The sequence below is a fragment of the Spea bombifrons genome, chromosome 2, assembly GCF_027358695.1.
Source record: "Spea bombifrons isolate aSpeBom1 chromosome 2, aSpeBom1.2.pri, whole genome shotgun sequence".
In the NCBI taxonomy this organism is placed as follows: Eukaryota; Metazoa; Chordata; class Amphibia; order Anura; family Pelobatidae; genus Spea; species Spea bombifrons.
Window position 1 is genome coordinate 32,581,431 of NC_071088.1, and position 246,070 is coordinate 32,827,500.

At 38.3% G+C, this 246,070-nt stretch overlaps 2 protein-coding genes across 4 annotated transcripts in view; one reads left to right on the plus strand and one right to left on the minus strand.

Moving 5' to 3' along the window:
* Positions 1–12,840, minus strand: part of ANOS1 (anosmin 1) — a 72,717-nt gene extending 59,877 nt beyond the window's left edge. The window contains exon 1 of the mRNA XM_053457402.1: positions 12,560–12,840. Coding sequence (XP_053313377.1) covers positions 12,560–12,781 — 222 coding nt within the window. The 5' untranslated portion in view covers positions 12,782–12,840. The remainder of the gene's footprint in view (positions 1–12,559) is intronic.
* A 109,727-nt stretch (positions 12,841–122,567) lies between these two features.
* Positions 122,568–243,017, plus strand: TBL1X (transducin beta like 1 X-linked). Of its 3 annotated transcripts, XM_053457405.1 has the most exons (17): positions 122,568–122,916; positions 124,035–124,258; positions 167,010–167,092; positions 215,315–215,421; positions 226,967–227,112; positions 229,598–229,847; positions 232,803–232,935; positions 233,704–233,845; positions 234,736–234,799; positions 235,050–235,147; positions 235,913–235,973; positions 236,208–236,329; positions 238,586–238,660; positions 240,097–240,224; positions 240,632–240,797; positions 241,168–241,269; positions 241,982–243,017. In XM_053457405.1, the coding sequence occupies exons 4-17, from the start codon at positions 215,364–215,366 to the stop codon at positions 242,006–242,008; spliced, it is 1,572 nt and encodes a 523-aa protein (XP_053313380.1). In that variant the 5' UTR covers positions 122,568–122,916; positions 124,035–124,258; positions 167,010–167,092; positions 215,315–215,363; the 3' UTR covers positions 242,009–243,017. The 3 variants fall into 3 exon arrangements, with proteins under 3 accessions (XP_053313380.1, XP_053313379.1, XP_053313381.1); XM_053457404.1 differs by lacking the exon at positions 122,568–122,916 and having other exon boundaries at positions 123,709–124,258; XM_053457406.1 differs by lacking the exons at positions 122,568–122,916; positions 215,315–215,421 and having other exon boundaries at positions 123,711–124,258.
* Positions 243,018–246,070: the final 3,053 nt, after the last annotated feature.

A 246,070-nucleotide genomic window follows, 5' to 3' on the forward strand; every position in this document is an offset into this window, starting at 1 on the left:
CACAGTAACTTAATTTGTTGAAAGGGACTACCAGCGAAGATCTTGTAGCTCAGAGCCACCGGCCTGGTGATGGAACACTTTTCGAGACCCCCCGCTGCTTGTTTTTCTCAACTCACAGAGGTCATCATACATTTCCTAATGAGAAGGGTCTTGGCAGACGGGGAACTCTAAGATCGGTGACTCCAGGATCACATATCTTTCCTTGCCATCTAAATATGGAGCCCACAGCCTGTGGTGTAAAAGTACCCATTTATGCTTTGTAATTTTTTGTTAGTGTTGCCTTTTCCCTCTGGATTTTTCAACTTGTTTAAAAAGCAAGACTAGAACAGGTGGCATAATGTCACAACAAACAGGGCACTGTTTGTACACAATGATGCGTATACTAAAGCCTTGATTAAGCATTACTTGTATGTGGCGGGCAGATCAATCGCTTGATGTATTCTCATGAGATTGCTCTGAAACACATTTCCTGATATTTAACCGAACTTTGCCACCTAATCCCAGGCACTTCTTCCTGTCGAAGCTAAATTCTTTATTTTTTTCATCACCTCACATCAATAAATGTTATGAAGACCATCTTTACAGAGAATTATAAGGCAGGACCCAAGTGCACATGCCTTCTTCAGGGGCTAAATGAGGGTTACACATGTATCAGCAATCACTGTGTTCTTCTCACCCAGATGTACCCAACTCAAAGGGTATATTAAGTATACTATGATGAAAATACAGGATTGAGAATCGGTGGGTAGTAGAAGATGGGACTTGGGAAGAGTTAACAGTAAATATGGCCCATTACAACAGGGCAGATGGGAGGGGGGCCCAATCCAACTGGTTTGTCCTCCAGAATATTGTGGTCAGTCTTTGTATGTTATCATAGTTCCTACTGCAAAATCCGAGAGATGGGGGCTCAAGGAGATAATATACCGGGGGGGTTATGGATGTTGAAATATTTCTTCTACACTCAGTTTCCCCAACTTTCATGCTGATGGCTTTTTTTCTTATATGGCAATAAAAATTACATTATTAAAAAAACAGTAATAAATTATCCATTTGTTCTTCTCAGAGCCAGCTCTGAATGTTTAGGGGCCCTTACCCCTAAAGGATTTTTGATAACAGGTACATTCCAATATGGGATTCATATAGCTACTAAACCATGTAGAATACAGTATAATACAGAAATCAGGTGTTTCAAAAAGGTCTCCATTCTCCCGGCTCCTCATCTGGTTTTGTCAACTTACTTCTTGATCAAGTTATGCATAAAACACCAGCATGCACACAAACGCGCTAGCAGTGTCGACCCATCTATGAAAAACTATTTCACATATTGCATATTCCCCTGATCAGTAGAAGGTTCCCTATGATCCTAGCGGAGAGCCTTGAGTGAAGCTTCATTGAGGTATTTGTACAGTAGCCTAGCACAGACCTCCAATGTGCACATTAAGGAGATAAGAATAAACCAGTGATTGCTCTAAGCAGCTGTCCACAAGAGGAACGACTAAGACCGAGTTGAGAGTCTAGAAAATGGTAATGCTCCTGTTATGGTTTAGTGTGGTTGGTAAAGAGTGCTGCAGTATGTGCTATAGTAGCAGTGTGAGTGGTAAGGGCAAAAAGGACAGCCAAGTAGGACCCAAAGCAGCTTGCGCATGGAACCACCAGCCTCTGTCCATGAGAACACTACTGAGGGCACATACAGGCTGACTCTGGGTTGATCACAAATCGGGTAGCTGTAGCATTCAACCTATAGTTGCCATGTGTACCATACCCATAAACTTATTGTGCTGTAGAAAGAGGAGGCAAGTAAAGTTTTATAGGGATAGGACTATGAGCCTGGGTGATTAAAACTGAGGGAGATAAGGGTGCTCGGGGATCTTATACAACAGCTCATGGGGGGGAAATAAGGTTTAGGAATACGACTTGAAAAGCTAGCAGGGCACCTAAAAGCATACATTTACTCAAAGGCCCGTAATGTTAGATTTTTCCTTCATTTAATCAATATAAAACTAGTTGTGTTAATTACATTCTGAGTTTTTTGTTTTTAAAAAAATTATGTTCTTATTTTATTTTTTACCAACCCAATGCTTTTTTTAGTTATTCATTGCTATTTAATATTCCTTGACTGTCATTCCACCCTTTCAGCACCAGAAAGATGAGCCACGCTATTATCGAATTACAAACAGGACAAGAATTCTGTATAACGTTGCTTGAGTAAAAGTGATTGAACCTATTTTAATTTGTTTAATTGAGCTGACTGTGCTCATAATGGGATACCCCAAAATCCTGACCTTAAATCCAGCATCCCAGACTTAACCCACTACTGACACTAGAATAGGTCTTATGTGTGAGTGTAACACTCTTAGCAGGCAAACTCGGCTCAGGAAGCTCTGCCGACTCCATTGAAAACATATTTCACCAAACATCGTTCCTTCCCTACCCATGTTATATGGTAAAGTAATAATGAACTGTGGTGACTCCACCTAGAAGAAGCTACTGGAAATTTGAGAAGTTAGCCAGCTGTCTAGCTCACCATTCCAAGTAGCTCTATCTGCTAATCTCTAAGGTCACTCTTTCACACCAATTACTATGGCAGTGCAGTGTGACCTGGACCATTTGAAACCCACACGTTTCAATCATTAAACTGTCACTAAAGCAGGAAGAACATTTTGTCTGACATTATATATCTATCAATCTTATATTATATATGAACACTAAATGCTAGGTTATGCGTGCATAGTAGGAGAAGAGGGTCCTGCTCTTGCCACTTTACCATCTTGGGGGGGATTATAGGAGGAAAGGCACTCCTTGGGTCAAGAAAACTAGGGTGATGTGGAGAACCCAGCGGTCTGGGCATCTTGAAGGTGGGGAGGGCAGATGGTCTCTTTAGAATGCACCCCAAGGGTATTAGGAACCCAATCTTTTTATCTTACATGAAAGTGATCTGTTTGTTGCATCAGAGTAGAAATTGACTTCAGAAACAGAATTCCCTCAAACAAAAATGTATCTCCGGGAAATTCACTGCAATTAAAACATTAGGCAGTTTTGGGGGGATTTTTTCCTCTGAAGCCAGCATTCACCCTACTGTAATAGAGCCAGAATCAGGTACTGTAAGTAACATACATCGAAGAAAAATATACAGAGTTTATAGAAATATCACAGTATATCTGATGTTGCATTTAACAAGGAACACAAAGCAACCCATGGACAGTATTAAAGGTACAGGTAGCCCCTTTATATAGAGGGATCACTGATGCACTGAAGCAGCTCAGGTCAATGACACTTAAAAGGACAACTACGTATTACAATGAAAAGCTAAAAGTTAAAAGAACAGTCATGTAATTTTTTAACAGAACCGTTCCATTATGCTTAATTTGTCAGTTCCCAAAGCCTACACCTGCTTTGCACTCTACAGAGACTATTGGCCATCATCCTAGAGTACCAGCCAACAGCAAACTAAACAAGAGGCATTTATCATGCAAAACACAGCTCGTTTAGCTAAATGACATCAATAGAAGAAAATCTGTATTTAAATTTAAAAAAGGCCCCAAACCAGCCTTAGTTTCACAATATCTAACACTATGCAAAATGTTAAGGAACTATCCAAGAAAGGATCTTGCTCTTGCAGCCCCTAAGGATAGCGGTAACCTCTGGTGCTTGTGATATATAATTTTATATTATTATCATTTTGAACACAGTATAGCACACGTAAAAGCTAGTATATACAATATTGCAAATATGCCACAGTTCAGTTAAACCTGCAATCTACAGAGAGTTATTTAGATTTTGCTTTGAAGTTAATGTTTTCAACTGAGGATTAGTTCAGAGGCGTGCTGACTCTGCTCTGCATTATTTAAGATAGCGCATGTATTTCTACATGAAAAGAAATGTTTGCTGCCAATAGTATGCACTAAAATCACTGGGGACTTTGTAAACTGTGATGAATTCTGTGTTTACAACAAGCAGGCACATTAAACCTTACCGTATAAAATCATCTGACTAGCTGGAAATGGTGCAGGGTCTGTTTTAACTTCAAGTATAACATAGAAGTAGACGATCCAGCTAGGACAAATCCTCACCCCAGGCTTAGTGTATCAAGCCTGGCAGGAGCCGAGCCAGACTCCCTTGCACAATAGGGAAATGTAGAGAAGTCAATGCTGAACAAGAAGAGGAGTTTGTGCCAGCTTGGCTTTTTTATCTTTCACAAGCTGGGCAAAGCCAGTCATTGGGCTCAATCCCAGCTTGAGATAAGGTTGGCTATCACAGTTATAGTATAATATCCAGATACATAGAATGATAGAAGAACACTGTTATAGTAATATTATTGGGATACCTGGGAACTCTCCGGGTTTGACCCATGAAGCGTTGCTTGTCAAGATCTCTGGATCATTCTCCCCTTTCTCCAAGGCAGTAATATTTAACCAATGCGGACTCCCTGCCCAACTGTCCTCCTACCCCCAACCCCCTATAATATCATACTAATATCAAGGATACATGGACGCCTCCAATGTATTTACTTTTCTGATTAAATTAATACATACTAGAAGACTGAAAGTACATACATACCCATTAAACACAAAATGGGAAGAGGAGGACATTACACTTTTGTAGAAGAAATCATAAACGGATACTTTTCTGCAAATGTTTTCCCTTTAGGCCATGTACATTTACATAAGAGATTTTTTTTTTTTTTTTCATTTTTTCATTTCCATCTACAAAAATAGCTAACTCAGGGGCATAAAACATACGCATTGTAACATAAAGAAAAAAATATATATATGGCAAAATTAATTTGTACACAGGGTAAATAATTCATTACTTTACAGACAAGAATGATGACCTTATGTGGAACTCAAAACTCAATTCCAGTACAATAAAAACATCTGGATTATGAAATGACGCCCCTTGGCTGTACTTTGCAATAATGAGATTTTATTTTGTTCAGTGTTGACACCGTGTGTATATAGAACCACCCCGACGTAGGGACAGAACATGAAAAATGACTTACACAATATATAATTCCCAAAATGTGCAATATTGATTTGAACCTTGTCCAATGTATTAGTTCTCGTTAAGGGCGAATACCTAATTTACTATACAACGTGCGGGAAAGTGTGTTTGCACGCAAGTTATTGCAAATATCTACTGTACCTCAGTCAACATATTAAACTAATGACAAGCAGATGATTTATAGCAATGTTTATTTGTTATAGTACTGGAGATGGCTTGTTCAGCTGTTACATGGCCGTATTGTACTGAATATGTTTGTTCATATAGGAGAATTCTCCGACATGGAGTTCCTTGGAAATCCTTAGTTTCTGACATAGACTGGCTGTGACATAATTGGGCAAGGTCGATATGACCCCGCTATCATTTATCATCTGTTAAGGAAAATAAATGTTTAAAGGAAATAATCAATTGAAAAGTCAATACATTTCTCATATCAAATGACTAAGGTCATCGGGTCATTAGCTGTGGCTGTCTGATTTTGAGATAATACATAATGTGTTGTATACTTTTCACTTATCTAGACTAATTATCGACAGAAAAATTCTTTACACATTCAACCCACTCTTCCATAAAAAAAAAAACCTTATAGCTAGAAACATGATAGATCTAAGGACAGGTTCCATGTTCTTCACCGATAGTGCTATATCCTTAGGTGCAGTTTAGGCCTATGGAAAAACCAATCGGGAGAACCTACTAGGATGCAACCTACATGGGTACTGTGTCCATCCATGTCAATTACAGGGGATTTTTACAAAGAGATTTGGGAGAGGAGATAACAAAATCTCATGGGACAACCCAGCGCAAGTGATCACAGATGGCTACCTTATTAAAGTGACCCATGGACTATTGTATGTGAAACTGACAAGTAAAATGTCCTCTCAATTGAACGAAATGTGTCTATTTGTCAGAACTGTGCGGCTTCAACTGCTTTTTCTACATAATATAAGAATATTTTCCTATTTAGAGCTTATGTTTCTACAAGACTATGCCAACTAGGACCAATGTTGGAGGCCTAGCTAACGTTTTACAATAGCCGGTCCCACCCATGGTCCACCAACTTTCTCTAAAATGCTGCTTTACCAAAATCCCAACCAGCCATAATTATTAAACTCTATGTGTGTTTTTGGAAGATATATTTTTTTTTTATCCATAAAACCAGTTTATAAATCTGTCCTTTGTAATCAAAGAACATCTACAGTATTTGTGCCAAAGGGGTATTAATGGCAATAAGATATCAGATATCATATAACCAATGAACATATATATATTAAAGAATGTTAAAGACAACAACAATTCATGCAAAAAAATCTACATTTTCATTAGTTTTCTCTGTTCTTACTCCCAGGCATAATGAGAAACGTTTGCACATATGTTGTATGTATAAATAATACCTTGTGATCAGTGGAACTTTATATAATTTGGCATATGTACTATATGATTAATTATTATTAATATTATTAATATTCATAAGTAGATTGTTTTTTCTTTATAAGACTACGCTGGAGTCTCAGAAACCAAGATTTGTTTTCTAAAAAGCAAATAGGGAACAGCAAGTTAAACAATTATGCATTAAAGTGATTGAAAGATACACTGTTTAATACATCAGGAACAGTCAAAGGAACAAGCAGCAAGATTAAAGCTTCTATTCTGGTGACAGAATAGCTATTGATACAGAGCATCCTCCACTACATTAAATGAAAGTGTTGAAAAAGAAAAGCTTTTATTAAATACGTTCCCTAAACCCGAGTGAAAAATGGGCTATTGATTTTACTTGTTTGGAATAGCTCTCCAAATACTCTTTTAAGTTAAATCAGTAGGTATTTTGGCAAATAAGCGAAGTCAATTTCAATTCCACTCGTGGTGCGTGTGTTTGTGTACAATCCATTCAGTGTAAAGCCCTTACTGTTTGCCTTAGCTGTACAGCATGCCACAACAGGCAAGCAGCTGACTAGATCAAAGAGACGGTGCCTGCCTCGTTCTTCCTCTATACACGCGGAATACTCATCGACAAGCTCACTTACTTAATGATTTCACCGGGGCTGTAATGCTAGAACTCAAATGCTACGTATATATGTGTCCAAATGGGCATCTGCCCTTACAAGGTCCAGCTTGTGTCCATGTGCTCTTGGGTAACTGAACTTTCCAAGCTCAAAGCCCAACCAAATATTAAAAGTATGAGACGTATCCTATACCAGATGGCTTTGCAACAACTGCAGCCGGTGCCTCATTGCACACAGAAATCCCCACGTATTATAGGGAAGCCCAGTCCCAATGTATGCATTGTATGTGTCTATGTACACGTCTATGTATACGGACCACCGAATTGATACACAAAAAGTCAATTATATGTAATAATATGCTGAATTTATAGATATATGGATTGGATAGACGAATGGTTGGATAGATAGATAGATAGATAGATAGATAGATAGATAGATAGATAGATAGATAGATAGGACACACACACGCGTTTACTGTGATATTGAATTACAAACGATATACTGCAATAACAGTCTACTATATCATCCAAACACAAAGCTGTCATGATCTCATTTGATGTCAGTGGAATGTAAACACAGTTATGGATATGTGTGTGACAGAGCATCTTTATCATTCATCTAGTTCACAGTAACAGATTGATATTTGAGAAGTACCGCGAGAGAAAAGCAAACCAGTACTGTTTAATCCAAGAGTCTGTCAGGGCATTAAAGGCGCTGGTCCATCTATTCCGCTGAATTGAAGCAAAGTGTAACAAAATGTAGAAACATCACGGCTAGCGTTGTGTCCCAACATTTCCCATAAATAATTTGCTTCATTGATCATTTTTGCCGGGAACATTTGTCATGTGACACAAATGCAGGCGCTAATACGCTGTTGCCATAGAAACTGAAAATTGGTCCTAATAGTTTTGGTGGTGTTTTATGTTTTTATGTTTTCCTTCCTTTAGAGGACGGGCAAAAATGCCAGCTTTGCTAGATTTCATTTGCTTAACGTACTTGAGAGTTCAATCATTGTTTTGTCTAAGTGGAAAAAGGTCAAACGAAGCAAAACATAAGGTTAATTGGATATACGAGACAGAAGAGAATGCACAGCTTTCCAAATTTTAGACAATAAAACTGTTATATACATATATATTTTTTAAGTAAATATATTTTTATATATTATGGGTCTCCTTTATTTATTACTATACCTATTATTCCCTAGGCTTAGTCCTTAGCTGTAGTTCTTTCTGTATCTGAACTCTCTATGGACTCCTGATCATTCTCTCTTGTTAAATTGGTGTATTTACTATACATCATACATAAATTAACTTTCAACATCCAGTCATTTACCGAAGCTAAGCTTCCGCTCTCTGTACCATTTTAGCGCATAGTTTGCCTAAAAAAATCTTCATTACCAACTCGTATTAATGTATTTAACCTTACAAAGGGAGTTGAGCTTCTTCCATTAGATAGATCCCACTGTGTCTTTCTACTTACGAGCTACAATTTATTTAAGACTATTAGGATTGCAAAAAAAAGGTCATTTGAGTTAGCGAGCTCTACATCCACGTATCAGTTATACTAAGTGGCCAAATGGTTACAAACAAATGGTCTTTTCCAAAAAAAAAAATGCGAGCCAGCACTTTACATGCTGGTGACTTGAAAGCTATGTCACAATAGTGAACATACACACAACAGCTGTACACTGTAAAACCCCAACACAGCTGTATTTTCAGTAAGCAGCATTATAAAAAGAAAAGGTTTCATATTCTGGTTGGGCGCTTAATGCATTAAGCACTTAAGGTCACATCAGGATTGTCACATCCTTGCCAATCCAACAACGTTTGTGCGTCACATTAACGAACAACACAGTTCCACAACTGGGAGTAAATCTGAGCTCTTCTTCTTCTTCTTCTTCTGCTCTATGGCAGGGGCAATTATCCACGTACTAAGTCGTCGGCTTAATAGCTTGAGCCAATTTAGTCAACCAATACTTGGTAGTTCTGACACTGACGCACAATCTTTTTTACCGCTCGACTATACCCAAAGGAGTCCCAGAATGATAGAAAGCAAATGTTTCCATCAAGGCTGCACATATACCTAATTGTACTGCTAAGCTATAATTAAAATCAAGTTTCTTTTGCAACATAATTATTTTGCTTATGAAGTTAATTAGCTGAATATGAATATATTAGTGGGGGGGGGTCTCTAGAATAGGAATCTCTAACCCAAACTCGTGATTACTAATTCATGTATCTTCACATCAAGCTAATGCCCTATACTGAAGTATCATACTATGCAATTATGCCAAGTGGCTACTAGTCAACATTTATACACAGCACTTATACATTCAATGCTGTGGATAAAATGACCCTAAATAACTCAACAACAATACTCCAGACCCTAGACCAAATGTTTTTTTGTTTTTTTTTCCAATGCAATATATGCAAGAATTGCTATTCAATTACGTTGAATCCAGTCCATTATTTGTTCTCCAAAGTGCCAGAAAATGAATAGCCATCAGCTAAAGTAATAAAACCACTAGTCTTGACAGGAGAGAATGAAACTCAATGTTACACATTGTTATCTATCCAGTATTGGTTTAACATTGAATTACAAAAGCGCGGAAATGCCGATATTGGAAGACTGATAACAATTAGGGTTGGAGGACAAATAGAGCTTGGGTCTACATGGTCCTTCACTCTCACTTTAACATTAAAAATGAACTTGTAGTGTTTGAAGAATAGTCTTTAAAGCAGTATAGAAGTGCTTGCTGTGCCAAGTAAGCAAATAGAGGTTTAAATGATGAAGTAATTTAACAAGCAGAACTAGTTTTATTAGAATTCCAACCATGAAATGTAAAAAAATGGTTCATATGGGTACTAAATACTTGAGATCTAATTTCATTTTTTTATCATAATGGTTATTTTTTCCTGATATTATCAAAAGGCAACATAATTATCTTAATTCGGGGTTCTATGTGAAAATATGGTGACAGTTTTTCTATTTTTTTTTATTTTTTTTTTAAAAGCATGATTATGAATGATTGACAGGTCTCTGAAATTGTCCTTATACGTTTAAAAAAAGAAAACAATTCAGAAATCTCTGCTGACAAGCATGTGCCTGTTTCAGATTTGCAAATATACTATAAAAAAAAAAAAAAAGAATACCTCCTACACAGCTTCCAGCGCTAAGCAATCCCTTTCATGAATAGATAACTGTCTGGCAATGCAGTCTCATGGGTTAAAGTAAGCATTATTACCAATGTTTTGAAAGGGCTCTGTTCTTAAATGAAAAGCAGGCCTAGATCTTGTTTCAGATTACAAAGAAAATCATAGAAAATGTCATATTTCATAATACACGTCATTTTGTGAGCAGATAATTGAAGTTTGCCTCCTTTTAAGATATGTTTAAGACATGTGTGGTTCATATACTACCTGACAGCCAGCCAGAAAAACCAAAGCTATGTTATTGGCAAAGCGAATACACAGGTATAGAACGTATATAACGTGGCTAGAAGTGACAATTGAAGACAGTTTTAAGAAGTTTGTTACCCCAAGGGTCGTATGATAATTATATGGATTCCACAGGCTAATAGGTCGGCACATATATTGTGTAGAATAAAATACAGCCTTGAGATTAAAATCAGAGCTGGTTTACCAATTATACGCTTGCAGCTAGAGATGCCTTTAAACAAACCTATAATCATTAGGGCAATCTCCTCTTTTTTTATGGCTGCAGTATGCTCAGGCTGACCACAGAGGTGGCATTTGTCACTGTAAAAAGCCAACAGGTGTCATAAAACCGCCATGTAAATAATTCTATGAAAACAGTCTGCCAATAAAATAGCGTATTTCATACTGTTCTATTCGTAAACATATATTTAAATTAAAAACATTTTTTTCTAAATTTATTTTATTTTCTACAAATGTATTTTATTTTCTCCAGTCTGGTTTAAAAATAAATAAATAAATAAAAATGAATTAATTAAAATCAGGCTGTTTTTAGTGGGAAAAAATCCCTGAAAACTTTTACAAAGCTGTTCTACCTAACCTTCCTCGTAAATGGATTGTCAACTCACAAGAGTAGCGTCCTCTTCTCCTTTTGCAACAGCATGCTTTAAATTGTCATGTATTTTCACTGCCCCCCCCCATAGTAACAGCGCTATATAAATAAATGTAATGTAATGAGTGTTATGCGACTCTGTAAGAGTTAAACTTGTTACTTAATCAATGTTCTAATGAAAAAAAACCAAGACTCATAGTTTTTAACACAAAACAACGCAAAAGGTTTAACGCTAACGCATACGTAACGAGACAACACTATGACGTCACATTGTCAAACGACAAAGGAAAAGCATAATGCATTTTGAGACATTTATTAACAATTTGATTAGTAGTCAGCATTAAGATTCTTAAACATGACTGTTGCCATCTAGATCACTGGGGACAGGTTCAGTGGAGGGTAATGTATATTTCAGGATCTATACAGCTTATGCAGTGTTGAGTCTCATGCAGAACACCCAACAACCCTCAAACAACAGAAGGTTTAATACCAACGTAACTACTTTTAAGCAAGCAAATGATACATTTGTTTTGAATCATAATAATCAGGAACAATACCGTAATAATATTTGGAAAGCATATTCAGAAACAATAATATTTTAAGAACAAGATTCAGCAGCAAAACTACAAACTCAACATGTGTATTATCTTCATAAAAGTCTCTATTGAAAAGTAATTTGTATATATAATTAATTTTTTTTATTATTATTATTATTTTAGCCTTTTTTTTATAAAATAAAGTGGGTAGACAAGTGCCAAACCCTGAAGTTGGCATTATGACTTCTAATCATAAGGATGCAGTAGATGCAGATACTATTCCAAGGCACATGCCTTTGAAAGTTAACAGAAATCCATAGCACAGGTGGGTGTATTTTCAGCCTATTCAGTAGTATATGAATGCACTGGAGTGGAATTTGTCTCCATGATGCACATAATTTAAATTAAATGAACAAGGGGGGGGAATGATGAAGCAGTTAGGGGGAATCGAACCCACACGTTATGATTGTCTCTGGGACGCAAATAATTCAATTAACTCAATATGAGTGAGAAATGATGGCACAGTCAGGGGGTTGAGGGGATACCCGAACCCACCAGTTTTGCTTGTCTCTAGAACGCAAATCATTCATTAAAATGAATAGGAATGGGCAATGATGGCACAGTTAGGAGGTTGAGGGGGTACTCGAACCTACAAGTTATGCTTGTCCCTAGGACCCAGATAATGCAATAACATTAATGTGAGTGAGAAATGATGGCACAGGCAGGGGGTTGAGGGGGTACTCGAACCTACAAGTTATGCTCGTCTCTAGGACGCAGATAATTGAATAACATTAATGTGAGTGAGAAATGATGGCACAGGCAGGGGGTTGAGGGGGTACTCGGACCTACAAGTAATGCTTGTCTGTAGGACCCAGATAATGCAATAACATTCATGCGAGTGAGAAATGATGACACAGGCAGGGGGCTGAGGGGGTACTCGAACCCGCGGACGGGCTGTATCGGAGGCTAATGTACCTGGAAGTGCTTGAAGAAGGCTGAGATGCGAGTGATGTGCAGACTCAGGCACCTTGACGTGCATCTTGCTCTGTAAACACTGAGCATGGAGAGAGTCTCGTCCTGTTTGCGAGCAGAAGAGGCAGCGGCAGATGCAGCTGACTTGGTAACAGCAAAGCTGCCCCACAGCAACATAATCCACAAGAAAAGGGTCAAAGACCAGCCATGATCTTTCAGCCCCATCTTCTTCAGGTGTTCAGTCAGAGGATGAGATTGGTGCTGAAGCTCCCCCTGTGCCTGACTGGCTGTGTGGGAAGCGGGATACAGGCTACAGAGCTGCAGAAACTAAAAAAGAAAGTTCAATCATTCAACTCTATTGGGTTTTAGCTGCTCCACTTCCCCCTCCTCCCGGAGCTTCTCCCCCCTCCTCTCCGGGCAGCTGCACCTCCTGGGGGCGGGCTCAATCTGACAGGACTGCAGCCTTATTGGATAAGAGGGGCCGATGATTGACAGCAGCTTTGGTGTGCTGATGAGAGGATAATGCAATTGCAAGAGACAGGAAAGAAATGACATGGGGAATGAAGAGAGTGCAGTTACTTCTAAAGTTATTCGACAGAAGGAGTTAAATTGAATTGAATTGTGTGGCATATGCAACAAACATGAGAGGGAGAAAATGTGTGTTTTGTATGAAGGAAATGTGGTAGTACCTGAAGAAGTGCCCTAGATAGTTCCAAGAGCATGCAATCTATTATACTGCAGTTACCCCCAAAAAAGTATCCTCTTTACCAGATTTGATGTTTTTGGGTTTTTTTACGTCTAACACGGCGGAAAGGAAAGAATTAATCAAATTAATGCAGCAAGAGAAATAGGTTCTTATATAAAGCAGGGCAGGAAAAATTAAATATTGCATTGTGTGCCTTCCTTCTATCCCCATCTGTACACAAATCCAACAAAACCGTCACTATTTATGCCTTTTTGTTTTGATCGTTAAAGTTATTTTACCATATTAACCCATTAAGGACCAGAGCCATTATACGCTGCAGGACCAGAGCATTTTTTTGTGTTTTTCTTCAACTGTTATTTTCTCACCCACATTTTTCTATACCCACATTATATTTAATTTTGTGGCACAGAAAGGGCTCTGTAAGTCATATCTATATATACGAAGGATATGTAAGAAATGAAATTGAAATTATTAATTAAACACTATTTATTAACGGTTTTACTGCTGGTATAAATGAAAAAAAAAAATAATAATATGTATACATTAACGTGCCCTGATTTTAAAACCACCCTAAATTCCTATAATTTAATTTGTTTGTTTTTTTTGGTTTCTAATTTTTAGGTTATTATTTTAACCCCTTCCTAACTCTAAACCTAACCCTATCTAAAATATTAACCCCTTCAGGTAAGGTAAAGAAATAACGTAAAAAGAAAATATTTATTTATTTATTTTAAACCTTGGTCTTGAGACCTAGGGAATCACTTCAACTGTTTTCTGTCTCCTTGCAGGTCACATTCACAGTAAGAAGGAGAAAGTCAGAGAACAGAGACAAAAGCAATGCTTACAAGCACGGCCCTTGTCATTTAACTGTATTGCTGCATGTGATTGGCTGTAGCAGTAGACCGTAGACCGATCACTCCAGTCAGAGTGCAGCGGTGTCCCTGCGATCACCGACATGGGACTGATTTTAACACATGAAGTACCAAGTACGTCATTGATCCTCTAGTGACGTCTTTTCATGACATACCTTGTACATCATTGGTCATGAAGGGGTTAATCTGATTTAAAAGTAATATTTTGCAGAAATTCATCACAGGTAAGAAGCCTTTAGCTCTCAAAAAGCTTACGGTGTGCAATTGTAACACAACTAGATGGAAAAAGTTTGATCATTATCAATATATCAATATGAAAGGCACCGTTACACTTAGACAAAATATAAATTGCACAGGCAAACAAACCTTAGCAGATCTGTTTTTTAATTATAATTTTTTCTTAAGATTTAATCACAGGGAAAAAAGCACCTTTTTCAGTTTCTAGGGCAACAACCCCATGCTTGCTTTTGTGCCACATTATAAGTAATCCCTAAAAAAGAGGCAACATTTTACTGAAATAATTATTCCTAGGAAGTGTTTGGGCATTGAGCAGTACATGGAATAGCTTTTCTAATGCAAAAAAATGCACCTTTAATCATCAGCCTTTCATTCATGTGATATGATATGTTTAAAATACAGTGGTTACAAAGAGCTATTTTGCTGTCAGACAAACCCAAGGACCGGTTAAGGTCTGAGTCTTTACAGCAGCAAAAATGGGCAGACTAGATGGGCCAAATGGTTCTTTATCTGCCGTCAAATTCCGTGTTTTCATGTTTCTATATATGTGTTAAATGCTAGGTTAGATTTGAAGCTAAGGTGTACTACCAGTTCTAGTTTATGGATTTGGGGAAAAAATACGTTGCACTCATGGTTGTTCAAAGTGAATAATGTTATTAAGCCTGAGCTACAGCATTTATCATTTTCAGAAGACTTAAAATCTCTTGGTGCCCATAAATCAGATCTGGCAAATTAACATCATAACGCATGTTATAATACTTCACCAATTTCTTTCACAGGTCCATATTCTGGGGGTGGATAGCTGTAGACTATGTGGTAGACATTTAATTAAATATCCCATGGTGTATGGAATTCCATGCTTATTGCGTATTATAGCAGCTCTAACCGTTGTGGAGCAAAAAGAAACGGTTTTAAGACAGTCCTGGAGCGTAGAATTCGAAGTCATATCATCCAGTTTTAATGGGGAGGTTATTGTCTATTATTTATATAGCGCCATAAAGTCCGCAGCTATTCTTACAATACGTATATTCAAAGGGTATGAAAAGCTAGAACCGACAGACCAAGACAAACCGATACATTAGGTAAAGAGAGCCCTACTGGCAAGCTGACACTCTAGAGCTTCACTAAGACTCTCTCTTATTAGTGAACGATGCCTTAGTTACACATCAGTAACTTAGTATATCACCCTACTTTGCGTCAAAAACGTAGAACGCAAGCGTTAGCCGCATTACAGGTTTTGCTTGCTTGTTTGACTAGGCAACTAACAATATAGCTACATTTAGCAACATACCAATAACTGTGTCTTAATTAAGCCGTATCACGCATGAGATATGTGCTTCTATATGCATTGTTTGCATTCATCTCAGGGTTTCGAAGAGAACATTTAGAAGAGCAACAGAAATAAGTGAGCAGTGAAGACCGAATATAAAATGGACTAAACTCCTGTAAAATCAGCCACCTTTTTATTAGATATATCAGCACATCGCCTTATTCTAACACTGTGTAATAATGTTCTTTCCCGGATGGGTTATTGGCTGCAGTGTACATTAAAAAATCAGGCTGTACAGGTATTGCTGCCTTCTACACTGGATTTCACACCACAATGGCACTTAAATGGTTAAGGATAAATTTTTGGGGGGTGTTTGATGTTTGCAGACATTGTTTTTTGTTTTTTTTTACATGGAAAAAAGCATTGCCAATAATTTGTGCCAGTTCGTAAAAAAAAAATTCTGCATTTATGCAGAAAAATATTTTAAAATGCCCTGCTCATGTTTTCTATGCATCCTTGAAGGACAATTCTTAAATATTGAGCTTGTCCCTGTTATTACAGAGTTTAAACCATATTATTTATGACTGCACTATTCTATAGTAAGAGTATCCATATTATTTATGTGAGTGCCACTGTTGGCATGTCCTAAATTTGTACCTCTTTTGGTTTTTGCTTTTCGCCCAAGTGTTTAGCTTGGGTTTTATGTGCTACATATAAAGAGTGATATGTTTTGTATTCTCCTATTTTCCCTAACCCCAATTCCAAATAACTTCTTTATTTATCTAGAACAAAAAGGTGTATACCAGAACAACAAAAAAAAAAGGATATTCCAATATTGGTCTTAGAGAAGATAGTCTTAGAAGTTTAGCGTTCATAGACTCAGTAACTTTTAAGGCCTCAAAGTTTCTTCTTGATATGTAAACCCAAAGACCAATACTCATCATACATCAGTGGAAGACTTAGGTATACTCTTGCTTGCAGGTATATATTCTATATCCTCACTCTACCCCCACTATAGGAACATTTACAGCCGTGCTGAATTTGAGGAACAATTTGCCCCACGATTTCTCCTTTAACTACCTATGCTTATAAACAACATATACTGGATGGCTATATTAAAATCACTTCTGCTCTGCATGAGGTCACTCTCACACACAGCTGCGGAGATTGGAATAACTATTCCATTACATTTATTTTTTTTTATAGCGCCAGCAGATTCCGTAGCACTGTTACAGTAGGAGACAGCTACAATATTAAACAGACAATTTTAAGTCACATTAACACGTGTTTAAACATACTGGTACGGAAGGAGAAGACGGCCCCGCTCTTGCGAGTTTACAATCTATGATCATTTCTACCACTGTCCACATAGTACATGACGTTTATATATATAATTAAACAGAGTAGAGCTATAACATATAGGCATACCTAGGAACTCTAGGGGTCGACCCAGGGAACTCCGGGACTCCAGTTCTCTGGGTCAACACCCGAATCCTCCAGGTTGTGGGAGCGGGGTCTTGACACGTCCCACTCCCTTCCTATTTCCCCTTTAAATGGGGGTGTTTCCTGCGATGTCAGCGGGAACACCCACTGACATCAGCAGGAACACCACCGTTGTTAGCAGAACTGCCCATTGAGGTCAGTGGGCAGTCCTGGCTGCGTCCCCCAAGGGTAGGCTCTGGGTAGCCGGAGCTCACAAGTTCCCAGGTATGCGTATAGAACAGCAGCAAAGCATTGAAAAATAGAAACAAAGAATTTGCTCTCCTCATAAGGCATGGGACATTAAACAGTGGGTGTCACAAAATAAAATAGAGGATACAAAATACACTATTGACAATATATTTGGAAATAGACAATGCCAACTGTAAGGAATTGCTTACCTTTCAATAGACCTGCATCTTTCTCTGTACTTAATCTGATTTTCTATATCTTTTTCTTCAACTTTTTTTAATACATGTGCATAATAGGCCCTGGGAATTACTGTATAGCGCTATAAGATATATAGATATATATATATATATATATATATATATATATATATATATATATATATATATATATATATATATATATATATATATATATATATATATAACACCTAAGTTTTTTATGTGCTTATGGAAGAATTGAACAATGCATTATTCTAATTAAACTGGCAGAGAGTTAAAAATAGGTTGGTGCACCACGAACTAGTCAAACATTGTTAGATGATGTTCATTATTATTGGTAAAAGAAATGATTTGCAGCACATACACCTTAGATAACTAAAACTTAAAAAATTTACATTTTGGGGGCCATGGCTTAAAAAATCTTATCCTAAATAAATATGAATCTGAAAACAAACAAAAAAAAGAATTTACCCAGATTTATACAAGAGTATGCGGGTGTGTAGAAATATATGAAATGTGTTTTAATTATTAAACAAGTTAATTAAATTCTAACATTATTTATAGAGACAAAACAAGTTAGGAATTGCAATCCATTTTTAGGTCTTAGCTGTAAGGTATAAAAGCAAACTTTAATTATGAGATGTGCTGATGTTCAGTGGGAGGCAGTGCCACCTGCTGGCCAAAAGTAAAATTACAGCCGTATATATTTTTTGGCAATCACAGATATTTTAATCTTACATTAAGAGCTCAGGGTAGGTGGTGCTGTACCTAATTCTGTAGCCATTTAAAGTCGACATTGTTGATTCACAATTAACTAATGTAGTCTGCACATTATCTAAAAAAAAGTGCCGTCAACATTTGTTGTTTTATTGTATGTCACGCTATTTACGTTAACCTATAATTACATGATAATTACATACATAAGTGCACTTAACTGGTATTATTAAATCCCTATACAGATGACAATAAAAGTGAACTAATCCATGGTATAGTGTTTTAAGCCTAAAATCATGAAATTTTGGCTAAGAAGACATCTTTGATCTAGTTAGTGACAGTGTGGCAAATGGCATCACTCAAGTAGGCTCTGTAAGCCAAACCTGCTTACACCTAGAGCCGGCCTCTAGTACGCGACAAAGTACGCTGTTTGTGTGTTAGATTTTATAGGCCATAAAGGCCCAGTATATGTAAATATGCTGTTCCACTGTTTATTTTCTTACTAACTAAAAAGTGTAATTCATGTTTCACCTAAGTGTGTCCCAACTGCTTCACTGTTATTGTGGTCAAATCACTTAAAATTGTATCATTTGTACTTTATTATGACGGTCATAGGTAATCTTGGGTAAAGATTTTATCTTTTATACTGGTGCGCCATTGGAATATGTAATTACTCACAGTATTAGGTAGCTGAGTATGCGATAAAGCATGACAGAAAGAGAAAACGGTGTATAAAACCATATAATAAAACTAGAGTTTGACTATGGAGAGTGATTATCAGCATCACAATGAGGCTCCTTAAAATAACACTGCTCATTCCACCATCATCTTTCTCTACTCATGATAAATACATTCATATTGTCTTCCGCAGCTCGTTTTTTCTATACTTTTCCTTTTTCTATTTTTTGCTTTCTAAATTTTCCGTTTTTATTTTCTACATTTTTGTATAGGACTTTGACTGGTGTCAATATTATCAACGGGCCATAGTGCTTTGTACGTACATGTTAATGCTAAATGATTGTGATGGCCATTACAGGGGATCAGGAAGAATCTCGCGGCTTAGTAACGTAAAACAATTTGCAGACAAAGCATTTGTAGTTCTTTGATGACAAAATCAGCTAAAACGGCAACATTTTGGTGAGCTTGGGAAAGGGTGTAGTTACCTAAAGGTTCTGCTCCACCTAGAAAACTTAATAATAAATGAATGTTCCAGCAACTGGATAAGCTCTGCTGCATTCTATGTGAGCATAAAACGTAACGTGTGGCCGCACATATCCGGCCCACGGATGCACTTACAATATTGCTTGCCTTAAAGTGCCAGGGATGCCTCGTTATCCCCCACCCTGCAGAGAACAACTCTATTTTAGATACGTTATGCAAAATGATTAAGAGGGAGTCATCTTAAAAAAGTATAAGACTATACATAAGCTACAGAATGCAAAATTGATACATTATCGACTAATGGTGACCCGAAGCAGCTGCTTCATGTTCTTATATGGTACTCCCACCCCTTCACATACTTGCTTCATTATACTTTGTTCACGATACAAGGGCTGAAGTCAGCATCCTATAATACTTGTTGTTGCAAATGAAAGATACTAAATTCTGACCACTTAGTCACGGGTTCTAAAAGGTAGCCTATGAGCTTTGTAAGTAATTCCTTCAGGCTTATGAGCTACCTCTCTTATAGGCTTCCGTGAGTACAACGTGGAGAAAATATGGAGCGGACATTTTAAATTATTAGGAGCATTTGAAGTAGTTTTTTTAAAAACGTGCAAAAAAAGTAGACATTACGGAGAAAGTGGGAGCAATGAGAATCTAGAAGCAGATATGGTCTTACTACAAGAGCTTCTAGTAGGTAATTGAACCACTCTTCCTTTACTCCTTTTGGCTCAAAGGTAAAGGACTCCTAAATATAATAACAAAACTATTTGTGGGTTTCCTACATTTGTATAAATCCAAACCCTGTATGAAATATACAAAAGTATTTTCCTGTCTTTAAATAATTTGGTGGCACTTTACTATTTGTATTTAAAAGAGGAAGAGGAGATCGGTAGTATTAAAAGGTGACATTTGTCCATTGACTTTATTTTAGAACTGAGGTTACTAAAAAGTAACGCTCCTAAAATTAGCATTTTGCAAGGTTGGTTCAGCCGTTCCTGTAGAGTGGGTATAATGTAAATAGCTCTTTTTTTTAACTAGACCACTGCTTTTAACATATTATTTCTACAGTTCACGGATCAAACTGCATTTTGATGCCTTGGGATCATATAAATGGCTTCTACTTTTTGTATTGTTTTTGTACTTTTGGAAACTGCTGAATTTTCATATCCGAAAGGACAATCTTAAAACAAATCTAGCATTAAAATGTAATAAAAATGTATTTAGCATCAAATACCATTAACTGTATGTAGTTTTATACTTTAGCATGTCAATTTCTGACTCTGGTCACAATAGTATCACTAGGTATATAGGATGCCAGAGACAAAATCATCAATCAGCATTACAAAGAGCAGTATGTGGTGTAAATTTTAAATATATACCGTATATACCACAGAAACGCCAATCAGTGATAGTGTATAAAAATATGTACAATATCTACAGTATACTGAACAAGAGATAAGGAAAGTTTTCCATGGAAACCCCAAAAATGGTCTTAATGAGTTTTCCAATAATGATCAGCAGATAACCGTAAAATACAAAAAAAGACACAACTTAATATAGCGCAACGTGAATCACTTTTTCTTTTATGTGGCACCAGAATGCACTATGGGAAAAAGGCAAGCCGGCAGAGGCAGTGTGATACTTTGGGCAATGTTCTGCTTGGAAACCTTAGGTCCTGCCATTCGTGTGGATGTTACTTTGACAAGTACCACCTACCGAAGCATTGATGCAGACCATGAACACCCTTTCATGGACATGGTATTCCCTGATGGCATTGGCCTGTTTCAGCAGGATAATGTACCCTGCCACAAATCAAAAATGGTTCAGAAATGGTTTGAGGAACACAACAACTAGTTCAAGGTGTTGACTTGGCCTCCAAATTCCCCAGACCTCTGATATAACTATAACTATATCAGCAGAGCAACAGCAATGGAAGACTTGACAAAATCAATAAAACCTCAAGTGTACTTGTGTAGATTCCACAGAAATGAGCTTCTGCTACAAGAAGAACTTGGTTAGTCTAGTCTCATTGCCCACTGATTTATGCATTAAGCAGGGCTGCCCTATCCTTGCAGAAGAATCTTACTGGGCTTGGTGATTTAGTGAGTTGCAACCTTGGCTTTACTGCAAACTCCTTTGCCAATGCTGGTTTTACTAAATCACAAGAATAGACAGTGGTGAAGGCAAATGGTGCAGGTTGGCTTCCGCTTCTGTAGAGATCGAAGCGTAACAACCTGGTTGTTGTAGGCTTACAATTCTTATGCAGAAGGCAGGTGTTGGTGTGTCAAACTAACTTTCATGAGACTCCATCATATACATATATTACTTATATGGCAACAATTAATTTAAATACACATCATGGACAAAAATATCATCTCTGAGGTTTGTGTACTCGCATGACACACTTATATAGTCCTGCCATAAACCCTGTTTTAAAATATTAACCCCTTAAGGACAATGGGCGGCCCCAAAACCCATTGAAAACAATGCATTTTGTGATTAAGGGGTTAAAAGCTCATTGTACTGGTAAAAAGGAAACATTACTCAGATACTGTCAACTTATTGAAGTTTCCATAGCAACATCAACTACCCATTAATTGTCATTTTCAAGTCTTAGCCAAACCCAAATACCATGAAGATGTACAGGATATTAGAGTAAGATAAATGAAATTGTATAATTTTGCTTTACTCCAATAGTCTTTCATTTTGAACTAAATCATGCGGCATTGATTGATTTCTTGAAAACATAAAAGCAGATTTAAGTCACTCAAATAGGATTCCAATGCAGTCAGTACAGAAATGTAATATTGATCAGTATCAACTCATTCATTGTATGCTACAAAATCAAACAATAAAGTAAAGATCTTAAAACCGAGAATAGGAAAAGAAAAACACCCCCAAGAAACGTAATTTTCAGTGCAGAAATAATTGAAATAAATCTGCATGACAGATGTAACATCAATTGTTCAGCCCACTGGAACCAAAGGGTTAATCAGGAAAATACACTATAGCCTAGAATATGTCACAAAGTGTTCTGGAATGTAAATGTAAACCATAAATCTACTATAATTTACAGAAATCTATGTGGTTAGCCAAAATGCAAAACTTTTACAAAAAAACAGTGTTTCCCATATAAATAGCCTAATTAAATGTTATAAGTAAATGGGTGTCACAAATTTGTGTTCAGTTTTTGCAGCTGAGACTGTGAAGTCAGCACTCTATGTGTTTATACAGAATAATCGAGAAATTATACACTAGGCAAAAGTAATAGTATGTTGGCACTTACAGATACCACTTTGAGAAGGCCTCTGAGAAGGTGTAATTTAATCAGACAAAGACAGGTCAAGTAAAGACAGCTATGAAATGTTAGTATGAGTTAAATATGTAATAACATATATCTACCATCAATTTAACACATATGGAAAACATTGCGGGCAAATTCCTCTGATAAATTGTATATATTCTTAAATATATATATATATGTATCTTGTGAATAGTAGTAGGGTTTCTGGAGCCAAGATCTGCAGAATGGCAAGAGTTAATGTTTCATTGTTGCCTTCTCTTTAATCTCCTCAATCGCCTCAAAATCTGCTCTGCTTATGTATAAACGTTTTGTTGAATGCCAAAATCATTCCCAGAAACAATTCTTTAATCATGTAAAACTTTGCCCCATTCTTTTCAAAGAAGGTTTTGTCATGTGAGACAAAAGTGGTTGCTATAAAAATGGAAATACATGGTTTTCCTGTGTTCGTAAGTGATTAAACATTGAAAGAAAGGATCCAAATTACATATCTGCTAAGGTGTATTTGCTTAACACGCTAGAGAGTTCTGTTCATGTCTTGTCTAACTAGAAAAGCATCTTTAAAAAGGCCAGCTTTCTTTAAGGTGTAGAGGAATTTTGGGATTTTCATGTGACTTAAAATAAACTCTGCTCTCAGATATACTCAAAACCTGTATATGATGCTTTCCTGAGGGAAAGAACTAGGTTATTCACTGCATGCAGTGATTCCATGTCAACAAATGATGATGGTCAGCCTCATAATTTGTCCCCATTTCAATTCTGGACCACCCTTGTGGCAGGATCAGACTGATATTTTGATGTTAGCATTTTATACTGTGTAATGCCACAAGAAAGCTAAAACTTGAGCGGAGATGCACCATAGGACAGGCTATAAAGCGGATGTCCGTTCTCTTTGAGTTAATCCCAGACATTTTTTGTATGGGATTTTGCTCCTGGACCTCCTTGCTCGCTTGTGTCTTGTTGTATACCACCCAACTCTGTTGATGAGGCCTATACAGGGCTGGCCCGACAATGGAGCCGAGTGGGGCAACTGCTCCAGGCAGCCCTTTTTTTTTTTTTTAAAAGCAGAGGAGAGAGAGGGGCGCCGAGTGGTTTTCGCTTACCAAGTTGTCAGTACCCGCTCGGCTCCCCTCTCTCTCTCCTCTGCGAGCCCTCTAGCTCTGTCTCGGTGCACCGAGACCGAGCAGGGAGACTCGCCGCAGGACTGCTGAAAGGTAAGTACAAGGGGGGGGGTAGATAATAGGGAGGGAGGGAGAAGAAGGGTAGATAATGAGGGGCGGCATTTTAAACTTCGCCCCAGGCGGCATTTCGCCTTGGGCCGGCCCTGGGCCTATAAAGGCAAAATACACGTGTCTGTAGTTGTTGGTTCTCTTGTCCAGAGAAAAAATTGTCTTGCATTTTGGTTCTGGACTGCCCTTGTGACAAAATTTGATTTTTCCTCTGTAATGCCACAAGAAAGTTAAGCTTGAGAAGTAGAAATACACCATAGGACAGGCTATAACGCAGCTGCCCATCCTCAGCAAGTCCATCTGAAACATGGCATTTTTTTCAAAGTTAATGCGTGGAAAATGGGTCTCTCCATATTTTGAATGTGACATTTATTTTCGTGCACAAAATACAAATAATTACAATAAAATAAGTTTCAGTTTATTATGCTTATCCAGAATGACACTTTGGGGAATGCAAAAAATCATTAGTAAACTGATAAATTGAAAAGTATGTAACATGTCATACCATGCCTTACCCAGTGACCCTTTTAATGTACATTGTATGCAAAACTAATCTGTTTAACGTCCGCATCTCTGACAATTATGGCTGAGGCCATCACAAAGTAACAGATGTACATGGGTAATGGTAACTAGCTCAATATGTGTGTACGGATATGCAAGTTGGAAATACAGTTAGAAGCTACTGATGATGATGTGGTGCTGACGTTAATGGCACCTGATGATGTAAAACAATGACCCAAGCAATGAGAAATATAGCATTTATCACAATAAAATAAAATACTTTAAAATACAACCCGCAGTGACTCCTGTCACTAGCTATAAATGTATTTTTACAGTCCCATAGAATCTAATCCTGGTATACGGAGATACTGAAGGGCACTAGTCTACTTCCGTCTTTAACTGCATTACATAAAGCATAAAAATTCAAAATGCTTTTGCTTTCTTTGTGCATCGTTTTTCATTACTGGCCAGCACCTAAAGGGTTTCATCATGAATTACGTATGATTTCAGAGTCGATATGAAGCTTAGAAAATAAAATGTTCCAAGGCAATATGCAGAACTTTTTGTACTTGACATAAATCTTTGTAAAAATAAAATTTCATTTTATAGATTTGGAAGCAAGTTATAAAGTTGAGATTTATGAAGGTTACAGCACCATAGAAGGGCAGACATAGACTCATGAATCATGAAAACTAGTTGGTCTATATGTTGTCACGGAAACAATACGCAACAGTGTTTGTTTCTAGCGATACCTACTGTAATAAATTAATTACTGGAATACGTATAATTTGTTTATTCGGTTTCATGTCATCAGTGATCAAACAGCAATCAATTCCAAGTAAGTAATGTTTTACTCACCCATTACAAAGTTATGCTTTAATAAACTATATATACTGTAAATATATTTGATTTATTTAATGTGGGATTTATTCACTAAACAATGAATTCTAGGTGACTTAAGATGAAATGAAAAGTATTTAATCTCACCAGTTTTACAATATAACCTGACAAGTTTCTTCTGGAAGTAGGTATGTATGTTCCTATTTAATGACAATAACATGTTTAAAATTAACAATTTTAATAGATACACAAAAAAATTGAAATTAGAATTTTTACACATAGACAAAATGGATGGATTATGTATGAATAATTTAAACAATCCCTACTATGCAAAAAGTTAGAGCTATATAGAAGATTTTGCTTGTGTTGAGGAAGTTAAAGGAGAAGTCCCATCATAAGATGACGAACACCTGGTTTTATCTAATCTTGTTCCAATAAACTTCCTTTATCTGAATGGTAAATTGTTGTTGGTTATATGATATGACTTTCCTGCCCAAACCACACCGAGCTGAATTTTTTAATGGAAATTCTGATGCGGTCCATTCCTTTATAGACTTTCATTAGTCAGGCTGGGTGATTAAGACTGACCCCTTCTATAATTTACCACAAGCAGTGTGATAAGGTCAGGGCAGTGGCGGAACTACTGGGGTCGCAGGGGTCGCAACTGCGACCGGGCCCTGGAGTTCTGCCAGTCAGGGGGGCCCAAGGGGTGCTGCGCGGTTGCTGAAAACGACCGCTCGGCAACTCTTGGGCCCCCCTGACTGACAGAAATCCAGGACTCCTCTGCTCCCCGCCGCTGCCGCCATCGCCGCCTGCCTCAGCACTGCCCAGAGTGCAGTGTTGGGAGCGTGAGGCGTTTGTCTTGGGTGCCGGCGCTTCACGCTGAGCGCCGGCATATGACGTCATATGGTGGCGCTCAGCAGTGAAGCGCCGGCACCCAAGACAAATGCCTCACGCTCCCAACACAGGAGTTGACGGTAAGTGACCTACAAAGGAAGGGTAGGGAGGGAGTGGGTAGATCGTGAGAAGGGGGGGTAGGGAGGGAGTGGGTAGATCGTGAGAAGGGGGGTAGGGAGGGAGTGAGTAGATCGTGAGAAGGGGGTAGGGGGGGAGTGGGTAGATCGTGAGAAGGGGGGTAGGGAGGGAGTGGGTAGATCGTGAGAAGGGGGTAGGGAGGGAGAGGGTAGATTGTGAGAAGGGGGGTAGGGAGGGAGAGGGTAGATTGTGAGAAGGGGGGTAGGGAGGCAGAGGGTAGATCGTGAGAGGGGGGTAGGGAGGGAAAGGGTAGATCGTGAGAAGGGGTAGGGAGGGAGAGGGTAGATTGTGAGAAGGGGGTAGGGAGGGAGAGGGTAGATTGTGAGAAGGGGGTAGGAAGGGAGAGGGTAGATCGTGAGAAGGGGGGTTAGGGAGGGAGAGGGGAGATTGTGAGAAGGGGGGTAGGGAGGGAGAGGGGAGATTGTGAGAAGGGGGTAGGGAGGGAGAGGGTAGATTGTGAGAAGGGGGGTTAGGGAGGGAGAGGGGAGATCGTGATAAGGGGGGAGGGAGGGAGATAGTGAGAAAGGGATAGATGGGGTGGGGGTGGGGGGCCCTTAACATATTCTCGCACCGGGGCCCTGAGGTTTCTAGTTACGCCCCTGGGTCAGGGTTTTTGTATAGAGCTAGGACAAATACAACACAAACAGCTGCTAGAAAACATTATATAATGCATTGCATACTATTTATTTATAAAGCGTCATCAGAGTCAGTGAAATTATTTAAATCCCACACAATAACAAACTGGTACAAAAGGAGAAGAGGGCCCTGCTCTGGCAAGCTTACAGGCTAGTCAGTAGTCGATGGGGAAGTGAAACAGTAGGAGAGGACTGCTTGGATGAGAATGAATTAATCGAGTTGAGCTGTAGAGATTGTTGGTCATTCAGATGTCTTGATTAGGATGCTGCCTGAGTGTTAGGAGGAAAGGTTGTAGCGTCACAAAAGAGGTGGATTTTCAGAGAGTCCTGAATACTAGTGGGTGGAGGTAATGACAGTAGAAGAGAGGTGCAAGTAATGAGAAGTACAATAGAGTGGTTAGTGGTGTATTTGAATAGGAGGGTAGAGATACAAGGGGGTGTGGAGTTGTTAAGGGCTCTGTAGGTCAGAAGTTTGAATTTGATTCTGAATGGTATGGGGAGCCGATGAAGTGATTGGCATTGGGGAGCAGCAGATGAGGAACGGTGACAGATAAATATTAATCTAGCTGTAGTGTTGATGATGGATTGAAGCGGTGAAAGGCGAAAGAGGGGTAGACCACTTAGTAGGGAGTATGCAATAATCCAGACTGGATATCATAAAGGAGTGGATTAATATTTTTGTTGTTTCTTGTGTGAGCAATAGGCGAATTTGGGAGATGTTTTTCAGGTGACGGCGGCAGGATTTTGGGAGGGATTGGATGTGAAGGATGAAAAACTGCTATGCAAAAACAATGTTTTTGAAAGCAAATTCTTAATTATATACTACTAAGAAAAAAAATGGTGAGAGTTGGGATTCTACGTATCAGTTGTTTTCCTTAGGTTATGAAGGGTGTAGAGGACAAAGGCATCCTTAATATTTTATTATGAGGTTATATGCAGTTTATATCTATATTATGTCATTTTTTTAACATAAACAGTACCTGAAATGGCATATTGGAAAAAGTTCGGAGGTAACTTTTGAAGGCTTCCATAGATCTCAGTGTAAAGCATTTATTTCAAGCGTAGTGACAGTACTGCTAAACAAATAGTCTTTGTTTTAAAATCAAAGATCGTGATTGTTTTTCCTCTTCCATAAACGTGCGGTGAAGTGGAATTTGGTGAAATAGGCTAGCAATTGAAATGATTTCACATCCATTCCTGCATGACAGCAGGAGGTTACTGACCTAGAACACACATATTATCAAATATAAATAGTATAGAATAGTAAAAAGAGAAGCACTACATGTAAAGAGAAGGCAGTGCTTCATGAAAATAATTGTATCATTGTTAGTGGACTTGTTCTGTGTTATCCTCTGTTTATGTCTCTGTACTGTCTAAGGGTAAACTTGCTGGGTCCTGCATTTCAGATATATCCGGAATAATGTCTCACAATGAATCACCCTGCTAGGGTAAATGATTTTGTGGGACAACAATTACACAAACACCTGACAAATCAAAGTTTCCACAAAATAGTATTACAAAGAGTTTAAATATGCATTGTCTTATAAAGATCAAAGCGCAGAGGTAATACTATATTTACTTAGAAATAGTCACAGGATATATATATTATGCTTCATTACGAAACATATATCCACAATTGAAAGCTATTCAAAAGCATGAAATGCCAAAAAACAAAATCAAATGAAAAGGGACAAGCCTTCTGCAGAATTTTTAACTGCATTGTACTCCAAACCTCAAAGGGAAAGTACATGCATTCATTGGCTTTGTTAACATTTTTTTGTACTGGGCTGTGATTTTATACAAGTGTATTCATATTTGAAGAATGAAAGGTGTTTTCATGTCTATGTTTCAAAACTCAAGTGATGCATTTTCTAAGGTTTATTCAATTTTCTTTCTTCTGTGTGCTTATATAAACATGATTCTAGTCAATAGCAAGTGAAACACTATGATGTTTTTTTTTACCCTGTTGGCTCAAATTGTCCACTGATTTCATTTCATCCTCAATCACCTAGTCACTGTTTTAACTATATACTAATATTCGACTGTAATTCGCTATGTAGACAAAAGTGTTGGGGCACCTGACCATCACACCAACAAGGACTTTCATGACATTGCAATCTAAACACACAGACATTATTATGTAATTAGTTGGTCCCCCTTTTGCAGCTATAACAGCTTTTGTAGTGTTTTGGAGTGTTGCTGTGGGAATTTTTCCCCATTCATCCAGGAGAGCATTTGTGAGGTCAGGCACCGATGTTGGATGTGAAGGCCTGGCTCGCAATCTCTGTTTGGGATCTGTTCCAGTCCATCCCAATGTCACCTTTCACCGGCGGGTCTGTCCTGGGGGCTCCGCTGCTGCCGTGCGTCTGCCGCGCGTCCCTCTTCCTCGGGTTGGGGCGTCCTCGGTGGTGCCTGCCGTCGGGACCTCCTGCGCTGCTCGCCGCCGGGGATCACCCTCTTCATCGTCCTCGTCCGTCGTGGCGTCGGTCTCTCCTGCCGGGGGTCTGCTCTCCTGTCCTCAGTGTGCTGGACATACCCGGCAACTGAGTACGTCACTCTACGGGGCAGGTCCTCACGCTTTATACCTGATTGGCTAATTATTTGCTTCAGCTGTTTGGCACCAAATTTAAACCCCCTGCTCACTCTAATCTGAGCTCTTGTGTGGTACATACGTTATCACTGTCTCAGTGTGTTATATTCTGATTTACTGGTTCCCTGACTAGTCTCTCTGATCGCCGCCTGGATTGACCTTGGATTGCTTTTTGGACTTTGCCTGTTTGCTGCTTGCATCGACCTCGGACTGTTGGAACTCTCCTGCTGTTGTTCATCCCATGACTACCCGTACTGATAGCTCTCCATTCTGCAAACAGGACCCGTCTCTCGTCGGATTGTTACATCCAAAGGTGTCCGCGCCTCTTGGGGGCCGAGGTGCGACCCCTTCTTCCTGCCTCCTTGTACTGGTTCAAAATTGTTTAGAAAGGGCCCTTCCGACCTGGATCACATTGATCCAGGCAAGAAGGGCCCTTTCTAAACTATTTTGAACTGGCACAGGGAGACAGGAATGTATCGGGGCTTTTGTGTTTGCATTTATATATATATATATATATATATATATGTACTTGTGTGTGTGTGTGTGTGAGCATTGTATGTGTAATTGTGTGCTTGAGCATGGATGTGTTATTGTGTGTGTGTGAGCATGGATGTGTAATTGTGTAAGTGAGGTGAGCTGGAGTGTGCACTAGTGAGTATGAGTAAGCTTGTGTAAGTGTGTTTACATATGTTGTATGTTGAAAGGGGGGCAGGGTGCACAGAGCAGTTGTGTGGGGGCAATGATGGCACAGACCAGCTGTTGAAGTTGGGGGCCCAGGGCAATTTTTTCGCACCAGGGCCCAATGGTTTCTTGTTACACTCTTACATGCATCTCAGCACTCGGTCGGTGACCCCGCTCTGTGACTTAACATGGTTAACGTGGTTGCTGCTGTTCCTAAACACTTCCAGTATTACAGTTGACCATTGCATACCTAGCAGGGATGAAACTTCACAAACTGACTTATTAAAAAGGAGGCATCCTATCACAATACCACCATAAATGTTTGTAAATGCAGACTGCATGGTTAGGTGCTTGATCTTCTATACATCTGTGGCAATGGGTCTGATTAAAACAGCTGAATTAAATAATTAAGAGATGTGTCCCAATAGTTTTGCCCATATAGTGTATATTGATATTAATTAACTATAATGTTTTTTATTTGTAAACTAGTTTCTGTAATGCTATAAAACAAAATTCAAATATGTTTTAATAAGGTATACATTTCCAAAAATAAATAGTCATGATGGCCCTGTTATGTAACATGTTACATAACCATGTCCAAGAACCTGCTGCACAAATAGACACAGTCCATTGTAGATATCTCATTGTCCCCTGGCTTTGCCATTCTCTATAAGTAGCCCAATCCCTGCCTTTTGCAGTTTGATAGCCTTCTAACAGGCTAATAAACTATAGTACTATACCGTAAAGGCATGGCCTGCCTATCATATAGGCAACAATGGCTGTCTAGGGCACTAAACTGATGGTAAGGCACCACCATTAGGTTCTCTCTTCTGTTGGCAGACAAATGAATAAAGGAGAAGGTTAGAAAACCTACTTCGTCTAGCGGTGTTGGGAACCCTAGGGCCTGCTCTGCAGACAAGTGTTTGCTGTTGATTACCTACTATATTTATCTGAGGATAAAAAAACTGTATACATTAATGTAAAGAATACTCAGGGAATATACCCCCATGTCTAAAAGTAACAACTTGATAAGTTGTAACAACAGAAATGAAAGTAAGTCAAATGCAGAGCCTCTTCTCAGGAGGGGCACTCACTCTAACACCCACCCAGACACTAACACGCACTAACACTCACAGACACTTACACTCACAGACACTTACACTCACAGACATTCACACTCATAGACATTCACACTCACAGACATTCACACTAACATATACAAACAAACATTAACACATATACCCAGACACACGCATTGGTTGAAGCCCAGCAGGTTAAAACATGTAGCGTGTCTAATTTGAGCTGCAACATTTTTTATATTTTGAACATTTTCTGCTTCTTTGTTTTATTGCTGGGATCTTTGTATGTTTGGGATTCTAAAATAAATTGTTGAATGTTATATTTGCTCATTTCTTCTTTTTATATCTTTATTATGACAAGCCTGTTTATCTCTCTATACATATATGTGAGTGCATGTTACGTTGTTACGTCACAAATATTTTTTTCTCTTTTGTTTTATATCCATATTAATTGGAATTTTGGAAGCCTGACTGCATCATCATAATATATTATTTATGGCTGTAAATTGTCTCAACCATTCTCTGGTGAATTGCAGAGGACATTTAGGCCACAAATCAACACTTTTTGTTATGTGTAAACACTTTTTCTGTGATAATGGACTCACTGTGATTTACTTTGTGTTTTGTGTACACTAACACACCTACCCAGACACCCACGCTAACACACAGACACTCACTCTAAAACTCTAGTCACATTAACAAACACCAATATACACACATATATAAACACTAACACACATACACCCAGACACGTGCACTAAAATACCTAGTCACTTGCATTTACATACCCAGACACTCACAATAACATACCTATGATAATGTACCCAGACACACAGGCACATACACTAACATACCCAGACACCCCACACAAACTAACATAATTAGATACACACACACATGCAAATGCCTGCCCAAACACACACACACCCCTGTACCCAAATGCACATTAATGCTTGCTCTTGTACACTTTCTCTTTCTCCTTTTTTTCCCTCCTTCCTCTTAATCACCCCCCTTTATGTTTTTCTCTTTCTAATTATCTCTCCTATTTCTCACTATGATCTTTTCTCCTTCTGTTTTTTTTTCTGTCTTAATTCCTGTGGTGGGAGGGTGAGGTCTATCTGTTTAACTGTTCCCTCCTGGTCCACGTAGCTTCAGTGATGAGCACCGAGATATCATATCATATGCCAGCGCTCAGGATAAAACATAGGCACACATCACCATGCAGCATTGAAGCAGAAGTCTGAAGGAATAGACGATGTCTGGCTGGTTAGAGATACCTCTATGATCTCCCCAACAAGCCCAGTTCCTCCAGTAATTAAGTGCATCTCTAGAGAGAGCCGGCAGGTTGACAGACACCTTGTTGACCGTCGTAGGTTGTGGTATGCTTCACTGAGGCTTTTTAGAAATGGTTGTGACTGAAACACCTAAAAGCAATAATTAGAAGGGATATTCACATACACTGTATGAGCAATGTTATGTGGATACCGTCCTAATTATTGCATTTAGGTGCTTCAGCCACTTCCATGCACACAGAGTGATGCTGTTGAATGTTGAAGCATGTAGCATGCAAAAACAAACTGTCCTCTCTAGCATCACCCACTACAGAGTTCAAAACTGGTTCTGGAAGCAACATAAGCACAAGCACTGTGTGTTGGAAGCTTTATAAAATTGGTTTCCAAGGCCGAGCAGCTGCACATACACACACTACCGTTCCTCCCTTTCTCCTACTTGTTACCGGAGTCCTGTCTTGGCTGCAGCTCTGTCTCTGCATCGATGTGTCTCAACTATAGCAGTTACGTAATGTGTGCTACGTGACTTCTCTGGGCCTCTCAGTTACCAGTAGCCTGGTTGCCAAGGTGAATGAACAGGAAGACAGGGTTCCCATGTTTAGCGCGGGCCTGGCACAGCAGTACCAGGTGTATCCCTCTGATGACTCCTCTGATATAGGTATGGAGATCCATCAACACAGGTTCTAGGATGACATTATAATGTCAAAACAACCTTCAACAGAGAGAAATGGAACGATTTTTCAGTGACCATGGAAATTAAAATAAGTCTCGGCCAGTGGTGGATCCAGAGCCCAATCTTGGGAGAAGCACTCACAATAACACACATTTAGACATTCAAACTAACATACCCAGACACTCATACACACCCAGACACTCATGCTAACACACAAACACATACACACCCAGACACTAACACGCAACCAGAAACTCACACTAACATACCAAGACAAATATGCTAACATACCCAGACACCGACTAACATACCCAGACACCCCTCCACACATTAACATAATAAGACACACATACAAGCAAATGGATGTTCCAACACACACCTGCTATTACACATATAAATGCACACACACATTCACAAATATCCTGGCTTACACTTTTCCTTGTGTTCCTTGTGACACACTTGCCCTAACATAAAACCAACACACACTCTGTTTTACCTTTCTGATTAACTCTTTTGTATCTTCTCACTACACTGTAGTAGATACCTGCAGCACTTTAAAAACCCCTCAGACAACATTGCTCCAGTGTTCTAGAGCTTAAGTTCCTCTATGTTCTAAGACTCCAGATTCCGGTACTTCTTTGCTCACTTTACTGCAGACCCTATATTGGATTATCCGTTACCTGACCTTTGGCTTCCCTGTTGGACTACCCCGCTTGTCTATTTCCTGCTTGGATTATATAGTTTGTTCCTGATTGCCTCCTGTCCTCATCTATTAGACTGTTCCTGACTTCGCTTTTGGATTATCCTTTGCACTTTTGTGCTCCCATAGCTACCAGGGTGTCCTACTTGTCTACCTCTGTGTACCACCTGGTACGGGTGCCTAGCAAGAGATAGCATTCTCTGCTCTTACACTCCAAACCCAATCCTGACGCCTTATGTCAAGTTCTTATGTTTTGTTGACCAGCATTCTATATGTAACATATCACCATTGTGTTTCAACTGAGGTATTAGGGAGCCCTGTGCTTGGACTATTAATGTATTTTGGCTCAGCTTAAGTTTCTGTATTGCACTAGTAGATTCTGCTTTAACCAGTTATTAAAGAAGGAGCTTTTAGGCCTGTTACAAGCAAGGACTCTGCACGAGAAGAACCCTGCATGCATACTTACATACAAAAAGATATATCATGCTCTTAAGAAGTGGTACTCTTGACAGATTCCTTGCCCAAAGGAACAATAGAGAAAGCAGTAACATACAAAGACAGATACAAATAAATGGCATAATGAACTCCCTTTCCATACTCCTTGTGCATTATGCTGTTATTCCATGTTAGAACCTTAAGCACAGTGAAAGACTCTTACAAGTACAAAGAAGGTTTTTTATTTCCAATTCAAAGCAAACACTATAGATAAATCATGCAAAATCATCATCGGTACAATGAATTTATATAGTGAAATGTATATTGTAAACACCACACAAATTTATCATATACACCACACAAATTTATCATAACATCAAAACCAGTGACATTCCTAGAGCATAATACATGTGTGATATCTCAAGAAAACACCTGGGGCTGGTAGTATGTCAGAGGATGGGTCAGGGGTGCAGGCTGGAAGGTAAGGCGGGTGAATAACAACCTCAGTTTATATTTCTGTGTAAAATACTTATGCTAAAGCTCTTTCTTAATAGACTCCTTGAGATCACTCTCTCAAAACCTGTGCAACAGGCACTGCCAGGGATATCTTCTCATCCACAATGCATTTTTAGAAGTGCCTATATCTATACATCAACCTAGCATGCATTAATGTCCTTGGAGACAGGCCTTCCTCAATGGCCATCTATTTAATGTTTTTATGTTGTTGGTCAGCCTACTTGATGCTGCATTAGTCCATACTGATGCTCCCCTGAAATGCTCTCCACAATGTTCTTGGCTCTAATGAGCTTGTGGATCACACATTGAGTCTGTGGCTCATGTTTAACGTCCTCTAGGTGGCGCTTCCTCACAAATTTGCCCAAGTCCAAGTAGAACCAAGGCATAGTTCAATAATAAGGAACTGCTCGACAAACAGCAGCCAGCAGGGGTCAGGCCTGATCCAGGTACTGCAAAATGGGAAGGATCTAGTTTCACAGCACCGGTAGCTTCCCTTCAGCAATCTCTATATCTTGCGGATTTATAAGGGTTACATAGAAGGATAAAACAAACTGTCATATGCAACCAAACTCAAGATCAGTAATGACTAGACTTGTGGATTCGAATTCGTCCATATTGCAAATTTACTGAATTTTGGTCAATTTGACGATTTGTACATAGCCCCGAAAATGAGGCCAGACCTTCCCACCTATGACAGTTCTTTTGTTTTTGTCTGAAATTCATGGGTCCACGTTCACTCACATACTCTCACTCACCCTCTCATTCTTGTTCAATCTCTCTGTCACGCTCTGTAAATGTTTCCCTACCTTCTCTGCCGACCACTTTCGCTTCTGCCCACAACTTCCTCTTCTGCATCTTTTTCTTCATATTTTAACTTCTCCCTTGTCATCTCTCTTCTATTCTTTCCCTGATCCTCCAATCCAGTGAAAGTGAAGGCAAAATAATGTTGCTTGCGGTAATGTCCTCTCCCGCAATTGTTAAGGAATGAAGTTTGTTGCCTGAAAACAAATGGGCCAAAAATGAACTGAACAACTTTAAGTGCAGCACTACATTATACTCCATGGATAGTATTACAGTGATTCAGAATTACAAATAGTAAAGAGCAACAAGAGACAGTTGGCAGTACAGAGATACAGGCTAGTTAACATTGCAAGCAAAATGGTGGAATTATAAAGCCAGATGTAAGGGTCGAAAACCCAGCATATCCAACAAACTGTACAATGGTGTACAAGATGTAATAACAAATAATAACCAGAAGATGGCATTAACAAAATATGAAAACCAAACTGTGGATCAGGATATAAGAATCAATGGGTGGCATTACAGATTACAAGAAGATATAAATCATAAATCCACAAACTATAAATCAGTGCAAGAGCACAAATTCTGTTAGATGTGGGTATAGAGATGCAGAACGCAGCACATTTTAAATCAGAAAAATACAACATAAATGACCAGAGCTTGCACTGTAGATAGGGATAATGGGATCAAGGTTGCAAGGCAGAAAACTATAAATCACTGCAATCAAAGTATACGTTCTCATGGTGTGCCAGCAATTGCTTAGTGATGAGAAGGGAGCAGGTTTTAGTTCAAGACTTCTACAGGCTCATTTACAGCCTGCAAATGGACTACTCTCTTATAGACAGTCTAAAGGAGGAGGACTACGTCCCTTTTGGCCCATACATGTTTTCCATCCCCTCATATACTTTACATCACGCCAAGACCACGTCTTTCCCTCATGCATGTCACATCATCACAATCTTTCTTGATGTCACCCTATATTTATATATTTTGCATTGAAATACTATTGCATGTTACTATAAAATCAACATTAACTACTTGTACATACACGGTATTTCTGACTTTGTCAGAACTGTCTGTACTGATGATGCTTCTGCCTCCGTGCTGTATTCTAGCACATTATATGTTTATTTTATAGATATTGTTGTCATGATTTTTTAACTTTTATTCATCATTTAAAGTGCAATAACACAGTAGCACATATTTTGTTCGGTGGTAAGGCAATCTAGACAAATAGTACGTTCATTCCCACGAATGTGGATTGTTATAATTCATCATGACAAGATAGTCTTAAAGTTAATATTATGCATGATTAAAATGTCCGCATGTAAATAAATAAAGTTATATCATAATCATAATATCATACATACTAACACAGCATTCCAATGGTTAAAAATTTTTAGGTGACCCAACATCATGGACAATTAATATTTTTCTTCATATACACATTATGCCTGCAATTACATGGCTATGTGTTGACGTTTAGGTTGTACGTTCCACCCTGGCATGCCTTGTGTATGATTTGGATGGATATGGATGGAAACTTTCTGACATGGTAGGTCTTAATAGGAGGTAAAAGTGAAAATTCACATTTTAGATAGGATAGGATGAATTGGGTATAATAATCATTGAATCAATGTGGGTTTTTTGTATTTTAATGATATGACCTAAATCCTCCCATATGTGAGAATTTACATAACAAAAAGAGGTGTAGCCATTTTGGTGTCTAATATCATAAAATATGAATTTATATACAAAGTAATAAAAAAGGTATCTTTCTTTCACATTTGTTTTTGATATGCAAATTAGATGACCGCTTTTTTCCAATCTTAAATATTTATGCTCCTAACAAAAAAACAAATCATTTTATTAATGGGACCATCCAGAGACTCCAAGTCTTTATTCAAGGAACCATTTTATGTTTGGGCGATTTTAACCCCTTAAGGACAATGGGCGGTCCCTAAGCCCATTGAAAACAATGCATTTTGAGCCCGTACATGTACAGGCTTTGTCATTAAGGGGTTAATTGTGTGTCAGATTGTGATATGGATAAATCCATCCCTGCGGACAAAAAGATACATGTATACCGAAGGGGCTTGGCTAGATCTTTTCAAGAGATGTTAGAAAAATATAGGTTATACAGAGGACTTTTAAACCAGTAGATAGGGAATTTACTTTTCACTCACATAGACAGGCATCTGGCGAGTGATACAGTTATTAACCCCTTAATGACAAAAAATGCATTGTTTTCAACGGGTTTAGGGACCGCCCATTGTTTTTAAGGGGTTAAAGACTGTAGAATGTTAAAATTGGTAATGTACCGTGGTCTGATCATGATCCATTATTCTTTGAAATAAAGAGGTCATACCGGGAAAACATAGATAACATTCTTGCAGTTGCTATCCAATACTGTGAAGAAAACATAATGGGAGATGCGAGTCTTCCTAATGTCTGGTGTGCATTGTAAGTGTTTGATCAGAGGTCATTTAATTAAACCTAAGAAAATAAGAACAGGAAGAAACTGTCCGAACTCTATATAGTATTAAACGACTTGAACAATAAATGGTGCAAGGTCTCTGATTGCATCAAGCATCAAGGAAATAGACAAAAATATATAAAAGAGATTGAAAAACAATTAGCTATTAAAGTTAATATAAACTAAAGTTAAACAAAAAATGGTACAACCTGGGTAATCGTTAAGAACAAATTCTTAAGCAGTCATAAAGCAAAACCTAAAATCAAGAATTTTTTGAATTATTTCTGATAAAAGTCCAGGATTGATTGCTGAAGCATTCAGAGAATATAACCTAAATCTTTACAACATTTCCCACCCGAGGATAGAAAGGTAATTACCCTGTCCTGGTATGTGTGTGTTTGGGTGTCGGTGTGGCAGAGCCTGTCCTGGTGCGTGTATTTGGTTATCTGTTGACTGGCACTTACTTACTGAAGGGATAAATTGAACTATTTCATTTTTATTTATCCAGAGATCAAATGCCCTTTTGAATTTGTAGTCACTTCGGAGGAAAAAACTTTCTAGGCCCAGAAATCAGTGAGAGGTAAAGTAAAGGTATTGTGTTATTTACTTTATTTCAATCTGCATTATATTACTAAAAAGGATTAGTGGCACTAAATTGTGGCTTCAGGCATCCCGTGTACTGATGTACTCCCAATCCCATCACATAAAATTCTATTTTATACTATCGGCCGAGCACTAATGTTCAGATTCTGTCTATTCTGTGTATTTTCTTTATTTCCATGAAAAGGCCCACCAAAATCCTCAGCAACAGGCCCATGATGCTCTTAATCCGGCCCTGCGTAGACATGACAATTACGGGGGTTAAACTGCCTTGTTGTATAAGAGAAAGTCTTCCCTCCTTGCAGGGCAGCATTTTGAGCTGCTCAGAGCCACTGATTGGGCTGGGGAGAGGGAAAAGTGCCACTAAGTACAATGTACGTAGCTGGTCATGGAGGTCCACTTTGGCAGCTGGCACTCTTAGGATTATTGGTTTGATGACACATTAGGCCAAGCAGTCTCTAATGTAGGATTAGGGAACCCTGTAGCCCACTCCATTATATATATATATTTTTTTTTTTTGAGGCTATTGACCCCTATAATATGCAGTTTGCACATCTAGCTAGAAAAATGGAAATAAGTAGTAACTGTTTTGTTAACTACAAAACTGTTAATTTAAAAGTTACTTTTGATGTCAAAATCTCAATAAAATTGATGTCTAAATATCGGTATTTATATCCATCATATAATAAAATTATGTGCTATATCATGCATTGAAAATCAGGAGAATGTTAACAAAAAAAAATATATTGCGTGGATTGTATATTCTAACACTAGATGGCACTATTTCTTCACTTAAAATAGGATTAAAATTTGTTTTATTATAAAACTAAAACATGTTATGTTTCCAAGAAAACATACTGTTATCAACTATTTTCTACTTCCTTTCACAACACAGAATTATAAATTCAGATTTTTTTCTGAATGCATATTTTGTTTTAAATGTTTGGTTTCTAAGGCTAATGACTGCTGGAAAAAATGCAAACAAATGCTAAGTAAATCAGCAATATTCAGTATAGTTCAATATAGTTCAATAGTTTGTGTATTCAGACTCTTAGCTATTATTTCTTTGCCAAAAAATCATATATCATATAGTACGTATACAGTCTAGAATTATTATTTTTTTTGTTAAAGATTGAGGAGCATACAAGACTGCAATGATGTCGACTACCCAAATGATAGAATTTGATGAGACAAGAGGCCTTTAGTAAACACTCACCTTAATTGGATTTTTGGCTAAGATCAAGTGAGTACCTGTGCAAGAGTGGAAACTTGGTAATTTGACCTTAAGGGTGGGCAAGTTTTATAAAGCCTAAAGTGCTTCTTGGGAGTTCCCTGGTTTGGTCCACCAGCACATGTGTAGTTGTGTGGGGGAACATAAGAGCATCAGATGACACCTTGTTGCAGATAAGGCACAACTTAAGCAGTCACCTTCTTTTATACGTTTTTGATAGAGTCTTTCATTTATTTCACTGAAAACACCACAATGGAGCTGGGTCCTTGAAGGCTTGGTTTTTGGTGGGGGGTGGGCTTTGTCTTTTTGCCGCCACTCCTCTTTAAATACTTTAGTGCCCTCCCATTCGTGCTTCTGGAGGGAAGTGATGGAAAAGGCTCCATATTCATGAGCACAGCCCAGAAGAGGCAAAATGGGTATTTATGGCGCTACCACTTTTTGGAGCACTTTTTAAACATTTTTGCTACATGATGAAGGGAAGCACAAGGTACATCTGGCTTAAACGAAAAAAATAAATTTGAAACATCAGTAACGCAAAACTGAATGCCCCCATTACGCCGGAAGAGCTGCACTCTGGCGGTAAATCCTTCAGATGGTTTAGAACAGAAACAGACTCCTCATCGGATTGTATTTAATGCTCTGGAAAAACATTAGCCTGGACCTCCTTGAACTGTATGAAGAAGTGGTGATGGAAGATAGACTTGTGAATTTGTCTGAATTTAAATTTTAACGATTGGAGGAACAGGGAAGAGGCTCTCCCCGTGTGGTGTGCCGTGGCCCTGCCCTTTTTTTATGAGTACTCCGAGAGGCTAGAATATTGCAGACGGAAAAGGAAACAAGGTTAAGGAAGTGGTCAGCAGCAAATGTAGGGAGATGTTGAAAGAGAGCATGAGAATGTAAAATGCATGAGACAGTGTGAGAGGGTGAGTGGCAATGAATTTCGTTTCCAAATAGAACAAGCCATTGAATTTCATCTGAACCAACAGGGCAGGAATTTGTTGTCCGCGAACAAATGGACCACAAATGAAATAAATTAGCCCGAATTGTCTTGGTCCATGTGCACACATCTTATGCAAGGCAAGATTCTTCCTCCACCCAGAGCATATGATTACAATCGTGTTCAAACAGAAAGGTGGTGTCCCATTTCCCTCCTTAACGTTGACTACAATGTCTTAGGTTAGGTACTACCTAGCTTGTTGTAGTTATTCATTGGACATATTGTTCTCCCTGACCAGATCTGTGACATTCCTGGACACAGAATTAATGATAGCCTCGCCTTTATCAGGGACATGATTTATTACCTCAATGATGCCAGCTGCTCTGGCCAGCATTGACCAGGGGGGATGCTCAAAGGTTTGGCTTTGGAGAGATGTTATGCTCTTATGTTCACCTGATATACCAAAATATTTACAGCCTGTTCTTCACAGACTTCTTCAGACTGAATACCGAGATAAGAAGAACACCAGGTAATTTCCCATTTAGGGGAAAGTTCTGGCTCTGCACAATGAGATTCTTACCGTGCTGTAGTTTAAAGATGTGAAGCCATCACTAGAACATTTTTCTACTTCATCTGTGGTTCCAAAATATACACAAAAAAACACACATGGTCCTATTTATGTTTGTGCATGTGTGCCTTTTACTTTTTCAGCTTTTTGATTTTAAATTCTTGCCCTCATAATGAATACTACACAGTTGTGAAGCGAGGTCCCTTGGCTTGTGGGTGGTGGAAGCTGGGTGCTGCTTTCAGGCATTGAGCTTAGATTATCTGGTCTTTTGTCAGTGGACAGAAATAAATGCTATAACCTCTGTTTGGGGCACTTCTTTTCGAAATTGTGTTTAGGGTACGACCTTCCCCTCATGTTTCTTTCCACCAGAAACACTGCCTCCTTAATCCGAATTAACCAAAAAAATAGTTATCTGTGAACAGTGACTTACAACAAAGCGATACAAATAAGATAAAGAAAAAATCTAGAGTAACTTTTAGCAGAATTAGTGCTTATTTTTTTTTTTTTTTTTTATTTTTTACATCTTTTACATCGTGACTACAAACTGTTAACGCAGCACACCAGTCCATTCCACCCCATTCTTATTCATTTCAGGCTTCACATTTGAATGCATCCAAATGAATTACAAGATTGAAAACGCCAATCAATATACCTAAAAAGATGGAAATGAGATTCATGACTCATAGCGAGACCAGCTGATGAAATTAGTTTGAAACTTTGGTTAATGATGTTTAAACAATGTTTGTTTAACCCTGAAAAAAACAATAAAAAAAAAAAGTCTACCCATACATTTCATGCACATTATGTCAATCCATACAGACATTTGACACAGTGATGTTTGATTTCTTACAGGTACATATTTCAAATCCTCATAAGATGCATATCCCTAATTTATGTGACATTTATCATAATTAAAGAACTATAATATCAATATTAGCAAGCAAACTACAAAACAACAGTGAGAATTGCGGATCGAGTGACCATGTTTTTGAAACTAAGAGTTATAAGTTTGAGTATAGCTAGGTGAGCCAGCTTTGGTTCTCGAAGAGAAGAGCCAGTGCACATTTCTCGATTTAGGATGGATGCTTGTAAGTAGTGGCATATTCTCTCGTAAGGTGTCAGAGGAAGCAGCAACCCCTCTTCCGCATTACTGGAATTTGCCTTATTCTTGGGCTGGTTGGGGATGTCAGAGATGTCCCTTGTAACTGGCCCATATACACTATTGAAAACTGTACCTAACCGACATGTCCTCGACAGTAGCCTTACTCTGTGCCACACATGGAATCATATACCAGTGCATAACATGGAAGATGGCGGCCATGGCAGGGGAAAGCTGGGTCAAGCCTATGTCAGTGCCCAGCCTGATACATCTCTACTTGCAAGGAATTACCTTATATAATAGCAAATCCAGCTTTGTTCATGCAAGGCTAACTATGCCAGGTCCTAACCCATCCCCAGACTTGGCCATGCACTAGCCAGTTAGCCTGCCTCTAACAAATCTTTAGGAAACAAGCAGCCATTGAGAACTATACATTGTACAGGGTCTTTTCGATTAAATCTTGCAACACTCCATTGATATCAAGGTGGACTCGTGCATTTTACTGTCACGGACTGGGTCTAAGCTGATGACTGAAAGGACCCAGCGCGCCCGATGTTTGTATACAGGAGTCACGATGCAGTAGTGGAGTTTGGGCAGGGCCTGGTTGCAGGGTGACCACACTCACCCAGGTGTTGAGCACCTAGGGTAGTGCAGCCAAACACCAGTGCCCTGATATGGCAGCGGATGAAGTCCAGAACAAAGTGAAATATATCCTGCAGGCACCCTGGAGCAGGCATGAAGCATATCACATGAATCACGTGCAGGATGCTGCAGGCTGGGAGAATGGAAGCTAGGCAAAGGGTAATATAGCAGACACATAACATGCAAGGGAAAGGGAGACCAGGCAAGAAACATGATATACAAGATATACACGATACAGGGCACAAGACAAGGAATAAACATAACCAGACAAGATATGAACAAGACAGGACATCCCTCTACCGGGGATACAGACAGGACAGGTAAGGACACCCCACAGGTTACATCACAGACTGACACACATGAATACAGAAACTAGCCTAGGACTACGTGATAACTATTGGAGATTCCGTCACATGATATGGCCATAGTATGCTTAGCCCACCACTACGCCAAAGTACTCCAATGACGGTGGGTCCTAACGCTAATCCCTGCTGACAGTGGTACACAACAAACCAAATATGGAAACCAAACATAGAAACCAAACACACAGCACTGAGACATACCTTAGACTGCAGACAAACAGAACACATAGGTGGGGCACACCTTAAAAAGGAAACAGAGCTGAAGCAAAGAGCTGGAGCAGAAGCAAGGAGTGGAAAATAGAACAAATCAAAAGGAAATCCAGGAATGGATCAAAGCAAAACAGGGAAACTAAAGCAGGACAGATATGCAACTCCGCAGCCTGGGCAGACCGTGACATTTACCAGCTTATGTAGAAATGTATTGAAAGATGTGGCATTTTGGCCCTTTTTTACTACCCTGCTGTGTTCAATTGCCGATTCATTGATTCCAATAAATCTGTTTAATATAATAACAACATGACCAAAACATTTGTATGCGTTTTTCAACTGCACACTGCACTATTAAAACAGAAAGCATCAACACTGTATTTAAGAATTCTTTATTTTTTTTAAGTAGAGTGTTTTCAAACACCTTCCAGAGACAAATGTCCTTCCAGTGTTACTTTGATGCCCTGAAAATCCGATTAGAATGCAGGTGGTATTGGGATGGATGAAGGAAACAAACATGCTTACAAATTCTAGGAAGATAACAGAAGGTTAAGAAGTAATTACATTTAGGTCAGGAGACAAAGTCTGCTGTCATCATGATGAATATGGTCAAATAAACAGGCAAACTGAACAAGGAAATATTTTGAAGCATCTCAGATTACACATACAGCATTATAAATGTAGCGTCATTGAGACGCCTAACTATGCAGATTCAAGTTGAACACATGCAACACAATATACTCCTCCTGCCGAAGTATTATCAATGCACATAAACACTGGTTTAGACAGTCAAACAACAAAAGGCCATCCATGAATGTCGAAAGGATAATTGTCTGCAAATTAACAGAGATTACTTGGCACACAAAGAGATGTGGTTACGTATGCGCCATGCTCCTGGTCAGGACATGAAATAACACTGGATGTCATGTGACGCTCGGTTTTCTTAGATAAATACCTAACAAACAATAACATAAACATATTATTTATTTTCTTTAATCCAAGTGGCTGCAGATAATACTATGTGTCCAAGTGACTGCCTGCCCCCTACAGACTCGTGGTGGCTTGATGCCACATAGAACACTTCAGACTTACCACACTGTTACTACTATTAGAACCATTCTGCCTTCATGTTCCTCAAACAGTAGCCTTACTGAACTGTGAAAGACGTAAATGGGAAAGGAGAAGCGCTGAAGTGATTAAAATTATCCTGGGAAGGGTGACGTGACTGTGGTTGGATAGGACATAAACCAACAGGATAAGCGGTGAAAAGTTGAAGGGGTTGGTGGATAGTCAAGGTGGGCTGGGCTCACTAAAAGGCAGGAAGAAATGCTATTTATAGAGGAGCCCAGTAGGAGAATTCCCTGTCAGACAGAAAAGTTGTCCCACACTCCCTCCCCTTTTTTATGTATTTAGAGTTTGGCTGGTGGTAATTAACCATGCCATATGGTTGGGGGGGGGTCCCTAAACAATCCACCAGTCAAAACCCTGCAAAGGTTTATTTTTTGAATAAAGGGACATACAATATCTCACAAAAGTGAGTACACCCCTCAGGATTTTTGTAAATATTTTAGTATATCTTTTCATGTGACAACACTGAAGGAATGACACTCTGCTACAATGCAAAGTAGTGAGTGTACAGCCTGTATAACAGTGTACATTTGCTGTTCCCTCAAAATAACTCAACATGCAGCCATTAATGTCTAAACCGTGGCAACAAAAGTGAGTACACCCCTAAATGGAAATGTCCAAATTGGGACCAATTAGCCATTTTCCCTCCCCAGTGTCATGTGACTCATTAATGTTACAAGGTCTTAGGTGTGAATGGGGAGCAGGTGTGTTAAATTTGGTGTTATCACTCTCACACTCTCTCATACTGGTCACTGGAAGTTCAACATGGCACCTCATGGCAAAGAACTCTCTAAGGATCTGAAAAAAGAATTTATGCTCTACATAAAGATAGCCTAGGCTATAAGAAGATTGCCAAGACCCTGAAACTGAGCTGCAGCTCGGTGGGCAAGACCATACAGCGGTTTCACAGGACAGGTTTCACTCAGAACAGGCCTCGCCATGGTCGACCAAAGAAGTTGAGTGCATGTTCTCAGCGTCATATCCAGAGGTTGTCTTTGGTAAATAAACGTATGAGTGCTGCCAGCATTGCTGCAGAGGTTGAAGGGGTAGGGGTTCAGCATGTCAGTGCTCAGACCATACGCTACACACTGCATCAAATTGGTCTGCATGGCTGTCATCCCAGAAAGAAGCCTCTTCTAAAGATGATGCACAAGAAAGCACGCAAACAGTTTGCTGAAGACAACCAGACTAAGGGCATATTTGGTTCAGATGGTGTTTAGTTTCAAGCGTGAAGCGTGTGTGGCGGCAACCAGGTGAGGAGTACAAAGACAAGTGTGTCTTGCATACAGTCAAACATGGGAGTGTCATGGTCTGGGCCTGCATGAGTGCTGCCGGCACTGGGGAGCTACAGTTCATTGAGGGAACCATGAATGCCAACATGTACTGTGACATACTGAAGCAGAGCATAATCTCCCACCCTTTGGAGACTGGGCCGCAGGGCAGTATTCCAACATGATAACGACCCCAAACACACCTCCAAGACGACCACTGCCTTGCTAAAGAAGCTTAGAGCAAAGGTGAAGGACTGTCCAAGCATGTCTCCAGACCTAAACCCAATTGAACATCTGTGGGGCATCATTAAACAGAAGGGGGGGAGCGCAAGGTCTCTAACATCCACCAGCTCTGTGATGTGGTCATGGAGGAGTGGAATATGACTCCAGTGGCAACCTGTGAAGTCCTGGTGAACTCCATACCCAAGAGGGTTAAGGCAGGGCTGGAAAATAATGGTGGCCACAAAAAAATGACACTTTGGGCCCAATTTGGACATTTCCACTTAGGGGTGTACTCACTTTTGTTGCCAAGGATTAGACATTAATGGCTGTGTGTTGAGTTATTTTGAGGGGACAGCAAATTTACACTGTTATACAAGCTGTACACTCACTACTTTACATTGTAGCAGAGTTTCATTTCTTCAGTGTTGTCATGAAAATATATTATAAAATATTTACAAAAATGTGAGGGGGTGTACTTACTTTTGTGAGATACTGTAAGTTTGCTAAATGAGAAGAGACTGCTGACTTTCCCATAGCATGGCATATTTTCAATGGGAAATTTTTATGATTTATATCTCATTAAATAATGCTTTGTCAGACCTTCACTGGGTTCATCAATGTCTATTACATAGTAAATCCAAGAATTGAAATAGTTAACTTACCTATAAACAAATACTTTTGTAACTATAGTTGTGCAACTTAACAATCGTCCAAGACGGAATCCACAGCCACAAATAACAAATCTAATATGTGTATTGGAACATAATCTATATTCTAGTGAAAGTTAACAATAGCGTTTTGTTGTATGAGGAAGTGAAGGCTGCATTGTTTTACAGAGATTTTGTATAGGAAATTGCATGAATAGATTTTTTTCTGGATTGCAGGAAGGTACTTTTGTATGTAGTGTGTTATGTCGTTGTCCTAGATGTTGATGCTCTGAAAAGGAAATGAGTATAAAGGTTCTTGGTAGAATACCACCCACCCTTGTACATGTATATTGAAGGAAATCTATTATGGTAAAAGCAAATGTGTCACGTTCCTGTGTTTTACTTGATAGATCTTTTTATAGTGGTGTTCTACTTCCAACTAAAGGTAACAATCAGATGTTTCTTTTGCAAGATGTAAATTAGCAGCAACTATATATATGTGCTATGAGAAGTGGAGGGAGATTGAAAGTCAATGGTTGCAGATGGGTGCTGTTTCTATATAGCATAAATGGTATTGTATGTCAAACAAGTTATTTAGATGATTATGGTCAAAGAATGAGCTATTAAGACCACATTATGATTCTCATGTGACTTCAACAGAAGGTGGAAAAGGTATGACATAAGCCATAAAGGACCTGGCTCTCCAAGATGTACAGTCTCTGAGCGTATTCTGTACTAGGAGGAGTGATTTGTGATCATTACAGCACAACAGAGAGACTGAATCAGGAATGCATCAAGTTTCCCAAAAGCAAAATAAATGGCGTGTTCTTCCGGGAGGAGAGTGGTGCTGCTGAAAGCACCTTGCGCCTTTTTCACTAAGAGATCTTCAGTAGGTGATGAGAGGGCACCTAATACAGATACCCACATTAGAGAACCTGCCTCATTGACTTGAAAAAAAAAGAGTTGTTTTTTTAAGAAGTAAATCTATTTGGACAAAAAGCTACAAACTCTATTGTTGGGATACTGGTATGATACATGGTGAATGCTTCACCTTGAAGATAAGAATTTTAGTTTTTACTCAGTCCCACATGATACCTATTCTCAAATCGACTACTTTATAATTAAGAAATCACTCATACCTAATCTGGAATCAAGCACTGTGGGGCCTTGCACGATATCTTTAGTATCATCAGAAAAGTGTCAAATAAAAGGTCAAAACCCATGAAGATTAAGTGAGAGTTTATTCAATGATTTAGCCATCAGAAAGAAAATAGATACATATATCATTCAGTATTTTAAAGGCAACTCATCTTCTGAGACGTCTATTCCCATAACTTCGCTGGCACACAAAGCTGTCATCCAGTGGTTGTTGATCAAGACTGTTTCCCAGAAAAAGAAAACAAGAGCCAAACAAATATTAGGACTCCGTATAACACTAGCAAAAGCACAGGATCAGCATCAACGATTCCCTAGCAATAATTGGAAAACCCAGATTTATTCCTTAAAAAAGACATCCATGCACTGCAATCTCAAGAGACTGAATTCAGGTGGAGATGTTTAATCTAAACACTATGCTCAGGGAAATAAAGCAGGCTTTCTACTAGCTAAAGAGCTGAGACACAAAAGGGCCAATTCTAAACTCGCACAAGAGAAAAGTGAATCAATCCACAACACAACATGCCAAAACTTCCGACCCATTTCACGTCTAAATACAGATGCCAAGCTATATGCCAAAATCTTAGCATATAGTCTATGTGGACTACAGCAGAAATCCATCCCATAATACAAGGAAGATATTGAACATGATACATAAAGTGAAAAATTCCAAATCAGCAGGTCTGTTCCTATCATTAGATGCAGATAAAGCATTTGACTGCTTACATTCAAGGTTTTTGCTTTAAAAATACCAGAAACCTTCATATCAGCAGTTCTAGCCCTATATACCGTATTTGCTCAATTATAAGACCCTGAATATAAGACGACCCTATAGGAAAAAAGTTTTACCGGTAAATGTTAATTCATGTAAACTATGTGAACAATTTTTTTTTTTAATAAAAGCTATGTTTGAGAAAAATATATATATTTTAATTTCCTTTTATTTCAACCTGCCCCCCAGTTATGCACATCTGCCCCCAAGCTTGCCACTCTGCCCCAGAAATGCCTTATACCCCCTATTTGCCACTGTGCCCCATGATATGCCTTTTAACCCTCTAAATGCCACTGTGCCCCATGATTTGCCTTTTAACCCTGCAGCCGGGAGGAGGTGCGGTTAGCAGCAGGGGTTGTCTGCGTCCATCGTGCAGACCTTCCCCGGCTGTCAGAGTCTCTGCACGATGGACGCAGACAACCCCCGCTGCTCCTCCTCCCGGCTGCAGCGGAACTTGTCTACGTGAAGCGCCGGTAAGTTGGAGGGGGGGCATAATAACACAGGAGGATCCAGGTCCCCTGCATCGCTGCGGGGGATCTGGATCTTAGTCTCATTTTATAAGACGACCCCGATTATAAGACGAGGGGTATTTTTCAGAGCATTTGTCTTATAATCGAGCAAATATGGTAATAACACATCTACCAAGGTTAACACTTCTGGCTTTCTCTCAAAACCATTTCCTATATGCAGTGGATGATGGCGATGTCTATACACCAGAATAAATTAATTGAAGGAATTATAATATTGCCTAAACTATTCTTCAAGATAGCTCTGTTTGCAGATTCCATTATTTTAACCATTACAAACCCATTGGTCTCACTTCCTAATATTTACATGATTCTTGAAAAATTTAACATAGTATCCCATCATAAAGTACCGGTAAATGTAAATAAATCACACGCTTTAGCCATTAATATTACATCTGAAAATCTAGACCTTTTAAAACAAAACTTCCAATAGGAATGGAGAAAATGTTTTTTTTTTCTTACATCAGAATAATTCTTCTTAAGGATCCATCACAAATACATTATCTAAACTTCAAGAAACTTTATTAAAGTTAAAATTATTTAAGCATGCTACAAAAAAGTTTCTCAAACTCCAATCAAACGGCAAATCTCCAATAATGAAAAGTTTAGAATCTGTATGTTGAAATGGTTTAAACTCACTTTGAATCACCCCAATTCCTCATTCTCTCCAGACATCCTAAATGGCTTTATGAGTTGTTTTTCTATGAGACTATCAGTATTATGCAAAGTTGGCAGACTGTAGGGAGAATACACTCTGGTTTACAGTTGGAGGATCTCGAGTCACAACCCTTAATGTCAAAGGTCCCAAAGAAGGTCAAACAAAATTTTTTCTCTTTTCCCTTCAGATATAACAAACAAAATGTATCATTCTCACGCATGCATTAAATACATACGACTGACTGAGCTTATGAACTGAACCCAGCATCCCAACAGTGTGGCCGAAAAACAAAGTGTGATTTTAGGAAGTGTTTTTGGCTTGGAGAATATGTTCAACAGTGCACGGAGGTAAAGCATGTTTACAAGATGCCTCATATTCCATATTTATGAAAAAGGTGATAATTATTTTTCAGCTTATTCCTCTAATGTTTCATGATTACACTATAAAATAGTATTTATATTTGCAATAATAAAAAATGTTGATTACTGAAATAAATTCAAGTTTGGCAATGCTACACGTTGGGAAATTTTAATATAGACGGCAGAAAGCCTATTCTTTTTACTTAGTACGGTAACAACAGTGTAGCATACAAATGTGGTATGTGAAGAAAGCCCTTCTTGTTCTGAGAAAAACAGTATATAACTTGTGTGGATTTACTAAATGAGAGATAAGAAAATTACAGCTAAACAAAAGCACCGCAATAGCGTTAAAACAGCTTTGGTCGAGAAGGGTACAAAAAGAAAAAACAGCCCAGTCCTTAAGGGGTTAATAGGATAATCATTTTCCTTCCCTTCTTGAGAGAGTGGAGTAGCAATATTAAATATATGAGAATAAATCAGAAAAATCTTCACAAGGAGTAGTGAGGTCCATGACCATCATATATTGAAAGGGGAACACTCTTCAATGCCACATCCCCAGCATATATTAGACACGTTTAAATTGAATGTATAGAGTCTGGAAGGAACTAGATACCACCCATAAAGAATCGTGTAAAATAGTTCATGTAAAAATAGCTCCTAGAAGTGGACCATGCTCTATGCAAACATTCGGATGGAAATGAAGTCCCTAGATCGTGCTCCCATTTAATAATTGTATTAGATTTCTTTACCGATCCAATATTTAATAATAAAGATCACAATTTAGAAATAAAATTGACTTTACTCTAGGTATCAATAAATCTGTCTAAAACAGATTGTTCTGTGACTGGATTAGCTGACAAAACATTTCTAATTCTTAAATAGCTAAAATATACTTAGTTAATAAAATTGAAGGGCATAATATCTGAGCTTAAATAAATGTCTGATAAAACCTTGATCCTGGAGGAAATCCAGTGAATAAGAAATTGTGGAGTTGACATAAGCTTTTTAAATATAGATATAGCTTTTAAAATATGATTAACTATGGGCCAAACTCACTGAGTTTTTTTTAATGATACCAGGATTGACACAGTAGGGAAATATTCAATTTACCTCAATTTCAACTCTCAAACTGATGTCAACCAAAGTTTCTATCGCTTTTATAATCCCAGGCCAGAATATGTGAGAATAAACAGATCTCATGAAGTCTAGAGATGTCTGGATAACTTAGTTCCTCATGTTTTAACCCCTGTATCAAAATTGTACTCAGGATCCTAGGTTTCTTTGACTACCAAATGTATGATGAAAGAAGTAGACCTGAAACAACGAATCGATAACATCGATAATAATCGATAACGGGAATCGTTGTCGACGATTTCCGTTATCGATTAATCGAGTGATCGATTCGTCGTTGGAGCGCTCGGCTCCTTTCACTTACCTCCGCCGGCGTTCCCCCGTTTCTGCTGCAGAGCTCTGTAGTGTCCGTCTGCTTGAAGTTACGTAATGACGGATGTGACGCGCGTGTACGATGAAGATTTGAATAAAGTTTTGCGGTTGCACGTTGTAAGTGGAAGGATTCGGTAGCGGAGGTACGTATGGAGAGAGAGAGAGAGAGAGAGAGAGAGAGAGAGAGAGAGAGAGAGAGAGAGAGAGAGAGAGAGAGAGAGAGAGAGAGAGAGAGAGAGAGAGAGAGAGAGAGAGAGAGAGAAAATATGATTGCCGGGTGGGAAACTGATGGGGCAGAGTGTGGGTGGGTGCAGGGCATTTTATTAAATATTTTTTTATCCGATTAATCGATTAATCGACAAAATAATCGGCCGATTAATCGATTATTAAAATAATCGTTAGTTGCAGCCCTAGAAAGAAGTAAGATGAGTTTCTTCAATATTTTTAAAGAAACACACATTAGAAAGCTCCTAACATGGTACATAGGCCTTTATAGCATTACTGTGTATTAATTAATTGCTAAGATTAGATTGAGTCTCCTATTATTGCTTCTAGATGCATGGTGGTGTGCACATCCACAATGGGTGGCTGGAGGGGCATGCGCCTGGCGCATATAAAAAAAAGGAGAAGGAATGGTTTTATCTCTCACCTCAACCCACACCAACCAGAACAGGCTTCACAGGTTTTGAGGGGACGAGTTTTCAGCCTGTTAGGTACCACATTTTTTCATGGCACTCTAACCTGTCACTGTTGGCTCTACCACCTTGTGTTAGGCCAGCCCTGAGCTGGAGTTGTTGGTGCAGAGCTTCCACATGCTCCTAGAAGCAAGGTGATGTGCGCACATCCGCCGTTAGTCTGCCGGAGGGGTGCGGTCCTGCACGCACTGAGGGCGCCCTGCTGGGGAAGCTACATATAAACAGGGGTAGAAGGGGAAGGAGTGGTAGTATCCGACCCCTTTAAGCCACACCAACCAAAAGAGCCTGCAGCGCTATATAAGTCCAGCTGACTTTCAAGTTAGTGCTTGATTGTTTTCCAAACTGTGGGGTACATTTCTGTTCTTACACCAGTTTTTTTTTGCAGTGCTACCTGTGCTTTATCTCTAATACCCACTTGTTTCCTGGTTATCAAGCTGAGTTTTTTCCCCTCCTCTCTCTGGGTGGCTCTGTGATATTGACCACTTCAAGACAGAATACTAAAAAACATAAGGCACATTTGGTTGTTGATAACTTTCCAGATACTGTAGAGGCTTTCAATGTGCTGTTCCACATAGAGATTTATTTCCCAACATTCTTAGATTCTAATATTGTTATGTATTACTATGATATACATATAAAATATTAAAAAATATTTTGGAGGGGCCTCTTAGTTATGTATGGATTTAGCAGTAGAGTGCTTGTTAATCGGGACGGTCCCTGGTAGCTGCCCCACTGCTTTTGGGGACAGTGGGGATCATGAGTCAGTTGGGAGAGCCTCTAATCTCCCCCAGTTCTTAACCAACTACAAATTAATATGTTGAAGAGGCTATGATGAATTACCTCCAGCATTTTTTGTGTATGGTGACGCGTAGCAGACCAATCAGGGTGCCCATGCTGACCCTTGTCCACTGCCAAAAACACTTCCAATGTGCACATGAGCATAAGAAGGTAGCCTGGTCTGATGAATCAAGTTACCTTTTACATCACATGGATGGCCAGGTGTGTGTGCGCCACTTACCAGGAGAACACATGGCACCAGGATGCAGGACTTCAAGGATCTGCTGCTAACGTCTTGCTGCAAGATACCACAGCAGACCTTCAGGTCTAGTGGAGTCCATGCCTCAACAGGTCGGGGTCATTTTGACGGCAAAAGGGGACCTACTTAATTGTGGTGGTTATAATGTTATGGCTGATCGGTGTAAATATATATATATATATATATATATATATATATATATACCGTATTGGCCCGAATATAGGCCGCACTTTTTTACCCCACTTTAAGTCTTTAAAGTGGGGGTGCGGCCTATATTCGGGGTCTAGCGCCCGACGCCCGGGACATGCAGTTCCGGGCGCCGGGCAGGCAGCAGGGTTAGGATACAGATCCCTCGCAGCGGTGCAGGGGACCTGAATCCTACTCTCTGATACGCTCAGACAGCCTCCCCTGCCGGCACTTTCCACGGGGGGAGTGCCGTCACGGGAGATTGTCTAAGCGCATCGTGCAGACGTGCCGGCAGCGGAGGTTGTTTACGCGCATCGCCGCAGCCGGTGAACGTCCGCACGATAACCACTTACTACCAGTGGTGACTTTAGAAACAATATATAGGGGGGCACACAAGATACCACAGTTAAACTGGGGGGCATTAATAATTTCCACCATTAAATCATACCACTGAAAAAACATATATAATGTGCTATGGAATGATACTTTTGTTATTGGACAATACAATACTTGATCATTCAACATGGGAAGCCTGAAGCCACAATTTAGTATGACTAATCCTTGAAATAAATATGATAGAGTAAACAACACAATACCTTAACTTTTCCACTACATGATTTCAGGGCCTAATATTAGATCCTGCTGCTGATATATTAGCCCCTGCTGCATATATATATTACCGTATTTGCTCGATTATAAGACAACCCTGATTATAAGACGACCCCCCAAAATCTGAATATTAACTTGAAAAAAAGAAAAAACCTGAATATAAGACGATCCTATACCAGTAAATGTTAATTCATGTAAACTATGTGAACAATTGTTTGTTAATAAAAGCTATGATTGAGAAAAATATTTTGTTTTTATTTCCTTTTTTTTCAACCTGCCCCCCAAGTTATGCACATCTGCCCCCAGGCTTGCCACTCTGCCCCAGAAATGCCTTATACCCCATATATGCCACTGTGCCCCATGATATGCCTTTTAACCCTCTAAATGCCACTGTGCCCCATGATACGCCTTTTAACCCTCTATATGCCACTGTGCCCCATGATATGCCTTTTGACCCTCTATGTGCCACTCTGCCTCAAGAATTGCCTTATACCCCTATATGCCACTCTGGCATTTAGGGGTTAAAAGGCATATTATGGGGCAGAGTGGCATATAGGGAGGTATAAGGCATTTCAGGAGGCAGAGTGGCGTATAGAGGGTTAAAAGGCATTTCTGGAGGCAGAGTGGCATTAAGGGGGTTAAAAGTAATTTCACAGAGCACTCTGCCTCCAGAAATGCCTTATACCCCCCATTTAACACTCCCTCCCCCTCCCTCCTCCAAACTTACCGGTGCTTCTGAGTCCCCGGTGCTTAGTCTGGGCAGCGTGTAGAGCTCTACGCGATTCGCATAGACAACTTCCGCTTGAGCGTTCGTCTTATAATCGAGCAAATACGGTAATATATTAATATTAGCCCCAGTTGCCGATATATATATTAATATTAGTCCCTGCTGCCAATATATATATATAAATATATATATATATAAATATTAGACCCTTCTGCCGATAGCAGGTATAGATCAACACATTAACACACAAACCCAGCTTTGCATGTATAGATCAATTGAAATTCACTTGTGATCTCAGCACTCAAGGTATATATCAAATAAACAGAATCAGACATACAAATCCTGTATTTGCAGGTATACAATAATAATATATGAAACGTAACATTGCAGGTATAGATCAAATAAATACATGGAAACAGCATTGCAGGTATTAATCAACTGAACAAGACATACAGACCCGGTATTTGCAGGTATACATAAATAATGTATGGAAACATAGCATAGCAGATATGGAGCTACAGAATAACACACAAACCCAGCTTTGCAGGCACAGATCAATTGGAATTCACATAGAAACTCAGCCCTGGCGTCCACACTGCCCACATAGAACCTGGCCAGCACCCAGATAACACACATAAGATTTGCCATCTTTGTCCCCAAATAGTCCAGCGCAAGTCAACTTTGTCCCCAAACAGCCTGGCCTGTGCCATCTTTGTCCCATATACACCCTGCCTGTGCCATCTTGGTCCCCACGGCTCAAACATCCTGCTAGTGCCATCTTTGCCCTTCCACAATTATACATCTATGATACACACACAAACACATTAACTCATGCTCTCCCTCATTCAGACAATTCATCCACACATTAACTCATGCTCTCCCTCATTCAGACAATTCATCCACGTATTAACTCATGCTCTCCCTCAATCAGACAATTCATCCACGTATTAACTCATGCTCTCCCTCATTCAGACAATTCATCCACATATTAACTCATGCTCTTCCTCATTCAGACAATTCATCCACATATTAACTCATGCTCTCCCTCATTCAGACAATTCAACCACATATTAACTCATGCTCTCCCTCATTCAGACAACCCATCCACATATTAACTCATGCTCTCCCTCATTCAGACAATTCATTCACATATTAACTCATGCTCTCCCTCCCCACGGAGGTAGAGGCCTCGTGGAGGAGACTGAGGGGGCCGAGCGGTTGCTAAAAAAAAAAAAAAAAGCTTTTGAGGCTGCACGGGACTTAAAGTCCCATTGCGGGGCTGTCCTGGGCAATCCGTTGGGTGGTTCCAAATTTGGCGGGGGGGGGCAAGAGGGGGGAAAGGATTAACCTGGGGGGGCAATTGCCCCCCCTTGCCCCCCTGTAGCGACGTTACTGCTTACTACAGTGATCCGATCAAGATGGCCTAAAATGATCCAATCTTAGCGATAAAAATACAGAGCTGTGTATGGTTTCATATTTGATGTTTTTTAGCAATCACTTTTATATGACCTTTGAAACGGGGAAAGAATGTTAACAAGTAAAGCTGTCTGAGTGTTGTTAGACATGATTTGAAGCTAAACTAATAGAACAGATTGTTTCATCTTGGATGTTAACCACACTGGTAGAAAATGCTATGTCTTATTTACGCCGAATGTAATTGACATTTCTGCAGACAGGGGCACAAAAACATTGAGTGCCTTTGATGTCATTTTCCTTCTCTTTGTATTTACACTGCATTATAATATATTTATATACAGACAGGAAGCAGTCAAACAAAGTAATAAATTAATTATATGCTAATACACAAAAACCATTAACGGATGAAAAGTTAAACATCTTTTATATAAAATATTTGGAATAATAAACCAATTTAATGCCAAGAAACATTAAAAAAGGTAGATCTTATTCTCCATCCAATGGCTAGATATCTAGACTGTGATATCTTTATTGGCTGTTGAACCCCAGACCTGGGCACATCAGCTGGTTCTCACTGCTTATAACCTACCATTAGGGTTCCCAAACTGATGCCCTTTCCAGTTGAAAAATGGCAGATTCTGAATTCTACTATACTGAATAAATCTTTTTTTTTGGCTACTATGTTGTTGCTATGGGTTACCATCACATCCCATGCTAATGTGAATCATAAACCTTGTGGAATCACAATAGACTTTTATTGTATAAAGTAAGAATTTGTGTTCCTAAAATATGTCCCTTAAGTACTATAATATTGCCATGACACTCCCATGGGGACCAGCGGGTCTTAGCTGGGGGTGTTGTGTGACAGGGTTTATGGGAGGGTTAAAAGAGGAAGGCATTTAGAACACAGAATATATTCTCTAGTAGTGAAACATGCAGATTCATATGGGGAAGTCTGCAGAAGGGAAATTAAATGAAGATTTAAAGGGACCATGATGGCTTAAGCATACCTCCCAACATTTCAAAATGTTTTTTTTTTTTTTTTTTAATCTCGTAGAACTCACAGAGACAAGTAATTGCATTTTACAATGTCGCGCTTGCATCGCCACTTAAAACACTCTTTGTTTTTGTTAGCAGTCAAGCATATTAAAAATAACCAACACATTGAATTGAGTTCCCATGAGTGTCAGCCAGACATACAACAGTAAAGCTGCAGATGCTAGCTGTGAACAAAAATTCCCATGATTCTCAGCCAGCCAGGTGTCCACCATAATGCTGGCTGAGGATCATTGGAAGAGTAGTCTACAGCAGCAGATATTTTTTTAAATGAAAAAAGGCTAATGTTAGCCTCCCTCCCAGGATCCTTACACACACATGCCCATAAACAACACACATATACATACACTGCCTTTACACACACATATACACTGCCCCTACACACACCTGCCTATAAACACATGTATACACATACACTGCCCTTACACACACACATGTACACTGCCCTTACACACACCTGCCCATAAACACACATATACACATACACTGCCTTTACACACACACACAAACGCTGCCCTTACACACACATATATACACTTACACTGCCCTTACACACACATATACACATGCCCTTACACACCAGCTAACAAATACCTATACTGCTCTTACACACACCGGCCCATACACACACACAAGCTTACAAACACATACATACGCATACAGGGCCGGCCTTAGGGGTGTGCGACCTGTGCGACCGCACAGGGCGCCATGGTTGCAGGGGCGCCTGACCGGGACTTAGATTAAAGCATCGTTTTTTTTTTTTGTTTTTTTTTTAAACTTTATTTAACATCATTGATGTTAAATAAAGTTTAAAAAAAAAAAACGATGCTTTAATCTAAGTCCCGGTCAGGGGCGCCGAGCGGTTGCTCGTGAAGTTCTCGGCAACAGCTCGGCGCCCCTTACTCTCCGTGACTCCGTCGCGGTGCCAGCATCTCATGTTGAGCACCGGACTATATCGGCGCTCAACATGAAATGCCGGCAGAGCGAGAAGACGGATGCCTCCCGCTCTTACCGCAGGACTCCGGCAACAAGGTAAGTGGGGGGGGTAGTTTGAAGGGGCAGGGGGGGGGGTAGTTTGAAGGGGCAGAGGGGGGGTAGTTTGAAGGGGCAGAGGGGAGGGGTAGTTTGAAGGGGTAGAGGGGAGGGGTAGTTTGAGGGGGGGGTAGTTTAAAGGGGCAGAGAGGGCGGGTAGTTTGAAGGGGCAGAGAGGGGGGGTAGTGAGGGGGGGCGCCAGAGGAGTAGTCCGCACAGGGCACCACAACGCCTAAGGCCGGCTCTGTACGCATACACTGCCCTTACACCAGTTCTCCCCATCTTTTACCTCTTCCACCATCCTTCGTCCTTCTTCCTTCTGCCTCCATCATGTATCCTGCAGTGGGAGCACGAGGCTGCAGCTGCAGATCGGACGGCTGTGAGCCCCCCCCACAGCTGCACCTGAGGTGAGTATCGCTTTTCGCCTCACCCTTCCTGTGCCCCTGCACAGCGGGACAGAGGAATGGATAGGCGGGACATCGGGACAGGACTTTAAACATTGGATCATATTAGACCTTACTAAGTCCCTCTTTCACTAATTGATTCAAAGATATGTAGTTGGACATTTGCAGGAAGTCTAGGATCTCTGGGCTTTATGATAAATATTTTCCCTGACTCTACTTTCTTTGTAAGGCTCATTTGTAAAAATATATATATATATATTTCCTCTATGGAATCTAGTTTTATATGCTGTGTTCTTTAATAGAAAATAAAACATTTGTCTAAAGCAGACAACTTGTATTGTAATCTATTGAGGAAAAATAGAACAATGATATTATTTCTGTGTGTAGGGAAATAAAAATGATTTGTTGAACTAATTAAATAGTGGATTTGTTGTGCTAGCTTCTGACACGTGTATAGATGCACCATAGGATGCGAGTCAAGCTTTGTTCTATTAACTTTGGTCATGAATCAATTTTACTGTACCACTGCACTATTAATACCCTCCAGTGCACCACAAAATCACACTATGAGCTTTGTTGACTTGTATGAAAATCATACAGCTGCATTCATTCTTAGACGATACATAAGCAGCTGAGCGTATGTCCTACAGAGCTAGCTACTTTTTCCATTCGCATTTTCTGTCCATAGTTCTCAAGTATCGGAAGATATTGCAGAAACAACCTTTCTAATTACAGCAAGCTGCAACAAGAGGAGCCATACTTTTTATTAGTTGTGTGATTTCTATTTAGTTATAGTGAGTAGCAAAGAAAGTCAAAGTCAACATTTATTCAGCAGAGCACTACTCAACCCCAGCTTTTGAAGGCTAGAAAGAGGTCACATTTTTTGGATACCCTAGTTTGAGCACAGGCATCTAAGACAAGTTCAGGGACTGATTAAGGTTTGAGGCATTACATCAGGAAAAATGGGCAGACTACAAGGGCCGAATGGTTGTTATCTGCTGTCAAATTCTATATTTCTGTGTTTTTATCTTACTTTAAGATTCATCAAACTATTTGTTTCATGGGGAGGATACATAGAATTCATGGCCTGTTTATGGCCATCTAGTAGCCAAACATTCAAAATTAATATATTTTACAGTATATAACAATTTTAAACTGTCTGAATTTAATTTAAGTCCCAAATTCCCTCTCTAACTTTTGATTTGTGTAAGCAGTTTTTTAGAAGGTCACAGCTAACTTGTCCACCGGGGAATCCGCTCCTAGCCGCCACCGCTAGCGGCAAACAAGCAAATAGTCAGTCCCTGGTCCACTCCTTCTGACTACTGCCAACGAGCATGTGATTCACAGGAGGGGGAGAGTAGGACCAGGAAGTTAACAGGTGGTGTTCTTATTGATTACTGTAGGGGGATCTGAGTCCCACCCTGGAGGCGTGGCTTTGTGTGGCTCCAGATTTAAAGGTCCAGAATTCCAGCTATCACTTACCCTAGTGTGTTCTTTGTGTTTATACGTATTTGCTGATCTCTCCTATTCTTTGAATTCCTATGTACCAACTCTGACTTGCTGTGACTTCCCTCTACGTGTTTGGACCTCGACTAGTACCTTCTACGTGTACACCTTCTACGTGTACCGAATTTGGCTTTCCTCCGATACCTCATTTAGTAGATCCAACGCTACTATGATTATCCATGCTTTTGCCACTTTTCTACTCAGAGACTGTTTATTATATTGCCTAAACCCTGCCTGCCTTCTACCTGGTGTCTCTCCTGCCCTGTTTGTCCCTTTGGGATCTCCCGATTCAGTAACTCTCAAGGTGAAGATTTGGCTGAGCAGGTTCTGAGATACAGGTGCGTGGCAGTTACAATATTTTGCGTTTTGCCAAAATGCCAGAGTATTGCGGTATGCAATGATTCAGACCAAACGTTTTTCTTTATAGTTTACAGAGTCTCGAACTGCCTTGTTGTTGTGAGCAGAACTGTAGCTACAGAGGTTATTTTATTGACACTTCCCTTACACACTGCTTTAACACATGCATGCCCAAAAACACACATATACACATACACTTCCTTTACACACACACCTGCCCAAAAACACACATATACACATATACTTTCCTTACACACTGCCTTTTAAAATACCTGCCCATAAACACACATAGACATACACAGTCCTTTCACGCAACTGTCCATACGCACTACCTTTACACACACATATACACATACACTCCCTTTACACACACCTGCCCACACACAGCCTTTACACACACCTGCCCATAAACACACATATGTACATACACTGCCCTTACACACGACTGCCCACACACACTGCCTTTACAAACACTTATATGTACTCAAACTGTTGTTTGACACAGACATAAAAATGTATGTGGAAATTCTAGCACGCAGACTTCCCTCCTTCCTCCCAAATTTGTTACATTTTGACCAGGTAGGGTTTGTCAGAGGATGTTAAGAAGTTTTAGCAACGTACAAAACCTATAAAAGTGGGCATACCTAATTAGTTGTAGGGGAAGAAAACATGTTTTTTTTAAATTCACCAGTGATTTTACTACTTTATACTAGACAATTAAGTACTAGATAATTTAACTTTATTGAAGGATACTTAATGAAAATAGAAAAATTAAGAGCTATCGCAAGATAAATAGCCACATGAAAATGGCTATTTTTAAAAAATGTGTGTTTAAAAAAGCTAGGATCTTCCTGATCAACATCCCTGCAGAACCCAGTATCCCTAGACCATCGGCCTTTCTGCTCATTCCGTCAGGTCGGCTTACCAGGCTTAAGAACCAACTTCTCGCTGAAAGGTGAGCATTAGCGAAGCCTGGTTACATAATGATCCACCTATATTAGCTAGATTCTACATAAGTTCACCAAACATCAGCATTGTTCCTCCAAAATGTGGATGATGCCGATTTCTCACTCCAGCTTGAAAATATTTATACCAGAATAATATATTCTATTGAGTTAATATCGATAGATGAAGATCCAGATTCACTTTCCAGGTATCTCTTATTTAAAGCAAAGCTACCCATGTTGTAGAAAGCAGGACTCAACATGGTTGTGGGGTCCTGCAACCTAAAATTATATAATTTTAGGAAACAGGAAGCAAATTACTTCAGTCCAACGCACACTGTTTCTCACTTTATATATACCTAAACATAAATCTTTATGGTTTAGCTTAATTCTAAAAAAAAAAGGGTTGCAAATTACCACTCCAATACAGAACTTCCAGTGGCCATAAACATTTTCATACTTCTACGCAACACAAAATAAATTTTCTAAATTAAGATTTCAGTGTATGTTCCTACAAAGCTATGGACTAATTTGCACATTGTCTGTAGCTATGCATGGGAAAGCATCTTACCAGAAAATTAAAATGCCTCATTCATTTGCATTAATAGGAATGTTCTGCTGATTCAGACAGCTGTAAGAGCAAGTTACAGCTTAGTGCTTATCGCCTGACTAGTTGATATAAATGGCTTCTTAAATGGAAATCACCACAGTTTATCGCATAATGATTCAGCTTACAGTATTTTTCATATGATGCTTAAATGCTGACATAAATAAATGAAATAAGCATTATAAGCTGCCGAGGAAAACCGATAATAGGTAATGATTTTCCCACTGCGAATCAAGTTTCCCCTGTGCTAATAGCACAAAGACCTATGTGTTCCATAAATCAATAAATCTTGTAGAGTGTAGCCACTGTAAGTTAAAATAAAAAAAGAGATATAATTTACCGGTATATATGATGGATATAAAATATGTGATGAATACTGTCTATCAATGATTATTTTTGGTTTTAGGTTGCCAAAGACTAGCTGTGACCAGCATGTTGCTATGATTAAGCCTAAAATGCAGCATTTTATAAACCATAATACGATTTATTAGTATGAGGAAAAGCTGTACATTTTACATTACAATTATGTTTCTGATTCTTGATCTTGGTACAGGTCCATGGAATGAGAAAAATATTTTTTTCTGCCTTTTTTTGTATATTTTATTGAGGTGTTTGCAATATTGTGTTTTAGAAGTTTGTGTGTTTGTGTGTTCATTATATTTGGGTGCCACTAGCCTAAGGGCTAGTAACAATTACGCATCTAACTTTTCTGAAGACATTTTTTACAAGTGTATTACACCTTCAACTACAGTGTAAAAGAGCAATTTTCCAAAGCCCAATCTCACACGCTCTTTTTCAAGAGTACTCCAAGAAGCAGGAATAAGATGGCTAGATGGCTAGATAGTCAGATGGCTAGATAGTCCCTGACCGGTGTCTATATTGGTGCTGACATCTGAAGAGGGAACTCCGCCATTTTGACGAACCCTGCTTCCCCCCATCGTAAATAAATAAATAATGCTTTGGATTATAATACACTGTGCGATACTGAGTTTGTCCGTTAAGATGGTCCCAGTGCTTTATTACATGAATTAATGAGATGGTCCTGCATAAAGCATACTTAAATTGGTTACATTTCCTGTGTTCTCTTGCTTTTCTAACTGTGCATTGTGTAGGATTATCTTGGTTCTTCCTGTAGGAAGAAATCCTTCATATTAGAATATTGAGAGCAGGGCCTTCTTTACCGAAGGTAACGGTTTGTCTAAGTGTATTAATTGCAGTTTTCTCATACCCTTTAAATATACTGTATGTAATGCAGGAAGCACTAAGTTAATTGTTGGAACGATATAAATAAAATATTATTACTTATTATAATAATAATTATAATAATAAGGCATAGTATATTTTTAGTAGTAGACATGAGCGCAATCTCTATTACTTGTTGTATAATATAGTTATTTGTGTCATTATCCAGTAGATTTCAAAGTAATAATACTTGACAGCCTAGAATAAGTTCAGTGACATTTAAGTGATTATCTAGCAGATATAAATATGCTGAGATTTGAGATATGTCTAAACAATGTTTCATATTTGACTAACCACTGGATTTCAATACCATTATATTAAGTTTTAGACCACAAAAGCTCACTCCAAACGCAAATTATTTTAGTTCAACATCCTTGTGAGTTCATATTAAATATAATCCAAAAGCCAAAAGAAATAACATGTGTGTGGTCCATATATATTTTTAGCTTATTCCTACTTCCTCGGCTAGAAAAACTATATTGCTTCAGTGGATCCATCCAGAAACACTTACTCCAGTTTGATTTAAATCCAAATATTTTCATGTTCCAAACAATGTATTACCCTCTTTAACTTAACTTACTACTTTTAGATTAGGTTGGTATAACTGGGTGAAAAGAAGCTAATCAATTCATGCAATACACCAATCAAACTTTACATTCCATTGGTTCCTATGGTGATAAGACCCCCAAGGTCACATGAATAACCATTTATGGGATGAGCCTCAAAATTGCCAAGGGAAAAAAAATCGATCATCACTGGTCATCTGATGGCTACCACTTGGCCTGAATTCACACATCATTCATACCATCTGAGTTACTCATGGGTTTAGCAATTAACCCATTAGTTACCTGTCTATGCTGGACAGGTGAAAGTGCCAAAACACCAAAAAGGATGAGTATAGCCCCAAAGTTTTTAATAATTTATATGAGATTTTCTTTTAATGACATCTGCAAGGTGAATGATCATATTACTACTAATGACGTTAAAAAATATTGACCTTGGACCTTACAAATTGCATCATGTTGTAACATATGTCTTTTATTGTGCCAACACTCAAGGCAACTTTGCTTCTCATGCCGTATAACTATTTAGATATGTTCAGTTGATGTAACAATGTACATTTGTTGTGTAACCGTGTGGCCAAGTTTTCTTACTAATAAAACAATTTTACATAAAATATATTTATACAAAATCTAACTTAACTGATATTATGCCATTATTTTCCTAAAGTGGCATAGTTTGTGTTTTTTTTACCATTTATGTGTGCATTTGAACAAATGATGTGTGCATTTCCCCAATATGACCATAACTAAATACTTTATTAATTAGCAAACAGAATAAAAAGAGAAGCTAGTGTCTTCACAGTGTTTTCCTACTTATGTTAACTTCCCAGGGTATGTAAAATACATAAAGGGCAATAAAACATAAATAAAATATTATCCTGGGTCTCAAAGCAAATTGTAATTAATTAAAAGTGAAATGATAAGTAATTTTTTAAGGGGCCCAAGTAGTAAAAACAAGATGCACTATTCAGGGTCATTCAAGTGGTTGCGTGTTGTAGATATATTAATTTTCACATAGTAAAAGTTAAGAACGATTCATAGACACAGTTTCCTGAGCTTATTAGTGTCAGGCATTTGTATGAGGTTATATTCATGCCTGCGGCTCAGTTAGTTCTCATTAACAGTTCTGCGAGTGCTTCAGTAAGTGTTAGTAGCAGCTCATTAAAACAAGTCTGGAAAACTGTACTGAATGTTACATAATAAAGATTTTCTTTTTCTATTCTTAGACCTAGATAGTTATATAGCAATACATTTTCACCCAAATAACAGTTAAACCCCAATATTAGGCTTCCCTTTTTTAATGTCATTAATATTTTCTAAATAATGTGCTTGCACCCTAAGATTTTTTCACCAGGTCCTATCCACCTCTCTTATCCTTGCAGTCTAAAACCTACGTACATAATCTTCCCTAATTCTTTTTTTAGGAAAAACATTAGTGATAGCGGTTTGGGTTTGATTTTTGTTTGGGTATTTTTAGATGAATATAAGGTTGCCATATATTCCGCCTAGGCCAACAAGTCCTAGGGCAGCAGTTATGGGGAAGGGGAGTTCTTCTCCCCAATTACTGAGGGCAGAATGCGCTATTAAGCAATCAGCACTTTTTTATTGAACTAACATTTCATTTTAAGGACAAACTTTTGAGAGTATCAACCTGCCTTTAAAAAATATTGCTTTTGACCAGGGCCGTAGGAAGGCAGAGGCGAGTGAGGCACTCGCCTCGGGTGCAGCTGCTAGGGGGCGCACAGTCGCTTGATCAGCAGCTGCAGCCTCCAGGACTGGTTGGGGAGATGACAGATCTCCCTAACCAGCCCAACATTTAGGAAACCATCTAAATGCATGGGCACTCTGGGCAGTTGCCCAGGGCCCCAGCATTCTAGGGGCCCTGTGGTGAATTACATTGCTGCCAGCAATGTGATTCACCACAAAGCACCTAAAATAGTAGCGTCTATATAGGGGAGGGGTGATCAGAGAGGCCACCTCCCCTGGGGCGGTCTTCAGGGGAGTGTAGAGGCAGCTGCACGATTGTGCTCTCCCCAACCAGCCCTGCTCATCGGGCGTCCCGTGGGCGTTGCGTTGGTCTGGGTGTTGGGTGTTCGATGAGCAGGAGTGGTTGGGGAAATCACAATCCCCCTCTAACCGGCCCAACATTAGGGAGTGGAAGGTCTGTCAATTCAGACCTTGGCTTACGTGCTCCCTAACCACTACACGCCGGCAAATGATGCATCAATAGCCAGCGCATAGTGATGAGGGAGCACTAAAGCAGAGGCCTGCAGTGACAGACCTCAGACTCTCCCATGACAGCATGGAAGAAAGAAGATGATGTATGATGCAGGATGATTGAAGATGATGGAAGATGAGAACGGTAAGAGATGGGGATAAAGGGTTGTAAGGACTGTGTATATAGATAGATAGATAGTATGTAGATAGTGAGAAGGGGAGAAGGGGTAGATAGTAAGAAAAGGGAGGAGAGGTAGCTAGAGAGAAAGGGGGTAGTAAGAGTACTGAAATAAATAAATAGTGAGAAAGTGAGAGAATGAACTAATGTGTAGATGAATAGTGTGAATGAATTATGTGAATGAAAGTGTGAATTAGTGAGTGACTAAAAAAAGTGTTTGTAAGTATCATAGATGTATAATAGATTTGTAGAAAAGGCAAAGATCACACAAGCAGGGTGTTTGAGTCTTGGGGACCAAGATGGCACAGGGCGGGCTGTTTGAGGACAAAGTTAACTCATGATGGGATGTTTGGGGACAACAATGGCAAACCCTATGTGTGTAATCTGGGTGCTGGTCAGGTTCTGTGTGGGCAGTATGGACGTCAGGGCTGGCTTTGGGGTGTGCAATCTGCGACCTATGGCTCTAATTTAGGGCGTTTTATCTATACATTTAATGCTGAGTTTTTATGTGAATTCCAGTCGATCTATATCTGCAAAGCTGGGTTTGTATGTTATTCTGTTGATCCATATCTGCAATGCTATGTTTCCATACATTATTTATGTATACCTGCAAATACAGGGTTTGCATGTCTTATTCAGTTGGTCAATACCTGCAAAGCTGTTTTCATGTGGTGTTTATTTGATCTATACCCTCAGTGCTGAGTATACATGTGATTTCCAGTTGATCTATACCTGCAATGCTGGGTTTGTGTGTTCTATTGATCAATACTTGCAGTGCTATGTTTCCATGCATTATTATTGTATACCTGCAAATATAGGATTTGTATGTCTGATTCTGTTTATTTGATCTATACCTTAAATGCAGAGTTCACATGAGAATTTCAATTGATCTATACATGCAAAGCTGGCTTTGTGTGTTCGTGTGTTGATCTGTTCTGGCTATGTTTGCATTATTAATGCATACCTGCAAATATGGGGTTTGAATGGGCAGGTGTGTGTAACGGCAGTGTGTAAGGGCAGTCAAGTGTAAGGGAAGCGTATGTGTATATGTGTGTTTATGGGTAGATGTGTGTAAGGGCAGTGTATGTGTATATGGGTGTTTATGGGCAGTCGTGTGTAAGGGAAGCGTATGTGTATATGTGTGTTTATGGGTAGATGTGTGTAAGGGCAGTGTATGTGTATATGGGTGTTTATGGGCAGTCAAGTGTAAGGGAAGCGTATGTGTATATGTGTGTTTATGGGTAGATGTGTGTAAGGGCAGTGTATGTGTATATGGGTGTTTATGGGCAGTCGTGTGTAAGGGCAGTATATGCGTATATGCGTGTTAATGGGCAGACGTGTGTATGAGAAATGTGTGTTCATGGACAGGTGTGTGTAAGGACAGTGTAAATAAAATAACCTCTGTAAAAAAAATAGCTGGGGGGCACAATTTTCCATTCTTGCCTCGGGCGCAAAACAAACTAGATACGGCTCTGCTTTTGACTTAATAAAATGATTGTGTGATTGGGCTTTCCTAATATAACGTGTTCCATTATACACACAATAGGTCAGCAAAAGGCAAGCAATACTGACTTCAGCAGACAGCCTGATCTTCTGTGAGCTTCTGCCGCTGCAACAAAGTCATGACATAAAGGTACGTCCTATATCCATCAGGCCAACAAACCAATTCTAATATTTGTAGTAAGTGTTTGGTACCCAAGAAACCTTACTACTAGATCTTATAAATGATGATCTACCAAAATAGAGAGATGTTCCCACATTTCAGAAATGATGAGTCTGCCTGGGGGTCACTCTGTAATTTATGTGTTAATCATTGGATTTTCAATGTAAAAATACTCAGTGGTAGAAGAATCAGAAATCCCCAATTCCAAACCATTATCAAAAAGGGACTTATGTAAGTATATTTTGAAAATGTTTAGTCATATTAGACTTCAATACAACATATGACTCTACATTCAATAGTTGTCTTATAGCCTTAGCTAGATATTAATTATTAATAATGGTTGATTCCTCTTAAGCTATTCTAAAGCCAATGACTCATCCATTGTTAACTTTGATAGTACTTGCACAGTAGCGGTTGATTGTTCGTTGCAAGCCAATTAAAATTAGATTAATTACAACTAATTGTTAATGTTCTTTGGACTCTGTTTTCTGCCTAATTGTCTTGATTTTTTTGTTGCATATTCCCTGTTGTTTGTGTCTCCTCCTATGGGCTCCAAAAGACATGTGAGATGTTGCTTTCTTTAGTTGTTCCTTTGTTACTCAGGTGGGAACCATTCGATAATGCAAGAGAAGTTGTTGTTGTCTGCACTCCTATCTTATTTTTTTGGCTTTTATTATATGCACGATGGTGATTCGTCTGATAACTATAAGTTGTCATGAGTTCACTATACAAACAAGCAATTTGCTTTTTTAATTGTCATGAAGTTTCTTATATTCCAGTAACTGACATTAACGTAGGCTCCCATCAGAAGTGGTAGATGCTAATACAGTGTCACGACCGAGGTACGGGTTCTGGAACCGCGCTGCAGAATCGGCGCCTCCTGGTGGAGAGAGGACGCACTGCCACCAGGGCACAGGAGATACAGGCCGTTCACCACCGAGAGTAATGAGTAGGTGAAACACAGGAACAGAAAATAAAAAAAATAATAACGGTATCCAAAGAAGTCAGGCAATAGAGTAGTCAGGGTCACACGCAAAGGTCAGGGCAGGCAGCAAAACAACGGAGGTCAGGTTCAAGCAGGAGTCAATACCAGAGAGATAAATCAGGATTCAGAACGCTAGTGTAGGCAAAAAGGCACTAACACAGGCAAGGATGTAGTGCCAAATGAGTGTTTAAATATCCCTCCAACAATACAGATCCTCCTACCCTCCTAATTAGGGGGAGGAGGAAAAATTATATATGTCACTTTAAGAGTGACATGAATATTCATGAATTAAGCATGCGCGAACGGCTCACACGATGCTCACACTAGGATAGGCATAAAGCTATTGTGAATCTAAGGCAAAACCAAGCACTGATTAAGGTGATGACTCTCTACATCAGGAAAATAGGCAGACTGGACGGACTAAGTGGTGCTTATCTGCTAGACTTCTGCATTCGGGTTCATACTGACTTTATATTTTTTTTAAATTAAATAAATTTGTGCATTTGTAAGAACCATCAATAACGAAGAAGGTCCCCGACCAATGAATGGCAAAACCTTTAAAATTAAAGTCAGTTTCCCTCATTTGTTTGCCTGCATGTCAGGACCAAGTGTCACGGTTCCGGCACCTGGCGTCGGCGAGCGGACTGCCACCCGCAGATGTCAGGTTCCCGACCTCCCGGTTCCCGGTACCGGCGAGCAGACTGCCGTCCGCGGGTTGCCGGAAACCCAAGACTCCGTCCCAGAGCTCCGGCGCCGGAAGGCAAGGACTCTGCCACCGGTGCGGGACTCAAGGGGTTAATTTATCTTAAAAGACCTTTTGTCACCACATGCCTATACAATCAAATTAACCCCTCTCATACTGAAATTGGCCATACCATCTCTACCAGGTAGCAAGTCCATGTATGCATTACACCAGTCGGTGTGACAATCATTGCCAACAATTTGTTCTCCACATGTTTGCATACAGAGTCGATTAACTATGGGGCAATTCCCCCAGGGTCCCACACACGATACTTACGTGTTGCAGTGTAATTTATTTCAGTGTGTGTGTGCAGGTGTGTATTTACATATATATAGGGATATCTATGTATGAATGCATATGGTTACATTATACTGTATATTATATATAATTTTTAGACAGCACAAACTGTGTAAAAATAGTGGCAACAAAACTCTCAAAATAGGGATGTATGCTGCAAATCTAAACACAGTGGTTCCTTTACCTCAGACACAGAAAATAAAAACAATTAGTGTTGCTCAAACTATACAGAATCAATGTGTTAATACAAAATAGCAATTAGTATTGTGTGTACTTGACTTAATCAGATAAAAACAATGCAAAAAAGCTCATAATTTTCTTCAGCAATTCCATTTTCCACATTTACTCACACTCTCATTCTCCTTCACTCTTGCGCTCTCTTAATATTTCCCAATCTTCTCTGCCGGCCTCTTCTGCTTCTGCCAACTGCTTCAACATCATCTCCTTTCTCTTCTCCATCTTGTTTCTTTGTCCACATCTCCAGGGACACAACTCAGTGGCTATTTCCGCCAAAATGGCGGTGCTCAGTTATGTCCTCCCCGATCCTCCAATCGGGGACAAGAAAGTCATAGCAAGAACTGCCATATTGCCCCGAGTCCACACAAGGGCAAAATGATGGTACTTGTGGTGATGTCCTCTCCTTTGATTGGAGGATGTGGGAAATGACATCACTGCAAGCGCTGCCATATTGACGGGTTATGCCTGCGAAGCTGTGGACAAAGAAAGAACATACCAGCTTAAGGATTGAAGATAGAACGGAGAAGAGAGAAACAAAGGAACAAGATGCGGAGGAACATGCGGAAGTGGTCGGCAGAAAAGGTAGGGAAACATTTAGAAAGCATAAGAGAGAGAGAGTGAGCGAGCGAGAATTAGAGTTTGAATGAGAGTGAATGTGGGCACTGGGCAACAAAATTAGTTTCCAAATTGAAAATCCGAAATTCATTGCCTGAAAATGAATGGGCCAAAAACAAACAGAAAAATGTGTCCAAATTGTTTTGGCCCACATCCACATGCCTATTGTAGATGTATATACCGTATTGGCTCGAATATAGGCCGCACTTTTTTCCCCCACTTTAAGTTTTTAAAGTGGGGGTGCGGCCTATATTCGGGGTCTAGCGCCCGACGCCCGGGACATGCAGTCCCGGGCGCCGGGCAGGCAGCGGGGTTAGGATACAGATCCCCCGCAGCGGTGCAGGGGACCTGCATCCTACTCCTCGATACGCTCAGACAGCCTCCCCTGCCAGCACTTCCCACGGGGGGGGGTGCCGGCACGGGAGGTTGTCTAAGCGTTTTACCTCTGCCCACCCCCGACTTACCGGAGCAGACTCCCGGGTGTCTTGCGGGGCCGGCGGGAGACATCTACGCAATACGCGTATGCAACTTCCGGTACCGGTACCGGAAGTTGCATACGCGTATTGCGTAGATGTCCCTCGCCGGCCCCGCAAGACACCCGGGAGTCTGCTCCGGTAAGTCGTGGAGGGGGGGGCAGAGGAGGACAGTGGCAGCATATCTCGGGGGGGGAGGAGGAGGACAGTGGTAGGATATCGGGGGGGAGGAGGACAGTGGTAGCATATCGGGGGGGGGGGGATAGTGGTAGCATATCGGGGGGGGAGGACAGTGGTAGCATATCGGGGGGGGAGGAGGACAGTGGTAGCATATCTCGGGGTGGGAGGAGGACAGTGGTAGCATATCTCGGGGAGGGAGGACAGTGGCAGCATATCTCGGGGTGGGAGGAGGACAGTGGTAGCATATCTCGGGGTTTAAAAAAGCACCAGACTTTTAGGGTGCGGCCTATATACGGGGGCGGCCTATATCCGAGCCAATACGGTATATATATGTGTGTGTGGCTGATGGGTGCCCATTTTAAGAGTCTTACCCCAGGGCCCCTACCTGATCTGTGAGCATGTAAACTTTCCCTCAATCAAACCACATAAATCAACTCAAAACTTTTTTTTTGATTCTATGGTAACAAACTATGAATTTCTACATTTGTATCATATGAAGTTCCTAAAATGCTTTTCCTATGGAGATGGTTTGGCAAGAAAGGGTATTGAGGGTCCAGGGAATTTTCTTTCTCTCTTCTGAGCAAAACGGGCATTTGTTTACAAGGTTTTTGTTCTCTGAGCTGGATCAGTGCAATTACAGATATCATGGAAAGGTTAAACTGAATGTATTTTCTCAGCCTTGGTGCCTGTGTAACATTTTTACTAAAATATTTGTACAAACTGTCTTGGACTGCAATTATTTCTTTACTCAATTAGATTAATTTTTAATTGTGTATGTTAAATAACGATCATATGTCCTATTAGTCACTTAAGCACCCAGAAAATCCTTTACTACACCGTACGTGATAAACCTTGCTTTCAAAAGATGGTGTCTGTCAGGTACACATTTTTAAATTGGAACACCTGAATACCACCCAACCAAAGACCTCAATGCAAATCATTCATAGAGTTCTTAGCTTACCATTATGGTTTCTCCAGCAACCCTAAGGCTTCTTTTTACTCTGACCTTATTTAGTTAGCAGCTCATAATTTAACCAGACTGATTAATTCATTTTTCCCAAGGGAATCCACAACACACTCTTTTCATATATATATATATATATATATAAACTAAGGCAGTGTCTATACTGCACTTCTTATGGTAACCTATTGGCTTAATATCCCCAAATAAAACTTGAAAAAAATATTTTTTTGTGGATGCTATATTATTCACACAGGAGCATTTTGTTATGGTGGCTAATTTTGTCCCTCCTAGAGGTTTTCTAAACCAAAACCAAGAAAAGATTAACAAACACCCTAATGTATTAAAACATAATAACAAACTGTATATATGCAGAACATATTACTGCCTTCATGCTCTGTCCTCCTTGGATAGACATTTGCTATGCCACTGTGATACCATTAGGCTCTAAAGGACAGCTGGTGTGGTCATCTGAGACGATAATGATACTAATGATTTGTAATACCAAAATAAGAATATTGTTAAAATCAGAAATATTTGGATTTAGCTTCTTCTTCATACAACTGGTTTTGATGAAAAGTATATATGCAGCTTTTAAATGACCATTTCATTACTGAAGGTAAAGTGTACATCAAACCCTGTATTACATTTGTGAACAATTAATGTAGGCCCCCTTAATCTAATATCTGGCTGTGCCACCCTTGGCTGCAACAACTGCAGAGAAATCTTTGAAAAAATTGATTAAACAAACAAAACATAATGATTATTGTTGGGTCTCGAAGGTGCTCAGATCTGATGGGGCTTGATTGGATTTATCTGGTCCAGGTACTGATGATGAAAATGAATCACATCTCATTTCAACACAGAACAAAGCTGCTCATTTAAAGTACTGTAGTTGACGTCAATGCAAAAACTGAACTGAATAGACGGAAAATGTTTTGTCATCCCTTTAGGTAAAATCCTCAACGTTTCCATATGTAACTCTTAGTTTGGTGTACAGAGACAGGATGTAATTAATACATCTCACTTCCAGTAACCATTTACTATATAAAACAGTCCCCTGGGTCTTTCCCATGACCATTTGTGGTCTGATGGATGATTCAGTATGGGGAGCAACTCCCAGTAAAATGTCCCACCGAAACACTGTAGTCTGAAGCAATGCATCATGTCTACTCACTGGGTAATAGCTTTAGATGAGGGTGGTCAACACTAGAAACACTCCATGGTTTTGGCATGGCGAGGGCTAAACCAGTCACTTCGAAACTGAATGCTTGATCAGAGAACTGACAGATATTTCTGCTACACGTTTTTTCCTCGCATAAGCCTGCCTTCAGGGAAGCTGGTAAACTGACGTTTTATAATGCGAGCCATGGGCTGGGGCCATATGGTTCTTTTTATTTTTCTTGTTTCACCTTGCCCTTTTTCCTTTGTGCATGTTCATCACTTTATATGTGTTTATTCTTGAGATGATTTTTGCATTGGAAATACTAGTGGAGGTCTCATTTTTAGTGGGGTTAGTAGGCTAGCCTTTTGGTCACAACCTCCTATTGAAGACTTCAATAGTTAATAATTAATTAAAATATATACTGCTCCTGGTCCTAATTCTTCCAGTCCCAGTAGTCTGAGAATAGTCCCCCAACTGGCCACTCTATTGGTCTTCTAAAGGATGATACATAGTCTTCTATGATTTCTGCCTTAAATGTAAAATTCCAGTAGGTCCTAAATAACACCATCCTTGCATTTTAGTCAACTATGATGACCTAATTCAGCTAACAAATTTTACTCCTACATTTCACAAAGGAGGGGTTTTACCAATCTACATTACCGTAATGAAATGGAACAGGCAGTCGTATGTTTTTCCTCACTGGATAAATAAGGCAGAAAAAAGGAGACCCACTGTGTCAGGCACCCACACAGGGACACAGTCTAATAGTGGAGTCCAGTTGCATGGAATGTACACACTTACAAAGCACAGCCTTGCAGGTCACAAATCACACACGCACAGTGTAACTAGGCACAAAGCCAGGTCCAGCCGCATGGAAGAGAAGGATAACTAGAGGCATAGTCAGATGGTTCAGATTCAGGGTCAACCAGCACAGATTCATAGTCAGGTACACAGGTAAGAAGCCAGATATCATATAACAGGCCACAACACAAGCTCAACAGGCAAAGCAAGGAATCTAGGCTAGAACCAGGTTTAAATAGTCTTCTACACTGGTACCAGGTGCAGGTGATAGGCACCAGGTGCTGGTGGAAGCAACCTCAGTACAGAGCAGAGCAGGTAGTTAACTGTAATAGTATGCTTCAGCAGCACAGCCAGAGAAGTACCAGACAGAATAGAGAACATAGGTTGTTGGGTCCTCGTTTGTCTGGTTGCAGCTTGCTGTCCAGGGGTTAATTGGAAGAAGGTTTAATTGCACCTCCCCAACACATTAATAAGGTTTTGGTAGCAGTATAAACTGCTTTGTGTGCCCACTATTTAGGAGTATGTAGAAGCATTATTAAACACTCATCTACAGACACCAGACAAGCCAGAAGGCTTGTTGTTCCCTCAGAGATCTCATGGTGCTGCCACAACCACAAGGGATTCTGGATAGGCGCATGCAAATAAGGTCAACAATTATCACCTTTTGCCTCTATATCCACTTTATACATGGATCCCTTGAAAGTAATTAACCGCTATAAAGGACAGCCTTTAGACAAAACTCAGGAAGAGGTGCAATAGCCAGTTCACCACTCATGGACAGCTGTTTTGTCCTTAATGGGACTCGTCAGCATGAGGTTGTGATACTGGCTTAATACTTGAGGCTTGGGGTAACCAAGAAAAACCATTACATAAGTTATGGTGGGTAAAGGTGATGGAAAACCCTTCCACTAAAATTGTGGAACTGGCTATTGCACCTCTTAATTACTCTGTACTCTGATATAACCCTTTGTGATATTTTTGAAGCAGTCAATTAGTGACACCTTGTAATTAAAATTAAAGGTCATTTCACTGTGGTTATATTCTTGGACCTATTTGTAGGCTTTGACACTGTTGGCTACCCCTTCCTTCTGCAGACCCTTCATTCTCAGCTTCTCTTCTAACTTGCCTCACCAAGTCTTTCTGAAATTCCATCATGGATGGCCCAATTCTTGAAGCTTGAGATCTCAAAGACTGAGTTTATGGTTATTCCACCATTCAACAACCTGACATGGATCACTTTTGACAATTCTACAATACACCCAACAGACAAAGTTCCCTGCCTTGGTGTCATATCTCACTCTACTCTTGCCTTCACCCATCATTTCTCTCACCAAAATTTCCCACCTTCACCTGAGAAATATCTCTCTATTTTTTCCTCACACAAGAAAGAGCCAAAAAATTAATACATTCCCATGTGGTATCCCGTCTGGATTATTCCAACTCCTTTCTATTTGGTCTCTCACTCACCTGTCTTTCCCCACTCCAATCCATCCAAATACTCCCATAACTGTTCTATTTGTTCCTCCTATGTCTTGCTCCTCTCCACTTGCGTATTAAGGATGCCATCCCTGGTGTATACCCTACCCAGTTCTGTCAAACTTTCTACTTCCTACTTTAATTTTAAATTCTCACAAAGAACCCGCCTATTCAGAGAAGCATAAAACCTTGCCTCCTAATACCCTCGATCAGTGTAGAGCCAATCTGACATGCCCGTGTATATGCTCACTCTTGCTACAATTGACTCAACCTGGCAGTTCTGTCTTACTTCCCCCTCAAACACTTCATAGATTATAAGCAAACAAGAGCAGGGCCTTCTCCTCCTTCTGCACCAGTATATTAAAACAAGTATTAATGTTGTTGTCATTTTTAGTTATCAGCTCCATAGAATTTGCTGGCACTAGATAAATAAATATAATGTAATTTGGTTGCCTACCAATTAATGGTAATATAACTTTACATGCAGAAATTAGAAAATATGAAGCATATACTATTGCATAAATGTCTGTTTTATTTCTGAGGACATAAATGTTACAGCTGTAAGCTATGTTCATTTTCTTTCTCTTTTTAACCTAGAATTTGACAACCTATCCTGATTATGTCTGTATTTCTCTGTTGTCCTGCAGTCTTTCAGCCATTAAAAGTAGGTCAACTATTATACTGGCTTCAGAAACCAGGAGATTTTTTTTATTATCATATGAACAAGCCTTCGTGTACAAATGCTTCCCTGTTCACTCTCTAGTGTGACCCAGTTTGACAGTGACACTGAACTACTTTCAGTGTTGGGTAGATGTATATGATATATTTTCTTTTAAATAAAAGACTACAAGTTTGATTGTTTCATTTTGTTTGTTTATTTGAATTGTTCACTCAAAAGACTATTATAACTTTTGATATTTCTGTTACTTGCCCTTACCTAGGGGCAGAGATAGGCAAAGTGTCTGTACAAGGCCATCAGTGTCTGTGGGAAGGTTTGTGAGGTGCAAAGAACCTTAATTAATTTGTCTATCACAGACCCCAGTAAATGTCTACCATGAGCAATGTTGGTGCACACCCCTGCCTAGGGACTTATTACCAACATTCATCTGATTTCATCTTATTGATTAGCTGTTAAACTACTGCCTTGCTTCCAAACTGAGCTGGCCTCTCATGGCTACTTCCACAAAACAAGAAAGAAAGTAAAAAAAAAAAAAATAACCCAGGTCCATGCAGGATGCAGAGACTGAAAAAAGTATATTATTATGCATTTACAGTATATACTCTTATGCAACAAGTGCCATCTAGTATTGCAATATTATAGTTTCAATGTTCTAACACTAGATGGTGCTGGTTACACATAAGTATATATAAATATAATACTCCATGTGTAACCAGCTGCCATTTTCTCAATCCATGTCTGGCATGCATTGGCTTTTTGGCATGCCAAGGTTCCACCCTTTTGTCAGAGCTCACTTTGAGAATTGTGCAGCACTAGGCGAACCTTGCTTGCGGCATCTACTTGCTTGCTAACACAGGAAAGAACCTAATGCGTGTGCCTACTACTAGCTTAGCACTCTTAGTAGCTGTCTAATTTGTCTATATGGTACAGCTGGCCCTCCATTGTACATGCACTAGGGTGACCACATCAGTCATGTTTTCTAGGACACATATTTTTTTTACATGGATGTATAACTGACTAATTGGTTCCCTTCCATAAGTCTATACATCCCATACAATTACCTGTGTTGGCCCTCAATATGTTAATATGTGTCCTAGAAAACATGGCCCATGTGGTCACCCTAACATGCACAGTTTTCAAGGTGACTGAAGATGAAACTCTGTTTTGCTGTTAGGATTTTCATATCCATTAACAAATTTTGACCAACATGACTACACGCTAAATATACTCTTCTCTTATTTATGTTTTATTACACTATTGTTAAGTGGAACCATTGCCACAAGTGCCACAACTGAGGTAACTCCAGCCAGGTCAGCTAGACTCAAGGTAGTCATGAGTATGTCTAAGCTCAGAAGACATACCACAATTCTTATTCACAAATCATAAAAAAATAACTCCACACTGTTAAAAAAAAAACCCAGATTTTTAAAAACAGTTGTTTGCCTTTAATTCAGACATATGACTATGCATCTATTAAATAGGAAGGGCCTCTAGATTTTTTTTTTGGTCTGCATAAGCTAAAAAGGAAACTGTAAATTTATACAGCACGTCTGGTAAAAATATTTGGCATTTGCATCTTAATGAGTCTGTGGAATGAAGCTGGTCTGAGCTGGTCTTTCCCTTCCCCTCCCAACAGAGGCTTCCAGTACAAGCATTCTCTGATAGCCGCCAATATCCCTCCCCCACCAGGCACATATTACCATCCAAATTCTGTGCTGTCTACTACAAAGGTCATGTGACCCTCATCAGTCTCCCAGGGTGGAGGAGGGGAAGCAGATTGAACCTGTTCTTTGTTAGGAGGTCAAAGCCAGCTCCCAGAGCAGGAAGAAAGAATTACCAACAACTATATAATAGATGTGCACGCTGATCAAATGAAAGCCTAGAAGCTAGGGAAACTGCCTGTTTACAGACAATTTCAGCAGTTCTCTTGAATACTCACCAGTTTAATGCTGAAAAATATGTAGCCTTTTCATTGTTAAAATGGTGGCAAAATACACACATTTATGATCGCATTAGCATTATATTTTTTTATGCGAAAAATTCACAGTCTCTTACATATCTGCATGTGTCTAATGGTTATAAGTAGAACTCTAGCGAACTGGGACCTCATCAGATTTGCCACAGACACTCCGAGTTTCTAGACATGTGTCTAAGGCTCTGGGTCATGATTATGAAATGCCCAAAATATTTAATGCAAGTGCAATTTTCAAGTAAAGACAAACACATCTCTCATACCATAAATATAGACTCATTGGCTACTTTATTAGGTATGCCTTGCTAGTGCCGGTTTGGGACCGCTTTTGCCTTCAGAACTTCCTTCATTCTTCGTGGCATACTTTCTACAAGGTGCTGGAAACATTCCTCAGAGATTTTGGTCCATATGGACATGATGGCATCATGCAGTTGCTGCAGATTTGTTGCCTGCACATCCATGATGCAAATCTCCCGTTCCACCACATCCCAAAGGTGCTTTATTGGATTGAGATCTTCATGCAAGATCTCACCTTGTGGAGTTTCAATGATCATGAGAACGGTGAGGAATTAGCCCAGAACTACACGGGAGGATCTTGTCAGTGATCTCAAGGCAGCTGTGACCATAGTCACCAATAAAACAATTGGTGACACACTATGCCGTGAAGGACTGAAATCATACAGCGCCCGCAAGGTCCCCCTGCTCAAGAAAGCACATTTACAGGCCGTCTGAAGTTTGCTAATGAACATCTGAATGATTCAGAGGAGAACTGGGTGAAAGTGTTGTGGTCAGATGAGACCAAAATCGAGCTAAGACCCCAAGAACACCATCCCCATCGTCAAACATGGATGTTGAAACATCATGCTTTGGGGGTGTTTTTCTGCCAAGGGGACAGGACAACTTCACCGCATTAAAAGGACAATGGGGCCATGTACCTTTAAATCTTGGGTGAGAACCTCTTTCCCTCATCCAGGGCATTGAAAATGGGTCGTGGGTGGGTATTCTAGCATGACAATGACCCAAAACACATGGCCAAGGCAACAAAAGAGTGGTTCAAGAAGAAGCACATTAGAAAATCTGTGGAGGGAGCTGAAGACATCAGTCTCAAAACCTTAATGACTTGGAGAGGATCTGCAAAGAGCAGTGGGACAAAATCCCTCCTGAGATGTGTGCAAACCTGGTGGCCAACTACAAGAAACGTCTGACCTCTGTGATTGCCAACAAGGGTTTTGCCACCAAGTACTAAGTCATGTTTTGCAAAGGGGTCAAATACTTATTTCACTGAGTAAAATACAAATTAATTTATAATTTATTTGCGTTATTCTGGATTTTTTGTTGTTATTCTGTCTCTCACTGTTCAAATAAACCTACCATTAAAATTATAGACTGATCATGTCAGTGGGCAAACGTACAAAATCAGCAGGAGATCAAATATTTTTTTCCTTCACTGTTTATATATGTATATATATATATATATATATATGTATATATACACACACCGATCAGCCATAACATTATGACCACCTACCTAATATTGTGTAGGTCCCCCTTTTGCCACCAAAACAGCCCTGACCCATTGAGGCATGGACTCCACTAGACCTCTGAAGGTATCTGGCACCAAGACGTCAGCAGCAGATGCTTACAGTGCTGTAAGTTGCAAGGTGGGGCCTCCATGGATCGGACTTGTTTATCCAGCACATACCACAGATACTCAATTGGATTGAGATCTGGGGAATTTAACAATGCTTGATCCGGATACAAGTACATTTTCTCCTGAAGAAGCCTATTCTTGTGGGCTAAACACGTAGAGAGGATATTGAATTGATTTGTTTGTATTGAACTTCTGAATTTATCTTGCCTGCATTTTAGCCGCACTTTTTTCACTGTGGCTTCCGTAAGTGTATACTTTAGCTGGGCTATGCCTGTGGTTCCTAGATAATACACAATTGATGGCTTTTTGTGTTTTTATTGAAGTATTTATTAAAGAAGAAGAATGAACTCTATCCAGGGCAGAGTTTCATCTTTTCTCATATTGGGCGCATTCCTACCCATCTGTTTTTGTCTTGGTGTCCCTGAGCCATCCTCTATCGGTTTTGTTGTCACTAGTTTTGGCATTTGGGAAAAGTGCATCAGTAAGAGGCTGCAGTTCACCAAGGAAGTATTTATATTTGTTACGTTTCATATTCGTGTTCACACTTTCTTTGCACACGTTTTCGGTTTATATGTCTGTATCTTACCCACTGTTTGGCCCAGTATCAACTTACCCTCTATGTAAAAAAGGACACTTCTTCTCCAGCCCTTCCTATGTTAAAGAACTACAGCTCTACCTAAGCCCCCATGCTAGAAGTCCCAGCCTTAAAATAATGCATCATTATTGAGGTCAAGTTTGTAGGTGGATTAAGCCAGTGTGAGACTATGGAGGTGACCGGGCCCCTACAGACCCTGGGTTCCTTACATTTGTATGGGTTATACCCTCATCACCCAAAATCAGCTCTAAAAAGATGCACGGAATAGAAAGTGATAAATTGTTAGTGACGACAGAAGTTCCTGAAATCATAACAAGCAATAGGTGTCTTAAGCTGTATTAAGTCCACTGCCAGTCCTTTCCTGAAGAGAGGTAAAACATGGACCAGAGAGGGAGTATAATAAAATAATGTTTTGTGTACCATCGCAGAAAGCACATACTATTGTAAAGTCTTGAGATTCTTTTTAATGGATGCACTTGGAATTAATGTAACCTTGAAAAATATATTTTTTCAATAAACAACATTCTTGAACCAGTTCAGTATTTCTAGGAAATAATGTTTGTGAGCCTAGCAGGAATTCTGTTAGTTCCCCAGGCAAGTTTGACCTTGTCAGCGCTTTGTATATCCTACCATATGTTAGATTTCCTCTCAGTTATTTTACGGAAATATTGAACTGCACTTTCCAGTATCAACGCTGGTACATTAGCACACTAGTATTTTGGCAGGATTTTCTAAATCCATAAATCCACAATACCTTGTGCACTGGTTTGTGATAATGCTCATTGTAGGGAGTCTGGCCGACAGCACCACACACTCTCCTGATCTGCCACTCCAGCACCTGATCGGGGCTGCACCGTGCGGCCCACTGCTAGATGTGCCCAGCTATACGCTACGTAGCCATAAATACGTAGCGTGCCTTAAAGTGCCAGGGCTGCCCTGTTATTGCCAGTCCCGCCCTGCTCTTTTATGAAAATTGTGATGAAATCATATTGAGAACCTTGTATGTATAACATTTTTTGGGGTCCTCTTCTCCTAATCTCATATTTAATACTGTCAGTTTTAATGTTTTAAGGTTATGTTTATATAGGTTCAGGGTCTATTAAAAGATCAGTTATACAGTAAAGCATTTTAACATCAAAATTCAAACAATTTATTTTGGGTTACCCCCTTATTATATTCTTTTATACATTGTTTTAATCTAAATTAATAGGCTCCAGATAAGGTAAGTGTGCGTGATGGGGTGAATGCGTGAAAGAGTCTGTGTATGTAATTATGTGTTTAGGGAAGGGAGCACGGGTCAGTAGGCTACTCAACCTTACTTTTCCTCCAAGCCAGCACGTGCCAGCCCTTCCCTGCACATGTAGAACCCTACATAGTAAGGCAGGTGGGAAAGTTAAACATATTTCCTTCAAAGTAGCTCCAGCATCTGAAGCAAATATCCAGAGAAGGGCCATATTATGTCAGAACATTGTAAACACACATGGTCTTTTTGGATTCATGTAATCAGATCGTATCGACCAAAAACATGACACAGTTTGTTGTTTTCTTTATTTTCTTGTTGATGAAAATTATGCGACACGATGGCCCTAGGATGTCTACCAGCCTACTACCTTAGATAGCTCTATATAGTAGGATCGGTCCTATACCTTTGGTGGGCCTTTCCAAGGAGTTCAATGTTTCTGGTTTTCTTCAAAATACAGGTCAGTGATTTCAGCATTTTCTGTGCAAGAAGCTTAAATTTGTCATTACAGTGAATTATCTCACAAATCACAATATGTTCACATTCCATATCCAGATACACTTTAGCGTTTAAATGTTTTCATTCCAAGTTGCAAATCTTCCTTTTATAATGCAATGATTCATTTGTTCCTCAAAGGCTTTCAAGTAATATCTTCATCACAACCCAAATTCTTGTGGGAAAGAAATAACCTCCACAGCACAACAGAAAATAGCAATAACCTCTTTACATTATATAAGAGGTCAATATAAACATTGAAATTCATGTTTAGTGTAAAGAACAATGGTTTATAAAATATTAAGATGTTCTATATTTCATTGCATAACTTGAAACAAGAGATAGAATGTAAGCATCTATTGTACTAAAAAAACGGATCCATTTCACAAAGGAAATAAAATAATAATATATATAAAAAATGTCCAGAGCAGCAATACATTAACCTCAAAAATGTATTTGCTATATAAATGGAATTTCTGCACAAACAACTGTTGGAGTGTCAATAGTACATATTTGTAAAGACCAACACATTTCAAGTACAATAATATTATAGGACATAATAGTGGACAGACACAAGTTGTGGAGGGCTTCACAATATGGCTTACAATCTACTGCAAATGTTTTCAACTTAAGGCTTGACAAGGCAAAATAAGTGGTTTGATTATGATTATTATGATTATGATTTTTCGATAATTTGTTTAAATCAGTTTTAGGTATTTTGCCTTTGGTGAGATGCTTTTGTCTTTAGCAGGAACATCTCAAAAAGGGGAATCTTGAGGTTTTCTACCTTATGAATCCTGTGGTATACTTGATACTGTAGTGAACATATCCTATAATGAACAAATAAAGGATACATTCATAACATATAGTTCAGTTAAATAACATTTCATTACACCTCAGGATCAATTTAGAGGTGGGTGAGTAGGTACTGATGCTTTACTTGCCCAGTTAAGTACGAACCATCCCAATCCTAGGGCTCTGTTTTTGAATATTGAACATGTCTTGCTGGACTTGCCCATCAGAAGCAGAGGGGTATATAGCATACAATCAGAGTGGATTACAAGGCAAATACAGTTCTACATAAACTAGATCATGAGTTGAAGAGAGCATAGCAACTACTCCCTATGGTGATGTAGAACCTGGTAATACCTAGAACCTTAGAAGAAGTCCACGTTGTGAAAAGTTTACCCTCTTAAGTCCTATTACTTAGGAGTTGATTAAATCTAGACCTGCCTTGGTTAAGAAAAATCATCTAAACAATGTTTTCATTGTGATTCAAGAGATCATAAAAGTGTTATATCTATCGAGCTACAGAATTTCAAGCCATATATCTGTAAGCACTCTAATCTTCATGACATCTGACAGCACAATATGATCTAGGTAGTTTGCATATGAGCTATCATACTTATCATATTCTATATTTGTCAGCGGACTCCTGTAAACACAGTATATAAATTATATAGAAACCCAATATTGAATATGATTGGGACAGAATGAGCTGTCATACAGGGCCCCAAGGTATTCAGGGATGGCTCCAGCCTGGCTGTCAAACAAAGATAGCACAGGTAGGAACTCCATTGTGTAACTAATCCCATCAATAGGATTGCTGCCAGGGGAATTAAAGGTTGGGTTGAATACATCTATCTGTTAATTTATGTTAATGAAGTTCTGTGGGATATATGAGTCTATGTTTTACAACAATAAACTGTTCACTCCTGCTGTATTCAATTCAAGGTAGTTGTGTCTACTTATTGGGTACATATAGCCGGGTTCCAAGGTGCGCATGCTAGCTGGTGCTGGAAGTGATTCCGGGGACAACAGGAGGATACATCTGGGTGATCTCTGGGAGTTACTACAGCTCTCTTGGTGAACCCGTTACAATGATTAATTTGGGTGAGGGTTTCTTGTTAAAAATAAAAAAATTGTAATGAGTTCTGAACAATGTTGCATACATTTTAGATCACAGGAAACGTCTAGCTTTTTGTTCTTATTTGTTTGTCTTTGATCGACTGTCCAAAACTTTATAGGTTATTGTTTCAAATAAATAAACTTAATGCTCGGATATTTTTATCTGGTCATCTTACTGGCGTTAGGATAGCAACTGAATTTTTGTATGTGCTCAATAAAAAAAAGTAGTTTTCATGCTTTTATCTGCTTCCAACTGAGTAATTAAAGGGAGAAAAAAATCTTAGCTAACCAAGCACACATTCACATAGCAGCAGGAGGCTACATAAAGTGTTTATTTCAATAAAAACAATTAAGCATATACATGTTGTTTGTTCAGCATTAATGATTCCCCATTGGCAAAGTAGAATACAGCAGTGCTGCTTGAATATCAAAAGAATGATTATTAAATAGAACCAATTGGCAGTCTAGTCATTTGGGTAATTGCCAATCAGAACAAACGTAAAAACAAACAGTGTAAGATATGACTTTTAAATTCTCTTTGTTCTGGCATAATGCATGCTTTAATGTTATTGGCCAAAAATGTGGGAGGAAAGAGTTTTTTTTTTCCCACAGAAAGAAACGTTATGTATAGAATTTCCCGTAGGGTTTAAAACATGTTGCATTAGAAACACAAGATTAACATAATTGAGGAATATATTGACAAACTGCTACAATATAGTAAAATTACTTTTACGTTTAATTGTTTTTTGCTCAGTATGGAATGTATTATACAGATAACACATATAGTTCTGCAGGTTATCATGCTGTACATAATGGGGCCGAATTAGCATACCTGACAACTCTCTGGGTTTGACCAGAAGTCGCCAGGTAAAACCCTTCTTCACCGGGTCTTGAGATCAGCTTCTTCTTTCTTCTGACATAGGAGTGGTGTTTGGTCAACATTAGTTCTTGTCCTCTTCCCTTCTCTCCCACTAAAGGCCCATCCCTATGCATGGGGCACAAACAGCTAGCCTTGCCCCCACAGATGGCCCGCTAATTCACCAGAGGAGAAAAAGCTCTAAGTAGCCTACCCTTGGAAGTTCTCATGCACCAAGCCTGTACATCGGCTGAGCTGACTCACCCTCCAAATCCTGCAGTAAACATTTGTGACCTTGTGACAGAATGAGTTTACTATCTTCCACCTTTTAGCCCAGCTTGGCTCAAGCTTCTCTGACCTCAATGAAATAGGCCAAGTCAGGCTTTAGGTTCAACCCCATGTTGAGTCATATAGCTCCACATACAACCAAAATTTCAGAGCAAAAAATACATACTAATGCAATAAATAATGTGCCTTACCCTTGTAATGGCCAGTGTCTTAGTTGCCTAATTTAGATAATAAGGTATATGGACCTTCAAGTTCTCAAGCCCCTGCTGGTCCACTGCTTGCTTTGAACTGGGTTATAGAATGGGAAATAGATCTTACCATAGATCCCCAGACCAAGAGGTTCCAATTGGTTCGTGCAAACGTGTCCCATGAAACGCTTCTTACTATACCAGCGCTCACTGGGCCCTATTTATTTAAGCAGGGAATAGGGATACAAACCTTCTAATTTAAAATGGAACATTTGAGGTAGCCAGTTGGCACATTTCATTGATTTAGTTAAATTTAGCATTTTTAACCAGAATTGCTCCAGTTTTACCTAAAATATTATGACCCGCGGTTTACAAAGATATAGTTTTAGATTTTAAATTAGATTAACTTGAAATTCTGCAAAATTTCAGAACATAAAACAATTTGAGGGTGATTAGAGTGATAATAGGAAACACTTGAAAATCAAGCAAATATGTTTTTCACATTCAGGTTATTAATAGTAAATGTTTGCATTTTGTAGAACATTCAGTACAAACCATTATTACACATGTGGCTTGTTTACCCACCGCTGATTTGTTGTACAAAAAAACACAAGGAAATAAACTGCTGGTTCATTTTGTTGAGATACAGCAAATATGTACAGCTAATAATAGGAAAGATAAACACCATTCCTCAAAATTATTATTAATTTAAAGTGGACCTTTCAGTTTCCTTAAACTCCAATAGACATTTCAGCATTGCACACAATTGTGTGGTGATGTATACAGGGGCACAGTCATGCTGGAACAGAAAAATGCCTTCCCTGAACTGGTGCCACAAAGTTGGAAGCATACAATTGTCTTGTAGCATTAACATTACCCTTCACTGGAATTAAGAAGTCTAGCCCAAACCCTGCAAAACAGTCCAGGGTACAGGCGATGTGCTTTGCACCAGACCAGCTGATGCCTGGCATTGTGCTTAGGGATCTTCAGCTTGGGTGCAGCAGCTCCTCCATGGAAACCCATTTCATAAAGCTCCCAACACACAGCGCCTATGCTGATGTTGCTTCCAGAGGCAGTTTGAAACTCTTTAGTGAGTGATGCTATAGACAACAGGTGATTTCTACAGTCCTGCTCTGTGAATATGTGGTCTACCGCCTCATGGTTGAGCTGTTGTTCCAACTTCACAATAATAGCACTTACAGTGACTAGGGCATATCTGACAGAGTAGAAATTCACCAATCAAGTCTCACACCAATCAGCCAAAACATTATGACCACTGACAGGTGAATATCACAGATAATCATGGCACCTGTCAGTGGGTGGGATATATTAGGCAGCAAGTGAACATTTCATCCTCAAAGTTGATGTTAGAAGCAGAAAAAAAACATAAGGATCTGAACAAATTTTGACAATATCTCCAAAACTGCAGCTCTTGTGGGGTGTTCCCAGTCTGCAGTGGTCAGTATCCATCGAAAGTGGTCTAAGGAAGAAAAAGTGGTAAACCCGCAACAGGGTCATGGGCAGCCAAGGCTCATTGATGCATGTGAGGGACGAAGGCTGGCCCCTGTGGTCAAATCCAACAAATGAGCTACTGTAGCTCAAATTGCTGAAAGTTCATGCTGGTTCTGAAGGAAAGATGTTAGAACATCAAAGTTTGTTGCATTTGTTGCTGCATAGCAGAACACCAGTCAGGGTGCTCATACTTACCCCGTCCACTGTCAAAAGTGCCTACAATGGGCAAGTGAGCATAAGAACTAAACAACAGAGCAATGGAAGAATGTGGCCTGGTCTGATGAATCAAGTTTTCTTTTACATCACGTGGATGGCGTGTGCGCCTCTTACCTGGAGAACACAAGGCACTAAGGTGCATCCATGGAGGCCCCACCTTGCAACTTAAAGCATCTGCTGCTAACATCTTCTGCCAGATACCACAGCACATCTTCAGAGGCAGGTGGTCATAATGTTATGACTGATCAGTGTGTATATATATATATATAAAATTCTGGGTCGGCCTAACCATGGTGACCCTAAACTTTTGAACGGTAGTGTGTTTGTGTATATATACCTTAGGGTTGGAGGATGAGAAAACAGAATAATTCATGGCAGGAAATTGACGGGACATGCTAGTTCTGCCACACTTAATCTCAGCTTCCCTGAGATGACATTTGAAACAAAATATTTAAAAAACAAAAATACTAATTGACAAACATAAGGCACAAAGTCATTTTCATAAATTTAATTATGTTAAACGGTATGACTGAATCTTTCTCTCTGGGTAGCTCCTCATATTTCTCTTACCCTGGGCAACCTCCTATTATTTGGTGAAGACACCCACAAGTATTCATGTCCTAATGAATCCTCGTACATGACTGCTAGTTTAACATATCTATCACTGGCAAAGTTAGCAGCTGTTTAAATGGTCCATCATTAATATATTAGCTATGCTAGTATGTTACTATGGCCTTGTAGGGTAAGAAACTGTATGGACATCCAACAAAGCGATGGTTGAGAATTCTAAGCATTGTAGCTAGTAGAATCTGGAATGATCAACCATGCACTATGCGCTTTCAAGATGTACACAATCACAATGTGTTAATTCATTAAAGTCAGCATATCTATTGCCTGTTTTTATCAGTCAAAACTAAAAACATGACAAAGAGCATCCTTCATTTAGGCTTCACTGGTTTCCAGTTCCAGGTGATCAAACTTCTAACCCCAGTAATGGTTTGGAATTGATGATATAGTGTGGGGATATTTTATTGCCTCTAAATCAGACATTTTCCAGTTATGTACAATAAATAAAACCATATAATTTTGTTTACAGATGAGTGAATAAATACACTTGAATGGCAAAGTAAATGCAGACAGAGCCAGTCACTCATAGAAAGCAGCGTGTCACATCAACTATACAAACTGCTTTCTCAAAATATCACGTGCAATTTAACAACACATTTTCATTCTTTCAAAACTAATTTTTAGAATTAAGAGGTACTTTTACACATTCACGTATCTGATATTTCCCCGATAATTGTCTGCCATCTACTGTAGGAATATATTGTTCCTTCCGAGGCAACCATATTTTATGCAGTTTGATATTTGAATTTCTGCGGCATGGCCCGGATTACTGGCACTAGCTGCCGCATCCTGCCAACCTCTGTTTCCTAGAGCTCAATTAATTTATGTATCCACCACTGCTATAAACTTTCATCAGGGCAAGGTCTACAACTGCTGTTTCACTGCCTATCATTACTTATTAACTAACTGATGACGTGCAGTTGTTATATAACAGGATTGTTTATCTGCCTGGTATCTACAGTTACACACGATCTGTTTGCATAACATGATTTTAGGGACACACTGCCATGGTATCATTAGTGCAACAGTAAGCAACTTTGTTGCTAATATCATTCTGAAGCTGAGAATCGTGTGGGTGAGAAAACTATAAAGGTGGCTCTGCGTAGGATTCATAGTTAAAGTCATATATGTCGTATAGTAACTCTTAACTGTACATTACCTTGGTAGGGGATTTTTCAAGCATATATAACAACATATATTGCTTTAGCATATAGGGACATGTGGCCCAGGGGAGCTACTGCAAATTAGAAATATATATTAAAGATAATATATATTATCTTTAAAGATAATATATATTATATTAAGATATATTAAAGATTACAGCCTTCAGGTGAAGTACCCTTTCCCCGCTGCAGTTTTTGAAATTGTTCTTCACTTGGGCTACACCACCTTTACTATTAAGAGAAGAAGGGTTCATATTTCTAATGCATGGTCCTCATAGGAAGTGAAGAAGAACTATCGAGGGCTGCAGCAGGGAAATTATACTTCTTTCAGACACAAAGCTTCACCTGGAAGTAAATGTGTTGTCTTTAATATACATTATATATATATTATAACTAATTTATGATAGATTTCTGTTAACATTTAGAAACTTTATATTCGTGTTACTTGTTTTTCTGAATAGATTGACGTACTTTGCAAGAGTTCTTGGCCAGCAGTTAATCACTCCTTAACACTTTCGCAGATCCTGAAAGATACATTGTACACATGCATTACAGAACACATAGTACAAGCTAATGTATTCAACTTTTTTTGATTAACACCACAAACTATACCCAGCCTTGTGGTTGGACAACTGACGTCCCAGGCACGTCATGACTTTAAACAGGTGTAGAAAGCGATCTACGATCGATTTCTTCACCCAAACAGTGTTTCTGTAATGTCTCGATGTGCAGGTATTCAGCAACACAGAGATCGGCATCAGCGACCATGTGTGGCCTCTCCCCGGGCATCAACGTCTGCCATACTGTATGGCCGCAGACGCCCGTTTTAGAAGAGCTTAGGAGGCGATCACCGATCATAAGATTGTGGCGTCCTTTAAAAAAAATAAACAAGTTTCCAAGAGGGTCTCTCCAGGTACTGCATTCAACCATACAAGTCAATGGAGCCCATACCATATATCCAACCCAGATCAAATTCCAAACATTCCTAATACATAATGAATAACTTTAACAATCATAAACCAACTCCAATAGACCTTCATGTGTATTGTATGCTTAGTGTAGAGATCTCTGCTATGAAGCTGCCCCATACTAATTACACCATTAATTTAAATAGCTGTACCCTTATTTATGTTCCACCCTATTTTACATTTGTAACTATCTTTTTTGGCACTTTTGGGCTGGGAGCAGTTAAATTACCAATCTCATGTGCTCCTAGAAAATCTATTACTGGTGTGGGACATCAAATTGAAGCCTTTAGAGAATTACACTGTATGCTAATGAGAAGTGCTCCAGCCACTTTAAATACTGTTATTATTCCCTTTTACAAATATAAAGAGAAATAACATCCCCTGAAATATACACCCACTGCCCAAAGAAACCTAACATATTAACATAAATTAGGTCAGTTTATTTGCTAAGGCAAATAAAATCATGGGGTGCATCAAAAGGGGCATAGATGCCCACGACAAGGAAATAATTCTACCACTGTACAAGTCACTAGTCAGACCACACATGGAATACTGTGTACAGTACTGGGCACCAGCGTACAAGAAAGATATAGTGGAGCTGGAGAGGGTTCAAAGACGGGCAACCAGAGTAATAAGGGGAATGGGAGGACTACAATACCCAGAAAGATTATCAGAATTAGGGTTATTTAGTTTGGAAAAAAGACGGCTTAGGGGGGACTTAATAACTATGTATAAATATATAAGGGGGCAGTACAGAGATCACTCCCAGGACCTATTTATACCCAGGACTGTATCTATAACAAGGGGACATCCTCTACGGCTGGAGGAAAGAAGGTTTCTTTACAGTAAGAGCGGTGAGACTATGGAACTCTCTGCCAGAGGAAGTGGTAATGGTAAACTCAATAAAAGAGTTTAAAAGGAGCCTGGACGTGTTTCTTGAAAGCAATAATATTACAAGTTATGGATATTAGATTAATAGGGACAGAACGTTGATCCAGGGATTTATTCTGATTGCCATATTTGGAGTCGGGAAGGAATTTTCCCCCTGGTATGGGGCAATTGGCATCTGCTTCATAAGGGTTTTTTTGCCTTCCTCTAGATTAACACAGTAGGGACACAATATGTATATAGGTTGAACTTGATGGACTTTGGTCTTTTTTCAACCTTATGAACTATGTTACGATGTTAATATGAAATTACAAGAATCACGTGTGGCAAACAAAATAAATTTAAACATAAATTTAACTTAAGCTTAAATACAGTTGTAAAGTGTACAGGACAGGATTTTGACGGCTGATTAAGATATTGTGTTTCTAATCCTGTGCTACAGAAATGAAATCATTTATGCTATAATGCATCTTTTCTTTTTATGCTTTGTAGTCCAGGCAACGTGAACAATGAATGGCTGGCATTAAAGCATATTCAGAGGCAGCACAAAAAATATGTTTTTCCCCTTTCAGAGGTGTCCTACTTCCTTGCATTGTGTGAACGATAGGTGCCTACAAAAGTAAGGCCACAGTGTAAACGGGTCCCGAATCTTCCTCTACTGGAACCACAATTCCTTTGTTCCCTACATAGCCAAAACTAGAGGAAGGGCTGAATCTTTTTTACCCCCCCCATCCAAGAAAGAGTTACCACGGAAGTCTTCAAGTGAAGGTGGTAGCCAAAAGGCCAACCTGCATTCCTGCCATAGAAATAAGGAAATAAGTCTTCAGAGGCCCTGTTCCACTGTGGCATTTCCAGTGATAAAATCTGTGTCAGTAATTCAATAAAAATACATGTGCAAAAAAATACCAAAAAGCGCTTTCGGTAGAAAAAAAGGCTCCAGCCTATGGCTTAAATCCAAAACCTCTCTGCCAACCTGTAAGTAGGATCATAACCATTTTATTCTCTACTGTTTTTTTTTTCCTCGTTGAAATACTTTCTCATAACAACATATGGCGAAGTACTAAATATGTCTTTTTTGGCTGTCACACAAGGGTGTGTTACTCTATAAATGGTATCATCTGGAAAGGTCGCATGGTTATGGTTATATTTGAATGCTAAACCATAAGAAGAATGATCTAATGCAGAGGGGTATTTAAAAACCAAAGATTGGACCAAGGATTGTTTACGAGTCATGTGGGTAGGCTGCTTGCTGAGGTATTATTGAAACAGACATTTTTATGCTAATTTATAAACATCCTTCAACAACTTCTTAATACAAATTCCACAGTCATAAAAAATTGCACATATTATGTTAATGTGTTTAAATAAGGTTAATGTTTAACAATGAGTTGAGGTTCTTGTAAAATCTGGGTGTGTACTCTAGAATTGATGGGTTGGTGAGCATTTTGAGGCACTCTATAAATCACTTTCATGTTTATTAGTTAGAATTGGGACTTCTCAACTTTAGGCTCAGTATTAAAGCTGGTGTTATAAGCTGTTTTGAGGAAGCCAAATGGTTACCAAATAAAATGTCCTTTTAGGTTCCCCCTCTTCTGCGCTACATACACAAACGTGAAAGAATTAGCAGCTTTTTTGTGGGATCACTTGACTATTGACACGGGATATAAAATAAGATAAATAAGAAAATGCATGGCCATGAATACTGAGAAAATCAATAACTATAAGTTATCCCTCTGCTTTGTTTGTATTAACTCATGCGAATATAGCTCTCTGCATATTCTAAATGATATACTGTGTCCAGCTGTCATGAAAGATAAGCTCTAGTATCATACCCCTCACTCTGCTTTTAAATAACAGTGAAAAACGAGGTAAAAAGCTCCTCATTCTATTGCTACCGCCTATGCAGGAATGTAGTCGCTTATTAACATGGCATGTTCTGCTTAAATATCCACCATTTTCCTTCACCTCCACAATTAAGTTGTATCTTTTGTCCTTCATCTCCAACCGCAACCTGTATGCATAGAGGAAATCATCTTTGAGATCTCAGAACACTGATGTCTCCATTTGCCCCATGAGCGTGGCGTCCACCAGCGGGAAGTTTAAAAACTGAGCACTAAGATTCATTCAGTGCTCAGTTATTGTGCCGTTTAGACCCCCTTGCCCTTGTTATCTATATTTTTGCAGACTCTCCATGTACCAAACCCTGGCTATTCCTAAGGCTTGCTGACTCTCCGTGTACCAAACCCCGGCTATTCCTAAGGCTTGCTGACTCTCCGTGTACCAAACCCTGGCTATTCCTAAGGCTTACTGACTCTCCGTGTACCAAACCCTGGCTATTCCTAAGGCTTACTGACTCTCCGTGTACGAAACCCTGGCTATTCCTAAGGCTTGCTGACTCTCCGTGTACGAAACCCTGGCTATTCCTAAGGCTTACTGACTCTCCGTGTACGAAACCCTGGCTATTCCTAAGGCTTACTGACTCTCCGTGTACGAAACCCTGGCTATTCCTAAGGCTTGCTGACTCCCCGTTTACGAAACGCTGGCTATTCCTAAGGCTTGCTGACTCCCCGTGTACCAGACCCCGGCTATTCCTAGGATTGCTGACTCCCTGTGTACCAGACCCCGGCTATTCCTAGGCTTGCTGACTCCCCGTGTACCAGACACTGGCTATCGTTTTGTCCTTGACTATTGCTTAACCCTTGATTCTGGTTCTAGTAGCGGTTGCATTGCCTGCATTCCGGACTCCTGCACCTGCAATATCAGGCACCATCCTCTGTCGCCTTACACCATTTGACTTCCTAATAGATCGTAAGCTCACAAGAGCAGGACCCTCTTCTACTTCCGTAATTGAATATCTTAATGTGGGTTTGTGTTATTGTTCTTTTTGAATTCTCCCAGAGTAATGGAGCTATATAAGCTCCTCATACTAAAAACAATAAAATGAGAGTAACAGATCAACATGACAAGATGATACAGATAATAGGTTAAACAATGGGTGGTGAAGAAATTCATGATGTCATCAGTCACACATAATGTATTTAGGGATGTCATAAGATGTCATTAGGCATGTGATGTCATCAAAAAAGATGCCATAAAACCTTTTGGAGAGGAGCAGTGGGTAATAATACATAGACCTTTATTATGCCAGTTTTCTTGTTTTTATTTCAGTTATTTCCTGTATTTTATAGTTTTTCTTAATATATATATATATATACACACATATTTATGAATTTAGAGATTATACAATAGATACAGATGTTCATTTCATATTTTCATAAGCAGATTTTTTTAATTTTAAGGCTGAATGTTGTTATATGACCAACTGTAATATTCAAGACCTTAAACACTGAAAAGAATTCGGATTACAAATTCCCAAATGTGTGACTCAAGAGAAGCAGTAAAACTGTAAAATATGTTGACTGGTTTCTGCCCAAACGTGCTGTTTCCTGTTAAGAATTATGTAATGCCTGGAATATGAAATGCATTCCCAGGCTTTTACCGCAACAACCTTCACAATAACCTGGTAGCCAATTTTACTAAATAGATTTTGGTTTTAGTATAAAGTTTTTGTAATGCTCTAGAGTTTCATGCCAATATAAAATTGTTGATCCTTGAGTCATTACAGCTCTATGGGGATTAGAGAAAATGTAGAAATGTTTACCGCAGGCAGGAGATTCCAAATTGGATAATTACAAAGTGTACACATTTTAAGAGCTCAAAACAGCTAGATGTTTCTTCATTTAATTATTAAAATTATTATTATTATTATTATTATTTAAACTGCCAACAACTTATGTTAAAAATATTTTTTCAAACTAGTGTGGAAACAGTCGAGCTGTCATGCGAGCCAAACCAAGACCTTGTAGGCAGACCGAGAACCCCATGTCATAAAGACCATCTTATGTAGGAGGGAATTTATATTGCCTGATACTCTTATGGCTCCGTTTAGATCTCTGCTACTTCCCTAATGATGAGCTTAGTGAAACATCTGGCTCAAGCTTGTATGGGTCCACCCAGTTGTGTGAATGACAATATGTCAAAAAGGTGACAAACCAACATAATCAAGAACGCCAGAGGGAACTAGGAGATCTATGGGCAGATGTGAGCTTTTGCCTTGGCATGGAGGAATCATTCAATATTATTTTCAGATTTGTTTATCTATTGTGAGTTAGGTGATCAGTAAGTATGCTAGACTTGTGCCCGAAACCCAAAATCATTTCTAATTCTTTCTTTTTTTGTAGAGAGACATACGATTCCACAAAAATAACAAATGTGGCTTGAATAGAAAACTATTGTTGCTTTACTCAGCTGCCCAAAAATCTAATAGAATTCACCTTTGACGCTAGAATTGGAATCTAGCACAAAGCTTTTTAACCTCTGTGGTTAAGTTAGGATTATATCATGTTTTAGGGTAGCTGAGTAAAATAACATTAGTTAAAAGGAATAATCAAATGCAATGTACACACATAATGTATTTCAATTCTACGTAACATAAATATAAGTAAAGGAACATGATGATACAAAGACATTATGGAGCCTTATTCTAGCTTGATATGCTCTGATACCATAATGACGGATTTGTGACATTTTTATTGTTCAACTAAATCTGATTTCTATGCAGGCAAAATTAAAATGTTGCATTGTCGAAATGAATACTCTGCAAATAATAATTGTATCAAAAATAAAAGAAACACAAAAGAGAATCATGGGATTTTGTCACTGGTAATAAGGCCGTCACATACTTAAGCCTTTTAATAGCATGTAACAAAAAGTGTGCATATGTTTTACACATATAATAAAATATTTTATAGGGATGGTATAAGATAGCATTTTGCTGTTGTTTCATCACAGTCTTGTCAGTCTATTTTGGTTATTCCCTTATAACCCAAATGTCGATAGGCTCAAACAGAAACCTTTCAAGGAATAAAGAAAATCTTCATTAAAGATGTTGTTCCGCATATTGTGTTGAATTCAACACTTTTGTAACTAAATACAGCATTAGAAGAAACATAATTTCTCGTACTGTTGAATGCCCAAACCTTTCCAAGAAATCATTTATATTTATTTATTTGTGTATTTTTTTTTAAAAAAAAGATAATGAAAAAATACTAGAGTTTCACTTAATATGTCTGAGCAAAACAACACCTTTGATGATTAGATGTATTCAATAAATGGGTAGGCAGCCTGAGAGTTTGCAGGAAAAATGAAATTTCATCTTTCTGACTTCACTTTACATTATAAAGGGCCAACCTCAGTGAGCTTCTGCTATAGAATAGTTGTACAGCCCTGTATAAAGCATATTATGCATAGTGAGCTTCAAACCACAGCTCTTATGCAAACTCATCAATTGTCCCAAATCCTAGTTTTTGTGATATACCAGCTTAACAACAGAGCATGTGATGTTTTTTAGAGAACCAATATTTATAAAACAATACAAAAACAACATAAATATTCAAGACCGCAGTAATCCTTTTAAAGGATATTTTTATCTCAAGACTTGAACACTGAGGTCTTGATCGTTAATTTGACTCTACTTCTTGTATTAGTACATATTGACACACACACACACATATTTTTTATAAGCCCTTATATTCTTTATAATAGCACCTTGCCTAAGATAGGTCTGGTAGAATAGAAACCAATCACATTTTGGTTTGGTTTTAGTGATTATAGCCTTACTAACCAAGGTTTATGCAGGCTATATAAATATAAACATCCTGGGAAATGTGACGGATCTGTAACAAGTAATACGTAGGTTGATTGCGAATGATTGTGTGTAGCTTTGCATGTGAATCCAGATCTTCACAGAGTGTTCTGCCAACTTTCATTCTGAACATCTCTTCATATTAATCATTTTCACCTGTGACATATCCTGCTTATCTGTATGCATCAGACAATCTCTCCGCCTTCATAAGCTTTTTTTTTTTTGTTACGCATCCCTTGAATTACTTGCTGTTTTAGTCTAGTCTACTTGAAACATATGTCTCAATTTCTCTTTCTCACAAATATGTTCCATATTTTGGTTTACATTTTACACATCACTTCACTTGTTCTCTATTAGTAGGATGGCAATATATGGCAGACATCTAACGGTATCTATAATACCAAAAAAAGATCCATAAGGGGCATTACTGGGTATTCTAACCATATCTTGCATGGTGAGATGATGGTAGACAGCAGATGAGGATATATGCTTCTTTATAGACTGCTTTCTATTGATTTATATAATGCCATCAAACATTTGAAAAGTCAGGCACTGATGTTGGTGGAGAAGGTCTGACTTGCAATCTCTGTTCCAGTTGAAAGGTGTTTCATAGGGTTGAGGCCAGGGCTTTGTGAGGGGCAGACAAGTTCTTCCACACCAAACTCATCCAACAATTTCTTTACGGATCTTGCTTTGTGCACTCAGTCATACTGGAATAGAAAAAGGCCTTCCCCAAACTGTTCCCACAAAGTTGCAAGCATAGCATTGTCCAAATGGTATGCTGAAGCATTAAGGTTTTCCTTCACTGGAGAGGGTAAGGAGGCCAAACCCTGATTTCAATAATTAAGAGGCCTGTCCCAATACTTTTGTTCATATAGTGATGCACAAAGCAAGGTCCATAAAGACATGTTTGGATGAGTTTGGTGTGGAAGAACTTGACTGCCCCACACAGAGCCCTGACCTCAACCCCATCGAACACCATTGGAATGAACTGGAACAGAGATTGCGAGCCAGGCCTTCTTGTCCAACATCAGTGCCCGCCTCACAAATGTTCTACTGGATGATTGGCCAAAAATACCCACAAAAAACGCTCCAAAATCTTATGGAAAGCCTTCTCAGAAGAGTGGAAGCTGCTATAGCTGCAAAGGTGGGGGACTTACTACATATAAATGTCTATGTATTTAGAATGTGATGTCCATAAAATATTTCACTGTATTAGGTACTAGTAATAACTGGTTTTCTGGGATAAGTCACCTATAAAGTTACAAATTTACAAACGTTCCACGGAGTTCTATAAGAATTTAAGAGGCTTACCTTAATGTAAAAACTGCCCCAAATGGATGCATGGATGATATTTTTTGTACACAATTTCTAGGGTACTTTTTCTTATACTATTCATGGTATTCCATATACTATTTTGACAGTTCTTGGAACTATTGCCAATTTTAAGTTTTAAACATAGTTTATAAGTCCATCAGTGAATGGATAGTTTTTGTTGCAAAAATCATTGTTTCTGTAGACTGATCAGTTATGTTAAGTTGTTGAATAGATGTAATTAATTTATAATAAAAAATGAAACATTTTGAGAATGCTAGGACCCACCGAATATTGGAGTACTGGCATAGTGGTGGGCTAAGCATTACTATGGCCAAACTACTCCAATATTCGGTGGGTCCTAACACTAAACCCTGCATACTGAATTACAAATAAACTGAAACTAAACATTGAATCTAAACACAAAACCAAGAAGGACATACCTTTAGACTGCTGACTGAGACAAACATAACAAACGTGTGGCTCACACCTTCTAGGAAACAGAGCTGAAGCAAAGAGCAGAACTGGAATCGAGGAATCAGAAGCACAGAACAGAGCATATGGAAATCCAGGAATGGATTTCAGCAAAGAGGGAACTGTAGCGAGACAGGGAAATCAGAGATATGCAGCTCCGCAGCCTGGATGGACCCTGACAATAGGCCTATTTCTTATAGTGCGAAGCAGCTAAAATAAAAAAATAATCCTACAATCACCTTAAAAGTAACACTGTATGAACAAAAGTATTGCGACACCTGAGAATTTTGCCAACAGGGACTTTGATGATATTACATTCTAAATTCATTATTTTGGAGGGTTTCTGTGGGAATTGTTGCCCATTCATCCAGTAGATGATTTGTGAGGTCAGGCACTGATGTTGGACAGGAAGGCCTGGCTCATAATTCTCATTCCAGTTCATCCCAAAGGTGTTCGATGGGGTTGAGACTAGGGCTCTGTGCGGGCAAGTCAAGTTCTTCCACACCAAACTCATGCAACCATGTCTTGGTGGACCCTGATTTGTGCACCTGGCCACGGTCATGCTAAAACAGAAAAGGGCTTTCCCAAACTGTTCCCACAAAGTTGGAAGCATAGTATTGTCCAAACATCTTGATATGTTGAAGGAGGCATACCAAGATAAATTGGCAAAAATTCCAGCTGAAACACTACAAAATGTTGTGGCAAGCCTTGCCAGAAGAGTGAACCGGTTATAGCTGCAAAGGACAGACTAACTACATATTAATGTCTATGTATTTAAAATGTGATGGCATAAAAGTCCTTGTTGGTGTAATGGTCAGGTGTCCCAATACTTTTATTCATATAGTGTATATTAATGGATGTCAACAATCAAATTAAAGTAAAAGATTTAATGGAATAATTTAGAGCCTTGTGAATTTAAAGTATGATAAATTTGTTCGTTGATTAAACATTACAAATTGTGAAATATAAATAAATGTTTATTTTAAGGGTCGTTTTACTGAACTCTGGTGTATTTAATACATATTTATACAACATTAATTTTACATAATTTTGGTAATTAATAGCATTTTTTTATGTAATCCTCATTTTCTTACTGTAGCTGTCCTATCAGTCACTAACTAGGTTAACTACTGAAATATTGATGGGTTCGGTAATATTTTTCATGACGAATTAAAGAAAGCAAATATCTAGGTCATCATCTTTAAAGGCTCCTATCAATGCAGAAATCAATGCTTGCAAAAATTTCTCCTTAGTGAAGAACTATTCATCATCTACAGATACAACCATTCATCATCTACAAATGCATATCAGTCATGTGCGCATAGACGCTCTAATGGGGCAGTACACAATGGGGAAATGTCTCTGTCACAGCTTTTATCATAATTGAATTAATTTATTAAAACTAGCTACAGCTTGTAGCTCACGTGTAATTGTTTTGGAGAAATTTCGTTTAGATTTACTTCATGGAACCTGAGGTCTGTGTCTTGATGTGCAAAGCCAGCATTAGCTCCTCATGCTCCATTCTTAAAATGGCTGTGCTGAACCTATCAACAACAATTAGCAAGTATGGCAAAAAAATAATGATAATTTTAGTAGAGAGGAATAATTGTTACAGTCCTGAAACAAGCAAATCAAGATGTTAACCATGGTATCCCTTGAGGCAGACTTTTAATTAGACTTTGAATTTGAATTCTTACAAATTGCAAATGTACCGAATTTTAGGAAATTCATACAAAGCCACAAAAATGAGGCCAGACCCCCAAGGAAGGGAACGAAAACAAAGCAAAAAGCTTTTCATCTGGAATTTATGGGCCATTGTACTCTCTCTCACAATCTCATTCTCCTTCACTCTCACGCTCTCTTAATGTTTCCCTACCTTCTCTGCTTCTCTCTTTTCAGGCAACACCGCTGTCTACCACGGCTTTCAGAGGGCGCTCAAGCGTTGCTACGGGATGCCCTTGCCCTAGGCACCAGGAGGGCCTATGCATGGAGATCCTGGGTGTCTTGGTGTCTGGAACGGCAGAATGATACATTCCGTGCCCCTATAGAGTCAGCTCTTAATTTCTTATCCCATCTCTTCGCTCAGGAGAAATCCTACCATACCCTGAACGTTTTCCACTCTGCTATCTCTCGGTAAGGGGTGCAGCGGCCACAGGCCCGGTGACGCTTGGCGCCTCTTTATCACAAGTTTTAAGGGCAGCAGACTAGTCACAGGTGTCTACCTTTCGCACATTTACTTTTGTCCGGTTGCGCACTCCTTGGTTGAGCGCTAAAAATGCAAATTATGAAGCCTCCTCTCTTGTGGTAAAATTTGAGATTATTTTAGCCTTGGTAAAGGTATACTCTAAATTTTAATAAAGATAGGAGGAGAATAATCTCCTTCCCTCCCTTTCCCAGGTGTCTGCCCTTTGGGTAAGTTCCTACTCTCTTTCTTGTGTTTGTTTTTTGGGCCTCCTTGACTCTGTATGATATCTTGTGCCTTCATTGTATTGTTTTTATTATGTTATCATGGCTCTATCAAGTTCCCAGTTACTGTTGTAGATCTCTCTTTTTTTCCCAGTTTAAATTCAGATATCTGGTTGGTGGCTAGTGTCGGAGACAACAAATCGGCAGTTCCCGTTTCTTCCCCAAGTTGATTCTAGTTCAGATTTTCAGTATCCATTTGACTGTGGTTAGCGCACCAAAGAAGAGGAAGAGGAGTGACGGTTGTGACATTATATACCTTATGTTGGCTATTATGTTCTATTTTGTTTCGGATTTTTTTTCTTTGCTGCTAATGGTGGTACAGTAAAGAAGGTTTATGCAAATTATTAGCCTCCTGTCTTTATTAAAATTTAGATTATACCTTCACCAAGGCTAACATAATCTCAAATTTTCCTGTGTATAACCTGGTTTTGTGTGACTATCCTTGATTCCTGGCTATATTACCCTGACACCGTTGACTTCCATATTGCTGATTCTGGCTGGTCTGATGACCCATTCTGCTTCCTGACCCGGCTTGTTTATTGGACTACGATTTTGCATTACATTTTTGCTACTTTATTGTTTATTCAATAAAGGATTTTTCTATATTTTATATATTTATATCTTTTGTGGCAGTCTGGTTCCTGGTCCCTTACAGTACAGAATTATAGGTTATGGTAAAAATTGAAAGATCTGTTTTAACAGGAGCGTTGACTGTTTCTTATTCCTTTTACTGAAATTACTGTCTTGCGAGAGAATGTTTTACAACCGGAACAAATTGAGCTTTCTTCTTAATGTTTGCTAAAATTAGTATAATCTACCCCGAAGTACAGAGATGGACTAGGGATTAAAATCAGGCCATCTGATAAAATCTTAAATGCAGCATCCTGCTGGTGTGGCAATAAAGGTACACAGGAGGTTCCATTGCAGTTGCCCAGTTTGCCCAATGGCCAGTCCAAGCTGGCCAAGGTGTAATTTATCAGTACAGGCAAAAATTTGACTTTTTCTGCTTTACTCAATATAAGTGGCAATTCATTAAATGAAAAAAAATATTATGAAATGGGTGCAATTTTTATCATTTTGCACATCTAATTCTAGGGAGGCATACATTGCATTTGATTTATGTGAATTATGTAGCAAATGTGTCAGTGAATTGCAATAAGTGATTATTCCATGTTAAGTTTTCAGATTCCAACTAAATATTTAATGGCCAAGATTTAGGTCATAATTATGTCATTTGCATAATTTAGGGGAGTAGGTGCAATTCAGAGTATGCCACAGTCTAGTTTAGTGCTATAATGGATGTATAAATCCTATTAGCCATGCCATGAGAAGGTGAAGCCTCACAGTTCTGGTAATATTGAAAAACGATCCACATCTTTCTAGGTCAGAATGGTCAGAAAGGAAAATCCACCTAAATATTCTTATTTTAAACAATGACAAATATAGGACACAATTATACCTTATGATACATTATATTAAGCTACTTTTTAGAGAAAGCTCATAATGTTTTTTTTACATTTATTTTCTTTATGTTACCCCTTTAAATCATATAATTTCTGCATTGCTTTCATCACAAATTTCACAATTTCAGGTGCAAATTTAAAAAAGAAACTATGTACAAATGATAAAACACTTAAAAACACAAAGAAATTGTTTTATTTAAAATAGTCATCAAAGGCATAATTTTTGATTTAGCTAACATTAACATAATACCAAAGAAACGTTCACTCAAATGCATAAACACATAATTGTGTATCTCACGCTTACATTCGGTTCCCTAACATAGAACAATAATAAATCAAGTCTAGCATAATGCATAACCATCATGAATACACATGTACTTCGAAATTACCATTAAATATTCTGCCAAGTTTATGAAACACAAAGCTTTATTGCAAATGCCAAAGAAGTAATATCTCTAGAAATAATACATATTTTCTATTTTGCATTTTCAATTAAAAAGGAAAATCATTTAAGCTGTAAATGGTTTAGTATGTACTCAAATATAATTAAATATTATTTGGAAAGAATGATAAAATATAAGCCTAATACTTTACAATGTGGTGTCTGTAGTTCTTATTGCAGAAATGCAAAAAATTGAAAATCAGAAAATCCCCTCAATAGACTGGGATAACATGAATAAAATATACTCAAAATGGTAAATATCTAAAAGTATTTAGTAATGGTACCAAGGAATCTGATCCTGAAGCAAATCTATCACAGTCATATATGAATTTACTAGAGCGATAATAAATGCGCCTCTGGACTAATCTACCTGTAACTAATCAATTTATTATGATTTATTGAATAGATTAATTTGGAAAATATGGTGGATTGTAATCTGTAAAGTCTTGGCACCCACGTGCTCCTTTTACGGACCCAAATACCTTTGAAGGTTGGAGGGTATAATAAAATGGATGTCCACATCCTATATTTTGCAATTCGTCGGAACTGTCAAGTACTCTCAGGCTGACATTTCAAGGCAATGGAACTGAAGTCCTGGAGTCTCATTTATTTTCTCTTATTACCCACTTTTTAAAAAAATTACGGTCATTGGCAGGGGTCTCTAGGTTAAGTTAAATGATTCATATTCCTCTTGAATATGAGTCATGGTAAAATATAAATATATTTAAACTAAAGAATATGATATTTTATACATTTTAGTAATGTAGTAAATCTGAGGTGGATCTTTGTCTTATTTCTTCTACACCATCTGAATTAAAAAAAGCTATTCATTCTAATAGCGTTTTTCATTTCTATTTGCTAGGTACAGTTTAAATCAAGTTCACTCAGTTTTATGACTGGCTTACTGGTACGTTGACTATTACTTGGTGTAAAAGCCATAATTGTTGCCTCATTGTTTTATGATTTCATGACAATCGGTGGTATTTCAGCATGAGCCCCAATCTCCCAATCTCTATTACCGCTAATGTATTGAATACTTTGTCTAATTCAGCTTTTGGTTCATCCTCCAAATATATGTCCAGAGAAGGCTTTAAAATGGGTTTGGGTTAAATGCAATGGAGTCCCACTGATTCAGCCCCTTGGCAAGCAATATAGCCATGCAAAATTAGATAGGGTTCACCAAACTTGGGGTACTTTGATGTAATGGCGGGCTAAACAAAGCAGGAACTCACAGCAGGAACTCAAGACCACAGTGAGTGAATACCATTCAATAAAACACCTTAAATAGGTGTTTTTTTAAATGGTATTCAGTCGGAATGGTCTGAATTCCGAACAGTAACATACCGTATTTCCCCGAATTTAAGACAAGGTTGCATTTAAGACATGCTCTGAAAAATACCCCTCATCTTATATTCAAGGTCGTCTTATCATCAGACCTCAAATATCGGTCTGACTACAAGACTAGGATCGAGATCCCCCGCAATGCTGCAGGAGACCTGGATCCTCCTCTCTGCCATCCATTGAACATCTCATCCACTGCTACCCTGCACTTGACATGACCTTCCGGTGCCCAGTCACAGAAGTGCCCAGTAGCATCAGAGGTTGTCTACATGCATTGTGCAGATGCCCCCACTAGACACCAGGGAGTCTGAAGCATGGAGACAAGTCTGTGGATATATTGGGGGGCAGAGCTGCATATTAGGGGGGGCAGAGTGGCAAGACAGGGTCAGATTTTCATAACTGGGGGGGGCAATGTTAGCAAATAAAAGGAAATAAAAACAAGAAATGCATTTTTCTTAATCATAGTTTTTATTAAATATGAACATATAGTTTACATTAATTAATATTTCCTAGTAAAACGTTTTTCCTGTAGAGTAGTCTTATATTCAGGCTTTTAGTTTTTTCCCTAAATTAATATTCAAATTTTGGGGGGAGGTGTCTTAAAATCAGGGTCGTCTTATAATCGAGCAAATACAATACAATGAAAATAAGAAACAGCGAAATCAATATGGATATTTCCTAAATATTTCCTATATTACATTCTAAGATTAAATATCTTAAACGTGAGCTCTTAATCTAGTGTTTTTCTTTCTTTCGTGTTTGTTGTTGGTTTTTTTTTTAGAAATCCTAATCTAGTGAATGCCAACAAGAATTTAGAAGCGATAACAAAATATTCAGTTGGTTAGGAGTTTTAGTATTCATCCTGATTCAGAGCATTCCCCAAGGACAATGCCGCAGAGTGACTGATGATCGCTTTCTCCACTAGGAACAGAAGATTACACATTATCCTTGAAGTAGAGCAGTGGCTCATAAAAATGCCTCTACTTCCCCAATCCATCGAAATAAATGTGTTTTGTAAAAAAAATCATTTTTCTAATAGTAATGCATATCTGAAACGTAGGTTTATGTGTGTGTCATGGAGATGCAGTTATGCAATCGATGAATCATACAGTAAAGGATACAAAAGGATAAAAAGGTATAATTAAATAGAAAAAAATTCATTTATATTTGTCATCATAAGACAGACAATAGTTTTTTTTTATGTTCTACATGTTTCCCTTGGTTTCAGACTGAAAGTTCTCTTTGGAATACACAAATCCAACAAAGGTTTGTCTGTATACTTTATTTTCCAAAGCACATGACTGGATGTAGATTATTAAGACTAAAAGTATGAGGTGTCACTTCATAGGGGGTAACTTTTTACCCATACATTGTGCTGAGAAATGTATGGATGAACCAACAATGCTCATTACTATATCACAAAATGCTGCACACATACAAGATTCTGAGCACAGTGAATCCTGTGATATAATAAATATATTATGTGTCAAGCTCCACTGCAACAAACCCTCTTCCAAACGTTATATACATTTTATGACTACATAATAATAATAATTACTTTATAAAAAGGGATTATAATTAAGTCAAAAAGCACATTTAAAGATAAGCATACATGGGATGTTTTCAGATTTGACCAAGAGTCTGGGTGAAACCCTAGGTGAAAATCTACCTTGGGAAGTACCCAGGTATAAAGATAAAGTATGGCTCTGGTGCTAATCTGAAAATAAAGCAATGTTAATAAACAATTAAGGGTCCGAGGTTAAACGAATCAAGAATGTGTGAACATTCATAAATTTAAAAGAAAGCATTTTAGTCTCCTGGATTCAATATGCATTATGAGGATTAATCCTTGTTGACCTTGTGTTACGAAGAATGGCTGTTATGTTTGTGGAAAACATTATTATTATTATTATAAAATACCTCTCATGGTTTGACCATTATTAGAACCACTTAGGTTTCCCCATAATCTAGTTGCTACAATATTTGTGATGGACCGTTAAATCATAATACTTGAAGAGTCAAAGGATTAACCCATTTAAAACGTTCCCCGGTATGAAGATGGCATTGAAGAAATTGAGACATTCACACAAGGAAACTGAGCCCTTATAGAAGAAAGTCAACTTATAAAACTAACACAGACAAGGAAACATGTCATATTATAGCTCAATCCAGGATAAATTATACATAGTTTTATCCGTGTGTGTGTGGGTGTATATGGGTATTTATAAAAATGTTAATTTTAGGTTATTTTTTAAAAATTATTTTTCAGTATGTTGGTACGCACTATTTTCTATACTTTGCCTCACATGCTCTGTTGCTTTAAAGCTTTGCTGCATGTTCCAAACGAGAATGAGAGCTGGCGATGCTATTTTTAATTTGTTCTTAGAATATTCCTTTCCTGGAATCCCAGATGGCATGAACCTTTACAGGCACCGATAACATAATACAATACTGTAAGTGGTCAGCATTTTGCACATATCTTAATAATCTTGTGAACATGTGTGTAATTCAAACCTTGCATTACTCGTTAATAAGATGTAAGCTTTCACAGCATGGAGTCCCAGTTTAAACATTTCTGTTAAAGAAGCTCTGTCTGAAAAAAAAACTATCCATCTGGCATCAGATTTACAGTCATTAGATTTATAAACAATATTTTTATACAATTGTTGAGTTTTTTAAGTAAAAAAGAAAACCCCAACACTGTGGTCACTGCAAAATATATTCATGACTGCATGAATAACACAGTAAAATATAACCAATGCGTGATACAGCACTATGCGTTTTAAATACTCCTAAATACTGTTGGGGGGGTTGTGTCTTGTTTCCTTGAAATAGTTAACAGAAACACATTTTCAATTCATTTTTCAAAAGTTGCTTGTTACATTTATTCTAGTATTTCTGTAATTACTCATATTTTGTGACAGTACATATGGTTTTTATATTTTAAACATTTTTACAGCCTTATGCTTGGAAACGATTGGTACAATTAAGCAACTTAATAATACATAAAACATGATAAATGGACTAGGAAACATACTTAGACTAGAAATACTATTATAATTTAAATGTTAAGGAATTATTTTCATCCTTTGTATTTTTCTTCTAGTTTAGGGGTGGCAGGTCCAAGGCAGCAGAAGCATCTCTGCGGCATGATCTGGGGCATGTATTCCTGGGGTGCCACTGCTCCATGGGCCTGTTAGACTTTGGAGGCCGTGCCAAGCTGGCGAACTTCAACCTTACCTGATGCCTAGAATATTTAAGAGGCATAGTGGACAGTAGCCACAGATGTAAATACTTGGAAGGTAGTTAGTGCACTTCCCGTAGTCAGACCTGAAGTGAGAGAGGTAGAGAGATATCTAGTTGCTGTTTATATACACATTATTGTCATGTTTATGGCTGTAGGACAATGTGACACACACTCATACCCAACAAACCTTCTGAACTCCAACTCACCAGGTAAGGAAAAGGATAGAGGGATTTGGTTACAAAGAAGGATGGAGCCTCCTAAAAAGAGTATCAGGTAGCTATGCATAGGTTCACATACCACTTAGATGTCCTCTCTCCTCCTACAAACAATGGTTACAAGGCATTTATTTTATTGTTACTCAAAAGAAAACAAAATGTTTCTTTTTTTCACAGTGATGTTATCCTGGTAATTTGGGACACATTGTATGCCATGCATTAACTTTGTCGCTATCTTTTAACAACAATGTGATTCCTGTATTTCAGTACAAGTATGCCTTATCTGAAATGCTTGGGATAACTCCGGATAACGGCTCTGTCGTCTCACCTGTGTTCAGGCTTCTTCTTGCGGTCCCAGAGAGCTTCTGGTCTGTTTTTCAGGGTTTCCCAGACCACTTCTGGTCCAGAAAAGGGAGCAAAAGGCCTCTGGGGAGCCTGATCAACACACCAGAAGCACTCTGGGACCACGGGAAGAAGACTGACCAATAGAGCAGGCAACAAGGAGAAACAAAAAAAGATGCCTGAAAGAATCTACTAACTCAGACGCCTCTTTAGTGCCCCCCCCCCAGTCATGAATATCCCTTATATGAACTTCACTTATCTGAAAAAAATCGGATTTTGGATAATTTTGGATAAGGGATTTTTAGATAAGGAATACTCAATCTGTACATATTTCAAGATTTTTTTTTTATAAATCTATTCAGTTCCTCTTTGGCAAGGATCTCATCTGTTGATTTCTATGATAAAATTACTAATTCCCTTTGAACTCCTTTTCTGTTTTTTGTCTCTATCTGTCCTAGAACACAGCGACCCTAATTTGTGTATTTAAGAAAAAAAAAATTTATTGAAAACTAATACGGACAATTTTCTCTAACCAAAAATGGTTATTCTAGTCTGGAAGCATTTGGGGGTTTTCCTGGGTTATCAAAATGTACTTTTTGGATTATATTTTAGAGTTTTACTTTATTGGGTGGAATTTGATATTCATATGTTTTTTGCTATACTTATTGAACTTCAGTCTTGCATAGTAAAAAGGAAGTTCTCCATTTAAGATTTTATGCAGTATTACTTTTCTCTAGATTGTAGTCACATGGGTCCATATGGCAGTGGTTCCCAATTATTAGCTAACTCTAATCCACTAAAAAAAACAGTACCTCTACAACTATTATAAAGACTCCATAAAGCACCCATAAAACAATGCAAAAGGATAAGTCATACGATTTATTAAGTAGTCTGAGGTTAGGCTTGAGTTCAATAAGCGAAGCAAAAAAAAGCATATATATTGCAATGAAAACACTTAATTTAACAAACATAAATTAACAAATGTAACAAAAGAATGTCTATTTTAACTTTGGATTGTGAATGAACATTTTGCTTCCTGCATGGCACATAATTTCCTGTTAATGTCATTAAGCAAGATGTAGAAATAAGATTACACTTTTATAAGCTTCTTTCCAGTTGGTTGTGACAAACTAATCTCTTTGGATAGACGGTAACATACAGAATTAATTAGTCTAGAAGATGTGGCATGCATTGTGATAACTTTATCCTTAATGAGCACTCGTGTTGATCTGATAAAATCCATCATGACCTCCAGTGCGTTTACAATTATCCAAGGCCAATACTGCTAAAAAAGATTTTACGGCTTTAGTTAAAGGGGTTTTCTGTAAATAATGCAATAAATATCTTTAATTAAAAATGAGAAGGAACTAACTTGCGTAATTGCTTTTTCAGTACTGTTCAACTTTCATTATTTCAAGGAAAGCTTCTGAAAATCAAAATTGTTAAATACAAATGAAATTGAATGGAAAAATCCAGAGCGCTAACTATACTGCACGTGATACACTTACTGGGGGAATACATTCACAAAATGACTCCCAGTGATTTTAAATAGAATGTGTTCCTGTCTCTGATTGGCTGTTTCAAGCTGCCAATCAGTGGTAAGGATTGGCAGACCATGGCGGTGGAGGGCAGAGGCAGAGTTGCAGCTTCTACTTAAGGTAAGTGTTTGTTTCTCTTTTTCTTTTTTACAAAGTACTTCAAATCGCATTGCTGTTTAGCGGAGATGTCAGGGATAGTTAACTGTCCCTTTAATCTATGCTGTCTGTACCTTGCCTGCCCAGTAGACAGCCAGCTTAATTGAATTTCCCTAGTATTTATGCCTAAGCACCAATTATTGTTTAATTTAAACAAGCCTAGTGTGCTGAATTCGTAATAAAGAAAAACAACATTTGCAAACTATGAAATCCATAAAGTAGATTACATTATAAGAAATCCCTCATAATTCAGGTTGCTTAAATTCGTGTATTAGCTTGGCAGCTGGCTATTTATAAATCATTATGCATCAGAATTTTATAAAGTGTTATCATCTTCCTCGGTTTGTGTGAGGTGATAACCTGTGTTTAAAAATATCTTATGTCTTAGCCAAATCTATGCAAAAGAACATTAAGCACCCTAATTACACATTCAGTCTTATCCAAGCTCAGAGATCGCTAGAGCATATTGTTAGAAGCAAACCCTAAGTGACACTTACTACACTGACCTTACTACACTGAGCCAAACACTTGTAGTCATAGTCAACTGAGTGATGAAAGATTGCTAGAAATATAAGTCCAATGACAAGGAATGATTTTTAGACTAATTCCAATAAAGTGCCATCTAATAATGGTTAAGATTAAAAAAAACTATTGCAAAAAGAAAAATAATACTCAATAAGTACTCAAGAATAACTACCACCTTTACATATATGAACTTATTTGTAGGGCTGCAACTAACGATTATTTTAATAATCGATTAATCGGCCGATTATTTTTTCGATTAATCGATTAATCGGATAAAAAAAAACAATATGCAAATTTTTCGTTTATTTAAAAGAATTTAATGAACTGGATGTTAAAAAACAACTTAAAATTTACATTAACATTCTTATTTTGTTATGATGTAATAAAAAACAATATTTTCAAAGTACAAGAACCCAAACACAATATTTATGAAACAAAATAACCCCAAACATTCTGAAAAGAGGTGGACTATTACTGTTCAAGAAACTTTGCCCCAGCACTTTGCACTTTGCACCCAGCACTTTGCACCCAGCACTTTGCACCCAGCACTTTGCACCCAGCCCTGGCACTTTGCACCCAGCACTTTGCACCCAGCACTTTGCCCCAGCCCTGGCACTTTGCATCCAGCACTTTGCACCCAGCATTCAGCACTTTGCACCAGCACTTTGCACTTTGCACCCAGCCCTGGCACTTTGCACCCAGCACTTTGCACCCAGCCCTGGCACTTTGCACCCAGCACTGGCACTTTGCACCCAGCACTTTGCACTGTGCCCCTGCACCCAGTCTCTAACTCTGCCCTGCACCCAGCCCTGCCCCCACATTCTGCCCTGCCCCCACACTCACACTCTGCCCTGCACCCACTCTGCCCTGCACCCACACTCACACCCTGCCCTGCATCCCCACCCCCACTCTGCCCTGCATCCCCACCCCCACTCTGCCCTGCACCCAGTCTCCCACTCTGCTCTGCACCCACACTCACACCCTGCATCCCCACCCCCACTCTGCCCTGCACCCCCACCCCCACTCTGCCCTGCACCCCCACCCCCACTCTGCCCTGCACCCACACTCACGAACCGCTCTGTGCGAATGGAGCCACTCGCACAGAGCGAACCGCTCTGTGCGAATGGAGCCACTCGCACAGAGCGAACCGCTCTGTGCGAATGGAGCCACTCGCACAGAGCGAACCGCTCTGTGCGAATGGAGCCACTCGCACAGAGCGAACCGCTCTGTGCGAATGGAGCCACTCGCACAGAGCGAACCGCTCTGTGCGAATGGAGCCACTCGCACAGAGCGAACCGCTCTGTGCGAATGGAGCCACTCGCACAGAGCGAACCGCTCTGTGCGAATGGAGCCACTCGCACAGAGCGAACCGCTCTGTGCGAATGGAGCCACTCGCACAGAGCGAACCGCTCTGTGCGAATGGAGCCACTCGCACAGAGCGAACCGCTCTGTGCGAATGGAGCCACTCGCACAGAGCGAACCGCTCTGTGCGAGTGGCTCTGTGCGATCCGTGCACATAGACATGAAGAATACTTACCTCCGGAACGCGTCACATCCGTCACGTAGCTAAAAGAAGGCGGAGACTGCAGAGCGTGTAGCAGAAGCGGGGAACGCTCGCGGAGGTAAGTAAAAGGAGCCGAGTGCTCCAACAACGAATTGATCACTCGATTAATCGATAACGGAAATCGTTATCGATGATTTCCGTTATCGATTATTATCGATTTTATCGATTCGTTGTTTCAGCTCTACTTATTTGATTAAAATATAATATAGCTTATAGCTTGTACTGATTCTTCCACCATGAAACGTATTAATTTATTAATTTAATATATAATTGTTTAGTTTAACGTTTTTATTTATTATGTTTAAAATACTGCATTATTCGTCTCGAATGTATTTAACTATAGTCTTATGATGGGGGTGACTATATGCTCTCTTTTTTTATTATGGATATTTTCATACAAAATTCATTTTAGTAAGTCATAAATGATTTAAATGAAGCCCTAAAATGATTATTTTTCCATACGTGTCCTTACTGAACCACATGGCCGCCCTGTCTCTGACCTCCTCATTTCAACTGAAGTGGTAAAGAAAACAGGGAAACCTTTTAGACCTCCGACTCCAATGAAGACATTGTATCTCATGGGAACATCAAAACTGCTGTATTTTGTATGTTTTATTCATACTTTCCTTATTGATTTGTTCCTTTATACATTTTAAGCATACCATTCTATCTAGAGTCTAGATATAACCAATTAATAAATAATAAAATTGGGAATTGAACATTTTATCAAGAGAGTGTTCAGCCCTTAGATAAAATGTTAATAAGAAACACTTGGTTCATCCTAAAATTATACAAATACAATACTGCAGTAAATTATAAAGATACAATACTGCTAAAGGTTTGAGGGCATCTAATTTCATACTGAAATTCGAGAGTAGCAGTCTTTCAAAATTATTAATTCAAATTATGTTATGGGGAGGACAAGAAAGGTGATAAAAAATCTCCACTTAAAGTTAAGAAATAAGGAAACATTGCCAAACACTAACTTGCATCCACTAGGCGAGCCTAAAGACTTGTTTTTCCTATAGAAATCCTATAGTGCAAGGGATTTTTTTATGCCTCTAAATCCACTTTATACATGGATTCCTTAGATCTCATGTCTGTTGTGCTTGACATCTTTCCAACAAACCCTGGAACAGAGAGCTTGGTGAATATAAGTAAGTGTTTGGCAATATTTCTTAATGTTAAGTGGAGGGGTTTACTTTTCATCTCCTTTCTTGACCCTACCATAACATATTTTGAGTGTGACCCACGTACCAACCAAAGCCTCAAACAGAAGGCCCGTAACCAAACTCATGCTGATGAGTCCCATTAAGGACAAAACATCTATCAATAAGTGGTGGTCTGCATTCTGGTTAAGACCAGCATTAAACTGGGTCACTGACTGACAAAAACTTGGCATTTTTGTTAGCTGGCTGCATATCATCTACGTCAAGTGCCGTATGTGTAGAACACGAACACGAGATTCAACCAGAAAACATTCCTTACTTCGGGTCAACGATCCTTCTACACAGAAAAAACAGTGTAAGTGGAAGATCCCACAGAACTTTTAAATAGCCACTTTCTTCACAGAATAATATACCTGAAAGGCATGTTATTTTGTGAAGAAAGTGGCTCTTTAATAGTGCTTGTGCAGTTTATTTTTTTCACCTCTGAAGAAATCTGTTGGAGAAACGCATAAGGTAATTTTGACGCAAAACATTGGTTGTCAATATCAAATTGTATGTATTGTGTTATTTATATGCTGAACCTGCCTTTTACATTAATCTAATTCCAGTCGTTAAGCCCGGCACTTTAAATATCACCAATTTGTTTCTACACTAGTGCACGTTGGGTCCCTGGTGAGTAGCAAGCATTTTATTCACCATGCTGGAGATGTTTTGCCACTGCTATTCTTATCTCATTAATCTCAGGACCCTCTCTAGTCATCGAGATCTCACCTGTTAACATGCTTAAGCTAACACATTTCATGTGTTTGTTTCTTTAGACTTTATTACAGTATGTTAACCTTCAAATACATTTTGAGAGTGTTTTTAGTTCTATTTTAGTTTGATTATGATATCAGCATTGCATACGTCATTTTATTTTACAATAATTATTTATTTTAGGTAAGAAATGCACATATGTGGCACCTTGCATATACTGTATATTTATATGTAGTACAACAGATATGTTAATTATTTTTAAGCCTGATAGGGTTTTCATGAATGAAGCATTTCCGTGATTCATTACCATAATCATTATTCAGGCACAATTGTTTCATCCTATGCTTCCTCCTCCACATATATTTTTCTTGTTTATCCAAGAAAAGGCTTTTAAGCAACCCCACCCCCCTCTCTCCGCAAGTCCTGGCTTGCGATTTCTATTGTGAAGGGAAATTAGATTATGATTTCAGAAAAAAAGTATTTCATATATATGTAATTACAGCTCTCCCACTAAACCACATCCTAGTTAGCTTCAAAACAACATTAATGCATGCATTCCTGAATATGATCCTATGTCATAGATAACAAAGAGAACATTAATTTAAAGGGAAAATTGCGTAAGAAAAAAATGAAGTGTTAAACTACCTATTTAGAAAGATTTTTGTAGGCTCATAACGTACGAACACAACTTGATATGTGAAAACTAGGTGTTTATTCACCAAAATATGAGGTAATGTACCTGGAATAGAAGGTCCACTTGAAATTCATGAGGGCTCTCTTTCGGAAGGTTCGTGTAATTGCAAAGCTGTACTGTTAACACTAAGGAAATAAAAACCAATAACACCATAATCAACAACATCCATTCTATTAACACATCTTCTATAAGATGTGGCTTTGTTTCCCAAGATGCTTTATCATGGAGGCATAATTTCCAGCTTTTTAACTAAAACAGAACGCATACCATACATAGCTGCACAAAAAGAAAACAAACAAAAACGCAAGCCCATAATGAAATTCTTTGGAAATAAGTTGAAGGAACGAAGTCACGGAAAAACATTTGAGGAGCCCAAAAGCCTTGTTCGATATTACTGACAGTGAAATCAAGCCCCTAGTCCAGAAGCCCAACCCAAAAGAAATAAGGTCCCAGCAGTAGGCACATGCATACAGGCCCCAACTTTACGAAACAATCTCTCAGGTAGCAGTGTATAATAACAAGATGTGAGTGCTCAGCATGGTCCCGTAACATGACTTTGCAGTCTTTACATGCCAGAGCGAGTGGAGAAGTGGTGCTTATAAGTAAGTGTAAATAAGTGAGTGATTGTGTCCTTAAGCTTTGTCCATAGGGACCTCAGAGGGTTTAAATCTAGCACTGACTGTACCCCTCATTGGGGCCTATTTTCAATATTTTCATTTTTACTGTCATTTTCAATCTTGTGGCTGAGCAAACTAGCTTTATGTTTTGTTTTGTTTCGTTTTTACCTATAATGAAGATTGTTTTAACTGATAGATTCTTACTTGATTGAAGACAAGTGCAAACCACTTAAAGTTATAACGTCCTATCATTTTTCATAACATCTCAAACACACCCAGAGTCCCGGATTCCTAAATATGAAACAGCTTTTAGTAAATTGATACCATGTTTTTGTTATCTTGCTTCAAAGGCCCTAATAAAAACCAGGCCCTGAATAAATCCGCCAGAAATGTGGAAATAAGTTATTATGAACAAACTTGACACATTTTCTGACTAGCTTACATGCCTCAAGCCAAATTCATATGCCTTCAGGGAGTCACATATGACCTACAATATTAATTTATGACAGTTAAAAAAAAAACACTGCCATGACAAATGTATCTTTTAATAAAATTGATGATTAGGCTGGAAATCAACAGCAAGATTTTCGAAGAAAACTTTTGTTGTAAGTCATATTTTGCATTGCACTTTTGACCTTTTTCCCATATTCATGCTGTGATTGAAGTGAAATTGTATTATTCTCCACATATATATATATATATATATATATATATATAACCATAGGGAAAAGAATAAAAACATGCTCATATAAAAAATGTATTTAATAAAATCCCATCAAAAGAAAATATTGAAGGGCAATGTTGTTATAATATTAATAATGAGTTATATATATATATAATACGTATCACCGAACAACTGAGACACAAATATGTTCTCACTGTAATAATATAACACACAAACAAGGCCCAGAAGCAGTAACTGCTGCAAACAGCTACATAACGGGATCCCCCAAAACAGATCGTAACTGAGACCTAAAAAAAATAACTTTTTTAATAATTAAAATAGTACGGCACTGCCTAGTCCTTTCATAAGAAAGGGAAATAATTAAAAGCGAAGAGAGCCATTTGTACCAAGTATGATGGATGATGCTAATCATCACATAATGTTAAACTCGAAAAATTGGGCTCACTAACTCAACACATTTCATCTTCAGGCTTATTTAGATGCTGAACAGAGAAACGCGTCAGGTAGCAATGCTGTTTAAAGTAGATCTTCATGCCTGGAACCTCCCAGAATGGTCTACCTGGAGCTCTCACCCTTCCTGGTAGTGTTCTTTTGTTAAAAGGCATGAATAGCCATGCATAAGGATGGGGCTAGCTATGTATAGGGGATTCTGCTGGTGCCATAAACATAAATGGAATGGATTAGCACCAGTCAGAATTGTGTGGGTTGAGAGTAGGAGGGGAGTGCATGGTAGCCAAACATTGCTTTATATACTGGAGAAGAAGAAACTGACCTGGACACATGGGGAAGCAGAGCGTCACCCTAAGACTGCAGGTCAGACCTAGAGAGTTCCCGGGTATGGAGATATTGTATGTGAATCCATCTCCTGTGTGATAATTACTACTATACAAAGAGGAAATTGGCAAATTGGCCATTATACTTTTAATTAATTGTTCCTAGCATGATAGGACTTGACAGATAGGACTTTTTAAATGTAACTTATGTAAGATTGCATACCTACCGTATCTCACCTGCAAGAGAAGTACAGATTTTCATGCTAAGGTAGGTGGATGCAAGCTTGGCATAGAAAATAAAGGAGAAAGAAAAGATGATGAGCACGTGGGTGCATAATGCAGCATTATGCACAACTAAATTAGACAAAATTGAAATAAAAGAAATGAGTATTGCAGTGTGAAATAATAAGGCATAGGCAGTAGTAGTACATGGGTTAAGAAGTACTATGAACACATTAGGTATTGATCACAGTAGTTAAATTCCATTTTAAGGACAAACTTTCATAAGTATCAACCTTCCCTTTATCATGTGAAAAGCAATCCTAATCACAAAATAAGTAAGGCATGGGCACTACATGGATTAAGAAGAACTATGAAGACTGATAAGGTATAGGTCATAGCAGTTACAGGTCATAAATTAGTTTAGCCAGTGGGAAAATTTGGAGAAATGAAGAGAATGAGAGTGATGATGGCATCTTTAAATAGACTCCTACATATTTCTTTAGACAAACAAACAAAGTGAACCATGTAAAATGAGAATTATGCGTTAACATGAATAAAAGAAATGCCACATGAAGTTCTGGTAGTGTGATAGGAATCTATATAAATGTTTTAACCCAGTGTCTTTGGTGCTGAAATGGTTATTCAATCATCTTATTTCAAAAGTTTTTCCTCTCTTGTGTTTTCTTGAGGTTCTCAATCAATACTTTTTTGAGGTTCACAATGGAGCGGTTCTTCTGGGTAAAGTGGTTACCAACTGAGGTGCAGTTATTCTTTTCATTGTGTCTGTTAATGGAGGGTCTGTGCAGATTCATCCTTAGGTTTGGTTTCTGGACAATTTCTTCAATGTAACATCCACATTTAAATGTGAATCAGGATGTTACAAATTTTATACTAATTTTAACCTTTCAAACTCTTCAGAATCTGCATTCTGTTAAAACAAAAAGTGGTGATGGCTGTCTTGGGTAGCTTTACTGATTGTATCAATGAATATCAGGAGACTCTAGCATTTCAAAAATATCAAGGAGGAATACATTTTTTTAAATCAAGCATTTTTGGAGTGATGTTTTTTATTTTATTTCTGGTGATTCCTACTTTGCATCCTTTAATTGACCCTTCCCTGATGTCCTCTCTATGACCCTTACTGAATGCACTCAAATGTCAAGCTGCTTTGAAGTTTCATAAACTTTATTGCAGTTTCTTGTCCCAATTTGTGAATCATGTTCTTCATGAACAGTCATTGTATGAGTCAAAATACTCTATTTGCACTTCTCGATTCAGATGTTAAGAGGGTAATTCCTGATTTTACATGCTACTATGGAGTAGCTCTCTTAGCAGGTATGCTAAAATACCTTATGGAAGACAGATATACAGAGCAGGTCTCCATTAGATCTGTTCATTGTGAAAGAACTATGACTGCATTTCTTGAATTAAAAAAAAAATGTTTATGTGTATATTCAGTGATGTTTTAAACATGGGGCAAAAAGGCAACTGCCTTGGACCCTGGCTTATCTGAGGGGCCCATAGCAACAGTCCCTTGGGGAGAAGATCACCCTTCACACTGCAGAGCCCTGCTTCCTGATCACTGAATAAGCCACAGGTCGGTATACCAGAGTGAGGAGTAGGCCCTCTTAAAAAAAAAATGGAGGGGGCCACAAATTATTAACCCCTTAAGGACAATGGGCGGTCCCTAAACCCATTGAAAACAATGCATTTTGAGCCCGTACATGTACGGGCTTTGTCATTAAGAGGTTAAAATAACTATTTATAGAGACCCCAGTGATGTATAGTCATAAGAGAAATACAAGTTTAGTGATGTTTGTAGAGCAGTGGAAAATGTAAATACAAATACAAAAAATAAAATGGTAGCAAAAAGTTCCTAAATATACTATGTGCACTTCCCAGTATCAATGCAAAATTTAAAAAAATACCTGTGCTGCCACCAACACAAAAGTTAAACAAAGTATATAGCACCATGCCCCTTCCCTATTCAACCCATTGCTGTTTGTCCTGGAGAAACGTAGTACTTCCATGTTTGTCTGTTACAGTAAGCATGGGTGTTAGAGTGAGTGTATGTGTTACACTAAGTGTGTGTTGGTCTGTGTATGTTAGTGTTTGAGTTAATTACAGTAGAGAGGTGTAGGGCTACTTGGCCGGACCTTTCTATCCCTATAGTATACATAGTAGGCAGTATGTTATACATAGTTATATTTTCCGTTATGGATTATGCAAGGCAACCCTTTTTGCAGAACTCCTTATGTTTCCTTCCCCACCCTTACCAGTACACCAGATGCAAATGTCTATCAAACAGAAGTAATACTTTAACACAAAGGAAGAATAGCTTAACAGAGAAACAATCACGCAAATCTTGAGGAAAATTAGATGTTTTCTTCAAAACATTTTTTTTAACTTTAACACATTACAAAATGTTTTTGTGTGTACTCAATGTAATATGATTCAGGAAAATAACAGTTCCGTTAAGTTTAACACTAGCTTTTAGGCTTACTTGACATTCTATCATTTATAAGGCCAAAAGAACAAAAAAATACATATGTAGATACATGCAGGTGTTTATCAAAAGAACAAGATGCCCAAATCTTGTCTGTTTAAAAACAGTTTGCTACCTACATGAGTTGAACAATTTGTCAGAGAACCAATAGATTGTGGTTAATTTCCTGCAAACTCTGGCCCGAGGCATTGGCAGTTTTTTATACAGAATGCGGACTATCGTCCACTGGGCAAAGCACAGATGGAATGTTTATCCCAAGATCAGCTTACAAGGATCTTGTGTATAGTATAGCACACTATTACTCAGTCACCTGTAAAATCTTGATTATTCTGTCATCCCACACTTCATAGATACTGTAAAAATGTTTATAAGCCCCAAAGAAAAAAAGTGCTGTGGATCAGTGGCCATTTTCTCACCTAGGATTAGTCATAGGACGGCAGATCCCGGGGCGGTAGTCCTTGGGCCTCTTTATTAAAGGCTGATAACTCTATGGGGTGATTGGGCTCCAAAGTATGCAACAGCTGTGAATGGGCCATTTAGGGACATCATCTACCTTGAAACGGGCCCAGGTGTACTACATCGGTCTATGCAGACCTCCATAGTATATCTTACTTGTTTAAGGTAATGTTGTATCAAGGCTCCCTGCTCAAAATTGCTAATGAAACAGGACTGGAATAGATTACAGGACCTAGGCCAGGGTTGCAACTTCTAAAAAATACATAACTGCAGTAAATGGTGGGTATGAGAACAGTATGTAATGCTTACCACAACAGATAAGGTATGAAAAGTGATCGCATCACTATAGCAACCAGGAACATTATTATTATTTCATGATTTCATTATGTGATGGGGCCACCTTGCTCCAGATTTATTATTTTTGAAATTTGATTTTAATCTTTTTTTTATTAAAGAGTTTTCAGAAGACACATGCCATAATTGTACAGATAAATAGATTGTAGTTTTTGATACAAGCATCGATAAATAGTACAAAGAAACTCACTTGGTTTGACTCCAATGGCAAACATTTTGATGGATCAGCAATATATCTCTCAATATCGAGCTACAGAGATCGGTCTGTAGTTGCCACAATGGTCTTTTTCCTCCATATGACTATTCTAGCCACCTGGGCCCCTAAGCTTTAGAATTTTTTAGCATTTAGGTGGCTTCCATCAACTGCTCTTCGGTAATGGGGGATGCATCTATGTCATTAATTGGGACCTTCTTACGGTCATATATATTTTTTGTATAAAAGTTGGAGAACTGTTCTGCTGTGTCCGTTGGAGAGGACCAAGATATTCATATCGTGTTGACTATATTGAAGATATTTTGTTTTTTTACATTGATCTCTCAGTGTGTGGGTCAGGCTTATTGGCCTTCTCAAATACGACTTGATTAGTTTGGTTTATGGTTTGTAAAATGTCCTTATACATAAGAGAGTATACTTCCCATCGTTGTTGAATGATCTTGCGGATCACCGATTCAGATATGGCGTTTTTCGAGGGAGTCTAGTCTGCTTGTTAGGATGGAGATTTGTTCTGTGGTTACTCTTTGTTCCTTGCAAAATATATATGGTTTTTGTGCCTGCCAGATTGTTTTGCGATTAACCTCTGGAGTGTTCTTAAGATGAAGGAAGGTCTCTAGCTATGCCCCTCACCCCTCTATATGGTACGTTTATCAACACAACACTTGCTGGGTGTATCATCACACCAATCCCACTTGTGGGTTATCTTAGGGTGATCTTGAAGCAGATGCTATGAGATATGATCCTACTGATGTATACAGCTTGGTATTCTGTCACGTGTCTCAGTTTGACCAAAACAATGGTAGACAGGCACATTAGACACATTAGCCATTGTTCAAACCAGCATGTTCTTATAGTATTTTTAAGATGAAAATGCTGGGACTCCAAAGTACTTATAGAGACAGCAATTAGGAGTTAGTGCCAGAAAGTTATGATAAGCGTTGTCCCCAAAAAGATTAAGGTGCACAACCAGGTATAGGAACTGAGTGGCAGAAACAAGGTCTGCCACCTGCTTAGTACCATACTCTAAAAACTATACATACAAGAGAAAGAAATATGGTCGTTGCTAACAGGGAGCACAGGAAATTGTCACCTAACGTTTAAATATATTAGTTGGCCATCAAAAAGAGGCAACTGTCTGTTAGAGGAGACTAACGAGAAGGCACAAAATACCTAGATGGGCGGCTTACATTTGTGCAGAATTTAAGCAGAGTTTCTATTCACCTGTAAGTAAAAGACATGACCATATAGGTGAAGATCGGGGATGACAAATCTGTAAAACAAGACTAGGTGGTAGATTATGTTTATTGAAATGTAAAAAAACATATTGTGCCTCTCATACCACGGTATGGCACCCCGTTGTTATTTATTACTGAAAATCTTATGTATGTTTATGTTATTTAGACCTGGCCACCAGATCGTAAAAAAAGGTCTAGATTATAAACAAAACCACACGAATTCATTGTGGTACACAAGACCCGATAACCATTAAAGGAAAAAATAAATGAAGAAAATACACTGTCCAGCCTTAAAAAGCAGGGGAAAATCATAGGGCGTTGACGTCTATTTCTGTTTTCGCTGCGCTTCTATTAGACATTGTGTGGTAGCTGTGGAATGTGTCACAGTAATGCAGAGAGCTGTAATGATGTCAACTTGTTATTTACTTTCCAAATCTGAATGACTGAGCAAGGCGAAAGGAGAATCAATCAACCACAATGTGACCCTACAGGCAGAAAAAACAGCACTCCCACCAGCAAGACATGGGGGGATGGAAAGCACATGTAACCAGGGCAATGTTGCATCATATGCTTATGCTGGCTTTTTAAAACAATCCTCACTTTGTTTTTTTGGGGTTTTTTTTATACATATGCTATTTTTTTTCTCTGTTCACATTAAGCTATCAGGATCTATGAAAAAAATGTGCTAACTCGTAAAGGTTCAAGAAAAAAAGAAGTCGTACGTAATAACTGCTGAAAAATACGAAATCTTTTTTTTTTCTCCCAAAATGTAATGTAAACGCTTCTGCTGATTCACAATTATGAGGACGCAGTAAGTCCGATTATTTTCCTATTTTTGTCTATAAAGCACTACATGGAAAGTGTGTGTGTCACGCGGGTCACTATGTGATATGGCGTTTGGAATCATCGATGCTTCTATCGTGATGTGAATAGTTTGTCGTTATGTGCGATTTCGACTCTGTGTACATGGTGTGTGTGTGTGTGTATAAGCAAGAATGGGTGATACGTCTTTAATGCTTAAAGCTTACCAAAAGCGACGGTTATTTCTGTTTAAGCTGGTCCGACTACGGCCAGGAACACAGTCCAAATTACTTATTAAATATTGCTGGTGTATTTTACCAAATGGCCTTATGCATGTGCACTAAATACAAATGCTGTGACTGGCTTCAATATTTATGGTGATACCGTTTTAACTACTGTATGAGAAAACTGTTTATCTATCTATCTATCCATACATCCACTCACTCCCCCATAACATGTCCCTTCATTTATCCTAACACCCCCCTATTTTAAAAAGCACAGGCAGACTGGCAACATTTTCTATAATGAAACACTAATTAGCTGCGTTACGTTGTGTTTTTCCACAATATAGTTACATGCCCTAAAACACTCCCAGGTGTTATTTTAATTCTTCTTAATAAAGTCTATTATTTAAAGCGCTTAATAAAACAGAAATTCTGTTTTCCTGTTGATTTGTTATATATGTATATACGCCAGTGTGTGTGTGATTTTCACATACATTCACAAGTTCGGGTTGATTGCTTTTTTTCTGTAGGAGGTCACTGGCTCAGTGTCTCAGTTTCTGTATGTGTATCTTTTTTTTCCCTGCCAGTCTCTCTCTCTCTCTCTCTCTTTCACTCCCCCCTCTCCGAGCCTCTGCTGCCGCTTGCTGCTGTCTTTGGTAGCTTCTCTAACACACACACTCACACAGACTCTTAACTAACTCTGCTAATGAAGTAGTTAGCTGTACATTATAATTGTCACACCAATATATAATAATTATATAGATCACAGTCACAATAAAAGAGCAAAACTTTTTGGGACCATCACTTTTTTTTAATCCAAGGACTGATAAATATTGTATATATTTTTTTATTCAATTTTTTTTTTTTTTTTTACTTAATATTTTTTTTTTTTTTAAATCTGGAGGATTTAAAGATCAACCGGTGTTTTTGGAGAAGATCGAGTTTCAAAATTTGGGCTTTTAAAAAAAAAAAAAATCCAGGATCTCCGAAAGAAGAGTTACTATGTACATCAAGTGAGAAAAAAGACAGAAAAGTCATTGTGTGACAGTGTTTCCTGCAACTTGAGGCTTTTTAATCAACTGCTCCTTGAACTACAAGCTGTGCTTTCTTATCCACGTTGAGTGTGAGGTGAGTGTGAATAATGATTCCTTTTTGAGTAAGGGTTAAATTATGTGATCAGTTGCGTGTCCAAGAAAATAAAGCAATTGGCTTGTGCCAGGCTTACCAAAAACTTCAGATTCCATAGAATGGGCTACTGGTTGGCTATGGCTGATTTTGTATTTATATTTAACTACGATATCTATTATATTGCCTTTTTTATAAGCTTTTAATCTCAAAGTTCCATAATTATATAATAATAACGCTGCCTAAAAATCTGTTTTGGAAATTCTAAGCATGTGTCAGATTGTGTGTGGTTGAAAAGCATGAGGAGATGCAGTGTTGCCTTTAAGATCACATTGCTATTTACATTAATGTGATGGGGGATGGTGTTTTTATATAGCTCTTTTGATACATTTTAGAGTGGTGTTTTTTCCAGAGAGGGGTTACAAATACTGTAAAAAATGCTAGGTATTCAAATTGCAGATGTTGTGGAGTTTCCTCAAGCCCTGGAGTGGGGGGAGGGGAATCCCATTCATGGACTTTAAGTTAGACAGTGTTTGATCCCTTACGTCAAATGTCAGAATGTTGTACTGTAGTTTTGTTAGAACGCTGTTATGGTTCCGGTGATGCAGTGGACACCACCCTCCAATCAGCTCAAATCCATGACAGACAAGACAACATTATAATCGATCATTTAGACTTGTTGCATGTTTTTGTCAGTAACGGTTTTCTTTTTGTGTTGGAAAAAAAAATATTTTTGTTGTGTTTTTTTCAGATGTCTCTCAACTTATAGTTTTGTGTTGGTTGACTATTGCTTAACTATTACTATAGCTTAAGGCTAATAAGGCACTTTAGATGGGCGCTCTATTGCTCTATTATTTAAAAAAAAGTTGGCGCAACGTCCTCGATTCCTATAACATCACTGGCTAATTGAAAGTTGCCTTTATCAGCCTACCTCAACATTTTTGTGTTGTAACTTGGCATCCATTTTGACGTAACTAATAATAATGATGATCAATTAAATACATAAAAAATACCGGTAGCAATTGTGCACCTTGACATCATTTTTAACCTACCTTGAAAATAATTGAAGGAAAATATCATAAATAAAGTTTTATATAAAAATTATTATTTTCTTCAAAAACAAAAACTAATGTGCATATTTATCATGGCCTGGATCATGAATTTGTGCCTCTTCGGCTTATATATTGTGGAGTTCATTGAGATCACTGGCTCACTTTTTGATTAATCCAACTTTCTTATTTTTCTGTGGAATCTGTGTAAATTACGATGGCAAACAAAGGTCTATGTGTAAAAACTATTCCATATTTAACAAAAAATACTAAAGACCCCTGATTTCAAATCCTATTAAAGTGTGTACTGCAGAACTAGGCAACTTCTATTGCTAACTTGACGTAGTTGCCTGAGGGTCAACTTGTTACATTATTCACCTGTTGTTGACATTCTTTATAATTTAAAATATGGGAAAGTGCAGAGTGCTCAAACATTTCAGTCATAATTGAATCATGCAACTTTATTTTCTATAAATTGGAAAGTGCGTGCACTTATTATCTCGATCCCGTCTTTGCCACTCTATACTGCTGTCCCATAGAGCTCTACCTTTTCCCGCTTTTGGGACACCTGAGAATAAATACCACTCATGCGCAGAATTGTGCGATCGCACAGTAGCTCTGCCAGTTTGAGCGTCACTCTACCCCCCAAGATCCGCTTCCCAGCATCCCGAATCGAAGAATCTGTATAAGTTGGGAGGTATGGATCATACCTTCCCACTAGAAGCTTTTCACAGTGGTGGTTGGAGTAACGGATGTTACTCAAACTGTACTGAAAACATGATCTTATAGCTATCAAAAGACCAGCATGACAGGTTGCGAAAGTGGCAATATTATTCTTGTCATCGGTATGCATTGTTTATATGACAAATCCTTTGGAGGACCTGTGTATTCAGATGACCGTATTTTGTTTTCTCAAGCACCAGTAATATACATCATATTGAGCAAATCACTTTAGTTGTTCCTAGACAAGTCTAGAGACATGCAAGTTTGTTTGGTTTATATTACACAAAATAACTGGATGTCAAGTTCCTTATATACAATGTGTTGTGCTAGATGGTTCTTGCCCTCATTAATACACATTTTCATTACATCCTTAACACACAGGAGGCTGCTAGCCTCTTATGCATTTAAATATTACCGCGAGTGTAATTTTATTAATTTCCCAGAAAGTCTAGTCACGTAAAAACAACAAAGAAACTTTTAGGAAACGTTTTACGGCAACAACCTACCGGTGCCTGCTGTTTGTGTCATATGACAATGAAGCATTCCCAGAAAACTGTGAATGAGGCTTAATTCAACATATTTATTGATTAGATAGTTATTTATTGATAGTGTAGAGACATTTACTTTTTTGTAATATGACTATGGGCAGCATTTGCACTCTATTACTATAGTCTGTAATGTTGGTACAATTGTGCTCCTTAAGAAGAGAGAACTTAACTTGTTTCCATTACGTGAGTGAGTATAGTTTGTTCCTAATACACATTATTATTACCCTTCATGCCCATTTTATTATATATATTAAATATTTTATTATCTATATTATATATTATATAATTGTATATATATATATATTATATATATATATATATTTTTTTTTTCATTTTTTTTTTTATTATTATTATTATTATTTTTAGTGTATGAGTTATAATTTCCCAACATATTCTGGACCAGCTTTTACCCACTGTCTTTTTATTTCCATTTTCAAACTGGGAAAAGAGGAAAGGTTTAGATGGGTACATAAATATACCTAGAATTTTGTAAGACAGGAAATTTGTAACCTAAACTATGCTGCTTGAAAATGTGCTAGTGGGTCTACTTGACTTTCTTCTTGATATAATGATATGAATACTACAAAAACTGTTAAAAATATCCTAATTTTCAGTGGCATACTTTATGCCAGAAAATCCTAGTTCTTCATCCTAGAAAATAGGCCAGCTGCAAATTTGCCCGTATCTCAGCAATATTTACATACCATGGGCATTTTTGGAAAGTGGTTAGAGGCTTGAGAGCAGAACTGATGCTGTTCAACAGTGTTGGCTATACCAGTTCCATCGGTGTCAAGATGACCTTGTTGATGTGATTGTCTTGAGTAGGTACCTCTTGGTATGGGTTACTACCCATCATACAGCAGACTTTGGCTGTGTGCATAGGGCCAGATACTTACATCAGGGTATTTTATTACAGTGTACAAATAACATCCACAATTTACATCCAAGAAAGAATGAAGCACGTTATATTTAAACAGCAATTCATTGGCTTTCTCCTGATGTGGAGTTTTTGGCCATTATGGTGTGTATTTTCCACTTTTGGCATTGAACCCAGCAGCAACCCAGCCACACCATTGACAAGGAAATGTGATAGGAGGGGTGTACACAAAAATTTCTCTTTTACAAGTAGTTTTATTTCTGATAGACATGGATGCTCAATGTCATACATGTACCTTTAAAATGGTATTTTAACTCTATAGCTGAAATCACATTTTTAATCCTCTTACAATATACAGAATGGCCATGCAGATAATTGAAAGCAGGTTCCAATACAATACTATGTTTACTTCCTCTTTCCTACATTTTGCTTAAGTTCCTTAACTTGCCTTTTAAAATCAACATTTTAGTTGGCAAAAATGTATTAAAATTGTATTTGTAGTGAATTTCTCGATATTCCTCTTAGAAATCTTAGAAATGTTACATAACTTTCACTTATTACACTGAAATTTTCAGATATTTTATATAATGGGTAGTGTGCACTTTTACCTATATATATAATCTTTACGGGGCAATTTACTATGAGTGCTATTATAATTTCAGGAAGAATGTGAGCTCGTGTCCAGCATGTGTGAAAGCTGCCTTGAAAGAAGCATGTGAGCATTGCTCAATGAGCTCAGAGTGCTAAAGTCTGAACCTGCCTGTAAAACGATAACTGACAGTAACTAGGTTCATGCTTCCCCTGGGTAATGTTGTAGGACAACATCACTAACAATAACCAGACCCACCTCTTGTAATTCTCAATTGCACTGCCTTTCAACATGAAATTAATCACAAGAACGTGGTAGAACTAGAAATAAGAATGGAAGTGAGTATGATATTCTGCCTATAACCATCCTCTGATTGAGGTTTATATCTAAATGTACTTCTTGCCCACTAAAACCCAAGCCTTAATTTTCATCCTTTCTCAAAGGGTTTTTTTTTTTATTTCTTTTTATTGAGCTTTTCAAGGATACACAAAAAACAATGAAACAGAGACAAGAACATCACCCTGGTTTTCCGGCATTAAGCAACGGGAATGGCAAATTTCTCCCTTAATATGCATCAATCGATGAATCAATTGAAAATTAAAGGAAGAGGAAAAAGAAAGAAAAACATTGTATAACTATGTTTTTATAACGATCCTTTTTATCTAATGTCCATGCAGAATATCTCTTGGGTCTGAAATGACCATCCCTAACACGCAGGGCTACCTGTCACCTACACTGTTTGCCCAAAAGGTTCCCCCTCAAACCTACGTTTTTAAAATCCTAATTGTTTTAGCTCTGTTATCTGGGACCAACATACTAGAAAGACACACTATTTATTATACTGCCTAGTTGTAAGCAAAAGGATGACTCGGTCTTAATCAACCAGGCGTACAATCCTTCCAATGAAAGTGTATGGAGGAAATAAGCAGGACTTCATTAGACCTTATTAACATTGGCTTAAATAGATTAGTTACCAAAGCTTCACAAAGCTTCACATAAATAAAATAAAACCAAGTATTCTCCAATACTAAACTAAATATTACAGTGCTGAATAAACGTATTTAGTTTAGCATTTGAGAAAACTTGAACTTCCCTTATCTGCAGACCTGTGGGCTACCATTAGTAGTAGTAGTAGTAGTCATGTGAAGTGGTGGTGACTTCCCCTACTCAAACACCACACTAATCTATTTAAGCCAGTGCAAATGAAGTCTTATGAGGTCCTGCTTCTTTTCTCCATAGACTTTGATTGGTCAGAGTATACGCCTGGTTGATTAAGACCGAGCCATTGTACTGCTTACAACCAGGCAGCATGATAAATAATATGGTTTTCTAGTATGTTGACCACAAATAACAGAGCTAAAACAATTTGGATTGTTTTAAAACAGAAAATAACACACAATATTCTCAAAAGCTCATTCTTAATGTGATAGTAACTCGTCCTTCATGCTATAAAGACATTCTTCACAACCATCATATCCTATTGCATATCACCCTTAAATAATAGATCGGTGCATAAACATGTCCCAGTATTTTATATTAAATATCTCTTTTGGCCTAAGTTAGAATACATAATTATTTAAGTAGTAAGTGTGTGCTATAGCCTGCTATGTTCCATTGTTCCTTTCCTTTTGCAATTGTCTGCATTGTTTTCCATTGTTTCGCCCCTTTTGCAATTGTCTGCATTGTCTTCTATTGCTCTCTCACTTTTGCTTTTCTCGTCCCTTGATTAATATCCCAAATATGACACCATACCTGTGTCTCGACGTTCTTATTTCCTACTTATCCCTACTAAACCTCTGTAGGAAAAAATAGCCTGTTGTAATTTTGGATGTTGCTTTGCTGTGATTTCTTTTTATACGCCGATCACTCAGTAAAAAAAGAACTTCCAAAAATAACGGAAGAAACCGCATTGCCCCACATAAAACATGACACGAGTCTTCTGGAGTCTACAAAAAGATTGGAATAGTTCAGCTATCAGAAACAGTATGAGCTGAAAGCTTTCCACGGCACCAGCAGTGTTATTCGGCTAGGGCTTGGAGTCAAGCTAAACTAATTCTAAGCTTGGGAACAACAGTATATGCAGAATTCTGGAGATCTCTATTTTTAGGTCCCTTTCCAACCCAAGATTTTTTACGCTAAATAAGATATACTGTTTCTTTAGTACTTTAGTGGGTTAATTGCAACAGCAAATGAGAATTTCATCTTTTTGGGGATTTAAGCAGCACCAGAGGGATGTGGATGGACTACTTATATTCATATTACAATTTTGTTCTGCTCTCTCTTCTATGTAATCTATAAACATGCTGCAGACACATCACTAATTGTCACTGGATTGTCACTTTTAACATTTGGCCCTGACACCTGGCTCGGCTCGGCTTCTCAAGAGTGGAGTAGGTCAAATGGGAGTGGAGCTGGTTCTAACTGTGCCTCTCATTTAGGAGTCTGGGCCCTGTGACAATCCAAAAGGATTTGTCATCCTTAACAGACATCAAAGGAAGCTTCAGATATGGCCATCAGAAGACGCATGACCATACCTTGGTGTATTTAAAACAATTGAGTTTAAACACAAAATTGGAGCAGCTTTGTTTAATTAATATGGATTTCAATAATTGATCATTTTTTATGTGTTCAAAGCCTGCTTTGATGTATTTTATAGTAAAACTGGTGGTTTCTGCATGGCTGTTTTTTTTACTAGGGCTGCCAAAATGGCCATCTGGGAGAGCGCTGTCTAGACTCCAAGGGTCCAATTCAATGACCTGTCTAAACCTTAATTGGTGTTGATGGTGATTGAAAATGCTTGCTTTGAGATTCAACTCCCAGGCTAAATTTGAAAAAGCGATCATGGATTTTTGGTTTAAAAGATCTATGTTCAAATCAATAAAAAATAACATATAAGCGATTTAGTGAGGTTTATAGAGAATTAACGTTACTTTAAAATTGATACATTTTCACACGTACATTCCAGACGATAAAATGGTTTCCTAGAATACTAATGATATGTCAAAAGAACTACTAAGTAATATGGATATCTGAAATAAACACACGGCACATGTGCAGTGAAGCAAAAACAAAGTATACTAGTGACAATAAACAATAAAGCCTTCATGCCAACAGATGGACTGGAATCAAGCCCGGACTGGCCATCTGACACACAAGGCAAATGCTCAGTGGGCTGCTGGCCATCACTGCCTCATACCCTCTCGATCTGTCGCTCCATGACAGTGGGCATAAAAAATGCCAGGGCCACTTTGTGACTACCAGTCCAGCCATAAATGTAATATGTAAAAGAAGCAACTATGTTACCCCTGTGTTATAACTGGGGTAACTGAACTGAATAACTTGTTACGTATACTTATTTCTTACAAGACTTATTTACTATGCTGTGTTATCCAATCTTTTCCCTTTTGTTTACTTTGAGCCCAATAATTGAGACATAGGTCTAATCATCATATGTCATTTATTACAACGTAACCGTATTGATTGATGAATTTAATTAACAGCGAAAGCATAACATGTAATACAGAGGTAAACAGACATTAAAACAAATATCAGTAAACATAAAATCACTCACGGTAACACAGTGTCTACAATGATCCGGTGCGGTGGCCACAGCGCTAATGTCCATGATGTTTCGATTTGATCTTATTAGACCTCCAGTAGCCAAGACATTAAAATGCTGGGCCGTGGATAAGCGATATGTGCACTCTCTTTCTCTATCAATGCCCTGAATGCTGAATTACTTATCTGTTAGCAAGAAGGAGCTTAGGGTAGCCAACCTTGGAAAGTCCCCAGGTATGGCGATATTTAATTTGATATTATAGAATCAACCTTCTGTAATATTATGACCAGAACTAGCATATTCTCCGTCACACACCATCAATGTGTATTCAATATGCATCTTACTGAACGTTCTTAGTGTGTAATTCCATAGAAGCGCGTTCCACCTATGTCCTTGGTGAATCTGTTGAATTTGATGAGGCGAATATTGTCGTTAATAATATTTTAGGTTGTGCACAAACACAAATGCTTAGTCAAGGAACATAATTTGTTCTTAAATGGGATGGAAAAATGGGCCCATGGTTGTATCTATTTTTGTTCAAATAAAATTCCTTTATCTGCAGACCTTGAAGCTGCCATCCTTGTTTATATGATATTTTGGCATCCCCTGCTCAAAGCCCACACTAGGCTGATATGTTTATGGCAATGTTAATGAAGTCCGATCCTTCATAGACTTTCATTAGTCAAAGCTCAGGTCGCTGAGGTGTTCTGTTATTTACTACATCCAGTATGGTAAGGAGTCAGGGTGTTTGGTAGATTGGGCTTAGAACACAAAGACAAATGGTTTATATGCAGCTTCATGAAAACATATTATATAAAAAAAAACGCAAACATTTTTTAATGTGATATTAGCAGGTTGAGATGCTTTCTCTTACAGAGATCCCCAAAGGTAGAATAAACCTTCCAGCAAACCTTAAATCATGTTTCTGTTTAAATTCCCTAAAAAGGTATTTTTATCACAATGCCTAACATTTAATATTCTTTACAGGGCAGGATTCCATTCCCCAGGTTTTCAAACCGGGGGAGGTTCACCAAAATGGGACCATTTCATTAGAAGGACCCAGTGAGGTACAATCGGCCAAGCTGATGCAAACTCAAACAAACCATTGAGCTGCTGTCTCCCAGCGCATGCTTGCTCAATTCTGTCTGGGCCTATTTGGAGAATATGGATTGGCCCTGGAGGTAATTGCCACTCAGCTTCCCGGGCCTGCCCATCCTTGTACTCACACACACACACACCACACTCAGCTATCTTGATCAATTTTCTTGCGTACCCCTCCCAATCAGTGGCAGCATTTGTGCTTCTGCACACCGGTTTCTCAGTTATTGACATAAAAGTGAGACTACTCTTTGTTCACCAATCTAGGCTGCAAAGGCCTTTACTCTGTGGGCAGGATTATGCAGAATTTTGTAATTCTGACTCCAGTTTCAGGCCATGTAACACCTAAATGCCACTGCAATAATTAACGTTCAGTTTTTACTCATTTCTTTGTATATAATTGCTTTACATATGTCACCTTGTAACAATATTGTTGTAATTATGAATACATGTCAGGGCAGTCAACATTAAAAGTATCTAAGTCAAATATTGCTAGCAAATTAAGCAATTAAATAATATTATTGAAAAAAAATGTTTTATTATTAGTTTTGTTTATTTTGAACTGGATTATCATTTATTATTGTAAAATGTTACTACAGTTATATATATATATATATATATATATGTATGTATATACATTATACTCTAATATGTTGTACTATAATATACTATAATACACTGTATTATAATATACGATGTATAATATATATAATAAGATATACTGTTGTAAACAGTCCATTCAGATTTGACTGAGCCTGATGGGCGCTGCAGTCCATAGCAGCTGTGTTGGCAGAATATTTTGGTCCAGTCTCATAGATGAAAGAATGCAGACATATTTCTAAAGTTACAGGGATGAATTATAAATCACAAAAGCGGGTATTCATAAGAATTCACAGGGTAAAAAATGATTTATGGTCTTTCCAAGCTAATAAAAAATAGTACTCTACAACCTGACAATGAATTTCAGACCAAACTTGAAACAGGGATAAAGCCTCATTATTTTCTGCTACTGGGCTAGACATGTTAAGCTGTGCCTTTAAATTATTTTCCTTACAGTACTTGGTGACAGCTTGTTGATGAGTTTATTTCTATTATAACGCATTCCATTACCCCCATGTGTTTTGAAAATAATGCTCTTGGACGCAGCTTTTATAAAGTATATTTAGATGTATTTGGTACAAAAATGCTAGCGACAGCTCCAGATAAGTCACCCAACTGATAAATGTGAAATCCATATGGTTATTCAGTGCTTGAATTTAATATAAAAAAAAAACAATAATAAAGCATCGGCCTTTCATTTTAAATAAATGCGTACCTAAGTGTATTAGTTTTTTTTATTCCAATACTGTGTTTTTTTCAATGGATACACAAAGACAGCCTTTGGTTGGCAGGGAGTAGGCAAGGGAGTTGGCATGGCCAGTGCAATTTAATATAGCAGGTTTATAGAATCTGTCCCATCCAGTGTTGGTAGATACAATATAGGCTTTTCTTCCGCAACTTCACTATTGGTTATAAAGGACAAACAGTAGCAGATTTCTCCCACAGGAAGGGCTGGCCCTGTATAATGCATAATTCAATGAGGGATGAGATGTTTAAGAAATCTTGCTGATTCAACTATACATTATACAGGGCCAACCAGGCTCTTCTTGCAGCAGAATGGGTAATGAGAAAATATTACGTATGGATTATTTATTTTCTCTCGTGCTGTATGTGGGAGCTGCCATCTTGCAGTCACATTGGTGCCTCTTTCTATGATGTCTGCAATAGCAGCTTTACAGGGGAACTATGGAGTTATTGTGAACACCGCCCAGCAATACAGGCTTATGTCTCGTAAAATAAAGCAGGTGGCATCCAGGAACATCCGGCCTAGAACAACAGTAGATTTTCATTGTAAACTCCACTAAAGAACATGGTAGACAATTTTCATGAAGTGCCTTTGCTATGCCTCCGATATTGTGACAAAGCCCTGTTAGATGAGGGCCATAAATGTCACTTTAAGGGATCTTAAGCACAGTCTTCTAGGACAATACGGCCCAGGAACAAATTGCAGCAGACTGTGTGTTTTATTCACAAGTTCAAATGCAACATCTGAAAACAAAATCATAAAAAAACTCTAGCTTCCAATAGGAGCTCTCTCTTGTTATACTATGCTGGCCCACAATCTGACCAGCCTAAACACCCACTAACTAGACCTCCCAGCCAGTCCCAGCTAAGCCTGACCCTCGAAAACCTCCCCCAGATAAAACCCCAGGTCCAGACAGATAATCTCAGGACCTCTCCTTGCTCTGGGAGCACACGGTAATTTCTTCTCCTCTGAATAGTCTCTCTGAATCTTTCCATGGGAATTTAAATGCCCATCACCTGTACTTGAAGTAGGCTTTATACAAATCCTAGACTGGATCCTGCTGGCATCTAGTCTGTTACAAAAACCACCCTGCTCTTATAAATATATAATGGGCTGTCATTTATATATTTGAATGACACTGCATTAATTAAATCTAATAATAACAAGGTGTTTTTTTTAGTCTTGGATTTGGTTATGGTTTAGTCTCAGAGATACTCATTTGGTTATAGAATAATTTGTTTTACTGTGCAGATATGGGTGGAATTTTCTTTATTGTAGATGAGAAGTGAAACTGACCATAAATTCCCTCGAGATCCGTAGGATATGCTAAGTAGTTAGTGTGTGTAGTGTTTTATTCTTAACTAGCACATTTCCTCCTATTTTTTAACCTTGAGAGAAGGTTAAGCAACCATTGCATAATCCTTTGGCAAACTAATGGATATATCACTTTTATTCATTTTTTCCCAACACAGTACCTCTTTTGAAATTTGTCTCTTGTTGTGAGATTTTTCCATCTTCTTTATAGCCAAGCATTACATTCTAAAACAGCTGTAAATTTCAATGGCTGGATTTTCAGAAGGGAAAATCAAAACTTAAGGCCATTGAGGGACAGAAATATATAGCCAGCCAAAAAAGTTATATATAGAATATAATCTGCCTAAAACATCCTGACCTTTTTAAAGTATCTTCACTAGTCAATTAATGAGTAATAGCTGTTCCTTGAATGGTTTCCCTACCCATATTTTACCCTATGATAGCAAGCATAAGCTATACCGTACACTATTTAAAGATAATACTATGCCAGTAAGGCTGTCATTGTCACCACTAGAAAAATGTTCACAGAAAACCAAAGTGTTATATCAGGCCTTGAAAAAAGTCCAGCAGACCGGTTGTCTATAATTTTAGATCTGGTTGCCAACTTTTATGTCATTTAATATTGGTTTTTGTAGACAGGGCTGGCCCAAGACATTGTGCTGCCTGGGCCCGATGATGAACTACTGCCCCGCTACCACCACAACCATGCTAGTTAAACAACTAATAAATGCTGCCCCTCGCCACAACTAGGCTAATAAAACAACTCATAAATTCACTCTATCAAGCTCTCTCCCACTCCCACTCACTCTCTCCTTTCCCACAGTTCTGCTTCTTCTCTTGCTTCTTGTTCTTTTGACTTCTTTCTTCATCCACTTTGTCCTCTTTTCTGGGACCTAGCCTCCCGGCTCCTATAGTTGGCACCCTCCATTGGCCCTAACTCACATGCACACTGGCACACATACATACTGCCTCCCCCATACACATAAACATACACATTCATGCTCAAACACATCCATGTTCAAGCCCACACATATACACATCCATGCTCATACACACACATACACATCTATGCTCACAAACACAAAAAACATGCATACCGTACACACACATACATGCTAACACATATACACACTGGCACACAGTTGTATGCACACACTTCCTGCTTCAGCATATGCATCATAAGCTAACATATTGAACATGTTTCTAACATATTGAACATGTTTCATTGGTTAACAAAGAGAAGCAAGTGGCATGTCACCCCCACAGTAAGTCATGTCCTGAATGCTGAGATGTAGAAATACTGTGTACAAACAGGGTCTTCTCATTTGTGGCATGAATCCCTTTCAAGTTTGCAACAACACAAACACAAATCCTGACAACTCCAATCACATATATTTTTACTTTCAACAACCCTTGATGTCCCTTTGTCATCCCCCCACCTTTATGGACTCCAAGGCAGTATGATAGATCAACAGGGTTAGATTGGCGATGACTGGGGTGGCCCTGGCACTTTGAGACCAGCAGCCGCTCGATCATGTAAGTGTGGCTGAATATGCATGGCGGCACCTAAGCTGCCTTTGGAGTGGCAGATCGGGTAGGTGCGTGGCTCTGATGGTTAGCCGCCCATAGGGCATTTACCAGGTGTGCCCAATGGCCCGTCGAGGGGTATCTATACCAATACTGCTAAAAGTCTATTATTCTGGTTTATGTTTTCAGTACACAGGTAGTTACTGTATTAACAGTCTCCCTGCCATATCCATTTCCTGCATATTGAAAATATCCTAAACCCCAAACTGCTTGAATCTTGATGACTTGAATAACAGAGCTGGGTGAGCAGATGTGAGCTTCAAACCAGTATCTGACTTGTATCAGCTTGAAAAAAAGGGAGAGGTGCGAGATCCAAGTCTGCAAATAATAGTCCTTCTCTTCCATCCCTGGGTCACCACGCATGTTCCTGAAGGATACTTGGAGAACCCTGTGTATCTGGTGGCTGGCTCATCCGCCCTTACTAACCACTCTTCTATATCTATAGAATTTAAACTTTTGGGTTATTGCCCTATAAGGTTGAAAGCACCATTTCTGATGTACAAAATGTATTCTTGCCATGATCTCATTATATAGAAATAGAAACTATTTTTTATGTTTTGGAGTGACCTATACAGAGAGCAGTACTTTCTTGTCAGAGGTAGTTTTTGTTTTAATGAGGCATCCAACAGCTCTTGGACAAAAGCTGAATCTGTGTCACACTCCTGTGAATAGATGAAAGGAAAAGCATCGACCCCATTTTATGTTGTCTCCTGTACAAGCAATACAGATTAAATTGTCACCGCTGCCTTCTCAAAAGTAATTTCTCGACCTAAAAACATTTCTGTTCAGCGTGGTTTTTCCATCATTTAACTTTGTAATGGCCAGCCAGGTGAGTAGCGCATTATCACTTCAAACACTTGGCGTGTTTGGTATTTATGTAACACTTGGCGTATTTGGTGTTTATGTAACATTTGGTGTGTTTGGTATTTATGTAATTCTTTTATATAGTGTTTGCATTTTTTCTTAGATTCGCAATGTTCGCAACTATTTTCGTGTCTTAAGAGACAAACTTCTAACATACACAAATGAGCATTACACAAGCCATAAATACCTTTTAATTACAAATAATGCTATAAATGTATTTTTATAGTTCAGGTTACACAGTATCAAATGTGCATATATACATACGCACATATATATATATATATATATATATATATATACTGTATATACACACACATACATGTATACACACCGTATATATACATACATACACATTATTCTGTACTTGTTATATATCAAGCTTTCAGAGGTTATACCCAAGAGCGATTCTGGTGCATGAAAGTAAAAGTGGAGTAGCCTGCAAAAACATTCTGGCGTTTTTATCTGGCGGCTGTCCGGCTTTTATCATCTCTTGATATCAGAAAAACTCTTTAAACATAAATCGTACAGATCTCTGTTTTCTCCCTGACAGGGTTCAGAAGGTAGGGAGCTCTGTTTACTTGTAGACACTGTACAGGTGATAGAGAACTACATATTCCTGCAGGTGCCATTCGCTTGATACAGTGCTTTCTTTATTGCAGACACTGTTCATGTAATACCGAGCTTTGTAGTCCTGCAGGTACTGTTCAGCTGTGTTGCTGTGTTTCCCCATTTATAGTCCTGCTACAATGTGGCAAATTGTCGGTGGTAAATTTTGTATTAGGTAAAATAATTAAAATGTTACCGAAGAGCTCCAAAGTTGCTGACTACTTTTTCTTAGCACCTAGATAAATAGAGTATCCAAAAACATTCTTATGTGGTTGTATTAAGTGCTCTAGGCAAGAACTCACAATGGTGTTAATTTATCTAACATCATTTCTCCCACATAGCTTTTTTTTTTTTTTTTTACTCTTTTGCGTGATTGGTCACCACAATGTCTACCCTATTTTTACAGTGTTGGTGCTTTATGTCACCCGCACATTTTTTTCCCGCTAAAAGTGCAAGGTTTTTTTTTTACCACTCCCCATAAATCTTTTCAGCTGTCATAAACTTAGCAGTGAGCAATACAGAAACTGTACTTTATACTTCCTTCTCATCATCGTAGACGTACATCAAAAAGCTTGGTCAAACTGTAAGACCATCTGGAGCAGATTGCTTGACTTTCATATTTCTGCAGCGTTTGAAAAAAAGGAAGTATATAAAGTAAAAAGAAAAAAAGCATATAATCTTTTTTTTATATTCATTATTCAAAATAGAATGAGAGCATGCCAGAAAGTATTCTGAGTTCTGGAAAATTGTTATTTTGATTTAAATGTTACTGGTAGGAAATGATATATGTTGGTGAACTAACTTTAGTTTTTAGTTTGGGCTTCTGCAAATGATTTGTGGCTTTTCAAGGTGAATGGGATTTCTCATTTTTACACCACATATAACAGAGCTGACTCCATTAGGAAATATTATAAGTTATAAATGTTAAGATGATTTTGAAAATATTGCAAACCGGAAATGTGTATACGAATGAGGTGTCTTTATAGATGTATCAGAAATCAGAGATGGATCTAGATCAGATGGGGCCCTGGGGCAACATTGTTTCAATGGATCTCCTCTAGAATAAAAGCTTGAGAGAGTATCATGCCCAGGAATCATATTCAATAGGAAGGACGTCATGCTCGCTCTCAATGTCTCCGTACCTTCTCTGCTGACTGCTACCATGTCCCTGTCTCCTTTTCAGCAGCCCCACTTATTCCCTTGCCTCTTCTTGTTCTTTTGTCTTCTTTCAACATCCCCTTCTCCCCACTATCTGCTCCGTTAACCAGGCATCCTCACAAAAATCAGGAGCCAGAATAAGTTAAGGGGATTCCCAGGGAAAGAGAGGTGCAGAAACGCTTCTCTTTCTCCGTGAATCTGTCTGCGATATCCTGGCCTCTTGGAGCACTTTCGCAAAAGGGCAAAACCACAGCACACCCCACAGTGCCTGGAGATTCCACCCTTTTGCGGAAGGTCTGTCATGAGGCTGGAACACAATAAGGTAGGGGAGTGGCCACACCTCTGGCCCTGGCCACTAATGACTAAGCCCTGCCCATTCCTACCTCTGGCCACACCTCTTGCCACTCACACCCCAACATAGGTGCCTTAATTTGAACAGCTGGAATTTTAAGGGGGTATGGTATAGACTATAAATGCCTACCCCATACATGTCAGTGTTTCTATGAGAATGTCTAGAAATAATTGCTTACAGCAATCCTTGTTATTGGCCTTTTAGGAGTTAATAGATTTTGCTAAGTTATTGCTTGATAGGATTCCCATCCTTACGTTAACTGAGTAAATGATGTGGGCTAAGAGGAAATCAAATTACTCTCACGGAAATGTATATTCTAAGAAAACTATTTTCAAAATTTCACATTAAAAACCAAAGCTTACAACATAACACATTTTAAGGTCCATCTGATAGTAAAACATGATGATAGAATACTCAATTAATTGTTTTGTCTTGCGGTTAGGCACGCACAGTTCTTGTAGCGACATTAGAGTTGTAGAGCTACAAAATGTTGGTGGTAACACGCAGGCTTCAAAAACCATAGTAACCAAATGAGATACCATTTGTTCTTCTTTCTCATAACAAGGAACAAAGAACCGCCGATTGTTTTGTCAAACGATAACATGCCCTGTTTATTAAATAGCAGGATCGTGACAGCTGGCGAGAACGCTAAACAACAAGTTGTATCCACATAGGGATGTATTACGTATGAAGTGATCCACACTGTAAAATAAACAAATATGAAAATATTACTTATGAGTATATATGTGTAAATTAGAGGTAAAGGAAAGAAGGTTATTGCTAAAATATATTTTACTCAAACTAGATCTTCAGGAAAGACCAATCAAGGTTTCAGACACGTGGAACAGGACAGTGGATTGTGAAAGGACAGTGGATTGTGAAAAACAGGGTTGAGCCTTAGTGAATGTGCTTCTTAAATTGATGATACTAGTCAAAGGAACCAGGTGAGGATCAGCTGGGATTATTATGTGACCCTGCCGTGCAAGCTGTCTGGTATAAAGCCTGCCGGCCCTTGGTTGTAGAACATTGAGACAATTATTGCAGTTTACCATCATGTTGATTTGAGGCACAGGTATATCTGCAGAGGTTTGCTTATTTTCACTTAACTTATTACAGATCATTATATTTTAGGATGAAATTCATTAGTGTTACAATAAATGGTCCATTGTCCTGCTCTTTTTTTATTCTCCTTTTCCTCACTTCTCCTCTACCATCTATTCTTTTCTCCCTCTTCACTTATCTGTTTCTTTGCTATCTTTGGTTACTGCTATCTATTTGTATGACTTTTACCCATGTCATTTTCTATAACTATCCTTTTCTTTTCACATATTTCCATTCACCTTTCCTTTTTCACTGTACTTTACCTTTCATCCTATGATTAATACATCACATTAATGCATGTTTTCATGGGCAAACACCAAAATGTTTACAAGAGGGAGCAAAGTATTACTCCCACCGCATGCGTAGAATACGGTGGCATTGTCAGGGTATTTTCAGAGGAGAGTTAGAGCCTCTTTTGGCTTTGTCCTGCAAATGCCATGTTTAGTTTTTATAACAAAATATTTCCCCCTTTCCCCTACCAGCAGCATATTGATGGCGATATTAACGGCATTTTTTGGCCAGCACAGTATTTGAGTCTTAGACTTTGTTATTTTTAATACTGCATGTAAATGTTCTGTTTCTTTATATTGAACCGGAATCCTATGTATAATGATATGACTCCTCAAAAAACACACACATAGGAATGTGTTTAGCTCAGCACATTTGCTGTATGAGAGGCAGTCATTAGGTTCTGTTTGAATGGTTAACTCCATAAACGTGTTCAGCCATCAGAGAAGGATTTTTTTTCTGTTTAACAACCAACAGCATTTTCTACTTTACAGTTCGTTTTTTATTGCAATTAGTTGTAATTGACTGAGAACTCTTTAATAGGATGTGTTTATGTACCTTGACTTTTAAAACAGTTTCCCTGGGAGGCCTCTTAATAGTGTGAAAGCTACTATTAAGTAGATGCTAAAGCTATAAAGTTATTATTTTTGTAGTTTTGATTATTTGTTTTCTAAAAAATATATTTATCCTTAGGTAGAGTTTTTAGCTATTACAGTTAGATGCTCTGTGGCTTTGGAACATCTTTAGCACAAGTTACTTTAATAAACTTTAGGATTCTCTTTAAATATAATAACCATATTACATACAACTGAATGTAGATCCCTTGATCTCCAAACACATTCAAATTTAATGCTACAACATGTAATTAGGGATGGGCTACATTTAGGCTACTTTTTGTAACTAGTATATGAGAAGGCACACCATAACCATACAGATAGAATCTGCTGACGCTTTATAAATACTTGATGCTAGAACTCTTTTCTAAGAAAAGCAGAAGTAGGGCTGCTTTTCAATCCATTGCCTCGATTTTACTAAGCATTGCGTAAAGTCAATGTTGAATGTAAATGAAATGTAATGTAATAAAAATGAAGCATGTATCACAGCTGGATTTGCTAGTCCTGCAATGTGTTATAATTTCTATGTAGGATATTGCAGGGTTTGTTTTAAATGAAACTCAAACATACCTGGCCTGGGAACCTATAGCTGCACTGACTTTTGAAAGTTTATGGATGTCATGGTTGAAGTAGGAGCATTGAGCAGAAGGGGCTATCTCTTGTCAGACACCCCTACCAGGTAGTCTGCTGTAATAAATAAGCAGGACCCCCTAGATAAAGAAGGTGGAAGCACAAGGGTGCAAAATAAGAATTAAGCAATAGATGCAATCAGGAACAGTCCAAGGCAGGCGGCAATCAACCGAAGAAGAGAAAGTCAAGCAGAAGTCAAGGGCAAAGGCAAACTGGGTAATCCAAGACGTCAAATACCGGTTAATACAAAAGAGACACTGTAGCACAGCAAGGAGGGTATATCTGGAGACTGGACTCCAAGGACACATGGAACCAAAGCTCTGGAACAGTGGAGCAATCTGGAAGAAGTCTCTGGAATTTTGATAGTCCTGCAGGTATCTACCCCTCTTCCAGGTTGATCGAGGCCCTCATCAGATTAGATAGCAGAGAGTAGTGTTTCCTTAATACATACCTCTCTGCCTGATTGACTACAGGCCATTTATAGCATGGTGAATATGGTTATGCCGCAAGGAGCAGATGAAAGGGGCCCTGACCATGCCAGCTAAGGGCCAATGGGGCCTAACAATGGATGGCATAATTTATTGGATAAGCAAGACTGAGAGTTGCCATAAACAGTCAGCTTGGTGTGTGGGCCAGGTCTTTAGTAGGAAGGAAGAGGACAGAGAGCAGCAGTAAAGAGGGGCGGGGAGAAATTGGGCTCTGTCTCGAGAAAGAAGAAACTTACCTGGAGACCCAGGGAAGAAGGGCTTCACCTGGAGACTATGGGTCAATCCCATGTATGAAGGTAGCGGAACAAAGGAAAGGATTCTGACATAAGATAAAGGGCAACACTCAACTTCATGTTGAGAGAAGTTATGTACTGTTAAAGACTTTGCCATTTTGTAATTGTCAAATGGGGAAATAACTTCCAAAAAACGCATCTGGTGTGGGAATGGATGGCAATATAGAATCCTTCCAGACAAGAGGACTGAGTAGCGGTTTTCTGAGGATTCAATTTGTGACAATTCTTCATAGTTCCAGCACAATGAACACTTTTCCACATTAATGTTTGTCTAAACCTAAACAGTGTGTATTTTACAAAAATCTGTTTTATATTAATATATTGTATCTGTCATTTTTTATACTTATTTAGAATTGCTGCATTTTTCTTCTTTATCTTTAGCAACCCTAACAACCATGTCATGCATTATTAAATGTTCTATTAATGTGTACCTTTCGTGTCCTCATGAAACAATAAACACAATGGATTTCTTTTTTTTTCCATGAAGCAGTCTGCACCGTGATAGGTTTTTTAAATAAAGATCTGACAAAACCCTTGGAAAAAGAAAATATATATTTAAAATATAGAATTTTAGTAATAATTTCAATTTTTAACACAACATAATATGGTTGGTATGTTTTGATTAATCTTGTAATTTTTGGGTAGTGCATTTTAATGTGTAGACTTTACTAGGTTTATCGACCACCCAATCTATCAGTGTTGGTAACAGAATATAGACAAAAAGACTATAAATATCAATGTTAAATATAGAGGAACTGAAATCAGATATATTTATATTGTCAGATCTCCTTAGAATCTTCCCACGCTGCTGTTGCTAATGGCAGGATACTTAACTTGATAAATTGTGTGTGCTTTCTCAATAGCAGCATTTCTTATTGCCTTTCTTTTATACCCAATGCTTTAGAATGGAACTTATTTTGGCTACCATTAGCTTCCTTCAACAACAGTAGATATTTTGTAAGATTGCATTGCTTTCTGGTTATATTTGAAACAAAAAAAAAAGTTTGCCTACATTTATACCATATTTTGTTGAATATAAGATATACACGATTCATAGCAATACACGTATAAGGAAAGATTAATTCACCATTTTTGGAGTTTTTAGATACTACAGAAGCCATTTTAGTGTAGACTTAAGTTGATGAGCCATTGAGTACATTAAATAATAGTTGTGTATCAAATGGTAATTGCTTTTGAAATTCTAATTTTAGAATTTTAGAATTATTTTTTTCATAAAAAGTAAAGTAGTTTTAATGCCATGATGGCCCAACAGAGCAACCAGCACAATGTACCTAATAGTAGTCATACAAATCCCTTCCACAGTGCTAAGAGTGTTGGTTTTGATACCGTGTGACATTCAAAATAACCATTACCTATAAACAGATCTCAATTTAATCTGTGTGACTGCAGCGCTGCTCTCGCTACCTCTAGTATTCTATTCAAGTAGCTCAATAAATAGAACCTAAAATGTGTTTATTTTTTAATGGTGTGTTGCCTCTGTCTGAAAAGCACTTTAGAAATAAACAACTCCATGTCTCCCTGGTGCTAGATGCCCGTAAACAGAAATGTGTAAAGCCTTCATGGTTCAGTTAACAAATCATATAGTTGATAGAGACACAATATTCTAGTGTTGTTGGCTTCCTATATGTAGGTAACTTCCTACACCTCAAGATCACTGGGGCTTAGACTCTATATTTTATTATTCTCAACGGCTTTACTTTCCAAAAGAACAATGTAACATACCTTCTTAAGACATTCATTTAGGTGACCTTTGTAGATCTGGTGCAAAAATTGTGATGTTCCAAGATTTTATTTTGTTCTGAACATGGCATACTGAGGTACTTTGTGAGTTCTGTAATGTGCATTATTTAAGATGTAAAATAATAAATATTATTAATTTTAATTAAATTATATTTTAATTAAATAATAAATAAAACCTTAGGCTAGAAGCTGCAGCTCCAGGACAGATCTAGCCCCATCCCTGCAGCATTTGCCAAGCCAGTGCTGGAGCTGACTGGCAGTGAGTACCGGTATATCATATGCCAGGAGATGTGTTCAGCTGAACATATCTCCTGAACAGCAACTAATGGGAGGAGGGCATCATGAAAATGTTAAGGGACCCCTCAACTATCATATGCATTAAGGAATGCATTTATTAAACAATGGATTTGGATATAAAGGGATCTATATTAAGTGTAGATAGGTTTCAATATGATTTATGATTATTATATTTAGGAATGATAATGAAGATCTTACTCACACTAATACAGTATGTAAAAGTGTGAAAGTGTATTCATTTTATTTTGGTAAAACTAAGATTTACAAAGAAACAATATACTTATGTCTTGCCTGCTTATATAGTGTACTGACTACATATCATTCGACTGTTGCGGTTGATATCAAACGCTGGACCCAGTCCTTCAGCAGTTACTAAACATATATAAACAAAAATTAACCAATTTTAAACCAAAAGATCTCCGTCTCACTGTTTGGAGCAAGTGGGAAGGTCTGAACGGGGAGATGTATTCCTTGGGTCCAGTTGTGTTAGCGGTTTGGCCTAGGGCAAAGTGATGTCTTCAGGGGTTATGCAAGCAAGGGGTGGTAGGTAGAGACTCTGCAAGGTTAGCTTATACAGTACAGCTTGTCAATGAACCTAGCCCAGATCCTGAAAGACTTTTGGGTTATTGACTCTCTATCCAAAACTAGCCTCCAATCAGTCCATGCTCAAAACTGTATAGCTGTGTAGTCTTTAATCGAGATATAGTCGGAGGTGTGGGCTGGATCCATTGATGCAAGACCGTTTTCCTTGCCTCAACCAGGAGTTGTTAGGGCAAATCTAATGTTTTATGAAAGAGAAAATTGCTGTATTAGCGGACATTGGATACACATTGGGAGTATAGCATTTCATATTGTTTGAGTCATTTTAATGCCCCATTGTAAAAAGACATGGGGGTGAAAAATGCATAATGTGCGATTTTCAATGTCACATGTCTGTACAGGGCAGTCGGGATCGCCTTGCAGGATGCATACATTGCGTCAGTGATGTGTGAGAGTTGTATGGATGGCATATGATGTGTCCAACGATGCATCCCTCCCCTCAAACCCGACAGATAATCTGTATGCTGCATTAATCGGTATATGTATGCTGCGTTACTTGGTACATAAGACATTTTAATTTATGGGAAAAAATGCTGAGACTCATTATGGAGCAATCAGGCTACATCGTATAGTAAGTATAATGATGATAAGCTTAACTTGTTTTCTGCCCTTTAATGATTGCTGAGCTAAGCTGTTCTTGGCAGCCAGCACACAGTATGGGCTGTGATAAGTTTTTTAATTTTTATTACCAACCGTTTCTACTTTAATTCAGTGACTGAGTTAAGTAAAGATATGTTGATGAGCAATAAAGCATTAGCAATATTAACGTATTAAATTTATTATACTCCTATCAATAGGGGGAGTTCTAAAGCATCCTGATAATTGAATTAAATATTAAAGATCACTTAAAAGCGGCTGCTAGTTGCTGCTTGCAAGTTACAGCGATTATATCTTAAAAACCCTCTAGCAGGAGACCGAAATTGGAATTCATCAAGCGAGAATAGCCTAATCAGCATTTAGTGCAAAATCATACGAGCCTCAGCTTAGTTAAAAATTAATTACCTTATAAAGATTACAGGGACACTACAGCCATCAATAGGACTTTAATGCATTTGATAGCTGAGTAGTGCCTTTGCATTTTGGTGATGTCCCCCTCGCATATGCATTTGCTTCTTCCACTGCCCCCAGCTTTTTGCTTTGAAGTAGATGTGTTTTTCTGAACACATCTCCTTATATACAATATACTCACCACCAGTTGGTTCCATCACTGGCTCAGCAAATGCAGCAGTGGGGTCTAAAACTCTCCCGTTTATTGACACTGACTGGCTCCTTCAAGCGGCCAATCAGGAGCAAGAATTATCAGACCACAGAGGAAGCAGGAACCTGTAGCTACTGCCTAAGGTACCGTATATTCCGGCGTATAAGACGACTTTTTAACCCCAAAAAATCTTCTTAAAAGTGGGGGGTCGTCTTATACGCCGGGTACTTACCAAGCCGGAGGTTCCCACGAAGCCACCAATCTCTCTAATCACTACGCGCCGGCTATTGATGCCGAGCGCAGGGATGCCGTCATGTCCCGGCGCCCGGCATCAATTGCCGGCGCGTAGTGATGAGGGAGCAGGGAAGCCGAGGTCTGAAGTGCCAGACCTCGCGCTCCCACAACTAGATGGAAGAAAGAAGACAGAAGATGAGAAAGGTAAGAGATGGGGAGAAAGGGAGAAAGGGGGGAGAAATATATATATATATATATATATATATATATGTACTGGTGTGTGTGTGTATATATATATATATATATATATATACATATATATACACACACACGTGTGTGTGTGTGTGTATATATATATATATATGCATACGTGTGTGTGTGTATATATATATATATATATATATATATATATATATATATATATATATATATACATATATACATATACATATACATGTGTGTGTAAAGGCAGGGGTGTGTGGTGAGGGCAGTGTATAAATGTGTATGTATGGACAGGCATATGTGTAGATATATATATAGATATATATATATTATATGTGTGTGTGTGTGTGTAAGGGCAGTGCATGTATGTATATGTCAGCAAATCAACCAGCAAATCACCGGTAAGGTACATCGCTTGCCGTGATTGGCTGGTTGTTGTACGCTGGGTAGAGGGGTAGTCTTATACGGCGAGTATAGTCCAAACTCTATATTTGGACTGTAAAAGTTGGGGGTCGTCTTATACGCCCAGTCGTCTTATACCCCGGCATATACGGTAAGTATATTTTCTAAATACCTTTCAAGAATGCATATGAAAATACGGATTATTCTTTGGTATCAGCCCGACTGTCCGCTAGCAATTAGTGGACATACTAGAAGGGACACTCTGATGCTGTTCCACCTCCTGTGCTAAACTTAACACTTTTGTAACTAAATAGACTATTAGAAAGATAATTCCTAGTGCAGTTGAATGCCCAAACCATTCCAAGAAATGATTGTATTAATAAGTTAAAATGTCACCTCATTCATACATTTGATGTGAACATGTGTATTGTCATGAGACAAAAAATAAACTAAAAAAAAAAAATGTGTGTTGTTTTTATGTGATTAACCCTTCAGAGGAAAGATTCAAATGACAGATCAGCTATGGTTTATTACCTTAACATATCGGAGAATGCAATTAATGGTTTGCAATGAACCCTAATGTCTAGAAATAACTAGTCATTGCTTACGAAGGCTCTTCTGGGAGTGGAGGGTGTTTTATTTTAACATCTTCTTTATCATTATAATTATTAAGTGGTGGTATAATATCCACTGGTCATAAGCCAATTCCAGTCAGGTATACCTGGTAGGCAGTGTGTAATATGGGTTAGGGTGGGCTCTGGGTGTAAGGTCAAAGGCACTTAAAGATAGCTTTGTGTCACCAGCAGCAACATGATCTCCAAGGTCACCCGAGTTAATGAGGCCACCTAATCAGAGAACATTAGCTGTGTCTAGAATTGTTACGTGACTTCTTATGTGGCTGTGCTATATTAGGGTTGATAAATGTTGGTTTCTGTGCCTTCATGTCCTGTTATTGAAGCTAACATAAGTCTTCTTTCGGTGAGTTAGAATATGAACCATTTTTTGGCAACGTGTCTCATGTCACGTAGCTACTCTCCATAATATATATTTCTTAATTTTTCATAAAAATAATGTAACATACTATTTTTCATACGTAAACGGCACAGGATGGTAGATGTATAATTTTGTAATAAATGCCTTATAACACATGTATTCTGATCCCAGCAATATTTTTAAAGATTATTAGTGGGGGAAAAAAGGCTCTTTAGTAAATGCATATTAGGTAATCAACCCACTAAAACTATATGAAGGGCAAGTAAATGAAATTACCTGGTTTTCAGCATTAATTGATCATAAAAATGTGATCTGATCTACATCTAAGTCAAAAGTATAGACAAATACAATGTGGTTAAGGTAATAACACAAAAACAATGATAATCTTCCATGTCTTTATTGAGCACACCCATTAAACATTCACAGTGATGGTGAAAAGTAAGCGAACCCTTGGAGTTAATAACTGGTCGAACTTCCCTTGGCAGCAATAACCTCAAATAAGCGCTTCCGGTAGCTGCAGATCAGACCTGCACAACGTTCAGGTAGAATTTTAGGTAATTCTTCCTTACATAACTACTTAATCTCAGCCATATTCCTAGGATGTCTGGTATGAACAGCTCTCCTGAGGTCACTCCAAAGCATCTCTAATGGGCTCTGACTGGGCCACTCCAAACGGTGGTTTTTCTTTTTTCTGTGTTAGATTTACTTCAATGTTTAGAGCCATTGTCCTGCTGCATCACCCAACTTCTACTAAGCTTCAGCTGGTCGACAGCCACCCTGACATTAGTCTGTATGATACCTCGATTAACTTGGGAATTCATTGTCCACTTGATGATGACAATAAAGCAGTCCTAAATCATGATGGTGTCTCCATCGTACTTAAATTTGTTTTCATGTTGGTATGTGGTGCCCTTTTTAAGCTATACGCAATTCCATCTTAGTTTCATCAGTCCACAACACATTTCCCCAGCATTGTTGGGAAGTATCAAGGTTTTTCTTTGGCAAACATCAGCCGTGCAGCAATGTGTTTTTGGAGAGCAGCAGCTTCCTCTGTGGTGTGATGTCCTGCCATAGACTACATGCTGTTTAATGTTTAATGTTTTGTATATGAAGACTCATGAACAGAGATGTTAACCAGTTCCAATGATTCCTTCAAGCTTTTATCTGTTTCCTTTTTTGTTCCTCCCCCCCCCTCATTGAGCTGCAGAATGGGTGGTGCCCTTGGACTCATCTTGACTGGGTGCCCACTTCTAGTAGGCGCATTACTAAAAACAGACTGTGTTTGTTCATTATTGTAACTTAGATGAAGATCATATTATATATGTGTGTGTGTGCGTGTGTGTGTGTAGCATGCATTCTTTACAGCAATTTGAATTCATCCAAAGATGAATAGCTAGTAAGAGGGGCCTTGTTAAATTATTCAGACAGAACAGATTGTCAACTTGCAAGCAGGGGCATATTTACCTAAAGTATCGGTCTGTCAGTTCAAGTTTTGTCATACACTTTCAATATATGTATTGTGAGAATCGCTGCCTAAAGTGTTGGGGCTATATAAATAAAAGATACTAATAAAAAGATAACAATAACTGCTGTGAATTTGCAGTTTACAAGGATTTTACTGCAGGTGGGAAACATAAAACAAAAAAGATAAATGGTTCTGTCTCTTGGAGGAAGTCGCTGACACATTTTAAACATATCTGCTTTTCATCAAACACAGTACAACTACCCCTAAATGTCAGATTCAGAGCAGTTGCATATAATGCACTGAGATGGGGTTGCTCACCTGATTCAGGTTACTATAGAGTTGTTATTTGGCTGCTATGTTATCTCGGTACAGAAGAGTAATATGCATTAATATCATTTAGTTTTTCAGATATCAGATATTTTTTTTACAATGATTAGACCAGTAATGTGAGCTGCAATTGTGGTGTCATGCCCCACACATCAGGTATACTTAGTAATAGCTATAGCTCTAACACAGTGTATAGTAAAATGTACTTTGGAACAAAATGTTGCCATGTTTTTGGACAGGTATCCTCATAACTGGAGCTATAACTGCTGATATGGAGCAGATGCTTAGGAGCCCCTGCAGAGCCCCTCTCCTGGCCCGCTTTCCCATCTACCACTTTCAATCTTTCAGCGCGTGCAGCTAGCCCTGTAGGCAAAGTCGACAGACTGCCTGCCCACAACAGCGGGGACGCCTGCCGACGGCAGTGAGACCTCTAACCGATGTCATTAGACCCGCCCACCCGCACTTCGAAAAAGGGTGGGTTCCAGGTAGCCTGAATGTTTCCACGTATGCACACCAGACTCGGAGTTTCTTCCATAGGGACAGCTTCTCATCCAGTCATATTTTTACTTTGACTTGACCCCATAAATGTATTTTTTACAATTTAACAGTATTACAGATTGGTTTAAATGTGGAAACGTGAGTGTGATTTTAGTTTTCTGGGTTTTAGACAGCTCATGACAATTACCTTGTCCTTGTATTGGAACAAAGATACTGTATATAGTAGCCAGATGCACAGAGGTTCTTTGTCAAAATACCCGTCACATGTCAAACAAAAAAACAAACCTTGTAAATGATTATGCTTATTAATAATATAACAAACAGGACTGCATGTTCTAGCTACCATCAGTTTCATTCTGCAATCTGATATCTACTGGCAGGTTCATATGAAATTCTACTCAATATGCTGATTTCCGTAATTAGCCACAAAGGGGGAAGAATAACAGTGTGTGTTAAGGGATCATTATGAGTTTACAAAAAAAAACAACATTGTATTTTGTAGACATGAATACAGTGCTAGTGTATTTGGGCAAAAAAGTAATACATGTTAGTTTTCTTTATTATTTAACCATTGTATGTATGAGTTTTTTTCATGGTAATTTTTTTGCTTTTGGACATCAAAGCTTCATAAAATAAATTGCATATATATATATATATATATATATATATATATATATATATATATATATAAATACATTCTAAATACATATACATTAATATGTAGTTGCCCTCCCTTTGCAGGCATAACAGCTTCCACTCTTCTGGGAAGATGTTTGAGTGTTCCTGTGGGAATATTTCCCCATTCATACGAAAAACAGTTGTGAGTTTGGGCACTGAACAAACTTACAGAACAAAACACACACATATGTATACAACAGAAATTGAGGAAGTGAACTTACAATGTAGTCTTGTGTTTTTTTTATACAAAGATCCTAGCAATACCAGTGTTTTTATGAGGCTCCTGCACGTCGTCAGCTTGCATTCCAAGTTAAGTCTAAGTGTTATATTTCTTGTCACCTGTCTTAGTGGGGTGTGTACTGCAACTTAAATTCAGGAAACGAAATTTGGAATTCTGGAATAAGATACTCTTTTCAGGAGATCACAGGTGCAGTAACCACTAGAAACAGAAACAGTGGTGGGTCCTCAATGAGCAATCCTTCAGGCAGCAGCTGGGTCTACTGACTATAGGCGGACTGTTCTCATGCTTTGGCACATACTCTTACGCATGTTTTGGAACTTCCCCACCTGTAGTTGTTTATCCCTCTTCTGGGAGAGTGGCTTTGAGAGGGATGGGGCTAGCCCCTGACATCTTTTAGTAGGCAGGGAATAGGTTTGGCCACACATGGCTCCTGTGTCAGAGAAACTTACCTAGAGAGCCAGGGAAGCAGGGCTTCACCAGGACAGTATCCCAGGCAAGACCTGTCTCGCCAATGGCAAGCTAGACAGGGTATCATGCCATTGGTTGAAAGGGTACAGATGTTTTTTTTGTTTTGATGAGGTGGGTTGTAAGAAGGAAGATAGAGGAAATAATTGATTTGCTACTTTTTGTCACATCAGCATCCATGAGTTAAAATAGCCCCTTACCTTAAAAACTACATATGATTTGTACTTGTTTTCCATCACTGCAATTTCTGGAATATTTGGTTTAATGAATTAATTTAATACTAAAATCTCTATCTCTCGGTTGCTGTCTATCTCTGTTGGAAAAAAAAAATGCTACCCAAACCGTGCACTTTGTGATGGACAAGATAGGATTTACACCCCAGTACTCGGTAGAAATACCGGTGTTATTGGTTGGATAACCTCTGCTGGAGGAAAAGCCGCTGTTATGTTTACAGAACATTTCTGTCATAGCCGTTTCCTGTCAAAGCTCTGGAGGAAAATGTCTGTTTCCTAAATTAGCTCTGTAAGGTCACAAGGAAAGAGATTTGTACAGCAACAGATGAGGAGGAAACAAGAGAGGGGAAGGATTTCTAGATTTCACACAATGAGATCTGATAGCATCTTTTATACTAATCCAACTCATTTTGTAGACATTTTGTTATTTTTTATGAACGTCTTTCATCTGAAGAACTGTAATATTTGCGGTGGGTGGTAACAGGTTTGAAATCGGTTTTGGGCTTGGAGATGGCTACAAGAGAAAAGCAAAACAACTAGAAACGTGATTTAAATGCAGTGCCTCATCGGTGGCATTTAATTTCTGGTGTGATGATGAAATCTTATAGACGACAATACTATTTAGAACCACCGTGTTCTGTATAAACATACTAAACCTCCCAGTGTTTCAAATGGTCCAAAATGTCACAGGGATTTGTTAGAGATTGCCCATTAGGGACATCATATACTCTTCTTAAGGGGGTTGCAAGTCCCCAAGGAAACACATGTTAAAGAAGAATTCCCTGTGCTGTATACAGTAATGTAACAAAAACCCGGCTTAATTTAATGTTGCTCTGATAAACTTTCTTTATCTACAGACCTGCAGGCTGCCATCGTTGTCAGTGATATGATATTCTTGATGACTTTCTCTGCTCAAGCGCCACACAGAGATGATTCTTTACGGAATGCTAATGAAATCCTGTTAATAAAATTCAATAGAATAATTTCCTCCATAGTATTTCATTAGTCCAGGTGTCAGGCTGGGCAGCTGAAACTGAGCCATTCTCCTGTTTAATAGAAGGCTGTACGATAAAGCATTGTGGTGTTTGTATAGTAGATTGGGCTAAGATAACAGAGCTAGAACACATAAAATGACCAATATGCATCTGAACGCTTTTTTCTTGCACAATGTGCCCCTGCTCGCTTTTTTCTTGCACAATGTGCCCCTGCTTCTGTTTTTGAGGGTCCAGGGGTACCCCCCCCCGCTTTTCTGGCCAGCTCCCTGCTGACGGGGATCAACCTTGTATTACGATATTGGATCATCAATTCTCGGCTCTTACATTTAAATATAAACCTGAGTCCTGTTACGAGGTTGTAAAGCATTATTACTTACTGAGTTGTGTGACTCATTAACAGGTGACTCATTACTTTTTGCTTACTAAAGATCATGCATTCGAGGTTGTGTTTAAGAAGTAGGTCTTGTGCAAGGTTTGAAAATTGGTCTTATCACCATAGCAACCAATGGAATTTTTTTTATTCAGCAGGAACGTTGAATTCATTTCCATTGTGATTGTTCCTCTTACAATTTTGTAAATGTTTTCTGTGCTACTGTTATGGCTTTCTGTCAGATGGGTAACATAGACCACTACCCCTCTAATAAAGGGGATATTTTTATGCAATTATATTAGAAGACCAGGATAGAATGTTGGCACGAAGATATGATGCAGTTGGTGTTACACTATGTCCACTTTCCTTAGACACTCTGGGCATCATATGCATTTGTTTTGCATATGATAGTTATAATTTTCTCCCACTTGCAAATACATATACATAGTCCTCTAAACCCCAGTACATTGGTTCCTTAAACCGTCCCAACTCTTAGGCTTGTAGGAGAGGTGTTCAATGAAGCCAGGTAGGTCAAGAGCTGTCTCACACAAGCATTCCAAGGGGGTCTAATATGAGTACAGGTAAAGAATGAATAAAATACTTACAAAGTTAGATTAACCAGAATTGTTCACAGATCGCTGACTAGTGGAGACTCCTTCAAGGCTTTAACAGGCCCAGATCCTAGGCTTGCAGGATAGGTGTTTCACCAAGCCAGGCAGCTCAAGAGCTCGTTCACACAAGCATTACAAGGGGGTCTAATGTGACCCACTGACTTTGTTTCTGTACAAATGTATAAAATACTTATAAAGTCAGAATAACTAGAATTGTTCACAGATCTCCGGACTAGTGGAGACTCCTCCAAGGGTTCTAGGGATGTCTCAACTGGCAGTCTAGACCTTGAGGCATAAAGACTATCAGCAAACATTTGAAAAAGCTTTGTTTAATGCCAATTTTCAGCAAGGTCACGCCAGGTTGATAGTCTCATTGCTTTTCAGGGGCAGCCTAGGATGGGTTGCAGTGGAAGGATTTCACTGCCTGTACCTGCAGCCCAGCTAATGATTTATCTATGAATGACCAGATAGTTCTATGTAACACTAACCAGCGACCCAGTGCAAGCTAACCTGGTGCCTTTGTGTATTAGAAAATCCAGCCCTGATGGGTATTCCTAAACTCAGAATATAGTCATAATTCCAAAAGAGTATGCTAAATCTATTTAACCCAGAACTATGAAAGAAAGTGAGAATACAAATGATTACTTAAAATGTTATTTGATGGCAATACAAGTGCAATTAGTAATATTACTGAGTTAGACTACAAAGGTACAGTCTGTTATTACAAGTGATTCAGAGTTCTTTGATCCAATTCTATGTGGTAACGGTGCGGGGAGTATTTATATTAGGCATGTGTGGAGGAGTTGCATAACGGAAATAAAGTAATGAAATGGATTAATATAATTCTGTACTTCTGTGCGTAATTATATCCCTTATGTTAGTGTGAAACATGGTCGGCATGAAAACTAATATTAATATACACTGTTTACCAAATATAAGCATCCTGATGCAAAATGTTTTTTTTTTGGTTTTTTTTTTAACAGAAAGACATATTGCTTTCATTTTTATTAACTACTCGTTGCTGTTTTATCACTCTGGTTTAGCCAAATCATATTTACTAGCTTCTGATATGTTATTATAGCTCATTTATAGCTTATTTATGTTCAAATATCTAATTAGGCTACAGTTGTATATTTCCCCAGCTTAAAGTGTTTTCTTTCTTTCTCTTAACCCATCCTTCCCTATCCCCATTGATATCGGTGCCCAGATAAGCTAGTTTCACAATCACCTAAAGGGTCACTTCAGATATCATATCAGTTTAGAACGTGGTGTCCCCCGCGGTGCCGGATTTATAAAGTACTTTCATATTCGTTGGTTGTTTTGGGGGCTTCAAGACACTGGAGTGTCCCTTTAAGTAATCATCAGGTCTTGATTGTCTCATAAGGAAAAAATAAGTACTGGCACATTGCTGGTAGGGGTGCTGCTGTAGTTAAAAGGACAAAAGAAGAACAATATATTCGTCACTTCTATCTAGGTTCAATGCAAACTCTGCTAATTCTTCTTAATTTCTTCCTATGTCTCTGAACCATGACAAGGAATTTTTCTCGCACCATGGAATGACCTGTATAACCAGCATACAGACATTCAGGCTCTTGCTAGAAGTGTGAAAGACTTGTCACCTCCAGAGGCCTTTGACATCAATTGGACAGTTTGTACGCTGCACGCTGTTACTAATAATGGCTTACTATAAGCCTGGACTTGAATGATCTGATCTTATCTGTTTTCACTGCCCAAGCAATGTATTTATGTAAATGTACTTAACTTAGCTTTTGTAACTTGAAGAGACATAAGTTGTCTAGAAAGTTGAACTTTATTTCTACTAATGACTAAAAACGTCATTCTACTTTTCAGAGGATAACACAGTACCACTCTTGACTTATATCTCCTATTCTGGGCACACTCAAACTGTTCTTTTCTAATTTGAACTTTTGTAATATATATCATACTACAAAAAAAGTAAATAAAGAAATATTGGATTTAGATATTCATGTGGTTACACAAAATACATAACAGGATCCTTTTCTGGACAAAATTTGGAAATACTTTAATCACGGCTTAATTTTCCTTTCAGGCATGAACTTTGTTGAACCCTTTCCAATTCCAAGTCTCTTTAGTAAGCAAGAGTCCAAAATTGCCTTTTTATATAAACTCTGAAGTCCTAAAAAAGCATGTGTAAAGGCAGAGCATCTCTGTCTGATCAGGGATGCAGGGCTTTAAACCAGGGACTCCAGGTCCAAACTGGATAGTTCCCATGTATGCTAATGTGTCAGTGCTCCATCTTTGGGTCTAGATATGAGCTACTTGTTGATGTCATATAAGTTACAACTCATGTTCTCCCACTGGGTGTTTCTGATTGACAAACAGCCATGAAGAGAACATGTTAAGATAAAACCAAGCAAATACAGGGTCAAAGAAAGGATCATTGTGCTCTCAATACACAAGTTCCAAGCATGTGATGGAAAAGCCTAGTTGATGAACCACCAAGAGAGCTATAAATGTACATGAATGCTATTATGTCAGTAGAAATAATTGAAGTATTATAGAAACCCAAGCACTATCATGGCCTTTGCATAAAATCCATTTTACAATATGAGTTCACCTGAGAGCATCATTTTACCATCATCAACAAGATACCCTAACTATGCAATGTATACACGTTTTCATGCACAAAACTGGGAGATATTTAAACCTCACAAACAGAATCTGTGTTTTAATTTTAAATTACAGAAATGTTCCGTTGCTGAGAAATAATATATCTTATTTAATAATGCATTATTATCTTTTAAATATTCAGAATTTGTTGGACTAAATTGTGCTCACTTTGCTGAAAATGGAGAACGGGAACCTATCATTTATTTCTTATTTTTTATGTATTTTGGAAAAAAGTGAAGCTGACCTTTTCTTGACTTGCTTGACTTATACATCTGTTGAATATAAAGTACTTTTATTGCTGTAAATATATCAGGCAGCATTTATATCAAATAATTAAGCATATTTACAGTATAAATACAGTTTAATTCACTGAAGCCTTATCTGGACTATGATTATCTAAAGGTAAGCTAGCTTTCTAATTACTCTTTATACAAAAACATACTGTATTGCCCTGTGGTGCTAAGGAAGTGATATATCCGTAGGGATCACCGCATCTGTGACAGAGCGCCGATCCAAAACAGACTCAATGACAAATCTCCTCTCCACTTTGGCCTACAAGGCATCTATGGAGAAGTCTGTGCAGCCTCACTAATCAAAGCAATCAGCACTAGAGGACACAGGGTTGTGACCAGTGGCATATTCTGCTGGCTTAGCATGGCAGCACTTGATGATCAGGCTAACTGGAGCTCCTCAGCTCAACGGACCAGTTACAAGGGAGATTTCTGAATTCTCCAACTGGTTTTCACTATAGAACTCTTCGTTGAGCTAGAATGAGGCAGACAGCATGCAGTATATGATGTCATATCCCAGTTCTCAGTAAGAAGGACAGAGGTGGGTGCCGGGTGAGAACACTGGCCTAGGCCTGTCCCACCACTGGCAATGACGTTATGTGTCATCACAATCAATACCTTAAAAGACATAGGCAGATCTAGTAGCCTTTCATTTCTTAACTGCACAGGTTAATTTAGGAAGTTGTGAAACCATAATATTTGTCCAAAAGTTCACAATTCCCATAATCCCTAATGCTTTTTCACGTTCAGTAATCGGGCGCTAACAGTTTCAGCAGATAAACGGCTGCTATTGTTTTTATTTTATGGTGTATGACCCTGCTTCAATAGGATTAAGTTATTAGGTATATTCATGTTCATAGGCAAAAGGGTTCTTATTTTCAGTGGTCCAATGTTGAATACACTTGGCTAGCATTGGGGGCACGAGTATATTTTCCCACTGCTTTTCCCCTGATGGACGTTTTCAGGATTGACTGTACCTGTTTCCAACTCCTGCATGAGTCTAGAATGACAGCATCAGTGTAGTATTCAAATAAGCGTCTCCATCATGGTGCACCTGATAATATATAATGAAATAAAATGGTCTCATATATTTATGATATTTTTCAGGATCATTTGCATGTCAAGTGTGTAACATAAATCTGCTGGCTATACACATTGCACTAATCACTAATGCTTAGCTACTCAACATGTATATGAGATGCACCGGTATATAATACCTGTCTATAAAACGGCAAGAAACCCATAGTTTCAGGTGCATCTGAAAAAATAAGAGCAAAGTTTTTAAAAGGAAAAATGTTAATAGATATAAACATTTACTTCGGGAACATGTGACATGCCATTTGGAACCTGCAAAGCTGGAAAAACAGTTTGCTTAGAACACATCTTTAAAAAAAAATTTTAAAAAAAAAGAATTATAGGTACAGTTGTAGTTAAGAATTCTGTGAACCCTTTGGAAATACCTGGAATTCATGTCTTTATTGAATATAGTGTATACATTCACAGTGAAGGGTGGCAAAACAAATATGAAACCTTGGATTTGAAAACTGTTTGACCCTCCGTTGGAAGCCTTAAGCAAACACTTCCTGCAGTTGTTGTTTAGACCTGCAAAACAGTCAGGAGGAATTTAGGACCAGTCCTCCTTACAAAGCTGTTTCAGTTCAACAATATTCATGCTCCCTTGAGGTCATGCCACAGCATCTCATTCCGGTTGTGGTTAGGACTCTGACATGGCCACTCCAGAAGGCATATTTTCTTCTGTGGTTGATTTACTCGCCATGTTGCAACACCCAACTTCTGTTGAACTTCAGTTGGTGGATAGATTGATTTATATTCTTCTGCAAAATATCTTCATAAACTTGGGAATTCAACCTTTTCAATCGACGATGGCACACTGTCTAGGCCCTCAGGCAGCCCCAAATCATGATGTCCTCTCCACCATATTTTACTGATGCAATGATGTTTTGATGTTAATCTCCTGTGCCTTATATTTGTTTTTGGACAGCAGTTCCTTCCTCTGAGGTGTCCTCCCATGAACACTGTGAAAAGCGAGAACACTTAAGTAGGCTGGTTATTTAAACCCAGAACATGTTATGAAAATGCTAATCTTTCAATACTTTTTGACCGGAAAATGGATGTCATAATAGTTAACACGTGAATAGTGTAAAAGGTAAAGGGCAAAGAATGTAATTCCGAAAAATAATAGCTTATTATAAGTGATATTATTATCATCCAATGCTCAGCCAACGTGCATGAATGAATACCAGTAGGGGTTGATTAATGAATTCTTTACCTGTCAACACTGCTGGTCCCAAATTAGCTCTAAAAGATTTGTTGTTTGAATTTTTGCTTCCTCAGTTTAACAGCATTCCCGAAAGTATGCAATATCTTTTTTTAAACTGCCTTTTGACGACTGAAGAATCTCTCCAGGGAGGTGCAAGTTCCTTAGTAATAAAACAGGACTTTTACTGGCTTTCCAGGAATTTCCTCCCTCTCACTAAAATCATGATCACCCAGTCAAATAAAAAAAAACTGCCTAAGAGATGAGGTTTGTGAAAACAATAAGACGAAAACCAATAAATGAACTGTATAGTGTACCTTTATTTAAGTGATGGTGTTAAAAAAAAATGAAATATGAAGGTTATATTCACAATGTCTAGGTGAGATACACCATGTATCTACAAACTTTCATAGAAAAAGCTTGCGGTTCTTCACCCCCCAGGGAAAAAACACTTTGTCATTTTCACAATAGTGATCAGCAGTTTGTATGCCAGGGATCTCATGAAAGGAGGGGTTCAAACAACTTTATATAAAACAATAATACCATTATACAACTAACTATAATATAAAGCAAGATAATACGGACTACTAAAAAGCAAACATTTGTGTTTCATATGTCACCAAACACAAGCTATACAACACACAAATAATTTTTTTGTTCTTTTACACTTCAGTATTATTACAAGACTTACTTATTTTTTTTTGCTAGGATCGTGCTGTCAAATCCATTTTTAATAATATTTTTGATGTCAGAGGGGTCATGAATTGTTCTCCCATACCGAAGAGAATACATATTTTAGTGATGTTTGCTGTAATAAAATGAGATACGATACTGTTTATATAACAAATGGTACATATATTAAGCCGATATTTGGTAAATGCAGTTTTCAGTAAAAAAAAACAAAAAAAACAGCTATATGGTATGTTAGTGTATAAAAACATATCAGCCGTGCAATTGCAAAGTAAAGAGATATGCATACTTTTAGTTTGACAAATAGAAAAGATCATTCTGTTCACTTTTTTGATAACTGATTATGCTCGTTGTACAGCACATACAGATTATGCAACACTTTGGATTTATCATAAATGTATTCATTTTATGCTTTTGAACGAAAAATTGTTGTTACGCTAATCTATAAAAGATGTTGCCCATTTGGATGAATTGTTAACAGATTAATTCCTGGTCTCTCATCCAGTACAAACTGCCAGAAGCCCCTGGCATTCATAGTAAGTAATAATAATTTTCTCATGGCCAATCTGAAATATGTATCAGGTTTAAAGCTTGGGGTACCAGTTTAGAAATAAATGGTTTAAAACCACATTTCATCCATATTTTATGACTGTATAACCCATAAAAGAAACAGTCCCATTTTAGTTTCTACTTAGCCATAATGTAAAAGTCCCTCTGAAAAAGGTGCAGATTTACAGAATGCATAAAAGGATATTCATATGGTAGTAAAAAAACAGATGTGAGGCGCACCAACAATCTATACAGTTTACTTTCCATCTGGTCTATGGAAATGGATGGTTCTCACCTTGGCCTTCCAATGGCCATAAACTGTTACGCAATACCAAGAACAGCAATATTTGTAATACTTAGGCCTGTTTCCTAAACAGCATTTTCACAATCTGTTTTAGGATCAAAAAGTTATGAACGCAATAATCGTTTTTTTTTTCTCCAATAATATCTCACTTTAAGCAATATGCTCGTAAATATCTCACAGATGTAAGATATTGTGTGTAGTGCCTTCTCTTTTGGAGCGGGCTTGTGTCTGGAAGGATGACTTTATGTCTTTCGTAAAGCTGATCATGTAAAAGCCAGTTCTGTGATGTCCCTTTATGTGCAGCTAATGCCACGCTCATCAATAGAAAGGAATTGCCACCATCATCAAGCTTAATTGTGACTATGAACACTTATAAAAAAGTAAATGGTGGCAGAGTCCCCATAATGCGGCAGACATTAGTACTAAAAAGCTAAACTCGGTAATAATTTTTTTGCCCAACCAAGAAATAAGCCCAGTTCTAGAACACAAAATGAACATATTTACATAAGATGAAGTGCTCTTGCATATTATATTCACAAAAAACACCATGATCCCCATTAGCTTCTATTGCTACAGCATAGCTTCTTTCAAAAATCAGAATACTTATTTAGCGCTCTGCTAGCAATCGAGCACAAACAAGAAATACTTTTGTTGGCGTTTGCAGGGCGCAGAATTTTTAATGAAAAGAAGGTCAAACAAGGACAACATAAACACCATGGAAGGGTACTGTGTGTGTCATAATATTTTCCCACTTAGTGTCAAAGAGGGGAGAAAACATATTACATAATCTAAGGGATTTACAGCCAGAATACATACAAACCATTATTATTCTGTGTAATACAAGAAATGAAAGCATCCTTTTGAAAATACTTTTTATTTCAAAACATCTACTATGGAGGCAGCCGATATAATAATATGGTAATGATAGGTTTACTGCTGAGGAATCATGTGATGCCACAAAAAAATAATAAAAAATGTAAAGGTTTGTATAATTGGCAAACTAGCATGACCAGTGTACTCAAAATGGAGAGTCGGCCATTTTAAAGCATCTTGGTCCGAGTGCTATTAAGTATGGCCATATCGGGAAAGTCATCATGGAGAAACTCTGGGTCACGGGTTGGGTGTTGCATCAAGCCCCACATGTGACATCCGTGGGACTGCTCACCCACATCACAAAATGGGAAGGCTCCAGGTAGCTGGAGTCTGGATGTTCCCAGGATTGAGTATCTAGAGAAAAACATAGAAAACCGACGATGGAAGAAAATAGAAAGTGCTTTTTTTAGATGCTGATACTTTATTTAGTGTTCACAGTTTCACAGACACTTTGAGGTATACTTATAAAAGTGGTGTTGATATGTTATGGATTGAACGCCTTGACTTCGCTATTCATTAGGAAGCCCCATCCTCATGAGCTGGCCCTGTATAAACCATAGTTAAATCAGTGAGATTTATTCCCAGTGTCTCCACATCCATTTAATTATGCATTACACAGGGTCAGCTCAGCCTTTCTTGCTGGGGAAAGTTGCTGCTGTCGGCCCTTAATAATAAATAGCGAAGAGTGAGAGTTGAAACCACAAACTATCCTTGCATCCCCCCTTTAGTAAATAGACCCCTTTACAAAGGTTAAATTAGTGAGTGTTTTATTCTGCATGCAGTATTTTGATTTATGTCCAGCCTATTATGTACTGTACGTGTAGCAAATGGTTTCTTTGCTCTCCAGTTAAAAGTATTTCTCTGTGTGAATAACATGGCAGTTGCTGAATGCTCAGAAAGAATCTTTGTATGTCCTACTGGAAGTGTTCAAGGAGAAAGGCGTGAAAGTAGCACGCAGTTATTCTATGTTTGAAGAAACATGACTGATCAGACAGAACGGACACTGCCTTGTGAAACAAGATGTGAATCTTTTGTTATGTGTCGTGGATTCTCTGAATGTTTTGTAATTAGTGGTTCTTTGGCAGCATCAGCTCTAGGTTTTGGGAGATTACAAGGGAAATAAAGCCCTTCCTTAATTCAGTAGAGATATTATTATAAAAGCTGACGGATGAACACATTAGTCACCATAACAACCCATGGAATGGTCATCCCGACTGGACCAATCCATTGATTGTTATGGTGGCATGCGTTCACATACATATACCCCTATGCTTTCATAAGGCTCATCATCAGAATGCATGGGGGTGTTTAGGAACCTATCTATGTTCACTAAACTACAACTCCAAAGCACTGTAGAAATTCTAGGTGAAGACATACACAGAAGCATACAAAGGATTCATTACCCACTGTTACATGGGTTCCCCACAGTTGCATTCGCCTGTTACTTAATATATAGCTTTCAGCATGGCTCAGGGTAGAAATAGCAATGGTCTGAATGTTCTACCCACATCAAGCTGGGTTGGTCCTGTTAGATCTCACCAGTCAAGCATTAACCCCATGTAAGCAAACCTGAGTATGGCATCTTGCCACAGAATCAGTTTGTTTATGGTTGGCAAAAAAATGTCCATCTCCATTGTACAGCATACAGGGATCATTCTAAGGATTAAAATGGGTGTATATAGGTATTAGCCACCATAGATGACAATGTTTTGAATACATGAAACCCAACAGTCATCTAATGTCATAGAAATTATTTTCTTTTTAGCTACTGATGTTTACAAACCCATATTATACTTTGAAACAATTCGAATAACCCCTTTTTGCCATATAGCGGAACCAATGACTACTACTCTCTTCCTCGTTTCCCACCGGGAATTCAATTGTAAATTGCTGAGTGGTATGAATTAAAAAACGTTATAGCAATTGATCAGATACTGTATATCCAGGCATTGCACCAAGCCTCTATTTACAGTCTCTGGAAAAAGAAAATTCCTAGTACACAATTAATCATCCCACCAGCTTTAACGTAGATTCCGAGAAACTCGGGCATACAGAGTTCATCTGTAGCATAGTAAGAATTAGGTGGTTGTTACGATATAAATGAAAAGCAATACTTGTTTCTTGATAACTGCATTATAGGAATTGGTATGCACTGCTTGCGACGTTCCTGGTTTAGATTAGAGCTGGCTCTGTAACCTTCTTTATTCACAGAACATAAAAAAATCACCAATAAGTGAAGCGAATAATAGGCAGAACATAAAAAAATAAATCTAGGTGTAGAGAAAATTACTTTGAACAACTTTTCAGTGGAAATCAGGCAATGCAAAGTAATAAACCGCTGTAAACATGTTAGGAGCACTCCATAAAACTCCATTTATAGTTACCATTACAGCTTTGACATTTAAAGTTAAAGGAAATACATCCCAAAATTGTAACTCTCCTGGTTTAGCATTGTAACATAGAATTTCTGTTACAGCGCTCACAGTCTAAGACTTGCCTATTAAAAAAAGACTAACATTTTTTGGATATCCCAGCTTGAGCATTCACATATTAATTCATTATTTTTTGGTTGTTTGTTTTAAACACTAATGTTTTAAGATTACATAAAATTCCTGACCTGCTTCTGGCCCATCAGAACCTAACGACATGTATTCGCCCTTGTTGGGTACTGGAGTGGAATATTGCAAGGACAGCTTTTTATTTCCAGGTGGAAGGCTACTGGTATTTAACTTCACGTGTTCCTCATCCTTTCTGACTTTCCCCTGGTGTGTCTAGCCTTACTTCCATAGCCATTCTCTGCTATCTCCATGCTTTCATGCGGAAGGACATACCTCCACACTATAGACTTAGAAGTCCCAACGATGTCTCACCTGAAAGATCTGATATGATGAAGTGTACTAAACCTTCATGGATCAAGGGCTTAATGTAAAAGTCACCAGGGAACGCAGATGTTCTGCAACCTGTGGCACTCAACACATAGTGAATACGAAGCTACCTCTGGACATTACATTAGTGAACACTGGTTTAAATCAAGCACATAGGGCAGTTAGAATAAGTTTAAAAACATTTAAAGTAATATGTTCCTGTATACCTTTCTTACCAAAAAAGCAATCCAGTTTATTCTTCAAAGCGCCGTACGTGCTTATGACCAACACCTCCATAAGTATTCCATAATGGTGCTTTACAGCCCTTACTGTCATTTTATGTTTAGGATGTAACAGTGGTTCTTGTAATCGTAATAAGTGGCTTCTTGTTAACTCATGGCTGCTTAGTATCATTGAACTCTGAAGAGAGAAAAGTCAGAGGTTCCTGGAAAGAGGCAAGCCAGGGAATTTGAGATTTTCTTTTTAATCAAACAACATTTCTAACTGCGGCTAGTTCTTATTTTATTTTACACTATGGAGCCAGACAATCACGACAACTAGTGATTTAAAAAAATACAGGACAAACTAAATTAACGGTTCAAATCGTTTTATTGCTACGCTTTTCTATATGTAAAATGAAATGGTGCCATTGTATATTTTTAGCTGTTTGTCAAACGGATTACTGTCAAAAGCCATGTTTTTTCCAGGAAGACGCTATTACATTACATTTTATTTATAGAACGCCGTCAGATTCCATAGGAGAAATGAACAATAGCATTAACATTGGCAACATGCAAAATGGTCAACAACATTTTCACATGTTAAGACAAAAAGGCGAGGGACTGCTTCTTTGAAGGTGATTAGATTTTTATAACCAGGGTCATGTGGAGAAGTCAGTGGCCTACAAATCTTGGCAGTGGGAAGGACAGATTGATATAGATTGTATGCTTCTCTGAACCGGTGGGTTTTTAGCGAGTAAAGACACTCTGAATGGGACAGAAAACATCAAAGGCTGTGACAGACTGTATATATAGTATGTGCCATGTGCCCGAAATGGATTTGTAGACCATGTGTTGTAGAGAACGTCCTGGAGACTTCACGTTTGACAGCTGAGGGATGTGAAGCTCTCACCATTCCTGTGTTTCTCCCCCCATTTCATCTATGTACTGTATTTTTAGTTCCTGATCTTGACCTGGAGCTCATAGCAAGAGATGAATCCAGAATTATGATCAATCAGTGTTTCTCAGACGTGTCATGCTGTTGTTGTAAAATCAGAAGCTTCCTAGACCAATATTATTTATGATTTATGATTTTTCACTATTTACTGGTTGTATCTTTATGTATATTTATTATTTGATTTGAAGCATTTGGCCTTTTGTGTTACGTACCTTTTTGAAAATGGATAAATCCAAATTCTAACGCATACCATTGCAATAGTTTCTTTTTGTATGAGTCAAACATCTCCGTTCTACATTTTAACAATGGATTAAATAAAAGATTACTGAAAACTCTGGGAGATCATGGAGATCAGTGCATTCTCTCTATTCAAAAAGTAATTCTGATGTCTAATTCTGCCGACAGGTGACTAATCCGTGGAAACTGGCTTGGAATAAGTACCAAGGAATAAAACAGAAAAACGGGGATCGGTTCCCTTCACCCCCGATGTAAGTAGAACACGTTATTGTCTTAGGCTGGTTTTGTGACTTCCTGATTTTGCAGTTAATGTGATAACCGGCCTCCCTCACCGTTGAAGGTTACGGGTTTTATCTGTGGAGAGTTTTGGATGAGGGCTCAATCGGAACTGGCTGTGTTGTTTGGAAAGTATGAGAATGAGTCAGAGATTCTTGGAAAGAAAAAAGTCAAACAATTTGAGATAGTGTGTACTGTGTGTACGTATTAACCCCACTTATATCCATTAGAATTTTAAAACCGAGATGCCTATTACCGGTGTATTCTGTTTCATTTAAAGCCAGGACTCAAGGAAGTAAGAACAGATTATGAAAATCATATCTGCGTGTCGTATGTGATATGTGTTTTTGGTTCAGTGCACGTGTTTGGCAGATTAATATGTATACGATTTATTTTTAGTTAATTGTAAAGCTTGTAGCAGTTTTTCTGTGGACCAGATATTATATATACAGTGCATTTTATTTCAATAAGAATATATATATATATAACTAAAACATTTGTTTAGCATTGAATTTATTAAGCGTTGTAGAGAATTAGGTTTTTTAAAGGCTAATCCCATTAATTTATGTCACTTAAACCTGGTACTTTCCTGAATAATCTCAGTTACTCAAAAACAAGTAACATTAGTAATTTTAAATAAGGAGGGATTTTCCACTTTATAGATTACAAACTCCTTGTATTATTTATTTCTGCATTGAAAGTATCTTGAACACCACCAACCAAACCAAAAATATACCCAAAACAGATAAGGTTTCATTTAAATCTCATTCAAGCTAATTATCCAGTTCTACGTCAAGTATAAATTTAGAATCTGATATTCCAAACAATATATGCTACATTGTGCTTGTATTACGCCTGTCAGCGGCTCAGTGAATCCCAGCTAGAACGTGATAACGATTTCAACATAGTTGAACGAGAAATGAACGTTGTAAAACATAATTTAAAAAACCATGGATTCAGAGCATTGTGTCTGCATAACGCGGTATACATGACTTTGGGTTTGAATACCCTACAAAGTGCCAATGGGTGCAACCATATTATATATAAAGAACTTATCCACAAGAAGGACAGTTTATAATGCTCTTCATTTTAATATATTTAATACATATTCCAAGGGCAAAGCTGCTTCATGTACATGCCAATGGGCTACAGGGGGACAGATACCCCCTGGGCTCCTATGAAATGAAGACTTGGGGTCACTACCACAAGCTTTTTTTTATACGTTAGTATGAGTATCTGGTGCAACACATTTAAGCAGCATTTACATTATAACTGGATTCTTTAAGTGCTCAGTTCATGGATTTTCTATGCAGACCCTTTTTCATGAATGCGTACTGGACTATTGTTGTATTTTGCTAGCTATATCGCTGGGTCACTGGCTAGATTTCCCCTTGCTTTTTGTTTGTGGGCTTGATCCAGTACACAGATTGCTGTGTGAAGATGAAGAACGTGATTAAATATGGGAGAAAAAAACTGTACATTCACCAACGTATTTGTCTGTGATCACACAGCATTCACATACATCACAAAGCTCCACATTATGGAGCTAGAAAACGGTATAATGTGATCATCAAATTGCTATCGAATGCATGTGGCAAATTATATTCGTAGCCATTTTCAGTGTATTTTTCCATGTACTGTCATTATAAACTTATCACTTTGTTGGTGAATGGGTAATGTGGATGAATGCGCACCTGTTCAGCATTGTTTATGCTCCCAGAATGCAATGCAGCGTTTCAGCCAACGCATTGTGTTAATGCGCAGCTAATTATTGCTGGCTGGAAATTCGATTGCATTCGCATTCACCTAAAAATAAGGATTTGGAAAGACAACAGGTGGGCCAAAAATCAACCGTGCATTGAATATATTCAGCATATCAGCAGAGATTGTGCATTAATGTAAAATTTGCATCTCTCCAGACTGAGCCATTGCCATCTGCTCTGTCCTGTAATTGAAGACAGAAATAAAAATAAACTTTCGTGTTCATAGGAAGATGATGCTGATGTGACTTAAATGCTCAGAATAATGTTTATTTTGTACTGTAGACACGAAAAATGCTTTCTCGTGTTTCAGGTATTTACCTCACAATACAATGCGCCACGTGTCATTTCTTTGGAATGGCCATGTGCATCATGAAACCCGCTGAAATGAATTTACTTAGCTGATATAAAAAATGGGATCAGTTATCAAGTAATTTTTAGCTTCTTAGGAAAATTAAAGAAGCAGCAACACATTTTAAATGGGTATTTTCCATAATGTAGCGTAGGCGTGTGTTTAGAACCTTGTGGACATCAGAGTGGGGGTTTAATGATGGGTCTACCAACTATGACATGTCTTCTGCCTACTTTCCTTTATCAAGTATTGTTTCAAAGCTTCATTCCCTCTTTGGAAACCAAACCCCTTTTCCTCCTGATGTCCCTCCTAATACCGTATTGGCTCGGATATAGGCCGCCCCCGTATATAGGCCGCACCCTAAAAATTTGGTGCTTTTTTAAAGAAAAAGTTTTTTTCTTTAAAAAAGCACCAAAAAACATGCTGCCACTCTGTCCTCTCCCCCCCCGAGATATGCTGCCACTCTGTCCTCCCCCTCCGAGATATGCTGCCACTCTGTCCTCTCCCCCTCCCCGAGATACGCTGCCACTCTGTCCCCCCCCCCCCTCGAGATACGTTGCCACTCTGTCCTCCCCGCGATATGCTGCCACTCTGTCCTCTCCCCCCCCCCGACTTACCAGAGCAGACTCCCGGGTATCTTACGGGGCCGGAGGGGGACATCTATGCACATCGTGTATACAACTCCCGGTGCCGGCACTCAACGGAAGTGCCGGCACCGGAAGTTGTATACGCGTATTGCGTAGATGTCTTCCGCCGGCTCTGCAAGACACCCGGGAGTCTGCCCTGGTAAGTCGGGGGGGTTAGAATGCATCGTGCGCACGTTCACCGGCAACGGCGCATCGCTGCTGCCGGTGAACATCCGTTCGATGCGCTTAGACAACCTCCCGTGCCGGTACTCCCCCCCGTGGAAAGTGCCGGCAGGGGAGGCTGTCTGAGCGTATCAGACAATAGGATGCAGGTCCCCTGCACCGCTGCGGGGGATCTGTATCCTAACCCCGCTGCCTGCCCGGCGGCCGGGCGCTAGACCCCGAATATAGGCCGCACCCCCACTTTAAAGACTTAAAGTGGGGGAAAAAAGTGCGGCCTATATTCGGGCCAATATGGTATTTAATGTATTAGTGCATTACATTATTCTGTGGCTCTGAAAGTTACAATAATATGTATATAGACAGCTGAAAATGTCCTACTCAATTACATAATTAGCTATGAGTAACAAGTGATGGTACAGTCATGCCCCTAGCCTTGACCATCCCTGGACACTGTCCTAATTTTTCCTGGAGGCTCTAGAAATCAGAGCAGAGCTCAGTGTGGGGAGTAGTTTTTGGTCCCAGGGCTATAACATGTGAGATACAAGAGGGGCGGTTATCACAGCAACCTTAAGCAGCCCAACAAAACTGCACCTCCTTTATTTTCGATGGCTGAGGCCATTTTCTGGGACATTGAATATAAGTAACATAAGACCATGACCAGCTGATGGGTATAGGACTCTTGAGGGAAATAACCCAACCTCTCTACCTCAACCCTACGCAAATTCAAGTGCATAGAGTACTATTGGATTGCTCCTCTAAAATCCAATGACAAAAGTCATGTTTTATTAACTTAATAATATTCAAAGAGAAATGGCGAATCATTTCCATTTTATTTTCCAGGTAAAACATAAAGAGTGAACCAGTATTCCTCTATGATGAACGTATTAAGCAAAAGCCATTATTCATAAATCATTTTTAAAACAAAAGATTCACATTATATAGGACTATGAATGACTCTTCACTGAATCAGCCAGCGGACATTTAAATGATTTTATTTTTATGGGACCAGATAACAAATGTTATAATAAATTAAAAAACTAGATATATTACAATGACGATTTAGATTAAAGCTAAGAAACGTACAGCCCTTACATTAAATATGCTTTGAAGCTATAATTGTCTCATCCGGCCCACCATGGTATGAGTTGAGGTGTAATGCTGTACAGCTTTAATGATGAACTTGGCTTTTAGAATCAAAAGGTTACCATCAGTGGTATACTTATCTAACACTAGACCAGGGCAGCACCACCATCATTACTACTAGCCATAGTCTCGGTTTTCTGCTTTTTGAGCACGCCTGGTGCTGTCCAGAAGAAAACTATGGAGGACTGTGCTGATTTGATTTGTTTTTAAATGGCCCATTGAGAAGTGGCGCCACAAGGAACTTAATCACCCAACAGGGTGATTGGCACCCTGTTATACAACAGAGGGGCTGCTTCTCCCTGGAAATGCCGTCCTAGGTTTGGGTATAGTGGACTAGAATACACCAATGGTTATAATGCCTGAGAAAATCATCAGCCTAATAAAACCTGATTAGAAGAAAGCAAATGATGACATCTTGACTGGCTGGGCTTTCTTTAGCAATAAGCATAAAGCAAGTGTGAAATAACCCAATAATAATACTGGTATTGAGCCTTTATCCAGGTGTTAAAGTATTCAGCACTCAAGGCTGACAGAGTTTCCTTATGCAGATGGATAGTACGCTAACAGCATTTTAGTGTTTGGGGATTACATTTAAGGAAACGGGCATAGCTGTAGTGGTCCGATTTAACATGGATTTTTGAATGCAGTATGTCTGTATTTGTACACTATATATTTAAGTCAGGCATCATTGGGCTTTTTTATGATGAAATTGCATTCGTTATATAAAAAGGTTTCTGTGTTTTTAAATAATTCTTCCACAGGATGATTCACAGTGAATTATGATGTGTAAATGATATCCTAATGCAGCCAAACTAGTTATTGTAATAGAAATTAAAAAAAAAAGATTTAAAGTAATTGGCTTGCCTAAGGTTCCATTAAAAGTGAAAGTTATTTTCTGTTCACAGTGTACCGCTTTCAATGCTTAGTGGGTATTGCTCCTAATTATGCTTTATCGCCAATCTTTTCATTAACCATCTGGTAAGTAGTGTACAGCTCTGTCGTCTGAAGCGCAAGGCATTGCTTACCTCTCTGGCACTAAATAATTTAGGGTAATAACCCTGAGGTCACTTAACCAACTTAACCATTTAACTTGTTTAGGGTGATTGACTCATCCCATATGTGTCTCTACAAATATTTAAAACAGGTCAAATGTTAGAGTTGAAAACATTGAATGTTATTTTGAGAAACAGATATCTGAATGAAGCATTTAGGATATTTTTATCCACGATTCCTCTTCTATTGGTGAATAAGCTGCTTTGTTAATACTTACACGCTCAGTACTTTTTTAAGTACTCATCTGATTAATTTAGCCAATATGAATGGGTGCCACATTAGCTGTTGTTTTTCGAGATACATATACTTCTGATATGTTGCTGACTAGTACGTGTAAAATTCTGTTATTCAACATGTGTGATTTTCATAAAAAGGGAATTGGTTACAGGCCTGTCTGAGGGATATTAATGAGGGTGGTTTGGAGAGTCACACAATACATTTAACCTACTTGCCTGGAACTCATATGAGTAATGAAGACGTAGTATGCATACCTGTCTTTAGATTTAGAATGGCTGATAACTGAATGCAGAACCAGGGTGAGCCTTACCGTATCGGCAAAATAGGTAGCTGCCTATGGTGCTGAGCTATAAGGGGCACTGCCATAAGGTTACTTCCAATATTAATAAGTAAGTAAATGCAGGCTCACCACAAGAATGTAGACATTTATCACTGTATAGGGTAGGTGGTTCATATTGGCTTTGAACACTTTACCACTGAGTGATATCCAGACAATGGCACTTTTAAAGTGTCTTTTTCTCGTACTGTTTATGCGTGTATACCGGCACTTTATTGCACATTAAAGCACTTTACATTTGTTCTTGGAGTGCAAAGTCTGAATTAGTTTTTGTTCATGTCCAGGGGGACTTTGTGGAGGTGCTTTGGATCTCCATCACCCGTTCCCTGGGCGAATCCCTCGGTGTGCAATTGCCAGCGGGTAGAAATGGAGGATTGTTAGCGTGCAGCTGGTTGAAAGATTGCTACCCACTTTCAAAACTGCTCCAGTGCCCAAAAGACAAACTACCCACCCCGTCCAGTCATCCAGGGATGGAGGGCTTACGATCCTTGGCTGATCGAGTTGCTGATGACCTGTGCAGCAACGTCTATTTTTAAATCAGCTGCTGCTTTAACAAAACAGCTACAGCAATGTCTCACATAACATGACAGGTCAGGATTTACCCCATTAATTTTAAGCATTCACATTCTTTCATAACTAAAAGGTACGTAAAATATATATACTCTTAATTGTGCAATCACACAGATCCCTTACATGACCAAGTTCCAGGGTAAGAGAAAAGTATATGACCAAAAGAAATGTAAACACAGATAATATGACTGGCAATTGTGCTAGAACATGAGCGTCTGTGTCAGTCACCCCACTGGGAAAATGAGCAGAGTACAAACAGCATAGCTAAGGAACATCACAAGAGTTTTTCCAACGCTTTGCCTTAGGGATATATTGTAGAGAGTTATTAATAGAGTTGCTACATTGCATTTCTTTGGCTGGAAAAGATAAGGGGCAGAAGATAAGCTAGTTATTCTATTAACTCTTCATTGTGAAAAATGAACAGGACTCATTTTGGTCCTGTTTCTAAGGGTTTTGGAGCACAGTTCATACACAGGCTTCCCAAAAACAAATATTAACTGTTCTTTAACAAACGTATCCATCTATTGGAAATAACTGCAGTAAATGGAGCTCATACATCACATAAAAAGCTATACATCACATAGCTCATACATCACATAAAAAGCTATAGCTCTACTTGTCAGTGTAATATTACTTAGTACTTTATTGTCTACATTAATCTTAATCTGGAACTCTAAAAGATATAGGGGGGATTCATCTTCAGCGATGCCCTAGGCCTAAACCAGGGCAGAGGCGCCCCCTCAATGCCACCATACTTCTTCTGAGTGCTAGGATATGATGTCATATCCTGACATTTAGCTATTTAAGGATGCGCAGCACCAGGTAGAAGTAAACTATGAAGGTTGTGCTGAGAAATCAGTGATCTTTGTTGAGTTGTGGCTCAATAAAGGGTTCCTTCTTATGCCGCAGAAGGGCTGCTGTCCCCCTGGACCTGCTGCTCAAGGCTTATTCAGCCGAGGCCAGCACACATCGCTGTATAGGAACATTCAAGCTCAACTGGAGGTCTATTGGGAGAAGCCGGGTCCTGAACGCAGGGTTAGCATATCACAGAGGTGTGCAGGTGTACATCACAATGATGGGGGAGGGGTTAGAGCTATACAGAAAGTGGGACAAAAACCATAGATCCCACCCAGACTACAAGAAGCTAAAATTCAGATAACCCACTGTGTAACCAAATGTGGAGAATCACAGTAAATGGTTTAATGTGAGAAAGTGTATCCAAATATAGAGAAAATGGGGAAAATATATTATTTGTAGACTTCCAAAGAAGGAACAGATAAAAGTGGCAATCCCGTTTCCTGCCCTCTGTTTACTTAATTTTACGCTTATTCCATTCACGCCATTCATTTTTTTAAATACTTTCATTTCTGTTACTGATTGTTTTCTCACATCTTGAGATTGCCATGGAGGTTCATTGATTAACAGTCTGGACTCTGAATCTGGTAGGCAAGTCTCCCCTCCTGCCTCTGCCTGCAAGCACCCAGGGTACTTACATGAATATTATTTAACCAGGGTTAGGAGAATAGTTTAAGATAAATCAAGAGATTTTTTTTCCGGTACAAATTCTAGCGCTTCAGTTACTTTATGAGTAAGAAGAGAGACCTTTAGACATTTTGAAAACTCAGCAGCACAAAGTGTCAATGCTGTGAAAATTATTTTCTCACATGAAAATTATACTGTTTGATAACTGTAGGCGTTCTACAGAATGACTAGTAATGCATACGAGAGAACTGGATTTTAATTACATTATATACAACAGTAGTTGACCCGGAGCTTTGGTTTCTGATCACCTGCATCTAATCTTATATGTGCCAGAGGATTAAAGGCGTATTTTTCTAGCCACAAAAAAACTTTTTTTTTATTTACGAAAGAAAATATGGTTTTCCCATAGTTTTTGACATCTATACAAACTAACATACTAACATCATCCTTTTCCACTAAAGTGTCTATATTTGAGCAGAGTATTTTGTGCTCCACACACATAAAATAACTTAACACAAGTGGTATTTCCCCCCAAAAAATGTTTAATTGTTTCTTCTCAAGAGGTGGTGTCCTTGACCTTTAAAGTGATTCAAAGGATAATACGCAAAATAAATTATAACTCCATCTCCTCCCCTCTTGATTTTTATTAAGGGATTATAATTGCCCTAGATTCTGGCACTGGCACTCTTACCTGTACTACCAGCATGGAAGGTAAGTGGGTGGCTTCTGGACAACTGGGTTTTCTTCACTTTAATTACAAAATACGTGATAGACTAGATAAGAGAGCTATAGAAGGTTTGAAGCTTCAGACTAAACGCCGTGAGATCCCATGGGCCAAAATGTGCTCTAATCAAGAACACTCACAGAACATGTGACTGTAGATGTGTTTCTTATGAACAAACGGATTTGGATATATACGAATGAAAACATCAATTAAAAATGATAGTAATAATTTATAATTCTAGTAGTAATTAAAAAATCCACATTACTCACCAAAATGATGGTGTCAAAGTTCTAGTGTCCATTAGAAATTTAAATACAGTGTTCAAATCCGCATATTGGTATGTAAGCAAATGATCAAGGATTTAAGAGGAAACGTGTGTCTGAAAACCTTCCGTTATACCATTACTAAGGAGAGTGATGCAGCATTACATTAAAGGATCAGCACGCAAAGTAAGAAGAAAGTTTGAAGACTTTTGTGTAATTTTAGTAAATCCCTTCTGAGACCCCTAAAAATGTCTTCAGAGAACTTCTGTATTGTTTAACATTGGTATATCGTAAAGTAAGAAATGTTTTTAAGGGAAGATATGTTAGATATTAACTGCATTTGCATCAATATCAAAGAATCCATTGGTTAGCCTTTACAATTATTTCAAGGTAAGGTTAGATACAGCACAGCGCTCCTTCATGCAGTGACTTATTTGATATGTATTGGTCATAACTGTATGATGTGTATTGAGCAGGACTTCTCTAATGTGCTGGGCCGTTTGGCCTGGCTTGCCCTCCACTTGTTAGAAAGTAAGTAAATATGGGTAAAGGCCCCAACAATCCTTAATTTGGTGGGGGAATCATAATAACCATAATTATCTCCTGGCTGTACGTTTGCAAAATGGTCATTCTACAGGTAGAACACTGTCGAATCACTACACCACCCATGTGATACCACCACTGTTTAGTATCTGGGGATACCAAGCGTATGTACCGTATATAGTGTGGGATAGCGGCACTGATCAGAAAAAAAATTGTGTCTATTGATGATTGCACAATGTATAAGGATTCAACAAGCATCCTTTCAAGAAGGTTGCCCTGCACATGATTTTAACAGAAAGGGCTTCCAAGTAGGGAGCTACTTCATAAGGGCCAGGTGCCACCATCTGTGTAACGCCATAATCTAAGATAGTCTCTTTATTTCAGCTGTTTAGTTTAGAAAATATAACAAAATGCATCTTGTAGGGAATGTGTGGCAATGACAGATCCACTAAGTTAAAAGAATTGAGATAGTAAAAGAAAAAAACAGTGTTATTTATGTCTAATATATGATATTGTGAATGCAGAATGTTGCACCTGTTCAACTTGGCCAGCATGAGTTAAAGATTATGGAGGGTTTTAAGTGAAAGATGAAGCACTAATTATATTACTCAGGCGTTTATAACTTCTCTGCCATAAATTCCTAGCATCCATAAATTACAGTTGGATTGTTATTAATAGACGGTGAATCACTCTCGCAACATATTGCATTGCCTTATTTTTTATAGCAATAGTTTGCTAGTTGGAATGCAACCTTGCAAGCAGGTCGTGTTGTAATCTGACATCATTATCATTAGTAAGTATTTCCCTGTATGTAGCACAGGAAGCCAGAAATTGTGGGTATTTAATGAAATGACCTCGGGCCATCTTGAGGAAACATCTCACTGAGGTTCTCCAGAACCTAATTCCATGACAAAGAGGATAGAAACATTAGGAGAATTTTCACCCAGGTTCCAGTGTTCAACACAGAAGATGCACCGTTTGAGGAAGCATAGGAACCTGGCCTTGGTCTGACCCATGGCAGTTCCCCCACGTAAATACACCACTTATCCCTTCTCCAAAATGTCTCCAAAAAGCTCATGATGGGTAATATCATGTCTCCGTGGAAGTATTCATCTGCTAAGTGTTGCTACAGAACAACTACGTGCAGATATACATGAAGCAAGTATACATTTGGTCAAAAGCACATCACGTTACATCTAATCTGTGACACTGCTCAATTACGGTTTTCAAGAACTGTAACAATCTTTATAACACTTTCTCTTTAAGACGAAATTGTTTTATTTGCAGAAGAACAGGTTCCCATCTTTGATCTTTGGATCTTGTCCTACTGCCCACATAGTTAATTGATTTAATTGAGTCGTTCTCATATACGGCTAACTATTGGTTTCCTGTCAAGAATTTCATTTTACGTTTACACCTTCCATCTCATCCATTTCTCTAAGTAGTAACTGTATTTTGCATCAATATATATATATATATATATATATATTGCAATTGCAAAGGGGAGTTACCTACTTGTATTAACATAATAAATGTTTTGTAACCTAATTCTAAAGGTCCCAATGGGCTATAACCAGTAAAGTAAAGTAAAGTAAACTAACATTTAGCAATATAATTTGAAAAAGAACATGGCTCTTGGTATTCCCATCAGTTTTTTTCCCCGGCGGTACTTAATATTTCATGTACTGTTTTGAAAAGTTTCCTGTTCCTGCTTGAATTATGTTCCTGTATTGTAGCCTCCTCTGTTTTAAAGTGAAACTTCAGTTGTGGTTTTTAGATCAGAGCGAAGAAAAGTTTACGACTGTGCTTCTGCAGAGGTATTACACAGAGGACAACAGGATTGAAGGCAAATTGACTAAAAATGTAGCATCCAAAAGATATTGCTTTCTAAATCCTGGATTAGTGGTGTTGTTTACAGCAAAGTAGTCAGATGGCGTATTGATTTTTAGTCCCATATTTATAAAACTTGGCATATAGCAGGCTCATTTACATTACTTAAAGTACCAAATAAATACTGCCACTGCCCTGTGTCTCTCCTCCCTATTTCACTGCTTGTCTCTCCTTTTCCATTTGCTGCTCTACCAAATATGATTACGTATCACTTTTCATAATGCATAAAGACTTCTATGAATCCACCATGCTTTACGGATCTTCGTGTATTCCAACCCATAAAATTAAACTGCGATAAAAACCACACTGTGTACTACAAATTAGAGATGTATGGAAAACATCAGACGTTCTGCTGTTTTGCTCTTACTAATTCACTAAAATATGGTTTCATTTTGCAATGAAACACTGCTGTGTTGATACAACCTCTTGTTACCCTGCAAAAATGGGCCAGGTTACTGGATTTGCTACAATATAAATTAAATGGAAATTTGTAAAGGATAAAAGCCAGTATTTCATGATTTTTTCCTCAGCTAAGAGCCAAACAAGTGTGTGAATCCTTTATATCCTTACTTAGCTCCAGTTTTGAAGTATTGGTGTGCTACCAATGGTTAGTATATTATTGTGTTTACTTTGTCTCTTATAGTTTCTTCTGTAACGCGTCTCGTTACCCCAATAAAGTTGGTTTCCTCCGTTACTCCATCCACTGAACCTCTCTTTTATTATCGGCCACACTGCTGTCTTTCCCTGAAGAAACATTACCCGAGACTAGATGCTTGAGGGTAAAATCAGGAACTCTATTTAGTGGGAAACGCAACAGTATTTACAACAGTACAAAGGGGGAATTTACATACAATAGTAACAGCCAAACACACATAGTTCTCAATCAGGCCCTCCTTTGCACTCAACCCAGCTCAGCACAGTAGGGGGTCACTATAAAAGTCTATGGGGGAGATTATAAACAGGAGCAGTTCCCTGACTCCTGGCTGAAACCGGCTGGATATCGGATCTTGGTGCAAATACTGGCCATAGAGGTCTCTGTCCTGTAAGTCCTGACCCCCAAAACTTCCCCAAAAACAGAATCCCTTCCAAGGCCAGGGCCCCTAGTCGGTAGGGAGGGGGCTGGCCCTCAGGCCCCTCCAGGAGCCCAGCTCCTGTGAAATCTTCCACATCTAATTAAACTATGTTTTTAAAGGAACAGAGATGGTTTGGCATAAAGCGATATCTTATAAAAGGGTGTACAAAAAACTATTTTAAACTGCATTTTTTAAGCAGCTATTGCCAACTTTAAGCCATTTTCAATTACCCATGTTTATTTTTATCTCCTCCATGGTATCATCCTCCTTGAGTTCTGTTTGAAATTTTACTTGTGCACAGGCCCTGACCAGCCTGAGACATCAGGCAAATGCCAGATGGACCGAAGGCCAACAGCACCCCACGGTAACCAGTAGCGAATTGGGTGCTTCAGCATGCAGCCATTGATTATGCGCCATTAACCATGTATGTTTCCTGTGTGCTTTTTTCGCATATCCGTTATTTTGTCATTAATTGTGTATTCATTATTTTGATGAATAATATTTTTGTTGTACATGTCCTGGTCAAGTGTTATGGTCTCTTTAAGATGAAGGGTATGGCGTTCCCCTAATGGTTTCTTTAGATGTCTAGATTGTAAGATTGTAAGAAGGGCCCTCATTACCTAATGTATCGGCTTGTCTTAATCTCTCAGGTCTAGTTTTTGTCATACACGTTGAATGTATTTATTGTAGGAAAGCTCTGTGCAAATTGTTGGGGCTATAGAAATAAAATAATAATAATATGGAATTGATGTGTTTATATATTGGGATATATCTAGTCTCTTGTTGTTTAATTACATCATATATTGTTATACTTGGAGGTTTTGAATTACAAAATAATGCCAAAGAAATTAAAAAATCTGCACAAAAATCTATATTGACGACATAGAAGGCCATGAATAAAGTAGTGATGGACATACCATGCACATTGCTTCCTGTCGGTTCCCGGTCTTCTGTGATGACGTGATCATGCAAGACTTCCTTTATGAATGGACACTTCGTGTTCACAGGGAAAGCGATGCTTCATTCATGTATAGTGAGTGCTACTGATCGGTCAGAGACTGATCAACAGGACTCGGAAAAGTTCAAAATAAACAATAATTGCATGGAGCAGGCACAGTGGCCTCCTGCTACCATGCCATAAAAAGTTTAAAAAAAAAGAAAATAAAAAAATAGCCAACAGGTTCCCAGCTGATCTATGGTTAGCAGCCTATAGTGGCACCCTTTAAACTGTCTGATCCCTGCTGTCATGCAGGAGATTAGACATTATGACACAGCTGGCCAACCCTTGCAAATAAAATCAATAAAATAAATCACAAAAAAAAAAAATACGAACAAATACCCTACACTACCCTTGTGTTTTATTTTAGAAATAGGCTGATGACTAGATTACAACTCTCATCACTCTCAGCCGGGCTGGTGATAACATTGATGTGAGCTGTGGCCCACAAAAGCGGTTACAAGAGATAGGCTGGGGTACTTGTGAAAATATATATTTTTTAATCTAAACTGTGTGTTTGTGTATTATCAGTTAACCCTTTACAGTGAGTGCCTACCCTGTCCTATTCTGTGCGCAGTGAAATGAGCCTGTCATGTAGATTTAAAAAAATATATACAAATCTATGCATGTGGGGTATTTCTGTAATCTAGAGACACAGCTGAATACATTTTGGTGGATATCTCTGCAGATGCATGCAATCAGTTGAAACAATCATAAGAAACGTGAGAAATTTTTTGGGGGGGAGCAACAAAAATAATGTTACAGCTCCCTTTGCCAGGATAATAAAATATCCTGGGCTGTCTTGCTCTCCAAAAAAATATACTTTTGTGGGTGTTTAGGGAAAGTTATTGTATCATGGGGAAAAAGTACCCCCCCAAAAAAAAAAAGAAAGCTCTTGAAAAAAACAACATATAATTTGTGTTGGTGCAAGAAAAATTAAAAATGAAAATAGTAGTTTAACAAAAATAATGTAAAAATGCAAGAAAGAAATAACCTCAGTAAACAAGGGGTTAATATTCCATTAACAAAAGAAAAACAGGAAAAAAGGGGTCTTTGTGTTTATTTATAACCGTTAAATGTCACAGCAAAGCACATTAAGATGTTTCACGCTTTGATTCTCATTTTCTCCTGCATGGTCATATCCTTGCAGGCCTGGAAAACAAGGCAGCCATCTTCTCCTAAGCTCTCACACTAGGCAAAGTAGATTGAAGCATTTGATAAGCTGCTTTTCTCTTCCGTGCCTGCAGCTATCAGACAGGAAAAACAACCAATCAGCCCCAAACATGTAGCAACCGTTGCCATTTCTGTCCTTGGCGGCTATGAGTCATAGCTCAACAACACAGCATTTGGGTGGGTGATGGACCAGGAAACAGGAACAGTGAAAGTTATATGAACGTTATACACGTAATCTTGGCACATTTGCTGGCTTTTTCAACTCTCCACCAAACAACGATCATAAATGATATATAAATAACATTTTCGTTTTTTTTCCCCATTATATTTATGGATTGACACCTATAAGAGAGTGTGATATTGTGATTAGCACTTACTCACGGTATTCTATATATAATTTTTGTGTCACTTTTTGATTATATCCTTATAAAATATATATAAGTTGTATTACTGGAAATGCACAGGATAAAAAGCCTTTTAAAGGAGACTTGTGAAGACAGGCTTCAGTATCATATTTATGTTCCTTGCTGTGCTAAACTTAACCCTGTGTGTCTCTCATTTCTGCCCCCTCCACACCTCCATCCTTATTGCTGCGCTGACACGGCAGTGACGGCCAGATCTCCATAGAGTTAATAGGCTGGCTGGAGAGGTCAATGATCTCCTTTTAGCAGGCCTATTCAAGATTGGGGTTATAGAAAGACTGATCATACAACAGGACGATTGGCTATGTTGTTATGAGGCAGCCCCCTGGATCTTCTGACCTAGGCCTAGTTGGACTAGGCCATAATAGTCACTGAAAGGGTTGGCATTTTTCTAACCGTGAAAAGAAAAAATGTCGGTGCGCTAAGCTAGTCTCAGGCTCAAATAATACAAATGTGTAATATGAGGCCTACCAAACAGGGGTAAGCATGCAGCAAGAAACAGTGTATTGGCTGTACAATGTATACAAAAAGCAAAAACTGTCTGCGCTTCTTACCCTAATAAAGTTGGCAACAAATATATAAACATAATATAAATGAGAGGTTTTGGTTATATGAATTGGCCAAAGCATAATTAAGCTCACCCGCCACGTCAAGGCACACTCTCAATAGGGTGAGAACCTACTCTCACCTCCTACATAGTGGCACACAAAGCAGTTTATACTGCTACCAAAACCTTATTAATGTGTTGGGGGAGGTGCAATTAAACCTCCTCCTTATTAACCCCTGGACAGCAAGCTGCAACCAGACTGATGAGGAGCCAACAACCTCAAATATGTGCAAACAGGGAAACGAAAAAATGTCGGTGTGCTAAGCTAGTCACAGGCTCAAATAATACAAATGTGTAATACGAGGCCTACCAAACAGGTGTAAGCATGCTGCAAGAAACAGTGTATTGGCTGTACAATGTATACAAAAAACAAAAACTGTCTGCGCTTCTTACCCTAATAAAGTTGGCAACAAATATATAAACATAATATAAATGAGAGGTTTTGGTTATATGAATTGGCCAAAGCATAATTAAGCTCACCCGCCACGTCAAGGCACACTCTCAATAGGGTGAGAACCTACTCTCTCAAAGGTGAGAGTAGGTTCTCACTCTATACATACTTTTTCTCATGTGTATTCATAGGGGTGCCAATAATCGTGCCACATATATATTTAACTTTTTTTTTTTTTCCCGATAAACCTGTGTTGTGTTTGCAATTGTTTGATATCCAGGGAATCTGATCATATTTACTAAGGGTGCCAATATTAGTGAAGGGCATTGTATACATAGCCATTGTTGGATACATCAATGTAGAATTAGATTTTAGGGCATATCATTTACTAGAAGGTCCCTATTTAGGCGACCACACGAAATTTCAGGAGTCATGTACATTGAAATCTTTTACATATCTAGTTGTGTGTCTTTATAGCACAGTGCATAAATAGGCAAGCACCAGGACCGATCGCTGCCTCCGGTCTTCATCTATACCCAGTAACTGGGGAGTTGCGTATCAGAAAAATCTTAAAGCAGGCAAATACTAAAGACGTCCATTTTTCTTTGAAGCTAGGGCTAATTTATTGGCATTGACACAAGTCACTGCTTTTTATGGAGTTAGTTGATAAATGATCCCAACAAGTGTTTATTGTAAGCTATATGACCACAGTACTTTACATATTGTAAAGGCGCTGACATTATATTTCATTCTAACAATGGTGGCTGTATTCCAGAATCCCTTTAGGTTTGTTTTTTTGCTTGATGTAGATTAATAAAACACAGCTGAACGCTGTGATCTGAACGCATACAGTAACCAATGAACAGGGAGACATGTTACTACTTCAAACATTGTTTAATCAGCTGCTATACTTTTTACCCCATACCCACTACTATGCTAGACTTGGTCTAGCTTCACACACCCTGTCTAGACAATATACCTTTCCAGAGCCTCTGTTGATGTCTTCGGTAAAAGATCCATAGCTTATCTAAAATTCTTAGCGCATAAAACAATTTAACAACCCTGCTGTGATTTTCAGATGTTATTCAGCTTGTGTTACATCATGTGCAAGTGGTTTGAATTAAAGTAAACCGAGAAAGATAAAAGACACATATCTGTTTATAACTTGTGGTGTGCCACTGTTCTAGGTTAAGAAGGCAAAAGGTGCTTTAAATGTTTAATATCAATGCTCTTTCTGTTGATGGACAGCAACTCCCAGCATATGAGCATGATCGGAGTTTCAGATTTCTGCATTAAGGTGATGGCAATTGTAATCCAGCAAGGAGTCTTTGAAGATAGGATGGATGTTGTAGCTCAACCAAGAGGTTGACCTGAAGATGATAAGAGTTATTGTGTTTATTGTGCGTGCTTCATGCTTATTCCTGGGAACTGAAGTTTCTCAGGGAGACTTCGAGTGAAGCGTTAGGTCACTAGGGGGAAACTCTGGTCCGCGGAGTGGCATTGTGACCCGAACGTTGGTGGGACCGATCACTGACATCAGCGGGACTGCCTGCAACGTCAGCAGGGACGCCCATTGACAGCTGTCCTACCCTCATCATGCAAGGGGGCTTCGGGTAGCAGGAGCCAGAAAGTTCTCAGGTATCTTCATGCTGCGGGGAAGTGGTTTTTTTTTTAAAGATGTCGGTCCAAATATTTTGTTGAATTTTCTAGTCATGTAACTATATGGGAAATTGGAAACATTGTTCTTTAATTATGTAAAATGTTATCCTCGTTTATATTTTTGTCGAGAATCATGTCACACTGATAATGTTGTATCCATAGAAATTGAAAACACTTTTTTAAAGTGTCAGTGTTTTTTATGTGATTAAATTTTCATAAAAAGTTGAAGTTGGCAAATTCGCTAAGGTTTATTTTGCCTAAAATACAAAAGAACTCAAAAAATGCTTTGCCTAATTGGAAAACCACCTTTTACCTTACGATTGATACAAATTACAGAATGCATTTAGATGTATGTAAAGTGAAAGAATCAGTATAAATGGCATATGATACAATCCAAGCTTATTCCTATTTTAACATATTCAGAGTATAATTTAAAGCCAATTCACCAAACCAAGTAAATAGCTTTTTTCAGAATAGTCCTGTAGTTATTTTCCTATGATGCATTTTCGAAGCAGCAACATTTTCTAGCAAGCTACTTCATTATTTTAAAAGCGAATATGCGTTTTCAGCAAAAGATGTGATAGAATCTTATTTAACAATTTTTACATTTTATTGAGATTTGCTGGCATTTCAACTCAGGTTATATATTTTGAGTAAGTGTTTATATTAGGAACGCAGCAATAAATGACGATGAGATTTTTTTTTTTACCATATCTTGTTGGTGCGTTTAACAAAAATGTATATAATTGCATTCTCTAGAACAATGATTCTCTAATGATTATCTAAGTAGTCACGTACCAATGCATGTTTATTTCATTATTTTGGGAAGGTGTGGCAAACAAAAACACAGATAGCAATTATATATTTACCGAGTTTATGTAACATGAACATTTACAATGCAATAAATTACTATTCTACTAACAATACCCTAACAATACCCTAATAATAACAACAACAAGATTCACACTCTTGATATGTTAAGAATATACTGCTACATGATAGAAACAACTGTGAATTTAAAACAAAGGCATTATATTTAGCCATATTGTCTGTTGCTATCTATGGAAGCAGGCCGGCAGCCACTGTAAGCCTTTATTATATTTGTGTTTATGAGTTCCTTTGCAGTCATCTGTATGAGTGGGCAGTTTGTTGTGTTGTCCTGCATGGTTTCCTGGGTTTTCATTTGGATGTTCTTCTGGAACAAGACCCTGTCTTGGCTCTTTCTTCAGTCCTTTCTCATAATTTCTCATTAATGTTCTTGTCCCAACTATGGCCTTTTGTATTGAGGCCAGGGACTGCCGTCTTGCCTGGCCCTCCACTATAGGGAGCATCTCTCCTTCATGGTTCATAAAATACATAGAATAGTATAGACTAGAAACATGCTCAACACAGAATGCAACTATTCCAACTAACCCATGTCCAGTTTCTTGCTATGTTGTATCCAGGTTCTTGCTTTTCCCAAAGCCAATTGCTACTCCACATATCCAAGTTGTTTTTCTGAACAAAACACTTTCACCTGTCAGTATCCAGGTTCTTGTTCTAACTGTAACTATTAGTAAATGTTGCTGTCCTGATACTCATTTACGATACCTGAGAACCTTTAGGCTCCAGCTACCCCATGCAGTATGCAGCCAGCACTACCCGCTGATGTCAGTGGGTGATCCCACTGACGTCTCGGGCGCTCCCATTGATGTTGGAAAGCCCATTAGTCAGTGGGCTTTCACGCTGATGTTGCATGGCACCCCCCATTTAAGGGAGAAATGGCCGGGGATTGGAGTTTGAGAAGTGGCGCTTCTCCTAGGGTCTCTGGGCGAAACCCGGAGCATTCCCAGGTATGCTGGTTTACTAGTCCATATTGGAACAATGGCCAGTGTGCTTTGATGTTGTTTAGGCTTGAAAAGCCTACATTACAGCTGCCAGTTGTCCTCAATGTCAAGATATAGGTAAATATCCAACAGTAAAATATAATATATATTTTATATAATGTAAAATGTAAACCATTCAGTGGGAGCTGCCACACTTCAGTAGAGAGCTTGCCTAGTGCATCTCCCTTCAATTTAGGTGCCACTAAATACCATTGGCTTCTTCTAATTATAAAAATATATACATACCAATGAATTTGATAAACTGGACAGAGAACACTTTAGAAATATTTACCGTGCTAACCATTTTATAAAATGTTAACTATTCATAAGGTTTAGTATGTAGTAAACAACACTTCATAATGATGTGTATTTTGGAATGAACGTGAGGACCACTTTGCTTCTGTAGGCTTGAGACATCGGAGACCCAAGAAATGAAAAACGTATAAGTGGGTCGTCACATAATACTTTGACAGTACAACACTAACAAACTTAACTTTAAACGTTTTCTATAGTAAAATGGTATCAGGTGTGATTTTACAAGCTGAACTGTCCATTTAAGCACTTAGCTCTCAGTCACCAGCTATGTGTGTTTTTTTCCTTCTCTGGCTTTAAAAATGTGTATGTAGTAGATATAAGAGCCATCCTGTGATCATAACATCCATCTTAATAAACAGAGCTCATACTGAACAGTAGGATGAAATGACATTACATGGCAATCTGAACAGTTTTTGCTGAAGGAAAAGAATAGATTTAGCTTTTTAAGGGTACTTTGATTAATCACTTCCCCAGTGTTTTAATCCAGGGAGACTGGGATAGAAATCACAGCACTTTTAAAATGTATATTGTTTCAGTAATTGGTAGGTGGAATGCGCCAAAAATTCAGGAAATCCCTGTGTATTATGACAATCGTTTGTTTTCATGCTGATAGAGACTTTACCCTATTCTGCTCCATACTGATGATCTCACACAGACCAAATAATCCTACACGCTGCTACTGAAGGTACAGACCACTGTGTGTGATGTACAGCAGTGCTTTCAGACATTTTAGGGTGTACATTTTTCTCTTTTTCCGCATTAAAGGTACAGAAAGTGTTCTGTCAGGAAAACATTGTCATGGTCTCACTAACCACGACACACAAATACTACAAGTAAAACACTTATAAGGATGATGGGTGCAGGGCATGAGGTGGATATGCATCTGACTCGTAATCTCTGGGTAAAGCGCTGCATCTCTGTGTTTCAGAGTCACATTATTCTTTCAACAGGTGAAGAAGAGGCGTTCAGCCACTCCACCTACTGTTCAAGACTCTCTTAGGAGATGCCAACGTGTGCTCTCACTTGCTATGCCAATGACAATTTTATTAAATTTATCGGTCAGAGTTCCATATTCAAATGCTATCAATGATTCTCCCTCCTCATGTTGGCAGCATCCAAACATATATCTTTCGTATATAACATTTTTTGCAGGTATGAAATAAACTTCCAGTGCCTCCAAAATGGCCGCAACATTGTTTAGGTGCTGTCATGCCTTTACTCAGAGGCCTTTACTCTTGCTTGAGTTGCTGCCTCCAGCGCTACAGATTGCCTAGTCAACCCTGTCTTAGAAAAAACAAAAACTGTCTGCGCTTCTTACCCTAATAAAGTTGGCAACAAATATACAAACATAATATAAATGAGAGGTTTTGGTTATATGAATTGGCCAAAGCATAATTAAGCTCACCCGCCACGTCAAGGCATACTCTCAATAGGGTGAGAACCTACTCTCACCTCCTACATAGTGGGCACACAATGCAGTTTATACTGCTACCAAAACCTTATTAATGTATTGGGGGAGGTGCAATTAAACCTCCTCCCTATTAACCCCTGGACAGCAAGCTGCAACCAGACTGATGAGTAGCCAACAACCTCAAATATGTTTGCAAAGCAAACTTGGATTTTCCTCTCCCTGCCCTCAGTTCTAAACGTGTATGTATAGTATGTGATAATACACACTTCCCTACCTTACACCTCTTGTGTATCAACAACCTAAGGGGTTAGTTTAGGTTCCCTTACCCAACGACACAGAAATCATATATAACAGCTGCTCACAACCAAGTCAACAAGCTAATGCCTCCTACTATAGACGTTATTGTAAGTGTTGTCCATTATGGACTCTTACTAATTCATATCCATATCATACCTTACCAACTCATATAATTTATAAAATGACTCTGGACCTCCTACTGGAAACATTCGTGGTCTTTTTAATGTGGTGGTAAGGGACTTCTCTTTGTAGAAATAGAAATATAATATGGGCGTAGCAGCTGTCATTGTTTTGGAGAGAAGAACCATTTTAGTTTTAGGAGTGAAACTGACAAAACCTTCTTCAAATTGGGAGTGGACAAACCTGAATACCCCTGTGTGGTAATTTATTTACATCTAATTGTTAGGTTGAGTAGGTGAAAATTGAGAACACTGTTTTGGTACAACTTAAACCTAATCAGTTTATAAATAGGCGCACAAAATTATAGAGCAGATTCATAACTTGTCATACGTCAGAGATACTTTGATACAAAAGGCAATTTTGTTTTTAAATTGTTATCTGCAGTAAAACACATGATTTAGCTGTACGCAGTGCATTATCTGTTACACAGCACTTCATTGGCTGTCATAAATGTTATTTTCATGCTTTATCAGACATCAGAAAGTGTGTGCTATTATCAAGATTGGACTTTTCACTTTAATTCAAATCACTTTAGATGTGACATATCTCGATTTGGAATGGGCTTTGGGTAGCTCTGGTGGTTAGTATTTCCGGATGTTAAAATGTAATGCAGACATTCAAAGTTCTACTTTTAATCATGTTGCCTGTGGTTAGTATAGCATCATTTTTTTATAGAATACCATACTGGACTGATTTTCTAGCTCTTTAGGTTGGTGTACTCCCTTCCAGAAAGAAGAACATGCTAACAGAAAGAAGAACCTGGAGGAGGTGGCTCCAATTAGCTCAGCAACCAAGCCAGCATCCTTGGGTCATCTATATGCTGGGGTTGGCCCTATGCGCCCCAACATATAAAGAAAAATGTACCCGAGCTATCTTCATAAAACATATCATCGCATTTAGGCAGAGATTTCTTGGCTTAGAGTGTTTGGAGTTTTAGTCCAGAATTGTGAATCAGCCTATCCTGGCCAGTGCTGTGTACAGTACTGTGAAAAATCTGTCCCAATCAGAAGGTTTTTTTACCCCATTAATGTAGAGATATCAGAAAAGAAGTTTATGCAGATGCAATAAAGAGGTCACAAATTGTTCACATCCAGCATTATTTATGCTTTCTAAGAAACACAAATGAAACCCATTAATGAAAAAATAAAAACGAATAAAAAATACAAAAATACATTTTTAAAAACTAACTTGCGTTGATGTATGAATTTTCAATTAAGTGTTCAGTATTGAAATACTTTAAGGGACATTTTTGATAGCTTAGTGTACCATTTAAAGTATGGGGGTAGTAGAAGCTTTATTAAACACTCACCATTAATGGAAAGCTGTTTCATCCTTTATGGGACTCGTCGGCAAGAGGTTGTGATACTGGCTTAATACTTGAGGCTTGGGGTAGTACGGGAAATACCAATAACCAAAGTTATGGTGGGTAAAGATAATGGAAAACCCTTCCACTTAAAATTAAGGGGGTAGTAGAAGCATTATTAAACACTCATCTCCAGACATCAGACAAGCCAGAAGGCTTGTTTTCCCTCAGAAATCTCATGGTGCTGCCACAACCACAGGGGATTCTGGGTAGGCAGATGCAATTAAAGTCAACAATGATCACCTTTTGCCTCTATATCCACTTTATACATGGATCCCTTGAAAGTAATTGCCCGCCATACAAGACAGCCTTCAGACAAAACTCGGGAAGAGGTGCAGTAGCCAGATCACCGCTCATGGACAGCTGTTTTGTCCTTAATGGGACTCGTCAGCATGAGGTTGTGATACTGGCTTACTACTTGAGGCTTGGAGTAGCACGAGAAATACTAATGATCATCTATATAATGATACCAATAAGCCACAGACAAGATCACCAAACTCTAACAAAAGAAGGTGGAACAAAAGGACTCTTGGGAAAACAGTTAATTACTATTTTACTATACTTCGTTATCAGCAGATGAGAATACAATGAAAGATTCTTTGTCTATGGGCTCTCAGATTAAAACTTCATGTGTTCCATAACCATTTCATAAGCATTCTAAACTGCATAAGTTAATAGGTTTAGAAGAACTTTATTCTATCTCCATAATTTGTAATAGCAGCGGCTGATAAAAATACCCTTATCTTCCTGTTGTTACTTTTCATTGGTATTCAGACATGTTTTCTAATGGACCATTCTTAAGCTATATTTGTTAATGTGATTTATCAGAACAGTTATTTTATGAAGCTAAGGCTCATAGGTCCATCCTTGCATAAAGTCTTAAATGACAAGACTAAAATACCACCGAAGATATACCTATCTTTTTCTGAAAGCTGATTAAATATCAGGAAGAGCGTAGGTGTAGTTACAAAGCTTCAAGGGTAAAACTAATAACACAAAGCTTGCAGAATATTTCTTTGAAATTACATCTTTATATAGGTTATACCTTGAAGCTATATTGTCGACATCTTGGGTCTACGGCACTTTAGATGTTTAAGACGAAACATGATCGCTGTTGATTTGCGGAAGACTGTCTTACTTGGCATAGAGTTGTTACATAACAGAAATGTACTGAAAGGTCATGCTACTGTTTGGTGGGTTCTGGGTTTTATGAATGGTTTGACCATCACATTTTCTTTTCAAAAGACTGTAAACGCTTTTTTTTACCTAAATTACATTAAAAGTAAGCTTTGCACAATTGTTACCCATACACATCTGGTGTCTCCATCTACACAAGGCGACTATTCAGTTAAGAGGTTTTGACAGCCCCACTGCACCCTTTGGCACACTCCAACATAGGTGTCTAGATGTAGACACCTGAAATGTTGAGGGTATGCCCCAGTGGCTAGAGCCAGTAACTGACAGTACAGGAACTTACTTTGCTGTTGGATCTTGACTTCCAGTGAGCTTTCTACCCTAAATACCCTTGGTATCCATCTATGCAATTAGTACAGTAGCCTGCTTAACAGATCAACGTGCAAACCAGCTGTAGCCAAAGCCATGGAAATTGAGTTAGACGTTAGAAATGTGACTGTTCCTCTGTAGCTAGGCATAGAGGTATATTACAGCTACGCCACGGTCAAAAGGTTTAACCTTATTTTCCCATGTGATATACAGGAATTTACCTGGATCGTCCATGAATAATGTATTACATGACAAACAGCACTTTGTGCATTTGTTTTCCACATTCGTTCCATGTAAGGACGAAAATATTTTTTTTTTAAAGAAAAATATTCCTGTGCCAAGTTTATGTCCTGAGGAATGACATATTCCTTGTCCTTGAAAAGTTGTTTCGGGAAATGTGTTGAATAAACATAAAATATCAGCATTTATTTAAAAAAAACTTTATTTTGGATGGCCTACATATAATGTTGGTTAAGTCTGTGCCCTGGAACTTCTTCGCTTGGTGATATTTTCACAAGATTATTCCTAGATTTCATATGCAGCAGATGTAGAAGTTGGCAGTGTCTCAAAACCATAAAATTCATTTATTCGTAGCACTGGAAGCAGAGTCCTGGCATTTACAGATCGCTGTAGAAACAGATTGTCAACCTTCTCCCACAATGCAGGTTTTTACAGTCTTCTCTTATTTGAAATAGACAATCGATCATAAGATGTAACTGTGCCCATGTGAGAATATATCTAAGAATAATTTCAAAGGGATTCAACAAAACAGTGTAGATCTAGTGCTATCATTACTACCAGAGCAGGCCTTAAGTGTTCTGGCGCCCTGTGCGGACTACTCCTCTGGGGCCCCCTTCTCACTACCTCCCCCTTTCTCACTATCCCCCCCTCTGCCCCTTCTCACTACCCCCCTGCCCCTTCTAACTATCTACTCCCTCTCCCCTACTTCTCATTATGCTCACTTACCTTGTTGCCGGAGTCCTGCGGTGGGAGCGGGGGGTATCCGTCTTCCCGCTGTGCCGGCATTTCATGTTGAGCGCCAGAATATGATGTCATATTCCGGCGCTTAACATGAAATGCCGGCACAGCACCAGATTCACGGAGAGTGAGGGGCACTGAGCGGTTGCTGAAAACTTCACAAGCAACCGCTCGGTGCCCCTGCCCGGGACTTAAATTAAAGCATTGTTTGTTTTTTTTTAACTTTATTTAACATGAAGAATGTTTTAATTTAAGTCCTGGGCAGACGCCCCTGCTGCCATGGTGCCCTGTGCGGTCGCACAGGTCGCACACCCCTAAGGCCGGCTCTGATTACTACATTCAAGCAAAGAGATCAGATTTACAAAACCTTTTCTTAAATTTCCTATTCTATCCTTCATTGGTGTCATCAGCATGTGGTGCTCTATGCAAATGAATTATTCTCCACTGCAGTCTTTCATTTGCATGTGGGGCCACACGGATAGCAAGTGGGCTGTGTTTTCCAGTAGCAGACATCATCTAATCCCTAATCTAATTTGTGAGCTAATGTTTTTTAAACGCGCTATTGTTGTGCAGTCCAGTCCTCTGCCTACACCACAACTCACATCATTCACAACTTTTAATCTCCAGCAATTACATTGCTGTGAAAAGAAAAGAAAAAGCAGAGAAATGTGACGATTTCATTGAATCTACAGGCTCTGTTAGCAACCCTTTTAATGCCAAAAGGCATCATGCGAAATAAATTGTAATTTAATTACTACAATTTACACAAATTGCATCATAACACAGTATATAACGTTAAAGGCTGATAATAATAACCAGAATAATAATAATACTAGTAATAATAATAATTTATAAAAAGCAATTAGTCACACAATGTGAAAATGATTTTGTAAAAAAACATTTACTAAGTGGATGTAGTGAAATTAAACTAGTACGTAAGTATTTGCTTGTCTTTTTAATCTCTTTGGTACCATTTAGAAATAAAGAAAAATATTTAAATTTTAAGGCAAATATAATTAATTTTTTTGAAAAATGGGCAAAGAATATGGATTAACTTTTAACACATGAGAAAATAATAGAGCCAAATAAATTTGGTCATATTATAGACATATCTACAAATCTACGGTGCTTGAAAAATGTTTTTTTTCCTTTAAAAATCACTTTTTTGCAGTTTTATAAATGCAGCACAGTCAGTGTTATAGTGTTTTCAGTTATTATTACAGTTGTGGATATTGCTGGAAATGCAATATATTTCACATCCTTGTCTCTCCTGGCACAAAGTGCAATAAAAAAAATCAGGTGATACATTTTTACGCATTACATCTGTGGCTGATATGAGTTTCATCTCAGCAATAACCTTTTGTAATTTTGTATTTTGTACCTGGGATGACTGACAGCATTTTCTTAAAATGTTCAGCTGAAAAAGGCATGATTATCCATTAGCAGGCAGGCACATCGTTTCCTCTATTTTCTAACATATTGAAGCCTTCCCTAGGGGAGCTATTTATAAATCACAGTTCTGTTGCAAAGCGGTAAAAATGGTGCTGTCACTGTAACAACCAACAGAATGTTCATGCTGCCTGCCCCACTTTACACCAGAATTGCTCTTTATACATAAAGTATTGTTCTTCGTTCTAAAACCCCTTCCTTTCCATGTGCCGGCCAGGTCCGGTCTTAGCACTAGGTGGCCAAGGCAGCCACTATGGGTGCCTTAATCAGGGGGGCACCTGTCGCCGGAGAAGATACCCACAGCTGGCTCTCCCTCATGAAGGGAGCATGAGGTCTGTTCATACAGGCCGCTACTTTAGTGTGCCACCATTTGATGGCCAACACAGAATATGATTTTTTTTTCTGTGGCTAGATGTGATGCACCCTGTGTATCTGGCTAATCTGCCCCTGCCTAAGATTGTTCTGCACCCTGTTCCATACAGCTTCTTCACTACTCAGTCCTTTAGGCTTTAAAAATACTTCCATGTATGAGAAAGCATTAAGGATGCAAGACAATATTCTTGCCTGGAGTGCCACTTGGTCAAGGACCGGCCCTGGTGCCATCACACTAGCCTGTCTAGCAGAATAGGTGCTTGTGGTGCAACTGGGTTCCAGACAACAGACACCTTTAAGACTAAATGTGGCCAGTCTGTACCTACATGGACTATGCAGTATAAAATATAAGTACCATCACAGCGTGGTCATGTATTCTGCATGTGCTATGACCACATAAACCACGTGAGACCAGAGATGTCTTCTGCCACCTTTTGGCCCAAATGGTAGCACTGAAAGCCTGTTAAACCAGAGCCCTGATACCTGCATAGTGCATAATTGTTTCTTAAGGGGTTAACATTGTTTGTGCTTTTCTCATTTATTGCCATTGGTGTTTGTATGATGCTCTCCGGAATATTTTATTTAAGGGAGAATTTTCAACGGCGTGGCATTGGATTTGTTTTGAAATTGGAGTTGGATCCATTTGTCGATATGTAGAACGGGAACAATTATTCCAAGAATGTCCTTTGGTTTCTTTGTTCTTTCCTTGTTTCCCTGGCAACAACTATATAAGAACACAAACACAATCAAGTAGAAAATGACTGGGGATCAAGTGCAGCTCTGCTCTAAGTAAGCATCAATCCCTGGAGGCCAGCTATGTCTAAACACTATTATTCCGGCATTGTAGCTACAGGATTCACTTATTTTTCTAGCTGTATTTTTGCATTAGAGTTGTAGGTATATTTTAAACAATTACTAGTAAGCAGAACAATTATTGTGACTGTTACTTGCTATTCCAACAAAGGTGCCTAATACTGGTAGTAGGCTTTTTAACCTATTAGGCTCCAAGTAGGTGTTCCCTGTGTTCTTAAGATCCAATATAAATGATCCTTAAAGCTAAACTATCAACTTCACAGCTTATAAGATAGCAAAACTAATTTTCAAAGTAATTGTTTCCCATTACTGAACTTTAAAACAGTACAGAAACAATTTAATATGACACAAATCAATAGCGTATAGAGGAATCAGTTTCAAAGAGGGAATCAGTATGTGAATTTTCATGTCCATCAAGAAATAGGCCCTCAGCAGACATTTAAGGGGATATGATGATAAATACAATGAAAATTTAAGAATATAGGGAATTGCAAGCAAATATACAGCTTTTGATTTCATCCCCTGCTTTACCATACATATTAATTGCTATACCAAGGCATGGCAACTAGAAACCACTTCCTGGTGCCAAAAGGTCTTGGAGGGCTACCATCATCGTACCTGGGAACTCTCTGGGTTTGCCCTGGAGATCTCCGGGTGAAGCACCGCTTCTCCGGTTCTAAGGGTCAAAACCCGAATCCTCCGAGTCGCGGGAGCGGGGTCTTGACACGCCTCTCTCCTCGCCCATTTCCCCATTTTAATGGGTGTGTTTCCCATGATGTCAGCCGGAACGCTATTTTTTCGATGTTTTAGACCTCCAGAAAATTAAATCGGCAGGCACTGAAAATAAGTAATGCAATTTTTGCCAAAGACCATTGAATGAGTGTATTTTACAGTACTGCCCCTTTTATACCTGTGCTACTTATTTACATGGTAGTTTCCATTTTTCCAACAACGGAATAATTATACACCTTGCATAGATCTGCCATTGGATTGTGTTTATTATTTTTTTTTTATGTAAACCTGGCTTATTTATCTCAACAGCTTAATTTGCTTTGTTCTCTTGAAAATTGGCAGAAGGAAGTTGATATTATGGCTAAGATGCTTTATTACACAGTCATTAATATCCTTTGCGAAAAATCACCTTATGCTTTTGTCTGCTGCGTGTTTCAACCATGATGAAGAGAAGACGTTATGTTTGTAAATAATTAAATAGCACTGTTCCTACTCAAACAGTAGAAACATCATTGCGTGTTGTTGAATGCCCAAACCTTCTTCCCCTGAATAGTTCTTTAATAAAGGAACATTTTACCTCATTAATAATGTTCCCGGGAATACTTAATTGTCATGTGGGAAAAAAACAAGCACTGATAGGTTGCTGCCATAAAAACTTAAAACTATGCATGTAATTTCCCAGTGTCTATGCTTACCGATGCATGCATACTAGATTCCTACCTCCTTGTCTGGCTGGTGTCAGCCGTTGGCCACCAGGTAACTCACCAAGCAGTGTTCTTCAGTGGAACACATCATGGATTGCAAAAAAGACAGGACTACAACCATTGTTTGCCTAGCTGAGTGATGAAAGACGCAATGAGGCAGAGGTTATGTTAGAATAAGCTGGATTTTCCCAGTACGCACCTCAGATATTTGTTTTTCTGTCTGTCAATCGTATGATGGTTTATCTATTTAGGGATGACCTCTATAGTAATTTTTATGAGGGAATTTTTGCTCCCCTCACAGCACATACTGAGTGCAAGGAAACACACATTCTGGTTTTAATTTATATATAAAAAAAACTTTATTCGCTGCATTTATTTTTCACATTTATATATAAAATCTAAAATTATATACAGATATAAAATATTTCATAAATCAATTGATGCATTAAAAAAGCTAGACATTACATAATACACATCACTTAGTGTAGATATTAACCCCGAGCTTAGTTACTATCAAAGCAGACATTATAAACATTCTTATTAGCCTCTCCCCAGGAGCTTTATGCATCAGTGACTTGTATATGAGCCAGCACTAAGATTACAAATTCACAGTGGGTTCACACTGGCTCTGTTATAGCCCCGGCTCAACTCGCTGCAGGAAAGGGGGTCTCAGTAAGCAAGCTACATGGACTGCGTTTACTGAAGCATTACCTATAATTGTGTCCTTTTAGATCCTTAAGAGACTCAACAGCAAGGATTTTGTACAACCACAGATTTTAGTCATGCTAGGATTTATGTATTCGATTTGCAGTCACATCTGTTATATACGGTAATGTTATCAAAACCAATATTTTTTGTTAGTGAACGAGGGTAAGTTATTTATGGTTTCTGTGTACCACATAGTTGTAACTAGACTTGTGCAAAAGGACAAAAAAATGTTTTGGAGTATTTTTTTGTTTTATTATTGTTTTATTATTTGTTTTCGGACAATGAATTCAGTTTCCTGTCCTTCCAGTTCCGACACAACTCGGAGTGCTGTGTCCATTCGGAAAAATTAAATTAGTTGTCACTCTCACTCATGCTCTCACACTCTTTTTGATCATATCCTCTTCTAGTTCTTCTTTTTCTTCTTCTCCCTGCTCTCCCCTCATCATGGCCTCTTCCATGTATTTTCAGAAGTATTGGACGAATAGGGGAGAGGATGTCCCTGTAATGTGCGTCGAGGCTCCACCCTGTTGCAGAATTACTACAGAGTGGGGTAGGAATTTCCTCCAATTGGGGGAGAGGGTATGCACCGAGGCTTCATCCTATTGTGGAAGTAATACACCAGTTGAGAATAATGTAGATGGATCCTTGGAGAAAAAGACACTTTTTATACTTCCTTTTCTCTGCGGATCCATCTGCATTATTCTGACCTGGTGTAGTACTTCCCATAGTGGAGCACACCCCCCCCCCATTCCTCCATTCCGGGGAGAGGATGTACGCCGAGGGTCAGTCTTGTCACAGAACTACTACATGATAATGCTGCGGAGACCCAGGACAAACGGGGAAGACAGGAGAAGTAAGAGACAGAACAAGAAGCAGAGTGAACCCAATGAAATGCACCAGCAGTAAAATAATTAGATTTATTTGTTTGACCCTTTCAGAATCAAATGTAGTAAACTACTCAAAACTACCCTAACTACCCTGTTACAGTGAAAACGGCATCTGTCACAAGTACAGTATATTGATTGCTGGTCAGTGTTAAAACATTTCAAGATGTTCAGTGAAATGGATGCAGGTAGACGTTACAGTCCGCTAGCAACAACTTTGTATGAATTAAAATCCATTAACTTATACAATAAAGATGTTGATTTAGCTGGAAAAAAAACATGTTTCTATTAACTAGAGTCACGAGCTAAGAACACTATGTCAATGTATCTTCTGTTTTAACCCCAGAGTAAGGCCAAGTGAATTTGTTAACTTTTTACACAATTTGCAAATAAAGATCGTTATCAAATTAAATTTCCAGCTGACTTACGTTATCTACAGAGTTATTGTTCTGTCTTCTCTTCTCCTCTGCTTCAACAATTTCATACAATTACCCCAAGAGGAAACAAAATGCATTTTAATTATTTTTATAGATGTGTACTCTCCCTTGGGGGATATTACACACCATCTCTCCTTATCGACGATTCTCGTTAACACAAAAGAAAGCTGTTCATTCCCGCTCTCTGTGTTTAGTGGAGATTACTCACTCATTACCCTCCGAGTATGGACCTCGCCACAGGGTACTGTGTTGAAATTCATTCTTTGATAGGCTTTCCGTTAAAAAAAAAAGCTAGCACGGCTCATTTACTGCTCTTTGTAGTATTCTATGAAATATTAGAATAATGTGCCATATAAAACTCTAGCATTATAAAAATAATCTAAGTAAATAAGCAGTGCCTGTCATGTTTTATTTTTCTTAAACTAAATGCTTTATTGTGGGTTTTTTTTATTAGTAAGTCAGCACAGTGTCATATTCTGGCCTCAGCTGACTAGGCCAGCGGTGTGGAGGGTGGTAGCCCCTCTGCCACATAATAAAGGGGGAGATTGGCCTATCGTGAAATAAGGCTTCTCAGTGCGCTGCTTAAGCAACAGGCCACTTGGGAAGATCTGGTCTCCCTTGAATCCATACCAATGATATTTTGGAGATGTGTGCCTAGGTGGCACAAACTTTATAGCTTGCTGTATTCAGGACCACACATCCTTATGATATGACATCATATCCCAGCACTCAGCAAAAGGAGCTCGATGGGGAGGAAAGTGGTAGTAAAAGCACTGGCCTGGTTCAGACCTAAGACAACCCCCAACTTTGCTGCATTCCCATATTCCAACTCTTAATCTGAATAACCCTAAAACTAACACCTTTTTTAAGACCAAAGATTACCATAACATTGAAAGGATGAAACCACGGCAGCACTATCTTGAGCGCAGTGTGAATTTATCAATGGAACATCTTTTCACAGAGATGGACATCCAGGCTTGCACCATAACTTTTTCTCCAAGATGCTGAGTGCTAAGGAACACAACACTCTTAAAGCATTGTGCGATTGTTAGCCCTCTACGGTATCCTTTATCTGTTTCAAGCCTAATCCTCTCTCAGTACCAGCAAATCCTTATCACTTAAGTCGTTATGGACCAAGTTCACATTAGCTTCCCATTCTGCACTGTAGATCATTTGATGCTGTTTTAACCAATTGAATGAGACATAGTTCACAATTGAATATCTTGAACATCATTAGTATTGTCATAACAGGTGTAGAGACCTTCACTATTGTGTATTCTTATATGTGTTAATTTTACACGTTTTTAATGTTTTTCTATAAACTCATTACGGAAAGTTTCAGATTATGTTGGCACTTTTGAAATGAACAAAAAGAAACATGCAAGAAATGCCACAAAATGTGGTCTTTAGCTAAATGTCACACAGATGTGTATTGTGCAGGAAATGGTGACTAGCTTAATGTTTCACAGTTTCAGCCAACATGCTTCCCATCTATGTAAATGTGTTTAGAAGTTTTTGTGCCATTGAATTACTCAATTCTATTTGTTTAAGGATAATGAGTGTAACTGGTCACCAAAAACAGAACTACTCTGCTCAAGAAATATTTAACTATTAAGAACAAAACCAGTTGATATTCTGGATAAGTAAATGTGAAGGAACACATACTCACTTAACATGTTTCATATGCTCAGTTCATTTTCTGCACAAGCCTAAAAATGTATAGTTTCGGTACGGACCTTTAAGTCTTGGAGCCAAGTTGCGGCACCAGGATTTTAAAAGACTGTTTGAGCGACTCTATTGGTCGCTGGCAGGGGGCTCGTCTGCCATCAACCAATGGCAGAGGAGTTCTCTGCCGGCGACCAATAGAGTCGCTCGTACGGACCTTTAACTCTTGGAGTGGGGAGACCAATGGACTCAAGTATAGTTTCTAGTCAATGCCCTAACAGTTGTTATAATTTGAAAAATAATCTTTCCTTTTGCATTCATCAAAATGTTTTCACAGTTTCAGTTGTTTTAAATTCATGTTACCCAGGTATCACGTTAGAAGCCCTTCTCTCATCTCATACCTATATCACTCCAGTCCTTAAGGCAATACTCTAGGTGAGGTCTAATCTGTATCTATAAAGTAGCAGGATCTCTTATGTCTTTGCATAAGGACGGTTGATGTCATCTGGCTCATAAATATATATATGTGATTATGTCGAACCCTACGTCAACTGTGACACCATCAGTGCCATGTTCCGCTCTCCAAAAGTCTTCTAGGTAGTGAGAACAGATGAGTACTTGCATGAAATACAGAACATTATTTATGCAACTTTTTGCAATATTACATATATTCTTTGCAAACATAGGACAATAACAAAGGCTTACAATGGTATGATGTGAGTTACCTTTGAAATGCTATTGAAGGGTTAATATCTGGGCTATTTACTGCTTAATATTTGTTGTGGTCTGAGTCTCAACTTATTTAGAAAGTTCTCCGAGGTAGATAAGGCACCAAGCAGTTTTTGATAATATAAAACAGAAATATCTCACAGCTCAGATAATGTTTTTTACTGCATGCAGCTGTATTCCATTTGTTTTCACGCTGGCAGATCCTATCTATATTCCTCCTATAGATGGAGAATTATTAAACTGCGGCACACAGTGCTTAGATCAATTTATCAATATATATATATAATAAAACTATGAAACCACTTTTTGGCACTTGCAGCCGAGCAACCAAAATAGGTTACATTACAATTAGTTCAGAAGATTGTCTTATTACAGATTACCCTGATTTAATTACCCTAATTATTCTTCTGATAGCCAACATTTTAACCATGCTTTTGTTCTTCTGGAGGATACTTTTCATGAAATACCTTTGAGGTAGGCATACATGACGTAAAAATAAAAAAATATATAAATCTTAAAAACATACAAATATTAAATAATGGTGCAACCAACAAATTCCAGTGCTGGATTGCTTTAGCAATTTACTTAGCAATAGTCACCCTACTTGAAAAGATCACAATCATCATTCCTTTTTTTAAATTCACAAATGATTTCTTTGTTATTTCCCCATTGGAATTTTGAGAAAATATGGTTTATGTACTGTGATGCATCCAGTGATGACTGCAGAGGCATGCTGATGATGTCAGAGCACATATTAGCCAATCACCTGAGATCAAAGTTGAGCAAAGCTGGTTCTGGCTTACAGACATTAGGAGGGATCTAGTTAAGCACTGGTTCTTGTGTAAAATTGTTCTGCTCGCTACGGGAGCAATGACTGGCTGTCGGCGACTACATCATTGCCTGCAGGCTGGGACCGCCGGTCACCCAGAGGAAGCAGCATGTTTTTTCTAAAATACAAGCTGCCACCTGAAAGTCTTAAAAGTATTGATAAACTCATTTTGACTTCTTCTAAAGCAGCCGGTTATTTTTAAGTGTTTTAAAGTGTGAACCGCATGCCCAATGATGGATGGGCAGTCACAAAACATTAACACTTAGTGAGTAAAAAAATATTTAGAGAGATTGTAAAAAAGGTATTCCACATGTGGTTGCCTTCACTTATTTTGTACATGACTTATTGTTTTGCAGACAAACTCTAAGCTTCACTAATTGACATAACAAATATTCACTGCCAGAAAATCAATTGATATATTCCACATCGCATGTTGCATAAAGAAGCTTAAATACATGACATGTAAAGTATAAACCAAGGATGATGAGAAAGAAGAAATGCAGATTACGTGTTATTTATTGCTGCCTGGTCTCACATATTTTATTCTTTCATTTCTATCGAATAATAGGTACAAAAACATTTCTTGGAGGAAATCTAAATTTCTTTTAAAATCAGCATAAAATCTTTATTGTAATAAATGTAAAATTATCACCGAGCATTTTTCTCTGCTGTATTTCACTGCGTTTTGCATTCTACATATTGATCACTGTTAGCAATAATATTTCAGGGTAAATGATAATATGTATTTACCACTGGTTTGGACGGCACCAAGATGGCAACTGCTTTTGGTCATTTTTCTTTCCTTTAAAACTGTATTTATTCAACTTTACAGAATAAATCATATCAACAGAAAATGGAACAACAATCATTCCTTTTTAAGAGAAGAAAGAGGTGTTAAAAAATAAATGCTTATTCATGCATTACTTTATTGCAGGGACTAGATATCTTGGGGCCCAGTACAGGCTAAATGCCTGGGCCTCTATGCACCTCCCATCACCCCACCCCATGTCTATCCCATTGTCCCAACCATTGCTGCACTCATCACTCTGCCTTATGGTCTTCCCATAAGCACACCTTATGAGAGAAGAGGCGAGCCTAGGGTTAGTGGTTTCTGTATTTCTTCAGGGCCCCCTATAACACACATACACCCTAACATGCAAACTCCCTTTAACACCCACTCAATCTAACACCGTTTACCAATTCACCAACACACTCTACACATGATGATATACACACTCACGCTAATGCCATACAGTAAAACACACAACATACACTCACAAACACTAGCACCACACATATTATATACAAGCATACATTATCCAACAAAATAGACTAACATGCACACACTATATGTATTAGTCAGTGTGTGTGTATATGTGTATATATATATATCTATATATATTACACACACTTGACATGACATGTACGCACACAGTAACATTTTCACACACGCTAACATTTCAGCATGCTTACACACATACTTACACTAACATAATAATATACTTACACATACTAACACACACATGCGCTAACATACAGACAAATTCGAACAAAAAGACACAGACTAACATTTATATACACATACAGGAACATATTCACACATTAACACAGGTACACACACACCTACTAACATACTTACACACATACTAACATACTTACACACAGTATCATATCTATACACCCACAGTAATATATGTACACTAACATAATTATTTAGACTTGCACACACGCAACTTTTGCCTCAGGAGGGGTAGACTGGTGCCAGCTTTTCCGCTCTTTCAAAGTCTACACACCCTTGTCTAAGACTTAGCTTGTTGGACCCGGAGAAGCGTAGACCACAGCGCTGGCCTAGTAGGGTGCCCAGAAGGGTGTGCAACTGGTGGCCTGCAGGGGCCTCCATTATGCCAGTGTCGATGATACCGCGGGGGCATGTTCCACTGGTCATTTCAGTTACAGGCTGTCTGCATGTTGTGCGCCCCCACCTCAGCACAGCCCTATAATATGTCTAGTTTTCGTAAAATTCGCAGGAGTTAAGATGATTTTAATAAAAGGTGTACAACAAAGTTTGGTATATGGCTGCTTGACTCGAAACCACTGTACTTTTCTTCCCAAAACAATCATGTATTATTTCATTTCTTCCTATTATAATATATTGCAAACGTCTGTCTCTTAAATTAAAGAACAGAACACAGTCATGAACGCCTGCTGCCAGCCTGAAATATGTGCTGGATAATAGTATATGCACAGTGCATACTTCACCCCCTTGGTGTTTGCTTTATTATGGTAAAATAGATAGTTTCCTATCAAAGGAATTCTCAGAGGCATGAAATCTGCAAACATTACTTGTATTCCGACTTACTCTAAATCATTTGAAATAAGCTCAGTTCAAATGACTTATACTATTGTCAACATTCATTTCCCACATGATCCCTGTATCTGCACACCCCATAAACAAAATAATCCGTTTTATGAGCCTGAGTTACAATGTGACTGCATCTCTAATCAAGCGAAGTTAGTAATATTACCTGCATCCCGCTTCTTATAAAAACCCAGTGAATTTTTAATGTATTAAATCACTCATCTATAAAATTCCCTTTTCTAGGTGGAGAGAGAATTAGGTTTTAATTTGAACCTCACTTACCCGTGCACTTTTATGAAGCTCAGTGTAATTGTAAAATGATGTTAATTCATTACAGAGTCCTTATGCAGAGTGACTGCATGGAATAAATTAGTACTTTTTAATTGGTTAACGCATGTAAAGTAAACTAAAGAAAAGCTTGGACAAGGTTTGTGGTAGTTATTGCAGAAAATGCAGTGTGCACCACTGTCATCAGTGTTGGGTACAAACACTTTGCCTGTCGTTGCTTGTGGATGATGATGGGTAGTATGTCCACAGTTGGGACTTTCCTTTCAGTGCCAACTACATATATGATATGTTTGGCAAAGTAGACCCCTGGAGCCAAAAAGGTATATGTGGTGAGTGAATATATGGTGAGCACTGTGTAGCCCAATCACTCATCTGTAGTGTTGTGGAGGCTGCCCATCAGCACCAGAGCTGACCACCAGCCATCTTACACAAAGCAAAGCAAGAATTCAGTGCATACCTTGGTATTATTATTATTCTAGCAACGACCCTGAAATCTTAATGTGTATGCCTTTTAGTTTTTTTAGATTGTGCGCCCCCCTTTCTCTATATTTTTCCCCAGTCCCAGCTAAAGTCTTGTGTGTTGTATGTATGTGACTTAGTAGTTTGCATTTACTGTTCAAAGTGAGGCTTCAAATGAGAAGGTGAAGAGAAGGCTGCAGATCAGTCAGCAAAGTATGTTTATGTCGCTACCTTTAGGCCCCAATCGGCCCATGGAGCAGGCAGCCTAATGTGGCTGCTTGCTACCATGGTAACCAAAGAAAACAAAAACATGTCTACACATTGGTGAAAAATAGCCTGATCCCTGCTATCATGCAGGAATCAGGGGTTGTGACCTCACAGGCACACATACCTGGAAACTCACTGGCTCCCTGGAGCCCCCAATGGGGGATGCGGTTAGTAGGTCCTGATGATGTTGCAGGTGCTCCCTCCGACGTCACGCGACGCATGCCATTTTTAAAGGAGAAGGGGGTAGGGAGTGAGGCGTGCCGCAATGCCTATCCCGGGACCTGGAGTTTCCCACAGTGACCCAGAGAAGCAGTGTTTCACCCGGATGCTCCAGGCAAAACCCAGAGAGTTCCTAGGCATGCCGGCACCCCTCAGCACTCTACATTTTTTTCTTAATAATGCAAACATTATGAAAAGTTTAATTTCACTTTAAAGGAGAAATGGATATGGGGGGGATAACTGATGGAGTCTAACGTGGTTGGCTCTTTCATAAGATTAAATTACCTGTTATTAATCTGTGAATTTTTTAGCATTGTTATGTGTTGAAAAGTAATTTGAATTTTTTCATCACTATAATGCCTTCTTATTGGAGTTCTTTATTTTGGAAATCTGTAATGCTTCTTATGTTAAAAGCACAACACAGTGTAATGATGCTTTATGGCAAAAGATGCAGCTCCAATGGTAACCTTCTCAGATTTATTAAGGACATTAAGCTGTCAACAAAACAGCTACCATGAAATTATATTATATAACATAACATTTGTCCATATGGTTAAAATGGACTCTGTAAATGTACAATTTAAATCAATTTAAAAGTGATTAATTTATTCACTAAATTATCAAATTAATATAAACTAGCCATTTTCATACAGTGTTGTGTCTGTTTATTTTTCTGGTGAGAGATTAGCAGTATAATGTATTACCCGTTAAAGGCATTAACGGTACAATAATAAGTATTACATAATAGTAGGTTTCAACTATGATGCTGGAGATGGTACAAAAAATGAAATCACTTTTAGAATAAATTATTCTTATACTCCATTTGAGTTAATTTCTTTAAATTGTTCTTTCTATTATGCAGCTTTACTGGGGCCTTAGAAGTGATTACATAATAATCAAAATGAATGCATGATTGACCTATTTGCAGCACAAAAACAGCATTTTTTCCCCCCCGGAATGATCTTTATCAGTTTTATCATGCACTGCTAATAAGGCAGGGTTTCAGTTCGGTGACATTTAAATAATCAAATATTAAAGCCATGCCTCATCACTTGGAAGTATGATAAATGGACGTGCTGGTTAGATAAACAGGAGTACAAATTAATGGATTCTTCTCCCAAATCAGCTCTCGTGTCTTAACAGCCAGTCAAATCATTGGCAAAACCATCAACACGCTACTTATCAAAGCCTCCTGGAAGGAAATTAGTTAACGTGGCTCTTCTATGTACTATGCCGATGTTAACACTTTCATAAGTAAATTCTGTACGCGAAACTTCATTTTTAGCATTGATTAATTGTAAAACCATTCCCATAAAAAAGGTATATAATCATATGTTTTTGAGCATTCATAAACATGTATTAATGGCACATAATTAAACATTTCTATATTCTATATTCATTTTTAAATGATGAAACTCAGACTCATGCCAGGGGACCCATTAAATGTTTTGTCTAAGAGGAACAGCATGGTCCATTTGTTAAATAGTATTGCCGGTAAGTATTTGGTTGGCATTCCTCAATGAAAGGGGATCAATAAATACTTTCCCTGCATATACAAATATTATTTTATGCAGTTATGCCTTTGTTATTATTGCTATAGTTTTACTACTAGCCTGTCCTTGTTGTGGATCACAGATAAAACCTCTGAAGTGTCTCGTTTCAAGTGGGACAGTCTCGTTTTGCAGACACCATACCTCTGTCCCAGGAGTGGTGGTCAGAGGCCGGTTGCCCATTGAGCTGTCAATTTATATTGTCTTACTCTTTGGGGTCTTTTCATTAAAGGCTTTGTGTAAGTAAATGTGTAACCATACTGAGATAACGTAGTACGCTTACACTTACATGCTCTCAAATCGTAGGTATCGTATTATCACAAGCTCATAAATAAAACTAACAAGCCGTTATCTTACTGGACTGCGGTGAATACCCTATGAATATTCAAGGCCAATCGATAAAACATCTTAATTCTACCATAAAGCAATCATCACAGCGAGGATTGTGACAAGGAAGATAAAGGAAAAGTGTACAGCGCTACAATGTGACAAACACCACCGTGAAAATTGAAAAATTCATTATAAGAACCCCTTGGGGAAAAACATGTATAAATTCATATCAAAATAGTGAAAAAAAGCAGCATATCCTTAAGTTAAGCATCCAGCATAAAAACCAGAAAGTAAAATGTCATAAACTGGTATGTGAAAGAAAACAGAAATGTCAACAAAAAATGGACAGCGCTAAATAAATATATATATATTGGATAGCCCTTCTTTGAGCCTCAGAGCTATATCAGTGTGTCTGGATCCTAAAATGATGTCAGCATTATCTTGATTGTTTGAACCAAGGTAGGGCTAAAGTTTGCTGAGAATGTGGGATCCTCACTTTCTGCATTTTGTACCAATGCTGGGAAAAAATGTAAAAAAAAAACATAACACTGAAATATAGGTTGTATAGTTTGTTGTAGACCAGGGCAGAAGCATCTAAGTGTAGCTCTGCACTTTGCACAACTAAAGTTGTATATCTTCCTACGGTCTTGATTTTCACGTCCCACTTGTGGACAGTTGGGATCATGGGCCAGTTGGCTAGATCTTCTGACTGGCCCATCTTTACCAAACTCTGATATACTTCTTCCATAGAGTATTCTTCAGAAAATATTCAGTAAATAGTGGCCTTCATCAGATATTTTATTATATGAGGATCTACAAGACATGTAATAGTAACTATACCCATCAAAACTCACAGAAACAGACATGAAAACAGAGTTTACTGACAATGCTTCAGCTCCGCCAAAAGCCAAGGGTCGTTATGAAACTCCTGACACGATGGGACGGGCAATAACCCTAAAACACTCTTTGATACAGTAACCATACGGAGATGCCTCCTACATCTAACACCTAAATCATCAACCAAGCAGTATGCACCTTAAGGCGAACATCTGAGTTCTAAAACTCCAAACTAACAATCTGGGCCACTTTTTTTTTTACATACAATTTGGGGAGGGAGGGTAGGAAATTTCTTCTACTAGATAATATTGTTGAATATATGGTATCAGATTGTATAATGTATATACATAGTGGCAAGAAAAAGTAAATGCACTCTTTGGAATTATTTGGTTTTCTGCATTTATTGTTCATAAAATGTGATCTCTTGTACATCAGACACAATGTGCTTAAGATAATAATTCACAATGATAATCTTTAATGTCTTTATTGAACACGCAAAGTGAACCCTTGGATATAATAACCGCTGTGGTTGAAACTCTTTTGGCAGCAATAAGGTCAAACAGGTGTTTCCTGTAGCTGTAGATCAGACCTCCACAATGTTCAGAAGGAATTTTAGACCATTCTTCCTTACAGAACTGCTCAAACTCAACCATATTCCTATCATGTCTGGTATGAACAGCTCTGTTGAGGTTATTCCACAGTATATCTAATGAGTTAAGGTCTTGGCTCCAACTGGGCCACTCCAAAAGGCAGATTGTCTTTGATGTTTAAGTTTCATTGTCCTGCTGCATCACACAACTTCTACTCAGCTTCTGCTGGCAGACAGCCACCCTGACATTATCCTGTATAACACTTGGGAATTTATAGCCCCCTCTGTGATGGCAAGCTGTTCAGGCCTTAAGGCAGTAAAGCAGCTATGAATCATGATGCTCCCTCCACCATACCTAGGATGATGTTTTCATGTGGGTATGCACTGCCCTTTTTATGCCACACATAGTGCTGCGTGTTCTTCTCAAACAATTCGCCCTTAGTTTTATCAGTCCACAAAATAAGTTTCAAGGTGCCTGGCAAACTTCAGGGAAACCAAGATGTAAACCAGTTCCAATGGTTCCCTTAAGCCTTTAGCTGTTACCCTAGGGTTCTTTTTTACCTCATTGAGAATTCTACATTGTGTCCTTGACGTCATCTTGGCTGGGTGCCCACAAAAAGGGGCACCTTTATTCGAAATGCATAAAAATGTAGCATGCTGACACGTATATTTAGCCATCAGCGGCGCTCATATCATCCGGCGGCCGCTGGCCTTAAAGTGCCACAGCCACCCCATTATTGCCACTCCGGCCCTGCATTCACATACACATTTTCTATAATGGAATGTCTCAAACGTCCTTCTAACCAGAGAAGGCAAGGAACAGGTTAAATGGGTAATGCATGTAAGACAGCAGGGACTGGCAAGAAAGTAATATTTCAGAGATTCCATAAGATCTGTATGTGACCTAATTTGTGAGATAGGGCAATGGAATATAAGATAATTTTAGATTGCCTTGGAGATGACAGATGTTTTCCTAGTGAAACAATCCAACCTTTGCAATATGGTCAAATTAAAAGTGAAATGCTGTCTATTACCCATCAGTATCATAAAGAGGATCCCTCTGATTACTAGTATCAGATTTAATATTTAAAATGGAATACGTATCTAATATAAAATATTTATCAGGTTAAATATTTAAATAAAATATGGTGCTATTTCTAGTTTTCGCATAATATAATGTTTTCAGTCAGCTGCATTATAGCAATTTGTGTTCTAGCTCTGTTATGACTTAGCCCAACTTACTAGACACCCTGACTCCTTATCATACTGACCTATGGTAAACAGTACATTGGCTCATTTCTAATAACCCTACTAGACATTCTGACCCATTAATGTCTATGGAGGAACATACTTCATTAGCATTGCCATAAAGCATTAGCTCAGTGTGTTGTTGAAGAATGGAAAGCCATGACCCATGACTGACAAAAATGGCAGGCTCAAGATCTGCAGATAAACAAAGTTGGCTGAAACAGAATGAGATAAAACCAGGTTTTGTTAATGCTAAAGCTACTATACTATAGAGCGTTGTACTTTATTTTCCATGGAACTTCTCATTTAACAATATGATGCTTCCTACTAACCTGCATCCCTCAAATTGTACAATGTTGTCTATTCAACTAATATTTAAAATATTAGAAACGTCAGCATCCTCCTTTAAGTTCCCTATTGTATTTTTAGCATAGAAAGATCAATAACTACGAATGAATTACTCTGTGTACCTTTAAATACATTTGTAAATGTTAAAGCGTTAGATTAATGTAGAGGTAAATTTGCATACAACTTCAATTTATCTATTGCTGCTTCAATCTGTCTGTTTCACTCAGGAAAGACAATATATCTAGGTCTATATTCCTGGAAAGAATAATCTATCCAGATTTAATCACCAGATGATTAGTTGAATTTCCACCTCCCCAGTCATTAACCAATAGAAATAAACAAATTGACCAATGATGCAGTCTTATACCACATGTATTGCTGGTAAGCATCCAAAAATGTATTGCCAAATATACAAGAAACCCATGTGTATTTGCATTACAATGCTACACAACATTAATGTTAGGCCTGCCATAGACAATAAAATGGAAAAACTGATAGCGTCCCATATGTTTGCATAACCTACTATCTATCATTCTACTATCTTTTTTAATATAAATGCATGTAATTGTATGGTGCTATGTAATAACATAAAATATAAATTTGAAGCAATTTGTGGCTGGCTAAGGTATCTGTGTCTGAATGTGATCTGTGTGTCTGTGACTGTATGGTTGAGAGTGCAGTCTATGATTGAGAGTGCAGTGTCTGGTAGGGAGATTTTTATGTGGCTGAGAGTGATGTTCTCCCTAAATTAAGGACTTTCCCACAGATTTGAGGATGGATGGCAGCCCATTTCTACATGCATAAAAAGTCCTTATATCTGGCCGTATTATACTATAGCATTGTGCGCGTTATATGTATTTGGATTCTGGTATGGTTGGTATTATGGATTATATATAGTAACTTCTTGTTTTATAGGGTGATCTGCCCTTGTTGTTTTAACTGTGTCTTATACTAGTAGCATGCACTCTCTCCCATGCTATGACAACCTTATTCCTACGCTTAGGACACTTTTTGAAGCTACATTTTGTGTGTAATCACGCTATCATGCTATATGGATGGATTTCCTTTTCCATCAAGGGCTTGTGTGAAGGCAACTGAGATACCTTAGACTCTTGAAGAGCTATTAGGCTTTGCTACACATTGAATCATGCCATTAACACGGTTGTTGTGACTCTACAGAACTCTGCTTAACATAGTTACTTAGTTACTATGTGTAGAATGTTTTTATTTAGAAAGATACCATGGATGCACTCCTAGAAGTGAAATCAGAGGTAATTAATGAATTAACATGCCTTATTACATGGGTGTTACTTTCTCACAGGGCAAAACCACCAGATAAAAAAGAAATCAGGTATCATTATGAACCATGTCAACTTATTTGCTCTATTAAATACTAACCAATAAATAACTCCTAGTAATCTACCAAATATATCTATACATTTTTTTTTTATCTATAGAGGATGAACTGTGTGACACTACAACTTAATAATTATACCCATAAATCTACTATACTTGTAGATTTATGGGTATAAATTTACATCTACTCTGACTTAAATCTTCAGACTGACAGTCCTGGTGGAATAAACTTTGCTTTGACTGCTCCAACCAGCTAAAAGTATAAACGTTCGAATACCAGAGCTTGATGTTTGACTATACCCATAGAAGAAAATATCTTGTTTCAATCTCTGATATATTTATAGAAAGAGCATTTGTAGAAAAGTCAACCATGCCAAACTTCTCTCAAGAACAAAGCTTTTATATCAGAGGAATTTGGTTTCCTAATCACATTTTTTAATAACAGAGAGGCTTATTTCCCTCTTTATTTGGAAGGGCTACATAAAAATAATAGCGTGCTAATATTATCTAAGAAAATGTTGAGCTTTATTTTCTGACCACTTTATTTTGGCCATATATGGGTAGATGTTTTGCAAATGATGAGTACAGGTTACTTTTGAGAGTAATCCATCCATATTGGACTATGGATTGGACACAATGAAGAATATGCCAAAATACCATGGTTCGTTTAAATTACCTCCTATCCTTTTTGCATTAAGACATTTTGTCTGTTGATGAAAATATAAAACATAAAAGAAAAGTGATTTGGTTATACATGTAATTATTTTCTATTTTCATGATTATATTTCATTCCCTCTCATATCAAGCCAAAATAAAAATAAAAAAAAACAGTTTTTAGTCGTACTTATTTTTGCCAACTCAAGTCTTGGCTGGCCCTTTATATATTGTGTATTCATCAGTGCACATAGAGAGAAAATGTTACTTTTCAGATGATGATGGACAAGCAAGAGCTGCAGAAATATTGAAATTCTTAGAATGACTCAGTTTGCAGCCTGCATGATTATCCACCTGTCACTCATCCACTCAGTCTTATTTGATAATTTATGTTCCGTACAGCACACACACCCGCTTGTAGAGGTGGCCCGTGACACGTGGGAGTTTGTTGTCCTTGGTTGAGTTGGGTCATTTATGAATAAAACAGATAACTCCAAACACTGATGCATGAACGTAGTGCCTAAGTCATTTTGGTTTTGGCTAGCCACGTTGACCTTAAGTTCATAATACTGCACCATCAAAAGTAACTTTCTACAAAATACAAAAATATTCTGTTCATAGAATAAATTATTAACATGCTGCTACAAATCATAAAATTAAGAAATTACATTAAAAAAAGTGCTGAGAGTTCTCTAGAAATTAGTTACCAAAATTACATTTTCTTTAGACATGGTTCATATTACGTGTTGTAATCAGCCATGCATAGTACCTAATAAAGGTCCACAAAGTTGTATTATTGGATTTACATGATTCCATTCTGAACATTTGTCACCAAAGCCATGTATGGGTTTGCTCTGTAGCTCAAAATAATTGCAAAGAGAGAAACGTCTCAGTTTCTATATTTGTTGTTCTTTACTGATATTACACATCTTTACTTTTTGATGTTCGCTTGAGGGATTTCATTGAATCTATTTTCAGTGGTATTAGTTAACGTTGTTGTAAGTATTTGTAGTTGTAGAAAATAAAGTTGTGTTTTGCCATCCTCAAGATCTTGTTACTTTACAAGACTTGCACTATTCAAGATACAATTATCACTGAGCCAGAAACCAGATGGCATAACTCATGTCTATGAATACACTTGAGGTCCCAATGAGGTCCTACACGACATATCTTCTCTCAACAGACAGGAGATAATAAAAGGCTACCTTATAGTCACAGGAAAGTTCTTGACAGTAAGGGCTGTAAACCTCTGGAAGGCACTGCCTCTGGAGGTGGTGACTGCAAGTACCATAGATGTTAATATAATTTTTAAGTCATAAGGACTTTTTCCATAAGAACCTTTACCTACAAATGTCTTATTAAAAAAGTTCTTATTAATGAATATGTAATATATAATATGGTTTCTTTGCGTAAACATCCACCGCATTTTGCATGGACTTTTTGCAACAAGTATTAAATACATATTCACCTTGAATTGATTTTGGATTTCTGGACACAATGTAATGTTAACATAATAATCCGAAGTTTGCAGCATCAGTTTTCATATCTGGTTGTAGTTACACAGTGACAAGACATTTCTAAAGAGAGGAGAGTACATTTCCGTCTCCTTTGTATGGTCTTAAAGTGCTTTGCTCTTGACTGGAATCCATAAAATGTTATTTTAGTTTTTAGGTAATGTGTCCTATTGTGCATTTTATACTTTACGACAAAATATTCCATCAGACTTTTTTCTACTCTAGGAAAATATGTGCAAAATTGAACTAGGCCACAGAATCGTACTTATATTTTCAGTATTAAAATGGTTTGAAAGAGAATACAGATAAGCCTGGGATGAAGAAGCCATCTCTTTTGTTTGTCTGCTTTTCTATCCATGTTCTTTAACTGCCCAACCAAAACATGTTTAATAAGCGTTTCTGAGGTAGCCTTCTTTAGCATTTGGGCCATGAAACATATGAGTTGATATTTTTGAACATGGTTTCTGGCAACATCACACCAAATAGCAAAGAATCGAGTGCCCGCTTATTGTGAGGACTTTTAGAACCTGGTAGGCAAGTTTGGAATATGGTAAATAATTGCATTTTTTCAAAATGTCTGCTTTGCCTAGTAGATTGGGGTAAAATAACAGAGCAATAGCACATACAAATTGTTGTTAGCCATTTATTAGAAAACATTATGTTATCTAAAAACTCTGTCTTTTAAAGAAGAATACCGCCCAATATTTTTGAAAACTAATTTTTAATGCGATTCTATTAATAAGGTTCTCCTTTAAGGCTTCATGAAAACTCCCTGCTCTATTAAGAGCAAATGCATCTTATTATTAGTGTGAAAAAATAGTTATTTCTAATTTAAGAAATAAATATTCTGTCAAGCATTTGTAATTAAGTATATGCAAAATGTGACCTTTTGTTTCAATTAAAATTGCATATTTAATCAACATTTAACGTGGGACTTGTAGGGGATAAAAATATCTTATCAGGTTTCAATTTAATTTACAAGGGGATTAAATGTTACATTATAAATTATTGTTAAATATTTTTAATTTTATTTTTTTTGAGCTTTGTCGCCTTCTTAGATGTACCATATAGGAGTCATTATTTACAATTCTATTATGCTGTATACCATAAACACACGTAACACTAAAACAGATCTTGCAACAAGGGAAATGCTTTCCTTATTTCTTTTTTCTCTTTCTTGTGCTTTACAGTGATTTTAACAGCTTAGAACAGGATGTATTTTGTAGGATGTGAGTGCCGTCTCTGTACAGTAAAAAGCTTTCATGTAAAAGTTCAAAACATTTTACATTAAAAATAAGGGACATGGAATTGATTTTCACAACAAAATCAAAGGAAAGGAGCACATTACGTTTGTATTTTGCAGGAAATAGAAAAACGAGCGAACTGGGACTGTGTAGCTGGCTTATAATTGTTTTTTTTTTGTTATTATATATATATATGTGTGTATTTTTATCTTTTAGAGTGGGGATATCACTTCCTGTGGACCTCATCATTTGAGGTTGGGCTAAGATGAGCATAACCAGTGATGAAGTGAATTTCTTGGTGTATCGTTATCTCCAGGAATCAGGTAAGTGTTAGTCAACATGATGTATAAAATATTTTTTATAATAAGTTGCCCTCCACAGGAATCTTATTTTTTGATTGGCTTGTTCATTTAATTAAACATAATTAACACCGTTGTTTCCCAAAGAGACATCATGCTGAATACAATCAAAACAGGAAGAGGCAAAAATAATGGCGCTAACAATTTCACCAACGTATTCTGTTTGGTTATAAACTGGCTGGTGCAATGTATAGGTGAAATATTACTCCCTACAAAGTGACACGGTGCGCGTTAATGATGTAACAAATAATAACAATTCACTGGCAATATGGCTAAAGTCTAAATAAAAGGTAAATATAGAAATTAACAGTTTTAATTCAGCGCAGCAACCTAACTGTTTATGTGAGGACAGGGCGCAGGAGAGCAGGAGTACAAACAAAGAAGCATTTCTGGAACGTTACAAAAGGGCCTCAGCTGTGAAACAGCAGGGCGTCTGAGAAATGTGAAGAATTCAAATATTGTTGTTCCAGTTATACTCAGTTTGAACTCAGAACAGAAAGTACAAAAAAAGCTTTGTTATTGTGTGGAAATGCGTTCACTTTACCGTACGCCCGAAGATGAAGTAAACCAGGGGTCAAAACTTGACTTCCTTTGACCTTCGGTTTTCTTGTGAAAACTGCTTTCATTAAATATGGCGCAGGTGAAATTTTTTACGGTGCACTTTGTAAGGAGCGAATGTCTAAAATGTGATCATTATGTACAGCATTCACAAATGGTTATTTTAATTTGTATGCCGATGCAACATCATCGTTTATTGGAGAGAAGTAGAACATCAGCTGGTCAGAATGATCAAAAGTTTGGAAAGGTACAATGAGGCAAAAAGCGAATGTGAATGCAATCAAGTCAGCAATACTGTCTCATTACGTGGGTGCATGCTCAAAATATGCATTTGTGTAATCATTAATCTGGATCCTGTTTTCAAAGTTGGTACCTTAGCATACCTCTGATACGTATGACCAAAGAGGGACACTTTTGTTTTAAGGGGTATGGTTAGAGGTTTAGCTACGGGTGGGATTTTACTGAAACTTTTTGTAAAATAGGGACATCACTGGGACAAAGAAATTTGGTCAAGTAATTTGGCAGGTAATGCCATTTACCTAGGGTCTTCAGATTTGGAAATGTAGTATCCGGTGATAGTATTTATAGTCATTTAAAAATCCCATTTTAGACCACTGAATTGTGCCCGGGATGTAGCCAGACAGGAAAAAGGAAAAGCATGCAGTGGCAAGTAGACCACCAACCTCCCCAAAACATGGAGTCTGAGATTTCAAGTGTCTCTCAACCTATTCCCAACCAGGAACAGCTTTTAAAACATTTTGACATCATGTACCACCAATGGTAACTATAATTCTTGTCAAATACCATTAAATGCTAAAACTAAACAGCCTTTTGAGTACCACTGCCCTGTCTGATGAACCAAAGGACATGGACAGCCCACCTCTAATCACAAAGCAGTACAGTCATTTTTTTTGAAAAAGAATAAAAATATGGCAATGGACCTAAAGAAATGCCCACCACAATGTATTATTCTACATGGATAATGCACATTTTGTAAATGTAGAAGACTTCCTGACACATTAATATTGACGTCAACGAAAAAGATCGAATTGACTGTTATGTTCCAGATGTAAAGTGTGTATCTTGCATTCATGTTCAGCCACTGGTTGGTGTGACATGTTAGCAATGTGCTTTTTTATGTTCTATTTCTGAGTTTTCTCCACCCTCTTAAACAGCAGTCCTCGAATCCAGAGGAATTTTTCACAGTAGCATCTGTCTTCTTTGCCTTTGCCAACAGTGCAGCTATAGAGTCATGTCTGGAATTAGATGATTGTTCTGCAGGTGTGTAGGCTTCCTTAATCCCAATATCTCTGTCTTCAACCTCCAGAACATAGAGATCTGTAAAGACATACCGTATATTCCGGCGTATAAGACGACTTTTTAACCCCCAAAAATCTTCTTAAAAGTGGGGGGTCGTCTTATACGCCGGGTACTTACCAAGCCGGAGGTTCCCACGAAGCCACCAATCTCTCTAATCACTACGCGCTGGCTATTGATGCCGAGCGCAGGGATGCCGTCATGTCCCGGCGCCCGGCATCAATTGCCGGCGCGTAGTGATGAGGGAGCAGGGAAGCCCGAGGTCTGGCACTTGAGACCTCGGCTTCCCTGCTCTCTAATCACTAGGCGCCGGCTATTGATGCCGAACGCAGGGATGACGTCATGTCCCGGCGCCCGGCATCAATAGCCGGCGCGTAGTGATTAGAGAGCAGGGAAGCCGAGGTCTGAAGTGCCAGACATCGGGCTCCCACAACTGGATGGAAGAAAGAAGACAGAAGATAAGGTAATACTTGTGTGTGTGTGTGTATATATATATATATATATATATATACATACGTGTGTGTATATATATATATATATATATATATATAAATATATATATATATATATATATATATATACATATACATGTGTGTGTAAAGGCAGGGGTGTGTGGTGGCAGTGTATAAATGTGTATGTATGGACAGGCATATGTGTAGATATATATATAGATATATATATTATATATGTGTGTGTGTGTGTAAGGGCAGTGCATGTATGTATATGTCAGCAAATCAACCAGCAAATCACCGGTAAGGTACATTGCTTGCCGTGATTGGCTGGTTGTTGTACGCTGGGTAGAGGGGTAGTCTTATACGGCGAGTATAGTCCAAACTCTATATTTGGACTGTAAAAGTTGGGGGTCGTCTTATACGCCCAGTCGTCTTATACGCCGGAATATACGGTATATTACAGTATTCACCATTCACCGTTATTCACCATTATCTTTTTTTTTAATAAAAAAAATATAAAAACAAACATCATAAGGCTTTATTTCTTCGGACTAAAATGTTATCTGAAATTTTGCAGTGCCGTATATTAAATTCTGATTATAATATATTGATACTTCATACTTGATAGCTGTAGCGTCATTATTAATTGTGCTAAGGGACATTTTGCAGAAGTCTTTGTAAGTGAGCACATACAATTTTTTCATCATAAAAAACATATGTTATAAATTCTACTTTGGTCACAATGCATTTGGATTTGATTCAAAAGCTATTCATTTTGAGGGAATAATCTTAAAATAAGTATAGGGTCGTGCTTATTCACTCTACTACAGGTATAAAACAAAAAGTTAAAAGTTCCAAAATACCTTTTTTTTCTTTCTAAATAAAACACAAAAGTTTGTATTATAAAACTCCTCTAAAGATAGAGATCAACCTGAAGCGTTAATTCACTCTGCGGAGTAAAATTTATCATGGGATTACAAAGAATCTCTGTGGGGGCACTAAACGGCCTTTATTTTCTGAACACCAGAATTGTGTATAAATAAAAGCTATAGTGAGTGCTTAACCCAGCAGCATTTAGTGGTCGTATTTCTTAGACGGAAAATTGCTTTAATAATAAAGCCAATATGAAGCATTTGTGCTTGCCTATTTTGACAAATTGCTGGATGTATAATAAAACGCATTAGCCTAGATGTTTGGTACTTTGATATTGGTTGGGGTAAATACCATCAGATAGATTTAAGTGGTTTATTCAGAGCATTCAAAAGATTGCAGCTGGGTGGTTATAGTTTGGAAAGCAGCAGGGTTCCATAATCTCTGAGAAGTACACGGTGCACGAAAAGGTAAAGATTACACAAAAAGATAAAGTTTTTTTTTATATTGCTTTAAAACCACAGATCTTATTGCTACACATAATTGTTCTCTTGCATAATGTAAGCATAATACAGTATCTAGTCAACATGTGATATGTTGGGGTCACATGGGGTAGACCTGTATTGAGTGTCAAAGTCTATATACAAGTGATTGATAAATATATGGAAGCTATTCACTCTCCAATAATAATTTTCCACATTATAATTAACCCCTTAGTTTGAAAAGTGATTTTACCTGCTCAGCTTAGCTTTTGAAACCAAATGAATCCAATGAGTACACAAGGGTTTGCCTTACAAGAAGGAAGTACACTTTGTAGGAGAAATGTGGCCACCATGTGTGGTTATTTATAGACTTATTCGTAGGGATGCAACACAGGGACAAGAGTTTGTCGGCAGCCTAAACATGAGCTCTGTGGACCATCAGCAGCCTGTGGCAGGACCAGCATTATCAAATTCATTTCCTATCTTCCCTCTTCTCCTTCCTGGAACAAAGACTGCTCAAACCAATAAAAAAACAATCAGCAACTTTAGAATATGTTAATAGAGAGATATACTGTAAACATTAGTATGTAGAACAATAGAATGTAGGAATAGGAAAGTGTCATCGGTGAATGCACACGAAAATATGTTTCTCCAAATATCTTAGCATCTTGTGTGAAGGTTCAGCAACCCAGCCTAGATCCTGGCTTACCCCCAGCGTCATTTGACTTTCCCACCTCTATTTAATAGAAGTTTGAGCCGGCTAAAATGATTTAATATACACAACAAACAAAAGCATGAACCTGACCTGTAAGCACCAGTTGCTACTCTTGACCTGTATTTATCAGTCTCGTTCCACGTCGGAAGCTTTCTTGGCTTCACCTTATTCTTGATTTTAGCTACTTTTCCAAACATTGGGCAAAAAAACAATAGCTGTTACAATGTAAGACTTGTGATTTAAGCAAGATGAATATTTGTTTGCTGGAGAGAAAGTGGAATGGCGCAGACCTTGAACTTGGCAATTTGTAACTAACACGGCGGCTACAGCTGGATGTGATAGGACGCAACAACATCCATTTGTGTTTTATAAATAGAAATAATTTAAAAGCAAAAAAACACACAGTGTAGGAATAATGTGAAAACCCACATCTCACTTAAATGTCAAGAGGAACTTTTTTGTCACACTTCACAGCAGAAGAAATTAGAACTGTGATTTGAAATGAAGTGATCAACAGTCCTCAAATAGACATAAGACACCATAGTGGGATATTGTGAATTTGACATTTCAAAATAGATCTAGAAAGTCTAATACAGTTATATTATTGACTTCTTGCCACTCTGGTTAGCTGCTGAATTTTGTGAAATGCATTGATCTTTTTTTATTTTTTTATTTCTCGAGTAAATGGATAACATTACAAAAACGTAAATGGAGTAAATGGATCTTTTTACCTTTCTTTAATTAGGCTTTTTTATTTTCATGTACCTCCTTCTCTGCGTTTCTTCCACCATCCCTTACAATATACAGTGCTGTGAAAAAGTATTTGCCCCCTTCCTGATTTCTTATGTTTTGCATATTAGTCACATTTAAATGTTCAGATTATCGAACTAATTTTAATATTAAACAAAGACAACTTGAGTAAACACAAAATGCCCTTTTAAATGATGATTTATAGAAGGTAAACAGCTATCCAACCCTACCTTGCCCTATGTGGCAAGGTAGGCCAGCCTATCAACATTTTTCCAAAGGCTGCAAAAATGTCATCCACGGGAGAGTTGCAATGTGAAAACTACTGTTGTCCAAAAAAAAATCACAAAAGCTCAAAATATCTGGATGACCCCCAAGACCTTTTGGATAAAATTCTGTGGACTGATGAGTCAAGTGGAAGTTTTTGGAAGATTCGAGTCCCGGTGGTAATGTGTTGTGTTTGCTGCTTCAGGATCTGAGCTACTACAGGATGGAGCCATGACTTCTGCTCTCTACCAGAAAACCCTGATGTCTGGCCATCAGTTCATGACCTAAAGCTCAAGTCCAGTTGGGTTATGCAGCAGGACAATGATCCCAGGAACACAAGCAAGCCCGCCTCTGAACGGCTCAAAAGAAACAATGTGAAGGTTTTGGAGCGGCCTAGTCAAAGTCCTGACATGAATGCAATCGAGATACTATGTGTGACCTTAGAAAGATCATGCTCAAAAACCTTCCAATGTGGCTGAATTAAAACAATTCTGCCAAAAAGAGGAGGCTAAAATTCTTCCACAGCAATGTAAGAGACTCATTTGCCTTGTTGCCATCAAGGGTGGCACAACCAGTTATTAGGTTTAGGGGGCAATTACTTTTTCACAAGGATTATAAAGGTTTTGACTATTTCAATAAATGAAATGATTACTTAAAATCAGCATTTTGTGTTTACTCATGTTGTCTTTGTCCTACATTAAAATTAGTTGAATGACATTTAAATGTGACAAACAAGCAAAAAATAAATGAAATTAGGAAGGGACAAATACTTTTATACAGCACTGTATAATACACTGCATTATTAAGAGAAGATCTCCAGCTGTTTTGGCCACTTAATTTTGACCTTTTTACACAGACTCGTTTCAGCACAAAGCAATGTAAGCAGTGTTAGATATTCAGAGTGTGATTTATCACAAAATTAATACCCCACATTCATGTTTTTTTTTATTTTATAAGGGAGTAAAATTCTCCCTTGCATTCTACACTTGCTTTTCTTATTTTTGGGGACAAGAAAGTATTTATATTTTAGTGGGAGGAGCACAAGGTATTTCTGCCCCTATTTTTAATTTTTTATTATTTAACATTATTTAATATTTTTTTATTTTTGTTTTAAAACCTTAGGGATCTTTCTTGGGATTGGATGTTACCCCTTATGATGTCATGGTAACATCACTTTATTATTTATTTTTTTCTCCCTCTTTTTCACTTTGATCACCGCTGCTGATATGTAGATCTCAGTACCTCTGATCAGTCTGCAGGGGTGGCTCATCAGAGGTCTCTGAAGGGTGTTGATAGACCCTCTGGTAACCTTTTTACTTTTAATGTTACCGGCAGTGTCAGTACTTTCGTTCGCGCACTCCCCCTATTCTGATGTAATTGGCGCACACGCCCAGCACCGATACATCAGATCAGCAAGCAGGAAGCTAACAAAGAGACCCCAAGCTTCATTCATGAAACCTTCAAAATAAACAAATTACCTTCAGACTGACCCATCAGGCACTCTGGCACTGCCCGTGGGCCAGAAGGGTATCTGCAGGAGTAGTACTGGTTAGGGAGATCATAGCTCTCCCTCTAATCAACCCAAAATCAAGGGAGCGGGAGGTATCCTGCTTCCTTGGGTCAGTTTCTTCTTTCTCTGGGCAGGGGAGAGGCATGAGGCCACACCTACAGACACATTGTGTCTACTCGATTGTCCACTCTCTGCCCTGCCTCCTGCTTTGTTCCCTCCTACATCCCTCTTTATGGGGTTAGCCCCACCCCTGTATGCAGCTGGCCCCACCCCTACAGAAACTCGTTCCCTCAGAAGAAGGAAAACGGGTCCAAGGTTTGTTGACCAGACTTCATTGGTAGGGTATTTCACTTTGCTTTGGGTCTTCTTGGGAACTTTTTGAATAAAAATATGCCTCTGACTAATCTTAATTGAAACTTTTTTTTTCAATTAAAAATTTTATCGTAAACAATAATTTCGCTTACTGATAGAGTTTTTTATTTGTGGACCTTTTTTTCCCATTACAATAATTTAATTTGTGAACATATAAGCAAACATTCATTATTTGTCTTAGTTGATTATTTTGGCATTTCTTGTTACTTGCTAAGTGAACAAAGGCAGTTACTTCCAGAGTCCAGAACTTCCTGCTGTGAGCCCTGTCTTGACCAGCTGCCATGAATCTTTAAATGCTTAGGACAATGTGCTGATAACCAGGTTCCAACTGTGCTATCTACATCCTGTTCAGCTTGCCACACGCAACCCCAGACATATGTTTGTAACTCTTAATGTGACTGCTCGTCTCTTAATTACACATACATCCTCACTGTACAGTGCTGCACCATATGACGGCGCTATATAAATCACTATATAATAATACACCCGAACATTCATACATTCATACATATAACGGGCCTTCCAGAATGGTCGTGCATTTTGTACAATCCTAGGAAATATGGAAGCATTTTTCTCTTTGCAGAATGCCATTGTACAAAAAAGCAGACATATAATTACTTCTAATAACCAGAATGTAATTTTAAGCGGATTATTCTTCCACTAAACACGCAAAGCATTTATTTGGTGTATCGTGTTGAAACTGGAGCGCTGTACAATGACTCAGAGCATGCATTGCGTAAATTGTGTTTGATTTTTCAGATGAGGTAAATGTTCTAGGCATGTCGCCACTCTTAAGGCTATCAACGCTTTTAATCAACGTAACGAATAAAAAAGGTGTCTACTTAATAAAGTATAGGCCGTTTTATGTGTAACAGTGTATTAATTAGATTACAGATTAGATTTGAATGGGTATTGAAAGCAAGTCGTTGGTAAAATGCAGATCTCATTTTTAGTTTGCAGTAGGGCTGCAACTAACGATTATTTTAATAATCGATTAGTTGGCCGATTATTTTTTCGATTAATCGATTAATCGGATAAAAAAATGCAATTTTTTTAAATTTAAAATAATGTAATAAAAAACGTACAATTTACACTTTCATCTCTTTATTGCAATGGCCTCTCTCTATTCACCTTCTTATTTTACTGACATAATAATAAAAGCTACAAGAACCCAAACACGGTGTTTCTCCAACTAGGTTTTAATACAAAGTTATTAGTAAATATGAATTCATATGTTAACTATTTTTCATATTTAATAAAAACTATGAGAAAAAAAGCCTTGTTTAAATTTTTTTTATTTACCAAACTGCCCCCGGTTATGCACATCAGACCCCCAGCTTGCCACTCTGCCCCCATATTTGCCTTATACCTCTTATATGCCAGATTCCACTGTGCCCCCTGATATGCCACTGTGCCCCTGATATGCCACTGTGCCCCGATATGCCTTATACTCCTTATATGCCAGTGATATGCAACTGAGCCCCCTGATATACCTTTTACCCCCAGATGTTTTATGACCCCCTGATATGCCTAATATCGATATGCCTTATACCCCCTATATGCCCTGAAATTCATAATACCCCCCATACACCACTATAACTCACCCATACACCACTCTGGCTCCTCCCCCTCCCATACACCACTCTGGCTCCTCCCCCTCCCATACACCACTCTGGCTCCTCCCCCATACTCCACTCTGGCTCCTCCCCCCCATACTCCACTCTGCCTCCTCCCCCTCCCATACTCCACTCTGCCTCCTCCCCCTCCCATACAGCACTCTGCCTCCTCCCCCTCTCATACATCACTTTGGCTCCTCCCCCTCCCATACACCACTTTGCCTCCTCCCCCCTACCATACTTCACTCTGCCTCCTCCCCCCTCCCATAAACCACTCTGGATCCTCCCCTCTCCCGTACAACTCTGGCCCCTCCCCCTCCCATACTCCACTCTGGCTCCTCCCCCTCCTATACTCCACTCTGCCTCCTCCCCCCTCCCATACTCCACTCTGCCTCCTGTCAGCAACGGATCTTCACTAGACAAGGACTTTCACTGCAGCTTCATAGAAGCCACAGTGTAAGTGGAGTGAAGTGAAGTAACGGAGGCTGTCTGTGCGATGCAGACACTCACAGGCTGACAGAGAATCATCCTCTCTGTCAGCTGGTGGGGGTCTGCATCGCACAGTGGTGTATGGGAGGGTGGCTCCCATACACCCTTCTGACTCCTCCCCCCTCCCATACACCGCTCTGCCTCTCTACCCGGCTCCGTTACTGACAGTTCACTTACACTGCAGCTTCATAGAAGCCACAGTGTAAGTGAAGTGCAGTAACGGAGGCTGTCTGTGCGATGCAGACCCCCACCGGCTATCAGAGAGGATGATTCTCTGTCAGCCTGTGAGTGTCTGCATCGCACAGACAGCCTCCGTTACTGCACTTCACTTACACTGTGACTTCTATGAAGCTGCAGTGAAAGTCCCTGTCAGTAACGGTGCCGGGTAGAGAGGCAGAGTGATGTATGGGAGGGGGAGGAGTCAGAGGGGTGTATGGGAGGGGGGAGAGAGACGGAAGTGAGAGACCGGCCGACAGTGAGGGGAATCCAGGTCTCCTGCAGCGTTGCGGGGGATCTGGATTCCGGTGTTATAATCCGATCTCTGTTTGAGGTCGGATTATATAAGGAGAGGAGTTTTTCAGAGCATTTGCTCTGAAAAAACCTCCTTTTATAATCGATAAAAATCGATTCGATTAATCGATGATGAAATTCGTTGCCAACGAATTTCATAATCGATTATTATCGATTTTATCGATTAGTTGTTTCAGCCCTAGTTTGCAGTATGCATAAGGGTATATGAAAAAGAACAATAAATCACTAAATTAGCAGAATATATTGTGCAATTATAGATTATTATTTATTGTTTTATATAGCGCCATCATCATACCTGGGAATTTTCCGGGTTTGACCCGGAGATCGCCGTGTAAAGCACAGCTTCTCCAGGTCAAGACCCGAATCCTCTGAGTCTTGACACGCCCGCTCCCTTTAAATGGGGTGTTTCCCGCCCTCGACGTCAGCGGGAACCGCCCGCTGACATCAGTGGGCAGTCCTGGCCGCATCCCACAAGGGAGCTCAGACGTTCCCAGGTATGGCTATCATATTCTATAGCGCTGTACCTTGAGCAGGCAGGACATAACAAGTAGTATATAACATGGTGAGGAGGATCCGATTCCAACCGAGCGATTGATTCTAGTGGTTTCTATAGTAGTAGAGGCAAGCGATCTTCTCCAGAGCCAACTAGCAGCCATCTCAACTGCAACTCCAGGCAGTGGTATCTTCCATTAAAGAAAAAAAGATGTACGGTTACTGTTAAAGGCACCGACTTCCCATAAAAAAAATACATTTAATATAAATCAATATTAACAACAGTGTTTGTGTGTGTATATATATATATATATATATATATACACACATACGGAATTTGATGGTGCTATATAAAACAATAAATAATCAGTAAAAAGAGTTTCAAATGTTGATGTTAAATGAGTATTCTTCTTCCTTGAGAAACAGTCAGTTAGCTAATCTCCGCAAGCTAGAGACAAGAAGCGTTGAATTTTATTTCCTACATGTGGGTCTGCAGTCCAGTGTTTGGATCAAATGAGATCCCACCCTACGCGTTTCCTGAGTCAAACTCATTTTGTCACCTAAATGTAACTACAGCAAAATTAAGAAAATTGCCCAGGCCTTTTTTTCTAGGAAGAGTTTCAGCATCAAACATTCCTATGAACAAAGTTCCTTATGCCCCATTGTACAGCGCTACGGGATTTAATGCCGCTATATAAAACAATAAATAATAATAATTATGATGCTGCATTTAGTTACAGTTCAGAAGGTGGAACGGCATCTTTAATCTGTATACACCAGTACGTAGGTTTATTTAATGCACTAAGCCATGATTTTAATGTCCTTTTTAAGGATATCCAAAATTGTAGAGAAATCATTTTCAAGACACTAATATTGTTACTTACATAATACATTTTTACATAATCCCAATAAATATTCTTACATCACACAGCTTCATGCATTTTAAAAACCTTAATATTTCCTGATAAGATGATGAGACCATTATGTTTTCTAAACCTGTATTGTTTTGGATAAAATGAAGATGCTGATGTTTTTAATACATGGGGGTTGGATTGATGAATATATCATGGCTGCCTTCTTCTTGTTTCTAGGTTTCTCTCACTCAGCCTTCACATTCGGAATTGAAAGTCACATCAGCCAGTCCAACATTAATGGGACACTAGTGCCCCCTGCTGCCCTCATCTCCATTCTGCAGAAAGGTTTACAGTATGTGGAGGCAGAGATCAGCATTAATGAAGTAAGTGTGTTTATTAAATGGGACAATATAATCTCCATACAGCGCATTCAATGAAAAATATATGCATCCTCCAAAAACACTGCACTGCAAAATGTGATCAACTTTCTTATAAGCAGTTTTGGCTGCTAGAGTGCAGGGCCCTCTTCTCCTTCAGTACCAATATGCCTTAACGTGTTTTGAAATTGTCTTTGTCAAATATGTTTACTGCCCCTATCGTAGCTGATGGTAGTATATTGCATAATGTAATGAGCGTACTTCTGGTTGGACTCCTTAGACCCCCTGAATCTCTTGCGAGAGCAGGCACAGGTGCTAGCTGGCAGTGAGTATACTGTTTGTGTGCACTGGAAAGCAGGCGATGCATTCAACTCAATGTATCACCTTTAGGCAAAAGAGCTAGAAGTCGGGCATTCTACTGAATTCTTCCAATGAAAGGTGTTTATGTAACGAGAAATTTCCGCTATCATATGCATTAGATGCATATGATGACTGTAGGGTCCCTTTGAGGCAGCATGTAAGACATGACAATCCAGCTAGCTTCTACCGATATTCTTACCTAAAATATACAGCTATTGGAAAATGTTGCCTTTGCTATTGGATTTTAAAATTTAGAATTAAATGTACTCACATAAAATAAATTCTTTATAAAACAATTTTCCATTATAGCATTATAACAGGACTAAGCAGATCTGTGTTGAATTCAGTACCAGGACCGGCCATTGGATACACTACAAAATACTGGTGCCTGACAGCTCCTACTACCTTTCATCGTGTTCATGTGACCTTTAGTGTGCAGCCACCTGTTGGATACACATGGTTACATACTGCAAAATTGCAGTGTGCAGCTACACATGGTTTATTGGCCTTTGGCTTTAAGTTGCAGTGGCCAATTGTTCCTTTCCAGTGTGGTACTGGTAGAGATCCATATAAGGATCTCATGGAAGTAAAATGAAAGAATCCTTAGTTACTGGTGGTTATTCTGCCTTTATACTACAACTGCTAATAATAATAATAATAATAATAATATATCCAACATGTATACAAGCATATACAGTATTAAAGTTCTGCTTGTAGGTGTTTTTTTTTAATTACCCAAACCCTTCACTATGCCACAGCACATACATGCCCTTGTTGGCTGCCACATCTTCCAAAGTGGAAGAGATTAACAATAACATCTTTTGCTCCTCCAACTAGCAATGCAATTATAATCACATAGGAAAATGCATATGCTGTAACAGAATAATGTTATCGTCTCATCAGGAACACTATAATTTTCCTATCAGACGCTTTGTTCCTCCATTTCCAACTGTTTAAGCTAATAGCAGTTATAAAATGTATTCCCAAAGTGAAGAAAGGGAGGATACAAGAAATGTTCCTCTAGTTGCAGTTGTTATAATATTCTTCTACAGTTTATCATTAATATTTAAGAAATTGAGATTTAATTAGTTCAAATAATATCAGAGCCAGGGCCACCTTAAACAGCCCATCTCCCACCAACATACAAACACATTAACCTCTATGTGGAGGGGTGTTATTAATCGATTTGTTGATGACCTCTGTCCGTGGGAGACATCTGTGTCTCTGTCAGCAGTGATCACTGTCCTCTTTCTCCATCGTCACTGCCCCTCCATACATTTCTGCCCTCATAAGTAAATACTCTCCTACTCAATCCTTACGTTCTTCCTATGGCTAAGGCTCTCCTCCTCACTTATCACCTCTTCCTTTTCCCGTTTACAAGATTTCACTCGGGCTGCCCCATATCTCTGGAATCTACTTCCACCGAACCTTCAGCATTCACCTTGCACATACATACTAAAACATATATATACTGTATATAAAATGTTTATCAAAAATTGTATACATGTCCCATCCCATTGTAAGAGGTGCACACTCTTCTCATAGACTTTAAGAGGATGGATTGCTCAGATTATAACTTTAACCTACTAGCAGTGGAGCTAGAAGCATGTCAGAATAGCACAGGTACATAAGGAAGCAGGGCTGAAGCCAGTCATTCCAGTAGAAGGCTATTTGGTATTAGTTGATATTTCAATCAGATGTGAAGATCTGGATCATACCACCACAAAGGTATGGGACTAGACAGTGATAACATTTTTACACAAGTAAATTGTATTTTTCTGTTTAAAGGACATATTTGGAAATGGTATAATATGCCTTGGACTTATAAAAAATGCCTTAAGCAGATTTATCATAAATTTACTCTTACCTACTGGAATATGTTATAATAAAAGACTCTGTGACTGTTTTGCCCATGGATGCATCATACTATTGAATTCAATTTTAATAAACAAAAACATTAAATAAATGAATAAAATGTGTATGTAACAGAATGAAAACAATAAAAGGTATTTATGTGACCCATAGTTTCCCAGTTTTAGATCTCGTCATCTCTAACCCTTGGCTCACTTACACTTATCTTTTATTTATGGTCTGCAAAATTCAAATAAACTTTCTTCTCTCATCTATCCAGGATGGAACAGTCTTTGATGGCCGTCCAATAGAATCATTATCCTTGATTGATGCTGTAATGCCGGATGTTGTACAGACTCGACAACAGGCCTTCAGAGAAAAGTTAGCTCAACAACAAGCTGCTGCAGCTGGAGCCGCATCCAGTGTAGCCCCAGTCAACACCTCCTCAACAACTTCAGCAACACAACAGAATACACCAAAGAATGGATCAGCCACGGTGAACGGTGAAGAAAATGGGGCACATGCAATAAGTAAGAATATGATCTTTATCAGGTGTAGTTGACCGTGAGCTAAGAAATGAAGTAATTTCCTGTGGTGTGATTGTGGTGCAAAGTGGTCATCTTCCACCCTAGTTACCGATGGCATAGTGTAATTGGTTGCATTTTTTATTTTTATTTTTACTTTTTATTTTTGATGTTTTTTGTTATTGGGTTTATTTTCATGTGCCCACTATGTAGGAGGTGAGAGTAGGTTCTCACCCTATTGAGAGTGTGCCTTTACGTGGCGGGTGAGCTTAATTATGCTTTGGCCAATTCATATAACCAAAACCTCTCATTTATATTATGTTTATATATTTGTTGCCAACTTTATTAGGGTAAGAAGCGCAGACAGTATTTTGTTTTTTGTATACATTGTACAGCCAATACACTGTTTTTTGCAGCATGCTTACACCTGTTTGGTAGGCCTCGTATTACACATTTGTATTATTTGAGCCTGTGACTAGCTTAGCGCACCGACATTTTTTCTTTTCTTTATTTTCATCTGCCTATATATTTCTGTAGATGGTTCCTAAAGCTTCCATGTGCTGGCAGAGCATAAGGTATCTCCACTTACAATGCAATTTTAACAGTTAGGGGGAAGCTTATTTCCTTTCCACTTTTCACTTCCTGCTGTGCCCGACAACAGTACCCTGGTAAATTAGTGCTCTTATGAGCAATTGCACAAAAAGTAAATTGGTTCCCCCAGACTGGTGACAAAACAGCTGCGTTACTTATATGAAGTGTTATCGACGCATGTGCGGTTTTTATGATATGTTTACATTCTTCTTTACAAATCATCCTTCTATATAGGAACAACTTTGGGCTTTAGCTACGGCTGCCCTTTAACATCTGGAACTAGTTAAATCACTTTTAGTAAGAAATTCATCTCAGTGGTAATTTATTTGCATGCTGCCAAGTCAAATGGTCTTCTCTGCACAATTTTCAAACTGATTTGCCGCGTTGGTTGAAATATGAAGTACAAATTAGAATGCTGTTGCTTATTATAGTGCCTGGACAGAGGCAAATCTAACATGCCAAAAATTTGAAGGTCATCTGGTTAAAAAGAAACAATAGGTTTCAGATGATCAGAAAGCCTTCCTGACATCATTGCCAGTACTTGGACTTGCATCAATCATATGGATGGATGGATGGATAAATGGATAGATAGACTTTTTACTGAGCCGCATCCTGGGGATGTGGCTGGCGTGTGGTCAGTGGTATGGCCATAAGTGTGGCTTTACCAGTAACAGTAGAAATGTTTGGTTCAGGGGGGAGAACAAAGAGTGAGATAAAAAGAAAGGATAATGGAGTTGAGAATTAGTGGGGGGAGGATGAGAGAAAAAAGAAGAAGCAGGAGCAAAAAGAGAAGAGAGAGGGGGAATAGGAGACAAATTAGAGAAGATGAGAATAATTAATGAATTAATTCAATGGTACTAAATGTCTACAGACCCTGTTCATTTTTGTGTGTTTCATTGGAAAAATATTTAAGGTAGCAGAACACATATTACAACATACAATTTTTTTATGCAGTAGTCGTTATGCAGTAGTGCCGTTTGCCCACATTCCTGGGGCATCAGGGTGTAGTAAGTTAATTTCAGAGATGGTCCCAGCAATACACACAAGAGTATCCCTCTTTTTCCCTCTTTCTATAACCTCATTTTTTCCACTTCCCACTAGCATCTGTACATTCCATAAATGCATCTTCATTTACTCATTCCTTATTCTTCATAAATCCACCACCACATACCGGTACTTCATCCGCTTCTCATTGTCTGTTCTAAGTCTCCACCACTTCATCCCATAATCACTCCCATCTACTTTGTGCACACTATTAGCATCTCTTATTTCCCTTATAGTACTGCTTATCTGGTCAATCATTCCCATCCTTTTATGTCTTCTACCCTTCGTTCCTATACCCTCTATCCTTTTTACGCCTAATTTTTGCATGAAAAAGCTGCATTGCTTATCATACTACTCATTACTTCCTATCACCTGCTTTCTCTCTCTGACAGTACGGGCAATAGTAGTGTCTATAATGTGCTGTTGGTTCCCCACAGTCAGATGTGACCCCTATATTTAAATATATGCATTTACGAAAAACTAAGATGTTGATTAATATAAGAAAAACTACTTGAATTGTGTGCAGCTGATGCAGAATTATTTAACCTTATTAAGAAACCTACCTGGTTTGCAAAAGTGGGTTTACAATGGTTGGTCGGCTAGTATGGATTGTGTTATTCAATTTTATGCTTCCTGTGTGTAGGACACAACCTGGAATTTATGCTGATTCTGTGACATCATAACCCCCACTTTTATATTAAGGAGCATACTTGTTACTAACAATAAATGACCTCCTTGTCACTAAATAATGATGTAATGAGTGTGATTGTGGGTCTTAAAGTTTATGCCAGTTGTGTTAACCCCGTTACTTGACTGACATTGTGTATAGTATTATGGAACATCATTTATTGCTAAGTACACAGCATTGGGAAGCCCTGGTCTACTTCTTGGTATTCTATTTAATATCTGTACATATTCTTATATTTATCAAAGTCTAAACCAGTACCTTTGCCTTTCATCAACATCTTATGTGCCATAATTTTTTATGTTCTTTAGAATTCAGAGTAGACACTAGAAACATCTGTGATAAATCACTCTATTCTTTATTGACTCGTGACTTTTTAAACCAAGTTTATGAATATAATGGCAATGTCAAACTATGTTCTTGCTGACGAGTCTCTCGAGGTATGTTAAAATCATAATGATGCGTATCATGATAATTTATTGGGATTTGGACATTTCAATTTTCCCGTTGCACTTCCATTGAATTAAAAATAAGTATAGGGCAGACACATAAATGATTCTGTCTTGCCACCAGCTGACAGTACCATTAAATAACGTTTGTGCTTTATTGAGCTTGTAACAAATTTCTGATGTCTTCTGCAGATAACCATGCAGAACCAATGGAAATTGATGGAGATGTGGAAATTCCACCTAACAAAGCAACAGTGCTTCGCGGCCATGAATCAGAAGTTTTCATTTGTGCCTGGAATCCTGTTAGTGATCTCCTAGCATCGGGGTAAGTCTCATGATGATGCATTAGGAAATGGTACATTAGGACTCTGGTGGAAAGAGCTAAATGTGTGAAAGTTGAAGAGACATTGAAGTATTTTAAGAAAACACAACTGAAATGCACACTGATTAATGGAAATTATGTGTTTGTTTTAGTTAAAGAGCTGCTATAAATGTCAAATAATAAAGCATTAGTTTTCCCATTTTAAACATTTTTTTACATCGCGTCTGATCCTGTTCAGCTGTAATCTTTTAGGGCCAATGCAAGACCCATCATCTATAACCAGTAGCTGTCTCCAGCAATGTAAACCGAATAAGTGACATTCTTTTAATGGCACATGTTGTTCATTCACTTGACTATTTACTTACTTTTATTAAAGTATGTTGACATATCGGGGGTTTACCTCAATGGATAGAAAGCCAACAAACAGCTATGGTAGGACAGAGAATGTTGACCCGACTCCCTGTTATTGCCTTATTCTCTAATAAAATAATACATTTTTTTATGTCATTATGTTATGGGTTTAGAGTATGACATAAACAGTGGTGACCTGATGCTAGCACTGTTCAGGGATGACCCAAAATAGTTCTAGGCAGTTCTAGTTATGGCAGAGACATGGCTAGACCGGGGAGAAGTGTTTAAGTTGAATCCAGTTTTAGAAACTCTTCATAGCTCTGGATGGTAGATTATCATTAACAATTCAGCCATGGTCCTGTAGGCCAAATGTCACTCTGCAGACATCATCCATAAAGATTGTTCTTTTTTAATCTTAAGGTCAGGAGATTCTACAGCAAGAATATGGAATTTGAATGAAAACAGCAGCGGCAATTCTACACAGCTAGTTCTAAGGCACTGTATACGAGAAGGAGGGCAAGATGTTCCAAGCAACAAAGATGTGACTTCTTTGGACTGGAATGTAAGTTATTAATGCAAGAGCATATGAATAGGTAAATCACAGTGTTACTCTTCATTTTTGTTGGCTAGTACATATGAAATGCTTAATTCTGCATTGTAGTCCATTGTACGGACTGCTTGAAAGCTCCACCTAAATAAGCTGTGGCTGGGCTGACTCCCATAAGCAGCAGATTTACTTTATATTCTTTGAAAGTCTTTTAAACAGTCTTAAACTTGTCTTGTTTATTCAGCGTTTTCCTCTTGATGCTGTAAATGAATTATGCATACGTTAGCAGAGAAATGAATGCAAACTCTACCTAAATGAGTAATGTTATTAATGTGAGTGTAACTTTATACACATGAGTAGACAAGTTTTGGAAGAATGAAAAGGAAACATAACTAACAATAGACTTTTTTTTAAGTGCCTTTAGCTCGTTAAAGGTATTATTCCACCGACTCTGCTGAATATAATACCTTTTAACTAAATGCAGCACGTGAAACACTATTCCAAGTACTGTTGAATGTCCAAAACTTTCCCAGAAATAATTCTTTAATCTTGTAAAACTTTGTCTCATTCATGATTATCGACAGGGACACTCAATTGCCATGTGATCCAAAGACAGGCACTGATAGGTTGTTACAAACTGAAATGGCTTCTTAAAAGTTTCTATATTGTTTTTTTTTTTGTCCGATTAAACCACCAGAGGAAATAATACAATTATACATTGCCTAAGCTTTATTTCCTTCCATAATAAGTGCAATTTGTGCTTTATTTGAGCAAAACAGCACTTTTAAGCCTGAGTGTCAAGGCTGATTGTACATTTTGCGCAAGGATTTTTGTGGTTTGGTTGGCATTTACGCCCTTGGTGCACATTAAAACAGATTTCCTTTGTTCCTTTCATCCTTTTGTAGACCGATGGCACGCTCTTAGCTACAGGATCATATGACGGCTTTGCAAGGATTTGGACGCAGGATGGTAAGCTGATCTTGTGCAAGTGTTTCTCCTCCAAAGTTATTGTAATTCAAGCGAATATTCTGGCCACACCTGTTTGTTCTTACAAATAAGACGGAGGTGCATTTTAAGGATTACATTTTAGACTTTTAATTCTAGTAGAATTGTTTGAAAAATTATACTTATTTTTCATATTTTGATTACCAATATAGAAAGACAGAAGTACAGTAATCTGTAATATATTGAAATTGCAACTCTTTTATGTTGTGTACAGGTAACCTTGCAAGTACTCTCGGCCAACATAAAGGTCCCATATTTGCACTGAAGTGGAACAAAAAGGGGAACTACATACTGAGTGCGGGGGTTGATAAGGTATGTGTTTTAGGGCAGGATTTATATTGATAAGAAACATTTTTTTCATCTAATTTGCTCATTTTTTTTTTCTAACTGTTGTAAGACCTCAAACCTTACTTGCTCATTTTGTCCTGGGATCACCCAGATAGTCTTCTGTGCATCATATGCATGTTTAGCTTCCCTTACTATAGTAGCAGACAACGTTTCTTCTTATCTGTGTGCATTTGTTTCTAAATACCATTTACTTTACCAGTGACAGAGGTAAAGTATAATATCAGAAAATTATAAACAAGCCTGGCTTTGATCCTGATATAATGCTGCATTTTCCTATGGAAATTAAGCTTTTGGGTTTAATGTAAGTGATGTTGTATTCTTTATTAAATGTGAAACTATATCTGACATTTTTTCCTACCCTCCTTATTGTGCCGAATGAATTAAGCTGTGAAAACAACTTGCCAACACACACAAATGCCTGTGGGATGAGTATGCGGAAAGAATATTAAATAGTTTGTCAGTCTAATCAAGGACAAATGTATTACCGTTCAAAGAATGGAATAATATGACTTTTTAAATGAAAATATGTATATATATAAAAAAAAGACTTTTGTAAAACATTTTTGCCTAACAATCCATTATCTCAGTGGAAAAAAAAATATGCAAAGCTATTTAATACTGTTTGAATGGTTTGAATAAATATGTCATGGAATACTTTTCAGAGGTCAACACCTTAGTATTATAATAATTACATATATTATAATATGTGATTTATTATAAATCTTACAGACGACAATAATTTGGGACGCTCATACAGGAGAAGCAAAGCAACAGTTCCCCTTTCATTCAGGTACTGGTAAATATTTACATTTATAGAAGCTAAATTATATGTGTGTGTATAATATACTATATATATATATATATATATATATATATACATATATATATATATATAATGTTGATTTATTAGAGGGCGTTTATTGAAACATGAATTAAGATTATAATGACTAAAGTGTTGGAATGGGAAGTGTCTGGGAAGTGTAAGAAATGGTCATTGACATTTTGCATTATACCGTCTCTTCAGCTCCAGCTCTAGATGTGGATTGGCAAAATAACACCACGTTTGCCTCTTGTAGTACTGACATGTGTATACATGTGTGCAGACTTGGCTGCGACCGACCTGTCAAAACTTTTCAAGGACACACAGTAAGTTGACAAATGATATATTGGCCGTCCTTTTGGTGAATTTGCCTTCTCTTTTGCAAGCATGTTAAACAAAGACTTTAAGTGTGAGAAATGTATGCATTCAGAAGACTGGAACGCCAAAGAAGCCATGAGTATTAAAACTAAACAATGTTTAGTCCACGTTTTCCATTCTATGCACTCTCATACATGTTTGCATCCTGGTGTATCACATCTGTACATGTGCCAGTTATGAATAAAAGTGAGTGAAGCAAGATGGCCTGCTTTTAATTTTGAATATGTGTTTATAAATTTCATTTATTTTGCTGGCAATTTGGATGTAATGCTTGAAAGTCTGAGATGGGCTCTGGGAATCAAATGTGATTACTGAGCCTCTAGAAAAGCTTTAATCTATGGCTTATTTGGGGTTGTCAAGGGCCTAACCACAACTAGCCCTGCCTCCAATTGTTGGCTCCAATCCGGCCTTATATGTAGCCCAAGGAACGCATACCTGGTTAGAGGGAAAGATAGAGAGAGTGGGAGAGGGGTGGGAGTCCTTAATTGAGAATTCCCAAATATTGCACAGAGCTAGAGAGGTTTCTGTCATGATAGTAAAAAACCAGAGGCCACAAACTCAAGGCATTAACATATGGATAATGGTGAAATGGTGAAGCTTCCCGAGCATTCATTTCCTTTTTCAATGCATTAGGTATTCTGGAATGTATATTTAATTTTCATCAGTGGGGTACAATTATGCCAAGTTAAACCAGTTAAGTTGATTAAAAAATGCATTTTTTCTAGGCAAATTGAGACTTCTCTTTTTAAAACCACGAGGCTTCAGCTGCCATGATTACATAACAGTAAAACTAACTCACAAAAGATGCTTTCTAATAATCAGGACCACATGTTTGGAATTCCTCTTGATTTATTTCACTTGACACTTAACAAATATGGTGTTGGCAGAAAAAGAGAACAGATTTCTGGAAACAACTGTAAAACTGCAGAACAATTTTAGCAAGATTGATTTATTCACAGTTACTTTCAATTCCTATTTTTATTCTCATATTCATGTATGACTTTTTAACGATTTCTTTCTTTTTTCCATGATGTACATTCTTTTAAGTTTATCAGATAGTACCATAACAAATATTATCTATTCTGGTGTAAACAGAGTAAGCTTTACTAGGCCACTTTGAACAGCAACTCGTCTGAGTCAAGCACAGTTAAGTTGGGTCTAATTGCCATCAGTTTGCTGCCATGTTGACCTGCTGTTGAGTTGACCATCAAATCTGTTAACTGAGTTGGTTGAACAAAAAAGTGGCAAGGTCTGCCATGCAGGCACGTCAAGTTAGGTAAACTTGCCTCTTTGTCTAACTAGATTCTTTTTTCACCTTGACTGTCAACTTGACTCAACACAATATGGTTTTAATAACAACCCCTTCCCAATTGGCACTTAAGTCAACATGAGTTGACTGCGGTTGACTTGACAATCTTCTTTATGTTAGCAAAAAGGCCAATTGCTCATTCACCTCCTCAGAAATTGCATGAACAACATCATTCCCTGTTTAACTTAACACATCCTGATCCTGTATGAAGAGACCCTAGGCACTGGTATACAACAGGAGGAACGCCATCTTGCACATTTCTGCTTTCCCTGTTATGTACAGCTGTATAATTGCTATTCGTTTGGGACAGATCTGTTTCCCATATAGATGCACAGTCAGTTTGCGTTATGCGTAAAGCACTTCTAGGGTTCATCTCTTTCAGTGCCATGAATTAACAGTAAGGGTAAACTAACATCAAGTAACATAATGTCAGGAGAAAAATATTATCCTCAGTAATATTTATTACTAACTGGTATAAGACAGTATTTTTTCTTTTATCGTTTTAAGATTTTAAATGCATTCAATTTAAATAATGAATTATCTAGATTATACTGTATATTATGCAAAAGCCTTTGCTGAGCCTTTAAATATTGACAGAACACCCCCACACCAGTTTCACAGCATAAAGAGCCAAACATTAATATTTTTGGGATCCAGAGAAAAACTGCATTTTAATGGTTTGTGGAAAAAATATTTCAATGACTATTATTCTTGGTTGAAAATGTAAGTTTAGAACGGAACTTATGATCACATTAAAATGAAAAAAAATTTGACTTAGTGTGCTTATTTTTCTTTTCCGTGTGAGATGTGATTGCCCTCTTGTGGATATCTGGCAGGTTCTCAACTACAGCATACTGTACCAGTAACCCACATCTTTTTGTTATTATTTTTATAGAATGAAGTTAATGCAATCAAATGGGACCCATCAGGGATGCTCCTAGCTTCATGCTCGGATGATATGACATTGAAGGTGAGAATAAATCATATAATATATAGTGTCACCAAATATTTACATGTCAATATTAATTCTGCCATCTTGCAACATTTGGTGTTGCAGCAACGTGGCACACCATTCATGAGGTCACCTGCAGGTCCATGTATGCTACATGAGAAGCAACATAATATCAGTGAGCGTTGGCATGTTCTCAGGTCACGGCCCACTCACAGAATACTTCTGCCTCTTTGTATCTGTGCATTGCCCGGTTACCAGCTGTCCTTTAGAATCATTAGAAGCATTATTAAACACATCTACCAGACAAGCCAGAAGGCTTGTTTTTTCCCAGAAATCCCATGGTGCTGCCATAACCACAAGGAATTCATATAAAGCATGAGGATTTCTGTATTTTGCCCAAGGCACACAAGTTCACCTGCCACATCAAGGCACACCACATGGTAAAGAAACAAGTGTTAAAATGGCTCGATAGTTGGTTCAACAGCTATTACTAAAGTTAATGCCATTGATGCCAACCAGTAAATTGGCATCACATGCCTCTGATACAGATTAGCATCAGTATTCCGATGAGAACAGTTTGCTGGCGGCAACTTTTAATTAAAGCCAGCTTTAGAAACGTGGGATCTTAAGATGGTTGAATTGCCCATTAGATCATGTACTTTACACATATTCTTTCGTATAGCGCAGGGCTGTAGGAAGGGTGAGGCGAGAGAGGCACTCGCCTTGGGCGCAGCTGCGAGAGGGAGGATAGCCGCCCGATCAGCAGCTGCAGCCTGCAGGACGGGTTGGGGAGTTAATGTGTGTTAATGGACAGGTGTGCATAAAGGCAGCGCTTATGGACAGGTGTGTAAGGGCAGTGTATGTGTATATGTGTGTTTATGGGCAGGAATGTGTAAAGGCAGTGTGTATGGGCAGTCGTGTGTAAGGGCAGTGTATGTGTGTTTATGGGCAGGTATGTGCAAAGGCAGTGTGTATGGGCAGACGTGTGTAAGGGCAGTGTATGTGTATATGCATGTTTATGGGCAGGTGTGTGTATGGGCAGTCGTGTGTAAGGGCAGTGTATGTGTGTGTGTGTTTATGGGTAGGTATGTGTAAAGGTAGTGTAGGGCAGTCATTTGTAATGGCAGTGTATGTGTATATGTGTGTTAATGGGCAGGTGTGTGTAAAGGCAGTGTGTGTGGGCAGTAGTGTAAGGGCAGTGCATGTGTATATGTGTGTTTATGGGCAGGTGTGTTTAAAGACAGTGTGTAAGGGCAGTGTAAATAAAATAGCCTATGTAAAAAAAATAGCTGGGGGGCACAATTTTCAGTTCTTGCCTCTGGCGCAAAAGGAGCTAGCTACGGCTCTGGTATTTCTTTCTGATAATTCGATTATAGGAAGAAACAACTGATTAGGCTCACACCAATGTTCCAACAAAATAAGAAGTACTAACTATTGTATTTTTTTAATCCTAGATTTGGAGTATGAAACAAGATGTGTGTGTACATGACCTACAGGCCCACAACAAAGAAATCTACACAATCAAATGGAGTCCAACAGGACCAGGCACCAGCAATCCAAACGCAAACATCATGTTAGCCAGGTATATTACCAAACAAAAATTACTGTCTTCCACTCTTTGGTAGATCTATTGCTCCAGTTCCCATTTAAAGCTTTGAATCCTAATTGAAGTTTACTTAATATAAAACCAGATTCACTTAGAAATATGGACTGGTGATATTACAGTGTATTGACCATGAAATGCAGCACTGTAGAGCCTAGGATTTGCTAAGATGAACATCAGTTATCTAAATAAAGAGAAGGGCAATCCTTGGCATTCTAACTGAAGAGGGCTCTGTTTTACAGATTACTTACCCATAACTTTATGTTATTTAGCTAATTTCAAAATGCAAAAAAAGCCAATTCCTAAAAATATCTACCTCTTTGTGACCTAATCATGTATGATTAAATGCTAACTAGTCTTATCTTGCTGTTGTATGTTTTTCACAGCGCTTCTTTTGATTCGACAGTCCGGTTATGGGATGTTGAGCGTGGCGTTTGCATTCACACGTTAACCAAGCATCATGAACCTGTGTATAGTGTAGCTTTTAGTCCTGATGGAAAGTACCTGGCCAGTGGCTCATTTGATAAATGTGTCCATGTATGGAACACCCAGGTAAGTAGTTGTTCTGTGTATTATTCAAAGAACCATATTCTCCGTAAAGAATACACACAGAGTGCAGTAATGGTTCTTTAATACATACAGTCATTTAAAACATCAACCTTTACTCTTGTAGTATGTATTCCTTCAGTATACTGTATATTGCAGTTGTAACAGGACAATATGTAATCCAACTATAATGGTATGCCTAACTTTTTTTTTGCGTTGTGTTTTTACGGTTTATTCAGTATTGTGTTTTTATTATGTTTAGGATAGAAAAAGACAAAAACCTTATGTTTAGGTGTATAGCTAACTAGTTACATACTTATATATATATCATATTATATGCTTTTATCACGGTTAATGCAAAATGTTTTGCTTCCAGAGTGGATCGCTAGTACACAGCTACAGAGGAACAGGGGGGATTTTTGAAGTTTGCTGGAATGCCAGGGGTGATAAAGTGGGAGCGAGTGCATCGGATGGATCAGTAAGTATTTCTTAGAAGGTATTCACCGAAACGCCAGTAGCTACCAGTAGAGATGGATGGAATATTTAGAAAATGCATTTGCAGATGTTACTGCAAATAATTTAGGCTTCTAGTCAGCTTCAGCTGTAACTTTGACAAAAGCATCACTAAATAATAAAAACAGTTTCTCCCTATTGACATATCAACCATACCTGGGTACTAAATAAGATGACCATAAAACTCTTTAATAGCCCAGTGTGAAGATCTGATGTAGTGATGTGCCTTACCGTTGTGAATAAACTATACATTTAGTGAACTCAAAACAGCATGTTCACAGATCTTACTTAAAGGTATCTTACAAATACAGAATGATCCTAATTAAGGAATGACACTGGCCCTGAGGCATAAATACATTTCTTAGCAGTAAAAACAATGGCAACGCTAAATGAGTGACACTCTTTGTAACAGAAACATCAGGGATTATGTACTTAATGTACTAATCAATTGTATAGTTCTACCATTAAGTCTGAATCCTTTTTTTAACCTTTCTCTCATATCAAAATTCTCCAAAAAACAGTGTACAAAAAATAGTTATTTCATGTTTTCTAATTAGAAAAAAAGTGCCTAAGAGAATTTTTGCTAATGTAAAGGAAAGTTTGTTTTAGAGCTTTTTATTGTTATTATTCCCATGCAGACGTTAACATTGTTTGGTTCTGTGTATTTTTTTTTGAAGGTGTGTGTTCTGGATCTGCGGAAATAATGCTAAATTATCACGTGAGTTCAAATGGACCAGCAGAAAATGTGCACTGTTTGGAACAACAGATTCCATTATTGTACGAACTTGACAAAGTCCGAGTGTACAACTCAAGCAAACCTCTCTACATGCAGAATCCTTCAGGACATCCACAACCTGCATGGATCCATTTCAACAGATAGCTCTTTGGAGTGATCGGTCTCCGCTTTGAGGCCAGTTTCAGCCTGTTTGTGATTCCCAGAGGTGTTTGGTTTAAGAACAGTGCCAAAAATAGTAAGGAGATAAGCAAGATAAGGCTGCGATAAACCAAAAGGGAAAGCAAACCTGTTTTATTTTGCCTTCAAATGTGGACACTACAAATGTATTCCCAAAGGACCTGCAAACAAAGACCAGTTTTTAACAATTAATCCATGTGATTTTGTAATCACACTTTCTATTTTGTAGAGCATTTTTGTTTTGCTTATAGTCAATGGTTCACTTGTCTTCTACCAGCTCAGCCTATTGGGCAGAAGAAGACCGCAGAGATATCCAAGGAACTAACTTTAAGTGCAGCTTTTCTTTTATCCACAATCAATGTTGACGCGCTGGCTTATAACTGAAGAAATGCTAGCTTGACCCGCATCGTCCCAGGCCCCCCTTTTTTTTATCTAGACACACTTTTAGCTCTTATCTTGATAAGCTCTCAACATCAGTAACGGATTGACCAACAACACACTTCTTAGGATCTCATGCACTGAGGTCCGCGTCTTCTCCACAGCTTACTTTACAAGGTCACCTTGATGAGAGTGTCGTACACTTTTTTTAAGAATGCAGAAACAGGAAAGCTTTTTACATGAAAGATGAACTTTTACAAGAAAGAGCCCACTGTATTTTTGAAAAAGAAAAAGAAAAAATATTTTTATGTTAAAAGCTTAATTCTAAAATGAGAAAAAATGCAAATGTTGGGTTTGTCTAAGTCATGCAAAAAAAAAAAGTTAAAATGCAGAGTAAATTAAAGACTCAGTACCCATTTTGACTTTGTCTTTTCATTATTTGATGAACTGTATTATCATGAGGTTTACAAAAAAAGGAATTTAGCGGGTGCAGTACTGTGATAAAGATCTTAAAATTACAGAATTTTACAATTAACCATTCTTTGATTTTTCCATCCATTATACTAACTTATTAACTAAAATTGGGTCAACACCAACAGTTGACCCAACTCACACCAAGTAACAATGAAAGACATAGCAGCTCATCTATTTATTGCTCCATTGGTATATATTAAAAAGTAATCTAAGGCCAAATTGACAGTTGAGTTCAAACAAAAAGGTCCAATTTGTCTAAATATATTGACTCAGCAGGTTTCACTGCCAGCTTGCAAGACCAACTTACCTTACGTGCCCAACAATTAACTCAATAGAGTTAGTAAATGCAATGCAAAGACTAAAAGAAGTGATAATGCAGCGTAAGGGAAATAAACTACCAACAGCCTTTATGAAGCTTGTAAAAGCTAATAAAAGCAACTGCCGGCCAAAAGTATAAGTTTCTGTATTTTGCAAATGGCTGTATTCTCTGTGTCTATACTCACAGTGTTAACTGAGAAACTCCAAAAATTAGCATGTGTTGTGTTTAAAATGCTGAAAAAATGTCTTACATACAAAACCTTCAACTTTGGTGTCATCGGTGTTACAAACAATGTTAACCCCTTAATGACAAAGCCCGTACATGTACGGGCTCAAAATGCATTGTTTTCAATGGGTTTAGGGACCGCCCATTGTCCTTAAGGGGTTAAGATGTACAGGAATCCACTTACAGGTAAACAGCAGAGACAGAGTGTAATACTGTGTAAAATGTATGTGAACTCGTTTTAATAAAAGTCACTACTACACAACGACACTACTAAAAGGAGCTTTCACCTAATACATTCTCAAAAGTAGTTTGTGAAAGGACTATGATGCTCTTCTCCAACCTGGTCGTTGAATGCCAGGGTAGTTGCATTTCACTTCATTTTCCACCATGACTGGAATCATTCTACCAAAATGTTATTTTGTCCATGTGACGGTAATGCTACTTACTAATGGGAAACATGATACAAACCCACCATCTAGAGAGAGGACTTATCTTCTTTATAGATATGCCTGTTACATCAGCATCTCTGCTTCTTTGATAGCTCATAAGTAAATTCTTCAAAGAAGAATTATATTAATAGGGGCAGTTTCGTAGGGAGACAGCAGCAAAGAATACCTACTTACTAAAGCTCTAACCAAATTGTCCAAATGCGGAGTCCCAGGGATAGCCTCCCCCCGTTGTGGTGTGCCCGGAAACTGCACCCTTTTGTAGAAGTGCGCCAGTAGTCAAGACTGAACTCATGGGTACAAGCGGAAGACATAAGAAGACAGAACAATACAAGAGAAGAAGCTGAACCACCTGAAAGGAGATGGGGGACATTGAAAATATCTAAACAGTGATTATAGGCTGGGGGAAAAAGTGCAGCCTATAATCGGAACAATACGGTACATTGTACATGTCTATTGTTGTTTTTCTCTAATTTTTTTATATCAATAACTGTATACCCTGTAAGTAAAACAGTTTCTGTATTTGGTCCCAGCAAATCTACCCTGCTACATACACCGGTGGGCTGGCTACCATGAGAGGCAAGAGCAAACCCCCTGCTGTACAGTGCAATCCGAGCATGGCAACTAATCAGACAACAATTAAACTTATCCTTCCAACAATCAATCCAATCAATCAAACCAGCCAGGACACCCATTCACACGATGGGCAGATAAGGGACTCACTGGCATAAGACATGTCTTGAATCAAAACACAAAGACCATCCTATCCATTGAACAACTTAGCGATAAATACCCAGACTTAAATATTACACAATTCTCATACACGCAAGCAAAGCATTTTGCCCACTCTCAAATACAACGTTTAAGCACGGATCACTGGGAAAACCCCTTGGACCACCTTCCTGCGTTCACCCATCAACATCTAATCTTTTCTCCATGATTAGACACAGCATATATTTTGAATCACTCCGTTATCACCACTTAAGACATACTGAAGGCCCATCTAAAAATGCTTAAAACTATCCCGTCCTCTTTATATGGTGAAATGTTCTACAGAATCTTCCATGCCTCATACGTTTTCTCGACACAATGCTATAAAATGGGCAGATCCAATACAGATCAATGCACCAAAAGCAAACATCCAGCAGCCGGCCTAACCCATTGTCTACGGCACTGTCAACACTCCCAAACATTATGGCAACATGTTCAAAGATATGCCAATAGTGACCTTCACATAAAAATACGGCTTTCATCTAGCTACGCCATCCTCTGCATCATACGCTCACAAAAAAATGCCAAACTACAAAGAATCCTAGCAGCAGTCACCCTAAAAACTATACTCCACCCCTGTATTGAGACCACTCTTTTACTTTTTCATTCCACAGTATCCCACCTCTTCCACATTTTGTGGTTAAAGACACAACACACAAAAGAAATGCCACCGCATCTTTCTTCCACACCTGGCTACCATACATTAACACACTCCCCATCCAAACACGTATGTGAGTTAAACACACATTCCAACTCACAACCTGGTACATGATGGAATAACTAAGACAAGACCCGATCCCACTGACCTACCGAACATCAGTGTCTACACCTTCTATGTACCTTCTTTGTACCTTCAATGTATTATTGCTGGTAAAACACTTTCTAAATAAATATTTTCAGATTCACTTGCAGAGGTCAGGGTGTTCCTGTCCTGCGCTGGTGAGCTTTAGCTAAACTGTATGTAGTTAGGCATGTACGCACGTATATAGAATGCTCAGGACTATGAATTTCAAACTCCCGTTCTTACATGTATGTCTTAGGTATGTCCCTATGGACATATAAGTGTTTTTATTTTGCACATCATCACAGCATAGAGGTACTCTATTCAACTTTATCTCATGGATGAGATCCCCTAGTGCAGGCATGTCCAAACTTTTTTCGAAGAGTGCCAGATTTGATGAAGTGAACATGTGCGAGGGCCGACCATTTTGCCTGACATTTTCTGAACCATTAAAATTAA

Coding starts and splice junctions, on each gene's coding strand:
- TBL1X (XM_053457405.1), top strand. CDS start 215,364: ATGAGCATAACCAGTGATGAAGTGAATTTCTTGGTGTATCGTTATCTC. Junction 215,422..226,966: donor TCGTTATCTCCAGGAATCAG/GTAAGTGTTAGT, acceptor TCTTGTTTCTAG/GTTTCTCTCACTCAGCCTTC. Junction 240,225..240,631: donor GCAAACATCATGTTAGCCAG/GTATATTACCAA, acceptor TGTTTTTCACAG/CGCTTCTTTTGATTCGACAG.